Source organism: Chaetodon trifascialis, chromosome 14, assembly GCF_039877785.1.
Source record: "Chaetodon trifascialis isolate fChaTrf1 chromosome 14, fChaTrf1.hap1, whole genome shotgun sequence".
Lineage (NCBI taxonomy): Eukaryota > Metazoa > Chordata > Actinopteri > Chaetodontiformes > Chaetodontidae > Chaetodon > Chaetodon trifascialis.
In genome coordinates, this window is record NC_092069.1 from 16,605,137 (window position 1) to 16,848,778 (window position 243,642).

Sequence of the window (243,642 nt, forward strand, 5' to 3'; positions counted from 1 at the left end):
CAATTTAGAAGACTCATCAACTGTTCGAAGGCAATGAGTCATTTAATTGTTATGTATCGAGCTCAGTGTTCATACAGGATGATTGATGTCATTTTATGTTAATTCCCTTGTCTGCTGTCTTGTTGAGGGTCATGTCCTCTAATCAATAATACACACATGAACTGAACAAATGAATGTACATCAGCTTGCTCATTCCTGCAGTGCTCATACTGCTGTTTTTGCACAGATGTTACATCAACTTGAAGCTTTCTTCTGTGCAGAAAAGAATGTGATTAATCTTTTTCCTTTAAAAGAAGGCTTTTTTTCATGCGTATCTCAGAACAGGCACAAACTGGAAACCGAGACTTGCTTTGACTTTCTGATGCAACACTTCCTTTAATCTGCGGCCATCCAAAAAGCACCTTCACACTTCAAATACCACCGGACGGTCGTCAGGCTTTTAAGTATCCTTTAAAATGTAAAAGAATAAGAGTTTTCCATTGATTGATGAGGGAGTGTTTGGTAGTAACAGTTTAACCTCAAGCAACCTCAGCCAGGATCTTGTCATCTCCAATATTGCCATAGTGGTATTTCATTAGATAGCTCAATGGTTTTTGGTGTTTAGATCATGTTTAATGCAAAATAGCTGTATGCAACCTCCCAGCATTACCACTGTTAAAACTGTCATAATAATTGATCACTGCAGCAAATCAGTGCCCAGCCTCTGTGGCTGTACAGACAGCAGCCGCCTGACATATAAAAACCCATAAACGCTAACTGATCTGCAGCAGGCGGGAATTAAATGATGATATTTGTGGAATTTGCCATCTGCTCGGATGTGAGCATGTGTGTAGAGATGTTAACTAAATTTCATTAATGGAGATAGTGTCGTCGTTATCTCCATAGCAACTGTAGCCTCTTATTGTCAGGAAAGCACTGAGGTCATGGAGGAAGCAGATGGACAAGACTGATAGTTTGCAAGGGAAAAGGGGGAGAGTCAGAGACGCAGGCGAAAGAAGAAAGAGAGTGAGGGAAAAATTGGAGGAATGACTTCACCTGATGCCGGTTATTCCTGTCTTGTTACCATGGGAACAGGAGGATGATGCTATCTTTTGGGGTGTGTTGCACCTTGCTAAGAGTTTGCATCATCAAGATATAACATATTGATCACCCTGAAGGAAGAACCACGTGATGTCCGGAAACAACCTAGACAGTTATCAAAGTGTACAGTTGCACTGAATCAGATAAGGCTGAAAACTGGTGCCGCGCTGCTCTGCATAGGTAAAAAGGAAGAGTAAACTATTTCACACATAGTTCCTGGTAAATTACTGGGTTAACCTTTCAGGCGCCACTAATGAGTTTCACCACACACACATGCAGCTACATTTAGGAACATTTCCGTGTTGCACCTTTTCACACATGACACGGCAACACGGGCATAGATGGGGGAAGGTCCAGTCCAGCAGATGGCGGTAATGCAACACTTATGGATGCCAACCTCCATAAAAATCAACAGAGGAAGAAGAAAAAGGGGCAGGGCTGGATGCGTGTGGCAGAAGACGTCTCGTTAGTGTTAGAAACATGGCGGGCGAGGAGCTGTTTTTGTTCGCTGCTCTTCTGATGTTATTCCACCAAGTCTGGAAGACAAGTAATGCTTTTTCACAATCTATTAATGAGTCGCAGATTCAAATATGTCAGTCACGGCTTGTGATTGGTCCGCTCCACGTGAGAGTGTATTCGAAATGTTCCTGAATATTTCAGGGATGGACTGCAGATGTGAAAGGGACCTTGCAGTATTAGTCGCAGCACAGTCATGTCCTGTTAGTACTGATATAATGCTTTACTGTCTCCAAGCTAAGAAAATGAGAGACAGTTTCACCATTTCCATCACGTTCAGCTTTGTAGTTAATGAGTCCATCTGTTTGAAATCCTCACTGACTTAAGAGCCTTCCTGCAAAGGCCAACAAAAGTTTCATTTCACGCTTTGATTATTTTGTTGCAAGTCTGCTTTATAATTTTCAGACGGTTTCGCGACTGTGTGCGTTGTGCTTGCATTTCTTTGCATATGAGCCTGTCCACGTGAAGATGCATGGATGTTAAAGTGTTCCTCTGTTCAAATGGTCTCCGTGGCCTTTTGCAGATCTCTCTAGAAAGCCAAGGCAGAGAGCGAAATTGCACAGGCGCTGGCGAGGGCTGATAGCCAGGCACTGAAGTAAACAAATACCACAACTGACAGACAGAATAGGTAAACGGCCCACAACACTTGCTGACTGAATATGTCTGCTATTTATTGGTTTTCCCCAGGCACTGATTAAACACAAGCCTTCGCTGCAAACAACCACTGATGCTACATTTTGCGATTTATGTAACTGATTGTCAGAGGTCAGTTAATTTGCTGGTGAATATATTAAAACTGTTAATGCAATAACATCATTTTACCTCTGTCTATACAGCTGCCACCCCTTTAGCTGTGATTTTAGTTTATTAATATGAAGCCTGTTCATGTGCCTTGGAGGCGTTCTGCTGCCATTGCTGCGTCCATATGTTTGTCTCAGAATATAATAGAGATTAATGGTGTTGCTACAGCGCTCTGTTTGCTCTCTCCTACTCCGAGTTCTCGAGCTTATATCCATTACCAACCTGCATCCTGTCTGTCAACACACATAAACAGTATTAAAAGACACAGCAGAGTGGGTGGAAAGCAGACAGCGAGGGAAGACCTGAGCTTACACAACAATAACAGGGAGTCTGCAATGATACTTACAACTCACATCACTCATCCAACCTGCTCAACCTTTTTCCTGAATGACTCATCTTGAATAATCCAACCCCCTCTCTCACACAGACTATTGAAGAAATGATCGTTCATCCTGACAAATTCCATAATATTGTTTGGCACTTCCTCAGGCAATACCACCATATTTAAAGCTAAAATAACGCATTAGTTCTCCTTGAGGAAAGGAATGTAATGTGCGTCCTGACCTCCTCCCCATCACCTGATCAAGTCCAAGGCCCAGCACCTGTCACTCATCCTGATGAGCTGAACACCTTCAAGCAGCATCCTCTTCACTGAGACTGAGCTAACAGCATCCATAAAAGCCTGCTGAGTGTTGAAGGAGCAGACAATAAATGCAGGCAATCTAGAATAAGTTGCACAATCTGCTATAGTGACGCCTTCAAGATCACCAGTTTTGTTTTTTTGTCTGGGAAGCTGATCAATAACTGCTGAATTGCACATGACATTTTTTCACTTCTGAGGGCCTTGGCTAAAGCTGGTGAGAATGACTGTCAAATACAGGGTTCGTGCAAAATCTTGAAAGTTTGTATGCTAAAAGTTAAAGGTTGGGATTATGCTTGAATTTGAATATACTGAAAAATGCTTGTTTTTCAGCATAACCTGGTGTTTCATCTACACAAATGTAAACCAAAAATCGTTTAGTATTTGAAATGAAGCGATCCCATTGTTGTATTTCTTTGTTGTCTCCCAGCTTTGAAATATGCAAGCATTAAATATTCATAATCAAAACAAAGTTAATATGCACGGCTGGTAAAACAAACAAAGTGACAGTATACAGTGATATTCTGTGAACTTTATTTTTCACAATTGCATTTATAGTAACAATTTAGATATGATGTGAAAGGCTTCAAGAGTCGGCAGATTTTTGGTTTAGATAACTTGAAAGTGCTTGAAAAGTACTTGAATTTTACTCCTAAAATGTTGTATGAACCCTGCAAACAACAAAAAAAAGCAAGAAAACAAAAGATTTAGAAGAAAACAATCTATAAACATTTACTGTTTGACCAAATAGTGCCCAAAATGGGGATAGTAGGGGTTATGTTGCTCAAAATGAGTATAAAATATCTCAGATAAAATACTTGTACACACATCCACACAGCTTCTCTTTAATGTCTCTTCAGTAACATATTTAGACCCTTACTGTTGGTACCTCAATCAGTAATCAGTCAAGTGTTTTATCCGCTCTTTGCACAAATTGACCATCATTTATCAGCAGGGCTTCTCAAGTGTTGCTCATCAATTCTTGTCACTCGTCCGTTAACTCCTCTGAGATTTCCAGCTTTCCTATCGGGATGAACTATTAGAGGAGCTGGGCGGGCTCTGTGGTTTTACTGCGAATCCTTTCTGATGCGTGCATACAGCCTTCATGCAGGCAGTCATACTCAACAGCATATGTCAAGTTTTGGAACAAACAAACAAGATACAGCATGTTGATTGTGGAGCTTATGGGTGCTGGTAGGCAGATTTTTTTTTATTTTTTCTACCTTTGGACAGAGCCAGGCTAGCTGTTTCCCTCTCTTTTCAATCGCTATGCTAAGCTAAGCTAACCATCTCCTAACTGTAACTACATATTTAGCGTAGATGTCTATGGTATCAATCTTTTTGCATAACTCTCAGTAAAAAAGTGAAAAGATGTGTTTGCCAAAATGTCAAACTATTTCCTTAATAGGGAAGTTAATCTACATTCTTAAGATTAAGATAAAGCTAATAGCTAAAGCTAGTTACCATACTGTATGTGCACTACATACATGTTTTCCTTCTGTGAAATATAGTTGCTGTAGTTCACCTCAACTTGACTAAAGTTCATGAAGTACTCCACAAATGTCTGTCACAGTTTAATGCTATCATGCAAACGCACACCACCCTCTTCAAAATGAGCAAATTTGAGCCACTTGAAGCAGAACCATTGCCTTGCAAGGCAGCTGGATTCATAAGATCAGAGTGGCCGAGAATCCATCTAGCTTCAAGTTATGTGCCTGTGGTTGGTGGATTGGACCAATCAGCATCCTCTGAGGATGCACTGGCAGCAATTGCAGTGGTTCATGTGTGACAACAGCGAGAGTGGACGGACTCAAAGTGCTGCTCTCCTCCGGGACAACAGACACCGCACATCGTCCTCCATCCTGCTCCAGTGCTTTCCAGTCCTGCTCCAGAGTATGGTGTCCAAGAAGCAACTGTTGATCTCCATGTGGCTGTCCTCATGGACTCATGGACTCTGAGTGGGGCTTTAGGCCACAACACATCTCCAAAACAGGACGTCACTTGCAGACTGAGAACCTGTTCAGTGCGAGGATTGTTTTGGGTTTTTTTTTTTTTTTTTTTTTTGATTGTGTTTTGTGTATTCTACAAAAATGAAAATTAGTTCAAATTTGTCAGTTACTGAATGTGTTGCTGCATTGACTCTAATAAAAGACTAATTTCATAAGGCATTCACTCGTCCAAGTCTTTTCTGTTCTACCAATTTCAGGGTTTTCATTCTACATTCTCCTGTTCTATAATACATTTTACAGCAAAAAACAGGTTCAAATAAGCTTCAGATCACAGTAGGAACACTAAAATAACAGTATCATGCTCTATTATACAGTACAGTATTGCAGTTAAAGATTACAGTAGGTGAGAAACAGTTTAATGCTGGCAACTGTAGCTGTAGTTTACTGTAATTTAACAGGGACATTTCTTACAGTGTATGGTTTGTTGATCTGATTGATTAGCCTGTGATGGATGGTCATAGACAGATGGTTCATCCAACCACCTGCCAAATATTTTTCTGTATTTTCCAAACGCTTTTCATGGACGTCCTCCCACATGGTTCTGTGAGACAAACCATCTGTCCCATCAGACCAGAACCACAGTACTTTTGGAAAGGCAAAACAACATTTTACCAACCAAGTGAATGCACGCCTCAAACCAATTTTTCCACAGCTGCAGCTAACCAGCAATGACAGATGCAGCGACTAGTTTTATATAATGGGAGGGGGATAGCTTGGTCGCCCCACATCTCATTTGGTTGGAGGAAATGTGTGTCTGTGCCTACAAATGTAAGATGAGTCATCAAAAGTTTTTCTAGTCTTACAGAAAGTGAAAAGTTCGGGATACAGATGAATGTTTTAAAACACAAAATGAAGAAACCAAGAAGCAGAAGAACAATAAATCAAGGAACACAAGTTAAAAACACGAGAGAAAGTGGTTTTTATGTCCCTGCATTTACTGCCAGCTGGGCAGTTTAATACTATATTTCTCTTCTAGTGCTGAGAATAACTGAACTCCTATTTTCTTTCACCAAAATTCACAGTGACATTGTAAAAGGAAGCATTTTAGCTTTCTTTTTTTTTCTTTTTTTTTGGGGGTCAAATTTTCTATGTCAAAAACTTTCCTCTCACACTGGCCCTAATTATCTGTCAATCTTACAACTTTTTGACTTTGATAAAGACAGAAGCGTCCAGTTTGTTATGCTCCAGTCCCTTCTCATCATTGTTAGTTTTTATGTCCTTTTCATGTAAAACATTTGTCAACACTGCTGTTTATCAAACATAATAAAAAAATGTGAGATGCATGTTCTGGTGATACATATACAAAAAACAGTTGCAACATTATTTGTACTCTATGCTTTCAAATCACACATAAATCTACACTGAACAGCAAATGAAAAGAAATGCAACAAGACTGTGACAAAGGGCTTTTTCAAATCTCACTTTCTTAAAAGAGAGATATACAGTAAGTCTTAATTGGCTAATTTAGCTGTATATAAAGTTTTGCCTAGTTTTTAGTGAAAAGGACAGAACAGAACAAAACAAAACGCAACTAATTTTCCATATTGTTACGATGACACATTGAACAGATCGTTTCCTTCCAGTTTCAACATTATGTGGCCAATTTCTCAAGTAGGAACATCAAGATCTTTGCTTCTTAATTCTCAGGGCTACTCACTATTCTATACTGTACGCTAGATTCATGTTATTATCAGAAAAAATGAGAATTAATGTTAGGAACTGCACTTAAATCAGTCACACTGTAATATATATACTGGATTCCATATTCACATTGTGTCTATTATCATGATATATTTCTGAACATGCTCATCATTTATTATTGATTGTCTGCTGCCACTATAATCCTCTCTGACAATGGCTCTGCTGAGCTGCCGTGGAGGAGAAATCAAGCAGAGGGTAAGATATTCCTCTGCTCGTCTAATTGAATCTCACCTTTCAGCAGAAACCTGTGGCTGCCAGCCCAAGGTTACGGCAGTGTTGATATTGCCTCTGTGCTCACTCTCACTCGCTGCAGCCGCTCGCTATGAATTATTCACATGCACAGTCACATCTGAGAAGAGGCCGGGGCACGAGGAGATAAACTCAGCCTGTTAGATCAAGCAGCTGTATATAAAACATTGTGTGGAAAAGCACTTTCACCTGCAGCGTTGTTGCTTTTATTTGGGTTTATTTTGTGTTTTATGAGCCTCCTCTACCAAATCCACAAGATATTTATGAATGAGACGGTGTCCAGTTCAGACGCTTTTACACCAAGTTCGCTCCGGTTCGCTGACATTTAAAGATTGTAGTCATGGGCGTCCTGAAATTTTCCATCAATTTCTCCTCCACACAGACTGGAACCGGATAATGAGAGTGTCAGAGCTCCTCCAGCTGTAACCAACATGATGGACCTAATTTTCTATCATTTTCCCATCTCCCATGATGCAACAGGACAACCATTCTATCAGCAAGAGTTATCATATAAAGGAAGTGTTACAAGCAGCGTGGAATAACACGGTCCCCTAAATTTATTTCTCAACTTCAACTTTGCACCCAAGATACAAGAAAGGAATAAAATGCATAACTGAAAATAGCCATGAGGCTGACATCATATTGGAGTACAAGAGGTGTGTAGAAGGAGCATCCACACACTGCTGCTGGAGAGGGTTTGCTCAAGTTAAGAGACAGCGTGTCCTCCAAGGGAAAAGAAGTGAAACTAGGCCTTGAACATAAATTACAAATGTGAAAACTGCACTAAATTGAAAGAAACAGACAAGCAAGGAGAGAGATGCATAATAGCAGGGGTTCAGTTTGACCTTGCTCTACTTACTCTGTTTTTGTCGCTTTCTCATTTTGGTTTTTCTTTCACTAACGATTTCTTTCACCTCTGCCGAAATGGGAGGAAGTGAAAGAAAGGTGAAAATGGACCGGATGAAAAGATGCAGGCTGAAAAGGAGGTGAGAAGGTACAGGAGGAAGCGGCTGTTGTATAACACCGCATTGCTGGTGGGGAAAAAATGGAGATGAGGAAAAGGAGATGAATGGGAGAGAGGACATGGAAAGGCTGCCGCTGCTTTAAAATTTGCTTAGTGGAGTGTGGTGACAAATCCCCTGGCTAACAAAATCCACAATCAGGGGCAACAGTGCAGTGGTAAAAACTCACTTCCTGTATGGCTGCCCTGTGTGACGGGAAAACAAGATGTGAGCCGAATAAACAATTACACCTCTGCTTGTTAAAAGGCTCCATAACATTTATTCTATTAGCTGTGAGATGAAATTGCCCTGTCATCCCTGAGAGGACTACAAAACAAATCTGTGTATCATTACTGAAACAGTATAATTTTACCCAGGACCATGCACGCTTTGTTTGTTTGTTTTTTTTCTTTTGCAAAAATAACTTAAAATAATATTGAATGTTACATGCTACCATGATAGTGTAGTTCAAGCAGACCCCCCTCAGCTACAGCTGCAAGTAACTCACTTTCTAAGGTACAGTTACCTTTTAAATATCTGCCTTATAACAAGGAAGTATATTTGCCACAACATCCTCAAATGGCCTCTTGAGGCTGGCCCATAGACCCCCATATTAATGAGGGTGGAGGAGGAATTTTTATAAAACTCACTCAACTGAATTTTATTAAGGTTTAAACTTGTGCATAGTTGGGCACAGCCATTTGAGCTAGCCACTAGCTTTCAGCGACCAGGCTTCATTCAGCAAATCAGATCAACAAACCATAGGACGAAGAGAGAAAACAAAGCCTTCAGGGCCGTTCTTTGTTCTTCTCTCAATGAAGAAATACTCTCCAGTTCTGATGCTACAGCAGCATCTACGCTAACCTGTGAGCCGCCATTGTTGACTTCAAACAAACAGTCGCCTCTCTTGCTTTCGTCACACCTAAACCACGATGGCAGTTGCTGCTGGGAGTTCCTTGTAGGATGCTGATTGGTCTGGATCACTGTGGTCCGACCACTAGCACAGCCCGAGGCCTGACGAAGTGGATCATGTTGCGTGATCTCGTGTGATCTTTTGAGTGCAGTTGCTTCACAACGGCAACAAGACTGCAACCAACAATTACTTTTGTTATTGATTAATCTCAAGATCACTTTGTCAAATAGTCTCTCACACACAGACAACACTTGCTCAATAAAATGTGAAAAATAAAGCCCAGAAAAGCAGCAAATCCTCAAGAATGAGAAACTGGAGCCAGACAATTTTTGGCATTTTTGCTTGAAAAATGATTTAAATGTTGAATCATTTCTCTTTGACTAATGAATTAATTTCTCAATAATTGTATTTTTAATTGACAACAATAAATGTCGAGTAATTTAGTGCTAATATAAATTTGGACTTCTTATGATTACATTCTGCCACAGAACTGCTAAATGTACTTCTTTGTACAGATGTAAGAGCACAAAATACAAACTAACATTATCAAAAGGAGTTTTGATGCAGGAGGCAAGTTAAATGTGCCGAAGCAGACACTAAATGTGTGTGACAGCCTCACATCCACGATCAGTCAGTGGAAGTGAGCAATAATGTCCCTATCTCAAGGAGGAAAACTGTACCGTCACCTCACCATAACACCTGTTGGCTGAGCTCGGGCTTTCCTGGAGAGTGTTTTTGCCCTTCAGCTCCATGACAACCTTCTGGAGCACTTCAAAGGTGTGCTGGAGTTCAAGAGCGTGGTTCAGATTCAAAGCATTTATTAAGCTAAACAGCATGCAGCAGGATGGATGCTTAATGTGAGAAGGGCAACATGACTGTGTGTGATATTCACTGATTAAAGTCAACGCGATGGCACTTAAAGAAACAAGCTGAGTTTGTTTGAGCTGAAGCAGTTGTTTTTTCAATTTAAACCAAAGTGAAAAATTATTTTTCATCCTTTACTCTGGGAAACTTGTCACACATGTTCAGCTGTGTTCTTGCCTGTACACGGATGCTTTGCACTAAATAATAGAATCAAGGCTAAACTATCCGAGGCAATTAACTTGAATTCATTAATTGGAAGTTAAGGTTAATTACATGATTATTTCCACCAAACTTCCTGAAAATATGAAAATATCAGGTACTCATGGACCAGTAATAAATGCTTGAAAAATGTCTTCTTTTGCAGAATGACAACACAAAGTCCATTTTGAAGGCATTTTTATTTCATTCCACTTTTTGATTTCAGAAACCAAACGTAAAGTCATTTGTAGAATAGTCCACATGCTGTAGAGTTTGATCACTGATCAATAATTATAATAATTCTCAATCGTTAGAGTTGTAAGCCTTCATGTCTTTTCTACCCTCCTTATTGTTTCAAGCGAATATTGTCTTTCCAAACTGGCATTTTTCCTCTTCAGCTCTCAATCCAAAAAAAGAAAAGGAAAGAAAGAAACGGTCTCAAAGATGACTCATAATGTTGATAGGGACTCATACTGGGTTTTATGTTCAAGTCAGAGTGATTCTGGCAGTGAAGAAGTCATCGTTTCCCAAATGCTAGACGTCTCATTTTGGAAGCCCTTCAATTCTGCAAACCCAAATGTTCTGCTCTTTTTCCCCTTATTATAGCAGACTCTCCAGCACGTCATCATTGTTATAAGGGAACAGATTTGGCTCTCACTCATAGATCCATTAGCTGCACGATGAGCTTGTTGGTTTTTATTTCTGACTCTGTAATCATGTTTTCCTCACAGCGAGCGGTGCATATCTTTGGCAGTGCGTCCCACTGAGTGGCCTTTGAATGTTCCTGGATGGTAATGCAGAAGAATCGCAGACACTGTTGGATTTTTAACACGTTTATCATCAGACTAGGCATGGAAAACACGTAATCGCCTGGTGTGTAACCCGCCTATAAATATGAACATGAGGAATCAAGTGAACAAACATCATTTTAGCAATTATAGTTAATGTTGATATTAAATGATTTCTAAATGTCTTACAGGATTACTTGAGCTAATCCCAGCATAAAAGCAAGAAGTCCATCCTTCTTAATAACCCCATTACTGCCTTCATTTGAAATTCTGCATTCATCTCATAATCATAAACCACACTATGTAATTAATGTGATGTGATTGTCTTTACATGAATCACAGTTGAAGATGAAAGACAGAGAGCTCAAAGCCCAAAGCAGAAAATGGTTATGATCTTTACTGAGCGACTCATTCTCTTTGTCATGTCGACGTGTTGTGACTAGAATGAAAAAAAGGTTTGATTGACATGTGGCCTAATTAGAGTCCTTGTAAAGTTGAAACCATTTCACTCTGTTGCTTGGAAACAGCCAGCTTTATGTGTCAAGAATGCCTTATCAGCTTCAATAACTGTATACAGTCGAAGAGATAATCGTGCAGGTATTAAATGGCACCTGTGTGACAGGAAAGGCTGCCAAAGGTAAAGGTACAATGTGACAGATATGGGCAGAATTTTGGCTTTAAAATGTTTACAAAATGACGCGACATTATGAACAGAGTGGGAAGAATTAGCAATTCTGTCGTTATGTGAAAGACGTCTGCTGTATGTATCGTGTTGCTGCTGAAGTTAGCATGCTAACCACCTAGCCCCAGCACTTCCTGTTGTGTGCCACCACTTCATACCTCAAGATGTGTAAGTCCGATATCATAACTAGACAGAAAAAAGCCTTCTGAATTCAACTGTCTCTCTTTTACTGAACTAAGCTAAATTGCCAAGTTTGATAAGACACATAAAACACATAAATCATAAAACAAAAAACAAAATAAAACTCACCAAAACTGTCTTGACCGTTACAACAATCACCAACTCTGGTTTTGTTGTAATAAACCCTTGATTCACTGAGTTAGATGTGAAAATATTCTGGCTCTACACAATGTTGATTCTTGACCATCCTCTAGCTCCCCAAAGTCGGAGACCTGGTTGGAGCTGCAGTGTCTGGCCAGGTTCACTGGGATGCTGCTGAGCCCAGTTACTTTTGCCGCCGTGTAAACACCAATAATCTCCAGTTCTTCAAGCTCTTAGTTTGGGTAGACTCAGTCAGCTAAAAGCTGCATTCTAAGATAGCTAGAGTAATGAGTATAGTGAGCAGCAGTTAGCGGTTACTTTGTTGAAATGCTACCCCCTATTTGTTTGGAGTGACCTCCAACAGGTGACCAGCTCTTATACATTATACCTTTAACACTTTTGCAGCTCTGCATCACAACCCTCAGCTTTAAATATACAGTGCAGGTCAGTGTGTGACTTAAACTCTTAAATAACAGCTGTGATAATTACAGCCTGTTCATAGTAAAGTAGCAAGTTTGCTTTCCACAAATTGTTTATGAAGCACAATGTTACGTCCAGGTAATTGCTACAGTGTGAAGACGTACCATATAGTGTTTTCTTGCTGGTGAGAGGATTTGCTCATTATAGCTTACCCATACACAAACTCTGTCCCCCTAAGGTGGAAATGCCACCCAACAAACTGACACCCAAATTAGACCACTAACTGTCTGGATTCTTCAGAACAAATTCAGCTGTCACCTCGAGCAGACAAAATATCCCACAGTGAATATGCCTGCTGCTTTTCTCCATCCTGTACAAGACTGCGTGTTCATGCAATTAGTGGCTGATTCTACACTATGATGATGTGAGTGTGGAGGAGAAGAGAACAGAAATATCAGTAAGATATCTAATTAGGTATAAGCCTCAGGAAAACGAGACATCTGATTAGTGTTTCCTCTTCTTGGTCATGGAGAAAAAATCCAGCATGATTCATGAGAGCAGCCTTAGGTCATTTTGTACAGAGCATTGATTTCATAGGGAAATATCAGTGGAAGTCGTACCCTGTAAAACATGTGAATTCACCTCAACTGAGGCTTGTTTGATGTCAGCCTTCAAGTGAAGGTGTATTCGCAATCGTGGCATTCTGCCTGTGCTGCGAGAAATACTCTGAGCTCAAAGATTCAAACACGTTTACTCTCGCTGGTTAGATAACACATTTCAAGTAGATTCCACCACATAAAACAACACAGTGTTAAAAGTAAGTGACTGCAAAAGAAAGGTTGCTTAGAAACACATGTATGAGCGTACATCCACATGCAGCTCCTCACATGCTTTCAGCTCCACTGCTGCTGTTGTATTTGTGCGATTTACTGAGACAGACACAACATCACCACTTTGCCGCTGTAGCTTGGCGCCTCATGAGAGTCATAATCCAGGGGGAGCGATGTGACATAAACGTCTTCATCCTTTATGGACCTGACCTCCGTGTTGTTCCTGTTTCAGTGCTGTGATGTTGTGAAAGTAGGTTACATTATAAGTCTTTTTTATTTCAAACAGGCTTCAGCCTCTAGTGGGGCTCTGTAGGTTTACCCATTATGATCTGTTTATTGGAAATTTGCACATGCATCCTCAGGGAATCAGTCTCTTCAATCCCGTGAGTGGATGACTGCCTGTTTGAGTAGTCTGGCCGTGTGCAACTACGCATTAATACTGAAGATCGAGCTTTGAGCCTTTCATCTGTAATGGCAGAAGACGGTGATGGATGACTGTGTGAGAGGACTGTCCTGTTTTGGTCTCCACAGTTGACAGTCATAGACCAAAAACGCCGCTGCATCCAGTGAGAGTGTAGAAATGGCAACACGTGTAACAAAACACACACTAATCTTCTTGTGTGGTACACTGCAGAGAAGGAAGGTCCAGTCTGGGGGCAGCTCTCCTGAGTCCTGCCCGTCTGTCCCTCTAATAGACTGGTTACTCCTTCTCCCCTCTCAGAGATTTCTTCACCAGGGCAGCATCGTGTGTCTCTACATCAGCTAGGCAGCCAGGACTTCTCAACTGAGCTCTCTTTGTTGTCTTTGCATCCATAAGATTGGAGGGAAAGATTGATGACCGGTAGGAAATCCCACCAACAACAAGTTGGAAACCTCTATCTTGCAGACCAAGTCGAAGAAGATACAGTTGTTTGACATCTTAATCAGATATTTCTCTCAGCAGGCCAGTCAGTGACAGCAGTCAATAAGTTGTTCAGTGTGCCTGCCTGGACCTTAGTATCAGCAGGGGATTTGTACTACTGTCATCAGCCAGTCTTTGTCTGGTGGAACTGGCCTTCCAGATGCCCTCCAGGATAACAATAAGGAGGATTTTCTGCATGTAACTCTGGACAGACTGTTCACACATGAAGGAAAAGCTGTCATATATATGGACAAGACAGCAGGGAAGGAGGGGTCTGTAGAAGCCTTGGATGTCAGCCCCGTGCTCCGGTCCATCATGCAGCCAGATGAACCACCGCTGCCTCCCATCAGCACTTCCCTCGCCATCAAAGCTCTTTGATGGCTGAGCAAGTCAGATGGGCTCATCTTTGGTGTCAGCCACCTTTAAATCCTCTGATGCTGACCTGTTACACATCATAAATCCATGTTGTCAGTTTCACAGCAGGAGGAACAATTATCAGGTGTCCCCCAGCAAGGCTTGTTAGAAGGCAAAGCCTGTGAATGCTGTCGCTTTGCCTTCAGTTAATTAGCTTCACCTTTCATGAAAGGCGTGTTATCAAAGCTGGAGAGACTTCTAGAGGTCAGTGAAGGGCTTATCCATCGTGCAAGGTGACAGGTTGCTACAAATGGAAATTTTGTCATCGACTAGAAAGGTCCCTTGAGTTATCGTTTTTGTTTTGGTTTGTTTTCTATTTTCAAGTAGGTTGTATTGATGCATGTTTTTCACCTATTGATCAGTCAGTCCACCATTTTTATTCAGACTGAAGTATCTCTACAGCTGTTGGATAGGTTGTCATGAAATTTGGTACAAACATTCACGTTCCCTTCAGAATGAATTATCCAGTAATAACTTTGGTGATTCTCTGACTTTTCCTCTAGCGCCACCATCAGATCAAAAGCCGTCCATCATTTTGGTTCTTGACATGTAACACTAATGACGTTCCCATCAGCCTCCGCTGCACTAATTAGCAAATGCTAACATGCTAACACACACAATTAAGGAGCTTATGGGAGATATTTTCCGCACTAAACAGTAGTGTTGTCGTTTTAGGCATGTTAGCATGCTAACTGTAGCATTTGGCCGTACAGCCTCACAGAGTTAGCATGGCTGTAGACTGTTGTTCTAATTGGATTTGAAATGTTTTTGTCCGTCTTGGTTTTATTGCCAGCTCCCATTGGGTTAAATAGGTTCATCCTGATTAGTGTGACAAAAACATGCAAATTTTCAATGTAGAAATGATAGAAAAATTAGTTACAGTATGTACAGTAACTCCTTATAATGAGTCCTTCTTGGAGGACAACAACTTACTCAACATAACAATGTATGATTTATGTCCACCATTACATAAACATATGAATCAATACATTGAAGTTCAAACTATACAAATATTTCTTATCACAATACAGTAAGTGAGGGAAAAGAGTAAAGCTGATATTTCTTAATTTATAAGGACTGACTCAGCAACACCTAAAGATGTTTTATACATTTACAGTGCAGCAGATATTCCAGCAGTGCTTTGCTCGTTTTAATAGGTACAAACATCCTTTAGAGAGAAGCAGCTGCATGGAAAATTGAAGCTGCTCCTCTAAGATAGTGTCATGTTTCTGCCATCTTTTTCAGAATAGCTGTCAAAATATGACATGTCATTACCATAAAATGGCCATCCAGATAATTATACAGATGTCTCCTCCTGCCGTGTTTCGTCCTCTATCACATTGCACCCCCCGGTGTTTAACGTGTGTTGATGAGTGTCTATTTATTCAATGGGTGTGGTGTTCTTAACTGTGAAAGGTAGAGACGTGAATAAATTATATAGTCTTATTAATGTACAGCCATGAATTTGTTTTGCTTCCTCAGGTTTATCAGGAACAGAGAACATTTCAAGTAATATTCATTTGAGAGGATCAAAGAGCCAAGCTCACGATCACAAGTTCACAAGCCATTTATTCCAACTGCAATGCAGTTTCTTGTGTCTGTGACAAAGACTTTGATTTGATCCCACCAATTATCAAGCTTAGTCATTTTAAATTTTCATAATTACACTTTAGAGGCAATATAAAAGCACCTCAGTTCCTTCCTGGTAATTATTCTGCTCTAATTCAGAAGCTCCAGGTTAAAAACCTAAAGTTACCTACAGTGATAAAACCTTTAAAGATAGTAATAAATTGAAAATCTATTTTTCCTCCTTATTCTGTGACACTTGTAATATACACCAACCTAGCAAAACAGTATGTCTCGTTTATGGGATAGTACAGTACATGAAAAGTAGTATGTCATAAGCTGTCATCTCGTGGTTCACCATTAAAAATGATATTAAAAAACATTAGAGTGGGAGATAGAAGTATATGTCAGTTTGAAGTAATGTGCTTGGCTGTAATGCAGTATTGCACTTCAAAGATTTTATGTAAATAGGAGCCATTCAGAACAACTGAACTGATAATGACTTTCTTACATTTCAAACCGCATTGGACACACTTTAACATTCATTCACAGGCTCTAATGACGAAGACTGACTGAGACCTTTCCTCTCAATATTCTCCTCTTTGTTATTCTTGTTCCAGAAATTTTCTCATAATCTGCATAATTACAACTCGTGGACTTTACTTAAGATGTATCCATGTATGCACAGAGAATACAGCACATACCTCTTTAGTCATAAAGAGATAATTGGTCCCTCTGTGGCTCCACACTGGCCGCCACACTCTGTATGCACAGAGAGGCTCTGCTGTAGCCATGGGAACTGAGAGTTGCATTGATATCCCAATTTTATTTGAGCAAACATACATCAATAAAACCATAAAGCTACTAGATCCCTCTGTCTCTGTATCTGTATCACACTATATCCATTTGTTTTCTGCTTCTCTTTTTATATCAAGGCTTGCATATAATAACATGTTCGCTGGGCTTACAGAAGATGCATTATGTAGATTTGAGGATAAACCTGGATATTAATGATTTGCCTTGATCTATGCAGGCTGCACCAACAGCAGAGCTGAAGGTCACTGCTGAGAATAAAATTCTCTGAAACTAAAGAAAGAGGACGAGACTCAGTTACAATCCCGCTCGCTCCAGCACTGAGGTGATTAAAGTTACTGCATTTCATTTTTTTCCCCCCAGATAAACTATGAAGAATACCAATGGGCTTCTCTCTGGTAATAATGAAATGCAAATTATACCAGGTTGCCCTGTGCAATTAAATAACAATCTAGCAGTTGGGGAATATTTTGGTTTGTGATTAAGTTTGACTGAATCTGTTGAATCTGCACAATGTTTGTAAAAGCATCTCAGTTTTTCCTACTTTGTAACACAACTGTTATTTATGACCACACAGCACAACACAGCGCTGCCAGCTCAGGTGTTTATTCATTTGCACATCCTCTGGAGAAACAGCAAGCTACAGTTTGATCCACTGCCATGGTGAGTGATGACAGCATAATTTCAAATCAATTACAAGGGATCCATCTTGAACCTCAGGTGTCTAATTTACTCTTCCAAATGCCACTATTGTCTTTTTACTGTTTAATCTGGTACGTCAGCATGTCAGCATGACATACCAACGAGGCCAGAATAAATTACCTACTATTAGTGGAATATACTGCATATTATTCTGAAACAGTAAGAGAAGTACATGCTTTCACTAAAAGGCCAACAATGTGGTCGCCCTGTCTGCAGTACTCAGCCCCCAAGCCTGTTTGTTCCTACTGAAGACATAAATCTCTAGAAATTTGTCTCAGGTATTGCCTTTAATCAAATCGATAGGCTCAGTCATTTCCTTTGTTGTTTTGAGTAAACAATCATTTTCAGCTGCAGATTAATACACATTTAGTGAACTAACGAGAATTTACATCACCGGGATGGTCAATGTGTGTCAACCGACTCAAATAAAGTCCATATTGATTGTACTGAGGGAACATGTCACGCGGTGTAACAGTGAGGTGTTTCTCATAGTGTTTGGACAAAAATCGGGCTCTAAGGCACAGATGTATAAGTTTTACCAGTGTAATTAAAGAATATTGCCTTATCCTTAAGCAAACAGCTACAACCGGAAATTCTGGGTTGAAACATTACCAGTAGGTCAGAGGGTGACTGTCACACCACGCCAGCCTCAGTGGTGGAAGAAGTATTCTTTCATTTAAAGGCATAATAAACATGAAACATTTCTGCTTCAAAATGACTAAAAAGAACTAGATCTATCATATATATTTCGCTGAGCCATTTTCTTACATTAAATGTCTGCAACAGTGTTCAAACCCAGAGAAATCCACAATTTTATTCAACATGACAGTTTCATTTGGTCACCTGTCAATGTTGTCATATCCCCTTTATCTGCTTTAACTTCCTAGGAAACACACAAATGTACTTAAAATAACAAAGAATACTCATTATGCAGTGTTAGCAGCTGCTTTATATGCTGTTAGTGGGGTAGTTAAATCTATAATTGCATATTTTATGAACTGATCGCCTGTTTGGATTTTTAAGATATTACTCAAGTAAAGCAAGTACCTTAAAACTGAAGTAGTACAATTCTTGATTAGAGTTACTTAGTTCATTTCCACCGTTGTCCACATGTATTATCATCATACTGCAGCTTTAAGGTTGCAGCTTTTATTCTTTTTCATTTGAATCATAGACTTTTGTGAAAATCCATTGTGTAACATTGCAAATCAAATTACGTGTTCTCTGTAGGACACTGTAAGTTACAGGGAACGCTGTTAGATTTATGGCAGGAGTCCTCTGGAGCTTGTGTTATATCTCCCATCGTAAGCTCAAAGAACAGTGGATGACTCGAGCTCAAAACAGATCAATGAAAGTCTGTTCATCCCTTATTGAGGAATTCCAACCTGAAAACACAGCGAGGAGAAGTGCACATCAGCTGCTGCCTTCCTGTAATTTATCCATTTTCTCTCTTTAGTGCAGATAATGATTATAAAACCAAGTCCCTTGGAGGTAATTGTAGTAATTAAATGGTTAATTAGTGATAAACACACTTTCCTCTGGTGTGTATTTCACTCTTTGTAGTTGGTCTCATTTACAAAATGGATCTTGGATTCATGTTTGAATCCACCGTGCTGTCATTTAAACCTGCAAGTTTGAAGCATAAAATGTCTAAATGTTCATCACTGAGCTAATCTTGTGATCTCTGAACATTAGAGAGTCGTGGCAGTGGAGACCTGTTCTGAAATTTAATGCTGAAACTTCTCTATTTAAATTGCTCAGCATCACATTCCCAAGACTGGCTTTCTCTTCACTACCAGAGTCCTTACAGAAGTATTACACATGATGTGCTACTGTAGAATGAGTATTCAGTATGTCATACAAATACACAGCACGTCTTTCAGATGACAGAGTGATGCTGTTGGCTGATGTTGTGAAATGGAAAAAAATCTCTGACATGACTTTTGTTTCTTTCTTTTTTTTTTTTACAAACTAAAACCTTTCCTTGAAATATTTTCTCATGCAGATGTTGGGTGTTTTTTTTATTCATTTTTTATAAACGAGGCTCGGGGTGCACTTGATAGCCTTTGCAGACGAATGAAAACATCCTTAATGTCAGCCCTCCCATATGCATTCACTCTGAGTGCTTTTGCTTTACCGAAACAATCTGTCTTCTTTAGATTCTCATCACAACGTTTATCATTTCCATCTCTGCCATTCTTGTTTATCTTGTGTGAGTATGCCTCGTGTGATTTCCTTATTGATATTCATGAATCCTGCTCAGATACATAAATTAAACATTACCAGCTGCCTAAGACAGCAGTAAACAGCGATGACAACTCTTCCCTTTTCACATTTAAGTGTCCGTCTGCTGCAGGTTGCATTACTTAGTACATCTGATACATCTGCATTTCTCTTGGTCTGACGTTTGATTTCCTCTGCACTTTATCACCAGTAAGATACTCCTCTCAGTGAAGAAAAATCTAAAATTACAGTGGCTCTTTCTGAATGTACTTTGTTCTCTAATGTACATACCACAAACCACTAATTTAAGATACATCATGAAGCATATTAATAAAGACAGAAAGAGTTGTTTCCCATGCATTTTGCAGCACATTTATCCAACCTTTTCACAAATTAACTTAAACATGCAATCATACGCCTCCACACCAGAAGAATAAATGTGGAATTTTACACATTTGAAGCCTGTGCTATGTCACCTTCCACAACTGTGTGCACTGCAGATAAATCATGCACATATTCACACCCCTGCAGATGAACAGCCTGCAATTTTACCTCTTAATGCCACATGCGTTTCATTCATGTAGCCATTGTTTTAAATGGGTAAATTATCTCAGAGCATCACACAGCATATGAAAGATGTAGTGACACTAAGAGTAACACACAAACTAGTGTCGTGTAGCTCAGGAACCTGCCTAGTCATTAATTAAAAATATATAAATACAAGTGATCAATTAATAAAAGGGGAATCCAGTGGCGTTGCTCAGGTCTCTTGGGGCTCCAAGCAAGAAATCCCTGGAGCCCCCACCCCACCCGTGCACGCCTCAAAAATGTGGTTTTTGTACACATAAATGCACAATTTCTGGGACATTTGAGATGAATACTGGAAAAAATAGATCAGTGGTTCTCAAAGTGAGGTCTCAGGGACCAACAGAGTCCCTGAAAGCCCAGGCCTATCAATAATCGTTGTTGTAACTAAGTGGCTGGGGCCCCTCCAGTGGCCAGGGGCTCCAAGCAACTGCCTGGCTTGCCTGTCCACCTGCCCTTGGGGGATTCATACATGTAAAATCTGCACCTAAAAACAAGACCAGTACAACATTACACCCAGAATGAAACCCTATAAGCTGTGTAAAGGAATACAGTTAACATCTCTGAAAAGTTTCATTAGTGTCTGCTGGCACAAATGTAAGTTGTTCTGTGGAGCATCTGATGCATCTATAACCAATCAATCAACACGCTTTTAGACTACTAAAAAATACCAGAATGGTGGTTACCTTCAAATTGAAGGATGGTTTAAGATGAAACCATCCTTCATTGATCCCACAGCATGTAAATTTGCAGTGTTGCTGCAGCAAAGGGGATACCACACTATAGCAAAAAGCAAGGAAAAAGAAAAGATTGAAGTTGTGTCCTGGCTCTTTCTTTCAAAATCTTTTCTGATGAAAAGGATGTATAGTTGTAGAATAGCATTAAAACAAGGCCTTGGCCACAAACTCTGTCAGAAAAGCTTTCAAAGCTTCCAACTGACAAAATAACCTGGATGGTTTTGTTTTAAAAGCAGTAACATGTTCTAACCACTTTAATCTCACATCCGTGCATCCTCAGACAACAGTTTTGCACTCACGGTCAAATAAAGCAGCTGAGATCTGCTTTATTGTGTGTGACCACTGGGGGGCGCTGTTGCATACATAAACACTGGATGTGTAATTTCACTGACAAATGAAAGGAGTACTCTGCATGTGCTCGCATGCATATCAGTGAGCATGCGCCAACACAAGCGTGTACAATAGTTGGACTGTTTCAGTTATTTTCGTCTGACCAGTCACCTCGTATCCAGAGCTTTCAGTGGACAGCGGTGCCATTTGTTTCAATTTGCTGCTACTTAATGTCATTTTTCCCTTTAAATGAAACGGATTCACCACTACAGGGCCCCCGTGACATGGAAATGGAAAATATTGCTTGTCGTGGCTGTCAGACTCCATATCCGTGGTCAGACAGTGCTGCTGACATTTCCTATAGGTGTCTGTTTTATTGCCTTGGCATTTCGAAGGAAAGTTATACAGATCTCTTTGGCACATAGCTGGATGGGGGGAAAAAAAATGGATCAGATCACAATCACTGTTTCCATGACAACATCAATGTTGACACCGGGGGGAAACGGGGGTCTGCTATTTGTTTGAGTGCTCATTAATAAGAGGAAAAAAACAGCATGTGGGTCCTGAATGGAGGTGGCTAATGTGATATTAAAGTTGAATGAGTGTTGCTACACTCACACCTGGCTTTTTTTTTCTTCTGCAGTAATTGTGGGAAATTGCCTCATGCAGAGTTGAGCAGACAGATGTGCAGGTATTAATGCACAGATTTAAGTGTGTTTGCCAAGGGAGAGCTCTCAGTGTGTCCTAACGCAGATTACTGTAGGCCTGTGTGTGCACAGAAAACACTGCAAACACCCATCTCTTGATTTTAGCTGAAAAATAAACTTCCTTGTTTGTATTCAGAGCAAACAGTTCCCGAGGACACAAAACACTTTCTTACCAAACATACGTACATACCGTGCTATTTGTTATGCTCAATAACAGACCTGAACAACCCTGAAGATGTGTTATATGCCAATAGGTGTGTTTTATGGTATGGTAATCACCAAGGCTAAAATGCACAGTCAGTACCAAACACTAAGCAGTGTTTCCCAATCTGTGAATCTAAAGTGTTAGCAAGATGTCAGAGCATGTCTCTGAAGAGTTCATCAGGCTGGCGCTTGAAGGGATGAAATGAGGCATCTGATCTTTTTGTTTCGTTCGCGCAGGCTTTGGGAAATCAGGACGTACTCAGAGGATATGATGAGTCAGCAAAGATCTTATTAGCTCAACCAGTGTGTATTATTCAAAGAGCTGGGGGATGCTTGTGTTGCTGCATCTGATTACATTATTATTATCCTGTTGAATTTGAGTCTTGACAGCGTGAGCTTCTCTTCAGCAATGGATGCTAAATATCAGGATGCAATGGACAAACAGAAATACTCAACCTCGTTGTTTTAAACCATCAAAAAGAACCCATGTTTACTCACCTGCCTCAGATACACTCCATTCCAGTTTCATGTGATGTATAGGATGGCAAAACCCTTAAAACTATTGTGCGTTTCACAATAGAACAAAGCATAAACATCAGTAAGAGTCTGCAGCCATGCTAGCAGTTCTATGAAGCTGTATTAAGGCACAGCAGTGCTTTGAGCTAAATGCTAACATCTAAACAGTGAGAATGTTAGCATGCTGCTATTTAGCAAGTAATTTGCTGTGTTCACACCGTATTTTGGCTTATTAGCATCCTAACATTTGCCAATTAATACTAAGCACAAAGTATAGATGATGATGTGAGTCTGTCATTGGTTCAGTAGGATTTGTCCTCTCCGGAAGATGAATGTCTCTACCAAATTCCATGAAAAATCCATGCAACAGTTGCTAGACCGTCTGGACCGAAGTGGTGGACCAACAACCGAACATTGCCATCATAATTGTGGCTAAAAATAGGCAGAGTTATTTATTTATTTAGTTTTCCTAAATAACATAAAAACGGTGTCGTTTAGAATCACCTGGTCAATAACTTGACATTTTCTCTTAATTTGTGTTGCTGCTGCAGGAGCTATAGTTTCTGTAGGGTGTGAAGATTATTAGGGACAAGGTAGCTCACAGAGGAACTGCTTTGCATATTGGTGATGGACGACTTACCCCTTGGCTTATAAGTAAATTGTAATCAAAGCTGCTACTAGTAGAATTTAAAATTAGATTACTTAGAGACAAGTGGAGCCCCTCGGAGGTACTGTTTAATAGCATCACAGTCACAGTAACAGATTTGGACTTGTATCTACTTAACAATTTACATCCCTCAGTTGTCCAATAAAAAAAAAGTTTATTTCAAGAACTTAGCACCCTCTCGGGTCAAGAGGTGAAGGAGTCTGTGTGTATCAGCCCAACTGGTGCCTGGACAGACGGGCAGGAAGTGGACAGATAAGATCTGGAGCTCACAATTATTGTAAGAGCTTTTCATAAGCTGCAGCAACTAACGTTTCAACAGAGAAGTATGTCTTCATCACAGACATAAGAAAAGAAGTATGAACTGAACAGACAAATTTCCTCAATCTATGGCCTTCCTGCCTTTTTCAGACACATTAGCACTTTGGCAGTGGGACATCAATATCATCTTAAGCAGTGTTCCAGTCTTGTGTAACCACAGAGGAGCTAATTGCATTGTTGGAGCAAAGGTGAAACCTTACCTCTATTAATAGACTCTTAATGGACAGGGCAGCTTTAAAATCTAGCCTATTAAGCACACGCTAATGGCTGAAAACAGGGGTAATGGCTACATTTTCACTTGTCTGATTTTCATTCTTCGAAACTAGTGAAAAGAATTTAATTTAGTTACTTACTTACATTGAGTCGTGGCTGCGCTGCAATAAGTTTCAGAGGACACACAAAGAATAAAGTACTCATCTGAGACTCTGATGACTAACCGAACGGTTATGTGCTGCACCTTATTAAAAACTCTTACTACAACCGTGTGCTCCAGATCTCATTTTTCAAGATTCCACCCTCCAAGGTTTACTTTGGTCTTCCCAGAGCTTGGTTTCTCCATCATCAGTCAGCGTGCCTCCTCCTTCAAACTCTCCTTTTACATTTTATTAAAGAGGGCACAGCTGTTGGGAGTGGTGTTTTTTCAATGGTTCCGCCATCTGCCGTGTAGAGTAGCTTCACACTGTTCACTCACAGTCAGGCAGTCCTCTTCCTGTTTTGGTTGAGTACCCTCTTTGTGTAGTGATCAGTCCTGCACAGTTTGGGGGAGATTGTACCAAGAGACACATGAAACGAAGACATGGAAAGCAGAACAAAGAGTAAACCAGCGTTCATGCTGATGTTTTTCTTCTCATACAGCCATGATACTAAGTTTTAAAAATGTATTTGATAAAATGATATGATGAGGTAAACATTCAAAATATGTCCTCACACCTTCAGTAGCAGGGCCCAAGGACTATCAGTCCATCCTGTGTCCATCCTGTCGATCTGGTCTCGACCACTAATTGCCTTATTGCCATGAAATTTGATACAATGACTTAAGTGCATTAATTTCTTTCTCCTTTTGATGCTTTTATCTGTACATTCACTGGCCACTTTAATCGATACACCTGTACAATCTAATGAAATCCAATACAACAGTTCTGTATTGAACTTTACTTTTATTATGCTTTCAATGTCCAGGTTTTTTTTACCTGATCATACAGGTGTTGATAGACAGACGGACAGATAGATAGATAAATAAGTTAATAAATTTTTGTTATTCAAACGACTAAATGCAAGTTAAAAAAAATCCTTCTGGAACACTTTCACTAGTTTTGAAGAATGAAAATCAAATGAGAGAAAATGTAACAATGCAATAGTTGCAATTAGTTGCTCTGTGGTTACGCAAGACTGGAGCACTACTTAGGGTGCTATTGATGTCCCACTGCCAAAGCCTGCATGTGGTCACACTGTGCACAGAGTCAGAAAAGCCACAGATTGAGTGGATCTGTCTGTTCTGTTTTGTTCCGTTCTGTTTTGTTCCGTTCTGTTCCCAATTCTTCCCTTATTGTATTTATAGTGCTTTGAAGTACTAGCAACCTGTATTATCCTTGAAGAACTGATGCCTTTGACAGGAGTTGCATATTTAAAGGCCAGGTGTCTGGACAAGGTAACATTTGCTGGGGAGGCTCCTTTTCATCCGAGCAAGAGGTGCCAGATGATGCTCTGCACCACCCCACTCCCAAAGAGATGTTCTGTCTGTCAGATGAAATAGATTGTAGAGTGACAAATTAATGATATCACATGCATCTTGGGGGACAAGTTAAAGTTAATGAACATAATCTTGCAAGTTCATCTCTGCACCACAGCATTACAAACACAACAACAAACCACTAAAAATACCACGTGTGATCGATCGATCTGTGGCCACTTTGCTGCCCACAAAGCAGATTTCACGTGGTAACTGTGGTCAATATCACTGACCTGGATTTCCAGCTGCTTTCCAACACCATCCTTGTCGATACACAAATTCATTACTGATGATGCTCACAAAGCATTGGTGATGCAGCTGTTGATCTATTATGCTATTTTAAAAAGGAAAAAAACAGAATTGACATTGTCGGCATATGAATGGTAATGAAAGTAGGTTGGTTAACATCCAAATGACTATCAGACTCAACCTCTTTGGGACGTCATTGTGTACTGAGCTGGAGCAGGGAAAGTGTGTCACACTGCAACAGCTTGGGTGCACTGTTGGTGGCCTGGACAACTAGGGCAGACAATTGAAATTGGGCAAAGCCAGAGGACAGAAAACCATTGGAAATCTGTTCTACTGAGCCTGACATGGTTCACTTGTGTGTGTCCATTTCAGATGATGGTCTCAGGCTCGAGTCTGTACAGAAAGGATCACCAAAGACTGTGCGAGCAAGGAGAAAGAAGGCAATGGACATGGCTACTCTGCGGCGCCAACCAAGATCTAGAACAGCCTCAACTCGACAGGATCGTGGCTCCTGCTCTTCCACTGCGTCTTGCCCTGTGTTCTCTGGACCGTACAGTGACCATGAAGAAGACCCACCACTACGCCGACAATCCTCTCCTTTACTCAAAGGCTCCCTTTCCAGTCTTCACAACTCCACCAGTCCAAGTCCCAAGGGTTCACTTTCTAGCCTCCAGGAGTCTGTTCCATGCCTCCAAGGATCATTGCCAAGTCTCAGAGGATCTTTGCCCAGCTTCCGGGGCTCTTTATCTAACCTAAGGGGATCAATCTCTCGGTTGAAGAGGCGATCACTGGGCAGCTTGGACAACTCAAGCCCCAGCCCCAGTGAAAGGAGTACCAGCCCCAGTCTACAGGGCGGCAATGGCAGCTCCAGTGATGATGACGGCAGTTGGGACACTAATAGCTGGAGCTCAGGGGCCACCTGCCTGCTACGGACTCCTGTTAAGCAAGATAGCAATGTGGCATCAGAGGAAACAGGTGCCAAGTCCTGCACCACTGACCAGGCGTCTGCTACTGCCATGGCTGAGCCAGAAATCATTTACCAAAATCTTATCTTCTCACGTCCTGCTGCTAAAACTGAGAGTAAAGGAGGTTGTGCTCCTGAGAAGACATCCACAGCATTGAGGAAAGATAGGAAAGATGCGGGAACCCAAAGGGTGTCCTCGTCTATCCTGAGCAAGAATGCTGCTACAGTCTCATCCCATCAGCGTGACGGGAAGACAGAAGACAGGCGCAAGTTCTCACAGTTTCTGAATGAGGTGACCTTCAGGGTGCTGAAAAATAAAGCTGGTCTTCCTCAACAACAGTCCACCCTTCGACATCACCACCCGTCTCCTCCACCACCACCACCACCGCCATCAACCCCATCTCACTCATCACTAACAACCACACTACATTCAACACCACCAAACCCTCCACCGCCTCCACCGCCGTCTACATCAGCAACAAACTTGTGGTTCAGCCCAACCAGCTCAAACCTGCAGACCATCAAGGAGTATGATTCAAAGGACATTACCAGCTCCATCCACCAGTGGAGCAAGACATTACCCAGCTGTAAGATCTTGGAGCCTGGGGACGTGTTGAGGAAAGTAAAAGGGGAAAGTCACTCATACCCAGAGCAAGACCTGGAGCTATGTACAAAGATCCAGGCGCAGCCCTCCACTGGGAGACTTTATCTAGAGACAGACATTGACAGAGTAAGGCGACTTGATGAACTGGTCGCTAATGGCACCCTGGGGAAAGAGATGAACGAGAAAGGGCTGGACAGATGTATGGAGAGAGGGAATGACAGGGAAAACAGGATTTCATGGGAGAGAAATGGAGGCTTTGGGGTGGAGAAAGGGAAGGAGAGAGAGAAGAAAAAAGAGAGCCCATGGGAAAGAGACAGAGGAATAGAGAAAAGGAAGAAAAATGATAAAGGCAGAGAAATTCCTTGCTGGGAAAATGACAGAATGACGGAAAGAGGGAGGATGAAGGAGAAGAAAATGTTACTTACCAGTTATGAGCCCCCTCCTTCTCAATCAACTTCCAGTGGACGGAATAACCCCTGTCCTGTCTTCAGCTGGCCGGAGGGATTTCCCAAAATGTCCTACAGGTCTACCTCACTACCTAGATCTGTTAATATCACTGTGAGTACTGCTACATTTAAAGAGTTCATTCACCTTTATGACAAAATCCATATTTCCAAAATCCATATTTCCATAAGTTTGACAGAAATATTTCCTTACAAAAACAGTGTCCTGGTTGAACACATCCCTATCTCCAGACAAAACTTCTGCAAAACCCCTCATTACTTTCAGTCACAATTTGTTTCTTTCTTCTGACATCGGCATTTGGAAACTGTGGTATATGGTTGAGGTTAGGGAAGAACTGTTGTTATGACAAGTGAACTACAGGATGTCCGTGAAGATTCTCAGTCATGCAGGCCATGGTTATCAAAAGAGAGTTGAATCTAAGGCAACTGGACTTGATTGTAGAAACTTGAAAACATTTCACCTCTTATCGAGGGGTCCTCTTCAGACCTAACTGGCTGGTGGTGAGTCCCAGGTATTTAACCTTGGTGGGGTCTTTATCACAGTCATTTAAACCACTCATTAAGGTTGTCACATGAGACCAGCTGTGAGACGTTGTTAAATCTCTTATGTGAAGGGATGAAAGGACAGCATTGTAGGTGGGGATAAGTGGTGTCATAGACCTCCTTCTCTGTCGAGGAATGGTTTCTCTAGTTTTGCATAATTGGCCTCCTTCACTCCTCTTTCAAACCAGTATGAAAGAGGAGTGAAGGGGGCTAATTTTAGCCAATGGCTAATGTTAGGCAAAAAGAACATTTGATTAAGGCTGGGAAAGATCATGGTTACAGGCTTCTTTACACTTTTACTGTCTGCCTCTCTACACAAAAGGCATGCTACTACCTGCATTAGCACAAACAAACACTGGAATTGGCTATAAATCATGAGGTGCAGAATTGTCCAATATGAATGTAATTCTCAGGGACACTGGGTTGCACAACACTGCATCAACAATTTTTATAGGAACTATTTCTTTGGTAGAAAGTAGTTCCCGTGAGTATTTGGAAGTGTTGGTGTTGGACTGGCCTTGCTGTTTTTTCTTCCTAATGTTTTTCTCTCAACACCTCTGTTGGCAATGGAAAGGTGTAAACTACCATCTGCTACCACCTCTGCTGATATACATTACGCTGCCAGACCTGATAAAAGGAGAAAATAAAATCTGAAACATGTGTCTTCGGCCCTGTGAACATATAACACGTTTGCGTGAATCAGGTACTTCTCATCATTTCTAGAGGTCTGGTCTAGTGAGACGTAGTGAGCATACTATCAGTTTAATCACTATAAACACAAATGCTTTCAAAGCCACCAATAGCTGATGTGCTGATAAGCTTTTACAATGTATTTTTGATGTGATTGTGAGTGAGTGATTACTAGAATGAACTACGTATAAGTTAGTTCTGTTCTAATCAAGGTTAACAGTTTGTCTGAATCAAGATTTGGTCATTTTAACTACATTTAAATTACACCCTGACTTTAAACCTCCAACACAAGATCCAGATAAGGACTGCACATAGAGATTCATGGATTTTATCATATCATACGCAGTTCTTACATTATCCACAGGTATTTTATTTTGTGTTCTTGTGAAGATAATTGCTGTGATCGTTTCAAGAGATTATATCAGAGAGGAACATACACTGTGGGGCTGTATGTCCTGTTCCCTCATCATGCAGTAAGAGTAGACACAGATTGCTGGAAATGAGGAGCCAAATGAAAAAGATTACTCAAGCCTCTGATGATTTCCCTCAATCTTTATTCAAGGCTTTGATATAGTGCATTGCATCACATCCCTCCTTGTTAGCTGAATATTATGGTGTTATTAGATGGGAATCATGTATGTTTGGTGTTTTGCTTAATCACCCACTTGCCATACATAACAAAATCTGCAAACATGATTATTCATTAGCGTGATGTGAATGGGGAAGCTGAAGCATTTTGTACATGCACAGGAATGCAGAAAAATATAGCTCCACACATACACCTTCTTTCTGACTTGAAATCAAAGCATGACCTGCAATTTGAATGAATCTTTTCTTACCCAATGTTTATTTTCATAGCGAGGATGTTCTCAAAGGAGTGCTACGGTAAAGGTCTATATTACTTCTCATTTAAATGCATTAGCATCTTTCTGCCCCCTGAACATCCAACTGAGAGATAGCAAAGAGAAAGTATTGGTCCCTTTGGCATTCGATTTTAAAAATACATTCACCCTTATTTACTGCTTGGGTTTCAAACAAATTTCACTATCCTGCCTGGCTGCCTGTGTGAAGGTAGCTAATACATTAATAATTTAAAGACTTTCCTCCATCTTTTTTTGTGGTTTTGAGCCTCGGGCTTAGAAATGTCAGTCAGTACTGCAGCCTCTCACACCATGCTGGACTATTGTACAAATACTCTGCTGCTAAATGAGTGGACCTTGACCAATGTCCAGCAGTGAGGAAGCAGGGAGATGCTTGTGATGCAGCTTCCTGAAGAGAGTTCATTCACTGGGTGGCAGCTCCCTAGCAACTGTTCAGCCGATGAGTGGGTGTATGCAATGAAAGGGGTACCAAGAGAGAAAACTGCTGTGCAGGAGCTTTTCACACAGTTAGCGATTTGAGAGCGGGTCATTGGACGGACCAAGAGGATAATTTTTTTTTTTTTTTTTTCAAGGAAAGAAGGGCGGACAGAAAGAAAAGTGAATGGTGTTCTGACTTTTTAATGTATGCTGTATATATGTCAAGTTGAACTACATACAGTTTGTCAAAGTTAGCGACTAGCTGGTGAACACAGTGGAGCATTTAGCAGCTATAGAACCAGAAATTTCCCTCAGAAGTTGGTGGAGACCAAACACAGAGCTAAAAGGAATGTGAATATTGGACACGACTCCAAATGAATGTTAATGTTGTTGTATCAGCTGGATGTATGTATCAAGCAATTGTTTGCTTTATCAACATAAAAGCTCATAATATGACACCTGTAGAAGAAGAGCAAACTGTGTATCTGTACGTAGTGCAACCAAAACAGGACAGAGCTATAGAGGATTCATTGCATCATGTTGTTTAAATAAAAAACACCTAAGAAGACAAGTGTCAACAATGTTGTCAATAGAAATAATAAAATGCACATATGCTCCAGCTTTTGTGTTCTGCATTAGGTCCAGTACATGTAGGCATTATTTCCTGTGAATCCCCTGTATGGGGCATGCAATTTTTATCTGTGCAGAAAAGGAAAACCCAGCATAGAGAGGCAATCACAGAATTAAATGGCTATGGCTAAAAAATGGTGGCCATAAGCAGTATCAAAAATGGGATTTAATATCAGGGAAGTTTTCAGGAATATAACTATTCATGGGCAACATGAGAGTGAATACATGAGAATACATTTTATTGCAGTCATTACCAATGTAAACTAATCATAACCAGCATCTGATGGTGGCGGGGTCAGCCTTTTCTACATTTACATCACAGATTGTACTCAGCAATAAAATCATTTTTCACTGAATGAATTTACATCCGTAGTAGCTGTAGATTGTCATTCAGTGATGCCTTCCAGGAATGCCGATCCACTCCTCCTCCTCTTTCTCTCTAGGCTTGCCCTCCCCGCACAGAGGGATGCTGGGATGGAGGGATGGACAGAGGGGATTACTGAGCGTTGTCTCATTCAGTAGCTGTATGAGTCATCCTGCTGTATCACTCGCAGTGTTTGTAACACCCACACAACACGACCAAGCACAGCACACACATGCTCGCACACACAAACTGCACGTTGTATGTTGAAGCTGTGTATCTGTGACATTCATTACACCTCACTGAATCCTCAACTTTCAATCCTGAGACCAGCCTGAAGTACATGCAACTTGGCACACACAAACACACTAACTACCCTCCTGCAGCACAAACAACACACTGAAACAATGTCAGCAGCAACTTCCTGAGCTCTATAAAATTCATGAGCATGAATTGGACAGGGTTTTATCAGAGTAGTAATGTCGACTTTTGTTTTTTCTTTTGGACCTTGGCTGCTCATATATGCTCTGCCATGTCAATTCTGGTCCAGGGGATGCACTGAGTGATTGGTTCTGCACCAAAGAATTAAGGCCAAGTGAAACTGTAAATGGTCAATGCTCTTGTGAAATCCATGTCATGTATAATTCATGGGCCACAAACAAATGTGTGCAAACAAACGTGTGCAAACAAGGACTTGTTCACATCTTCATCACATATTAAGACGTGACTGAGCATAACAGAATGGAGTGGGGTGTCACCTCCATCTTATGCGCTGTTTAAATATCTCTGTTAAAGGAATAGTTTTGGGGAAATACATCTTTCTTTTCTTTCAAGTAGGATTAGAGGATTGATACCACTTGTCTGTCTGAAGCTAACAATGGAAGCCAGTTAGCTTAGCTTGGTGTAAAGACTGGAAAAGTCCTAGAAAATTAAATATTGCATTAACTGTTGAGGTTTAGAGGTTCTCCTGGACATCTTTTTGTTATCTTTGGACAGAACTAAGCTGCTGTTGCCTGTTTCCAGTGTTTATGCTATGCTAAGCTAACAGGCTGCTGTTGGGAGCTTCATATGTAACATAAAGTCATAAGAGTGGTGTCAATCATCTCATCTAACTCTTGGCAAGAAGTTTATTTCCCAAAATGTTGAACCACTCTTCTAAATTGACTTTCATACATACATTTATTCAGCTTTGTTTACTCTCTTACTTTTCCTCCTAGACTTTTCCATTTTCTATCATTCATCTTTGTTTCTCTTCTTTCCCTTCAGCAGCTACCGTATGCCTCTCACCCTTGGGCACTTTCTCTCCATTTCTGCAGCATACAGCATTTTTCTTTTGAACCGTTAATCTGTCATTTCTTGCTCTGTCTCTCTCTCTCGCCCTTCTTTCATTTAATGCTCTCAGTATGTGATATAGTGTGTGCCCAGAGTGAGAAATAATGGATATATTTGTTTGTCGAGACAGACACTCTGAGAGCTCATTAAACACCAGATAAGAGGTACTCCAAAGCATGCAGTGGCAGCGGCGGCAGATAAATCTGCTTGATAAATAAATCTAATCATTTCACCCTCTCTCCTTCTCTTCCTACCAGGAATCTGATGGAGAGATGCAGCATGACACGAGGTTAGCCACTTTCACTTTTACGTCTTCGCCTCCCGGCAACGACACACCACCACCACCACACCTCTCTCTCCTTCTCTCCATCACTCCCATAACCCCTCCTCTTCCCATACACCTCCTCCTGCTCCATTCAATTCTCCGCTCCCTCTCTCACTTTCTCTCTCTCTCCTCTTCCCTCTCTCTCTGCCTACCAGCCTGTCTCCAGTCAGAATTAGAGGAGGCTTTTTTCTAAATGCATGCCGCTCTGAGGGGATGCACAGGCACATGAATATTGTGATCTTATCTGCTGAAAATGAGGCGAAAAGCATATAAACGGTAAGGCAAGAAAGAGGACAAGTGCATGCTGGGTTTTATTAGCTGCTCTGACATAAGTGTGTGTAGTTGCTTTGCCACACTTACATACTGTATATATGAAATAATGATTGTTGAGAGGGCTCTTCTGTAGCTGTTGTGCCGTCATGTCCATGTGTTGCATAGCCTTTTGTGAAAGGGTTGGGTAGACAGCTGTGCATTCAACAGTACAGCGTGTTTGGAGAATATGAATACATGTTGTGCAACGTGTTCAAGTAAACTGAAGCTTTTTGTCACTGTAAGCTCTGCAGAAAAGGAAGTGAGGCTACTGAAGACTGTTGGGTTTGACAGTTGAAGTAAATCTGCATTTTGTTTTATTTTTTGTTTTGTTTTTGTTTTTTCTGCTCAGTCAATTCAGCTGTCATTTGGATTTTATTGGTGTGAGAATAATGAGGCGCCAAATGTTTTCACAGCCCTCAATTAACTCTCATATTCATTCACTGGGCAAGATGATACCACAGAGAGGCAATTATGGCTGAACAAGCGCATCATGAGAGTGAAAGTTGTTCTCATTAAGCCAAACTCCTCACCTTGTATAGATTAAGGGAAAGAGAAAGAGAGCAAGAAGGATAAATCCATTTTTTACTTGATGACTTGAGACATGTGATTACTTTATATTTCACTGAGTAAATCATCAAGTCTTCTTCCATATATTGCCTTTAGGTGGCTTTATGATCTGTATGTCAGCATATTATGATTACAACATCTAGAAGTTAATTGCTTTCACCTCCAGTATTAACCTCCCGCAAGTGAGGAAACATTGATTTTTGGAGATGATCCCCACTTCCTGTTACATAATTAGAGCAAACAGCACCTCGGATAAGGTGCTGTCCAGAGGGAAAGTTAAGATCTTTGAAGTGAGTTTCAAACTTCCTGTGCGAGGGAAAGATCTTGAATTAATCTGGTGGGAAAAAAAACAGGACAGTGAACAATGAGTCCTCACCATATTTGCATGTGTTGTTTTTTGCTTTACGGCAGCATTTAATTCATGTATCATTACCACAAAGATGGCAGTGAAATTAAATCCAGCACCTCAAGCTCAACTACAGCACTGTACATGGCATAAGAGGCAATCCTAGTTTGCAAATATCACATTTATTCAACTGGTCTTGTCAAAAAAAACAAATCACAACAATTCAATTTGGAACATTTTTAAGCACACTTCACAACACTGACAGGTTTTCTGGTGATACAAACAAAACTCTACAGAAATATTTGGTCATCCCAGCAGCCAAACACGTACATGGATCCAAACATTAGAATAAATGAGGCTGTCCAGACAAATCATCAGCTCCACCAAACCCCAGCAGCACACCATGCACTGCTCCTCCTCAGTTTTCTGAAATGATTCTTGTCATAGATAATAGGTGAAAGCTTATCACCAAAGGCTGTTTCACTCTTAACTTGTAAGCTGAATTAAATCGATGCCAGCTAAATTGAGATCATGATGCACTGACAAAACATTACAGACTCACTTTCTTCACATGCAGAATGCACAATATGAAGCGCACAAAGACGAAGGGCACATAAAGAGAATATTAGCCTCCTACGAGTCTGCTTTGTCAAGATTTTTTGATTGTACCCTTTTAATGTAGATAATTGAAACTTTGTGGTAATTCTCATATTTTCAATCTTGTGCAAATTTTCTGCTTCAAACTCCTCCTGTGTCTGGTAGATTGCTGTAATCGCTATTCTTCTTTCATTTTTGGATCATTACTATCACATTTATGAGGTGCCTGCTGAGCCTGTTCACTTCAGACACAGGAAATGCTTCATTTTCCCCTCCAAAAAGTGTAAAACCAACATCACAGCCAAACTGAAATGGTTAGTGTATTACATTCTTAAAAATGGACTGGATAACAAGGTGTTATGTAAACAAGAAAACTGCCCCAACTCAGTTTGTCAAAGAATTTAATGAGTTTCCATGAGTTCGAGGGTCGAGGAGGTTTCTTTGAGTACGTTCTGTAAGAGCACATCAAATTACAGTCATCGCTGGTGAGGTTAGCTTTAGATAAACCGAGGACAGAAAAGTGATTTAGGTTGTAAAAAGTGCAAACAGCCGCCTCAATAAAAAGCCTGGAGGAAAAAAAAAGAAGCAGTATTGGCTTCACTTGACTTGCTGTGACTTTTAATTAGGTCTCCACAACTGTTTCAGCTTATCTTCATCAGCCGTATCTACCCCATGATCCACTTTGCTTCCTGCATCAGCCCCAGGGGGACATCACGAGCCCACTGGGCTTCAGTGAGACTTTGAGGAATATGCTTAAAGAGGCTTTGTTTGTTCATCTCTCTTGTCTTTCCCTAAGCGAGGCACGTAGCATCCAAAACCAGATGCTGTTGGAAGGCTCCCTTCAGGTTAGCCTGGAGCACTTTGCCACCTCCCCGCTCTCTCATTCTTCTGTCTAATTATTTTCAAGACGGTGAGATCAGAGATTTATGCAGGAGCCATTTGTGAAGGTGGACTACTGTAGCATCTGGAGGTGGTTGGTGAGGGATCTGCCTTGGAACGTACTCAAGGGGTTGGCTTTGTCTTTGAGTGTGCACATGTATCCATATTCTCTGATTTGGACCCTTGTGAATCATACATCTAAGACTTAAGACTCCTTCTCTGTCTTTGGCTTCCCACCTCACCACCCTTGTCGCTCCCTGGTCTATTGGAGATACGCCTGTCTGCCACAAAGCATTTATACAGCTCCGTCAAAGCCAACAGGACAGGGTCAGCTGAGCAACATAAGCCTCTGGAGCGCTCAAGCAGTAGACCTTAAGTGTCTTTTAAACACAAAGTCTATGAACTGTCAGAAGAATCGGATGTGTGGCAAATACAGAGGATAGAGATCTGCAACACGCAGGTTTTAAATTGATCTCACTGTACCCACGCAGGCTATTTTAGCTCCAACGAGTAATTTTTTACCTTGTTCTTGCAGCTCATTAATGCATTAGCGTCAGTCCTGATCTCTCTTGTTCAGGGTCATGGTTCAGAAGCTGCTCATAGCCACAATAATTTGTTGATACAGCTGCTGTTGTGTATCAGGCTGTGAAAAACATGCTGTTTCACCAGACAAGAGGCCTTTCATCACACACGAACAAGGAAACACACATGGCATTCTTACGAGTTACATGTTGAATAAACTGTGCGCTTATTGCATCCATTACACCTCAATAAATACTTCATTGCACCCCGGAGGGCCATGCGTGCTGCTGTATGCTCAGCCTACATGCACACTGCAATCTCACCCACCCCTGGTCGCCTCCTGAAGTGTAATGCATGGTGGATCTCCAGATGTCCAATCTGGGCTGTGATGATAAAGAGAAAAGGCTCGAAGGTGAAAAGTGCAGGATTCTTTCTTCAAAGGTGAAATTTGGTCATCATGGTCATTTGTACCTCTTTGTGCTCTGCAGTGCTGTGTTGAGCTACTGTGTAACGCATGCAGTGGAGGAACAGGATCCTGTAAACTGTCAACTCCACATTCAGTCTCAGAATGTTATGTTCAGCACCTTCACGCGACTGTAATCAATATATTTACATTAGCAATCATATGAGTACATGTATGGGAAAAGGGTTGCTTGTAATAACAAACAGTTAGTGACTAGCTGGTGAACATAGTGGAGCATTTATAAGCTAAAGAGCCAGATGTTTCCCTCATTAGATGGTAGAAACCAAAAACACAGCTAAAATGAGAATAAGAATTGGACTTGTATTTTTCAAGTGGTCAGAAACACGACTTCAAATTAATGTGAGTATCTGCTGAGTGTGTGAATAGGCAACTGTTTGCATGTGAGTATGTATGTAATCTTAAACAGTCTGCAGCCATGCTAGTGGTCCTGTAGTGTTTTGAGCTAAATGCTAACATTCACTATTATCATGTTGGTATGCTAACATGCCCTAATCAGACCAAACACAAAGTACAGCCGAGGCTGGTGGGAGTGTCTGAAGAAGATTGGACAAACTGAACTTGTAAAGGGATCAACAAATTATCATAATTCATCCTGAGGGAGACACGAATGTTTGCACCAAAAGTCACGACAATCCGCTCTATAGTTGTTGAGATATTTCAGTTTGGACCAAAGTGGCGGCCCAGCAGGCTGACATTGCTAGAGCAAAAACTGGAAGAGGTCAGAACGAGAGTTTACTTTGTGCAAAATGAGGTCTAAAATATAAAAATACAAACTTACTGAATACAAGGTGCATCAAACGTAAATATGAAGCAACGTATCATGAGGAGCTGTTGCTTTCTAAATGAAACACTCCTCTGTCTGCATGGTGTGTGAGGCGATTTCTTCTCGTCCTCCGCCAGGCTGGGAGCACAGGTATGTCACGACTGTGTTGTCGTGGCAACCTCAGCAAGGACTGAACTCATTCACTTTCACGGTATTTTAGCAATGTAGAAAGTGAGAAATCTTAACTCAGGCTGTGGTCTTAACACACAAATGTATAAACTGTGTGAATCACCTTTTCAGTGCGCCGCCTCGTGCTTTTCTCTCTCTCTCCATTGTTGCTTGTTTGAAAGGTTTTGAAGGGGTGAGGAGCTCAGTGAACCGCTGGCCCGTGGCACTGTGTGACTCTGGAGTCATAATATTGTCTACTTATGTCAGGAAACACAGATAGAAAGAGAGACAGAGCAGGCATTTTGTCAGTACATACAGGTACGGCAATATGAAACATAAAATATGTAACATTTTTATTAATTTCGCCATTGTTTTTACTACCTGGCATTTATTGTCAAAATTTAAAGAGATCTCACAGTTGTGCCCTCAGCTTGAAAAGGAATTAAATTTAGGAGGGCTGCAGTTGTTTTTCTTGATGAGAAGTGGAACATCTTTGGAATTATATGTGACTTGAACTTCATCTGACCTGAAGAATCTGAAGTCGTGACACTGTCCAAGCTGTTGCCCAGAAGGAATATAGGCTGATATCGGCCTCCCTGAAGCTGTTCAGCAGACATTTTCCCATCCTTAAAGAAACCTACACAATGTCGAGAGGAGTGTTTCAAAGTGTAATGTTTAAACTTTCATGTCACTAACAAAGACAAGAGTAAGGTTCAAGGCGAGTCATTCAGCTGCACCGCACTTCAAATCCTCCTGCATGTGCAGTACGTAGTGGTAATTCTCGTTCTTACTGTCTTCTTCAGACTCGTCAGAAGTGAAATTCTGAAAAAAGCTTTTTGAGTTGAAGGGGAAGTGTGATTTAAGGCTCTCTCTCTCTGGGGCGTACAGTCTTTCCAGAAAACATTTCTGGTAGATTTTATTTTATACTTTGACATTAATTGTAGAGCTTCTTTGACAGAATTTTGGAGCAGCGCAGAAAGAAGATAAAGTTGGTGTTTTAGCCCAAGGCCAATCTCATGCTGACTGCACAATCACTGTGACTGGAGTTCTTCACAGGCCAAAAACTGAGACCGGAGCCCAGATCAGACCTGGCTGAACCCGACCGCTATATTTGAGGCCCAAACACAGCCTGCAATCTAATGAAGCTATATTTTGACTCTCTGGGCATTTTGTATCTACATGCAACACGTGACATGAAGATTCAGAGAGATAACGGGAGAAATTTCATAGTAAATTACAAACACAAACCCGACCCGGCGTCAAAACTTTCTGCACCAAAGTTGCATGAATTTGACAAATCAGACCTGCGTTTAATGATTTGATCAATGCGAAGATGAAACAAACTTCCAGCTTCCACTGCTTCATGCTGGGCATTGTTTGTTTGGCAATGCTGCCTAATTCAATAACACTGTGATATGAAAGAGACTGAAAGCTGCAACGAGCTGCTTTGATTAAGTGTTAATATGACGCTTTAAAAAACTTTAATGAAACCAGCCGTTAAGTTGTTTTTTTCTTAGTATATTAACCTTTAAAACAAACTCGATTTCTCTGTTTAAACATTTAGAAACCAGTTTCCTGCCAGAAAGTTGGAAAGAATAGAAAAATGGTGGATCCCAGCCATCCCATAATGCATGTGTAGCTACTTATGTCAGACCGTCTTAGGAGACGGCCGTGTCTTCCAACCGTCATGCCTCCAGTGATAATGTCACTTGAATAATGCTCTTAGAGTTTTCCCCCCAGAGCCACTGAAGACATTACAGGCTGTGTGTTCGACTTCCTGCGACTAGTAAATTGACTTTGGCATGTAAAATCAGCCGTTCCTCCATGTAAATGCAGACTATGTATTAATTAATAACGTGTAAAGTTGTTCAGCCTCTGTCGTGATGATAGATCCATCTCATGTTGTGCTGTGCCAGATGTTGATGCAGTCAATGCAAAGCTATACTGCAAGATGCAGCACAATAAAGGAGGTTTAAATTGGACTGTGAGGAGCTGTGAGCTGCCAGTACCACACTGTAGTAAGTATGGTTTGGCAGCAGTAAGTTACAGATGGGGCTGCAATTCACTCCCAATTTAAAGTGCAGTATGCCTCCTAAAGATTCTCTATCGTTTAGCTCAGCCTCCTGCCATGTGAAGCTTTTCCACTGAGGCAAAATGGTTTTTATGTCACTTAGCTTGAAGGCACTCTGTGGTGAGATGGCGCTGACTCGCTTAGTGTCAACGAAAGAAATGAATACACTAATCGGAGGTTTGTGTTATTGGCGAATTAACTACTTAGTCTTGAAAGAGCCTGTCTGAAAACATCAGTCAGGTGTCCATATGAAGATTACATTACAATCATTCCTTGTGTTCACACTGGATAATCAGCGTACTTTCATAGGGTACAAAATCTACGGTCTGTGGGAACATGCATTCACAAGCTCAGCTAAGGCTAATATGAGGCCACTTTCTGAATTAGTCAACTGAAGTTGGAGTCTTCCAAAGTTACATCCTTTTTAGTACCAAATTCACTCTTAAAACCTGTCGTCTAAATGAAAATTGTGAACCTGTTCAACAGCTCTCAGGCACACACACACACCCCACAGTGTGATGTGGGAAAGCTGCCCTGTGGGGACTCCTGCTGTGGCCTCCTGATGTGATCTTATCTGATCAGGAATAGTGTGAAATATGCCAACAAATTGTCAAAATTGATTGAACGCGTGCTGTTTCCTGTGAAGCTTGTTACACGAATGAACACACACGCTTTTACTTGCACAAATAAAACTTTATGACTGATGTGCCATTTAAAAGGCCAAGGATACATGAAGGAGCTGAGGGGAGTTTGATGAGTCATGGCGCAGCAGGGGAAACTATTCATTATCAGTTAATTTATCCCCAGGAGCTTTTTGTGTTTGAAAACAGCATTATGGTTACAACGCTTGAGGGAATTCAAACACATTTGCTCTCTGGCCCTGAACTGTGTTCGACATTGCCTGCAAGCACACGGTCAGTTCTGCTACAGCACCGTACATCAGCTTCCTGATTTATACCCTTATCACAGCCACATTTAATCTATGCAAATAGTATCAATGATGTTTTTTGATGTTGCGATTCAGCCTCAAATAACACTGATCCTTCAGGTGTTTATTATAAGAAGCTTTTTAAATTTTCTTAGTTTCAAGGCCAATAAGTTCTTCCCTCTTATACACTTAAGGTTGACTCTCTTTTGATATGTAGATAGAAAGAGATAAACAGTGTGGGGATGGCTCCACAGTTGCAGTTCTTGTCTTCAGGCAGCAAACTGTGTTGACTAGTCATCATCATTGCTCTGGCGACTTAATCCACAGGGCTGTTTTTCTGGCCGCTGGTAGTGGAGCATGCACAAGAGACTGTTGTATTTCTGGAGTCTTGCATCAGAAGAAACACACAACACATGGCTCACAAATAAAGCCTCAACCGCTGTGGTAGCTCATACCAAGGGACTAAAGTTGAAAAAATTGTAAAATAATGTTGCTAATTATCAACATTTCTGCTCATGTTTGGTCTCTTTGGCTTTTCGGTTGTTGGAGACGTATCCTTTTGAGTTATGCAGCAGATGAGACGGATTTGACGGAACAATTCTGGTTTATTACAAGTTGGGTTGTTTTTGTCGTTTGGGTCATCACCAAGTTAACTGCTAAGGTTTGTGAATGCAGCAGCAGCACTAAAAATAAGTCAAACGGTGCAAGAAACAAGCAGACGTTTTTTTGTGTGTTAACAACCTTAACCTTGCAAAAGTTTGACATTTGGCTAAAATGGCAAGTCAATAAGCTCTAAGCTGTCCACACTGATTTTGAACCTCAGCCTTACTTTTAATATTTGGAAATTACTCTAAAGCTTCTTATTGTGTTATAGTTATGTGATTATTTTCTTTACGTTGTTGGACTACCTCAGGGTTGCCTTACAGCTTGTAACACCTGTTTTTTTCTACAGATTAAACAAACGAGATATAACATTAGCTCTACCTGTGCTGAATTTTGTTACCTTTACGGACCCATGCTAACTTCTTCTTTATGCTAAGCTAAGCTAACTGGCCATAGCTTCATTTTTACCATGCACAAATGAGAGGTATCAATCTTCTTGCTGTCAAATAAGTGTCAAATTATTCCTTTAACAAAGTTTTTCGGTGCCTAAAGCTTAACTATAGTGGAGGCGTGTCAGAAAAGTGTCATGATATTTTTAATGGTTTTGCAAGGCACAAAGAAACAGAGGAGGACTTGTTGAAAGTGGTTTAGAAAATGTTGCTAAGCTATTCTCTTGCCCCATCGGAGATCATTGCAGATCTTGCTCAGTACAGTGTCATCTTAACGAATAGAAATGATGGCCTCAGCAACAAAAATAACACCTGCAGAGTTATCCTCTAAGCTGGAACACGGAGGTTTACAGTAGATGAGGTGCTTGTGTCTCTGAGAGCTGCTCACTTAGCAGGCTTCAGGAGGGTGGCACTGTGGCCATTAAAGTTTAATATCCTCATTTGGTCACTGTGAATAGAATATCTGGCAGGCAGTAGCTCTACCTCGCTCACCTCCCATTGCTCATTACTAGTAAATCAACCTGCGGGCACCATAAGGGCTCCCCATTGTAGATCCAAGATGGATGCTGGCTGGTTGTGACCTTTACTAGGTTTTGCATTAACGTCTTTTTTTTCTAATTTAAGCTGGAGTCCCTCGCTATTGGAGCCATTCTCATGGAAGAGAGGAAGCACGCAGGCAGAATGGGAGGTAGAAACTGTCTGCCTGAAGTAGGTTAGTCTGCAGCATTACAACGAGCGTTTGCTGTACTCCCTGTAGTGCACATTGTCTGATCACAATGACAAGTTGTAACACATGGGGAAAGTTTTTCAGGTAAACAGGATTTACTCGAGTTTCCATCCTCACTATATACTCCTCTTAATACTTATGAGGGAACGCTGTAGAGAGGAAGGTGTGATTTAATTTACATATCTTTTGCTGTTTTGAGTTTCTCTGGCAGTGTCGAAACAGTAGTAAGCCTATCACGAGGCTCTCTGAGGACTTAGATTTGTTCCTTCGTGTGGATAGTGTTTACCTTGCAAAACAACACCTGAGGCACCAAAATCTGCTGTTTATCCCCGTGAGGGAGGTGTTATGATACAGTGAGGGCACAGTACTTCATATACACCGCAGGGAGGTGTGTGTTTATGCTTGTGTGGATGGATTCTATACAATCACGCTTCCTTACCAATTCAGCAACTATTTCTGTCTTCTTTTTCCTCCTTCTCTCCCTCTGTGAATCACAGATAAGAAAATGGCTATATAGAAACAGTGTTTCCAGAAACGGCCATTGTTTCCTGAACCAGTGTTGAAGGGAGATTAAAAATAATAAGTAGTGGTGCCATTAGAAATGGCGGCAGGCGACAAAACATTCATTCCAGTTTGTTGTTGAACTGTTACCCTGCCACTCTGCAGGGACTGATAAATTATGCTGCTGGCAACCCCTGTCTCTATTTATGCATTTATGCTTACTTGGCTTTTAAGGACAAGCCATAGTGGGTTTTAAAAGGCAAATATATGGACTTATTGAAATGTTTGCGGAACAGTTATATATTTATGGTGGTGCTGTTCACTAAGCCCAGCCCCCTTTGGTTAGTGCTCTTATGCCTGTCAAGCTTCTCAGCACATAATGCAGTTCACAAAGACAGCGATGGCAGATTTACTACTCAATTTTTTTTTCACATTTTTTGCAACATGTCTTCAATTTTACACAAAGTAGACAAAGCAGGCCTCTCATTTCCAGTGACTGAAAAGATGACTGATGTCTCTATCGAGAGTAGCTAGCTAATGTCAGCTAAAGCTAACACTAAAAGTCTGAGTTAGCTGTCCAGAACATTTTGATGCCACCTGACTTTTTTACTTTCATCACAATAAAAAGCCTGTAAGATGGTCTTAAATATTCACAGGTACATACATGATTTGAAAGACTGAGGCTAAAGCTAATCCAAGCTGAACAGTTAGCAATCTCACTAGCTGATGATCCAGGAGATGTGGACATTAAGAGATAGCAATGTTCTTGTATTTCAGAGCTAATTTGTCCTTATATCATAAAAATCGTGTTGCTACCACACATGACAAGTTTGGCTGTTGTTGCTGAATTAAAAACCTCCCAAATCCAGTAAAATAAAATATAGTGTGACAGAGTGGCTAACATTAGCCTAAACTCTAATAGCGTCCGCGATCGGCTTCCGCACAGTGCTATACAGCAGATGTGCTAGTTGTGAATGGGCTTTTAGCTTCACCCATAGCTCCACAAAATAAAGTTAGCTAATGAAATGCTCCTTGGCCTTGGAAGTAACATTTGATTAGGTTACTGTAACAAGCTAGTTAGCTACAAATGGTAACATTTGCAGCTACATTGGAGCAGAAACAACATTTAATCCATTCTTTACACTTTTGCAATTTTGGGTTTTGAAAAGGCTTAAAGAGACACCACCCTCCCATCTTTTTAAATTGCTCTTACTACAGCCCAATGCTGTCTGCTTGACCATACAGAGGAATCCAAACCCAGACAGACCATGCTCAGGATGGGGCTGTAACAAATGACCAATTGTTTTTCTCTTAATAAATCTTGCATTTTCATGAGCAATTATTAGACATTTTCTGATTTGTAGCATCACATTAATAGTTAATGGGCACTGATTCTCAACAAGTCATCAAAGGCAGCCACACAAAGGAAGACATACAACTGGAAAGGTTTATTCTGCATTTTATGTTTGGTAGTGGCAGGTTATTAAACTCTTGCGGTGCAGGAGACCGAAGTTCAAGCCCCAGCACTGCAGAGCAATGACGAAGGATGGAAATGGAAACACACACGCATTCATCATAACACTGATTTATTGAGGAATAACCTCTGTGGTCAGCTGGTCAATAACTCACTATTCCATAGGGTCCTGCAGTTTGTGGTGGCTACATTCAGTTGTCCTCACCAAGAGAGCAATGTAAATGATGAAAAAGGTGGCTCAAGTGATGGAACTATTAATCTTTCTACATTTGAGAAATTATTTTGGTTTAAAAAAATGATAGGAAATAGATTAAATGATCTTTGTGCACTGGCCTTTCAATCGGAGGTGCAATAATTCAGTGTATTGCATACTATTTAAGTTTGTTTACTGAACTTATCTAATTGATCCCCCAGGTCTGCGTCGTCATACCAAACTGGCTCATTTTCTGAATGCACACAAAATCTCTGTTTTTCTCTGGAGTCAACAGAACTAAATGTGGTGCTAAATCTGTGGGACTTCAAAGCTGTTTTTCTCTGCTTTCTTGCCAGGGTCATCACAGATAGCCAACTCCTATCTGCCTCCCCAGGCAAGACTTAGAGCTTTGACTGTTGGTTTGTGGTTAGAGTTCAAACTTGGCTTCAACATTCAGCCGACCAGCAGCAGCAGCAGCAGCAGCAGTGGCAACAACTATACACACATGAGAGCCGAGGCAGAGAGAAAAATATGAAAAAGATATATATTGGCAAAACTGCCCTCAAAACACAGAGAAATGGTTGCAAACATCAGAAAAGAAGGTAAGATGAATCAGTCTGGAGGGGGTTTTAAACTCTAAACATCAGCCTCATTATTGGGGAATCCATTTCATTCATTTTGACTAATGGAAATGGATTCTCATTGTGAGGTCATGACCATTAAAAAGCCATTAAAACATAATATTCGTCGCTTCATTCATCTTCACATCTCTTGTCATATATCAGCTGACATCTACATCCAAGTTAATGCTGCACTGCATTTTACCAACATCTGAATGGCAACAAAAAAAACATAATAACCTCAAAAAAAAAAAAAAAAATCCAATGTCTGTGAGCTCAGACTTAATTTAACTGGCATTACATAATGATAAGAGCCCAGAGCAATTTTCACATAGCTCTCTGGCTCCTTGCCATGTGATTGTACAACATCACTTGCAGCTGTTAGACAGCGGAGAGGTTGTAAAACAACAAGTTTCGTTGTAGCGCCAGACAGGCGGAGTGGGCTAAACGTGCAAATCTCAGCATTTTGGACACACATATACTTCAGTGGCTATCTGTCCAGACATCTGTCTGTCTGCCTGTCTGTCCAAGGAACAGGTCAACATTTTGGGATAATACGCTTTTGCTGCAACAGTTCTTTGCGGACTTGGCATGGGAACTGGAGGGTGACCGGTTCAAGTCCATCTTGGACTTGGCTCTGCTGAGGTTCCCTTGAGCAAGACACCACCCCCCTAACTGCTTGGGGTGCTGGCTATGTGGCAGCCCCGTCACACTGACATCTTTCCACTAATACATGTCTATAGGCCATGTGTGTATTTGTGTGTGTGTATTTCAGGCCTACTGTATGTGAGTAATGAAAATACTGACAGCAGTGTAAAAAATACATTTCCCCCAGTACAGAAAAAAAAATAAAAATTATACAGATTAAAAGTGTTAGCCAGGCTAGCCGTTCATCTGCTTCTAGTCTTTATGCTAAGCTAGGCTAACAACATTCTGATCTAGCTCCATACATAAAGGAATAGTTTTTGCTCCCTTGTCTAGATTTAGACAATAAGATTGAAATCACTGACATGCGTGCAGTAAATACAGAGCTATAAAGTCAGGAGGCAATAAGCTTAGCTTAACATCAACCCTGGAGGCAGGGGAAAGGTGCTTGCCCTGCTCTTATTAATGTTTAAAAAGGCATCCACCAACACATCTAAAGCGCTCTAATTAACATGCATGTTTGTCTGATCTGACACCAAAGTAAAAGCAGTTACAAGCGATGTCTCTTCCCCATGTCTGTTGTTTGCAAAGAATTTCAGCTTGTAGCTTCAAGCAAAACCAGCAAACATGCTGTTACACAAGCAAGATACAATGTACTATTCAATGAGCATTCCAGGTGTTTGTAGGCTATTTTTTTCAACTATAGGTATTTCCCACTGCTTCTCGTCCCTTTCTTTCGCTAAGCTAAGCTAACTGTTTCCAGTCTCTCATTTTTCAAGTTGTTGACCTGTTCCTCTAAGAATTTGGAGCCTGTTGTGACTCATTTATTGCTTGATGAAGGCTTAATTAGTGGAGATCCTCAACCAGTGCCCAGACATTAAAGGTAGTCCGTTGCCCCACCCACGTATTGACACAACACAGTCTATAAGTCTTTCTGGGGCTGTCACAGTGGACACCATTTTCTTCTTTTTTATTGCCAGCTTCCTAATTGAGGCTCTGGGCTGAGGTGAACTTGGAGGTGCACTCACTGCGCCTGCTGGTTGGCAGCACTGAGCCATTGAAGCTCTCTGTGAGCCAAGTATCCATCAGTCTGGCAAAATGCTAAATCCCCCAGAGCGCACACTGCCCCTGCTCCCCATCTCTACCCTTTCATAACCACATCCATTCCCTCAGTCAGTCCCGTTGGTGTGTTTTCATCCCATCCTCAAACCTGCATCAAACACACAGCCGAAATATCCTTCCCCGTCTGGTATGTTGTTGCTGTCGATGGTGGTGGTGTTGAAACGGTGCTTTTCTGGCCTCTCACTCCCTCCCATGCTCTCTCAGCCTCTTTCATCGTCTTTTAAAGCTTACGCACACAAAAAGCCGTGGTTCATTCTATATTTCCACCTCTTCTTCTATGAATCACCCATGGTCTTTGTCTGGAGGCAAAAATCCTTTCCTTATTCTTTCTGAGCTTCGATAGAGAGGATGTGAAATGGAATTCACCATTACACCGGTGGGAGCTCCTTTCCCAGCTCTGCTCCCTCTCTGTGAATGGGAAATGATTAGTATTCCTCCTCCATCCATCTCCTCCTCCCCATCGGCCTGCTTGGGACCTCACTCACTCCAAACTGAATTACACTCCAGCTACACTTCATCCCTTTCCTTCCCTCTCACACAAACACATATACACTTCACTTTTTACTCTTATTGCCTTTTCTCTCTGTTTTCTCTTCCTCTCTCTGCTTTGTTCTGTGAGTCTGACAAACTTTGACAGCAATGAAAGTACATCCGTGTTGTGACTCTGTCTTCTCGAATCCTGTTCTCTCAACTCTCTGCTTCATGATCAGCTCTTTCCACGACCACAAGGATGATCTTCGTAAGCGCCTGTCGTACACCACACACAAACTAGAGATGGTGGAGACGGAGTTTGATTCCACTCGGCAGTACCTGGAGACAGAGCTGCGCCGGGCCCAGGAGGAACTGGAGAAATTTACAGAGAAACTACGCAGGTGTGTGTGTGCACATGTGCCTGACTCTGTGCATGCAGGAACCCTCAATTTCCTACCAGGAACAAACCCACTAAAGATGTGCTGTGACGTCAAGGAAGTTAGTTTTCACAGGCTATAACAAGTACTTGAAACAAACCTCAAGCGATGTGTGTTTGTAGGAGCCACGCTTGGAGGCGAGGTAAAATGAGGGGCAGCAATAATCAGTGAAACAGGGATAACAGCGCAGGCTTTGGGGCGGTGTTTCCTCAAAGGCATTCAAAGTGTTGCACATGTTTTTATATGCAAAAAGTGACTGGGGGTGGTTGTATTAAGAACAAAAATAAGCCTTTTTTGCAGCTCAGTATCCCAAGTAATTAAGTTCGTATTATACGATTCAGTGCAGGAAGTAGTGTGCCCTCTAGCACATCTCACTGTCATGCAGGGGACCAGAGTTCATGCTCTGTCAGAGGCCTGAAATGAGTTTTAGTTGCATAACATTAACCTTACCTCTACCATACTTCATTTGTCATAGTCACTTACCTTCCCTAACTATTTTGTAGTTGCCATGTACACATATTTTAAGAAGAGAATTTGAGAAAACGTCAATTAAACTTTCAGTTTTTCAGAACCGGCATTGACGTTCTTGTGAGTCAACAGGATGTATGTACATGTGTGTATATAGAGATCTTATGATTATTGTTACATGTACTTGATGAAGGTTGTTTAAACCAAAACCCCAGTGAGCAAGTTAGTGTGTGGGAATGTCTGCTGCCGTCCGACACACCTGTCACACAAGCACACACCTGAGATATGCATGCAGGCCTTTGCTTGTTTACTTAGCATCCTTAATCACAATGAGCCCTGTTGTTATTGAAGAAAAATGCATCAGCCTCCCCTGAGCCTGTATTTTTCACTGCATAAGACAAGATAGGATAAGACTTCATTGGTCCCACGATGGGGAAATTTACTTGTTACAACAGCAAGAATAAAAAGGAGAGGTGGAGAAAAGAACAAATAGACAATAAAAAAGATGCAAAATAAAATCAGCTATAGAGGCTGCGTACATTATACACATATATTGTACACAATCTATCCATGTGAAGAATGGCTCAATGCGTGTGATGAAGTGAAACGTCCCACTTATGCCGTGGCCTCTTGCCAGCAGTGTATTCATTCATATTTTTGTTCTTTCAATAAAAAAACATTGGTCTTAGTCTGTTACTTCAATATGTAAACGAGGCCGTAGCCCAGTAACAGATAGATGAATGGCCTCCCAGCTATGAGTTTTAATTTAGCGGCGTGATGATAACCTCAGAGCAATGAGATGATCTGCAAATAGAGCAAAGCTTCTGGTTGGACAGAACAGAGTGTTCTCTGAGGCCGTGGTATATAAATAAATGTGATTAATATGCTGTTTAAATAAACTTAAAACCCCTCCTTCAAACTTGACTCTGGCCAGAAACTTTGAAACTTGAAAAGCAGACAGTATGGCCGCCCGGTGGGTGAAGCATGTGTGTGTGCCCGGGCAACACTCTCGCCTCGAGTCTCTCAGGCTCCATCTTTTTTTGTTAGGATTGGCAGAGCCCAATCCCAACCCCCTCCTCCTAATTTTAACCATCTGAATGATTGGTAGAGCTTGTCGAAGACAGAAAGTGCCGCCTGACAGACTCAGGTCTTAAATGAGTAACGGCAATATCCAGCTCATAATGACCAGTTTTGTTTGCTCTTCATCAATCAGTAAACCACTCTCTTCCAGTGCCCGCTCAGACCTCTTTCAGGTGCTTTATGATTTGTCTCTGCTTTTTGTCTCCACTGCCCACACTCTCCATATCTGTCTGGTTAATGGAGCCATAAATGCTGGCTTATCAACACTCTCTTAGGCCCGAGAGCTAATGTGAAAATGTGATACTGAACTGAGAGGTGACAAGATAAAACGCCAGGAAGAAGTGAACAAATAGACAGTTGAGGTCCTGTTCCATGATGCTCACGAATGCACTTAAAGGTCTACGAAAGAGCAGTAATGGCGAGAGGGAACGAGGAGAAAGTTAAGAAGAAACACAGAAGGAGGAGAGGGAATTTAAATTGAAAAACCCTAAAAAGCTCAACATGTGATTCTTCAGCTGCAGAGCCAGTGCTGCAGGTCTGCTTATCCATGTTTGCCAATTTCCTATCATAAAATATTTAAACGTTTTTTTTAACATCCCAAACTATTCTTTTTTCTGAGAATCTCCCGCTGTGGCGCTTAAGCATATCATCAACCCTTTTACTGTGTTTTGGCTGAGCAGATTTTTATTCCGAGTGATCTTTAAATCTGACTCAGAACTTAAAATATCCTGCAAATCCCCTCCAAGATTCTCCGTCAGCGCCCCGATCGAGTTATTTATTTATTTATTTCTCCGTCTAAATTTATGTGGAGATTACTGGAGCTTGTTCAGCTGCATGGACGGTGAAATACTGTTTTGTCGTTACATGTTGTGATTTGCGTTTTTAACAGGCCATGATTCTGTCCTGTCCTTTCAGGATTCAGAGTAGCTATGCAGCTCTTCAGAGGATCAACCAGGATTTGGAGGACAAGATGCACAGGACGGTAAGAGACTCCTGCTGAGGGCTTTGTGGTTTTAACCCCACGTTGCTGAATCTCAGTTTCAAACAAAAACCTATAACAGAAACTCAAATACCATAAACAATTTTATTACGTTTCATGTGTTTCTTTTAAAATCCATCCATCTTTACCTGATATACATACTCTCTCTCACGTGCATTTCTACACTTTCGCACCACAAATCGTCCATTACAACCACACACTTGTTGAAGTGAGAGTCAGGGTGCAGAGTTAAAGGATAATATTTGTTTTATTAACTAAAACCATTCGCTGCCATTCACTCTTCGTTGCCTAATTCATTTTAGTTTATTCTGTTATCCAAGGATTCAGTTCGATTCACCACAGTGCTGAAATAATTTTCTAAATTAAATTAGCATGTAACAGAAAAGTGTCTCCACATGTCTTACCAAGTATTAAAGCAAAGTGCACAGTAGATACACATCTGTAAATGATAACAGTATTTTTTTTAAGTGTCTTTCTCCATAGCGCCAACACACTATAAAAAGTTACTGCTTTACTCAAACACTTTTTGAGCCTCACGTGCCTACTTCCATTTTATTCTGCTTTGTACTCTGGTACATTTTAGAGGGAAATACTGTATATATCAGACAGTTGTGGTTTGGATTTTGTTCTATCTATCATTTAGCTGGTAAAAATAGCCGCACGTCAAGCAGCTACAACATGAAATGCTGCTTACACATTATTGCATCAGTAAATATACTCTATTTTTAGAATATATAATAATATAACGCTCTGAATGGGGCCATTCCTCATAATCAGTGCCTTTAGTTTTGATACTTTGTGTGTATTTTTCTTACAATATTTACATACTTTCACAATTTTTGAGTTCAGGACTACTTTTACTTGTACTTCTTGCACTGCAGCTTGCTTGTACAGACCTCACCGCTGTGCGATGACATTTCAGCCTCACTCTCTGAGCTTTCACGTTTCCTGACCGCTGTGGTTGTTTGTGTTGATATTATCAGGAAGTGCAGAATCCTAATGTGTCTGTGGACACCACACAGTCCTCAGACTCTCATAAAAGATGTATGAAGGATTATGGCCATTTGTGAACTCAGCCACATATTTGCACACACACGCATGCGCGCACACACACACAGAGCTAAACAGCTTGTGACCCAAAGCTCGACCTGGAATCGTTTATTTGAGAACATGAAGTCCTGTAGTTACTAGGAAACCAGTTCTTAGTTTACTTTTGTGTGAAACTGTTTTTTCTCTGTTAGAGGACACCAGTTGTAGAACAAAGACAGCCAAGAAAAAGTTGTTGTCTTGGCAGGAACAATTTCCTCAGCTCTGCACTTTGTACTGCGAACAACTTCTGATCTTTTCAGTTAAATCCAAGAGAGAGAATAGAAGTGTTAAACTATAGTCTAAGAACCACAGCAGGTCATATGTGAAAAGTTGCTTGAAAAGGAAATTATACTGATATCCTCAGGAATCTGTATAGGTTGACGATTCTCTACGTTTGTGATGTGTCCGTCAGTTTTGGTATTTCAACCTTGATTCTGAGAAATCATTTTGGTGGATGGTTCTAAAAACCACAAAACCCAGAGTCTCAGCTGCTGTTGCAGAGAGAAGTCAGTCAGAGGTGTGACTCAGAGCTGGAGCAAATTTCAGAAAACATGGCAACAAAACACTGCATGATGGTCGCTGAAATCACCAAAAATAGACCCAAAACCTGACAGATAACACATTTAAACTGATGATTGTATTATGTGGTTTTCTTCAGCCCACCACCACTAACCTGACATGCCATGATGTTTGTAACACAGAAGCATCTGGAAGTCGTCCTTGGAAACTGATTGGAAGAAATCTGGCACTGTCAGAAAAATACTTGGGTGGTGATTGAATGAACATCTGTCTGTCACTGCCTTCACCCAGTTAGATCAATGAACCATATGTTGTTGTAAAAGTTGCCGATTGAGAGAAGAGCTTACTTTCTTACTCTTACTCTCCAGTTGTGATATAACTCTCTATGCTCACCTCTGATTGGTCAGAACCTTTGTGATTTGGCTCCAAGCAAATAACGTGAACCTGGCTCGCGTGATCTCGCAAACACCGTCGGTATGTTTAAAATAAGGAGATTTGAAGGTTAGTGATTGGACGTTTCTTCTCAAAATGCTTGCTTTCTTCGCTGTTTTATTTTTTTTTTTATGCGCATCAGCTCGTACCTCTGACTTTTTATCAAAGAATTAGATGTTCTGCAAAAGCACGCCTCCCATTTTGAAACTGTAGATACACACTATAGACAGACAAAAGCATCTGCCAAATGGGTGTAATGTAATTGCTATCTGCACCCACAGACTCAAACATATATCAGTGATTGTATTGAGAGTTTGGATCCATGCTGAGAAGCCTTGACCTCTTTTGAAAGGCAATAACAGCTGGAAAAGTGCCAGACTGGAGTTTGCAGTCGCTCTGCACGAGAGACAAAATACTGATAAATACACAAGCTTTAGATCCTCAAATACAGTGATCATGATAAATGACATCATGTTAAACTATGCCAATGAAACCAGGTAGTGTAAGAGTGATGATGATATTTACTCTCCGTGCTCTCTCTGTCTCTTGTCTAAGAAATGAGAAATCTACTATAATCGATTTGAACACACCTGTTTAGCAGCAGAACCGCTCTCATCTCTCGCGAAGCAATTACATGATCAAAGGCAGGGAGCACAATCAATGTCCAAAGTAATTGGTCTTACCTGCCATGCAACCCTGTTAGAAAACTATTATAGCAAACTGCTGTTCTGGTCACCTCAGCAGCAGCTGTCCAATCACATCAAGTTGAGAGGTTCCTTGAGACTTTCCCCCCTCGCAGCCTCTGCTTCAGGATTTATCAGCCAGAAGATGAGCAAGCGCTATGTTGAGGTCCACGCTGAAGAGTTACAGTATTTTGATTAAATTGGATCATAATCTCATCAGAAATTTGATCCATAGGGCTTTTTTGACCCACACGCACTAACAGAAGACAGTAAGTCAATATTGACCTACGGCAAGCGAAATAATGAGCAATAATCAACTGGTTTTCATGGTGTATTCTGCCTTCGGTTTAACTGGGTTACCGCTATAAGCAGTAGGCGATTTTAGGGAGGGATGTCTTCCCCTTTGTTAGCAAAATGACTGAAATGCATCCCTCTTGTTAACCCGCCACCCCCCCTCTCCATCCCTTTGTAGCAGACAGAGTGCAGAGCAGAGAGCTTGTTTAGTTGAATATGTTTATGTTTATTTATCTGACTGAGGTTTGTACAAGTTACAATCTGACACTCTGAAATATCACCAGCCTATCTGAGCTGTGTATTGATAAATCTGTGGTGCTGAAGTTGCAGACAGATTTATAGGTTGCAGATTTATTTGGAATATTGTCTAAACCAGGGATCCTCAACGACATTTGCCCAAGGGCCAGAATTGTTCTAAGCACACAAAAATCCATTTATTTAGACCTAATTAGCCTATTATTGTTTCATATTTTCACTTTCTTACAAAGTTTATTTTTTTGTGTCCATATCAGTGTGAACAGACTCCTGCAAAACCTGGAAAATTCATAATTATAACTAGATACTTCACTAGAAAAAGCCCGCACCAAGGAGGCAGTCAGTACTCAATACAAAACCCACAACAACAAACAAAAAAAACCAACAAAAAACGATCCCAGGAAGCAAACAAAAATCACAGTTTGAGGCTCAATACAACAGTTAGCCAATGAAAGGAGGCTAATCTCAGGATGGACTGAGCCTCTTCCACTGGTCAGTAACCTTAAATGTGTGCATTTTCTGAATTCATTAATAGTCTGCTGGCCGGATAGAAAGCGTTGGCTGGCTAGATGTGACCCACAGGCTGCCAGTTGACGATCACTGCTCTAAACTGTATACTATAGATACTCATTCCACACTATATTGTCGCCTGTATACTCTATAGAGTGCTGTCACCTTCATGATCAAAGTGACAAGTAACAATGTGTCACAGAAGAGCGAGAGGATCATACAGACACACTGCCTGTCGTGTTCCTATAATAATGTGAAATGTCACAGTTATGGTCCTGCAACAATAACCATTCGGGAGGTGTACACGGGTCTGTGTTGATTGGTGGTGTGGGTACGGCTGCTGCTCTATTGAGTCATTCTCCCCCGGTAAAAATTAACAAATCACTGACTGACTATAAGACTTTGTGTGAGCTGACCCTTTAAAGTAACCACAAGCTACTGCTGTGAATAGCTATATTTTGATTTGCAGTAGATAATGGAGATTTGCTGGATGTTTTTCTTGGTGAACTCATGCATGGCGGTGCAGCAGTGAGGCGTGAGAACTGCGATAAATCACTCGCCATCTGTCTTGCAGTATTTGCAGCCTATTATTTGTCATGTTCCAATGTAATCCTTCTTGCTTTGTCATACCATGAATAGACTGAGAGCCTAAGATGTCTTCACATCATGGATCAAACCTCTCTCACAGTACACACACACATCAGCATATTCTAGTCATGTGAAAATGATTTTGAAAACTGTTGGCTTTTCAAAGGGATTGTCTGTCGAGCGGAGTGCCTTGGTGTGGCAAATCGGTCTTCATGGCAGGAGACAGTATGGGATTTTTTTTTTAGAGGCAGGCCTCATTGGGATTGCCATTTCTTTTGATGTCATGTCATGCAATGGCATTTCAAGGGGGAAATGTGCTCCTTTGTAGAAGACAGTTGAGGCAGGCAGGCAGTGACAAAGGCAGCTCCAATCAAATCAGACACGTAATTAAAAGTTCTGAGAGGCCCAAAATGACAAGGTCAAGTGGAAAACAACTGAAGAATAAAATCATAAAAAGCAAAATAGGAGATTAGCACCTGCAAGAACTGATGCACGTTGTGATCATGTTGGAGTAATCACACTCAATGTGCATCAAGAGGATGATCTGTAGAGAAACAGTCCTGCAGATGAAGCTGATTGTACAGATGAAATACTACATGATCTGTCTTTACCTTAACTCGATGTTGGCGATGAACTAGTCATAGCTCGGTGCATGGGTAGTGAGATTACTTTCCTTTGGTAGTGAGAACTCCAAAACTCCAACATAATCTGTAATTATTTATTTATTTATTTATAGTTATTTAACCAAACATAACCAAACATGAATTAAGCTCCAAAATCTCCATCTTGCTGACCTAAAAGGCTGTTTGCGTGTGAACCAGCGGCCCACATGTAGAGGAAAATGTCTGTTCAGCACAATATGAGCTGTCCTTGGTGCTGACGGTCATTGTTTCTCCTCATCCTTAGAAGAGTCTTTGGCAGGATCACCTAACAGCCGCTCTGAAACTGGCAGAAAGTCAAGGGCTTTTCTCAAAGACTGCCCTCCAAACAAAGGTTAATGTCCACTTCATCTGGAAGTGTCCCCACTAAACACTGTCCTGCCATGAATTGCTTATTCAATCACAAATTAAATAAACCGTAACATTAACATTTATTGATCATCTTGGAGATCCCCTGGTTGTAAAGCAGGAAACAGGAGCGACTAAAACATTAAAAAACATTAAAGTGAAAATATAAACAGCAGTCAGTTTACGCCAATGTCTTAATCCTGATGTCCCTACAAGTAATAATGTGTTGACTGAGGGACTGTAGTGCTTGAATATTTCTACTACACTACATTATTTGATACCTTTATTTACTCGTTATTCAGCAGATTTTGATTAATATACAAAATATAATCGACAAATTAATTATGATGTATTATTATAGGTTAAAGATAAATAACACTTAAGACTTATGATACAAGCTACCCATCAGTATATAGAGTCATTACCCCCACCTTTACCAGCTGCAACATTAAAGTGATGTTTACATATTAATGCAACAGTCATTATAATAATATATATTATTCTGAAATGGGCCGTTCTGCATAATGAGACAGCGTGAAGGATGTTGGTCGCTGAGATGAACCTACAGAGAATTATTACCTGAATCTGTAGCTCCCCTAGGCTGTACAGAGCATAATGGAGCATTTAGATGCTAAAGAGACAGATATTTCCCTCAGGAGTTGGTAGAGACCAAAAACAGAGCAAAATGAGAGTGAATATTGGACTTATATTACCTGCTGGCCCGAAAGAATGCTAATGTTGCACCATAACTGCTGGGTGTCTATAGGTTGCTGTTTGCTATAAGGGTTAGGGTCCACCATATCAACTGAAAGTGGGATACTTTGTCAGTACTGTGTTTGCGACTTCTTTTTGCTGGCCCCAAGCGGTCAAATAAGCAGTTATTGCAGTTCTAAGTATACTCTGTGTTCCACATTATTATGTAAGGCGTGACTAATTGCCATGCTGCTCTGGATGGTCCAGATGGATGGAGCTCTGGATGGCTGACAAATGGCCAGTTTCAACAAGACTGCGCCATACCATTTCCTGCCATGGTATGAAAGGAAGAGTTGTGCCTTCCAGAGCTAAATTACTTTCATGCAGGACAGCACAGCATCCCATGCTTCAAAAAACACCATTGACTCCATGCTATGGGCATGAAGGGGGGGGGGGGAGCCTGGTGTGGACACCAACATCCTCTGACCTCAACCTTATTGAGCACAGATGGAACATCTGTGACGGCCGGCTGCACTGTTCCTCAAAACAGCAGCTCTGGGAGGCATTACTGCATCCTCAAATACAATACAGGCAGAAAGTGTACGCAGACTTACAAGTTCAATGGATAAGAGTTATTAATGCATCATAATTTGGAACACGGAGTATTGTGATGCTAATACTTTATGTACGTACTTGTCACATAGTGTTAGTACATTGTGGCATCGCTTCTCTTATTTACAGTCAGTAAAAGATCTGAGCGGTTCTTCCATTTCTGCTTTTAGCCTTCTGAAGTCTCCTCTGCTCACTTTGTGCTCTCGTCATCTCTCCAGTTCAGTTTAGTGTTAATGTGAACCTGCAGCCTCTTCAGCGTCTCCTGCTCCTCACCCTGTATGCTGTGCTGACATATCATTTCCACAGCCAGTGCTCTTATTGCACCTTATTGATGTACAGTTATAAATCCATCCAGCAAACTGTTCCGCTGTATGTCCTCACTGTTCCTCCGTGTGACTGAGGAGTCAAGTGACGGCATCTCAGATCTGCTGAAATTAGGAGTTGTACACAGCTATGTTGTCATTTATCACCTGTTTATACCGCTGCCTCCACTTACAGGTGCCCAATTCAATTCAATTCAATTCAATTTTATTTGTATAGTGCCAAATCACAACAGAAGTTGTCTCAGGACACTTTCCATATAGAGCTGGTACAGACCAAGCTCTTTTATCTACAAAGAAACCAACAAGAGGAGTTTCAGTCGTTGACAGATACATTAATAAATACCTATATTTATTAAATGTTTATATACTACTAATAAATGGTGACACAACTTATCATATCAAAAAACAGCAATATATATAAAAGCACAATAAGTTAAGCATGAGCATATTTTTAAAAAAATCTAAAAACTTGTTTGTAAAATGCTAATTTTAAAACATCACTGTGGATTTAATAACCTTTAAAAGGTATTTGTCATAATTTTACATTTTATAGACTATATTAACAGAAAGTTTGACCGACAGAATAATCAATAATGAAAAAAAAAGATTGTTAGCTGCCACTCAGAGCTTCTCCCCAAATGGCTGCATGGTTCACTTCTGGTCTTGGTATGCAGCACATTTCTATCCAGATGTATTAATCCATCGCCTGTCACAACCAATCAGAATTATTTATGGGTTTATTCATGAAGCACAGAGGTTCAGTCTAATCTCTGGGGTCTCTGATCGGTTCTTTCTTGGCCAAGCCTCTAAAAAAAACATTAAGATGATCAATATTATTTGATTCGGGATCGATGCGTTTTAGCTGCTTAGTTTATCACGCATGGCAGCATCAGACTGGTAATTGTTTGTGCTGCTGACATCCAGATCTGAAACAGGCAAACATGCAGGATATGAATAGAATAGAGGAGAATGATGAGAGAATAAACAGAATGTGAATGTTTTAAGTCATCAATATGTTTGGTTCAACAGCATTGAAGCATTTATTGTTGTTTCGATGTCACAGATTCAAGTAAGAATGGCCAAATATCAAACAAAGGCGTCTTCATCATGCTTAGCAGTGCGGAAGGTGTCAGATGAATGAAAGCCCTGGTAGTGAGTGACGTGTGTGTGTGTGTGTGTGTGTGTGTGTGTGTGTGTGTGTGTGTGTGTGTGTGTGTGTGTGTGTGCGTGTGTGTGTGTGTGAGCGTGCTGCTCTCCAGCGAGCAGCAGCGAGGCCTGCAGTGCACTAATTAGTGCCATTAACACGACAGACATTAATCATAACTCTTCAATGAAAAGTGAATACACATGGGACCGTAGCGCCACAGAGAAGCCCAGCAGATGTGATGTGTGTAATTATTTACTCCTGATTCTTTCTGGAGCAGAAAAATGAAGTGAAACTTAATGTTTGAGCCAAAGAATTGGTGCTAATTTTTTATCTTGTTATTCTGTTTTTTAAATTAGTCTCAGGCCTGTGTCAAGTTTTAATTGACTTTAGTCTTTTCTTAGTCAAAGAAAACTTACTTAAATTACTATTTTACATTTAGTCAGTACCACTGTTGATAGTTTAGTCTTTAGTCATCACCTAGTCTCATCTCACTATAAATAAGTCCAGTAGTTTATGCAAACACTTTTATTAAGGTATGTTTTTGTCTGCAATTATTTTTTATTCAAATTCATTTTGATGGTAATGTGAAGGATAGATAAACAGATTTTCATGTCACTGAGTACATGCCAAATACATCAGTGAGTAAGTTAGCTGCTCAGGTGTCGGCTGTATACTCGGCTGTTGTTTATGATTTCAAGACGTATGGTTGTATGTGAAGTTTGCATGTTCTTCCCGTGCATGTGTGGGTTCTCTCCGGGCACTCCGGCTTCCTCCCACAGACCAAAAACATGCTCATTAGGTTGATTGGTGACTCTAAATTGTCCCTAGGTGTGAGTGTGAGTGTGAGTGTGAATGGTTGTGTGTATGTTGCCCTGCGATCGGCTGGCGACCGGTCCAGGGTGTACCCCGCCTCCCGCCCGTTGACAGCCGAGATAGGCTCCGGCCCCCCCGGAAACCCGAAAGGGATAAGCGGCATAGAAAACGGATGGATGGATGGGTGGATGGTTTTTAGACAGTTAGCTTTGCTGCTTCAATTAAACTTGCAATCTAGCTGAAACATCAGTGTTTCCCGTACAGTTTGCCCCACTGCAGCTTCACGTCGGCATCCGTCACATATAGCCGACACTTGTGACACTGAACAGCACACGCACATACGTGCACACACTCAACCAGTATAGACAGTGAGTTACAGTGTTGAATAACGGCCGGAAAAGTGTTTTTGCAGAACATTATGATGTCACAGTGGCGCTGATCTTTGACCGTTTGGATGGAAAACATCACTTTATCATTTTAAGCTAAGAGACATTTGTGTGAGTGCATTACGAATGGACAGACAGCAACAAACAACTTACTCAGTGCTTCAGTGCATCTGATTTGTAAAACCAGCAGAATGGTCCGGGCTGTATGGCTCTACGTCATCGTGTTCGTTTCATCACTCTGAGTCTACCAGAGCTTTTCTCCACTGTTTCCAATGAAGTGACCGACTTTTTCCTTGTTTCTGAAAACTCATAAGATTTAGAATCTGCTTTGTTCAAGAGGATGGTCGGTGTCTCCATGTAAAAATCCTCTTTAATGAGGATAGAAAATCTCATTTGCCCCCCACCCCCCACCCACAAAAATAAGACTGTATTTAACTGGAGTTTTCTGCTCTCCTCCGTGAACTGCAGTCTTCAGTAATTGCATCTCATGGGATTTAGGCTTCATTTGTTGTCCAGTGAGGAGGCAGAAGCTCCAGCTGAATACATAAAACAAATTGGGGGCGTCTTGGAAAAAACTGGCATTTTTCATTTTTTATACACTGTGTACTCAATTCAACAAATTCTCCTGATCAATAATTGAAACAGGCTCTGCAAATTGTGGTTTGTTGTTGCTATTATTGTTTTATTCCATTCCATATCTGCGTTATACAGGAGATGACACTGATAGAGGAGGATTTAGACGTGTGCTCAAATGTCTTATATAATATACATTGTTGAGTAATTAGATGAAACTTGCTTACATTTATGGTCAAAAGACAAAAAGAGGCAAGCAGTGCGTCTCTGAACTGCTTTGTGGTGAGATACAATATCCCTCCTCCTCTACTGGGTCAAGATATGATAAAAAATTTGCATATTAATTTTGCTTGATTCTGTTCTCTTGTATGCGAGTGATAAGAACGTCTTGGTGACAGCCTGTGTATCCAACACAGTGTGACTAGAACAGATAGCAAAAATCAGTGTGCACAGCTGTGATTCCTCCGCTGGCCATAACGCTGTAATTAAAACTACACTTCCTCCCTCTCTCCAAAGTACAGCAGAAGATCATGTTCATCACATCAAGCCTATTAAGATTTCTCTGTTCATTTCTAATCTATAGGTAGACTCTGTGTCCAATTGTGCATGTGGAGCATCAGTATGTCAGAAGATCTGGATGTATGAAAGCTGTCAGTCAGCAGTTATAGTGAGAGAACAAGATGCAATCCGACCTCAAAGAGGCAGATTATTTTTGCAAATGTACAACAGTCTTCACACCGAAGGTCACTGTAGCTGGCGGTGCACCATCCATCTCTCTCTCGCAAGGTTCATTGAGATCAGAGAAGGTGGCAACATCTCCAGAAAGAAGACCAGCAGGCCATTAAAAGGTTTTTTTTAAAGCTACATTAATCAATATTCCTATATTAACAATGGATCAAATAACTGTGTGTAATGTGAACGGTGTTGCTTGCCAGAGAGTTGTAACACAACAACACAAACTCATTGTTTTGGTTTTCTGGCCTGAAATTTAACTCTGATGAACAACCTGCTCAACACCAAATGGTTCACAGACAAAGTGAGTGACAAGCTGGTGAACACACAGGAGCTTTTAGCACTTAAAGAGACACATACTTCCCGTGGGAGTTGGTAGAGACCAAAACCAGAGCTGAAAGTGAGTAAATATGGGACTTACATTCACCAGGTGGGAATAAATGATAATGTTGCTGTATGTATGCTGGACATGTATGTCAATAGGCAACTATTGGCTAACATGTTAGCTAATCCAATGTATGAAGTTGATGTCAGTTTGTCTTTAAACTTGTCGCATTGCTCCCAAGTGGCCAAAAAAAAAAAAAAAAATCACTTAATTCAGGTTCAATCAAGATTTTAGGACTTTCACTTGTATTACCGTTACAACACCAAAGATAGTGAATGTATCTTTAAATTTGGTCAAATGTAATCAACTTAATGTCTGAGGGTTTCTATTTATAATATTGATGCTCAATGTCGCCTATGTGACACATAATACCTTGACGTAAGTAGTTTTTTTTTCCCATTTAAGCTAAAGAAGGTTGGATGACAAGTGGTTTTCAGGTTTTGAAGGATTTGCGTCACCCTTCTATTAGAAGGCAAGAGTCCAGTGATGTAGGAGCAGTAATGTATTAAATGACAGCGCTATTAGGTATATTAAGATCTGAATGAGAAATTGTCTTTGATCCAATAAAACATCACTTTAACAAAGACAGAACAGGGTGCAATTACATATCCGAGCTTAAAAATGCCTTAATGTGCTCATCCGCACGGTCAGCATCACAAAATATGAATAGAGTAATGAGAAAGAGAAAGAGTGCCAGAGAGCTGCATGTCTTGACAGCAGATTAATGAGACCCTAACAGAATTGGATTTGAATATCAATGCTGGCCTATTGCTTAAACTGACACTAATTGCCACCTATTAGATTGGCTGTGCACCCTGTATTTCAAAACAATCACCGCCATTGAGAGATTAGAAGAGAGAAGGGTGGGAGGCCAAGTGAGTGCTCAGAGCTGTATCATTTGTCAGCTGGTGCTGTGTGGTGGCTTTCACAATGGTGTGTGTGTGCGTGTGTGTGTGTGTGTGACAAAGAGAGAGAACGAGAGAGAGAGAGAAAGAGAGAGAGAGAGAAAGAGAGAGTACCATCAGCAATCATCAGAACCCACCACTGGCCCCTAGAGGCTACAATGCTAACTGCAGCTCACAATGTGGAGATGATGTTGGACAGACCCATTAAATTAATGACTGAAATAAACTCATCTTGTTCAGGAGCTTTCAATTGCACCACAAGGTCTTCATCAGCAGATTGAGTTTGCTGAAGTTTCTATGATTCTGGACACCTGTAGGACTATCATCTCTGTCTTTATCGTGACAAAATGTTCATACAAAGACATTGTTGTTGTACCTTGTGAGGCTGAATTTGCAACATCACACAAGATCATATGACATGAGGATCCATCTTGCCAGGCTGCAAGTTTATTGCTTATGGCTGCACGACAGATGTTTGGACCATTAAGGGTTTATCCCCTTGGGAGCATGAACGTGCTTGGCTGATCCCAGGACAGTATGTTTTATTGGTTCTAAAATATATTGCTTGTGAAGTCGGCTTTCAATGTGGTGCTGGAGGAAACCTATGTTCAAAACAGAAATGGGTTGTCCTCTGAGGAGTACAACTGTGCACAGACCAGTCCATCACATTAGAGGTCTGGGCCACCAAAAATCATTGGGAATAATCCGCTGGGCATCATGAATGTCTGTGCCAAAGTGCAGGGCGATGTGACCAATCCTTGTTGAGATAAAGTGGGCAGACAGACAGACCGGCCAACCAGCAGACATCGCCATTATTATGCGCCGCTGTTAGTGGGGTGAAAATGTCACTCCAGCAGAGTCATTCTGCATTTCTCTGACAGTAATCACTGAAAATAGAACGAGTGTTTCATTTGTCTTTCTCCTTCTCTCCCCCTCTTTATTTCTCTCTCCCCTTCTATTTCTCTTTCTCTTACTCCCAGAGTAATTGATATGATATGAGCGCTGGCAAGTGTAATCTTCTTTTAATTAAGACCTGCTGCTGGCTCTGGTTTCAGACTGATAGTGACTTGCGGCTCTCTTCCTCTCATTTTTCTTCCCCTCCTCTATCATTTTATTTTTCTTCTCTTGCTCCTCTAACTTTGGCTCCCTCATCTCTCTTGTTATCTCAACACTCAACTCTTTCCCTTAACCCTTTACTTCCTTCGCTTCTTATCACCTACTCGGTCTAACTCTGACATCCTCTGTGTTCTTCTCTTTCCCATTTTCCCCTGTCACTTCTTTCTCTTACCCTGCAGTCCCACCACCATGAAGAGGAGAAGAGAGCCCTCAGCCGAGAAATCATCGTCCTCAACAACCACCTCATGGAGGCGAAGATCACCATCAATAAACTCAGAGAGGACAATGTGAGTGCCTCTGCCTGCATCTGATAATATGAGCTCAGACAGTATCTGAACTTTTTTGTGTGATGAGACTCCAGTTGAGGACATGACCAGATAATTTTTCGCCTGCAGGCCCACAAATTAGGCAGTAGCCTGGGGCATTCAGGGCCACAGAGGTCTGGGGCCTTGGGGTGGTTGCTTTCCTTGCCCGGCCAGTAATTCGGCCTTGTTAGCACCAGAACAACAGCTGGCTTGGGAGACCGAAATGACAACTCTTCAAAGAGCAGTTTTTCCCTCTGGAAACACTTTCTCCTGTCACACTGGCAGCTTTCTCTATGAACCCACTACTGCAAACAGCCTCATATCCACTGTATTTCTGCAACATCCTGGATATTTGTGCTTCAAGGAGCCACAGCAGATAGAGGAATTAACTCTAAGCCACTGGGTGTTTTATAGTGATTATGCTGAAATCAATGGGCATCCTCAGGGCTGCCAGAATTTGGAGCCTGGGCTGCATGGATCTGAGCTCAGGGGCATATGGCAATCGGGTCCCTCACTTTCTTTGAAGTGATTTTACTTGTATTTCTACTGGGGGCTCCAGGTTAGGTTAGATTTTCTCTCTTTGGTCTATGGCAGTTTTAAGCACTTCTGAGCTACAGAGTATTTAGACAATCCCCTCAGATCTGGCCAGGCTGATTGGAGTCAAGGTTCATTTGGAGTGGGAGGAGAATTTGTCCCATTGAGCCAGCGGTGAGGCAGGGATTCCCCCCAGAGAGCAAGCTTCGAGTCGACTGCTTATAACACAGGATAAAGTAAATAACCTTTTAAATGTTTCATGCCTGAGACCTGACAGGAAAAATAAATGCATCATATCAAATAAAATGTGTTGTTCTTGAGCCATAAAACCATTCAACCTACAATAGCTTGTTACAATGCACGGACTACAGACCCAGGGGCCCGACGGCCAGGGAGCTCCTGGGCCAAAGTCAATGAAATGACTGCAAAGTGATGCAAAATGAATACAAAAAGGCAGAAAAAAAGAATACAATGAGATACAAAACGACCACAAACAGAAGCATAATGACTGCAAAGACAAGCAAAGCAATCACAGAGAGATGCAAAACGACTGAAAACACACAATAACCACATAAACGACCACACAAAACGTCCTAAAAGACACACAAAATGACCACAAAGAGATGCAAAACAACGGTTGTAGTCATTTTATGTCTCTTTCAATCTGGGTCTCATCATCTGTCTGTGCTTATTACTAGTTATTAGATTGCAAGAATACCAGGATTGTACAAAGCCACGAGAAACTATATTCACATCGTCAGAAGTAAGAGAGGAAAGCCCCTTTTTTCCCCACGTTTGAAATGCATATGATATGTTAAGACCTCATCATGTTACCTCACAAAAACTGGCTCACCACCCCATGGAAGCTAACTTTCCCCGGAGAAACACACCACACAGCTCATGTTAACGAAGACATCACCAATGTCTCAAAGGTCTATTTGAACCGTCCATAAAACTACAGGGAGCCCAAATGTCCCCTGGCAACAAACTGAAAAGAAATACAGTGATTTAAACAGCAGTCACTGTTAACTGGCGGGGGAGCTGAAACTGTCAAAAAGGAGGCTTTGATGCAGTGGGAAGTATTGTCAGGGCTGTGGTGTGATCGAGGCTACAGTGCAGCCAGAAATGACCTTTATGAGTGGAGGGATTTCAGAGGGGGAGGAAAAGAAAGTGAGCTAAACCAGCTAAACACCCACACAAACGCAGGCATTGAGAAACACAGCCAACAATTAAACCGAGCGTCTGCTGAGCCAGTAGACCACCCTCACTACGCCCTGAAATTTCATTGAAAATCTAAAAACCATCCATTATAGAAAGAAAGAACAGAGAGAGAGAGGGAGATAAATAATGCTGCACCAGCTCCCCGAGCCTGGAAGGTGCAGATAAGTGAATGCACTGTTTCAGACAACTCTAATAAAATTAGCATAGACTATATTGGGCAGACACAAGGTAGAGTGCAAATGAAAAATACATGTCGACCCAGTGAAATAATACAGCCAAGGTGAAAAACATGTGCTAATGAATGAAACTCCACCGACTTCAATGGATGAATTTGGTTGACAGGTTACTAAATCAATCAAGTGCCGAATCTAGTTGGTTATTTATCCCAATTTTCCAATGCAATATGGCCCATTATGTACATTACATATTCTATGCTATATATTTCTCATTATTGCATAATGTTACCCCAGCTATTCCAGGCGTCTTGTTTTCTTTCCCCAGGACCCCTCATTAATTTATATGTACTGTACCTCATAAATACTGTAGTAAATTGATACTTTATTGTTTGGTTTTTTGTTGCTACAGTACCACAGTAAGATTCCATTATTGTATAATTATTCCCTTCAGAAGTCCCCCATAATTACATAATAATTACCCCACAATTAAAAAGCTGTAATTTAAAGTGTTACAGATTTTTCCCAGAGGGTGTTTGAAAATAATCCCCCCCGGTCAAACGCTTGCTTGAACCATCAAGCTGCCAAAAAGAACAACATTTGAGAAGTATGAATGAAGCGATTGAGGATAATCTTTCTGCTTCTTTCAGGACCTGTACAGGAAAGACTGCAACCTGGCAGCACAGCTGCTGCAGTGCTCCAAGTCTCACTACAGAGCACACAAGATGTCTGAGGTGAGCTCCCCAACACGGCTGCTACCACTGCACCGACGGTTCAGTTAAAATATGTGCTGCAGCAAAAAGCTTTGCAGACCTGCGCTGTAAAATTAAGTTAAAACCATTTAAGAAAAAAAAAATACTTCATTTCCAAAGATGTCACATTTGGGTACATTAAATATCAGATAAGACTAATTATTACTGTTTGACTTCCTGAACAACAGCAAAAAGCTGAAAATTGTCAGAGTAGAGCAGCTTGATCAGGACTGTAGCCAGCATGAAGGACGCTGAGGTCACATCCTCGGTATTTTTCTGGGAATTCAGTTTTGGCAACCCGGGGAGGAGTTAATGATCCAAAATTAAAAACTTTTACAGGCTGACTGCAGCATGTTTAGACTGTTTGACTACTTCTAGGCCCTTTTTTTTTATTAAAGAAAACATCAAACTCTTCAACACAACAGTGATGAATGAAATAAATGTATAGCCTGTAGTGAAGTAAAGAAGACTAAAAGTAGAATTGCCTGATTTAAATCAGGAGATATGTGATCAAAGAATACAACATAAATAAGCTACTAGCCAACAGTTTGAAAGCCAGTTTCAACACCTGATTTTTTGATAATCAGAACTACAGACAAATTTCATTTGGCTCTCAGCATGTTTTAAGGTTCGATCCCCTCAGGAAGGGTTCAGCACCTCTCCACCAGGATTTCATTCTTGGCTGTTTGGAGAAAGCTTTTAAGCATCATTTAAATAGACTTTACTGTTAACTGAATACATAAAAGATCCAAATAATACTGATTTTAGGGTTGAGAGGTGTACTGGGGTGAACTTGGACCTCAGTATTACTTAAATCCTGACTGTAGCACTGAGCCTGATGGTTAGAACGACATCATGCAAAATATAATTTGCATACTAATTCACTATTCTTAATGCATTATTTCTGTCACGGAGAGAGGTTCTCCATGTTCTGTCAGTGCACCATTAAAAGCCTTGGTGAGTGGTTTGCACAATAGTGCTCATGGTCTCTTGAGTCAGACTGATGAAGGTCTGATGTCTGAAGTGCCATCTGTCTGCATCCTGGCTCTGAAGAATGAATGAATGAATGAATGAATGAATGAATGAATGAATGAATGAATGAATGAATGAATGAATGAATGAATGAATGAAAGCCTGGCCTGAGATGACACCTGATGCCCAAAAGAATGAAAGTTATACTCCTCCACAGGGCTGATAATTGACGAAAAAACTGTCTACGAATACATTTAACTGTTAAATATTCATTAGTTTCATTTGTGATAATTTAAGGAAAATAATGAATTCACAGGTGACAAATGGGATGAAGAGTACATGCTGAAAACACAGTGTGATACTAGAAGAAGTGAATACTGTGATGTCTGTTAAGCTGCTGATCATATGAGACCAAAGATGTATCAGCAAAAACCCTGAAATAAATAATACTACACTATAATACAATGGCTAACTAGCTCTACCCTGGAATACTCAAACAATGCTGCTACTTCATTTCTTTGTCTTCTATACGTCATCAACTGCTGTTTTCTCTTTACATGCAGCTTTCGCCTCACTTTTCGCTCAGTCTTTAAGCATTGCAGCCGTCTTGTGCATATTTAAAACTCTTCTACAGGCTTTTGGCTTTGAAACAAATTACATGGAAACATTGTAAAGCCTGCCAGAGCCAGACTTTTCGACCAGCTCATGGGGTTTTAGCCTTAGCATAAACTTATGCTAGCTATCTGATAAAAGTTGCTAGTGACAGTTCTTTTTAATCGACAAAACCCACAGGCTAAGGCTCTGAATGAGACCTGCTTTTGTTTACGTCTGTGTGAGACCTGTTTGATTACTGCACATTTTGTGAGTGGTGAATGTAAGCTAACGGGAAAGCTAACAGGCAGCAGTAACTAAGGGTGGAGAGACTCAGCAGAGGGTCAGTTGAGGAGGGCTGTATTTAATTGCTAAATTTCTAATTTTTCAAGTTACATAGCCTCACCCTTAAATAATAAAAAACATTGAAATGTCAAATCTTTTCTAAATGTAAAATCTTTTCTAAAAGTGGAGTATTTTGAGGAAATAGCTTTCACGGAGTGGCTGTGAATAGACTACAATGACTAATAAGTGCCAGTTCCATCATACACCATTAAACCACTTATCTCAATAAATGGAGCAAGACCTGTAGACATGTGCGCTGTCACATGGATTAAAACTGGCCAACTGTGAGACTGTTAATTAAGATTTGCCTCAGATAGCAGCTAACGCTGAGCTAGCTTACTTGGAGCACACACTGTATATTATCTTGTGCTCCCCCACCACAGCCTCACCTACTTTCCATCTCTTTTCCCTCTGGGAGAGGCAGTGGCTGCTAAAAATAGCCTGACTTAAAAGATGCAGGTTATTTTATGCAGAGGCGAGCTGCTATTTCTTAACAAAGCCAAGTCAGTATTTTATCTTTTTTCTTTTTTTTTTTTTCTATTCCCAGCTGGAGACCCGGAGCACTGGTTTAATTTGAATCTAAGCTGTTCCCTGTGGAACTGATGTGTGTTTGATGGTAGACAGAATAAAGAGACACTGAGCTAAAAGACTGGGGGATAGGGGGGAATGAGGGCTTTTTGGTGGAGAAGGCAGTGGAGCAAGAGGAGACAGATGAAAGGATAAAGAAAGGGAGGAAAAAAGAGAGAGCTCAGTGTGACAGGAACAGCTCCGACTGACCCTGACCAGCTTTAATAGGCACAAAGAAACAGTCTGTAATGGACAGGAAGAGTTTTCTCAAACAGGAGCCAATCAGACAGATTGCGTCTGTCTGCTGGTGTTCATGAAAGTGAGACAGCAAGAGAGGAAGAAGGATGGAGAAAGAGACGAGAGAGAGGACAGAAAGACAAAATTATTCATGGATGCCCCCCAAAAATGTTATTTTATTAATGTTCCTATTAATTCATTTTTATGGAATGACAAAGTTTAGATAAGTAAATGACAGAAATATTTGTAGAAAAAGAAAAACACGGTGGGGTTGGGAGAAAAGGAAAGCAGAGAAATAAATAAATAAAGCTTGTGTTCAGCAATTTTCTGACAAGTTCATTAGAGGGGCCAAGTGGTGCAATCCCCCTGAGACACTCGAGCTGGTCTGGACTGTGTGAGCTTTGCGAGAATGAATTACTTTCTAAAGCGGAACTATAGATTAAAATCCTGGAGGGACAGCTCTAAAAATACATTCAGTGCAAACAGAAAGCTTTGAATATGTGAGAAGAGATTCAAGCTGATTGTATAAATAATTCAGAAAAGGCTGTTGAGGAATTCTTTATATTCTCGAGATCTTTTCAGGCTAAATGTCACAATCGTAACAAAAAAGCATCTGTTTTCTCATCTTCATCGAGCTTATTTTGTCTCTCTGCATGTCTGTCTTCCTTGCCATAGCTGCCGCTGGATTTCCAGGAACGCATCAGTTCCCACATGGAGAAACATAATCGGGGTAGCGGAGCCACGATGGCGATGTGCCACTCCAATTACTCTGACGCTGTGCCCACAGCCATAATTGCCAAAGTCCTGGAAAAGCCCGAACCAGGAAGCAGTTGCCCTGTAACACGCTCACCCAGCCCGCAGCCACAGGATGGAGACTTTCTTACAGGAACAGGAAGCACTGATAACCTGAACCGCCGTATTTCCTATAAGTCATCAGATCTGTACTGCAGCGACACGGCTCTCTACTGCCCTGAACGATGGCAAGACACAGAGCGCAGGCAGAGCGTTGACCTCCACGGCACCAGCCTGCTCCAGCTGCACGCCCAGAACTCCACTGACAGCAACCCAGACGAAGAGGCCTACCACTCTGGAAGCTTCTCCCACCACGAGCCTCCGTCGTCCTTCCACCACCACGATGAGTTCGGCACCGGTAGCCTTCCTGCCTCCAGTTCCTACTCCAGCTTCAGCCTCGCATCAGATGAGAAGGGAGGAATTAGTGGCGGTTGTGGGCGCACTGCCAGCAGCACCTTATCCTCTTCCCACCAGGGTCTCTATATGGACTGGCGAGACAGTGGCAGTGGGGACTATGGGCGCAAAAGCATCTCCTCTTATGACAAAGACAGCCCAAGCTTCCCCAAGTCCCTCAGCATCCAGCACATGGTGACCCCCAGGAGCCCGCAGAAAGCCACCTCACCAGCGTACACAAGGACGGCTTCATGCTTCAGTGAGCCATACCATTCCAGCAACCCCCGCCTGGCCTCTTCTCACAGCATGGGGTCAACAACTGGACTGGGCCAAGCTCGAGGAGCGGCTGTGGACAGCCGAGGCGACGTCCAGGTCCCTGAGGATGACCTGAGCAGCCGCTGGAGACAGCTCAGCGTGGAAGACATCAACACTTTCTCTTCTTCCTACCGCGACATCACAGGGCGGGTCTCTCCATATAGTTTCTCTGAGCGCCACTTTGCCATTGGCCCCTCCAGTAAGGCCAAGGGGTCTCTCTACAGCAGCTTCCAAGAAGATGACGTCTTCCACAGCCGCGTGCTGGACCAGTGTTTTGCAGTAGGTCCCCCTTCGCCCAGCCGCAGTCCAAAACCGATGGAGCATCGTAAGCAGGAGAAAACTTCTGTGCTGTATCGAGCCAAGGATGACAGTCAGGACTCCGAGTGCAGTCTGTTCCTCTCAGGGAGCTCTAAAGACAAGGAGAGCAGCGGGGGAGCAACGGCGGCAAGCAGCGCCAAGAAGGACTACATAAATCTGAGTGCAGACAGCTCGGCCGAGTCCTTACACCAAAGCTCCCTCGAAGCCTCAAGTCTTCAACACTACCCCAGCCCCAGGCCAAGCGTCCGGCCTCGCCCGAGCTCCAGCTCCGCTCTCAGCATCGGCCCCGCCCTCCCAAAGAAGACCTCTCCAAGATACCAAAAATTTGGCAGCACAGGACTGACGAGGAAGGACAGTTTGACCAAGGCACAGCTATACGGTACACTGCTGAACTGAGCGGAGACAGAGCGCTTTTCATTTTATGCATGATGATGATTCCTAACTTGCCGTACTGTACGTCTCAAACGTTCCCTGCAGCAGACACATACTTGGTGTGATGGGGTATTAAGATGTTGTTGTTCTATGTATCTCTTAGCCAAGGCACGTTTCATGCAGTCTGCAACACTTTTTCTATTGTATGTCATGCAACGGTGTAGCTACCTGAGACCAGCTATTCAGTACGTTTTTGTTTCAACGATGATATTTAGAGCCACCGGGATAAAACCACACTGTCTAAGAAATACAACACAGACCCGGCTCCATCAACGTACTGTGCTATTTGCTCTTTTTTTTGGTGTTAAGTACTGTTAGTAAAACCAGCAAAAGACCATTAATTTCTGCTCTAATATATACAGCATAGATAATGGACTGAAACGTCTGCAATAGGGTGACTTAATTACACAATGTTTGGGTGAGGGAAGTTTATCCATTATGTATGGTGGATCCAGCTGACTGCAAGCTGTTAAAAAGATTTATTCATTCTCTATTTTCTCTTAAACAAAATGCATGCTGTATAATGCATATAAATAAGAAGGAAAATTTCCACATTTCCAGCTAAATTGTTTCTCACAGGGCCAGTATCTGTAAACACCACTTACTACGCGACAGATATTTTAAAAAATAATGTGTTTTATTCAAATGCAATGTGATATTTATAGCAAGAAACTAAATTTAGATGGAGAAAGTTCCTCCCTGATGCTAGATTTCACATTAATTCATCAGAAACTTTAAGACCTCTGATTTTGTTTGGTGGAATAACAGCTCTAAAAAATATATGTGAGATTAGAAAAGGATTACAAGAAATCGCCAGGTGAATTTATTCAACAGAATAGCAAGATTTTTAGCATCACTCAGCTGGACTTTTTCTTATTTTTGTATCAAAATGAGAGGATGAATCTGAGGCTGTACTGCACAGTAGTTACCCTCATACCAGGACACTTGTGAACTTGCCTTAATCCTGTTCAGAGGACAGATTGGTCTCCTTTACAGCATCTAACAACTGTGTACATACTGTATATCTGCTGTATTGTTACTGTATGTATACACTACTGTTACTGTTCTTCCTGTAAGACATAACACACGCAGCCAGTTTCTTGGAAAAGGATTAAGTCTGATCTTACGCTACTTTGCAGTGGACATTTCTGCTGAAATGTGTTTTATTTAAAGACAATGAGGCTTAATCCCTTTTTAAAAATCTGGCACACAGACAAATTTCTACCCTGATACAAACTCTCTGGTGTTGGCACTAGTTGCACAAACCAAAACAAAAAGTGCTGGATCTTCTAGTTTTCAGGGGAGATTAATTGGAAAATTTCTCCAGGCAAGCTGGCAGTTCTGCAATGTATGCACAAAAAGGTTCATAGCACTGAGAAGGTAGTGGGAAAAAAAACGACTGATTAAAGACAAAAATGTACAGTCAGTGTGTTGTTTTTAAACCAGCATGCTCAATTAGGCTATTTTAGAGAAAACACTGTGAAAATAGACACCGCGTGTATATATATATATACGTACATAGAAAGTGGCAAAGACATGCTGTCCTGTTGGCGAATAAAACACATTAAAATAAGACCCTGCCTTATGTTAAATAAATATTTGCAGAGAGGTTGTCCTGCTGCCCCACAATCATGCCACCATCTGCTACTGCTACTCGTATAGATGGGGGCGAAATGCTCCAACATCTGTGTGCCCTTTGGCATGATACATCTCCAAGGATTTCTTCCTGCGTGCGTGGCTCTAAAGATCTGAGAGGAATGGCGACGGGGATAAGCTACATAATGGGAACTCAGCTCTGCCCTCGAGTTAGTCATGAATAGATTTTTCTGGAAGGCCACGCTTCTACCTCTCCCATTCCTGCAGATCTGGGAACTGGCTTACGGCTGTTTTTAAAGATTTCAAAACCGCATCTCTTCTTTTTGACCTTGTCGCGTTCATGAAGGTGAAACCGCACCATAAAAGCTCTCCAATCACTTTCTCACTTGGTACAACGCATGAGTGTCGACAGGGTTGAAGAGGTCTGGAATTGAATTTAACCAATGTACAGAGGGACTCAGAGGTATTTTTGTTGTGGAGATGATGTAAAGAAAGCGATATAGATACTACACACAATTCTAACACTTTGACTATTTTCTATCCAGTTTCAGTTGATGTTCTATTTATCGAATGTTTTGACCCTGAATGAGGAGGCTGAAGTGGTTCTGTCCTGTCCTACCTCCAGCCCTGTTTCAGGAACAACAGGCCAGCTGTCTAAATGTCAACATGTTTGTCTGTCTGATGCATGGTTATATATTTTTGTTGTATGTTTATTTACTTAATAAAGATGGGTGTTGGGAAATACGTCAGAAGTGTTTTACATTACTTATTTCAAGAACCGAGAAATGTCACGTCTTCCTCAGCTGATTGCAGCCACTCCTCTGTTTTCGTTATGCGTCCTTCTGCTTTCATTTTAGGGGCTCTTTTTAAAATTTGGTGACAGCCAGAGGATTCCTCTGAAACTGCCAGACTCAGCTGTGCAGGTGGAGACATCAGACCCTGGAAATATCCTAAGATTTTTGGCAAAGATTCTTCAGACACCCATCACCATAATGGTTAACAAGATTCATGTGGTATGGTCAAAGTGAAAGGATACTCACCGCAGACCTTAAGAGTCAACACCATCCTCCATATGTTGTTCCCGAGAAGACACTGCAGTGTTCACCTTGGTTTTCTGCCGTTGCTGGTCTTGACTTGTCATTCTTTGGCATTGTCCACTCTTTAGAGGCGAAATAGCTTCATCATCTTTAATTTGTTTTGACAGATTTGGTGTCTGACTTCATAAAAAACACAGATGGACAACAGCAACACAGCAGCAGCTTTCACCATTTAGCACATGCAAATGATCTTTTGGCTTCACAAATCACTTAGTGGTCCTTTAAGCCAATAACACTGTCAATTTAACTATTATTAACTGCAGTACAAACAACCGTCGGGGCTTAAAAGAGTATTGAGCCATTAGAATTTCCCTCAGCGGCAAACAGTAAAGTGTATTTTAAGCGCTGTTCAACTCGACACTGAATAAAGATCACAAGCATCTGTGTGCACTTCACCGCTCTGTTGTTGACTGGCAGGATTTTGGAAGAACCTGGCAGTGTTTTGACAGATGTCTGCATATTTTTTTAGTTCTCTGGTTGTCTCTCTGTGATGCTCTAAGCTGTCAGTGTGAAAGGAAATGTCATATCAGAGCCAGTGAGAACAAAAAGGCATAGAGGAAAGTGATGTGTATGCAGAATGTGGAATGAAAAACACCACTGATTAGAAAATGCCCAGAGAGATTTTTTTTGTTTTCACAAAAACTTCAAGAGTGTGATGGTGTTTAGAGTGGAAAGCTGACTATGAAGGCATTAACGCTGCGTGTGTGTGTGCAGGCAGACTGCTTTCCCTCCGCCTACCACTTTAGATTAAATATTTCACTCTTTCTTTGATGTTACACGTTTAACTTTCCCTGATTTCAAGACGGTAATAAAATGTAAGATGGGCCACATACGAATAACATGCTTACAGTAAGACTGGCATAATAGTGCCTGTTGTTCTCTCCCATTGTAAATCCATATCAATGGGAATGAAGATGATGTGGGTGGCATTTAAAACAATGTGCCAGCACTGCAAGATACACAGGGCGGAAAAAACAACCTGTTTTTCAAAGGCGTCAGCAGATAGTAGATCAGTTGAATTCCAGCATTTCCTTGCCAAGTGTTTATCGTCTAATGCCAAGAGATTAAGAGAGATAAAGTCTTCAAGATGGATGTGCGCACCACTTTCCAGTTCAATATAGTCCTCTCTTGGCCAACCTGCTACGTGTCATAACTTCTAGGTCTATATTTGCTTGTTCGTTCACAGTCCTCAGTGCCAGACCTTGATCTCACCGGCCCAGTCGCAGGTGGCAGCAGTTGCAGGCAGGATGGGATGCTGAGACACACACAGGCAGGGCTGGCTGTGGGCGTGCAGGCTGTGCAGCGAGCGAGCGTTGTGGTAATCGTAGAAGTGAGCTGAGCCGGTGGAGCTTCCCGAGGCCAGGATAGATCCATCTGGGGAAAACTCACACTGCACGGCGTACCCTTCCACCTAGGATGAGGATAACGTGTTACAGTCGAGAACCACGTTAACATGAGCGCAATTTAATGCCAGCCATCTGATTACAGGTTTAGGCGACCTAACTGTTAGAAAAGCATGCATGTGATGAGGCGATTCGATCTGTGAGCGCAACAGCTGGGCCGTCGAGCGAGGCACTTAACCCCCGACGGCTCCAGGTGAGTGTGAGTGTGAGTGTGTGACTGTGGATCAGGGTGTGTTTATGATCAGTGATTATACTTTAATTTTGCTGTGGCTAATATGATAATATTTAATTCTATTTCAGAAAAATATGTTTTTTCACAAGGAGCCACTAAAGTGTTCCTCAATTGAATTTCCAGGAGATATACTACACCACAAATACATATATACTGTATTTATCATTGAGGTAAAAAAGTGACAGTTAAATCTTCAGCAGTCTGTATAGAAAGATTCTCCTTTAGTGTGTTTAAAGATGCGACAGTATGGAAATACAAGAGGCTCCACCTGCCTGTTGCTTGCGGAGCTTAAAGGCCTGCTTTGGATTGTTTACAGATTATAATAACACAATCCTCACACACCATGTGTGGTGTGCACTGAATATGTAAAAGGGGGAAATCCATGCTAAAACTGTCACTTGTCTAACTCAGAATGCCAAGGCCTCATATCAGCCTAAGGTGAAGTTAAGAACACATTCTGGCACAGAACGAGGACTGTGGTTTTGTTCCTTCTCTCTCTCTCTGACATTAGAAACTCAGTTGGAGCCGATCAGTTCAGGAAAAGGCAGGAAAACGCCGTGGTAGCACTGCATGAATAGAGACTTTCTTGTAGTTGGTTAAGGTGGAGCTCATTTTTGTATAGTACTGCCACTGATGATTACTTTCACGGATGGATTCACCTGAAGATTATTTTCTCCATTAATCAACTGATTGGTTTGCAATTACCCAGGCTTCAAAGTGACGCCTTCACAATTACCTTGTTTCATCCAACCAATACGACAAACCCCCAAATTATTGACAATAAAATTAAATAATTAAAGTAACTGAAAGGAAAAGCAGCAAATCCTCACATCTGTGAAGGTGCACTTTTATGGCTGGGTGAAAAATATTTCTTCCGTTTATCAGCAATTGGCAGATTGACCATAGAGTTCATTTTAGAGCCTGGACATATGAGTGAGACATATGAGAGATAAGTTAGACTTGAAAAAGATCTGAAGCTATCCTTTGTTTGTGAGTTATTTTTGATCACAATAGCCAGTCGTCATCAAAAGATGACTGCTGCTTTCAGGCTGCAATAAAGTATTTATAATGACAGTAAAGGCTGTGTGAAACAGAGTGCTTGATAACATGAACTCTGTCAGAAGTGTTTGCATCACAGTTGTATATATAATAAAGAAAACATGAAAAAGGCTCAGAGATGAAATGTCTTTGTGTTTTCTGGAACGTTCTGTTCTCTTTTGTGCATTTGAAATGTTGTGTTTTGCACCTCAAGGTCACCAGCAGTGGAACAAACCAGGACCTGGAACATGAGACACACATTTTGTTTGCTGTCCGTTTTTGGATTTTTCTTGAATCAACAGAGCACACGCCACAGAATCAGTTCCACATGAATTCAGGAATATTTGACAGCTACATTCTGCTCTGTTTGTCCCTCAGTGGAAATACTGTGTTGTGCTTATTGTGTTTGTTTAACGGGCAGGGGGCTGTAGAGGAAATGCTGCGGGCTACGGATCCACTGTATCAACTGTGTGTTGCATAGGTTACAGCGTTTCAGCTTCATTCTACTGCATTTGCACAGTTTTAACCACATATGGGATGTTGCTTAAGGTTGTTTGTATGAGTGCACATTCTGTATTGATCAGGCCTGCGTGAAACCCCCACCCTCGAGGCAACAGTTGTTACTGACCTTGTGTCCTTCATATCGCCGCCTCTTGTTCATCCTATAGGGCTGCTGGGAGGAGAACACTGCCATGTAGTTCCCATTGGTCTGGGCAACAAAGGACTCCTCCAGTGGGTGGAGAGCCAAACTGGGGCACGTGTACCGCTCCTGGTGGCCAAATGAGTGGAGAGAAAAATCCGGAGGGTAAATTAATTCATTATTTGACCTTTTCTTGCTGTTTCTAACCATGGAGTCAGCTGCATGTCAAATAGACTATTATTTTGAAAAACCTTAAGTTCAGATGTGCAGTGGGTGGAAAAAGTTACAGAAACATTTCATGATGTACACAATCAATCTGCTACAGTCTTACTGGATTGGATTATACTGTAGTGTACATGGTTCCAGGTATTTTGTCCATCTTTTCCTACATATTAAGAGTAGTGTGAAGAACTCCTAAGACTTCATCTTGCAGAAATACTGAGCCGGGGACGAGAATTTATTCAATACAAAAAAGCACAAAGGTTATTAAAGTCACACTTTTAAAACAGGTGCCACTCACAGAGCACACGCTTCCTCCAGCACCATGTACAGTAACTGTCAAAATGTGCCAGTTCCACATGCCTCATTACCAACTTGTTTCACATCAGGAGGTTCACACATTTTCAAGAATGTAATTTCAAATGGGCAATGTGACTCGCTTGTTAAAATTCAAAGAGCTTTTCAGCCTTTCAGCTTGTAATTTTAACATCATGTGCCGATCAGAGTTGTGTTTATTCGGGGGCTTTTTTTCCCTCATTCGCACATAGATTTCCTTACGTGGTAGATCTGGTTGGAAACCTTGGCGGTGGTCTGGTAGTCCCAGGCGATGAGGGTGCGGTCCGCAGAGTCTCTGCTCACGCAGTCAGAGCTTGTTATGAAGTCCACACCACCTCTCAGAAACAGGATGTCTAAGGTCTGCTGGACCCCTGCTTTGTATGCATTCACCACCTGCAAACACACACACACACACACACACACACACACACACAAAGGGGAGAAATGCTCTTCATGCGATCGATGTGGGAGGTGTTACTGTTCTGTACTGCACTGTCAGTCAACTGATGGCACAGCAGCAACTAAAGACTGGGAAAGTTGTGGAATGCTCCAAAAACACCTGTTTGGAACATTCCACAGGTAAACAGGTTCATTTTTGACAGGTGATTGTATCATGATTGGGTATGAAAGGGGCATCCTGGAAAGGCTCAGTCATTCATAAGTGAGGATAGAGCGAGGTTCACCACTTTGTGAACACATGATTGTATGAAGGATATTACTGCATGGACTCAGGGACAAAAAACCTTTATCTCCTCTTGAATAGTGGCCTGGTTAGACCTCAGCACTGCCGCTCACATCTCAGATTGTGCAGATCAGGTTGGATCAGAAAAGGACATCAGTGACAACAGGCCGATAAAACCCAAAAAGCAAACCAATAACGTAAACTGTTATCTTATACTGACCTCACAAACCCTTTCAAATCTTCACACCGGTGTAGGATAAAGTCCAGTAAATGAGAGAGGGTACCTTTCTAATGGTGAGATTCAGTCAGTCGTGATGTAGACTACAGCGAATGCATTCCTCATTCTTTCTTTTCCAGCTCACTGAGATCACATTGTCACAGTTTGATCAGATTAGGTTTCATTTGAGCGAACAGCTACACTCTACATGGGACAACTTAACCTTTAACCCCTCACTGCAACTTCAACAGCTCTCCTCCTGCTCTGTAACTTGTACCAAACTTTTAACTCTTATCAGTGAGATTTGATATAACATGCGTGCAGTTCAACCTCATGAGTCTGTTTGGAAAGACTTTGGGCTAATGGGTTAATGTTGTGCCTGTGGGTCTCTGCCCTTTTATCTAGTGGAGTGATTTCACCCCGGAGCTAGAAAGACACACAGCCCATGGCTAAGACTGACAGGCAGCCAGTAGCTACAGCTTTAACAACCTATTTGCTGAGAGCTGGTCTACGCTCACTCCTCAACTAACATTGACACCTACTGGCAGACGCAATCCCAGCTGTATTAAATCGAAAACCCTGCTGGGGAATGAGTCAGTTCGCCGTGGGGGAAAATTCCATGTGAGCGCTCATATTCTGAGGAAGTGAATAGGATTATCATATAAAACAGTCCATTAAGCTTAACAGCAATATTAGGTCGTAGCTTCACGGGAAAGATTTATGAGTCCTGAATGAAATTAAAATTCCCTTTGAACAATTAGTGAGATAATCTGCGTCGTTACTTCCATGCATGCAGCAATATTATCCTTTTAGTAAAATACAGCTTGGGTCATTGTGCACGGCAACTTGCTTGTACATGTGTGGGTGTGTGGAAGGGAGCTGTGGGTGAGGAGCATGCGTTCAAAGCATACTTCCCTTAGGATTTATAAAAGGTCAAGCAACAGCTGATGAACCAAAGTCAATAAAAATTATAAATCTGCAAGAAGGAGGTTAATAAGTTTGACCTTGCAGCTGCGAGAGTCCCAGGCATTGACCACTGAACTGTAGCCTCCGCAGAGGAATACGTCTGGGCTGCTGGGATGCAGAGCCACACACATCACCTTGAAATGGTTGTCCAATCTCACCATCTGCTGCCCTTCAGAGACAATAAGAAATGAAAGACAAGGAGAGAAAGAAAAGGACGAGGTCAGCACTTTTTCTGAAATGATCAATCTGTACATCTTTTGTCAGCAGTGAACTCTTGGATTAAGATCATCATACTAAACTGGGATCAAGTGCAAGTAAGTTTTAGTCCAAAAGAAAAATATTTGGCAAATAATAACAAAACATTATATATATATATGTCTTTAACATGAAGACAGTGTGTATGTGACAGTAAGTGAATGCACTGTTTGCAGCTGAGTGTGTTGCCTGCTCAGCTCTGAGGAATTTGTTTCCAGCTCAACTCTGACCCCTGGCTGGTTTCTGTCCTCCCTGGGTCCCAGTGTTTCCCCGAATCACCAAGGCTGGTGAAGCAATCACCTCACTGCTGTTTAATCTCTGCCCAGAGAGCATCAGTCCCTCTGCTGCACACATCTGTCTGAGCACACTAATACACTCTGCCTGAAGGAGTTTGTAAGTGCTGTTAGGCTTCTTTGATGTACTGTACGTCAAAGCAGTGATTTAGCAAGTGCATTCTGCGTGTGTGTTCCTCCATATATCAAAAAAGGATAAAAAGGTTCAGGCTATTAAACTAATGAATTAAGACAAACTGTTGCTTTGTTAGATATTTTCTTTCTCAGCTGTCAGGACTTAACTAAACACAACATAAATTCCAACTGCATTTCATCTGAGAAGCAAAATCTGCTGATGCTCGTCTTTGGTTTATTAATAGAGTGCACCGCGTGAGAAGCCCATTAGATTCCTGCACAATAAAGACTGTATGTAATTAAACCGTGCCGCCGCCTTTGCTTATAAACAGTGATTTGAAAACAAGCTTGCTGATAAAAGAAAGAGTAAATCTTGCTGTAAGTTGCTGCCAAATATAGCATTCATATCTCGGTGCACCTTCTGAAATTCACAAAGGGACGAAGTTAAAGAGGATGAGAAGCTTGCTGTGATCATCTCAGGTCAGAGGCAGGGTGTGAGCTTGTTTACAGGCCACATCCAACAGTGCTTGATCGCATGCGTTTCTGTCACCATAAAAAAAAAAAAGCTTCACATAATCTCACACAGAACCACAGACAGTTCCTCCAGTGAAATGAAACTTCTATTTTTATCACTGCCTGCCCCAGAACAGTCCAACAACTGAATGGTCTGTCTCTAACTCAATTTAACGATGGTGGGTGGCGGGACTGACCAGAAATCTGTAACGCTGCAAAGCCTTTGCATGCAGGCTGCGGTGTAACTGCAAGAGCGTGTCTGGGATGTATCCAGACAGCAGCACATCGTACGCATCAGCCTCTGAAAAGCTACTTGATTTAAACATCACTCAAGACAAAAAGATAATCCTGACGAAGGGACAAGAGAAACCAGAATATAAAACACTGTTTGGGCTCGAGGCGGCTTTATCTAAATCAATTAAAAAATGTCATACTTGAAAACAAAACAAAAACACTGAGGGGCTTATATATAATTAAGCCTGACAGGGTGAGACCAAAAATTAGTTTCTTGGGAAAACGATGAAGAAGGATACACGAGGAAGCAAGCCAGACTATGAGCCAGCCGCTCTGTCAAAGGCTATGCAAAGTAGAACACCTCAGGGTTCGACGTCTCCTCATTAATTCATCGAACAAACAACAAAGACCCCGTCCAAAACAGTCTCAGGCAGTTTGCCCACAACAAAAACGCACTTCATTACACACTTGTTCCAGGATTTTCCTGCTGAGTCTTTTCAGAAAGTGGGAATGAGTCGCAGCTAATAAACTGCAGCAAAAATGGACCCTCTTTCACTTAATGGTGGACTAGCACGCTCCAAAATTTCAATTGCATTGATCCAAAGTTTTAACAGCCAATTTCGCCGAGCTCACGCTTCCTGCTTAATTGGCTTACCCGTAGCGATACGGAGAAGATCTGTCATCGAGATTTAAAACTCATGTTTGGCAAGGCGATGAGAAATCAACATTCTCCTCATAATAAATAGGGCCTCGTCATGTTTTAATTAAGCAAGATTAATTAGCCTGCTCGAGAGGGGAGATAAGGGAAGGCTGCAGCGATCTGTCCCTCCCTCATGATAGTTTACTCTGTAGTCCTGAAAGAACTGTGGTCGTGCTGCGGAGCTGACACGCAATGGATGACTACAGCACCGAGGACATTAGGGATGAGTGGGATGGCGGGGGTGAGTCCCTTAGAGCAGAGGGATGCTGGGATGAAATGGATATTCTGCCTCATTACTGGATCCAACAAAGCAGGGTGCTGTCACTGCAGCATGAGCAAAGGTTAGAAACACATTACTTGGTTTTGACAAGATGTATCCAAAAAATATTTTAGAAATAGGCTTATATGTGTAACTAGTTGGATGTTTTAAAGATATTTTGTATTTAGAAAGCGTTCAGAAATCTGAAATGAAACTCACTGGTGAGCTATATCTTCATTAAGTACAGTATTTCATGTGCTTTGACAGTGTACAGTGAGCTTCAAGACAGTGTGAAAGATTTACAATATGATAGAAAACAAGTGGCAGAAACAACTTAAATGTAGCTTGACAGAAATATATGACCACCTGTTATCACTTGACCAAAAGCCCAAACTTAGGTCACATATAACAACTAAACTAACTATATGACAAGTTAACATCTCCATCCGCTGAGGGAGGCCCTGACATGTGGCTGAAAGCTTTGGAAACACAAAGGAAGTGGACCTTGTGTTCAATTTATTTTTCAGTCAGGCTGCTGTTTGCAAGGTCAGGAATGAACTTTCAAAGCTCAACTGAAACGCAGAGGAAGCACGGTGAGGCAGAAATCACATTTTGCCACAGCATGCACGGACAAACACTGAAATCTCCAACACAAGGGGAAATCTAGCAGCATTTCAGAGGTGTTCATGCACTACACAGCAAATTTACCTCGATAGCTTGAATCTGTTTCAACAAGCTTGAACAGCGTAAAAGGAGAGTACAAAGTCAGCCCACTTGGATTTTTGTTATCAGCCATGTTTCCCATCGAGAATTGTTGGTGACACAAGTGCTGCAAACCGCACTTAAAACTGCAGCCATTATACTCAGGCATGAAGCACAATGCCTGGAGGGGACAGGGAGATGGGACCCTCGAAAAGTAAAAATAATTCAAGCATTAAGCAGCCACAAAACACAAAATGATGACTGTCCATAACAAAGCTATATACGTCTAGCAAGACAGGATTACTTTTCCAGGATTATTACAGGTCATGTGTTGACCCTGTTCCTACAGCATTTTCAAAGCAGGTGTTTGACAGCATGTCAAATGATGTCCTGATGATTACATATGCATCTCTGCAAACAGGCATCTGCCCAAAAGAAACCCAGGCCGATATCCAGCCTTCCATTCATCAGTAAGATACTGGAAAAGAACGAATTTCAGTCTGGCTTTAGAACAAACCACAGCTCTGACTGAAATAATCAGTGACCTCAGACTAATACCTGATGAAAATAAGGTCTCAGGTCTTGCTCTCTTTGATCAAAGTGCAGCCTTTGATACGATTGACCCTGATACCTTAATCAATCGTCTCGAATACTTGGTCGGTCCTTCTGACTGTGTGTTAAACTGATTTTAAACTTACATCAAAGGGAGAAAGTTTTTCGTCAGTCTTCATGCGTCTGTTTTATGGTTGCAGGGAGCTGCCTCGGTCCATTACTGCTCTCACTATACAAGCTGCCACTTGGTTACATCATCAGAGAACACAATCTATGTTTCCATAGTTACACAGATGATAGACAACTGTACATCTGTGCTGAACCAAATGATGCTGCAGCTATATACTCCATTACAAACTCCAGGCAATAAATAAATGGACGAGAAATAATTTCTTGAAGTTAAATTAGGAGAAAACTGAAATCCTACTAGTCGGCCCTAAAACAAAAAGAGATATGATGTTTAATAATCTGGGGAAATTAACTCCCTGGATTAAATCTGAGGTTACAAGTCTAAGATTCAAGTCCCCATATCAACAGGGTGACAAAAAAACAGCTAAAGTGCGACCAATTCTAAACCAAAAAGATGCTGAAAAACTGATTCATGCCTTTATTTCGAGCAGACTCAAGTATTGTAAAACATTATTTACTGGCCTCTGGAAAAAAAAACACTGAGAGACTTCAGGTCATTCAAAACTCTGCAGCTCGGCCATTAACCAGAACCAAGAGGAGAGAGCACATTAGTCCAGTTTTAGCTGCTCTGCACTGGCTTCCTGTGACATTCAGGATTGATTTTAAGGTCCTCCTCCTCGTATACAAAGCCCTTAACGGACTAGCACCAAGCTACATCGCTAACTCCCTCATTTATTATTTGTCTTCAAGAACACTGCGATCATCTGCTGCTGGTCTACTGGAGGTTTTCCAACAACAGGCAAAAGATAACTGGGCAGCCTTTGTCCATTACGCCCCAAAGCTCTGGAACACACCACCTACAGATATCAAGGAAGTAGCTCACTGAAGGTTTTCAAAAGAAAGCTAAAAACTTATCTCTCCACTTTAGCTTTTAACTATCTATGACTTCCTGGTACAGGTCTGAAACTTTTGTTGCTTACCCACTGCTGCATTTCTTTTAAAACATTGTATTTTACTTGATTTTATGCATTCTATGTAATCTATTTACCTATATTTTATTATTCTATGCTGACATTTGATGCTTTATCCTTATTTTTATCTAGATTTTAATATTTTATTGTGTGGTTTTATGCATGCGTCTTTATTTCAATTTTCATTCTTTTTATCCTTATCAAGTTTTATCTGCTTTTATGTCCGTTCTGTCTTTTCTATGTGAAGCACTCATTTGGTGCATGTAATTTCTTTCTTGCAAAGCACTTTTGAGCTGCAAAAGTTTATTACTATTATGATTATGATTGTTATTATTAAATGCTCAGACATCCCACTCCATGTCGGGTGCTTTTGAATAATATCATCACATTAACATATATAGTGTACATAATAAATCTACCAATGTCTTTTACTGCACTAAACTAAATTATAAACCTAACAGGGTAAAACAGGGTAAAACCTGTGTTAGCCTAGCAGGATGCCACTGTAAAATGAAACTTTCAAAGTAGGTCAAACTGCAGATATGCTTGCCAGTGGCATTTGCAGTACAGTAAATGATTCTGTGTGTGTGTGCTGCTGTATGCATTGTCTCCCGGCATGCAGGGCTTCAGGCTCCTGTGTTCAGAACAGGCACATTGCATTCATTGTACACAATTCACTGCTGCTAATATTATTTGAAACAATAGGAAATGGATATGAATGGGTAGAAATCAAAACTCTTGGATCATTGTCATGAATACAGAAGTGGGTATATAAAATGACAGGTGCAGGTTTTGGAGACAAAAAATCCCAAAAGACTGATGTTTTCCTGTTCAACATGTAACATTATACAGAAAATGACTTAAACCCACTGTTAAAAACATTGCCAGCTGTTTTTGCTGTGTATATCTTTGTTTGGTTCCTGTCAGTTAAAATTGAAATTAAAATTTTTATACAAATAATGTTCCTGAAGTAACTGCAGCAATACCTTGTCTCACTTCATAACATCGAGCTAAAAGACATGGATCATGGCTGTGCTCAGGTACATACTGATGTGTTATGTTTGAAAAGAAACAATTTTCTGTGGGATGACCCCTCGTCTCAGACCCCCAGCGTGACTCATTAGTTTGCCCTTGAACTACTGCCATGGACTCTAAACTGGCTGTAGGTGTGACTGTGAGCATGGTTATCTGTCTCTATGTGCCAGCACAGTGATTGACTGGTGACCTGTGTGTACCCCGCCTCTCATGCAATGTCAGCTGGGCTCACCTACAGCACCCCTGCAACCCTCTAAAGGATAAGAAGGTACGGATGGATGCACGGACTACTGGCACATGGCACATTAAAAAAAAATAAGGCATTACAATAGTAATAATAATTCTAAAGATAATAAATTCTAATAAACCTTTCATATAAGAAAAGAAATCGCATTAACAAAAACAAAGATAGAACATTTTTGTCAAATAAGACGGATAATAAAACTCACTTGATAATAACAACAATACAAATAAGATAAAAATAATGATGAAAATAGAAGCATTAAAGGTCTCCCAACTCTCTTATCCCATTAATACAACGGAAGACGCATAATGTCTGATGCTTATCTACTAAACTATTGTTGAGGTCTTTATAATTCATCAGACATGATTCTGCAAAGCCAAAGTGGGATGGAGGAGCGATGCACAGGCCCACTCCAGTACTGGCTGCGTCTCTGTGTATTACTGGTTTTTGGAAAGCAAAGACGATCTCCTTTCTGCCAGTGCCTGAAGGGATCTGGACAGAGAGCCCAAGTTCTGCGTACACATGCATGAACCGACACATCAACCTGTGGCTGCCTGGGGGTACATGGGCATATTTTCCTCCGCCAATCAGCTTTTCCAAGGACAGCCGTGAAAGCGCCGGACAACAGCTGCCACCTCACACTAATGCCCTCCAGATGAAACTCATTTATTCCACTCCCCAACTCCTGCTCTCTCCGTTTTCTCTTTCTCTGAATTTATTCTGCCTCTTTTGATTTCTCTCTCTTGCATTCTTCCTCTCCTCTCCTGTTCTCCTTCTGCATTATGCCTCTTAACCTGCTCTCCCTCCCTATATCCTCCTCTCCCTCTACTATTGCTATTCAGCTGTGACAGCCCGTCTGTAGCCCACTGGGAGTGGATATAAGATTGTACAAATTAAATTGGACACAGGAACAACTGCAAAGATGGCTCAGGAAAAATGGGCCCACACACTACCCTGAATGCATCGGCTCCTCTATAATTCCATTTCTCTGTAAACACAACAATCAGAGCAGCATTTGGTTAGCTTATGCTGTGGTGAAATACGGGGTCAGGTGTCCTATGACACTCGCTGATCGTTAAAAGGGGCCTGCTCACATCTCCAAAGAGAGCTCAGTTGAACAGAATAGGCCCAGCTGCCTTCCTTGTTAGAGTTGAGAGGCTCTGCATTACTGTGAAGAGTGTTAAGATCACATTCATCCTGATTGCAGTCTGACGTGGCAAACGCTCCCTCAGTACCCCATCACTCTTGGTAGATTTAGTGTTGTTCAGAAAGTTTTTCAAGAATCACTGTCATAATTATGATGCCAAGACCTTGGTGTAGCCACGTTGTGAGTTGTGACAGATATATAAACAGCTTGTTAACAGTTGTTAAGGACCCCCTTAGCTTGTTAAAATGTCCTTATGGTTTTTTCATGCAAAATATCATGAGCAAAATAAGCAGCCAACACCATGAATGGACCAAACATGGATTCATATGCCACATACCTGGAGAACCAATCTCCTCAACTTGCAGGGTGAGAACACAGTGAAATCATGGGTATCAGAGGAGAAGCTGGGTGTAGCTTTGTATTTGTATTTTGCAAGCAAAGATTCATTACTTTAAAAAAATGGCAGATCTGTTCCGTTTTCTGTTGCAAAGTTGCAAAAGAAGAAATGGTGAGCTTTCATGCGTTACCACATGATCCCAAAATCCGAGAGCCAAACTGTAGCCTGCAGTAGCCTTTGCCAAGAAAACTTAAACTGAACTTGTTTGACCACAAAACTTATACTGAAGCCCAACACTGTTCCATCCATTTATCCTGCGGACACAGTGAGCACAAGCCCACATGTTGGTAAGTCTATTTTTTCTTATGTTTTATGCACTGTGTCCAAACAAACCTGCAGTGTGCTAGATAATGTTAGCCAAAGTTAGCCTGCCAAGCCTGGAGTCCGTTTCTGGTTCGAACGTGCATACGATTGAATTACTTCTATGTTACCACTTGCCGCTGTGTGGCACACAGTCGCTAGCAAAACACAAAACTAGCAGAGGTTTGTGTGTTTGGTGAGCAGAGTCGAAGCTGCAGAGGAGCGGGTGGAGGTAGAGGTGGGGACTATTTAAAACTGCACACAAAAAGAAGACAAAGGTGTAGAGTTACAGCGAAGCCACATTAATGCATGACATTTTTTCCGTCGAATAACTTCTAAATATGCTATTTTGATGAATGGAGATGAATTTTTTTTAGGGATTTAATCAATGCTAGAAGAATTTTAACTATGAGGTAAATTATACATGCAGCTTGGCCTCTACGTCCTTTTCATTGCTTGAATACTCTATGATTGGTTTTAAAGTGTCAGTGCAGAGGTCTTAGCTATAACACATTCCCACCTCCCATATTAATATGCAACTAAATTAAATTTTCTTCATCTCCTGCCACCATATGAATGCATTCTTACTGCTCTGTAGTGCCGGCACACATCTGCAGACCCTCATCCTCATAATAATAGTGGTAGTTAAATAAACAAGAATACAGAAATATCATTTAAAATAGAATGAGAGCAGGATGCAGGATTGATGTGTGAGGGCTCTTGTCTGACATTACTTCGAAGCTGTTACTTTGAACCCACTAGGACATCCTACAGCACTGAGCAAGCCACTGGTGGCTCCTAAAGCATAGGACCAAAATAAATAGTTGTTTGTTTATGGTTGTGGTTTGTGACGTTCCAGTGTAAGGTCATGGTGCCTTCTCCTGTGGTGATGTATCCATTATTGATCCCCTTCCTGGAGCTGCCTGTGTGTTTAATGGGCTGGCCAAGCTATTATCCGTAGGCTTTATTGGCAGTATTGACAGACATGCTGAGAGGGGAAGTGCAAACGGCAGCAAGTCATCACAGCGATGTGTTGACCCAAGAGATGTAGTTGCCACAGGGGCTTCAAAACAATGTCTATTGTCTGTTGGCTGATTCTGTTGAGCCTCTTTGACGTCTTTTCCTACGTATATGAACACTGCAACGTATTCCATGAAATGTTGGTGAATGGGCATGAGGGACAAATGCAAGGAATTTGACTCTTCAATCTGTTCGATTCAAGCAGGAATCTGAGTCTTTGAATTCTTATCAACATTTTGAATTTCAGCCGTGCAGAAATTCATGAATTGTTCCAGATGAAGGAAATGAGTGAACTGCAGAACAAGCAGTCTCCCTGTTGTACATCGCCTGCGCGAGTTGACTCTCATCTTTTCTGCCGTGCTTGTTAAACGTACGTTCAGCCGCAAAGCAAAGCATTTCCGAAGCAAACCAAATTATTGATGTCTTGTAAATGTCACTTTGAAAACGCTTTGTATGATCACTGAAGGGCCAGCAAACACAATGAGCCAGCGGGTTGTATTCTTTATAAGCATGTGCTGTATATGCACGCCTGTGTGTGAGATACAAAGACAGAGAAAGAAAGAGAGCAAGAGACAGCCCATTTTCAGGACCCTCTCCGTTGAAGCGGATGTGGAGCCTCCATAGACCTTCATTTAGAGGGTCAACCTCCTCCCTAAATGACACTATAGTGTCATTGCATGTTTCCAGGTGTTCATAGCAGAAATAAGGCAATGGAAAATGTAACTGCAAGGGATTATGTTATAATTTAAGAGAGTCTGGACCCCAGGAGATTTTTTGGGATACAACAGGCTTCAAGGAAATACCACTTATATCATTCACATTTTGGGAAAAGAAGGCAGTATAGAAGAAGGCTGCACATGGAGGAGTCTCTGGAATGGGATGGTTGACCAGTTATGATGTATTTGCTCTAGAAAAGTAGATTTTAAAGGTTGCCTCTGTAATGGGTTACTACTACAGACAGACAAAAGCAGCTTTCCAATTTCTACACAAAAAGTTTTAGTTTATAACAGGTTTTGCTGCCTGAGGGAATCTAAAGTCACTCCACACATAAATTATTATACTGACTTCAAATTTGAGCTCACTAAATTTATGAGAAGTAAAATTGTTTTGTTTTTCCACAACACCGGTAATATACCTAAAAATGTTGGCTGAAAAGCAGCTCAAACTGAATTCTAATGAAGTAAATGTGACGCGGTCTGACTGCAATTCATCCGCCTCTTGAGACTGTTCTGGTTTAAAGTACCTTTGTGTGGTTTGTTACGTGGCACTGTGTTCATCACACCTACACAAAGAAGTGTTGCTGCTCACCTGTCTCTACGTCTGTGACCACAGCCGAGTTGTCAAAGGAGCCAGTGAGAAGGTGCCGCCCGCAGGGGGTCCAACAGGCGTCACGCACGGCTCCCGAATGGCAGGTGTAAACCCTCAGGCATCGCCCGCTCTCTGCTCCATCCCACACCTGCCAGACATGGACACATCGCATCACGCCAAAGTCACAAATACACCCAGACTGCAGCAGCAAAGTCACTTTCACTGACTGTGCACAAGCTATTGCACTAAGACACTACAGAACAACTTGAACTGATTAATGAGTTTAAACAGTAAAATCCAAAAGACATGGTTATATCAGTAACTTGTGCTCAGTCTTTGTTAGCTGTTTTGACTCATCACATTACTGATACAAACAAATGAAGGAAAAAAGGTACCGCAGGTGTTCTAGCAAGGTAAAAGTTGACGCTGACCTCTGCATCCTTTACACCTCAAACAAGCAGTAGATGAAATGAACATGACAGAGAGGAGACATCACACAGTCCTGACACACAAGAGGAAAGGACCTGCATGCTGTGCACAAGGTTTCAAGGCAGTTCTGTGACAAACAGACAGTCTGGGCCTGGTGTGACGGCCACTGCTCGCCCAACAGAAAAGAGGAAACAAAGTGAAGTTCTTCTGCCTTTGCAGGTGATGAATGCAGCGTGTCCTCCGGCCCTGAAAATCTTTCCTGTGTGAATGAGAGTTGGTGAATGCAGTCGGTCTCTTCTTTTCAAAGCTGAGAAAGATATAATCTAAGCCTTCCTCATCTAAATCCAATTGTTATGAAACAAAATGGAATTAGCCACTAAAGTGCCACTGGATAGATTGCTATAATACGTATACAAATCGGGCTTATTGATGGAATGAAAAACAAAAACAACCTTTATAATTAATGAATCAAACTAATAACCTTTGAGTGGGCCTATAAATCAATCCCCCAGGGGGTCTAATGGCTTTCATGTTTTTGTCGTGTCAGAGGGTTTTGCTGATTATAGACAGAGCAGAAGAGACAAGCACCCTGTTAATTGTGACTGCCATGGCTATGCGAACTAAAAGCCTGCTGGTTTCAAATGTGATCTCATACTGCCAATGCAGTGCAGAAAGCAACCTGGAAAAGCAGACAGTGAATTATGAATGAGGTGTTAATGTGCCACATTGTTCTACTGCTGATTTTGGCTTTAGCTGATCAATACTGTCACATGCTTTTCATCAGATGTCCTGCTAATGAAGGGTACAATTTTCTCTCAGACATGTCAAAAGAGAAAAGCTTCTGAAATCCAGTGGGTGGTCTGGTCCGCTGCCCACTGAGCTGAGGTATACTACGCTAATGATGAAGTATTTTTTGCTTCCCCGGCATTGACAGGGCCGCAGAGGAACTTTGAAGATCTGTGGGGCGCTGCAGATCCCTCTCTGCCACTCTCTGTGTTTCATTATTAAAGATGACTCCTCCATACAGGATAAGAAACACACTGAGAAGTTCTTTACCACGACTACCACAGGAGACAGACGGCGGGAAGAGCGATGGACGAGGGCAGAGCGACATCAATTCACAAGGCAGCAGTTTAACAAACAGAATGTCAGAGATGCCTCCAGGCTGAGAAAAAAGTAACAGAGAGTCACACTTTTAATTGCCAAAAAGCTAAATACTGAAGCGAAGCATCTATGCACAATGTTTCCATTCATTGCGCAACAGGGTATGCCACTTCTCTGTATGTTTTTAGGCTTAGGGAAACACTGCCATCTCAAGGCAACATGAAAATCTGTAACTGATGATATCATCTATAGTCACAAAGTATTCAACACAGACCTCTACAAAACAAAGTCTAACAAAGTGTCGTGTTGCTTAAGCCCCGTCTACCAAGTATGCCAGTGTTAATGATATTCAAAATAACAGCACCATTCAATGCACACACAACTGCAGTAATCCCATACAATGTGAGACCTGGGCATGGGTGAAAATGAGCGCTTGTTTATTTGCATCCCCTTTAATTTCACCGGCCACTTAACAGACACGTAGAGCGGATCCTTGCAGATGACTCATTGGGGTAATCTGCTTTCTAAATGACTCTCGGTAATTAAAACTAAATTGGTATTCGTGTTATCAACTTAAAACCGCTGCCTTACACCTGCCATAGCCATGGTGACAACAGCTGCAAACAGGCTGGAATAATAATAGTCTGGGCCTCTGAGGAGCTGACAGACAGGATGGAGGAGGCGAGGGTGGAAGCCTGAAGGGTGTTGGTGAAGAAACACAAGCACGAAGAGGAAAATGTGAAGACTTCATAGAATGTGTCCCCTCTCTGTCTTCACATAATAAAAGAATAGCTGCTGTCAAAGAGCAAGCGTGCTGAAAGACACAATCAATGCAGCTGTACAGTATGTCAATAAGTAAGCAATAACGCGTGACAAGCAGGCATAATACAAGAAAATAAACAGTGCTACGTAAGCAGAGTGGCATTTCCGCACATGTGCCTGTTACTGTCCACACCAGGACACCCTGACAGCAGTGGAAGAAGTAGTCAGATCTTCTACTTAAGTGGTAATACCACTATCAAAACACATAAGACCAATACAAATTACAAATAAAGACATTGCATTAAAAATCTTACTTGAGTAAAAGTACAAACAGTACACGCATCAAAATATACTTAAAATACTAAAAGCAAAAGTACTCATTTTGCATTTAGTTGCACCCTGAAGTGTATTATTGTTTACCAAACTGGAAAGTTAGACTGTGGGTAAGAGATGCCACACAGGTGCTCCAGGTGGAGATTGAGCCGTGGATGTTGCAGTTAAGTGGAATGCACCTTAAACACTCGGCAAACAGGTCGCCCCTGTGCAACTATTCAGATAAGTGATAATCATTCAAGCACAAAAAAAGGTCCAGATTCACAGTTGTTAGCATTTGCTCCTTATGTCTTTAGGTGATAGCAAACTCATAATGTGTGTATTTGGAGAGACAATAGACATAAAAGGATTTGTTATTGACAATTAATTCAAGCAAAGTATGAGTACCTCAAATGTATTGCCAGTAGTTAGTACACAGTGTGAAACTTAGGCATTGTTGCTAAGGTTACCTGAAGATTATTATACCACAGTTTGCCGTGTCACATTATGCAATCTTAATGAACACCTGGCAGCCCAACAGAATTTTCTGTGACCATGACATTAAAAAACATCCAGTTATTACATGGCCAGAAATTTCTATTGTTGTAATAAATAACTGCCTGCTTATGACCGTGAAGAGAAGCAAATCCTCTTCTCTGCCGCTCTTTGAACAGTGAAAGGAAAAGCAGAGATAAAAAAAACAATAATATGCACTTTTCTAAGAACCCGATGACTTCAAAAATTCATTATTTTGTTGAAATTAGCAACAACTTTTACAGTTTTAAAACATATTTTTAGGTCATGCTCTGAAGTTAATGAATCCCTGTCTGTTTTAATTTCACTTTAGGACTGAGTAATGATGAGGATTATATCAGAATAAAATCTTCGTATCACCTCGTAATCCTGCAAATCTGGTCTAAATCGCGTCTGATTCCAGCTGAAGCATTGATAGTAGCTGGGCTAACTTAAATCAGCTACAGATCTGAACATTTTGAGAGAGAAAGAAAAAAAAAAAAAAACGTTGAAAATCCTCCTCTCAAATTGGGCAAAATGGCTCACCAGACGTGCATAGAGAAGTATTTCATATGCTCGTCTATCAATTGGTTTCACAGAGAAGAGAAATCCTTGCATACAAAGAGCCAAGTCTTCTCCTCCCCTTCTTTCCCCATCTCCACCATCTGCTCCAAACCGCCCTTTCCAGGTGCCAAAGGACGTGGCTGCCGTACTGCTGCACTTGTATGATTATGCTCATGAACTCATGCATATTTAAATTATTAATTATTTCAAGTCCTCTTAGGATATTGGCATGGTACATGGTTTCATACCGGGATAGAAATATTTAGACCCTGGCATGCACCTGCATGACTTGACCTTTACAATAGGGAAATGAGGGATTGTTTTCCTGGTGTGAAATACAGAAAAGGAGGGGGCAGGGGAGTCAGGATGAGACAGAGATACTGAGAAAGCGAGAGAGATAGGAAGTCCCACGAGTCCTGACATACATTCAACTGACAGTGACAGATATGATTCTAAATAAAGTGGTTTGTGGTACATTTATAAATGGAGGCAGCAGGGCAGATATTGTCTCGCTGCCTGTAACGCTGTGCCAATTACACTGAATGTCAGGTGAGTGATTATCCCCTTAGACCTCCCTGATGTGCTTGGCATCGCCCTGAAAGTATACTGAAGAATGGATGTTAAAATGTTATGGGTAAAAAACTGTTCTAGAGCACAATATGGAGCAGTAGGCCTGAAAAAAGAGGACAAATTTTATGACATGGAATAAACACCAGAATGATTACTACAAACCTGAATTGCATAAGTCAGTCTGAATAAAATAAGAAGTGCAAAGTCTATATTATTGGAAGCAATGCACCTCATTAGCAGTGAATCCCTTCATTACTGATTTAATAGCTTTCCTGGTTAAGTGTCAATGTGCATCATTTCTGGAGGACAGAGACAGATTTTTCTGTATCTGGCATACCTTAAAACTCTTGTCCATGGAGGCGGACAGCAGCAGGTGACTGAGATGAGGCACAGGGCACCATTGCACTGTGTTGACTGGGCCCTGGTGGCCTCCCAGGCTCATCAGAAGTCTCCTCGGTATCCCTGCTGCTTCAGGCTTGTGAGCAAGGTACGGCTTTATTCTCGCCGACACTTCTGACAGAATTTGGCTTTCCCTGGTCTGATTCCCTGGAACTTGCTCTGCTGGGAAGTGTGGGTCCACCGTTTCTACTGAAGTGGCAAGTCTCTGTCTCTTGGGGATGTACGGTCTGACACCAGATGGGACAGTGCAATGTCTTTTTGCTGGTTTCAACCCATCGGTGAAGCTTTGCGGCATGTGGGGAAGAGTATGCAGTGGTGAGATCTTCCCCCGAGTCGCACATAGACTCAGAGAAGCTGCAGTATCTCTAAGATGTCTTTCACTGTAATATTTTCTTTCCCGGTCAAAACAACTCTGTGGCTGTGAATTTGAGTGTAGTAATAGACTGCTTTTTTCTGAGACACTTCCATGATATTCCAGCACTGATCTGGCAGGGTCAGGTGTGAAGCTGTGAGGGCTCAGTGTCACCTCAGAGGAATTACACCCGCTGACTTCTTGGTTTTGTTCACAAGATCCAGTTCGAACGGACGCTGGCGTTCCCTCTTCTGTTTGATCAAGGGAATCATCCTCTGACTCTGAATCCTCGTAGGCCACTAATGAAGACATCTCCACATGATTACAATCTGTTGGAAAATAAATGGACAACAGGTGAGATGAATCTATTAGAGGCCTATGGGTGACACCCAGTGGTTGCTTGGATTTTTGCACCTCGAAGTGTCACACTTAACCTGTCACTTTGTTACAACAGCAGCGTTGACATTAAAATAACTTGATTAACTTGGTTTAACCACGTCTACAAATGTTTTGTTGGGAATTTACTGCCATTAGTGGGGTGAAATGTGTGGCAGCCACATCATGTATCATGAGAGAAATGAAAAAAATCCACTATAGGCTCATTTTATTTTAAAAGGGGAAAGACAGAAGGACAATTGTCGAGTTGCGCCATTTTAGCATTAACATAGCTAACGTTAAATGTTAGTTAGCTACGTCGGTAAGCTGTCCCTGTATCAGTCAACACATAGCCAAAACAGAAGGAGAGTAATAGCTAGCTAAGTCAACTTACTGCCCCCGGAGAGAGTTAAGTCACTGTTATAATTACCTATATAATGTTTGTTACCGTTTGTTTACTTAAAAACGTAATTAACAGACAGGAGGCTGTGACTGTCTCACAAAGGCAACGCTAATTCCCGAAGTTTGCGTCAAACGTTAGGCTATGTCCTAACTGCCACCAGTTAGCAAACATAGCAAACGAGCTAATGCAGCCTACAAAGAAAGACTACTGTTAACCCGTGAGTCTGCCTTCAACTACTGTACCTGTATCAATGGTTAAAACTGCCACACGTGAAAATCCCGCAAAATCGTTGGAGTTAATGCAAAGTTTCAGAATAAAGGTCATGTTTAGCTTTGTCCTCCCATGACACAATCCACGCCACCATACGTAAAAGCTTTTATTTTGAAATAAGACGGAAAAAGCGGCGTCCCACCCACACAGGATATATTCCTTCAAATAACAAACAGGCGTTATCATTTTTAATGTGTCTACATTGAGTTTAACTTGTGGTCTACTTATAAAATGAAGCTGACAAAATATAGGGAACCTTCTGCTTGTTAAATGAATTTAAGAGTTTGCAATGTGGCACTTTTGCGCAGAGTAATCCACAGCGGAACGTTTGAACAACCCTGTTTGCCTGGGAAGCATTTGATCCGAACGCACCCTCACGCAGGCTGACGCAAGATAAATGAGTGAGCTGGGCAGTCTGCCGTGTGTGAAGAATACTGTAAGGTATGCTGGGTTGCCACTGTGTTTATCATGAAACCCATCAGTTATTCAGTTATTTAATGTCATTCCAATATTTTTATCATTTATGAAAATCATCATCATCGAATCATTTTACGGCAGCGTGATATAAATCTAGGGGCAGTAGCAGACGATTAGCTAGCTCAATAGCTCTACTAAGTTAGCTGTATGTTCACATATGGTAGTCCTCTCAGCTGCTGTGTAGAGATCCAGCAATGTTAGAGCAGATCAGAACCTAATACAAGATTCCACTCAGAACGTGACTTTTTATTTATGTTACATATTTGGTCAGTGGTTGCGTTTAACTTATTTATTACTGTTACATAGCCAGTGTGAAGACGATAACAGACTGTCAGGGAGCCTGGGAAGGAGCCAAGAGTGCAATGGAGCTCTACGAGAAACTGACAGCACAAGGAGACCACGTCAGGGCCTTGAAAACAGCTAAAGCTGAGAAAGTAAGTGCTTGTAAGCTGCCATGTATAAACGGTGGTTTAACTTGGTGGGTTAGTTATCAAAGAGTTGGTTAATCTAAGTTAAATATATACACACCATGGTAGCTATCCCTTTAATATCTCTGTGTTAGACCTTTTGCAAACAGTGTTGCAAATCAGTGAGCTGGACTTTTTTATTGTTTTCTGGCCAAATTAGTTTTTCGCATCAGTGATGTGCATTAATTTGTTGAGTATTTGATTGGATTGGACAAAGACAGACAGTACTGTGTAGAAAAGCCCATACACTGTGATACACATATAGCCCACAGAAATCTTACAGCATCAAAAAGTGCCATTGTTAAAAAATTCAGTGGAAACCCTTTTTTTTTTACTCATAAACAATGTCAGCAGTTTTCATAGGGGACTATCTTTCTGGTAGAAAGTAGTTCCATGACAAACTTTCCATGCTGAGGTCTGTACATTATCTACAAGTAACCTGGGAAATGTCTCTGGAAAGACACATGGCTGCCAGAATTTTAAAATATGTTTTTATATGTTGTATGTTGTATGTCAGAACATAAGATGGTATGAGGGCAAATCACTACCTACAACCAAAACAGTCTGCATTACAACATAATTTGGCTGAACTGACCCTTTAAACTATAATGAGAAACAGTTTTTACAGTACGACATGATTCTGTTGGGATTCGGCTGCTTTTATCTGACTGTTCGGGTTCCCCAGGCTGAGATTGAAGCTGCTGTCCAGTTGCTGCTAAAGTTGAAAGTGGACTACAAACACGTGACAGGTCAGGATTACAAACCGGGCTGTCCGCCTTCAGAAAACTGTGTTGCCGCTGACAACGGGCCAGCAGCAGATGACAGTGATGATGAAGACATTGTTGACCCCTGGAACGTTTCCACCAAAAACGCTAAGGGAGTGGATTATGACAAACTCATAGGTAAGATTCAGACGTGTGTGGCTTTCACTGAGAGAGCTAAGGTTTTTGATTCTGTTAAAATATGAATGTCATGATATATTTCTAACTGTGTGTGTGTGGGGGGGGTAATTTAAAGTCATTTAAACTCTACAACAGCAGAATAATTCACACTGTGTCATGTCTTTCTGAAGTGAGGTTTGGCAGCAATAAAATTGACAAGGAACTGGTGGACAGAATAGAAAGACTTGGGGGACAGAAACCTCACCACTATCTACGAAGAGGAATCTTCTTTTCACACAGGTTAGCATTTTAGGAACTTAAAATGTTTCATCAGTGTGGCATCTTCATGTTTTCCAGATCCTAATTCCTTACTTCTGTTGTATTGGTGTTTGACAAATTATTGTATGGCACATCATCTGTTGCCAATCAGTAATTCTGAATCTGAAGAGAGGTTAGTCAGCATAAAAATATCCATCATCATCTGGAAAAGTATGGAATTCTGAAATGGAAAATGTGAAGGAATCCTGTATTAAGAAAAACAGATGGTGGTGAGAAGGTGAGAGTTCACGTGGGAATGATAATTAATCACTTTGCCCTTATGGCTGTTTCTGGCAGAGATGTGCATCAGGTACTGGATGCGTATGAGAAGAAAAAGTCCTTCTACCTTTACACCGGCAGAGGTCCGTCCACGCAGGCCATGCACGTCGGTCACCTCGTCCCCTTCATCTTCACCAAGTGAGTTATTTCCCTCTGTAATGTACTAACAGCAGAGAGCTGTCTAATTAAAGCAAGGTTTAAATGCTGACTCAGCGAGGCACTGTCTCACCTGTTCATCTGACTGTACGTCGAGATCTGAGTAAAAACTTACTCCTTTGGCGCAGATGGTTGCAGGATGTATTTGACGTCCCCTTGGTGATCCAGATGACTGATGATGAGAAGTACCTGTGGAAAGATCTAACACTGGATGACTGCCATCACTTCGCTGTGGAAAATGCCAAGGACATCATTGCCTGTGGCTTTGATGTCAACAAGACCTTTGTCTTCTCTGACCTGGACTATATGGGGTAAAATATTACTAAAAACAATCTTTATATTCTGGCAGACCTTAACTGCTGAAGGCTGCACAGACGCTACGCCATATTTATTCGAGACAGAATCCCTGATTTGTTCACATAACCTGAATCAGTAAAATCTGACCTGAATTTTTTTTTTTTTTTTAAATGTGTTAATTTAAATGTATTTTCTGCAGTGCATCCCCTGAATTCTACAGAAATGTGGTAAAGGCCCAGAAACACGTGACATTCAACCAGGTCAAAGGCATCTTTGGCTTTACAGACAGTGACTGCATCGGTAAGACAGCTGGAAAACCTTTAATGGTTTAAAAAAAAACAAAAAGCCAATCCACTCTTTGATCATCAGTCATTGAATCAATGCACAAAAAGCAGTTTCCAATCTTTTTTCCTCATATTTCATTTCAACGTGCTGATGTTTTCATTTGACATTTTTTGATGTTTCAGTGTAATCCTGTTTGCGGTTTCATTGCATTATTTCCTGATTCTGAAGTGTAATCATGTGAATACTCTGTTGGTTCTTTATGATGTCTGTTTTTTTCATTCATTCAGGGAAGATCAGCTTCCCAGCCATCCAGGCAGCGCCGGCCTTCAGCAACTCTTTCCCACAGATCTTCGGAACCAGAAAGGACGTACACTGTCTCGTCCCCTGCGCCATAGACCAGGTCGGGACATCATCACAGCAGCTAGATTTCCATCCAAATATATCGCAAATTGTAACCGAATTTTGAGAAAACCAGCAAAAGAAAATGCAAATTAATGCACGTTTCCATGCACTAGCGTTAAGCGATTATTAGGAGTTTTCATTGAGATAAGCAGTAGGTGGCGCCAATTCGGTTGGGTGCGATTATGACACTGCGGAAGAAGGCAACAAGATGACATAATTAATCAAAGCACAAATGTTAAAACACAATGTAGAAAACATGGTGGACATTTGTTATTTCTGTCCGTTTGATGAACGTTACTAATAGATAACAATGATACATGCTAGCATCATCTTTTACAACCAGGGGTTCATATCTATCCCCTCGCTCCTCCAGGACCCATACTTCAGAATGACCCGTGATGTAGCTCCAAGGATTGGCTATCACAAACCAGCCCTGCTGCACTCCACCTTCTTCCCAGCCCTGCAGGGGGCACAGACCAAGATGAGCGCCAGCAACCCCAACTCCTCCATCTTCCTCACTGACACACCCAAGCAGATCAAAAACAAGGTGCCGCTATTACTAGTTATTACGATCAGTAGTTACCAGTCAGATCTATATTTCCTGTGAACGCTGACTGACCTGTGGAACCATTGCTCACAGATCAACAAACACGCATTTTCGGGAGGAAAAGACACAGTGGAAGAGCACAGGAAGCATGGCGGAAACCCAGAAATAGACGTCTCCTTCATGTACTTGACCTTCTTCCTGGAGGATGATGAACAGCTGGAGAAGATCAGACAGGTGAGGGCGTGCAGATCAGAGAAAACGAGTGATAACATCCAAACTTGATTTCTTTTGCTAATCTCACTCTCTGCCATTCTCCCTTTTTATCCTGTTCTCTGTTCATCATCCTGTTCTGCTCCCTCATCCTCCTCTTCACCTTCCTTTCTGCGCACCCCTCCCGTCCACTCCCTCTCGTTCAACCTCGTCTCTGCAGGACTACTCAAGTGGAGCTCTCCTCACGGGAGAACTGAAGAAGATTTTGATTGAGACCCTGCAGCCAATAATTGCTCAGCATCAAGAGCGACGCAAGCAAATCACAGATGATGTCGTGAAGCAGTTCATGACACCCCGGCCGTTAAATTTTAAATTCTAGCCAGCCTGAGATATCAACGTTCATCATGTCGCTAAGATCACTACGAGAGGAAATAATTAATCCATCTTTTTCCATTGAAGATAAGTGTGATATGCAAATGGCAGACGGACATTTTCTCCTACAGTTTGCATCAGGACTGGAGAGAAATGTAAATGTAAATGACTGGAGCGATGACGCGCTTCTCTGTAAATCTCAGCATGACATTGCCCGAGCCTTCATGCTAATTGTCATGCTATTTATGTGCTTCACGTTACACCAAATGTACACATCTGATCTTCATTAGGTGTTTGTGTTTGCAGTGCCGCTGTCCATTGCATGAGCACTACTCCTTGCCCTGAAATCATCTCAGGATGAATGACGATTAAAGCGGAGTACAAACGTATATTGTTGCAAAAATCTACTTAGAGACCGACAACACGGTTACACATCCACTTTGGGAACTGTTGGCCAAGAAGTCTTTTTTTCCACTTGGAAAAAAAGCCTTTTGAACAATGTCACTGCTAACTATTTTTGCATCAACATCATTGTTGTATATGGTGTTAATAGATAGGCATAATATGATAATGGGAGCTATATTATGAGATGCTCCAAGCTTTCATTGTCTTGCTCAAGGGAATGAAAGCAAATGTGCTGTTATCAGCAAAAGGGACTTGACTCAAGGTACAGTAACACTTTCTCTTCATCTTCATTCTGTTCCACTGCTCAGACTAATCATTAAACTCAACCTGAATGACAAAAAACATATAGTTTGAAAACACGTATGTGAAAGTTGAATAAGTTCTGTATTAATTATATATATATTGTTTAAGTGTTGCACTGTAGATGCATATAACATTCTTTAATATGTCTGTGGTCACACAGCGAACCTATCCATTATTCCCATAATGTCCCATCCTACATAACAAGATTGACATTTTGTGATATAATGAGTGCTCTGCAGGCTTTTCTCACCTCGCTAATGTAGCTAATGATGGCTGAATTCCAGGCTCCTGGTGGTGTGCGTGCTGGTTCACTGTCAAATCATGGGATTTTTCATTGGGATCTGTCATTAATGTCATTAGTCACACCTTTGGGTGAACATAGATGACATTACATATTCCATTATGTTCCTTTAAAGGATCCAGATGTAATCTTAATACAGCCATAATGCAGTCAGAGCACAGGACAGTGTTAACGTACTGTAGACTATATGTCAGTCACATGGTGGTGTGACATTGTGCAGAGAAACCTATATGTTTAATAATAAACAAACTTTCTACAGTTAAGTGTAAAAAAATAATACTGCATAAAAAATTAATGTTTATGAATGTGGGATGTTTTCATCTGCTGCCTGATTCAGGAACGGTTCTCAAGAAAGGGAGAGGAGGATCATACCAACTATGTTGCAGTATGAACATGAGAACTGTGAAAATGGGTAGTCAGTTGCAATCTGCAACCTCGCCACTAGATGGCACCAAATTCAACAAGTGGTCCTTTAACTTCATCTACAGGTAGGTTGTGTTTGGATTTACCTGCTTAGGTCTGTCTGGCAGCCCCCAGCTTTTCAGAGATGATTTAAGTAGTAAAGAAGGTGGCACAGAAGGATCCATCTCCTGGAGCCTGGGCTCCCTTGTAGAGGCTCAGACCTCCTACTTCATGGATGATGCTACTTTGGATTCTGCTGTGAATTCCAAATAGGCAACACTGACGCACCTTCACCTGTGGACACCTAAAACCTGAGAAAAAGACATGAAGGTGTTCGGAGTATTTGACAATGAAAGACATGGTTTCCTTCTGCAATTTTAAACACCACTGGACACGTTTTTGCCTCTTTGCTATAGTTGTTTGGTGTGTTGGAAATCAACATCCAGTCATTCAAAAATGGACGTGCAAAAGCCTCTTCAAGGCTGTAATGACGCACAACTAGCTCCAACTATGCTACAAAAGTGAAAAATCAGGTGTTACTGACAGTTTGTGAGACACTGGGCCCCCTTTAACCTCCAATTCCTCCAGCTTTTCTATACTAGAAAACTACCTGACCCCACATTTCCTCTGTGGTAACTTACCTCAACACAATCAATTTAGGAATATAGAGCAAAAGAGAAATAATGAAGGTCTTAAAGCTTCATTTAGACATGACAGGGCCCACGCTCTTCAGGCTCTTATTACTGTATGTAATTCAGAGTGTTAAAGTGTTGAATATTCCTCAACAAATTTCAGATTGAATTAGCTCTAAACAGTTGACTGCTGAGCTGGTAATCTAGTATTGATTGGATTACTTAATATTTTGTGTCCCCAAAGAGAGAGAGAGAGAGAGAGAGTATATTTTGCAACCATTGCAATACTACAAACTATTAGATATATACAGTATATGCACATTGCACATATTGTTTATATTTCACAGTGCAGTTTTGTGCATTGCCTGGACAATGCTTTGCACATTCCTGCACAAACTGCATGAGAAAACATATGATTAGTGCAACATTTTCTCATTTGCATTTATGTTTCTTGACTTGCGGTACTTGCTTTCATTTCTATTTTATTTTCTCTTCCTTTGCTCATTTGTATGCACCAAAATGTCAAGACAAATTCCATGTAGGAGAACAGAAACCAGAAAATATTTGCATTTAAGAAGCAGAGATCACAGGATTTTGACTTTTTTTCTTAAAAAAAAAAGAAAAGAAGAAGACTAAAACTGATTAATCGATTATCAAAACATTTGGTGATAAATTTAATAGCTAATAGATTAATTGTTGCAGCTCCGCTTCAGGTGTCTGTTGCAGCGCACATGTCAGGTTGTGTCCTGAACTCAGCACGACACTACACATGGCTTCCTAAGTGCGCCAGTGGGACTGTCATACATCCACCACGATGGCACTACTGTTGGTGCTGAAAGTGGAGGACCAGCAACGACAGTTTCATGACTCTCCTCTGCTGCGGTCCCCGAAGGCAGCCAATCGGCGCGGGGGGCGGACAGCACCCGCTAGGGGAGTTGTCCACCTCCAAGTGATCCGATTGGGCTGCCTTAAAAAAGGCCAAACACGCTTCTTCTTGTCTACTTTGAACCTCTGCCTCCTCCTACGGCACAGAAATAGAAAAGGTTAGGTAGAAAGAGCACTTCAAGCAGTGAGTGTGAGCACACATCAGCAAAAAAAAAAAAAAAAAAAAAAGGAAAGAAAGAAAAAAAAAGTGTCAAAAGTTTGAACCAGCTTCCGACTCCGTGTGCTCACCTTCAGGCGGAGGAAGTCGTTGTCCTCCGTTTGCTCAGCATCAGCAGCGTCTCAGAAAAGGATAACGTTACTGTAGAAGGAGCTAACCTGCTTGGCTGAACACCAAGCCGGGGTTTGTCAATAAGAAAGTGTGGGCAAATTCTATTTATAAGAAAGCGATTAATTACGAATTACGTTTGTCAGCCACCGAGTTATCTTGACAAATTTCCAACCGTTAGATTTTTCTTTTGAGGGAATGGCATTGGACTTCGCCGCGGGCTGCTTAGGAGGTAAGTAGTAAGCTAGCGCTGATGTTAGCTAGCCACGTTAGCTCATCAGTGTTAACAAAGTGAAGCCAGCGCGCTGCTGGAAGCTAACCAGTAGCATTAGCATTAGCCAGTTTTGTCTTCCAGCGTCAAGCAACGCGTGGACAGCTCCAGATGTAAAGTTAGTGGTCTGTCCCCAGCTGCCACGTATGAGACACATTGTGAACACACGGTAATGACAGACTGTAAATCCAAGCTTTGGCAGGTTTTTACTTCCTCCAAACTCTTGTGGAAATACCGGATGTAATGTAAAGTTTGTGAAGTTTCATTCCATACCTGTAAGTCACTCACTGGGAGTGGTCTTCAGGTTATGTGCTGTCATTACTGAATCAGCTAATTTCGTGTGAATTAAACTTACTGACGTCTAACTTACACCAGAATCAATCAATGAATTATTTGTTTTGGTGTCAAAACAGTCTGACAAGTATCAGGATATGGCAACATGTTTTTCGTGTTAATTATCAGCATTGTTAAATAAACCTCATCATTCCTCTTCAGGGAGTGACCTCCAGAGGACAAGTTCAACGAGACTTCAGGTCTTCCTGATTGAATGGCGGCCACTCTCTAAACCTTTGGGAATCTAGTCAGCTGTTTTGTCTTTGCCCAAGGACAGGTCTTCAACTTAAGGCCATCAGGGACCCCAGATAGCGTCTCTGCAGAGCACAGATGTGATAAAAGTTTTGTCTATGGGAGCCTGGCGTAGGAGTTTTGTTGGATTTACTGTAACTCGGGAGATTTTCTCCATTCAGCAGGACGAGGACTTATTGCATCAGATTGGTGGTTGCAGTAATGTATTTCTAGGCACCAACTGCAGAAATATCACCTGATTTCTCCCCATCATAGCCACAGATGCTGTATATTCCCCTAAAACATCCAACACTGCAATGGACTGTGTGTTGTTCATTCACTTGATTTATACATGCCAAATCCTGGTTAAACTGAAACAATGACTGGATGTTTTGGTGTACTGACTAACTCATGAGCTCCAGACAAGGTAATAATAAACTTTTAAAACATAAATGCAATACTGCTACAACTCTGAAGAATTTAACTGCAAAGCTTTTATAGTCACTTTATCAACATGACTGTATCAGTATTGACAAATAAATGATTTTGATGATCGTAGCAGAGGTGTGTGTCAGGTCATGGAGAAGGTAGCAAACGTGTGGCGAGGGTGGACAAGAGTGCAAAACTGAAATTAAAGTGAAATTGTTTCTTCAATACTAACATACTGTTCTTTGACAAAGGAGTGTGTGTACATTTGAAGATGAGATACCTCTTGGCTAAGAGGTCCTCGTATGACGTCCTCAAAAGTTGCTGTTGTGTAATGGATTTTTAGCTCAAGTCAAGGACAGGGGAGTGCTGAGCTTTCGTCCCTGACTTCAGTGCAGTGACCAGCTGATTGCTTTGCTCGGTCTCGGGGGGACCGGCTGTTTGCTGTTGCGAGATGAGTCACCTGATCAAAAGCAATGCGTCGCTGTTGGTCGATCGATGATTAGACCACGTCGTGTGCCTGACAATTTTTTTTGTGTGTGTGTGCATTGCTGTTGTGCTTTTATCAGGCCTAGAAGACAGTGAGGGATAAGTAATTAGTTAGCATCCTCTAATGTGACTTTAAATCCCATCTCTTGTTGTTCAGGTGCTGCTGGTGTGCTGGTGGGACATCCATTTGACACTGTGAAGGTGGGTGTCTTCACTCGTTACTCATGTAACTCATGTGAGGCAACAACATGATCTGGTGCTTTGCTGTTACAATGTCGTAAATCAGCTGTTGGCAGCCTGAATTTGATAACCTTAAGTTACACAGTAGCATTAAAGAAATAAGTAACTTCAGCAAACGAGTTAGCAGTATTGTTCCAGCTCACACTTAGTTGTACGCTGAGCTTCATTTCCGTGTGTGCAGTAGGTGTACTAATTTCATTTCAGATTTGAAGTAAATCACCATTTGCTGGATAACTCTGTTGCTTCCTAATTCAATACAGTGTTTGTTTTCAACCTATCACAAAAAAAACCATTTGATTCATTTCTCTGAATTAACCAGAATATTCAAAGTTTTCATGTAACTTAAAAGACTGCATTCAGTTCGCTCTCATAAGTCACTCACTTGATTTCTTTGAAAAGGCAAATGTTGCACACAATTGTTTGAAATGGCAGCCTGCACTTATATGCATACAGAGATGGTGAATGGTTTGCTTGTAGCTCTTTTGTGCCTTGCTTTTAACGTGATTTCTCACCGAGCTGGTGTCCGGGGGGAGCTGTCTTTAACAGCAGCAGTGTCACTGTGTTGTAGATCAGAGAGAGAAATAAACAACCTCTCCATGGAAATGTGACCTAGTAAGTATGGTCAAGGTCTGTTTTACCCTCTCACCCAATGTCTTGTCTTGAGCTATAGAAATATAAAGCACAGAAGACCTTTTGTTTTTTGTACAACTTCATTCTCGGTAGATATTTTTCTCCCTCATGTTGCACCCTCCTAAGCATCCATTTCAAAGCACTGTTGCCTGCTTGTTTCCCTTTAAGCCTGCATTACAATATGTGGTTTGTAGCTGTTGTGGCCTTATTACTCTGTCGTGCGACTTTAACATGAAGGCTGTCATCCACAGGTGAGGCTTCAAGTTCAGAATGTGGACAAACCTCTGTACCGTGGGACATATCACTGCTTCCAGTCAATCATACGCCAGGAGTCGGTAAGCTTCTGCTTGTTCTGTGAATGCCTCTTAATGTTTTACTGCCCTTTACAGCAACATTTTCTGATGCTGCATTTAAAAATGTCACAGCTGTCGAGTAATGCGTGCAGCTTTCCCTCACGTGCTGCTCGCTGTGCCAACGTGGAGGGCGGTGACTGCGCCGCTTACAGTGTCCTGTTACAGTCCCATCTCTGAACACAGGCATCAACCTTAGATCAGCCAGCATGCTCCTAACATGGGGCGTTCGAGGGGTGAAAGGGGGAGGTGGCGCGTCTGTTAGCCAGGGTCACCAAGGACGTTACTCCTGTATGTGCTAAATAAAGCTCTGGACATCGTGCAATTTGAGCTACGCTGAGTATGCTTGGTGACTCTTTCACGGCTGTGGTGAAGAATTTGGTTGTTCATGTTTTTGTTGCAGTCTAGTTTTAAAACCTTTCAAGCTTCAGTTTTTCACTTTGTTTCTCTGAGTTGTTCCTCTTTGTTACTGGTGAAAACAAGCAAACTACTGTTAATAACCGTTAGAGTCAAGACAAAGACTTTTTTTTTACTTATATCATAATTTTAGGCGTATTTTGCAGCTGAAAAAAATGCATAGCAACATTTCCAAATGTATCGTCCTCTGCTCCCTGTATCGTGTCAAAACAAATTGGGGATTGACTGCATTGTTGCGCCATTGTGTGCAATGATTACTCATTTGTGAACATATAATTAAACAGAACAGAATGCAGTCATTCACAAACAAATTACTGCGTGTCCCAACAGTTTTACAAAGTGTTCCTGAGCTCATGAAGTATACAGTCATGTGTTCACAAAGAAGTGAACCTCGCTCCATCCTTGCTTGTGAACAACTGAGCCTTTCCAGGATGCCCCTTTCATGCCCAATCATGATACTATCACCCGTTACAAATGAACCTGTTTACCTGTGGAATGTTCCAAACAGGTGTTTCCCAGTCTTTGCTTGCTCCTGTCTCAGCTAGTTTGAAAGTTGAGGTAAAACATTAAACATACTGTTTTTGTGCGGTAAGGATTAATGAATTTTCACATTCACATTTATTTCCATTTTAAACAGCATCCCAGCTTTTTTTTTTGCAATCAGGCTCGTACATGAATTCACAGAACAAAAATAACACCTGTTTAGATTGACCTGAAGACTTTTTTTTTTTTTTTTTTTTGCAATGCATTGCAACGCTGTGTGTGTGTATGTGTTTCCCCCAGTGGCTCCGGTCAGTTCTTCTGTCAGTGGCCGTGACCAAGGCCTGGGCTTAGAGCTTCATCCTCAGGCACTGCCGAGCAGTTTGTTAAATGCAGAGAACAATTTTCACTACATTGCACTGAGTATGATTGCGTGTGAGAATTTTAGGGAATAAATTTGACCGGCCACAGCATTAACACTATGAGCTTGAATTTAGGGAGAAGTTAAATTGTAGAATTTTTAACTTCTAGTACTTCACAACTAGTTTTGTGTGCACAAATGATCAAAAGCTTTACCTGCTGTAGAGATGGCGACGTTCCCTCAGTAATCTGTCTTTGTGTCTGTAGGTGCTCGGTCTGTACAAAGGCATCGGCTCTCCCATGATGGGCCTGACCTTCATCAATGCCATCGTTTTCGGTGTCCAGGGCAACGCCATGCGCAAGCTTGGCTGCGACACGCCTCTCAACCAGTTCCTGGCTGGAGCGTCTGCTGGAGCCATCCAGTGCGTTATTTGCTGCCCGATGGAGCTGGCCAAGACACGCATGCAGCTGCAAGGCACTGGAGAGAAGAAGTCCAAGAACAAGGTGTACAAGAACTCCCTGGACTGTCTGGTGAGAATCTACAATAAGGAGGGTATCCGAGGTATCAACCGCGGCATGGTGACCACCCTGCTGCGCGAGACGCCTGGTTTTGGTGTGTACTTTCTCGCTTATGACGTGTTGACTCGCTCCTTGGGCTGTGAGCCAGAAGACCCTTACATGATCCCCAAGCTGTTGTTTGCAGGTGGAATGTCTGGCATCATGTCCTGGATCTCCACCTATCCCATCGACGTGATCAAGTCGCGCCTTCAGGCGGACGGGGTCGGGGGCGTCAACCAGTACAGTGGCATTATGGACTGTGTCAGACAGAGCTTAAAGAAGGAGGGGTGGAGGGTGTTCTCACGTGGACTCACATCCACTTTGCTCCGCGCGTTTCCAGTGAATGCTACTACATTTGCCACCGTGACTCTATTTTTGTTGTACATGCGTGAGGGAGAAGAGTGTGTCATTCAGGACTCTGAGCCACAGTCCGTCCAGCTGCAGCCTCTGCAGCCGCAGACGCAGCCAAATAGCATGTAAGCCACAGTGAGCACTACTACAGTCATCAGCACGTCTATCGAGTGTAGGTGGAATTTGCAGCTTCGTGCCGGTCTATGATCCATTAACTGGTGTCAGTAATGAGAAACGTGAACTGATCCTAGGTAAGCAAGTGACCACATGTAGTATTTAAATAATATATATTTTAAAAGATAACAGCTGCACTTGTAAATATGGCTTGTGTAAAAGTCCTTGGTTTTGTAGACGTTTCTTTTAGTTTTAATTAATTTAGGAAACTTGATGGTTACAAGACTTACTGTAATGTGCTGTACAGTTACAGTAATAGTCCGAATATTTAGCCCTTCAGGTCATAATGGAGTATGTCTGGAATCATGTTCACAACAGTTAGACGTGCCTTAAGTATTCAGTGACACTTACACATTACCAAAAAAAAAAAAAAAAAAAAATCTATTTTAGATTTAAACATTTTAAGCGGTTATTCAATCCATTATATTCTCAGCATGCCTTCCAGGCCGAGTCATCCCCGGACTGTTTACCTCCATATACTGTGAACACAACATTTCAGCATCTCATCGTAGTGGTTAGAAATACAAAGAAAGGCATGTACGTTTAAATATACATGTGCACGTTCCATGTACATTTATGTGTTGTTGTATTCTTTCTCTGAGGTCATGACTGTATGTGTAGTTAAACTAAACCTGTGGATGACGCCTGAAGTTTGAATCAAGCGTGCGGTTGCAATGCTCTTCTTTTTATTTCAGTTCTTTGTCTACTTTAATAATCTGCTGTGGATTCTGAAGTTCATATGTTATCAGATATTCCAGGCTCGGACGTTGGCCTGTCGCAGTATGAGACTAATCATGTGTAATAATTTCTTTTAAATGTTTGTATCAAAACCAAATCTGATGCTGTTTTTAATTCTTTTGTTCTGGACATCGTATCGTGTCCACATAAAGCACCTTATGCTATGATATTAAGCGATATGTGCGAATTTTTCACTTTACAAAAGATTTTATATATTGTATTCCCCACTAATGCAAGATTCTGTTACAGCGTCAAGCATAAGAGACGGCCTGTTGAACGGCAAGAGACCTAAAGACAACAGATTTCAGTCACACTTGAATTTAGGGTTGAAATGTTCAGCACCAAAGATAGAACCGACCTACTAATGGTTCTGTTGTCTGAAAGTGTCCGAATCTGACCCGAAAAGCTTTTTTTTTTTTTTTAATCTTTGACAAACACAGTTTCTCTGACCTCTGTACCGTCCTCCGTTAACGGAGTTAAAATTTAGAAGTTTTAAAATGGAAAGTAGAATACTGTAGTCAAGCACACACAAAAATGCTCATGTAACACCTACAGGTACCTAAGTAGTAAAGTAAAATGTTACTTTACTTGCACGTCCTTCATCTACATCTGCAGCTCCGAACAGATGCTGCTGTTACTTTTATCAACGAGTGGCAGATGTTAGACTGGGACTGCAGGGGCCAAAGTGCAGGTCTGAATCCGGTCTGGGGTTGTCCAAAGACATAATGATGTCCACACTGAATTTGGTTGGTTGTGTTTTCATGTCATCTTTCATAGATCCGACTCCTCTCAGAGCTTTAGATTTGATTACAATCCTGTATTTCTCTGTTTCAGGACGTCAGTTCTGTTTTGTGTAATGTCCATTTATTTAGGTCTGTCCGGCTGTACTTGTGGATGATCGTCTTTGTAAAAGGGCTGACTTGATGTCTAATATTGCCTTTGCGTTCTGTACTTGTTTGTGTATATCTTGCACCAAAGCAGCATGCTCACTGTGTAGTTCCTTGAGAGAATGGTAAAATAAAAGCCCATTTTTTCCTCATGATTTCTGAAAGCGACTGTTCTTGGTACAACTAGTATCACAAGCTAAATATTCATGACTTGTCAGAAGCCCAAATAGGCCACCCGGGAGAATGAATTAAGGAATAGACTGTAAAGAAATCCAAATATGTCCTGATATACTGTACATGCTCTGTTAAAGACAGACTGACCTCTAGTGTTCATAGACAGTATCACAGGCTTCACTACATTTAAGGTTCAACGCAGACAAAAATATTTTGTGACACAATAATGTACAAAAATAGCATTGTTTATTCAAGAAATCTGACCCTTATTTACTTCTTTCAGATTAGGGCTGTAAACATATGTGTCCATTATTGTGACAAAAACAATAAGTTATTCAAGTGTCAGTCCAACATTGATTGAGTCCTTATGATCACAGCATCTGGCTGGATGAGTCTTACAGGAAACACATCTCACCTAAATCATAAAAAAAAAAAACACAGTAAAACATTATGTGTTTTATTTTGATAAACCTGTGGTGTTTCCTAACACCTGAGTTGTGTGCGAGACGGCTGAACAGATATCCTGAGCCTCTCCTCTGGAGGGATCAGACAGAGCACTTTGCGTCACATTGCAATGGCCCCCGGTGAAACAGAGAACAAGGAAGTAGAGCAAAGATAAATCAGTATGAGAGAGAGCAGGAGTGGAGAAATAAAGAGGAGAGGAATCCAAAGCTTGGATGGTAGAAATAGATCTCAGATTGCTAGCTGGTCTTTGCTGGTTTCGATGTGCTCATGAGGAAGGAGTCGGAGGAGTAGCGTAGGAAGCGGTAGACCTCCTCAGCTCGTGTTCGACTCATACAGCCTCCCTTTTGTATGGCTTCAATGGAGCTGCCGGAGGAACAAAGGGAGCGAGAGGAGATGGTCTCCTGTGTTATACTGCTTTTGTTTTACCATGATGCACACACACACACACACACACACACACGCATGCTTCCTTTACCTGTTTATGAGTTGTGCGATTGAGCTGAAGTTGTGGCTCATGCTGAGGGCATGGACGTAGTTGACTGATGGCAGGCTCAGGTACAGCTGCAGGGCCTGCTGCCTCTGCTGCCCTTTGACCTCCAGCGGTACGCCGATGCCCTGACCCTTACGCTGCTCCAGCCGTGCCAGGTCTGCCAGCAGGCCGGCGCTCTCTTCCGCGCCATCGCTCCACAGCAAGCGCACCCCGGTCCTCACCAGTGCGGTCACAGTGCTGTCATAGTAGCGCGTTCTCTGAAAAGGACGTGCCACCTCACCTGTGACAGGGACGGAAACATACGTCATCTCACAAAGTAAATCAAATCGTTGTGTCATCTATCCAAAGATCCTGGAACCTTCAGCCAATCATGAAGAAGATGGTACTGTATGTGCAGGTGTTTCCACTATCGATGCATATTTTTATTAGCAGTTTCTAAATATTTTCTATATTTTCATATGAAGTCATCACATGAAAAGGCTGACTGGCCTGGCTTCATTCGGTCCTTCTCTACAATGAGGCAAACGCGCTCAAACAGTCTCTGCAGGCTGTTTACTCTCTCAGCCAATCGCTTCCGGTTCTGCGCCGCAGCCACATCTGATTGGCTGTGCCTCTCCACCGCCGTGCGGTTGCTGACGATGAAGTAGCTGCCGTCCAGTGAGCAGACGTGGACGGTGGCTGCGTGGCGCTGCCGCAGGCTGGTTATCAGCTCCACTCCGCTGCTGATGCAGCGACTGTCCGCCAGAATGCGAACCGGTCCGGAGGGAGCAGGGGGCTCGCTGGCTGATGGATCCTGCACGGTGGACTTTGGAGGCACAGAGGAGGAGGCGGGGAGTGCCTGCATATAGGAAAACAGAAGTTTTACAGACTTGTTGTAAGTTTTGGTGATCATGTATCTTATTCCACGCGCCCTGCAGGACCCAGCGGGCAGGTGTCATCTTGTCTGCTCGTACCTGGGGTTGTTTCTTGGAGGATAACAGCAACTCTGACTCTACAAAGTCAAGTTCATCAGAGAGCAAATGCTGACTCTCTAACCTCTGACGAAGCCTGCAGGAGAAAGAGAACAACGCTTCAGTGGCTGATGAGTGTTTGTGTTTGTGTGCTGCCACAGGAACATTTCCTCACCCGTCCTCAGTCACCGAGCACCTCTGCGCCTTGCTCAGCAGTGACACTTTGGATGCTATGGTTAAAGATGAGGAGGAGGAGGGTTTCTGCTGCTGCTGAGGCCTGCTGGGCTCCAGCTGTACCACCTTTGGCCACAAGGGGTCAGTGACAGAACCTTCTCTTATGACACTTCTCTCCTTGCCAACTTTCTCTGTCTCCTCCTCACTGGAGTCATCCACGCGGATGAGACGGGTGCGCTTGGTTTTCACCCCAGCTTTCAGCTCTGGTGGAGCTTCAGCTGTGGTCTTCGCGCCGGCTCTGGCTTTGTGCAGGAAAACACGCCGCCTGGTGGCATACTGCCTCCTCCCGTCCACATACGAGTCCTCAGGCATAAGCTCAATGTCTTCAGCCTCTTCCTCGCTGCTGTCCTCCTCCTCCACCTCACTGCGCACCACGAAGCTGTCCTCTGCATATGTTTCATCCATCTCAGGCACCTGAGGGCCAAAGATTAGGAGCAGGCAGTGGAGTCAATAACAATAAAAAGTGAACTACATTCAAGATTTTTATTTGCATTGAGTAAATAAAGGCTGAGAACAGAAAATGTAGTATACCTGAGAAAATATGTCCATGTTGTGCTGATTTCTGTAGGACATTTTGAACTTGCCGTGGACTGCAGGGCTCCTCACCGACTTCAGGTAAACACCGTGCATGTCCGAGTCTGACACAGAGACAGGAAGTGTCAAAGTTACAGCGCAATTCCTTCAGCTCAAACACTTCAGTGAGTTACAATTAGAAATATTCCACTGAAGGTCTGATAACATCACATTTGTTGAAATAAGCATGGTGTTGTACCATTCAGTCCCTGCGAGACGTGTGTGTTATCGACCACGAAGCCTTCAAGGGAATGATTCTGTTCCTCTCCGTCCTCTTCATCAGATGACACCTCTGCTTCCCCGCCTTCCTCTGACAGCTCTGCTTCTTCGTCCAGGAACTGACGCCCTTTTCGACATGCGGCGTGCTGAGACGGGGACGTTGGAAAATGTCAAGGCCGACAGATATTTATAGATGTGACATTTTTGGGCAAAAGTTAAAGCCGCCTGAAATACGATTGTGTTTTGAAAGAGACAAACAGCAGCAGCTACGTTTTCAGGGCTTTTAAAGTGTGTTTAGTTGTGCACTAGCAGCACTGTAGTTAGGACGAAAGTAAAAACACATTCTGATGTTTCCTGCAGCTGTGTTCATCTACACTGGTGAGAAATAAATGACACGATTCCCATTCAGATCACAGCGCCCCTGCAGAGCGGCCTGTTGCCACACGGACCTTGGTTTTGATCTGTCGGACTCGTTGCCTCTCGGCTGCTGTGCCTCTGTGCGTGAACACGGACTCATTCTGGAAATCATCATCAGAAACAGCTTCGCCCTCCAGGTCGTCAGACTGGAGACCGACGAGCACAAGAAATGAGTCAGAAACTGCACACTGTTGATGGTTTGTGATGCTGCATATTATCAGACAGTGAGGAATTATCATAAGTAGTTAACGGAGTGAAAGTGCTTAAATCCGCCATGTTGAACAAGTTGAACCATAACAGCTAATGAAGAGAATCTTACTATGTTAAGAGCCGCTACACGTTTCCTGTTCACAACCACAGGGGAGTCCACGTCACTGCAGATCTTTGACTGGAAGAGACAAAACGTTCAACATGCACATGCATTCTGTGTATATGTGTGCGGAAACAGTGCATGTCTGTCAATGTGTTTTTCAGGTATAGCGTCAAAATCCGTGTCGCTAACACATTTCAGGTACTAAAAACGCTCCTTCGCTGCTTGCAGGGTGGTTGCCATGACAACTGCAGGTTCCTCGGCAATGATGGACAGAGGCAGCCTGAGGCGTCTGAGTCAGAGACCTGAGGCTCGCTGCACCGCAACATAAAGGTTAACTCTGAGTGGCCATCTTTTTACATGCATCTCATTAACCTTATGTAGAGATAAAGAACAAATGCAACTCAACTGGAGCTGCAGCAATAAGGCAGCTATGTTTTTAGATTTTATTTATTTATTTATTTTAGCCAAAATGGCTTTGATTGTACTATAGTCAAAGTATAATATATAACCATGCAATAAAAGGTTCATTTATCAAGTTTAATCTGCATATAAATATGTTAAAAAAGGCTTTCATTCACTGGTTCTCGGATCTTAAATGTAAATATTTTCTGGTTTTCTCAGTCCTCAACTGAATATCTATGTTTCATATCTTATATAAAGCGTCACCATGGGCTCTGGTGATGAGCAATTTTCTGATATTTTACAGACCGAACGAATAATTGAGCAAACAATCAGCAGATGAATGAAATTATTTAAACAACAACTTGTTGCAGGCCATGCTCACCGCTTCCGGGGACGACAATGGGTTGACCTTGTTCTGATGTCTTCTTTTATGAGCCACAATTTCATCCTCACTGTCACTGATGCACTCCACTAAAAAAACAAGGTGAGACGCACAGATGAAAAAGAAAAAATGCAGGAGTCTGGAACGAAGTAAGAAAGTTTAGGAAGCATATTTCTTGAAGGGTAAACAAACCTGGACGAGGAGGGGAGTCAGCCACACAAACAGATCCCTGACGTGAGCGGTTCTCCACGCCTGGCGCTGTCTCCGCCTCGCCCTCCAGTCGTCTCCGCTTTAAGCTGCGGGCCGGGTCGCGAGGCCCGGCGTGAGCAGGCGAGAGCGTCCACCTAGCTGCTGCTGGTGGGATTGGAGATGGGAGAGCGCCACCTAGAGACATTAAAGGCGAAGCCAGAAGAGAGGACGTTCCTCTCTTCCTGTGCTCTGACGTAGATAACTTTCTGGGTCTATGGAAGCTGCTATGGGGAGTGGAAGAGTCAGAGGCGGCCTGCTTTTTAGGCTGCGGTGAGGTCGGCGTGCGTGGGGCGGGGACATCCTCCACTTCCTCTTCCTCAGAGTCCTCCAGTGAATAGCCGAGGTCAAAGTTGACAGAGAAGAAGTCTTGGGAGCCGTCAAACGAATTCTGTTGCACTGCGGAAGATTTATCCGTCACTGAAGTGTCTCTTACAGGTTCACCCGCCGCTGTGTGTGCGTTATGTTGTGTCTCTGTAGTGTTTTGGGCATTTGTGTCCTGAAGTGTTTTGTGCATTGCGTGCGCTAAATCGTCTGTGTGTGCTGTGTTTGATCTACGTGAGCTTACAGCTGTGTGTGCGGTGCTGCATGAGGTTGCTGGGGTCTTTTCTGTGCTGTTAGCAATGTCTGCGACACCGGGGGATGTCCTGGGAGTGACGCCAGGAGTGGAGATGTCTGGGATGGTCATCTGTAGGAAGGCTTCATCATCCCCGAACAGATCCAAGCTGTCGTCCATCTGAGGGTCCACGTACTCTGTTGCACCGCCATCCATCAAATCTGGCATTTCCTCATTCCTCACGTCATCCCAACAGCTCTGCTTTTCCTCAGCCACACCCTCATTCTCACTGTTTATTTCCTCGTCAACCCACTCCTTCCTGGAAATGTCATCACCCGTCTCCTTGCTGTTATCTCCTGTATCATCATCACCTTCACTCACTCCATCTTCCCCAAAAACCTCATCCCAAGTTGGGCTGTCTGCTGCGTCGCTGGCCCTGCAGACACTCTGCTGCTGCTGCTCCTGACGAGGCCAATCATCATAGATTTTACAGTCCTCTTTACCCACTGGATGCTCATCTGAGTCTGTCTTTGGGGAGACATTGTCGGCGTCACTCAGTACCATCACTTCGTCATCATCGTCGTCTGCGTTGAGGGTAAAGCTGACCCGGAACAGCTGATGAGGAGAGGGAGGAGGGGATGGAGCAGCCATGTCGGCCTCTAAATCGTCAGTAAGTGACGGCGGAGATCGGGACAGTAGCTCCGCAACGTTGGCCAGGATGACCTTCAGAGTCTCATCTTTTCCTGGGCGGAGTTTAGCAGAGGAGGGTCGAGGCACTGAACCCCATTTAGGAAGGTAGAACATGGCCTGAAGTTCAACATCTTCATCTTCATCAATTTTTCCATTCAACTGTGAAATTCTGTCTAAGTTTAGAGGCTCGTCTGACTCTATAATGGCACAGCCATCATCTATGCCAGCTTCAGGACAGTCATTGATTGAGGGACAAGGACAAACTGCCTCAGGTCCTGGGTGATCTGTGATGTCATCATAAGGTGCCTCAGCATCAAATAGAACATGAAGTGGTTGTTTTACCTCTGCTTCCTCATCCACGCTCTCCAGATCAGACAACGTGGAGCGAGATGGTTTGGGTTTGTTGGTGGTGGCTTTAGTGCAGGTCTTTGTGCTCTTCTGTTGCCTCTGCACCTTCTTCACGTGGCCATCCGCTTTGTGGAGGTAAGGAAGAAGCTCCTGTTCGTAACGACACTCACCCTGAACACAAACACATAAGAGTTGTGTAAGAAAAGATCCCTCCGCAGGAGAACCAAGGTCAGGGAGCTGTAATCAGTGCCTGCCAACATGTGACACTTAGGTCAGCAAATTCACTGATCATGATCATACAGTTATCTAATCAGGAAGTGGCAGATGAGGAGTCACATTGCAGCCAGATAGAGGACACACAAAGGTCTGAGGTAACGCTTCCTTGTTATGTGTTCTTCTAAACGATAGAGGAAGACAGAATAATAATCTTAAAAGGACAAATATCACTACAAATGTGTCCAAAATGAGAACCTATTCCCATCTCCTTCCTCTCCACACACACACACGCACACACACACACGCACACACACACACACACACACACACACACACACACACACACACACACACACACACACACACACACACACACACACACACACACACACACACACACCATAATCATCCAGCACCTGTCATCCGTGCAAACTATACGACGTGGAAGTGATTCATCCAGAGTGGTATCCCGCCTGGGTCTACAGGGTGCCATCGAACCTGAGACCAGCAGGACTAAGATGCTCAGTGAACAGAAAAGAAAGGAGCCTAATGTAGAGTGATAGCAGGAAAAGGAAGGAGTGTGTGTGCACAGCAAAATGCTGGTTTAGCGAAGAAAGAGGCCAATAAAACTAGATGAGATGAGACCTTATGTCATTGCATTAAATAAAGCTTCACATTTAATAGAGTGGGAATGATTTGAATGGGAGCAAATGGCCTGAAGCATTCTTAAAAATGGGAAACCGTGCATAAAAGGCCTTCTTACACTGGGGAAATTGGCCATAGCGCAATGGAAAAGTGCCTATTTCCGCTGTTATAAAACCATGCATTCATGCAGGCGACTAAGCTTCACGCACGTCGTTTGGACAGGCCACACAGGCCTTTTGATAATAAGACTCTGCTGTGTCCTCACACTAACATGTCACCAAATACACAAGCGCTGTTTGGTGTCAAGTGTCCACTGGACCACATACTCAACTGTTGTTTTCATTAGACTTTCCTCAAAAATATCAGTATCTTTAAAATCAAACCATTTCTATCTGACCAGGTACAAGGTAGTCATGCTCTCATTGCATCCTGTCTTGATTACTTAATGCTCTGTACTCAGCAGCCAGTAGAAAAAGCACTGAACTGTCACCACAAGCCGACATTTGAAATCTTTTCTCTGTGCTAATGGTGGCCCTAATACTAAAACAAGATGAGGAGACTACAGCCATCCTGGCAGCTCTGTGAGACCGTACTTAGAATGAGGGTTGCTTTGAGCTAAAGGCTAACATGAGCGTGCTAACATGCTGATGTTTACCAGGTGTAATGTTTAAAGTTCAATGTTTGGTGTTCACTATATTAGTTTAGCACGTTAGCATGCTAACAATTGGTAATTAGCACAAATTACAGCTGAGGCTGATGGGAGTGGCTTTGGATTCTTCCTCTGGGGACCATGAATGTAAAAACTTTAATGACAATGCAGTGAGTAGTTGTTGACATTCGTCATATATGACATCTTTCAGTGAGGATGTCTGTTAAAACAATGCATTTACTCATTCTGTTTTTATTTTCTTTTGATGAAGCGAGCAGCTGAACTGGCCTCACCGGGTGGTTTTATAACACTGTGCAATTGAAGGAAAAGAGCTCCTGTTCGCATTGTTTGGCATCAATGTAATGAACTGAAACATTTGGATTCCTGATCAGCAGGTTTCTTTAATTTGGCGCCAGTATGAAGGCCAATGTGTCATCAGCGCCTTTCATTGGCCACACGTCTATCACACCTTATCAGCACGTTGTGGCTGACCTGATAAGTTTGTTCGCCAACATACTCGTGTAAAAGCAGAATGAAATGTTCAGCATGTGCCAGGTGGATACACATCAAGCTACGTGAGCACAGAGAGAATGCAGATCCCGATAATTACGTGATTGACTTATGGTATGATAAATGGAAACGACCCACGGCTGGAGATCTCTTTTGCTGACCTTGACGTTGTCTGTTGTGTGTACGTGTCACCAACATTTTGGCCAACGTGATGCCAGCTGGGTTTTGCCTGCATACCATCATAAGACCTGGGCGTAGCACCTCAGAGTTTTTTTACAACGCCTAAGCCAAACAAACCAAAAAAAAAAAAAAAGCCATGCTGAGACACGTTTGACTGTCGAGTCTGCTGCGTCTGTGTCTCACTGTGGGCGGGGGTCAGGCAGCTACACACACACATGTTGTGGGGACATTACATAGACTTACATTCATTTCCTGAAGCCTTACCCTAACCCTAACCCTAATCACTATTTGCCTGTTCCTAACCCTGTACCTAACCTAACCTTACCTAACCCGTAACCCTATCCTCAGTCTGCACCCTAAAATCTAATGATTTACATTAAGGGGACCTGCATTTTGTCCCCATAAGGCAGGTGAGTCCCCACAATGTGACTGTGTAAAAAGATTTTTGTCCCCACAACGTGATAAATACCAGGTCTCACACACACACACACGCACGCACGCACGCACGCACGCACGCACGCACGCACGCACGCACACACACACACACACACACACACACAGGTGAAGATTACATGCTACTCGAGGATGTTTTTCCCTACGATGCATAATTCAAGCCAGAAAGTCTGGAAGAATGAGTGCGCATCTGGTTTTATTTTGGGCTTAACTAAATTAGACGGGGGAGCTCATTAATGTGAACGTGCCGCTATGTCACCTTTAAAAACTCCTCTAAAACATAACTATTATGGATATATACATATATATTTCACAATTCTAATGTCTGAATACTCTTAAGAATTAAGAGGTCATTGCTCTTTGAAAGGGTGAACTTGCATTATTATGATATTATCATTATATAAGTGGCATAAAATGATCTTAAAATGACAATAAATATTGTTTTATCGCAATTATTACAATGCATTGTCTGACAAAAGTCACTATCATGACATGTCTACTTGCAGTAGCCTTTATACAGGCTGTGGAACATACATCTATCTATCTATCTATCTATCTATCTATCTATCTATCTATCTATCTATCTATCTATCTATCTATCTATCTATCTATCTATCTATCTATCTATCTATCTATATATACACAGGCATATATTTCCACTTTGTATTAACAACTAAAGACATATGTAAAGTAATCACTTTCAAACAGGTCTTATGCTTCTTTGACGTCTCGAGATGCACAGGTGATGACAGGTTTATCATCTGACTCCACTGCCATGTTCACTGTGAAAAATGTGAAACACCTGAACAATTATTTCTTCACACCTTGCACGACCTCCCTCAACGCTTTCATAAGACAACACCTGGAGGTACACACGGAGCGGCTCGCAGGCATCACGCTGCGCAGCGAGAGCTGTAATCAACACTTTAACACTCGGTGAGAGCGTTACACTGAACACAGGCGAGGCTGTGCAGAGAAAATGTCAGGTGAGTACAATACAAGCACAGTTAACAGTGTTGAAAACAAATCAACAAGAGCTGTGCTAATGCCGTTGGTGGCCTTCTTTTTACAATAAAACAAAACCATTTCACAGCTATTGTAATTAGAAAATTAACACATGTTACTGGAAATTGTTGTTTAGCTACTTGTCAAGTTAAATGTATTGATAAAGCACATTTCATACAATGTAAACTCAATGTGCTTGTAACTGATTCTGCTCATACTGTGGCTGATGACTGAGTAAATAAGGGAGACAAGAGATGGCTAATGAATGAATAGGTGCCAAATAAAAGATGTCCTTAAATTTAAGTCAGGATATTTTATATTTTGTTCATACTTTATATTTCATGAGGAGAAAAAAAAACACCTTGTTAAAAGGAATAATATACAAAAATAAACTAGAAATGTCCTTTTAAATGCCATTTTATTAGACAAATTTTCCATTTCTTTAATAATCATTTCAAGTTTCAATCCATATTTTCTGACCATGTGAATTACTAACTCAATCACACACAAAAAATTTGAATTCTACATGAAATTCAGGATATTGTTTGTGTAATATAACTCGTGTCAATCAGTTTTAGAGAGATGGCAGATTTTATATAACATTACATCTATATTACTGTACTACAGTTAGTATTCGAGGTATTCAAGGGTTTAGTCGCAGTGGACACTGAAGGAAAACATCATCTTCCCCCCTTTAATATCTCGTTTCTTGTGTTTCACGTCCCTGTCTTGACACACTTGAACTGTATTCAGGCGGGATTAACTGTAAAACCCTGGCACACAATTAATTAATGATCAGATTAAGGCTCTAGATGCAGAGATGTCGCAGACTGAAATAAACTTGATGACGAGGTCAGGCGGGGAGAGTCCTGCAGAGGCTGGGGGGGTCAGAGGGTTTGAGCTGTCTCAGACTGCAGGATGAAGGGAAGCAGCAAAGTGGAAACTATTATCTCATTGCATTACAATGATCATATAAACTTGATGCTCATGAACACACACGCAGAACGCAGCAGGCATCATGTTAGTCAGTCTGCCTGACTTTGTTTCCAAACACGCTGCGGCTCAAATTGACGGTGATCGACCGACCGGCCGGCCGGCCGACACCAGCTGCCCTGATTGAAATGATGCTCTACTGCAAACACGGCAAACTTTATTGATTAGAGGCATTTTGGCAACAGTTGGTATGAAGATGCTGCACCACAGAAACAGCTAATGACTGGCTGCAAACAGCATGAATGTGTCTTTATTTCAATTTATTTGGCCCTGATATGCAGTGGTGGACTGTAACTAAGTATATATTGTCCAGGAGTATACGTCTGTACTTTATACTCCACTACATTAATTTAACAGCTGTTTCTTTACAGATTTGACATACAAGAACCTTTAAAAGTTGATGCATTATACTGTAGAGATTAAACGATTAGTCAATCATGCAAAAATGCAAACATTTCACGGTTTCAGCGTCTCAACGGTGACAATCTGACAGAACAAGACATGTGAAGATGTCAGTTTGAGCTGTTTAATTGTGACTACAATACAGAAAAAATGGATTGATCAAGAAAATAACCTGCACACTAATCCATGATGAACATGATATGATTAGCTGCAGCCCAATATTAAACAGGTAAAGCCTCACCTCCAACTGCAAGAGAAAGAGGCTGCTTGAACATCAGTGCATGAGTAATAATCACCAAATAATAATAATTCCATTTTACTTTCATATTGTCACATAAGTAACATGTTCAATGCAGGGCTTTTACTTGAAGAGGATTATTTTCACAGTGAGGTACTGGTACATTTACTTAACTAAAGAATATGAAAGTTTCTTCCACCACTGCTGACGTGACAATGCGACAATCAGTAAATCTGAATAAGAAGATAAAAAAAGATAAAAGGATGATGTGAGGGCAGAGGAGGAACGTAAGGCTTTTAAGAAGCTACTTCTGACGTCAGTGATACCGGACATTCAACAGTGTCGAGCCTGAACATGTTCGAACATCGACGATAAGCAAGGATGAAACGTGAGCTGTGCGTTGTCTTTTTCAAACAAGCAATTAAAGCAAAACGGTATATATATATATATATATATATATATATATATATATATGAATGCAGTCCTGTGCTTAAAGCCATGGCATATTATGCTGTAAATGTGAAGCCTGTAATTTAGTCATTTAATGCTCTTTAAACAGTCTTTCATCTTTCTTTTTTTTTCTTTTTCATCTGCTGTTGATCTCCCGCTCTCCCGTCCGCAGCCCAGTATGGTATACATGTGGGTCATCACGGCCTGACCTACTTCCAGCTTCCTGGCTTTATGTAACAGTTCAGAGAAGTGTTACATAATCACAGAGGACGAGGAGGACGGCCTGCCTGCCTGCCTGCCTGCCTGCCTGCCTGCCTGCCTGCCTGCCTGCCTGCCTGCCTGCCTGCCTGCCTGCCCGCCCGCCCGCCCGCCCGTCTGTCCCCTCGTCACACAAAGAAAGAGGCAGCACAATGGAAGACACAGAACGGTTTTGAAAATTGACAGAAAATTTCCTCAAATAAGATGAATGGCCTCTGGAGTGGAAGCGGACGGGGGTCGTGTGCGAGCAAGATTTCTATAAGAAAAATAAAGTTTGGACTTTCACTCAAGTGCTTTTCCTCTTTGTTGTCCCTCTGGTGGCCTCTAAGCCGCGGCTCAGGTTGTCCCTGAGTGTAGGACAACTGCAACTTTTGTGTTAATGGAAACACGCCTGTTTGCACAAAGCGAGGATACAGATGCTGTGTGTGGGCTGTGACACATGAAATTCGTCACGACTACGTGGAGCGCTGATGTTTATCAAACCACGTCTAAAAAGGAATATAACTGTTAAGGATTTGTCCAATTAAATGAAAACAACCGGAGACTACAGGGGCAGACAAATACGCTTTGTGGACTTAAAAACATGTTCGGAGTGAAGAACGTTATTTTTGGATCTGGAGGGGGGAAAAAATGAACAAAAAACAGACAGTTTATTTAATCAAAAAGTTTTTTCTGTATTATGTATTGTAAGTATTCTTTTCCTGGAATACTTTCTTAGCTAATTAGCTCTTTCAAGGAGGTCTTGTTTTCTGTCCCATTTGTTTATTTGTGTCTCAGACATTGAAAACACATTTTAATCTAATCTGGCAGACAGTTAAGCAATTGCCTCTTTTTCCCTTTTTGGCAGATCCAAGTTTAGACTGTGGAATTTTTAAAGCTATTTATAAAGCTATCTGCGTATTTCCAGTGCTACAGCACGGATGGAAAAAACCTGACCGACCCCATGATTATTTATGCAAACCTTGATGCAGATCCAGATGAAAAATGTGTAAACATTCACAATGATTCAAACATATTTAGAGGATGTCCAGCTTTAGTGGAAGTAGTGCGATGTGACTCAGTGCACTGTGTTTACATGCGATGTTAAGATGATTGTACTTAACTGTGTTTCAGTTTTCTGCTGCTTCACTACATTTCAGATGTACTCCACGGTATTAATTTGACAGCTGCACTCACTCGATACCTTTCAGATTAAGATTTGTCATTAAAAATATGTGATTTGTTTGTAAAATAATACATGTAGAGGGAAATCTGTTGTTAGTCCCCCTTACTTTTATTGTTTCAGGCCGATTGTACTTCACTGTGTCCCTAACCTTTCAGGCCCCAGGTGGTTTGTTACGTAGAATCATGTGAGTCGTTCATGGGCAGGCGCTTTCAACAAAATCCTTGGCAGGTGATTGGATGAACGAGCTGTTTATCACCATCTAACTACAACCAGTCAGATCAACGAACCACATGATGTAAATCAAAGTCTTGCTGAAGCCACATAAGAGCCAGAAAACATCTTTTGCAAAGAGAAACGCCTTCAGCGCTGTTCTTTGCTCTTCTTTCAGAGAAGAAATACCCTCCACTCTCTAAAACTGATGCTGCAGCAGCACCTACGCTACCCTTTCGTCATCGTTTTCTAACAGTCCCGTCCGTAGCTGCCAGTAGATCCTCAAAGGACGCCAACTGGTCCGAGTCACTGTGGTTCGGCCAGAGGCGCGTTAACTTGAAGCCTGGCAAGATGGATTCTCGTGTCACTTGACCTCGTGTGCTCTCATGTGACCTTGTGTGACCCTCTGTGATCTCATGTGATTTCATGTGAGCTTGTGTGACTTCATGTGATCTCGTATGATCTCCTGAATCCAGCTGCCTCACGAGGGAACTGCGTCCATCACACTTCTGAAACCAAAACCTACGCAGTCATGCATTGTTACACGTTAAAATAGTATGTGCATCAGTAACAGTGACATATTACCCATAATACCACAACACTGAGAGAGGTCATTCTGCTGTGTTGTGCTTTTGATACTTGAAGTACATTTTGAAGACAATAGTTTCATTTCTTTTGACTTTCACTTGTAATTTGAGTATTTCTACACTGTAGAATTGCTACTTTTAATTCACTGAAAGATCTGAACACTTCCTCCAGTACTGCTTAGTGGAGGTGCAGTACCCCACATAATTAACTTAAGTAACCATTATCATGGAATAATTTATTGCATATCAAATAAACAAGCAGCTTCACCTGCTCGAAACAAAACTGAATGCCCTGAAGGCAACTTCCTGGATAAGCTGCATGATTCATGATGGAGCAATTAGCAATTAGACCTACTTACTGAACAGCATGTAGAAATAAACTGTGGAGTGAAAACAACAAACGCAGTATCCCACTGCCATAAAACAGGAAGGGTCGCTGCACCGCTTGAGGCTCCCGTTTATCTACTTTTAAAGAGAAAATGCATTTGCATCTAATCAAATGTGTGAACTGTCATTCTCTTTTGTTCTCTGGGAGTTTCAAGACCTGAATTCATGCCTGGGGTCGAGGAGACATTAGCTGCCATCTCACCCACTAAGCCAGTTTTGCTTTTACAGGTGGGATAATTCTCTCCTTCCTGAGAATGGTCAAGACTCAAGCTGTGGAAAAACAGACCCCACTTGTTAGTTCAGCCAATAGTCTGTTTTACCGTAATCTCTGACCCAATTTCAAGGATTTGGACAAATTCAGGGGTGTTGTCGATGGCACAATCTTGTCAAACAGCAGATGGTGAGAGCAGGAGGCCGGGAACACTCCTAGGCCAGATATTGGAAGTGATAAGGTGTGCAATTGGAGGGGGATTGTCAAAATGTAAACAAGGTCAGGGAGAGAATAATGTAAGAGTCTTGTGCCTGAATTACGTGGGAGATACTGCTTATTAAACCACACCACAGCAGCACAACACAGTTTTTGAGACTGTAAAACATTAGATAACTGCCTGTTGGTTCAACCTGAGAACAACTGTTGTGTGACCAGTTCTGGTTGATCTGATGACCATGCTGATATAAATAATCCTTTCAAGCCACCAAAAAAGACAAGATTGCTATTAATTTGCAGCCAAGACTGTGGAGCAAGCTGCTATTAGGTCAACAAAACAGTGATGCACAGGCCAAGGAGTTACAGGCTTTCAGGCTTTAAACATGCAGGCTTGTTCTGTTAGCAGCTTCATGACTGAGGGACAAAAACTGGCTCGATTAGTTTTATGGTTAAGTCTAATTTGAGAGTAAGCAGACGTGAGGGAGCATCCGGCCAAAGATAAATGAATAAAAAAAAAAATTTAAAATTAAATAAAACCACGACTGCTCGATTGCGCCTGTTATCATGTCAGGAATTTGCCTTCCAGGTCAAAACGATGAATGTAGTACCTCAACGCAAATCATAATCATGTGTTCACAAGCAACTCAGCTGACGGGTTCCAGCCTGGTGAGTTTACAGAAATTTGGTCTGCTCTTGCATAAACACAGAATACTGTCTTTCTTTGATGAAACAAAGCGACATTTATGTAAGATGTTCAGTCACTTCCGCTCACTTCATAGAGCAGGACTGCATCGGTTTATATCTTGATCTCACAGAATGAATATTCTGCTCTCACCTCATGCTCCTCTCTCATGCCGTCTATGAGCTCCATCACCTTAGTGAAGTGGTGGCAGCGGAGGGAATGATCAACAACGTGGGTAGGAAGCGCTCTGTGCTGCCAGTGTCTCCACTCCCACAAAGACAGCTCTCTGGATGGTGGTCCGCTTTTGGAAACTTCCTCCTTTGGGACATGAGATGAAAAGGTGTAAAAAAGTAACAAAAACACACAGTAAATTATGGATCTGTCATCACGTACCTGGGATTAAATGTTGCTACCCTCGCTAGTCACCACCACAAACACCAGCCGGATCAACTTATCATTATCTTATCAATGTACACATTTAAATTACCACATGACGTGCTTAGTCTTTTTCTACAAGATGGTATGGTCTCAATTAAATTTTGCTATATCCAATGTGCCTAAATGGCAACATGAAAACATCTCTAAGACAGGAGTCAGAGCCAATTATAACTTCTTAATCTATAGACAAAAAGTTTGTTTTATTTCATTATCTGTTAATGTATTATTTCCTTATTAAATGAGCCCACAACCGCTTTATCTTCATGTCTTCCACTGTTTGGTAGTTTTCAGACCTGCACAAGGGAAAGAAAGAAGAAAGAAGGAAACCTGAGGTGGTAGATCGTTGGGCAGGGACATGAAGCGTGACTGTTTCAGGGTTGGATGAGCTTCGTCTTCCCGCAGCCTAAAGGTGGATGCCCACAGGGAGTATTCAGCACTGCTCAGAAACCCGTCCGACGTTGCGCCGCCCTGTCGAACTACCACATCAACATCGAGTCAAAAACCTGTTTCTGGATTTGAATAACCAAAATCTACCCCTGCCTCGTCACTCACTCAGGTTTTGAGGGTGGATGAGTGAGGCGCGTCCGTCAGAGTGGGACCGTCGACCCCTGACAGACCGTCTGCTGCCCTCCTGATGGTCAAACTGGCCACAGGTGATGTGCATCTTATGCAGGGTGGGGTTCACCCCCTCTGGCAGCATGCGGGGACTGCTGGGGTACATGTGGAACCCACTTTTGTTGCCGATAATGGACTTGTACACGCTGCGCTTGTTGCTCTGGCTCTGGTTGTAGGTCTGAGGAACACAGAGGTTAAAAGTTTGGTATTGTGGTTCTGTGGATTAATCAGCTCTGAGTTCAAACTTTCAATCTGAGGGTCCAAGCCTCAACACTCACCCTCTCCTCGCGTCCCTCAGCCAGGATGACAACAATGCGCCCCTGCCGCTTACGTCCAGTGCGACCCATTCGCTGCACCAGGCGGATGGGATTCTTCTGTGCGTCGAAACAGACGATGAGGTCCACCTCTCCGATATCCAGCCCCTCCTCCCCGACACATGTGGACACCAGCGTGTTGAAGCCTCCCTGACGGAACCTGTGCACCACCTACAACACAAACGAACAGCAGAAACACACCTATAAACAGAGAAAGTACTCTAATATTTCCACCTTATGTTGTCATCTTGAATGCGTGTTTCTTGTATGTAAACGTGTGTCTGCGCTAGCTACTTATAATGATGTCACTGTGGCCATGTTCCAAGCAAAATGAACCTTTTACAACATATCAAGGATCAGGTCTATTTATAGTAAATTAAGTGCACACAGGACACAATGTACATTTACATCTATGTCATTCCTGCATTATTTATCACGAGGAAATGGAACAGACGGTCTGTAGAGAAACTTCAGTGTGAGGTAATGAGCAGTGGAATCAGTGCAACAGCGGTCGCATTCATTTTTTTGTTTGTTTGCTCAACAAGATACACATCTGCTGTACACAGCACAAATTAGACCATTGAATTTGAAAATGGAACCCGTCGACAACAAGGAGAAAGAGGCCAACGAGTTTAAATTAAATGCACAGATGAATGATGAACTGGGGATAAAATTATAGTCATTTTGCTTTATATAAAAAGATCGTGACAGTTCTTGCTGGAAGAAATAATATTTTAATTTCTTCTCTGCCACCACTCACAGTCCTTTTATCGCCCAGCACAATACTGAGCACGCTCACAAATCTTCAGGAAGCACTACTCAGGAAATGTTATATTAATATTGAATGCGTTAGCTTTTTCTCAAAGACTTTGTTCTGAGCTTCTCTCAGTCTCTAAAGTTCACTGGGAAATACAGTGTTATAGCTGATAAAGGCAAATATATACTCTGATGCAGGCTTTCAATTAGCCGTTTTACCATCATATCACCTTTTTATATTTCATAATTTACTTAAACCTTACTGTAAATCTGCCCTCCATTAGAAAAGGCATATAGTCTTTACCTCCAGCTGCTCCTTTTGGGTGAAGCCTTTGACTCCCTTCCCTGCTGAAGCCTGGCCCATAAAGGTCATGACCCTTATGAGCGGAGCATGGCGGTTCAACATGGCTGCGATCTCCTGCACGCTCTCACGGAACGATGAAAAGATCATCACACGCGTGCCTACTTCCTGAGGACCTGAACCTGGACCTTAATGAGAAAGAGGAGACACATGAGCTGATTTCTTAGCACGCTAAGGGAAAGCATACCCTCATCAAAAACACCTGAAACATTGTTCGGATGCTGTGGCACCATTAATTCAGCAGGATTTCTAGATTAAACATCAGCCAGGAGTCACAGCAGTGCACTGCAATAATAAGTAAATCACCATTATTGTCTGCTGAACACTCAGCCTTCAGTCTGAAATGCTGCAGCACCACCTCCTCCAGTTTCTCCAGTTTGGGGTGACTGTAAACGAACGGCTCATCTGGACCTAGAAGTATTAGTCACAGAGGATATTAGTGTAGTAGATGCTGCGTATTCTTTGTTAAATCTTAAAGTACCCTGGAAATTGAGGCATTTTGTTTCTTTGGGACCTTTCACACCGTACTCATTTGGTCTAGGCTTTCCAGGTTTACAGGTGTGAAACCTCCCTTAGACAGTCCGGACCAAACAGCCAAACCTAGGTCTGCTGAAGAGCGCTGCTCTTGGTTCAGATCAAACTGAAACATGGTTTGGTTTCAAGAGCGAAAACACTTTTTGGATGGTTTAGATATATGGAACAATCAGTAAGTCACGGCAGGTGTGAAGGAACCCTTAAGTCAGTGTTTCTCAATTCCGGTCCTCGGGCCCCCCTGCCCTGCATGTTTTAGATGTTTCCCTCCTCCACCACACCTGATTTAAGTAATCAGCTCGTCATCAAGCTCCGCAGTGGCCTGATAACGAGCCACTCATTTGAATCAGGTGTGCTGGAGCAGGAAACATCTAAAACAGGCGTGTCAAACTCATTCCACAAAGGGCCGTGTGGCTGCAGGTTTTTCCTCCAACCAATCAAGAGCACGCAGTCTGACCAATCATCTGTCTGAAGACTGAGATGAGCTAATGAAATGAGTCAAGTCTGGTGTGCTGCTGCTTGGTTGGAAAGAAAACCTTCAGCCACTCGGCCCTTTGCGGAATGAGTTTGAGACCTGTGATCTAAAACATGCAGGGCAGTGCGGCCCGAGGACCGGAATAGAGAAACACCGCCTTAAGTGGTCAAAGGTGGTGTCTGGATAACTCCCATCAAAATGCCTCATCCAAATACATAAAAAAAGACTGATTGATGTGTTATGAATGAGTGCTCAGGTACCAGCAGATGGCTTCACAAACATTGCTTCCATCTCATGGTAAAGGTCCATGAAGGTGGGAGTCCTCTGCAGCTCATTTCTGGCCCGGGACATCTCTGAGCCAAACAAAGCATTGACAGTGTTCATATCAAACAGGTGTTTCACAAATTACACACAGACATTTCGCGTGATTGAGCGTCCATCCACCACTGATGGAGGAAATGTTCTCTAATGCAGCAAAGCCTTGTCTGTGTGTATAAAAGGCGATGAAATAGTCTGAAAGCCTGGAGGTAAGGTGACCGACCTCTGGATCCGTCCATGATTCCCTGGACGTAAAAGAAGAGTGACCGGAGCCCCATCTGCATCAGCAGCTCATAGCCATGGTACAGGCTGATGCAAAGGGCGAAGTCGCCCTCCAGCATTCCCTGCTGTGGACCCTGAGGCGATGAGGAGAGCAGGTGAGACCACTGCCAGACCGCTGGTAAGAATTTGACTTTCAAAAAGGACTTTTTATATTTTCCTTCATCAACACTTGATAAATACATTAAAAAAATGTTAAAACATCCTTTATTCCTTTCACTTGATTGCATACTATGGCACACAGTATTTCCCACAATAGCACCCAAAGATTCATAGAGCAGAGTCCGTGCCTTGATGCTTGGCGGTGGGTTCTTGCGGAACTGATCCCTGGCGAGGATCAGCTGGTACTTGCTGAGAGTCCGCAGGTCTTTGTGTGCCATCACCCGGTTCTGAACAAGACGAGACATGAATTTCTGCAGCACCTGGCAGGAAGAGCGAAAAAACAGATACACAGGTCATCGATAATAGGCCGTTTCCTGTGTTTGGGGGTAATGCATCAGGCTGACAAGCCGGAAAGTGCATCCACACACGCACGCGCGCGCGCACACACAGGCCCTCTGTGAGCACTTGAACAAACACAGTCATTACCTCTATTGGTAAACAGACTGAATAGAAAAGAATAGAAGAGGCACATAATAACACAGAAATCTGCTGGATTATTCCTTCCTCCTGTCCTCATTTCCTCATAATGGGAGGAGAGACGCGAGCAGTTCACACAATTTTTACAATATCTATTCATCTTCACCGCTGCAGATAATGGGAGGCCGGGTCATTACAATTTCAACTTTAGATGAGTGGAAGTGCTGCTCTAGAAACCGAACGGGAGAGCAGGATGCTCTGAAAGAAGAAGCAGGCTGCCCACTGGAATCAATTGGTAAATAAATATGAGCTTTTGTAACATGACAAGCAATTTAGTTATCTGATTTGCAAGTGGTGCTGCTGTTACAAAATGGAAATGAAGCTTAATTATAATATGATGTGCTAAGTAGGCTGAATGACGTCAGTCTAAGTGACTCTTTTTCACATATAATAATATAGGCTATAACATCTATACATGTTTTAAAATACTGTATACATTGTAGCATATAACCCTATTAAACATTTTCCCAATATACCTTGACATGTATTTTTTTTCTTACTAAATGTAATCGTAATGTGACAGAAAGAAGACGGAAACATGGCTGCATTGACATATAATTTATATTCAGTATTTTAAAAACACTGACAGTCACGCTGGAACAACAGGTAATCATAAAGCAGTAACAGAACAGAAAAGTGAACCTACTTTCTCTCTTATGTTAAAAAAAAGTCCACGTCCACCTACCTAAACCTATTTCTCTGAGCTGAAATGCGAGTGAGCCTCACACAGCTTAGGAAGACAAAAACAAAGGGTTAAATAACAACCCTTAATTCCCCCGACCTTTGAGAAATCATCCACAGCTATATCACCTTGCCCTAAATGGTCGATCATGAAAGCGTAAGGAGGTCAGCCCATCTGGTTTGGACTGCCCTTCATCACATATGATACGGGTTAAACTCAAAAACAGAGACTTATCAGTGAGGCGTGAACTGAAGCCTGTTCAAAAAACTATCACCAACCCTTATCTTACTGAAAGGATGTAACGACTCCTCGTGTCTTTGGTGATCCTTTGACTTTCCATCTGGCACTAACTTTCTACTGGTCCAACGACAGTGCAGTTCATGACAGGATCACAGTGAACATGGCCAGCATCTCACCATGGCTACGTTAACATTCATGCATCTGTCCTCATTATCTTAGCCTTTTTTCCAGGATCAAGGGAGGCTGGAATCTATCCCAGACAGCACTGGGTGAGAAGTGGGGTACACCCTGGACAAGCCACCAGTTTCTCATCAGACAACCATTCAGACTCATAAATGCCCAGACGTTAAGAAGCTACGGAAACTGTACGGATGCTAACACGCTAGCTTGCTTAATGTTTCATGCTGGATATCAGCGTGTTTATAGTTGGTAATATGTACACCAACATGCTAATGCTAGCATGTTAGTATGTTGACAAAGTGCATTTTAGGCTGATTAAAGTCTCTGACCAGGTCAAAGGTTTTTATCCATCCAAGTATTTTGTTTTCTGTATTCTCTCTCTCTCTCTCTCTCTCTCTCTCTGTTAATTGACAGGTGGAGCTCAACGAGGCAATGTGTATGCGGCGGTCTGGACCAGATTATGAGATTACACTGAACCAGATTAGTGAGGTTGCTGTTTTTGTCTGCTTGGAGTGTGGAGTGAAATGACAGAGTGCACAGAAAGAAAAACTGAGCTCTAGTTCTGGTTTCCAGCACTCTGATATGCACCTGTTCAAAACTTTTACTCAATTAAAGGAATATAAAACATCAAAAAACAGTAAATGCGCCCATCACAACATCCAAGAGAACAAAGTAAAGTCATGTAATGTCTTGCTTTGTCAGTCCAAACCCCCTAAAAATTCAATTTACTATAATGTAAGACCAACAAACATCAGAGTTTGTTTGGTATTTGTGCCTGAAAAAATTATTTAAATGATTAATCAATTATCAAAATAGTTCTTTCCATCGGCTGAAACATCTCGATTGCCCCCTTATGACTGGCTGTACTAAAACCCCGCAAGGTAGTAATTTTTTTGTAATTTTAGGTAGCTCCTATCACACTGATATATGCTCAAGTGGGGGTGTGATGTCATGACTGACAGCTAACCATAATCCTTGATTTAGTCAGGTAGGTGCATGAGCTCAATTGCCTAATCACTACTCCAAATGATGTCACCAGCACAGGATGGCAGCACCTGTATCTGGGATGTTTTGCCTTGATTTTTGCACAGTGAGAGGATGAAGAAGATGCCTCGTCCATCGTTATTAACAGTCATTGGTTCATTTATTCAGTGGAATACATTAGAACAGAAAAGCATTTAGTGTCCCGCAGTTTCTACACCATTTGGTGCAAAATAGAAGTGAATCTGGCAGATTCAGCAGATTCATGAAAAATCTGTCACAGCAACCAATAAACAGACAGAACAGAACATGTGAACAAATCATTTATGAAGGAAGTAGAGAGTCTGACAAAGACAACAGTGGGAAAGTGGAATGATTTCCATCCTTAATTAACACACGTAACACATACTGCCTACAAAAAAGGGTGAAAAAAAAAAATCATCAAATTTTGTAATTTTATCCACCTAATATCTGCCATTGCTGTGTATATATCATTAGAACAAGTCAGATGTTGTGAAAACTGCATGATTAATTTGAAGCAGAAAAGCTTTGTTTGCTTTGATGCCCCGAACAGGGAGACAATCACTGTTCTTCCCCTGAAAATAAAGCAAAAGACTTTCAGGCAATCAGGCCTCTTTTTGGCCATGGTTCATTTGTTTAGTACCAGTGCATCACAGCTAATATGATAAAGATACCCTGACTTTTAAAATAGCATAAGATGAGGTGGACTGGGGTAAGGGTCTCTTAAAAACAGCAAAACAAAACATGAAGTAAATGTAAGATGTGGATTATTCTCAAAGCCAGCAAGATTATTAAAAAGAAGAGAGGAGAGGACGTGTGCCAAATGACAACATCGTTGATGGCAGCCTCACTGAGCATGCTCAGGAAGGGCCAGCGGTTGATTGGTCGAGGGGCATGGAGCTAAGTGACGTGGGGAATCAGTGAAAAAGCCAGTCTGTAGGCAGCTATTAATAACAGAACCTACACTAAACTGAAGTCTCACTGCAGCATGTCAACAATGGAGGGACTTATTGATACATGTGTGTCTCTGTGCAGTAAAGCTTCGTCTTGTCACCACTGATACTCACGAAGGAGGACAAGCATAAGGACAGAAAACAAGTTGCTCTGCTCAATGAAGTGTGGAATTTCCAATATAGTTAACCATGTGATAAATGATGAAACCCCCTATTGTTGATGCAAGGGTGCTTATTTAATTTTCGAGGTCTGCCATTAATCAAAATACAATCAGTGCCTGGCTGTGAGGATTTATAAAGAGAGGACAGAAGGACAAAGACAATCCAGCTGTGGTGTAGGTGGCTGAATGTGGTGCTGAGGTCTACAGCCAGAAAGGAGGCCTGTTAGGTACCATACCTCCCTTTATTGTAGGGTGTCAGTGTGTGTGTGTGTGTGTGTGTGTGTGTGTGTGTGTGTGTGTGTGTGTGTGTGTGTGTGTGTGTGTGTGCGTGCGTGTGTGTGTGTGTGATTTCACATGTGTTTCATATGTTTGGTGTGTACATGGAGACTCCCCCACACAGACTATAGAGGATTATATAATGCCCTCTCTGTACGTGCACGCTGAAGGGTGCAACATGGTGGTTGGCTGTGGCAGCGTCACAGATCAGGAGAAATCCTGCTTAGTCTGTCCCCTAGCGCACAAGTTCAACTTAATTTATTATCCTCGCAGGGGAAATGTTTGTCGACCATCCGCCGTAATAAAAGACAAATTGTGAAACTAGCAAGGCAGGGAAAAAATGCACCGAAGCAAAGAGCACAAGTTATAATTATTTAAAACTTTTTTTTAGGTCATCTGGTGTTTGTGTCCATGTTGCTTGGTTTTTTTTTTGGGGGGGGGGGGGGGGGGGTTTGCAGTACATTGCTCCTATTACACCTAACGGCTGTCACACAGACACACGCGTACATGCACACACACACTGCTCTCCACCACCAGGCATCCTGTTGTGTAGACATTCATCAATTAATTAAAGGGTCAGGATGCAAATAATGACAAGTGTATGTGCAACAAGGTGTCACTGTTATAAGCAGGGTGTTATACAAACAGTAAATGTACGACAGCTGTCACAGTGACTGAAGCCAAAAAGAGTATACCTCATACCACAATGCTGAAAGTAGACAAAGACAAGTCAAAAGTTATTTATCGGTATTAGTTGTGCGGAGAATAGATGTTTATATGTATTGACATAATGAAGAAAAAGTAAAAAAAAAAAAAATTAGATATATTTTCATGTATATCTACTTATTTTGAGGATAAAATCATTAGAAAAATTAGGATATAATGAACAGAAGGCACTTGGAAATTACTGCCAACTAGATGCTGACAAGCCCTATGCCGGTTTTTTTGCTACCATCCTGACCCCTCCTGGGAGCACTGATGGATGAAACGCCTGTACCCGGGTGGGAGTCTCGGGTATTTACGGACCCGGGGAGCAGGAAGAGGAGGGGGGCTGCGCGAACCCGCAGCGTCACGTGGTCCGCCCTCGTCTCCTGTAAACATCGCATTCACCGCCGGCTACAAAGAGGGAAGCGCCGCGCTGTTTGCACAGTCGACGGGGAGGACTTCTTTCTTGGTTTTTAGCGAATAGAAAGTACACAAGGCTAAGTAAAATGGCTCGTGTAAGTCAGATATAATATTGCGAAGGCGAAAATGGCTGAATATGTCGAGGAAAGCTTCGTAGTGTCTGGTTTGCTTGCCAGAAAGTAACGGTTGTTCTAATCTGGACAAGCAACTCACCGAGGTCCGAGGAGAGAAGATTGAAGCTACATTTAGCGGCGATTCATACCTGATTTTAGCTTTCTTATTTTTAGTCAACCTTTGAGGGTTTTTTGTCCTCGGTAGGCGCAAGTGTGCTAACTCTTACGAACAGAAATGGACCGAGGTGGCTGTCAAATGAGTGGCGGCGGCGGTGGCGACCGCAGCGGGCCCGAGCAGTCCGGGATGATCACGCTGGAGGACCTGGAGTCTTTCGCGGAAGACCAGCTGTCAGATTCGGGCAACGGCAGCCTCGAAGAAGAGGCAGAAACCATGGAGGAAGACGAAGACCGACTGCTGCATTATTGGCAGGACGTAGCGAGGGGACACCAAGTGGAAGTTTCTCAAGGTAAAAAGAAAAAATACTACGAGAAAAAAACACCGAAACACACAACGATGGCGAATTAACGTTAGCTAACGATTAGCTTTAATGTTTTTTGTCCCCTCCGGTTTATCAAAGCCTTCTTTTGGACATAAACTTTCACGTGAGAATTTTCAACAAGTTTAAAGCAACTAAAGTTTGGTATGTCTGACTTAAGTTCAGGTACTTCAACTTCCTCACGGCACACCACCACGTACATTGACCTAGTTTCCACAGAGGCACATAGGTAAAGTAGCTCCAACAGGCTCCCTGCCCCTCAGGAAAACATGCGTTTCAACTGTAAAACTGCAACGTTACTAAACAATTTAATGGACTTATTCCAAGGCCAACGTTTGGAGCACGCAGACAAATGTGGTAAACTAGCAGGGACACTGGCTATATTTTAAAAGAGGGACCTGTTATGTAATAATACGGTACATACAATGTGGTCATGGGCTCTCTAGTTTCTGGGTCCGAGAAAGACAAGAAAAAGTTTAGTATCAGCATTATTTTAGTGGCTAGAGGTCTGCAAAACCAGATAGCACATGGCAGACTGAAATATTCTCAGACTTTCTTGGCCTCGTTTCATGAAATAAGGGTTTGTTGTCAGTTGCATGAAAAGTGGAAAATCGTCTTGGTGGAAACACTCGGAAAAGCCTTCTGTCACGTGATGCTGTTTCACAGAAAGCAAGAGATCACAAGTACAGTTTGGTTTGGGGAATAAGCACCAGGTTTTTGCACACATAGTCTTCCCTCTGATCCATTCCTCAAAAATCAGTGCTAATTGTGTTATCAGCCATTTAGCAGCAAATACCTGTTTCCTTGTGTAAGTTGAAATATTCTAAAATCAGTACCATATCAGGCATAAAACTGTGGTGTTACTTTTGTTGTGTTCTAATACTAAAGTAGTAGTATGGATAATAGTATAGTAATACTAGAATTTGTAGTGTCAGGCTAGTGTCAAGCTCAATAGAAATAAATGATAAAATAGAATAGATAAATAGGCATTTATCTGGTATTTTGAGAGGTAAACAAAGTGCCTGGGATTATCAAATGAATTGAAAACACAAATCAACAGATTTATATTTTCCTGATACCACTGTGCCTGTCTTTTTTGTCAGAGATATTACCTCTCATGACGTAGATGGTTTAAGTGTTGGTAGTTCTCCCATATATATTGGAAAATTAAATTATTTAATTTCGCACTGGCTTTAGAGATTATTGAATGATCTGATTATTTCAACATCAAGTTGAAAGAAGAAAATAAAAGCACATCATCACAGTAAACGCACTGTTCACAGCGGCATCCAATGAACCATGCTTTGTTTTGCTGGGATATCTGGGTAATCTAAGAAATAAAACAGACTATAATAAACCATAATAAGCGGCCTCTCCGTATGTTCATTAGTTCGCGTGAGCATGTGCGTGATCTTGTTGCAAGCTGCCTGGAATGTGGTCAGGACACTCAAGGTTGAACTGCTTTGCACCGAATAAACTAGGAAGATGGCCTCTGACACACCAATCCAGTGTTTGTGCCTGACTTGAGCATGTAGCTGAGGTGTCGCTCTGGCAGTCTTGACGTGCAATGAGAAAAATGCACAGGTCCATGAAAAGTGTCAACATGTTTGGCCTAAATAGGTCATTACGGCCCAATTTGCCGTTGGCGGTGTTTGTGTTGATTTTGAAGCGGCAACACAGCGTTTGAAATAATTAATTTGACAGTTCTGATTGTTTTATTATTGTACATTGGGGTTTTTTTTGGGGGGGGGGGGGTTGTTTTTTTTTCCTGAAAATTGATTTCAGTCACTGACATTTCTGTGGGTTTATCTCCAAAGTCTATCATCTTTCCAGCGTTTTCTGGAAAATTTTTGGCAAATACACTTCAGAGGTATCCGAATACATTTTTTGTGTTTTTGTGCCTTTAATCAATGATTGGTTTTGTCAACTTGTAGGTTCAGGGGTCTGATTTTACCATAGAAATCCAGACATTGTGCTTAGCTAGAGACAACCACAACAGCAGTTGTTTTGAAGTCTGGAACCTTCCAAGTCACTGCTAATCACAGAGCTTGGATGCAGAGACCAGAACAATGGACCCATTGAGATTAGCTAAACCTCAACATTGCTTCACTGCAATAAAATGCTATTTTCAAAACACACATCAGATTTGCATATTTATGTCTTACGGGACACAAACATTAAACAACATGGATATCAAAGCCTTTTGTATTAGTTCAACTTGAGTATGGTAATACCACCATATTTAGCCATGCATTTCCTTGTTGGCTTGTGTCTCCTTAGAATGAAGGACTATCTACATGTGACCTCATCACCAGTTTGACATGCTTGTAAGTCAGGAGCAGTTCAATTTTTTTCTCTCCCTAAAATTGTTGAGGGAAGTAATTGTTAGATGTTTGAAAGGCTAAAAAGTAGTATTTCACAAGAGAAAAAGTAAGCAGAATTTTTTTTGTAGAAGAAGAATTTTTTTATTTTCTGTATCATCCCTTCAGGGGTCTTGATGGCACTCTGGGAACCCCCTGGTTAGACTATTTGTCATCTAACTGGGTTCCCACAGAGAATCCAGTAACACAGACTGGCACTTCCTCCTCTGCCCTCAGACTACAGCACTAATTGAGGACTTAGTACAAAACCACTTGCTGGGGCTTTCTGACTCAGGGGGGATTAGCTACCTTGCCAGTGCTGGTACTGAGGTTGCAGCCACTAAATCCTGGACTACAACACTGTAGCTCAGGACGTACACAAAGGCCACAGTAAACTCCTTTTCTCTAATTAGGACAGAGTCGGATGGGCAGGGCTGAGGTGGGAGCACTACTTTGCTAGCAGTTGGAGCTATTTGATTGGATAATATTACATTTACAACTTAAATTCCACTGTAGCTACCAAGTAACTGTTTGTCTAGTCTTGTACTGGGTTGCATTGGTCGCTATGCGTAAGTTCAAATGTAGCCTTGTTTGAACACAATCTCCACCTTTGGATGAAGCTGAAGTACTACCAACATCTTAAGGGTTGCACCAGCTGAAATGGTTCCAACGTAGGCAAAAATTACCACTTAAATCTTACATCTAGCCCTTAGTAGATGTAAAGGCCTCCATCAAATAGCAGTTAAAATGTTTTGCCTCGGCGAACCTTTTTGTTGCAAGAAGCAATTTACATATAGCTGGTGCAATGGGCCATAGCACTAAAAAAATGCCACCTAAATTGTTTAAATGGCAACAAGGGTCATTGCAGCCTCCAACAAACTGGGTGGCTATGAACACAAATCTAGGGCACTTAAGACCCATCTGTTCTATTTTATAAATTTGACTCTTGCAGTGCAACCTGTTGGTGCTGTAGAAAAAGATCTTTACAGATTGTGTGATTTTCATGTCTGTCATGCCTAATTTTCATGAAATCAGATAAGCAGACCATCAATGAGGTTACATGAAAGGCTTCTATCTCGTAAACAAGATGGAATGTGTTTATAATTTGACACCAGTAAACACCAAATGAGCAGTCCATGAACAGAATTAGCCTTGTTGTAGTCACCCTTCATACATATTGACAATAATAAGTGCCATAGCACACCCAAGAAACTACAAGCAAATTAAACAGCAGCACTTGTCAAATAACACAAACCCGACTTAATTACACGCTAATTATTCTACCTCGCTAATCTGTTGTGACAATGCTGACCTTTTCCATTTTGTAAGTGTGCTTGAATCAGATTAATGACAAGAATGAGCATGTTTCTGTGATCTGTTTCCATTGTAGTACATTGCCACTATAGGCATGTGTTAGTAATACAGGCCAGTCAACACATCAGACTTTCTCACTAGTGGTTGTCATTGGTTATTATGACATATACAAATACACACACACACCCCACATTGTCCTGGGTTTAACTTGGTGAAGTCAATCAACTGACATCAAACATGAAACCAAAGCAGGCCTCAGTAACTTGAAACATATTAGTTTCTGTCTGGAGCTAGTCATATTTAAAGTTAGTACACATTAGGGATGCCAGGGTGAGGAAAACCACCCAACAATTAATACACAGATAACACCGGACATTTTAAAAGAAAATATATTCGTCAAGCTGAGCTCTTCTGAAAGTGCACAGCTGGGAATGTTTTGAAGGTGCAGTGTTTATTCAACTGAGGTATTTTGGTTGCTATGATATGGAATATCTCCAAAATATGTTGTTATTGTGGTCGTCCTGTGATGTCATTTGGTACAGTCATGGATACTCACAGACAGAGATTAGTACATGTAGGATGTGACGGTTGGACTTTGTGGTATTTATCCCACCCCTCCTCCACTGTGATTGGACAGCTGGATAAAAAGTGACAGGGACAAACGCAGCGTTGTACCCTAAGCTGAACATTTGTGCATTACATTGCATTATGGACCTTGACACATAAGAAAACGCCATATATAACCAGAATGCCCACACACAACTTGCTATAGGGAGCCAAACTCTATCCCTCCCTTGAGTCTATGAGTGTACTTGTTCATGATGCTGCCACCAAATCTGAACCTCATGGAAAGTGCAGTTGTTGACAGTGCTTTATGAGCAGAACAACTCAAAATAATGTGTCAGTTCAATGGAAACAAAACACTGACAGCCTGAAAGTGGGACTTGACTAAAACCCTATATTGATGAGAGAGCATGGGTACAAAAACAAGTTCACCTGTCGACCATGCAGTCAGCGCTGACTGTTCTGCGTCAACACCGAGTTGCTCTTGAGGTGCTGCCATAGAAACTGATCATTTGCTTGGGCATGTGTGCAGTACGTGCCTGTATGTGTGGTGTGTTTTCTTCCCCTTCTTGTCTCTCATAGTGAAGACACATACATAAACTGGGAGGTAATTTTTTACCATCAAATAAACATGGTCATTATCCATGCTGAGCGTCTCCTCTTAATCAGTGACTTGCAGTGTAACCTTAATTTCATGAGATCCTGCTACATGAGTCCACTCACTCTCACATTGTTCACTGTCACAGGATTGATCACATAAATACCACAGATGCCTCTGACCCAGTTGTCCTCCATCGTATTGATTGACAAAATGTGATTGAATGGGTTCACCATGAGTGCCTCATATTTGACAGTTCAGCAATGGAACATAATGACATTATTTAATCTGACAATATGGGCATCATCATAAAAGAGTCAGTAATAGGTCAAATATGCTCCAGTATTTCAAAAGCATCGGCTGCAGTCCGTCTCTGTTAATGCTAGTCTATACCTGGCCTTGGGCAGCTTTAGTTAGCGTTCTCTCCATCAGCTCCAATAAACGTTACTCTCTGCGACATCCTGGCACAGCACTCTGTCCATCTGGCAACCTTTTCTCACACAAACTACAAACGCTGCCTGCCAGCAGATTACTGGAAGTTAGGACGTTTTATACAGACAGGAGACTGCAAGTGTTGATATGATGTGAGTGGAAAAGAGTTGTATGGCTTCTGCTTTCACATATTTTAATCACCTTAACATGCAGGCCCAAAACACATGCATCTTGTGAATGGCTGAAAGCAGTGTACAGCCAAAGTTGGCATTTAAAAAGCATAAAAAACAAGCAAGTGTATTTGTTTTCCTAATGTAAAGAACACTTTATTTCTGGACCACAGTTTAAACTGACCACATATTGTTTGTTTGTCTGTTAACAGATATGTCAGAGCCCATTCAACAGCTAACCAGCAACAACCAAGGACGCAGTCACAGAGAACCTGTCCCTTTCACCCTCCTCGCACGTAAAGATAAGGTATCTATCTGACTTTTACTACTTTGTACACATGTGTAATATCCAACTATATGCTTGTGTAACCTGTCTGCCTATACATTTTCATGTTCTGTTTAAAAAAGGAAAAGCTATTAAATCGGTAAGCAGTGACCTCGTTTAATGTAGAAAAGTGTGTCTTCACCAGAGACTAGACCTGGAAATTAAGACTTTGTATGACAACCCTATCTTTGAAGAGGAGCAGTCAAAAGCCTAAGTCTATCCTCTTGTTCTGGAAAAAGGCTTTTAAGTCCTGGATAACAGCACAGACTAATACTCTCAACGTGAAGAGAAGTTGACTTAATGACAAACTGGAGGACTTTGAAAGGATTTGGAGACAGATGATTTTCTCTGTATAGAAAGGGCGACAGTAAAGGTGCACAAGCAGTAGTCTTTATCACCCCTAGGTGGCATTGCTCAGGGGTGGAAAGGCTGGGGGGTGTATTTTACTGCACATTAGTTAAGCTGCCTGGTCTGTGTGCTTCTGGTGTTGTATTTGGCTGTTTGTTTTATTTTGTATGTTTGTTTGCTTTTGTCATGTTTTTTCTTTTGTCATTATACATCTGAAATGAGGCATGATATTCACTCCATGGACGTCTATATTACTGCTGTACATAAGCTGCACAATAAAAATATTTGAAAGAAAAAAACCTTACTCTGCACTAGTGTACCATAAGAACAGTCAAATGCTGGATGCCCAAACTGGAGAAGCTGATGATAATGATTTGATTAAACATTTTGTTGAAGGAGCAGACTCTTCTGAGCAGGTATGGGTCGGCTATTTATTTCCAACAAGATGATCGTGTCACCCAATACAATAAGCCGCCTAAACTCCTTAGGGGGCCGTATAAATAAAGAGGGCTAATTGGTTTAACTTGAGTTAATTAGTTCATTAAAACTTGGCTGGAGACTCCGGTTAAACAAAGGACAATCATGACACCCTATTCTTAGAGCAGGTTTCAGTGCCTCCTTAAAGGACAGCAGACTTCAAACTGCAGGTCGTACACCTGAGCTGCACTGTGCATAGACAATGTCTGAATGAATATAATTATCAAATCATAGTAAGTATATCAAGTAGAGCTGCAACAATGAATTGATTAGTTATTGACTATTAAATTAATCACCAACAATTTTGATAATTAACCAGTTTGATTTAATTTTTCAAGAAAAAAAGGTCAAAATTATCTGATTCCAGCTTCTTGAATGTGGATATTTTCTGGTTTCTTTACTCCCTTATGGCAGTAAACTGAATATCTTCGAGTAGTGGACATCACAAAACATTTGGATGACATCATCTTGGGCTTTGGGAAACATTTTTCACCATTTTTTGACATTTTATAGACCACACGACCGATCGATTAATCTGGAAAATAATGGACAGATATTAAAGCACTGCTGTAACCTGTGGTCATTCTACAGTAGGTGAAAAAAGACAACAGAATATTTACTGACAGTCTGTAAAATGTATTGATGTAGCTGATTGAACGGGATTAAAAATCACATAGATGCCACAGTAATAACGGCATCACATCACCTCCCCTTGTAAAATTGATTCTGTCCAAATAGAGCATTGTAAATGTGTCTGTGGGGGAGAAAACTCTCACACACTCCAAGCTTCATAAGACACGTCACTCCTTTAGTACACTACAACACTGTATGCCTTGAATGACTTTAAGTGCAAGTAGCAGCAGTTGTGTGGGATGTATTTTTTACACATTTTGTGGACAGCTTAGCTTTCCAGTTATTAGTCAGAACACTTGCTGGCATCTTCAATGCCATTCCCAAATGTTTCAGAAAACCACAGCAAATGTTACAGAAAATAGTTTCACAAGAAGACTTGAATTGAAACTTGAAGATGTTGAATTTACGCTGAAGTTGAAACTCATTCTTCTCTTTTTTTTTCATTGTGTGTGTTTTTTTTAGTGTGGGGAGCTGCTGTATGAGAAACGCCAGTATGAAAAGGGCCACTGGGCTTGTATAACAATGCATGAGGAGACTTATGAACAGAGCATCTGCTATGGTTTTATGAGGATAATGAAATACATCTGCCAGCAGAACTCCTTCGGTAAGTCTGAAAGAAAGGGGCTGGTGTTAATTTTGTTGACAAAAACTATGAATAAATATGTAAGTCACTTTTTCCAGCACCACATCATTAAACACTGACTTAGACTGTATCAACATGCAGCATTATTTACAAAAAGACAAAACATTGTTTAGAAAATTAAAATTTTACCAAAATCTTTCTCTATTGTCATAGACAAAAAAAGGAGACCATTTACCAAACACAACCAGGATCGGGCATTTTAAATTCCAAAGCATGTGTTTTTTTAATTTTCATTTGTCGATGGTTATTTCCAAACCAGCCTCACAGGTAATAATGACTGCTGTTATTTGCTTGTTGTCTCCAGGTGACTACCTGGGTATGACTCTCCCCATCGTCACAGTGGTGCGCACAGATGAAAACCATTCTGTGGTCTCCAGCGACGTCACTGTGGCATATTTCCTTCCCGCTGAGCATCAGGCTCAGCCCCCACAACCTACTGACAGCGAGATCCTCATAGAGATCTGGCCCACCACTACTGTATACACAAGGTCAGTAGAGAATGAAATGAAAATAAACGCATCTGCTATTCCTAAATAAACTCCCTCTTCTTGTTAGCACTGGCAGCTAACAAAGATTGTTTTAATCAGTGGATCAATAGTGCTCGAGTTATTGTTTTTCTCGCTTGGAAATTTGATGCCTCGTACTCATGCGCCATTCCCTGCTTCTTCCAGGGCCTTTACCGGTCCCACCAACGAAGTGACCATCATTAATCAGATCAATGCCCTGGCAGAGCTTCTAGACTCTCCCGGTGTGTGTGTCAACAACTCCTTCATCGTGGCCGGCTACACCAACCCTGCTCACAGCAACCGCCAGAATGAGATCTGGTTCCTAGAGCGACCCTGAGGGACCAGAGGATTAAGCAGCATCCTATCTACGACCTTTGAGCCTCGTAAAGACTCCCTTAACACTGCCACAGCCCAGCTACAGCCTCAGATGCAACATTTTCTTAATTCACCGCCTCTACCTGAAACGACCACCAGCTCAGCACCCTCCAGATCAGCCGGGGGCTGAAAAAAAGATAAATCAGCCCTTACTTAACCCTCAGTGAATTTCCATTCACGTTCATTTAGATAGATCCTCATTTCACCCATAAGAACTGAACCAAACCGCTGCCATACTCTCAAGGACACAACCCAGATGCTAAGGTGCAGCATAGCATTCATCTCCTGCTCTCACACTGAGATGGCTGAAAAACATTACCTGAGCACAGTGCCCTCTTGTTAAAAGTTGAAATAGTTTTAACTCTAAGCGCTCGGTGAACGTGGTGACCATTGAGTGCTGCCGCAAACATGCAACAGCCTGTCTTAAGACAATGGAAACAGGCTCCCAGTAGACATGCAGCCTTATCTATACGCTCTGTTTCTCTTTGTTGCACAGCTATAGTGTCTTGTCATGTGGGGTAAAGGTCAATGCACAACAAAAAAAATTGCTTCTCTGTCAGTCTCTAGCTTGCTGAGGTGATTGCACGGTTGATCCGCTCTTTCTTTATCTCTAGACTGCAGGTTACAAGTCTATGCGATGCCAGTCATGCTGCATAAACAGTTATTTTAACAATAAGTGCAATATTCACCAGATAACAAACCATCAAGTCAGTTGTTACAGTAACCATAAATAAGCTCAACCCAGTGGGTGACACTAAATTTAGAAATCACTTATGAACACAACATGTTCGTAGGTGTTTGCATGAATGTACAGGTACAGGGAGGAGATGAAAACAAATGTCACACTTACACAAACCAAACGCTGAAAAACAGATTTTACTGCTGAATGACAATCATATTGTACTTCTAGATTATATACATCCTTTTCTCTTGAAGCAACTCAGTGCATTCCTCATGTTTCAAGTCTTTTCACACACACACACAGGAATAATTACCTCTGGACCTCTTTCTCATGCTCTTTCTACTTGCTACTCTGTGTCAATGTTAGTGAGTATGCATTCGCTCATTCTTGTACCACTGCTGCTGAGTAGAGACAATGCAACCAAGAAAAGACATAGAGCACAGACAATACCTCTACTGTGATTATATGTTTTTTAAGTAGAAGAAAGCGACGTTCTGTTTTAGTTAAAACAGTTTTTTTTAATCTTGTCACCAATCTAAGGAGAGTCTGTTAAGTCATAGTGAAAGAAGTATGTGTCTTTATCTCATATGCAACATATACAAAGTGATATGCATCAAACCAGCTTCACCTAGAGTTCACAGTAATTGTTGATGCTTTGGAAATGTGCTTTTACCACTCGGGTGCCAGTGGAAAAAAAAAATGGAAGTGAACTAGCCAAATCGTCACTGTGTGAGGATTTTTAACAGGAAGGGGGCATCCTTTCAAATGCTTAGGCATGCAGTTATTGAGGCATATTAAATATGTAGAAAATTAAAAGTGAAATTTTGAGCTCTAATTGTGAAAGTTGGTTTCATCTCATCTTATCCACAAAAAAGGTAAAACACAGAAATGAACAGTTAGGAAACTTAGCATTGGGTTAGGAGGTTGCCCAGTCTTAAAGTTAAGCAGTTTGGTTGACATCAAGACACCAAATCCAAAGAATTTATTTCTCATGAAATGATAGTAGAGTTGAAAGGATACTCTATGACAACTGTAGTGTATAAAGCACTTGCAAAGCCATGACACACGTGGGTTGGTTTTCCCTTTAAGAGCTTGGTTATATGGGAACATTAAGTGTGATTTAACTTTTTCCTTTCTCTTTGCTGTTTTTTTTTTTTTTTTTTTTTTTTATTAGTGTTTTGCAAACGTGTGCTGTACTGTGTAAATTCAAGTGCAACAACAACAGCTACTGTGGTTTTCTTTGTTCAATTAAAATGTGCTCGTCTCCTGTCTTTTGAAATGTACAGTGACGCTGAGTCTTACTGGGTTCATACACACAATGCACAAACTCTACTGGGAGCGTTAGTGCAGAAGTTTCCAGAAATTATTTTGATGTGTGAAAAACACATATAATTAAAGATTTATATTCTTATTAATGCAACAACTGAGCAGTTTTGCAGTTAAGGCCGGGTTTCAGACTCGTTCTCTGTGTTAGTACCAGCAAACGAGTACTGTATACTTACAGTACACATAAAATCCCTATAGGCTATTCCTTCCTTTTTATGGGATCACATGGAGCAAACAAAAGGGGTCACATTCTACTTTGTTCTGAAACATACAGCAGAGCCCATATCATGAAAAGAACTGGTGCTCAGTTACTGGAGCATAGTAACATGATGAGTTCTCACAAGGTCACACACACGCGATAGTATATCAGAGTGCAACCTAAATGCAGAACTTGGTTTAATTTTTCTGATAACACAACTTGAACATGACGTCTGTTTTTCTCTTTGTACAAATTCTTCTCCTCTTAGTCATAAAATTTAAATTCAAATAAATAACAGGAATTTAATTTTTGTGGAATGCCACAAGAACTTAAGCCAAATTACACCATCGCTTTCCATTATAACACAGCACAGGCTGAATGCTCTGTGATTGGATACAATGGCCTGGATGATTGCACACATTGTCGGCAGAACCGCCACCCGTGCTCAATCAAAAATCACAAAGTTGAAACACAAGAAAACAGGAGGCGATTTTAGTGGTTACATGGACTGATATTAGAGGAAAAGCACACATCTGAGCTAAAAAAAAACCTGTCTGCATGATTGGTTCATTTTTCTGATTTGCTCAGCAGTCATTAAATTCCGCCTGAATGACTTCAGCGATGCTCATGCAGTTTTATCTCTGTTTTGTGTACTGTCTGCTCAAATTAAGAGAGGGCAGAGGGAAATGGAGGTTAACAAACCGGTTACAGATGGCATCCGGTGAGGCGGTAATATGAGGAGAAGGTGAAAAATTAAAGTAAAAGCAATTAAAGAACAAGTGTGAACAGCTCCATTATTACAAACAATCCAAAAATAATCAGAAAGTAGGAAAGAAAATAGACAAAGAAGAGCTAACAGAGCTCATACACAACAGGTCTAAACTTTCAAATGCAGGTGTCACATTCCAGCTGTCCAGCCAGTTGAGACAGATGAGGTGTAGCTGCACACTCACAGTACAGTACACACAGATAGTGAGCCTGTACGGTCAGTTAATAATCCAAAACCATTTAGTCCACTGGCACTGAAACCCAGACCGCCGAGTGCGACAGGATGTTGCTTTCAAGACAAATCAAACCCATTTCATATGAACTGACCCAGTAAGAAGCACACCGCGACAGGAGAGAGGTGATGCTGAGGAGACGATTACAGCTGAGGAGTAACAACGGAAACAACCAAACTGTGACCAGATGGTGGCAGCAAAGCACCAAAAAACACACAAACCAAACCAGAATATCTTTTGTTTAAGTTTGCTCGACTCCTGTTGTGTTTGTGTATTTACTGCTGATGTGAATCTAAAGGTGAAAACATCACGGACAATAAAGATCAACTGTGTGTGACCATCACATCTGACTGTTCTGCCAGATGATCATTCGTAGGAAAACAAATAAAAGCTGTGCAGACATGGACGAGTGTAGCTCAACAGGCTGTAAAACTGCCTGTGCCTACCTGCAGGTAGCGCGCCTGGTAAACAGACAGGACCTCTCCCAGAGGAACCACCACTTTGTCCACGCTGCGCTGGTGGGAATGGGCCTGGATGTCCGGGCTGTCGTCTGAACGCAGCTCAATGTGGGAGATGAGCAAATTAGAGATGACTGACTGCACCGACTGCGGGTATGGAGTAAGAGAGGGAAGGTGGAATCAGATTAGAGAGTCGTTAAATGAGAGAAAGATCATTTACAACAGAGGTTCCCAACCTTGAACCCAACTAAGTGACATATACTATGGATACTTCATATGATATTGAATGCATAACAATAACTGTACAGAACAACTGATAAACTGTAAAATTAACCCAAATAGTGAGCACAGGCACTGAAGCAAGTTTGTGGAAAACAATTTGGATGAAATTTGAGCAGATTATTTCCTGTGAATATTACATTAAAGTTTTCCTGAATTTTTTAGGGACTTTTTAAACAGTATTCTGTCTGTATTACATATTCTTTTTTAATTTCAACAATCATACATACTTAATAGGCTTCTTTTTTTAACAAATTCAGTGTTCTCTCCTCCCTGATGCTTGGTCACTGTTCTACCAGCACTTTGGGTTTTTTTAACTGCATACTTTTCTAACACAGGATGAGGCTGTTTTCTGTGAATATTTGTGTTCAGGTCTTCACTGTGCCTGATCTAAACCTTAAAAACGACAATTTCATTTAGGTTTATTCACAGAAATGAATGAAGTGCTGAGTTTTCCCACGCTTGTTAAACTCAAGCAGGCTTTGCGACCTCACTGTGAGGCTTTGGCGGCCTCTAGTGGGGGGGGGCAGGACCCCTCGACTGGGAACAGATACTGTATATTGCTCTTACCTTTGAATCTCCCCCTGGAGTCGCACTAAGGGCCAGGATGCGGAATTGCAGAGTCTGGCTGCCGAGCTGTCTGATCACCTGAGAAACAGGGAGAGGAGCAACTTAGTGAAGAAATATTTTGGTTGGATTATCACTTCAATGTCACTTTACTGAAGGTTAACAACCAGAATTGGACTCGACAAGTACAATATAACCTGAAAACATAGTCAGCAGTGACATACAGCTGGGCTGAATGTCAAGCTGTGATCATTAAAGACAGGTTTGCGTACCTGACAGTAGGCATGGTTTCCCAGTGCCTTGTGGGCCTCGTCAATCACCACACACTTGACCTGCTGCGCCGGGCAGGTCTCTCTGGACAGATCGTTCACCATGACCTGAGGAGTGAGGAAGAAGACGCGCTTGGTCCTCCACACCTCCTGTCTCTGCTTTGCCGCTGTGCTGCCTGCGGAGAAGGAGATGGATTCTTGTTAATAAAGGCTAAACGAGAAGAGAGTCATGGAGTTGGTGTCATGATTTGTCACCTGTCAGCTCAGCCATGTGCGCCTGCGGGATCCCCATCACGTTGTAACAGGCCTCGATCTGTTGGGCCACCAGAGGTTTGGTGGGAGCCATGAATACGATCTTCCCTGATGGATACCAGCGGTAGAAGTTGTACATCACCACAGAGGCTATAAAGGTCTTTCCCAGACCAGTAGGGAGACACACCAGTGTGTTCTGATACAGGGCCGCCTCTGATATCTTCAGCTGGTACTCCCTGATGGGGTAGTTGGTGGGGTAAATCCAGACCTTAGCTGAGGAGCTGTCAAAGCCAGGGAAGTCTGGGTATGTCTGCCCACCTGACGGGATGAGAGAGAGGCCAGTGCTCTCTGTTCCTGCAGGGTTGTCATATTGAAAAGAGTTTGCATTACCAAGTTGCAGGCTCTCTTCAGCTTCATAAACAGCGACCACCATCAGATCATCATCTTCGTCTTCTTCATATGCAGGTTTAGGTTCCTCTGTCCTCACTGGGTTCTCTGATGTATATGAGTACCCCTCACCTTGTTCAGTCCACAGAGGATTTCGAGGAGGGTTTGTTTTAGCTACCTGTGTAGTGCTGCTTGAAGCTGTCTTACGCCGTCCAGCGGCTTTCTTTGCCTCCTTTTTTGGTTGAGCAACTTTGTTTTGAGAGACGGTTCCGCCCCAAGTCTGGAACAAAGTCCTCTGATTTGAACCACTACTCATTTTCATCAGCTGTGGCGAAAAACTTTGTGGAAAAAGTGCCTGGTGACGAGCAGCAACATTGCATACTGAACGCAAACAGAGTCACTTCCGCCCACGTGCTAACAAAATATAACACCACATACATAACGACGGTTTTACTCCAGTGTTCATTCATTCATTTGAACACATTTTCAATCGTAAAGAATTCAGTGTTTTGTACTGACGCCAGTATATCGAGCGAAGGGCTAAACTGACACACGTATGAGATAATTGTTACAATGAGGCCTTTAATTTGAAAGTGTGACACCGGAAAGAAATCAAAAGTTCGAGTTCATCTCCCGCTCTCCGAGACGTAACACTGTCACGTTACCATAGCAATGGACAGAAGCAAATGGGAGAAGATACTTACCTGTTTTCAGGTAATGGCGTTATCTTGTAAAGTCCTAAAGCACAAGGTTTTGTCTTTATACCTCCAATAGTTTGCAGTCAATGTTGTTTACTACTTCGGGCTGTTTAGCTGTTTTTGCTATGTCTGGAAGACGTATGCTAACAGCAGCTAGCGTTATTGTTGTTAGCATTGACGTAGCAACAGTCACTTACAAGGCTATAGGAAACAAGTTAGTGTTACTATGGCGTTAATTACTGTAACTGTCCTCTCTTCTGTAGGCATCTGCACGTGGATACTTGGTGAGAAACGAAGTCCGTCGTGGGCGAGAGGACTTTGAGGACGTCGTGAGAGAGATTGATGGAGGCTTGATCCATTTAGAGTGGAGAGAGGCGGTTATCGCGATTCCCCACTTCACAGACACTGTAAGCAACTGTCATTTTAATTAATTTTTAAAAGTGTGATTAACAGTTAAGAAACTGTGATGTGATTTATTTAGCTTTTTGGTACTTTTCTCGTGCTCTTCCGCTTGCACCACCAGGATGGACCGTTTCTACAATCCAACAGCTCTCACAGCAATCCTTCACATCCAGGGCTCGATCTGCATGCCAGTCCCCAGAGTCCATCAGCAGCAACAGCACCCTCATCAGAGGAGAGAGAAGATCTTCATGTCCTGCCAGAGAAAATAGAGGCAGAGAGAGATAATTCACAAGCCAAAGGAGAGGCCTCTCTTTCTGAAGACTATGTAACCAGAAGCAATGTTAGACAGGACACAGAGGGGCAGAGAGAAAGTACTGTGTGGGCTAAAGATGGAGAGGTGACGGAGAGCACAGGAGACTGCACCACCGTCTGGAGCAGTTTGGAACTGGACAGGCCAGGTTCCAGGCAGTACTGCTTGGCCCAGGAGGTGCCCTGTACCCCAGAGGCCCTGCGTCTCCATCGCAACACGCTGACCATGGAGCTGCTCTGGCTCCAACAGGCCATTGACAGCAGGAAAAAGGTACAACAGAGATGCAGTGTTTCCCTACATTTATTTAGCAGTGGCAGTCTCCTGCTGTCAGAAAATTGTCTCTGCTGCAAGACTAAATTTATTTAGTTACCTCAAAATTAAGTCAATACAGTAGTTTCAAGAAGTGTCAGTTCTCATCGAAACATATCTACATTGTAAGTATCCATACCTGAATAATAACCATAATATACTGTCTATGCAGTAACAGTACAATATCACGTCTGGAAGGCTGTAAATCAGCCAGCATACACTTAGAAACACAGAGACGGAAGCCACGTGCGTGATGCTGTTTCTTAACATGTTCAGCTGCCTGCACCCTTTGCCCTCAGACTGTGCACCAATTGAATCCCTTTATTTATCTTTAACAAAACGAATGTCCTTGTGAATCCTGCATCACTGCATACATGAGTCACCCTGCAGCTTTAGAGGCTGTAAAGGCACCAAGATGTTGAGTAATGTGCACAAAGAACATTCATACTGAAACATGTACGTTAATGTAATCTTTTCTATATGTGTATAATCCAAAACTTGTGTAGATTTGTTGTCATGAACAGGGAGTTAGCTCACCCAACCATTCAGGTTACAAGATATAACTTTTAATTATTGTTTTCTTCATTCTTCTCCTCTACAGTACTTGTCACTGAAGGACAGGCTGAGCTTACCCTGACGGCAGAAGTAATCTGAACTGGACTTGATAATGTGAGACTGAAGGCTTGACTGCGGTCAACTGAACAGACTCAAATGGCATCTGTTTAAGCTGTTTTATACATACTCAAATACAAAGTAAATTAACTGCTTTCAGTGGTATTCATCCAGTGATTTGCAAAAGCTATACATTGTGAATGTTATTTTCTAATGTGAAAAAATGAATAAATTATATTTTTCTAAAAAGTCTTATTTCTCCTGCTGTTGTTACCACTGCTGTTGCTGATATTGCCTTCACAGCATAAATTGTGAGAGATTGAGGTAGTTGCTTTTGTGTAGGAGGAAGGTTCATTCAGTGGAATTCTAAGCAAGTTTGTGTTTTGACTCAGAAATTCAAATTTCCCCATGAGATCACAATGAATGAATTCTCACTCAACACATCAGAGATTTTACCTACAAATGCTTACTTGATTCTCTCCTATTAAGCTTGTGTTGTTAACTAACTTAAAAACTAACAAATTCCCTGACTTTCTCCGTTGCTTATCATAGCCCTTGAACTGATTTCTATGGAAAGGACTCTGGATGTTTTTTTCTGGGGAAATCCATTACATTATATGTGCTCCTGAGTGCCTCGTCTCTCTTATGCTCCCCTACACACCAACAGTGTGCCACACTGGCTAGCATGAGAAATACACTAATATTGTAGCTAAAGCTGGCTGATGTTAGCTAACATTAGCCTTGAGTGGATGATGTCAGCCAAATCATCCAGACTCCCAGTGCTGGTTTGGCTGGTAAATTGGCTACTACTATCACTATTACTTCATTAGCTAATGCTGCAAAGCAACCAACAGCAGATCTATGTAGTGTAGCTAAGTTACAGCTAGCTGGCTATCCTTAGTTTGCTAGCTAGCTAATGTTATCACTAGCAACAACTATCTGAGTGGAAATGTTAGCTAGCTGGTGAAATAACTTCACCAGCTAACATAATTCATGTTACTCATTTTTCTTATTGGGGACAAACTATTGATTTTAGCGAACAATAAGGTAATGATACAAAGCAAAGGTTTATAACTAATGAGCAATGCAAGGCAGCACACTAGCTAACTGTTAGCCAGCTAGCTACTCTTTAACTTTGTGTCATGGATTTGTCCATGGTTGCTTAATGTTAGCTGATAAAGTAAGCTTGTTAGTAACATGGAGCCACTGGTCCAAACAGGATATAAGAATTACAGATGGTATTATTCTAAATATGATAGTAATGTATTTTCCAGCTCTCAGTGTTCATTTCAATAGTCAGTTTCGTGTATGTCACTGTTTTGGCCAAGACCAAAGAGGATGGTCACTCATGGCTAAGGAGCACTAGCAACAGGATGCTGACTGCAGTTTACTGAACAGCCACTGGTGTCATTAACAACAAGGACTTTCAGAAAGTTCCACATAGTACCATTAATATTGTGTTTTTGTTTATACTAATTGTTCTATTTTAAATGCTATATTTTAAAAACACAATTTTTAAGAATGTTTTAGTAGTGGTTCTGTCACTAATTGGCTCTTGCACTTGCTTGGTAATGCTAATATGCATTGTGTGTGTGTGTGTGTGTGTGTGTGTGTGTGTGTGTGTGTGTGTGTGTGTGTGTGTGTGTGTGTGTGTGTGTGTGTGTGTGTTTTGACAAAATACAAGTGAGTGCAGATGTTATCTTATTGATTCAGCTTACAACGCAGTGATCCACCCATTCTCTCGTCCTCTGTCTGTCTCTTTTGTTGTGGTTGCTGCTGATGGTTTGGCCCACAAAGCCAGTCATTGCTGTCATGCTGCCATAGCAACCAGGAAATACTCAACACCGTCAGTGGAGTAGTGTGTGTGTGTGTGTGTGTGTGTGTGTGTGTGTGTGTGTGTTTTCAGGGGACAGAGAGAGCAGGACGTGGTGAGTGGGAGTCCAGATAGACAGACTACAACAACAGAAGGGACTAATTTTCACCTTTGCCTTCAATTCCACGATTTCCTTGCTTCATCCTCCACCAAGCTTGTGAGTGACTGAGCAGTTTCTGTGCGGATCAAGGACCTCGTCCTGTGTGTTTTTATGAACGTGTGATTGTTGAGCAAGTGTGATCCAAAGACTGAGAATATGTTTGCTGTATGGTCAGAAAATGCAACTTAAGGTTTAGCATGAATGGAGATCATCAGTCTTTGTAAATGTGTGTCTGCAGACTGTGACAGTCTGGGCTGGAGATGGCTGCGAGCGCTGCAGCCACCAACCTCCTGCCCCCTGTGAAGAGTGTGGTGGTGTATAAGAATGGAGACCCCTTCTACAGTGGACGGAGATTTGTGGTCAACCAGCGACAGGTGGCTACCATGGAGGCCTTTTTGACTGAAGTGACCCAGACTATTGGTGCTCCACTTGCCATCAGGACCCTGTACACCCCCAGGCAGGGCCACAGGGTCACAGACCTCGAGGACCTGCAGACAGGAGCCCAGTATGTTGCTGCAGGCTTTGAAAGGTTCAAGAAGCTGGAGTGAGTACAAAAACCATATGTATGGATGGATATTATGGATCATTTTAATGCATGGTTGCTCTAATAGGACTCTTCCTACCTTTAAAGTGACAGAAAATGATTTTAGAATTAATCTGAACATACTTTTTGGTGTTTGGAAAAGCTGTTGGAAGGTTTTTCTTTGTCCTGTTTTGTTGTTTTCATGTACAGTTACCTGAACACAGGAATGAAAAAGCATCCTGCCCCCCGTGAAGAAACCCAGGTAGGCTTTTATTTTGTCATGTGGACAGCTTGCTTATGAGGCCAGCAGCACTCTCCATCACTCATTAATCCCAGTTATACCAAGAGGAATGCACCACCAGGCTGCTTTGTAGTTGAAGTTGATTCAGTTGAACTCCTGCCACATCAAACAGGAAAATGACTGGGAGTCTCCATTACCGAGCTCATATTTGCCTATAATTATTACGACACATTCTTATGTTAGCATTAGCTTGATTGGATGCACTTTGTGTGTGTGTGTGTGTGTGCATGGGTCACCCTTTGCACTTACCCTCCATTGATGTCAGTGGTTGTCATGTAAATTACGGGAAACAATGGGCTAATGATTGTGCTGTCTGTACAGGAGTCGCTGAGGTTTTGCAAGTGCCCTTTTAAGGGTCTCATGTGACATAAGCTCCAGTAATTACAGCTGGATATTGTCAGAGTGCAGAAATTCTGAGAGGTTCTGATCGTTTTCGCTGAGAAAACTCTCTGAATGAATATGGACCCAACTTTGTTCTCTTTGGCTGCTTGAATTGGAACCTTCTCTGTTCATTGAAAGGCAGGCAGGGTAAGGTAATAATGATGGTGCTAATATGCAGGCAGAAGCTCTCTTAACGTTGCACACAAAATTGATTTCACACACAAGTACGCACACAGAACCACTCATGCTGACAAGTGCTCGCTTTGTATCCTGACCAGCTGGCAGGGTCGACCGCTCGGTCTTAAGCCATCAGTGTTACTTTTCTGAAAAACATAAAAAGGAGCGGAGAGTAATTGTGTGTGCCTTGGGTGTCTGCCATTTGGAAAGCTGAGTCTTTGGTGTTAAAGTCTCACATGCCTGTGTTGTGGTTGCTGTGGAGCAGTGCAGGAAGTGTGTCCGTACGTGAGTTGTGTTAGATCCTGCTGGTGAAACAAAGAGTTACGCTACCACACAGTGTTATTAGGGCTATGTGCATGTCTGGGCAGGCCTAATACCCATATTCACCACCCCAAGCCTCCTGTAAATGCATTACATGTCTGCCACTTGGAAGTAAAAACAATAAAAGAAGATTATCAATGTCTGGTTTGTCCCAAATTGATTGATTTAGTCCACATTTGTTCCAGCTCTCATTGATATGGGACGACATAGGGAACAGCTTTGAGAGGAGTCCACAGATCAGACACGGTGTGCGAATCTGCCACCGGAGAAGTCTTGGAGTGACGTTAGTTTCCATGGCTGCAGCACTTGAGTTGGCATGAGCAGAATAGTTAGTCAGTCATTACACTTTTGGACTAACTCATTTTGCTTGATGGACGTGCAGCGTTATTGATGTACAGGACACGGATGACGTAAAACCGATGAGAGAGTGTTCAATATTGCTGAGAAAATGACGACATTATGATGTTCTGCAGTGCCGTGAATCTGATTTTCTGAATGTCTTCTGCAGGCCAAAGTATCCCAGAGGCCAAATGTCTCGGCCAAATGGAGAAAGTTCATACCTGTACCCTGCATTTTACAGTGAGTTGAACAAACTGCCTGTAAACACACACAAATATCTTTCATACATTTAGATACATTTTTGAAAAATGCATCTGTCCAGTGAAACAAAAAGACTGTAACATCTTGATTTGTCTAATGCAGACTGCTGAAGTCTCATAGCTTTGGCTGAACTTTAAAATGCATTTTTCCACTGATCAAGAACTGTGGCTATGCCAAGTCGTACTTGTTGTTATACAATGGTGTTGTATCAATGAACCATGTGATGTGGTCAATCAAACTTCAGTCAGTAGAAAAGAGAAAACATCTTTTCTATCGTATGTGAGATTAGCTGTGGACAGATAAACACTGACGCCTTGCAGAGTTTAAAAGCATTTTAAAAATGTGAACCTATCCTCTTTGTTCAGTGTTTTCCGTAATGGGGATCTCCTGTGTCCACCATTCCGATTCATCATTCCTCGGAGCATGCGGCAGGACCTGGAGCAGATCCTGAGCCTGGTCACAGAGAAGGTCAGCTTACGAACCGGAGCTGTGCGCAGGTCAGTCACACCGACAGACAGTCACATACACAATACGAACAGGGAAATTCATTAAATACAGCATGATATAACCCCAGTGCTTCATCAGGTTGTGCTCTCTGGAAGGAGTGACCATGTCCTCAGCTGTGGAGCTGGAGACTGGCCACTACTACGTTGCTGTGGGAACCGAGAGGTTCAAGAAACTTCCATATGTGGAGCTGTTGCTTTCAAAAGCCACAGAGAGGTATTGTTATGCAAGGTCGTCTGTGAGCGGGTGTAAAGATGCATCTGTGCTGTGGCTGCTCTGCTCTCTGAAGTAACAATAATGAGTGTCAGACATCAGAGAAGATGGACAAAATGTTTCTGTGCACTTTTATCACTTAGTTTTCTTTTATTCTGTAGACATTACCCAGGAAAGAGAAAGCTGATGAGGAGAAATGAGGTACCTTCAGTTAATAATGTAATGTACTTCTGTCATGTCTGAGCATTGCTCGCCCTGTAGCCTACAGTCCATTTGCAACATGTCAGGTCTGAGCGAGTCTTGTATGTGTCCTGTGTTGCTCTTAGACCAGGAAAGCAGGAAGTGGCCCAGAAGACCAGTACAGTGACTCAGCTCTCCTCGACTCCCCTGACGTAAATAAAAAGACACAATGGCTTCTATTCACACTACAACAGCTGTATTGGGACTCATACTCTGTTTGATGTACACCAGTGAGACAAACTGTGCAGAATGTGTTTTTGTGTCCATATGTAACACACTGTAAATTATATTTGTTCAGTAGTATCCTGTGAATTTCAGTCGGACGGTCGGAGGGTTAAGTCGACAGGAGATGAAGCTGCTGCTCCAGCAGCCACACACCCGAGGAGCAGGAGAGAGGGAGCCGAGGAGACCTCCGCTTTCTTCGCCAGGCCGGTCAAGATCCGCAACAACAGACGACAGCCAAGACCGCCGCTCAGCAATGGATCTGGTTAGGGCCCCAAACTTCATATATATTTAATTTCAAACCTAAGTGTAGTTAATTTTGTGTCAGGCATCATAGCAGCAGCAGCTTTTTGACTCCTGTTTTATCACAGTCCAGCCCAGCGTGTTTAAAAGAGCAGCACGGAAGAGGAGAGAGGAGGTGCGAGGGGCCGAGGAGGTGCACGAGGATGAAAACACAGCTACAGAGCTTCCTGTTGACCAGGTTAGCTTTGCAGTCCTCTCAGTGGCCTTATTACTACGCTATGAATGAATGCTGAAATATCACTGCAGGATTAATGTGTACAGCAGAGGTACTGTCAATCTGAATCTCTCATTTTCTTTGTAAAGAGAGTGGCAGAAATAGTGGAGGATGAGGAACTGAACAACCAAAATGATCCAATGCACAACACACAGCAGGTGGGCATGAGTCAATATGGTTTTAATGTTTCATGTGAATCTGCTTCTTATCTTACATTCATTTACTTTCATGTTCAGTGTGAGGCTTTTTTTTACCACCACAGACAGACACTGAGGGCATTTTGTTTTAATGCATTATAGTATGTATGCATTATGGTGTCCTTGTTGTGAGTTTTTGTCTAAAAAATGGAGAAGGAAAACCGTTGAGCAGCTCATCTCTTAAAAACAGATCCAAATCAGTCCTGATTGTCATACCATACGTTTCCGTGTCTAACACACATAAACATCCAGCGGATTTTCCACATTTGTGTATTTCTGCCACAAACACACATACGATACTGAATTGTGCATGTTTTTCTCAAGAGACACACACAGGCTGTAAGGAGCGAGCAGCACAATGAGACAGAAAACCTACACAAGCATAATGGAAAGCAGGTACTGTACATGTGAGTGGATGGTCACATTTATATAATCATAACGTGTGTTTACTTTTTGTGTGTTAGTGGGTTCAGAGTCTTATATTTTCATCCTGTAAAAGGCCTCTCCATCTGAGCGAAGTGGTGCGAAAGAGATGGGAAATTCTGAAAAGACCGAGGAGCCTGCTGCTGAAATACTGGTATAGTACACATATCTGCACCCACCCACGCACAACTGCTTAGAACATTTTGTAACAGCTTACACTCAGTATTACAGAAAATGTAGTCAGCAATCAATGCGTCTGTTTTCAAAAGGAGCCCGAGCTGAATCAGACCTCTTCAAAGTCACGGCCTTCGTCATCCACCTCTCAGGGAAAGAAGAGGGAAGAAAAGGCAAGTTTACCCACTTCACACTCTTACAGGCATCACCGTGACCCAATGAAAATGTGTGCTTGATTGCCTTTTCTTTTACACTGTTTTATTAATTAGCTTTAACCGGAGAGTCCACAGGACGCCCTGTCTGTTCAGGAGGATTTTGCATCATCGGAACAGTTTCACTACAGTCCAGTGATTGCTCCTTATGGCGAAATGAATGTTTGATTAAACTGGCAGTGCTTAAGCTGTGGCAATGAGCCAAGTGACAACATTCATTTAAAAGTCAAACATATGAACAGCCTCAAACAAACACTACAGGAGATGGACACACGATCGATTTTTGAGCACTAGAAGCTTCCCTGGTGTTCAACTCTGATGCAGACATTGTGTAATGATGTTAAATGATGCAATTTATACCAAATGCGATATGTACATAAGAAACAATATTTTGGGACATTATACGCCGGAATGTATTTTGATTTGCAGAAATCAGTGATGGAGATCATAACGTGAAGACTCGTGTTTTGCCAACAATTTATTAATAGAATATCAGACACATCAAAAGCTGAATAGATGCAAAAGTAACAGTCATCTGTACAGTGTTGTCTGTCAATTAAATACTGTGACAATAAAAATATATACATACTACGGTGTACATTAGTGTTATTTCTGAAATAACAAGGTCCCACACTGTTAACAACTCAGTCTGTGTGACTCTTCCTTCACAAAGAACTTAGCAGAAAGTAGCATTGGTTTGTCTACCTCGGTAATACATCTTGTATACATGGCAGCAGCGGAAGAAGGAGGAGGAGAAAACAAGTATAAAAAACAGCTTTATGCTTGAGCTAAAAAGCAGTTAGTCCTCTCCTGTGTCCCCATCCCCAAACACACACCACAGCGGACAGAAGGCAGCCGCAGTAAAATGCCCCCGTTAAACCAGGAGGTTAGATCTAATTGGTCCATTTCAAACCCCGGCCTGATTTGCATGTGGTCTCTATTGCGTTTATGCAGATGCCAGTCACATGGCGGGGCCGCAGAGAGCTTACAAGTAAAAGTTAACAACCACCAACTTCTATGCTAGCACCATAAATCTAGTCCAGCCTTGAGGTGAACCCCGCATGAACCCAGTTCCCCTTCAACTTGGTGTAAGAGTTTCTGAACAGGTCTTTTGAAGCTCTGGCATGAGTTCATTTAGGCACAGTTCTCCCACCAGAATTGGCGCTGTAAGGAGTTACTGTCTGAATCTGAATTGTGCCTCCAGTCCCGCTCCGGCTCTGCTTTGGCCTTCTTTCATTCCCTGCTGAGGAATCACTTGAAGGTGTAGGAGAATCTGCTTTAATCCTGATCTCTGTTAGCGCGCGGCCTGCGTCATATTCTGCTTCCCAGTGTCTTTGTCATCAATGGAGCTTATAACACACAGAGTGATGCCAGCCATGGTGAGGAACATTCCCGCGACAGCCTCTGCAGAGAGAGAGGCGTGTGGGGGAGGATACGAAAGACAAAAAAAGCACATCTTAAAAAAGAGAGAACACAACCAGTGCAGTATTTTTCAAGGAGAGGAGAAAAGCACAGGCGGGAATTTACAGTTCAATAATAAACTGGCGTAATTGGTATGCCAGGAAAGTAATGTCTTGCTTATGCAACAGTACTGAATTGGTCCCTGAAATCTCTGAATGCGTTCCAGTGGCTGAACGTTTGTAGGAGGCATGCGAGGATATGAAAATTTCATGTCACGATTATACTGCCCAAAATAATTGCGATTTGTGAAATTATCCCTGTAATCATACAAAACATGAAAACATACAGGAATCACTTTACCTTACATTTTGTTAAGAAACCAATATTTAGGACATACACCATTTTTTAGGTGAACATCTTTTTTAATGAGAACAGACAAGCTGAATGGTGGTCACAGTGATGGGAGGACAAATTGGAGGTGTTGGTCATCGGGGCAGACACCTTCCTCCGGCAGGTTCTGCAGGTGAGCACCTCATCTACCTCCACAGTATTTCCACACATATTATTTCACTGTTTTTGTGGGGAATACGATGGGCAAGCCGAGCCTATTTTGGAACACGTGGAAAGATGTGGGCTCCCCCTTGTGGCACTTCAAAATAAACCGGGAAATCTATATAGGACAACTGCTTCAGGTCACTCACATGAGGATATTGACAATTATCCTGATTCATGATTATTCCATAATAGAAACTCAGCTTGTAATGTTTTTTAATTACGATCCGCGATAAAATCCCACATCTGGCTTGTAGCATCTCAGCATCCCTGATCTGTCCTTGTGGGTATCAATATTTTGTGCTGTGTGGGTGTCCTAGGCTATAAGCAGCATTGCAATCAGTCACTTACGTTTGCCTCCGAATTCCTCGCCCAGTAACTTGCCGGTGAGCAGAGTGCAAATGAGGGTGAGAGAGTTGGCAACAGGAACAGCAAGCGATAACTCTGGAAGAGAGATGGAAAGAAAACTGGATTTAATTTCATGCTACCACATTAGATGATGCAAACCTCTGTACAAAACGGATATTTACCTAAAGAGTATGTTGTGTTCTTAATGAAGACTAGTGATTCGTTCATATAAAATCCAGGTCACGCATACTAGTGAATGCATAAAAATGCATACTAAAAGAAAACAGTAGACAAACTCTTACATTTTTCTTTCATTAAAGTACATTGAATGATATCTGTTGCACTGGAATATTTGACCTCTCTTGACATTAATCTTCTTAATAGTGTTTTACTTTTGCTTGACTTTTGAGATTTTGAAATGCCATCGTGGGTGTTAATCATAAAATGAATGACGGCTGAATTCCATTTAGCTGCTTCAGTTTCTGAGTCCTGGCTCATTGGGACACCCGAATACAGCAGAGCCATCATTCATGTTATTAGTAAAACCTCTGCATTTCTACTATGACAAGCCATCTGTGCTTTTCTTTTATAGCCTCCTGTAACAGCTGAACCTACTCTCCCCTTCTAGAAGCCTCCATCAGACAGTGATGATGCTGATTTTGAAGCGTACGCCTCACCTGTGGTGGACAGTGTGTAGTAGTAGACCAAGGAGCCGCTCTGGTTCAGGAGAAATGGGACCAGGTACTGGCCAGCAACACAAGGAAGAAGGTGCCATTAAAACAAGGAAAATAATAATGTCAAGCACACACCCTGGTAAACAAAAACGGATCTGTGGATTTACCTTGAGGTTCAGGAAAAGAAACTTGACCTCAGCCAGGAGCTGTGAGACTCTGCTGGTCCTGGTCACGTTTTCTATCCCCTCTGTGCCCCTCTTCAGGAGAGGGTTGGTGCAGCCCCACAGTACCGACACCAGCAGGAGACCCAGCAGCTCCACTGCAACACAGGACAGTCACCAACAATCACCCTCTCACGTCAGATATTACTCTGGGACATTTTACTAGTATTGTTTCATGACTTGTCTGTTTAATAATGAACAAGCTACCCGGTATAAACAGGGCAGATAGTAGAATAGTGCAGCTAGCCACGGAGCAGTGGTTATTGTATTTAGCTAGCATACTTCCTTAGCATTAGCTCTAAGCTGTTGGCTTTGTTTGTGGTAGTTATGCGTTATTTATACTAACGAGGGACAGATACTCGGAAATATGTATTCGATATCAAAATACAAAAGCAATCTTGAAAATATTGGCGAATATAATGATTTGAGAGAATAAATTAGCTCGTTAGCCACTCACCTACGGTCACCATCGTGATGTAAACAGTCACGGTGAAGTCGTATTCAAGAATGTTCTTCGGCTCAGTTTTTAGTCAACATAATTTAAATGAACAGATTGATAAAGAGTTTCAGACCTATGTATTCGACACATTCATCAAGGGATTTAAAATAAAATAAACTTAAATCCAAGAATGGAACAATTGTACGGCGACAGCCTAATTTGTAACCTGGAACATTTTGCAACATTTCTTGTCATCTTGAATACAGCTTTGGGATTGCTTCAATATTGTTGTACCAAAAGGTACCAGTTGGGGGCGGCATAATTTATGCAACAATAAGTCAACAGCGTCATATTTAGGATTATGCAACATTCAGCTCACTTTCTTTGTTTTCTGCATTTTTTTCCCTCTCTGCAAGTCTTTGAGGAGGTTCCATATGCTTTTAACATTTGTTCCAATTTCAAATCACTGTGTCCTCTATATGAAAATGACAGGATAGCCTCAGTTAAAAATATTACATTTTATTTTCCATCTCATGTCATTTAAAGAACAACAAACAATACAAATACAGGGAGCAATGAAAATAAAGTGCAAAATCCTTTGGTATCAAACTAAAAAGGATTCACATCAGCGTGTTAGGCTAACACCCAGATGTCTCACAAGTATCTCTGTGGACTCTTCATTATACAGGGTTAAAAAAAAAATACACTGACATTGTACATATTTTTTTCAACAAATGCTAATTACATAATCTGTGATCATAAGACAAAGACAGCATAATCCAAAGTCGACCAGGTCAAGTTAAATCTTCACAATTAACATATTTCCCTCAAACACAGCTTCTTTTATACTGTCTTTGTCTTCTCTGAAGTTTATACTAATTCTACATTTACTCTTGAACCTCTGTGATCCTCATTAATACAGAAATGTACACACTTAAGAGCAATGTTGTCCAGCCATTACAGTCTTCAGTACATATTTTCTTCATTGTATTAGTAGTGATAGGAAAAGTACAAACAGTGAGAAACATATGGCATCTATACTCTGAACACTGACTGCAGCCAAGAAGCAATTCTTCACCAGCAAGTCTCAGTTTTCTGTCATGCAGCATCCTTCATACAATCCATTGTGTCTGTTTTATGGTAGAATTTTGTTCATGATGTATATTTTTGCACACCAAAAGGACATCTTATTATCCATGTAGTTGCCAGCATTGGCTCGGCTAGTGTAGATAAGGGCAGTGACAACACCGCTGTCACGGATTGAGTTTCCACGGGATTCAGTCAGCACACAGTCTGCAGTCACAGATGAAGACAACACATCAGTCAATGCCCGTTGTGAGACTAGACCACACAGTCTTGTTGCTATGTGTTTTCTAACGATGGAGTGTCGTGTATGGTGACTGCAGTGGATCCACTGGTGGTGCTGAACTGCTCTATGTGGTTTTCCTCCACGCTGTTCAGCTCCACCCTTGGCAGGCGGACGCCGTTGTCCGCAGCTGGGTTTGAATTGGGGACGCTGCCTGACACAGAGGTAACTCCCATGGTGCTCAGCGGCATGCTGCTCTGAACTGTCGATTGTGACATCTTCTGACGAGGTTTGGAGCCACCGCTGGCTCCCAGGACTCTGGATACATGCGTCCGCCTGGCAACAAGTAAACCATGACGTTAAACAGAACAGTCACTCACATACTGCGTTAGAAGCTATTATTTAGCAAAATGGCATGTGACGATCAGTTGCTGTTTCTCCATAAGGTGTGTTCAACAATTACATAGAAATATGGCAAATAATCACTCAAGTTGCTAGTATGACTTCAAAAAGGTGGGGAAAAAGAAAAAGTAGACAAATATGAAAGAAAATTCTGAGTATTTTTATGTCAAAACTGTGAATAAATAATAAAATATACTCTACCACAAAATCTCACCCTTTTAACCTAATATAATATTCAATATGTCTGTTGGTTCTGAGCAATTTGTGACCCCTCAGATTTATGGTACAACCCCTGTGGGGGTCCCGACCCTCAGGTTGGCGGTGGCGAAAGTAGCTTCACTCAAAACCTATAATCAATATAGTAATTTATACTTCTACTTCAGAGGGAAATATGTAAACATTGTGTCATACCGGTTTGTTTGACCTCTAAAATGATTCACATATCAATCTAAAAAGGGAATGTCCAACACGCCCTCATACAGAGCCGACACATGATCTGACATGTTGCTGTGAGTAGGCATCTCTCTAAAGACCCACAAGCTATAAAGATTGTGAACTGTATCTTAATATGCATGATTGTTTTTATTAACATAATTTCACAGTTGGAGCCTGATCAAAAGGTTAAAAGCAGCAGCAGGTTCCCGTCCCTCCTTGAAGTGCATAAAAATAGTATGATTGTTTGTTTCATGGCTTGTGACATCCACTTTTGAAATTGTCCTGACAAACCGGAGTTCAAACAGGAATGTGGCCCCACCTGTTGTACGTCTTCAGGATGATCAACAATATGGCAAGGATGATTATAATACCTATGACGATGACAGCGATCATCGCCCCGGAACCTGAGACACACAGAGAAAGAGGAGGGATGAGCTGTTAACATGTTGAAAGGTCGGTTTCAGTCATGTGTGCATGTGCATGTTGCATTTTACACATCTTACACATCCCCTCTGCTCTATACCATGCAACTTATTCTGTGTATCCTGCAGAAGTAGTGTGTAGTAGCTTAGCAACAGCAACTCTCCAAACAGAGCCTGGCAAATATTTCTATTAAACACATGCGTGCCACTCCCCTCAAACCAGCTTAGATTAGACTGCATGACGCAATAGGTTGTTATTTATGAGGCTCGGGTTTATTGTCTAATATATTTTCCAGTCTCTGCCATAGGGGACACTCTAAGATCTGATGGTGTCCCCAGAAAGACCTCACTCACAAGGGTGGGTTTTATTGTTGAAGAGGACAGGGAGGACAAAAACAAACATGAACGCAATGCAGATGTACATGTACATACTTTGGATGAGTATTTGTTCTTTGGACTTTGTTGTGTTTGAAGGTATTGTAGTGCTGGTCACAGGTGAGACGGTTGAGGCTTGCATCTTCAGCAATAACCTGCACAGACAAAAAACCAAAATATGCTTTAGTCAGGCGAATACACTCTGAAACCATGATTCAATGAGACCTGCATTCGTGTGAGGGAAATATCTTAAAGCACAAAAGAGTTTCTGTGACAGTCATACTACAGGTTAAGCAACCAGGCAAGAAAGGGATGAAGAAATAATCTGGGATTTGAAGACTAAAACAACTCTTATTAACAGTGGATTGGTGAGAGGGAGTGGCACCACAGACTGTATAAATGGACGTAGCCTTCATGACATCACCCAGAGGCGTCTGAAGAGCCATTGTGAAGCTCAGTGCCACTGGCTCCGGCTGTTGCCATCTTGGCAGTGCCAGTACCAATCTCCAAAAAGGTGGAGGGTGGGTTTAGCTGAGTCAGGCAGAATGAAGCCTGGCTGCTGAAACCTAGCAGTTAGCTGTCAATCAAAGCAGCCATATCCATAATTATGTATAATTTTAAACCTTAATATAATTTAAATGAGCGAGTTATATAAAAATTCAACGGTGAAAATAACGACAAAGTACGAGGCTGTAAACATGCTTATTACTGCTTTAAAGTTGGACATTTTAATGTGGGGGTCTATGGGGTGTATTAATCCTCTTTTGGAGGCAGCCTCACGTGGCCATTCGAGGACCTGCAGTTCTTGGCATCATTTTTCAGAAGCGGACGTTGCTGCTTGAAGTGGCACCAATGAATTAATGATTTATAGAGACCACAGGAATGAGGATGCTCACCTCATTAAGTACAAAGCTTTAATTAGTGATCACTTTACTATCACAGGACAGCCATTCTGGCAAGGTTACAGCTATCATTAGGAGTTTTTTTCACAAGTCTAAGCAGAGCATGTGCTAACGCCTACATCACTCATTGCCATACGACACCAACCTCTCCGCATACGACTGACCTAAAACTGATTGGAAAGATGGGTCTGAATAACTTTCTCTTTGCTTTCAGATCACACAGCATGTTATTCATCATTGCCATGTTGGCGAAAGCTTTACAAAAACATTTGTTGTTTTAGATTCGAGGCAGAAAAAACCAGTAAACAATGTTCAGACATCTAAGTATGTTACAATGCTGCAGCGCTGCACCACAGCCCTTATTTTGGGGCTTTGAACATGAATTCACTACTCGGTTCTTGTACACACCCTATAAAATCATCATCTTATGTTTGAAGGCTTGTCAGAATTAGCTCCATGAATGATTGGCCATGTTTCAAGTGTCCAATAGGATTTAAATAATAATTATTTAGGTTTTTGAAGGGGAGAAATGATTTTCTGGTGTAGGTTAAAAAGTATGTCTGGTGATATTTCTCACTGTCAACAAATCCTATGAAAAGACCCAAACTGTGTGTGTGCGGCCGAAATCAATATGACATTCCTCAGTGCCACAGATCTCCAACATAATCCAAAAACAACTGGAAACACATCAGTGAGCCACATGTTAACCACACACCATTCTGCCATTGTAAATGTTCAGATCATCAAATGTGTATAAATCTGCTATTGAAAATAGTCCCCAGTAAAAGCATTATTTACTCCTGTTTAAGTCATATTTGCTAAAATATATTATCTAAAGGTTTACATCTTCAGTATGAACAGATGAATCAGACTAACATACTGTAGGTTTTGGTGTTTTAATGTGTAACTCCGATGACTCGTCAAAAACATATTTCCTGTGCTTCAGCCTCCTAAGAGAAAAACCCCAGGTGCTATTAAATGCACTGTGACAATGATCCCTGTAATAGAACTTCATCATGACGAACACTTACGAATATAACAATGCATTGATGTGATTTGTGTTCTCTCAGTTGTAGCTCGTTTCATCGTGCAGCATCAACAATGCCTGTTCTCAGGTGTTCTGCTGCTTCAGGCAGACTATCAGGGCAGCTGCATTATGTTTTTATCTTGATCTGGTCTGTGTTGGCATTGTCATGTATCATGCGGAGATCCTCTGTCATTTAGGAGGATCCCTGATACCGTTCAGGAAACAATTCGCACACAGCTGTAGGTCAGGGCTGTCCCTGTAACTGATACTTCCCCCGAGCCGGGATGATACGCCTTGGCACGCTCTGAGATAGAGGCGCATGCAAACTTCACATGAAATAATTCATCTGCAGTCACTTTGTTTTTAAGTTCAACAAAAAACGAATAAACTGGGATTACATGTAGGTTTACTGCACTATTTTCTGCTGATCCTTTGTTTTAGAAAGGTCACTTAAGTTTCCACCAGAGCTGTACAAACGTCATCATGGGAGTTCCTCATCCTCTTGTCACATAGCGCAACGTGAAGTGTAGATAATGAGGCAAGTATGACTCAGAGATCTGGTCATTAATTCAAAAAGCTTCATTCTCGTGAGCAGGTTTAATAATCCCACCTGATTTGAATGTTGGATTCTACCCAAAAACATCTCTCTTTAAGTTTTTGCAGGTAGTTCTTTAAATATGTGCCCGCTATCTTTTTGTGCCTATTCACTTTTTTCCCATTGAACAGCTTCAGTGACTAACCTTAAAGTCATGCTGTCAGGAAACTGGCACCATTACAATCATGAAACTTTTCAATGGCAGCACACAGACAGAGAAAGAGGCACAAAGACACAAGTTGGAGTGATGTTGCAGCAGGTCTGCAGAGGGTGAAACAGCAGCACAATCAGAACAGGTGCTTCAAGCGAACAACATTTGCATCAGCTATAAAAAGCTGGAAACCCTGGCACAAGGAACAGGCACATTTACACACACACATCACCCATCCCTCTCTTCTCTAGGTTAGACTGACTGCTCCACTGATTACATTCAAATTCCCAAGCCAGCATGCAAAACCTTTACCTCTATAGCGTCGCTGCATGTGAAGATACCGCTGAACATCATTAGGATTAGAATGAAGAGAATTAATGAGAGATTTGTTGAGAGACGCAAGACTGCTGTCACTCTCTAAACCACTAACCACTGACCAAAGGCACACGTTATTAATTAAAAAAAGAAGTGACGGAGATACAGCAGAGCTACTCACAAGGCTGGAAAAAAGATTACATGCTGCTACATCGGGTATGTCAGGTGTACTGGTGCTGCTACAAAGAGCCTGTTATTATAAATGAAAAGGTGGGAGTTCAGTGACTTTCTGAAAAACACCTGGCTGAAAGATACGGTGGCGCACTCTCTTCTCTCCTTCACACACATTTACAGCAGCCTCAGTATCTTCTGCTATGTCACTGTTAAAGAAATAGTTCAACATTTATAAAGCTACAGCCAGCAGTCATTTAGCTTAGCTTAGCATCAAGACCGGAAACAGTTAGCCTGGCTCTGTCCAAAGGGAACAAAACCCGCCTACGAGCACCTCTAAAGTTCACTGATTCACGCATTATATCCTGTTTGTTTGATCCAAACAAAAACCAAAGCATAACAATGCAATTTTGTTGTTTTTATTGAATATTTGTTATTGTTTTTGTTATGTATTTCTATAAGTTGCTCATTTGTGTTAGTAGGCTAGCCAGTCCATGCAAGCTGTTTCCCCTTGTTTCCAGTCTTTATGCTAAGCTAAGCTAACTGACTGCTTGCTCTCTCAGCAAGTGCCTCCCAAGTTAGTCAGTTAGTATGATATCTGGATACTGTGTTTCAGCTGGTAATGTAAAGACAAAGACAGTGGCTTGTGGACATAGCCTAAACCATTAATGGAGCATGGAAGTTGGAAGTTCATATTTCACCTCCAAGTTGTGCATGTCCTGAAGGCATTGTGAAAAGACCATTTACAGCCCATACATGTGACACATACTCTGTGGAATGTAAATTACATTGACTTACAGAGACAAAGAGCACAACCCTTGCCTGCTTAGGGTCAAGATTAGTCGAAAATATTCCACAAACTAGGATTTTAACTCCTTCTTGCTGAGATGAAAAAACAAATCAGAATTTTAATTAAAGGCTGACAATTCTTGATTGATTGACGGATTCTTGAAGCTAGTGCTCGATACTTGTGTGTACTGTATGTCTTTTCCAGCTTCCTGCTCAACAGCAAATATTACACAACCAACTCTCCCAGTGTTGACACACAGCACAGAGATTAGAAATGACATATCTCATTGTTGTTTGCAGAGGTGACAGCCACTGAGAGGTGCCTAACTAATCATATGTTGTATAATGATGGCAACATCACTGCATTGGCAACATGGTAGAGAGTACAGTTTGCAGCTGATGTTGGCAAGGTTATATAACTCAAGTCAATTTAAATTATACGGCCCAAAAATCTAAAATCACAGATTTGCCTTACAGGGCTTTTAGCTGAATTTGCAGTCACAGTCAGCTGTTTACAGTAAATGTACAATAAATACTCATATATAATGACTGAGGATTGACAGGCTAAATGTAGTATTTAAACATAAGATCCAAACACAGTGACGGATGTAGAAATGAAAACGAAAACAACAAAAAACCTGACGAGACATCAGTTGTCAGGGGCCCTGTTTTACTTGTGCAAATTGTGTAAAGTTGTGTTACAGTTGTTGTTGTTGTTTTTTTAAATAATTATAGCAGCTGATTTATATTAAAAATGCCAAACCTTTGGTGATGTATTAAAACATGACAGAGCAGAGCTATCCTATCCCCTAAAGCCAGCTTTTTTTTTTTTTTTTTTTTTTTTTTTTTGATTGGGTCAATGAAGTTAATTTGATCTTAACTTTGAGCCGCTCATCTTCTGTTTGCTCTGCAGCTCAAGAACAGACAAGGGCGTGATTGTGGGACGCAAAATCAACACAGCAGAAAAAACATGATCTGTCTACATCAAACTGCTGCCATTGCAGTAATTATAACTAAGAAAAAATGTTGAACTAAATATTAAATTCATTTGCTGACTAAACCTCTTAATGGCACGTACAGACATATATTAGCATTGCCAACTGCAGCCCTGGCATATGCTCGTGTTTTGTCCTCATGGGTGGGTGTGTCAGTTCCCACGCAACGGGTGTGTCGGCAATATTGGGTAATCCATCAGATCAGAACAGGATAACTTTTGGCTAAGGAAACACCTACGGTTAACACACCTCAAAGTCCAATATGCAACTAACCCTTGTACTCGTCACCACCCTACAGCCAGTTCATGGCTTCATGGCTTCAACCAGACTTCCTGGAACACAAAGAGCTCATGTTTGGCACTGCCTAAGTAGTACATACTACTTCTACACCTAAACGGCACGCATAGCCAGAAGCGTTACGCATGAACATGACCTATTTAATACATGCTTAAAAGATTTTCCTTTTAAGCATTCGTTTTAATACATGAAGTCACAACCAGCACCCAGTTAGCGTAACTTAGCATAATAACTGAAAACCTGGTTAAACAGCATGCCTAGATCCATACAATGGTAACAAAATCGGTCGACCAGCAGTTTGTTTAATCCGTACAAAAATTGAAGAGTGAAGGTTATGTATCAGACTATTTATTGGATGGGTGCAGTAATTTCCTGGTGCTTCAGCTGGATGCAACTGCTCAGTGACCAGAAATTGTCCAGCAAATAAGTCCCACCCCTGTAAAATGACAACCTGTTGTTTTTACACTTCATGCGATATGTTAACACTTTATATGTTTTTTAACGTTTAATCAAAAGATATAATGTGTTAATTAGAGCACATTTGAGGTACTGGTAACCGTATTCTGTTTGCTAGATGTTTTCCCCTCCTTCCAGTCTTAAACTAAGCTAAGCTATGCTAGAGGCCACTGGCTATAGCATCATATTTTCCGTACAGAGTATCAAACTTTTCATATCTCCCCACCAGGAAGTGAATAAGCATGTTTGCTAAAATGTCGAGCTATTCCTTTAACCACACACCATAGGATCACATCAGCTGCTACATAGCGAGGGCACCAATCAATCAATGTAATCAGCTTAGTTAGCCACAAATTGCTATTTTTTTGCTAACCAAAATTAGCATCCCAACTAATATCACAGTTAATATGGATTGCAGATGCACCTTGCTAATGAAGTAAGTTAGCTAGTGCTTGTGTTAGCTGACAACTTCAGTCAGTCAGATCCACCTCTCGTTCCTCCTCTTCTCCACCCTCTTGTCCAAATATGGTCAAAAACCAAGATGGTGACAGCCAAATTACCAAACTTGTGGCTTCAGAACGGTAGTCCACAAACCAATGGGTGACATCAGGGTGGCTACATCCACTTCTTTTTATACAGGCTATGATTTGGACCCAGGATCTTTTCCCTGCGATGTAACTGGCAGGTTTCCAATATAACTAAAGTCCAAGAGATTATTAACGTGTGGACTTGAACAATACTTTTGATGTATTTAGGCAAAGGAATTTGTAACCACAACTAATCAGGTCACTTTGTTCAGCCATCAGCATCTACTTCCTCATCAGTCTTCTCCTTTCTGTGATAGCACTTTGTTTGTTGTTCCACAAATTGCAGCTATTCACTAACACTGCAGATTCAATATCCTTTCCCCCGACACAGAACAGGAACAATTTAGCTTCCTCGTTTATTATATGAGGAAAAGCCAGACGAAGCGGTTGACTGGCTCGACTGTCTGCACATGTTCGTGCACATGTTGAGTATACATAGGCTCCTGCACACACGTTCGTAAACACATTCAAAGCGTGACCTTCATCAAATGATGGCCGGAGTCAATATTTGAGCAGTCAATTTGAAGGGGGTTAATAAGACGCAGGTGGAGCTATTAGTTCAGCCATGGAAGAACAGCGGAGAGGTCATCTGTATCACATCAGATGTAAATTTTCCATGCTAGTTCTTTTCCAAGTGTCACTACTAAAGAGGGACTTCATTATGACTTTTATCAACTTCCATCAGTCACTAGAGGATTTGCAACTGCGCAGACAGGTCTTTGGCTCAGCGCTCAGATGATGAAACTGATCTTAAAAAGCAGCTAATTAAAAAAGATGTGTGCAGTAAAGAGGTAATATATCATGGTTGTATTGTAGCTCATAGTGTGAGAGTGAGCTCTGACAGTAGAAATGTGAAGTCAGTGGGCTTTATCAATAAACTGGACGTATAGTGGTGACAGTACAGGCTGCATTGTCCAGAATAACCAAAAAGTGTACATTTCAGAGGACAACTGTCATCTGTGTACCAAACTGGGTTAGAAAAAGTCTGATTTTTAGGATTTTCATTACAGAGCACACAGTTGCAGTCGGTTTGCACAACAGCTTCTTAGCTTACAATGTACTGTGTGGTTACAAAAAGCATGACAAATGAATATTTATAGACAGGCAAACAAACATTTATTTACTGTGATCAGAAGCTGAGTTTTACTTTAAATCAGTTAAGGGCATCTGTGTGAGTCAACCAATGGCAACTATTACCATTGTGTCATTAGGACATAAGACTGACCTGAAAGGGTTTTGTGATCAGGGATTTTGAATGCACACAAGGCATTTGTAGGTCAACTACTAAATCTCCTTCAATATAGACATCACCAAGAGAGAAAGCTGCTGAAACTGTCAGGGTTTTAATTTTCCAGTGGGGATTTTCTGATTTCCCATGAGTATTATAATCCAATAATAGGACTAATACTTTAAATGGCACATTAAATGACTAACATTGTGTTAGTCAGAATAAAGTCATCTGGTAGAGCTGGGTTCATTTTTGTCACCTCTCTCATTGTACCACATTTAAAATCTTCATTTTCCAATTAGCGATTGATAATAAAGATTTCTTCGAAAGAATCCCGACAGAACTTTCAAGTAACAGGTGCAGACTTTGCTTGCTGGTATGCTCAGTGTGCTGTCTAAGGCTGGAAAATAAAGCATTGTTTCAAACAATGCTTGTTGTTTCAAACAATGCTTATCGGAGTTGAACACGATAAGAAAAGAAAGCACATAGCACTGTGCTTATTGTCTACAGTGCCAGCCAAGAAGATAACTTCCTTTTCCATGTGAAATTCATCAGCTCGGGTGGTGGTGATCAAGTTACAGCCTCATTATAACCACAGTCAAATATTCAGAATTGAAGTGGGTGGATATTATATTGTGGAACATGGGTGGAGGAAATAGCCTGTAGATTGTATTTTGCACCTGAAAAACTTGCATATTCACAACCAAGCATAAATAAAACAAGCACATATCTACAAAAATCAGTGTAGTTAATGAGGTAAAACATTATGAATATTGTGTTTTAGTAAATGATCACGTTCTGTTTTATTTATGTTTTACACAGTGTCCCAACGTCTTTAGAATCAAGGTTTGGCTCTTTTGGGGGTTAAATTTGCATTTTTGTCTTTTAACTTTTGTTTCTCTATGTCAAAATAAATGAACAAATAATTTTTACACCTGCTGTATATCTTGGCCACTAACCCAGTGACAATTGAAAGTGATCCAAACTCTAAATTTAGCCTATTTTTAAGTCAAGCTGGTTAGGTGCAGGTGGTATGCAAACAGAGTCATTAACCTTTACAGGAACGGCTGTAGCCTGATTTAATAAGCAAAGAGAACGGGTACCCGTTCTATCACTAGAACTACACAGACCACTGCCCTGGTCAAATAACTGTAAGTTATTGTTCATGAAAAACAAAGAAACAAATCCAAAATGCCGCTTACGCTATATGAAACCTAACACTGGTGAGCTCTGAATCAGTGCCGCAGCTCTGCACAAACAGCAGTCATATTTTCCTACAACGCAGTGGCAGCTGATGAGATGATAAGTAGAGCTGTTTCATCAAACAGTCACTTATCAATGAGATACACAGCAGGCAGATAGTGCTGGGGGCTGAAAGCGACTCTTCCTAACTCAGACATAGTAAATCTTTGTCGTTCTCTGGTTCAAACAGCATCGGTAGATTTGTAAGTCTGAGGACTCTTTGGAATGTGAGCTATTCCTTTTCACCTGCTGTCCCGCCATGATGTCTGGGAGAACCCCTGTTCTCTCTCACACACATGTACACACACACACACACACACACACACACACACACACACACACACACACACACACACACACACACACACACAGACAAAAGATTGACGTAACTACCTTGAAATTTCTCTAAACCACAAAGGAAAATCTGACAAGAGGACAGAATTAAAAAGCAGCTATCGGTCTTGTGGTCTTACCTAACGGTCTCTTCTTTGATTTCAGCCCAAGCCTTCTCCAGATGGGAGCCTGAGCAGCTCGGAGCCCCCTCCCTCAGCTGACTGAGGGGGGCATAGTCCGCTGGTGGACTGACAGTCACAGCAGGTCTGGGAATGTGAGCTGCTCCCAGAGAGGAATACAAGTCCCAGGTGCTGCTGAAGTGACAGTCCCACAGGTACAAACGGGACGGGACTCGCACAAAGAAAAGACAAAAGAGTTTAAGAACAAGCAGAGATGCCTCTGTGTGTGTGGCCTCTGTGGGAAGCTGAGTGTTTGTGTGAAGAGGAGGATGTCCCACGTTTGCTGCTCCTGAGCTCTTCGCTGAAAGTAATAATCTCAGGCAGCTGGTTTTTCAGGTCCTTCCACCTGGCCCTGAGGCGTGCCACGGCCGATGATCAAATATGGAGGCTCGTCTCCAGACCTGTCTGCTCTGCTCGGCTCTCACCATGACTACTGCCTCTCAAAATCAGACCGGCTGCATCGCACAGGACGGGAACCGCAGAGGGTGGCGGTCTGTGCACTTTGTCAAAGGGGATGAAAATAACTAAAAAATAACATTTCATATGTTAAAATCCAGTGTACATCCCATACATGATGGTGTGTGCACCTGTGCATGCATGAGTGCCCTTTTTTTGTCTCTTCATGCCACGGTCAATAGAAACAAATATCATTACCTGTTATTTATGGAGCATAATAAGACTGCTTGTGTGCACATCTTTTGTGTGAGTGTGTAGACAATGTATGTGGTTTCAAAGCAAAGTTCACAAAGCCATTCATCTTTGCACGCACATGCTTTATGTATGTAGTTGAAAATTAACTGTGCATTGCAATACTTGTCCAAAGGCTGCTGGGTGTGTTTATAGAAAAGATACAGTATGCAGCAGCCTTTCTTTTCTTTCTTTTCTTTTAGAATAGGACAATGAACTCCATTCAAACATTTGAATGACTTGTTGACTAAATAGGAAAAATGTTTCACTAGAAATAGTTTGCCCATCATCTCATCTGTCCCACTATCTCACTGCGGCACACAAGCCCCTGTAACACACCCGTCGTGGTAGCCGCTTCCCAAACAGTGCCAACATGTCTTCAGGATCTTGCCTCACGTTACCCCCGGGGGATAGGTGGTGCCCACGACTATAAAGCAAGTCAGTGTTGTGCCTTTTGTGAGAAAGTGTAACTAAACTTCATCTGGGCAGACTCACATTGTGCCTGCAGACGTGCACAGTGCTGGTGTCCCCATGTCCCCGTGTTCAGCTGTGGTGGCAGACCATTACGTAAGACGGAACATTGTAGCTCAGTTTTCATAGAGAAGAAGGCGTCTTTCAAGTCAGCATCTCGGCATTGTGTCAGTACAGAACAAACAGTGCAAAAGAGGTGAAAAGACAGAAATATTATATTCCATTTGCGCCAACAGATCTGCCTAAATCTTACACAGTGGTCCTTTAAGGGATCACCAGAGTTGTTATAATTCATCCTTTGGGGACCATGAATGTCAATCCATTTAACTATTGTTCAGATATTTCAGTCTGGACCAAAGCTGTGGACCAAGCATGCCATCCCTGCTGTAGCATGGTTAAAAGCTCACTATATTCATAAGCCGAGCTTATTTAAGACTGTCATAATGCCTTAAAACCCACAAACATTAAATTGCCATTGCTATCCTTTGATAATTCGCTAAAAGTGTTGACACTCACCATACTTATCGCTTCATTGCATTATGGGACCTTGATATAAAAGCAGAGGTAAATGTTTGAATCCAGGCTGAATAAACCCATTACACAGTATCTGCTGATTCCACCATGTGTACTTTAAAGGAGCAGCATCACCCAAAACTCATTGTGTATTTTCCTGTGAACTAATGACTAATGCATCACTTAAGATTCCTGCTTGAGCAACTGAGATGTTTGTGCTGCGTAGTTAAGAGTACCTTCAAAGGAATCTGTAGCCACTGGCCCCATTAACACCCACCAGGGTCACGTTAACCTGATCTGTCCCTCTTAGGCGCACATGCATCTTCACATTCAACAGTAAGGGTCATTGTGAAGAGGAATTCCTCACTCCTGGCACTGTGAAGAGAGGGCTTTTTGTGTCATGGACAGGTAGACACAGGGCTGCACAAAGTATGCCTCATCTCACAGCTGTCCTCTCTGAATGTAAGATTCAGACAGCTGTCCACTGTTTTCACCTTTAGACCATTGAGTACGTCAGAAGTGACACAGATAACCTTTAAGACCTCTAATCCTCTGCATACCTGCTTCTTAATGTTAAACATGTAGTTTTTCTGCGTGTTAGGAAGCATATTTCTTTTTCTTTTTCCTGTTAGCAAACCTGTACTTGCAACACATCTCTTTTGTTAAGTCGGGGTCAACAGCGCGACACTGTTTTGGCTTTGTTGTTTTTCCTCCTCTCACGCAATAATGAAGCGCAGTTTGTCAGAAGAAAATGGATGATAGAAATCTATTGTTACAGGATTCAGGAGCAGTCATCTGTCATTTTTTCACAGCCAAAACGAGGAAACTGCATCCGTGAAATTCAATGAGCAGCTGAACTGTAAGTCATGGCTGTGCTGCCACATAGTCACCCTTCCTGTTGTAAATTTCATGTCCAGTGTTGCTCACCGAAAGAATCATTAACTCAACCTTTAGCATCTTTCCTATTGAAACAAGGCTGCAACCAGACAGTATTAACTGTTGCTAGGTCCTTGGGGGAAATATGAGGTGCAAAGTGCAAGTGGCAGTACCAGTGCCCCAATCTGGCATTGTACAGCAGGATTTCAATACCTGTCACTGAGGCGATAAAGGCTTTTCTGTGTATTTATAGCCTTATGTGGAATACAAGTCAATACCAAAACCAAGGGGGGATTCAGGCATTTTGAGTCACTGTCACAAAGTGTGAAAACTTACATATCATACTAACATGCTGGTGCATGGGGGGTATAATGTTTTCCATGTTCAGCATCTTAGTTTAACATGTTAGCATGCTAACATTAGCTAATTAGTGCTTACCAACTAAACACATATCACTAGCATGACTAAAAACCAAGAACGTTGATTAGCAAAACTTGCAGTTTTGATGATATTTCCATCTGCTCATCTGGATAAAAAATACTCTGTCTTCTTTAAAAGATTTTTATGAAATTACCTCTCATAAAATATGAAACTGGACTTGTGCTAATATGAACATAATGTGTAATAAATGAGCCACATTTACAGCCTATTTCTCATACGTGTATTTGCATTCCAACAGTAAAAAAAACCCCCAAAACCTAGAATAAACAACACTAAACGTGGCTTTTAAGAATAAGTCTTTATGTATTTCTCTATGTGAAACAAATGGCTATTATACTACACAAATAGAAGCGGATACTGTAAGAGACAGAGACCATCTCTGAGAAATAAGTACAGAACATGAAAATACACATACTGGTATTATAGAACTGTAAATTATTGCTTGTTTTGCTACTTTGTTTTCTGGATTCCTACAATACAAGACACAATATTCATATTTCAACAGAAACAGTACAACAGTGACAAACGGTATTATTGACCTTTTTAGCAGACGTTCCCCAGAAAGAAAAGAAACATTCAAACAGAGTCCATGTTGAACACAACACAATGACAGTTGGTTTTTGATTGAGCATCTTCAGGACTTACTGTTTCACATTTTTGTACTTTTTTTTTTTTTTTTTCTTTTTTCATTACAACATTGCCAAGAGAAGCCGTAACAAACCGCACACTGGGACTGGCCTCAGCAACAAAAATGAAAACCAAAAAAAACCAAAACAAAACAAAAAAAACACTTGGCATATGTACATGAATATACATTTTCATTTCAACTGTGACCAAAATGCACCCGCTTTTAAACACCATGACCGAAGAGAGTAAAAAAATCTTCACGAGTGTCGTCCTCCTGCTGCTCGCTGCTTCCTCTTTCATCATAATCCACCTCAGTAGTTCCACCAATCTGCTGTGACAGCTTTACTGTAGCGCCAGTAAAACTGCACTCTGCCAACATGGTGCATTTCAAAGAGCTGTTTAACTTTCTCAGAAGATAAGATGAATGTTTCTTGTGGACAAACACGAAAACAAAGACATTGATTTTGTTTCGCAGTGTCATCCTGCCTCATTTAAAACCTATAATTGCACTGCGCTGCCTACATCTTTACGGTAGCACACTCGCGTAGATCCAAAAAGGCCTGAAATTCATCCGAGGTTCACACTAGCAAAAAAGGAAGTGGAGTGTTTCACTCACTGCAATATGCTGGTGAAAAGGCTAACCAGGTGTTCAGCTTGAGATAAAAGAAAACAAAAAAAAACACTAGAAAGAAACAGAGAAGAAATGCAATGTGCTTCCTACTGTCTCAAGAGAGACTTTTTTATGTGAAGGAAACAAACAAAACACAGACAATAAAGTGCTCACATGCAGACGGACTTGTCTTTTGCGTACTAATATTGTTACATAGCAAAAAAGTCTTTTTAGATTTCATGCTGCCTAATGACAAAGAAGGTTTAGGCTCACCGCTGACACCCAAAAGCCCTGTTAGGAACATTTGTTCATGTTGCTTCGAAAGCACTGACATTTTATTAAATAAGACGGTGAAACACTGATATGAACGGGAATGTGGGGACAATTAATGCAAAAAAGGGAGTGGGGGGAGGGGGGGGTTAAAGTAAGTGAGTTAATGATTTTTAGTGATTTGTTCAAGTTTCCACTGAACTATATACTGCAAGAAGGTGTGTGTGCTCATATGAAGTAAGACAAAAATAATGCATTGAAAGTACTGCAGTGGTGTTGGGAAAATGTTCTTTTTTCTCTCACTTGAACAACATACATCAGTGTCTCTGAGTAAGAAAAATCGTTTTGTCATGACAACATGAGGTGAGCAAATGCTTTGGTTGATATCTCATGAGGCTACCTAATTTTCCCTTTTCTCAGCAAAATGCTTTCAGGTAAACTACAAAATCTAAAAGGACTATTTCCACAAATCTACCGCTCTGCTATTTACAGCGAGAAGCAGCGCAGTATTCAGATGCGCAGCAGGAGACGGTCGAGAGCCCCGCAATTGCTTGGAGATATCAAGAAGATACTCAGTGCAAAACAAGCAGTAGCAGGTTTCAGAAGAAAACCCGACACATAGAAAGTGGGTTTGATCAAACGACATAACCGAGACATTAAAGATGTGAATTACAACAAACGGAGTCAGAAAAGTAAAACCAACATCCCGGACCCCTTGAAGAAAATGAGGGGGATGAACTGTCTCTGATCCGTCAAAACCCGACAAAAGCGACAAATGGAAATTTCCCAACGAGTTGAAGACTGAACTGTCAATCTCACAAGAAAACCATTTTTCCCCCCTGAAGACGTCACTTTAAACTCTGTACGGGGATATGCACTGGCGTCAAAAGCGTCACACTATTTCCCTGTCATCACAAACAACAACAAATTAAAAAAAAAAAAAAAAACACCTCAGCTCCTCATCTACAGAAGTAACTAAGCATGCAAAAAGTGTTGGGGTATCAAATACATAGTAAGAATACACATCTAGTAGTTTAGCAAAAAACAACACCTCTCCAAATAAAAAAGACAAAGAGCGAAAACGAGCAGGAAAGGAAAGAGTCAAACAACCACCACAACTTTGTTAGTCACATATGGCGCTTCGTGCTGTGTGTGATGTTAAATAGGTTCCTTTTTCTTGATATATCTCGTTAGTATTTGTGTTTCTGTACGTATTTTTTTGTAATTCGGTATATACATGCAGACAAGAGCGGGAACATCACACACTCAATCTTGATGCAAGCTGAAGCGGCAAACCAGCAGATATGAAAATGAATGAAAAAGAAAAAAAATTATATATGTACATATGGATATATGTATATATATAACCTGAAAACACAATTTCTTGTAAAAAAAAAGAAGAAAAAATGTCTTTGTTCAGAGGTAATGCACATACCTCAACTGAAGGTTATTGTACACATGACCGTGAGACGAAGGGAGAGGTACAAGCTAACAAGCTAACTATCAAGCTACTGAGCAGGACTAGCAATGAGAGCTGAGTGTGTGCGTGTGTGTGTGTGATAAGTGACAGGTGCCTGCGTTGGGACAGGTATTACGACCCCTCTTGCTGAAAACGAGGGGGGTTGGTGGGGTGGAGGCAAAGCATGCCCGCCGCTCCCCACACTGTCCGCAGAATGTGATGAGTGTGTGTGTGATTCTCATCAATCCCCTTCAAGCCGCCTCATTCCATCGCCACGCTCCCCACAAACACCGTCTTTGAGCAATGTTTGTTGGTGTGTTTTTGCTTGTAGTTGAACTGAAATGAGGGGCATCAACGCTCTCTGTGAGTGCAGAGACGAGAGAGAGAGGGCAGGTGTGTTGCGGGTTTAAGGGGCGGTCGGGGGCCGCACCGGTGCCGGGGGGAGGCCTCTCTAGTTGAAGACTTTGGGGGGTCCGTCGGGACGTCTGGTCTGGACGATCTGCTGCTTTGGCCGCGCCGCCTCGTCCTCTTCCGTCTCGCTCTCGCACACGTGGACGACCACGCTGGGGGTGGACTCTGTCCCCGCGTGGAGCTCGTACTTTTCACCTGCAGCAGAGGAAGAGGAGGGATGGAAAGAGGAAGAGGAAGGGTGACCAAAAAGATTTAAGAGGTAGTGGTGCATGTACGAAAGTACTGTGATCCTAATAAGGGCCAGAGCTTCGCATTTTACATACTGGAGCACCAAAAGTGTATTAATATGCAGCTGAAAATAGTCCCCAACAAATAAACAATTTACTCCTGTTTTTATACTGTTTGCTCAAACCTACAGCACCCGGCTGTTTGAGGAAATTAATAAGCCTTCTAAAAAATGAAACTGCTTTGTAAAGATTACGTGTTCAGTGGGAACTGGGACTGGGATCAGTCAGACAGTGTTTGGACAGAGATTACTACATGGTTGGTTTGTTCTTTTAATGGAATTTTGCTGATAACGTGAAAAATAGAGAACAACAATGACCATGTCCTTTATGCTTTAGTGAAACCATTTGACGCTACTTATCCACACTTCAGAGGGAAATATCTTACTTTTTCCTGCACTTCATTTATTTGACGGCTACAGTCAGTGCAGTGCAGATTACGATTGTCCAACCTTTGATCAGCCTCTAAAATATGATCAGTAATATATTAAACTACCAAACAGTGTGTGAAGGTAGACCATTTAAATTCAGGGTTTAATATATAATAGTCTTGAGATGTGCTTTCACTTTTGATTATTGCTGATAATGCTTTGAATATTATTATTTTAACTTTGAATGAATGACTTTTGCTTGCAAATGAGTACACTGAGACAAGTTTGAGCCACCCTGGTTGAAATAATACACCGATGATGTAATTAATTATTCACTGTTTAATGTATTGTACACTGTGTGTCTCTCCATCGCATTGAGAATCAGGTCAGCGTTCAGGTGGAAGGACGTGGCTTCAAGAGAAAACATAAAGGCTTTCCTCGTGCCAAACTCGGCGGACGCACACTGAAAACATACACTTGCTAGATTGTATCACAGTTGCCATGGCGATGAGATCAGACAGCCGGCAGACTGGAGGAAATTGGTCGAGTCGCTTTTCACCGTGGTGCCAAACAGAAAGACGGACAGTGAATGGAGTCCTGCTGTTACCGCAGAGAGTTGACAGAGGGAGTCAGCGCGCTGTGCTGCAGCGCTGCACTAATCTGATTTTAGACGCCGGGACGTGAGGCGAACAACAAAGCCATACTGATGCCTCATGTTGCCATGGTAGTGTCTGAAATGTGCAGAAAGTGATCCTCTAGGCTGGACAGTGTGTTTGTGTGTGAGCATGTTTGTAAGTTTAATGGTGTTTTTTGCTGATGATAAAAAACAAAAAGATGTTCAAGTGAATACTCAGTCCCAAGGTTTTCCACTTCATCAGCATGAGCAGACCCACATACACAAACAGGGAAAGACACTGTGGACACGGCGCACCTTTGTAATGTGTGTTAGGTGACATTTTGTAAAGGTTGCTGCAATCTGAAATCTTGTCGACAAGGCAGACAGCAGCGACGTTATCTCTGAGCAGGAAAGCAGCCGGGGAGCGAGGCTGCTGGGAAAGATCTTAAAAACCTTCCAGATGTAAGCGTGCTGAGCTGAGCGGCCTGCACATTTCATACGATACTACAATTGTAACGGGATGGGAACAGCAAAAAACATCGCTTAGCACGCTTGCTCATACTTTCAAATTTAACATTACCAGAGACGGCTTAAAATGATAACTGACATGATATATGTTTGTTGAGTTTGTCGAGTAATGTTGGCTGGAATTGCTTCAGTGTAAGCTAATGCTTCTTCCTACTCCTTTTTGAACAATTTTTCTCAATTAAATGTTTTCATTTGTTCATTTGTTTTTTTGTTTTTGCTATTTTTTTTTTGTACTACTCTCACATGTTTGAAATAAAGCCTTCATTCATTCATTCATTCATTCATTCATTCATTCATTCATTCATTCATTCATTAAACTTGCCCGAATTTAATAAAGAGCGGGACTGTAACCTGCAAAACTAATGCAGTTAGTTAATGGTGTGCTGCTTGGCCATGGAAATAATGTTTGTTTGCTATATTGTTGGTAGTGAGCAAGTTAGCTAGACATGCTAACAACTGTGGCTGGCGTTAGAGCAGATTAACATTTTTCAATTCATTCTTTACACTTTAGCTCTTGTGTTTTTTTGGCTTTGGAAAGGCTAAAAAGAAAATACCACCTTCCAAACTCTTTAAATTCAGAGTATCGTTTTTACCACAGCCTCAAACACACCACTTCAACACGTGGAGAAATCCAAAGCTCGACACTGTTTCTGGTTACAGTTCCTGAGCTATGCCCAGACAATCGCTAGGAGATGTGAAGAGCACGGTCAGTTTATATTTTGCATATTCATACACATCACACAATATTGGCACTGATGCATATTTCCTGAGAGTAATTGATGTAATCAGAGCAAGAGGGGGTTAAGCACCCTTGACGCTGACGGATGGTGAGCTGCGGATTTAATTCATAGGCTTCGAGCTGATTTATTTATTCATTTTTCCCTGTTGCTGCCTGACCAAGACCACGTGCAGAGTAACAACGGCGCAGGAAATCCTGCACTGACAACTATTTCACACAGAATGATCCATTTTAAAATGCCACTCAATTCATAATGACATTGTATGGGCATGTAATTGCAATCTTACATTAAAATGCATCTGCGATGGGGCAAATTAGACCTGCTACTACTTCCCAGACATTACTGCGGAGCGTCGCAGGAGAAGTCGAGAATAAATCAGCGATGATTCAACAATGTTCACCTCAATTCCTTTGTGAAATTGCTTCCTCGACTCATAACCTTCTATAACACCCTGCTGAGGAGTGTGAAATAATTTCCTGTTTCTATCTTGGTGACTGTTCAGAGATGACTGAGTCAAATTAGGTTTTTTCATACCTTCATTATACACTGTTTCCTCCATGCTGACTCTGTGTATTCGATATATACGTGTAAGCACACTGCACAAACTTCAGTACTGACCAGGTCCTAGCTTGGCCACAGCACAAAGCAGGTCGTAGTTGATGACGGGCGTAGCGTCTTCGCTCTGGCTCCAGCCCACGGGTGGCGAGGCGGGCGGCGAGATCAGAAACTGTTTGACGGGCTGGGGAGGGGCCAGGTACGACTTGTCGATGTCCTCGTCTCCGTTCTGGACCTATCAGAGAGGAGATGACAACTGATAAAGGTTGCTGTGCTCTAATGAGAAGATCAAAGGGATGTGAAGTGAGTGAAGCTCTTAAATTCCTCTGAAAGAATACTTCATGTGTGTAATTCGAATCTCTACATGGTTCACTGGTTCAACACACTGGATAGCGGACCTTTGTCATGCAAAGCTCGACAAAGCTGGGTCAAACCGTACTTTTTCCTGATAGTTACGTGCACGAAGAGCAAATTAGCTGCAGTCACAGCTTGAGTTTTTTATTCTCAAATTGCAGGCTCCTGAAGAGATTTTGGCATTTTGATAGCTGCCAATTGCCATAATTACAATACCTACATGTGGCATCTGTCTGAGCGGTAAAATCCTTAATCCTCTTACATCAAAGTACTGAGAGGTGCAGCAGGGGTCACGGCTGGTGATGTATTTGTGATAAAATGGGCAACAATTATAAGTTGATTCACGGTTTCCCAGGAAGCAGGAATTTGATGATTTGCAGGCCAAATAAGATCGAGGCATCTGGGCTAAATTGTGTGTGATGATGAGACTTTCAGTGGGTTGTTTGACTTGCTTCACATTGAAATATAGTTGAAACATTGTTTATCTGCCAACAGTTTGTGCTTTTCAACTAAATTTATTCACCTTTTCTTCTGCAGATTATTGAACTCCCACCTACTCCAATCTTAGTGAATATGTGCAATATATATCACATTTTCATCATAGCACTGAAGATATATGCAGCTCTTATTTTGTGTTTGGACTAGAAACACACTTCACTTTATTTTGCTTCCCTGTCTCCCCCAAAGGCATCAGACTGACACACAAACACTACGACGGGAGGAGAAATCAAGAATTTATTTGTTCTGGTGCTCAATCATGTGACTGATGAGGTCTGACAGGAGGTGGGTTGAGGAAGCAGTCAGGTGTGGCCTCCAGAAGAGAAGCAAAAAAAGAAAAACAAAAAAACAATGAATAAGAAAGACAGGAAGTGAACGGACTCGAGGAGGAGAGCCTCCTTTTCTCTTTTTTTGTCCCTGTTGTGTGGGTGGATTTCTGTGTGTGCTTGTCGCATGAATGATGCACTACAGCGTAACTTTCCCTGTCCATAGGCCCTGCTCTTCCTTAGATGGTCCATGTCCCAGGCCCCCTGCCTGCCCTTTCCCAGACCCCTTCACTGACACTCACTTGGGCAAAGTAGAGTTTGAGCTTCTTGCCGTTGAACTCCGACTCGTGCAGCTCGATGCGAGCTCGGGCAGCGGCCTCTGGGGTGCTGAAGTTGATCCGGACTCTCCGGAAGCTTTTGAACATCTGGAAAGTCGTCTGTTCATCGTAGATCCTAAACAACGCCTCGAACCTCTCCTGCGGAGGGTAAAAACAGGAGAAAAATACAAAATGTTGTAAGAGATGGATTTGAAGATAAGTCTGAGTGAGCAGGTTGTTGTTTCATGTCTTGTCAACGGTTGCATTCATTATCCACTGATCTGTGTTTTCATTTCTTAATTAATTCTACATCCCCTAAAAGAAAACAGTGACAAATGTCTGCTACCATGTCCCAGAGGCCGTGGTGACGGACAGTCCAAAACCCACAGACACTCAAGTTACACAACTACAAAACAAAGAGAAGTAACAAACCCTTATCGAACATCTGAGAAGCTGAAAACCCTTTGATTGTTTGAATTGTTGATTTACCATAGATGAACTGCCTGCTTCAGAGCTAGCAACACAGAGGAGCTGCTGCTCTCTGGTGAAATGTCCCTTGGAGCAGCTTATCATCTATTTTACATGCTTTAGGGTCCAGTCACACGTGAGCGAATGCAGAATGATCATCATATTTCACACATTTATGACCGTACCCTCACTTTGTACAGAAGCCTTCCATCTCTATGGAACAATGCCATCTCTGCACTACCTTCAGATTTTGGGTGAAAGGGTGAGACATTTCAAGGTAAGCTAAAATTTCGGGGTACCAGCTAATCACTGACATGTCTGTCTGAGCATCAGACGTGACACTAACTGCTTTCCATCCATTTCATTTGCTCTTGAGTTAATGGGGAAATTAGATTTCCAACTTCCCGTCATTTTGCTGCAATCTTGTCTGATGCTGTCTGCCTCACAGTCCTCTTTTCTCACTCTCCCTGTCTCTACTTCTTTCTCTCCTTTCTCTTATCACCCCCTCTTTATGCACCACACTGTCTTTAACTATACCCATATGACATATTCCCACATCTCCTGTGTTTTTTTTCACCCTGTCCTCTCCATGGACATCAAATTGTCCTCCTCAGCTGTGAGCTCAATCAAACAGCTCAGTTGGAGGGCGAAAGGAAAAAGCCCGCCGGGAAAGCTGCTTTCTGAGTAATCGGTAGCGTCGTTCTTTATCTCCTGGCCGACCGTCTCCCGGCACAGGCAGAAACATGACCCTGAAAGCAAGTCTTCTTTCCAAGAATCAAGACGGACAGCATGTCCACCCTGCAACACAATTACAGCTGTACTTATCACCCAGCAAATTCCGTCACTTTGCACTAAAAGTTTGTGCAAAGACATTAATCACAACATGCCAGGCAAATGATCATACTGCGGCCTTTTCCTGTGTCCTTTAATTCATTCATGTACCCGCTGTCCACTGGTGTGTGTGCCTCGTCAAACCAGTCCATAATTATGGTATTTCTCTTTCAGCCAGTGGGAAACTTAAGACTGAAATACTCCCACAACACTCCCCTTGTTCGGCTGACACAGCACCTCTCACCAGATGGAAAGGGTGTGCGTTACCTGAAGGAGCAAAGGCGGCTGTGAAATCTGTCTCTGCATGTGAGGGACAGCTTAGTGATGGCAGACACCAGGTCTCAGTGCTCAGATCTGTCTGTGTGTCCTGCATCCTAATGAATCAATAAAAAACTCTGAAACATGAACATCTGGTCTTATCTTATTCTATTTAAAAACATTAACACTGACTAGGATTTAATGCTGTACATCACAGTTTGTGTCCATCACAAGAACTGATGTAAAAGTCAGGTTGGACACAGGAATCTGTGCATCACTTTAGCTGATGATTAAATAATCTGTCCCTTTTTCTTCTTAAATCAATTCATTGTTTGGTCTATAAAACATCAGAAAACAGTGAAAAAGTGTCCAAATCATCTTTGACTCGCTGTGAGACGAGACAAAGCAGAATATCCTCACATTAACTGATTAATCGAGTAATCCTTTAACACTAACTTACAATGTTACTACTATATGTATACTATATGTATTTTGCAGTCCTTGATGGATTTCTACTTCAATACAACTACAATAAGTACTCAGTACTCTTAGCAGTTGTTAGTATGACAATATGCTGTAAAACACAGGGTGTATTCTGCATCTCTGCGGAGAAATCACATCATCACCCTGTCTGACACATGCAGAGTTGTTAATGACTGAACAAGCTGTGAACCACAGTTATGCTGCAGTGTGGCGTACACTGTGGTAAAACAATTTGCATTTAAAAAATAAGCAGATTAATGCTTTTACTCATAATCCCCCCTCTCTCCCTTCTTGTTTTATTTCCAGTTTTTCTCCCCATGTAAGTGCATCTGGTCTTCCCTTGCTAAACGCCTCGGGCAAGCTGGCTAAACTTCAGAGCTGACTTCACCTCCAGGCTCCCTGATACCATTTTTAGTCAGGTTTCTAGTTCACCATACAAGGTGCATTCTAATGAAGCAGGGGAAAAGAGGTCAAGTCAGGAATGTGTGAATATCTTGACTCCTTTTATGCATTTTGGGGAGAATTACAGACGAACTTTGGAATAAAAACGCCACAATCCAAAAAAGCCAGAGGAGAGGGAAGAGTGTGACTCACCACGGTACAGGGACAGCCAAGTGTTAAGTGTGCTCATTTAAAATTGATTCTCTCACCCCCACAGACGACAGAGTCCACTGCAAAACAGCAGTTAACCAAATAGCATCCTTCCCTTAATTTTGTATAAAGAAGCCAAGCCAAACGTTGTATTAGTGAGGTTAAAGGGTCGGGTCGTCCTTTGCAAGCCAGATTTGAGTTGTTATCATTCTCTTGTGAGTCCCCCAAACTTCATGGAATTGAAACAATCACCCCTTTAATGAAAGTCTTTCTTTTGTGTCTCTTTTTGTCAGGTTTCCTGGTGTTTTGTGCCCCTGTTGATGCCAGAGAAACCAGGACAAACCCTGCAGCAGAACAGTTCAGAAACGGCTTTCAAGTGGGCACGGCAAACTTTTCAGTGACCCACTAAGACAGCGTTCTCTAAAATGGACAGTCTTGCTGTTTGAATCTGCATTCATTGATTTCTTGGGGGCAGCAAAACATGCTGAGCTGATATGATTTACATATCTGGTAGATACGGAGCAATATTAGCATTCATTTGAGGTTGTATTTTTGCACGGCCAATATTCACTTTTAGCTCTGTTTTGTTCTCCACCAAATCCTGATAAAATCTGTGGTGGTCTCGATCTGGTGCAGTGTTGTTTTCTTGCTCTGTTTTCTCCCTTCTCCTCCCACTCTCCTCAGCTGCAGTGCTGGAGCGTGGAGGGAGGCGGGGTCGATCTCCTGGCCACTTGAGGAGACACACCTGAGCGGCATCAGCTCATCAGCCGCTGACTACTTCAGCCAGCTCTTCCACCTGCTCAGTGCCAGAAGATTTCTTGGTCTGCTCGCGTGTATCTTGCCATGCTGTTCTGCCTTGCCTTTCTCCGCGCTCCCAGCTCCTGTGGTTCTCGAGTTTTTTTATTCATTAGTTATTGTGTCGCTTTTTCCCTGCAAAGGTGATTTTTTTGTTTGTAAGAATATTCCCGGTATTGGTGATTTTTTTTGTGTTTAGGAAAGCGACCCTTTTGGTCTTGCCATTTTGCTTTTTCATAGTTAGCCTTTTCAGCCTGCATTGTCCTTTTTCCCACTTTGTGGAGATTTTCGTTGGATCAGTCTCTGCATTCTGGGTCCCGGCCTTGTTTCTTGACATGAGATTTCGTAACCAAAATCTTTCTGTTTAGCTGCTAAATTTTCCACTATGTTCACTGGCTAGTTGCTAACTTTGTCTATCTGCAGGGAAAGTAGCGTACAACTGGTTTATCAGAGCTTTTCCACTGAGAACAGCTGCTTTTTGTGTCTGGGAAGGACGCTGATGTGAATGGTGAGATTGAACCCAAAAAGTGCTGTTGCAGGCTGTAAAAGCAAAACAATTAGCTAAAAATGCTATAACAAGGGAAAAAAGGTCTCAGGTGTCTGCATGGGAAAATAAAAATCTGAAGATACAATCTTGGCCAAAACTCTGTTTGTGCATGTTAAAATAAAAAAAATCTAAACTCATAACAGCATTACAACCAAACTCCTACATAACTTCGGAGCATTTAACAATAAGCAGCTATTGCTGACTCTTCTAATTAATTGTAATGGGCTTAAGATTGACAACAAGGCATTTGTTTGGCCCATATCTGCTGAGCCCACTTACACCCTTATTCAAAACTTGAATTTTCCATGAGCCTTAGCCAGCCACTATGACTCACATGTCATCAAACTCCATGTGTGATAACTGATAAGGTGCTCTTTCTCTCTCACACACACACACACACACACACACACACACACACACACACACACACACGCACGCGTGAACACACAGTAGTGGGTACTTCCTTAACCTAAATTGATGTTTTGGCATGAGAGATGTGGGAATGCTCCGGGATCATGTTCCATAATAGCATGTGCTGTTTGTTTTTAACCCCGCACACAGATGCTGATACACCCACGGCTGATTGGTGTGTAACAAGTGAGCGTGCTCGATCACTTATTTATGTGGTCTCTATGAGCGGACATCCTCAGGGAATGAGAGGAGGAAGAGGGGGGGAAATGAGGAAGAGGAGAGGGGTGTTCGGTTACACGGGGCCGAGAAGTGGCCTGCTCATCTGCCATCGCAATGTTCCCTGTGGTGACCCGCTGCACTCCCTTTGTTCTCTCTGTGCATGTGAGAGAGAGACTCAGCAAGTGAGTTAGCATGTATGCGATTTCCACAATGTGTTCAGGACTCTGTGTTTCCACAATTAGTTATTTCTGTCCACACATGTACTGTACTCACACAGAGGGCATGTCCACAGTCCACGGAGGGAAGTAATGTGGGAGGTCGCACCATCACAATCTAAGCACAACTGAAGGACGACTGTTCGTTTGTCAGCACTGGTTTTAACTGCACGCACATGCACAAACACACACACAGCTTGATCCAGCACCTGCTACAACTGTATTTGCAGCGAGTGAGAGCTGTAGGACAACAGGTGAGAGGAGAAGAGAACAGCATGTTCCTGTTTTTCATTCTCAACAAGGCAGACGACAACATCTATTGAAGACGCTGGACGAAAATATGATTTATCTCACACGCAGTAGCTAGGTAACAGAAAACAAGAGAAAGCTGGATCTGTTTGGAGAACAGATGAGGGGGGAAAAAACACGATTCACAGACCAACATCATCCTCGTGATTCCTCCTCACATTAAAGCCTCTGTTATACTCGCAGGCTTTGTTCATCTAATAAGAGAAATCTGATGTGTTCGGGGGTGGAGGCCGTCCAGAGGCAGAGGTGTGAAGTCACAGCTCTCAAATAGCTGACAACTCGGCTTGATTGAAAAGGCAACTGCTGTCGTTATTGCTGACCGCATGCTTCTCCATGTCACCTTTACATAACAGCCAGGGTGAACCTCACCAGGTTAAATTCCCTTCCTTTCCTGTCCTACATTGTCTCTTCATCTTGGCCCTGCTGTTGCACAACTGAGCTAAGTCGGGGCACCAAATTTGCACATGACATGTTTTCCTCTCATGTTACTTTTGACGTTTTTTTTATTAATGAAGATAACTGCCATACTTTGGAGCCATACATGAGCATGTGAGCTTGCAGAGCCCTGAAACATAGATGAATGTGTGAGCTGCAACCATTTGTGAACCATGACGCTGCTACGATTAGCAATCAGCCTATAAGCAGTGCTCCCTAATCGCTCTGTCAAAGGGGCCCCTAGAGGAAAGTAAATTAAAAATGACAAAAGGAAATATTTTCTTGTTGCATCAGCAGGGAAATATACTCAGCTCTGAGTTTTTGGATTCTGCTAATTTTCACCCAAAAACACATTTTTTTGTTTTTTATTAAATGAGAAATTTCTTTTACCAGAATATTATTCCCCATACACCCAAAAAGCTGCTGCAAGAGCACAACGAACATCATGGTTTACAGTAAACAACGTCCTCCTGATAGCTCAAAAAATGCTGTTGGAGGAGGAAAACACAAAAAAACAGTTGAACTGCATAGAAATATATGAATGCAAAGAAATAGAAAGCTACGCAGCACAATAAAAATCCAATGTGGAGGGATGTAAAGCTCGCTGGTGATGTGCAGCCACTGCGGTGGTGGCTGAAGGGCCATCCTTCAGCAGACTGCCTCTTGGGTAATGAGGCAGTTATGTTCCTGACGGTAATGGAAAGGCTGTCATCGCGGTGGCAACAGGACATGTCTGTGGGCATGACTCACATTCAGCGGCACAAGGAGGCAGCAAGCACAGAGTCGGCTTGTGGTCCTGACACACAATCATCTGAACAAAAGATCAGTCGGCTTATGGATGAGGCGCAGGGTTATTGGGCGATGTCGACAGGGTTTCATCTGGGGCAAAGTCAGGCGGCAGAACAATAAACAGCAGTGACTGAAAGAACAGAGCAGAGGCAAACAGGATGCAGGCGGGGAGATAAAGCAGAGGAATGAGAAAGCATTCACAGTATATCTACTTCACACATCTTTCAGGTTAAGTAGCAGAATTAGGTGAAACCCTGCGACAGATGACTTAAGTGTTTTCCCATCTTATGTAAAGGAGGGATTGCGTTTCTTCAACGTGCAGGGATCAGTAACAATTAGCAGAGCTTCAGGTCCATCCTGTTCTGTTAGCACGGGAAACATAATGGCGGATAAACATGAATCCAATTTCAGTTGCACCGAATTGTCCACACAAATACGAGGTCCTGGATGTAATTCTCAATGAAAGCTCCAATAAGTGCTGTCGACTTTCAGGATTGTAGTCACCTCATTGTGCTTTTTTTGGGAATTAACTGAGGCTCACGTATTCAAGTCAACGTGCGCCTGAAAATATACTATACACACACACAAAAAAGGCAAAAAAATCACATCTACGTCACCTCTCCACCTCTATTCTGAAAGCTTTTGGATTGTTGGAATGGAATTGAACAACACAGATTGTTACATAATAGCACTTTAAGAAGTCAAAAAAAGCTTTCATCAATAGCTAATTGATTGACTGACTGACATAAAATTAACTAATTGTTTAAGAATCTTTTAAAGTTAAAAAAGCCCTAATTTCACAGGTTAGGGCTTCTCAAATGTAAACATTTACTTGTTTTCTTTTTCGTTTATGACATTGATTTTGGGGATTAACTGAGAAAATAGTCTGTGTATTAAACTGTAATGAAAACCGCCATTGGCTGCAGTCCTAATTCCATACCTAAAAACATGCTTTGTCCGTGTTGCAATCTGCAGCCACAGCATTTAAATTCACTGACTGAGTCACAATGATCTGTTTTGAGCTGGTTTCTCATTTAAGCTAGTACAGTATTTAAATCACATTGGCACTCCAAAAATCCATGACTGTAATCCACAAGATAGTTTAGTTCTATGTTGAATTACACCATTTGGCATTTTGGATCAAACTGAAAAGATTAATCGGGCCTAATTGGGACGTAAAGAAGGGTTATTCTGTGTTTTTTTTTTTTTTCCTTTGGCGAATCACTCATCTCTCTGTGCGACACGTGCACGGCTTTAGCACTATCTAATCCAGACCCTCGTGCTTGAATGGGATTTGGGTGAAAACCAACAAACTAGGCCACGGAGCCTCGGGGTGAGTCAGTGACAGTGTTACACTAAAAATAGATCATGTTGGAATAATTAAGCAAATTCATTTCTTTAAGTGTGCAGACCATCATTTCTAATTACCGCCCCCCTCCTTTAGGGCCGAACTGGAACCAGTATAATGAGGTTGAACCAGGGCAGATTGTTGTGATAACAGACGGAGCTGGATGATAAATCTCATACCTGCACACATGCCTGTTCCGGCACATTTTTGCTTATCCCATTCCATATTTTTTCCATGACCCTTCCATAAAACAGAGCCAACTTTCCACTGCAATCATGTCTGTGTGCAGTTACAGCTATCGCTTATGACAAGAAAATGTATTATATTTTAAACACAGCAGACCTTTCGGCTGCCAAACATTACTAACAACGCTGTTGAAAGTAAAACAAATACTCAAAATATGAAGATGTTTCCATTACTTGCTGCACGAATGCCTGTTTTACAATGCAGAACCACACACACACACATCTTAATCAGCCTGTTCATGATTCAGCTGTTAGTTTCAGTTAGATGTTCTTTTCCGAGTAGCAACCACTGCTAGCATAGCTCTATTAGCAGTTTAACTGTTACAGCAACCATTTTGTCCTGTCCCCACACAAATACTCACTAGTAAGTAAAAGTAATTATCTACTCCCCAATAGCTTTTCTGGAGCACCATCTGCTGACACTATTTTTATTATAGCTGGCTTATCAGTTTTCAATTTAGTTTCTCTGCGATCAGTTTACCGCTAACTAAGCTAGCCGTTATGCTAGCCGTCTGAGACTTAAGCACTGCTAATACAACCTTGTGTATTCAGACAGGAAGTGAAGCAATTTTTTAGCACAAATTGATGCGATTTGACATCTGCGTAAGCTCAAAATGTTTCAACTTGAGTGAAATATTTGTGACTTTAAGAATCTGCTTCATAAACTCACAGATATGAGAAGAAAAAGGAGAGAGGCTGGAGGGAAATAACAGAAAGATCCAGTGTTTCTGGCACACTGATACATGCAGTCCTTTGGTAGCTAGCTTAAAGCTACCATTTACATAATAAATGTAAATGTAAACGGGCTAATGGCTGGATTCGTTACCATTTGCTTCACTTTCTGTCTGAACACACCTTCAGGCTAGTGTTGCTCACATCAAAATTCTGTTTGGCTAACTGTTTTGTATTTTACTCTTTGTACTTTTAGTCTTGTGTTTACTGGATAAATTACTGTGCTGTACTTCCAGTGGAGGCTTAATGTTGATCTTTAACTGATGATTTTTTCTTCCCAGCAGGGACAACATAAGTAATTTGACAGTTTATCTGCACATTCGTGACTCCAGTTCTCTTGTTACTATGCTAAGAAGTCATGTTTACCATACCTTCGGTCTTATAATTGTTTATGATATCTCATCTTTTTCTCATTTATAATCACTATCAGTGAATTTGTCCTACACCGCTGCTTCCAGAATAAACTTTGAAGGGTCAGTCTCATCTTGGAACTGTGTTTAGATGGCTGCATAGCTGTGGGCCTGCACACATAGTGAGCACAGCAGAAACAAATGAACGTTGTCTTGAAAGTCGACGCCAGAAATAGCCAAGTTATTTTTAATTTTACAACGAAAATATCTGCTTATGTATTTAAAATGCCTGTCATTTTATTGCTTCAGAAGACCTCCGGAGTTATTAAAAGAGTCTGGAGCAACAAGAGTACTTGATCTGTGTTGAGTAATACAAATATGCTTTTGGCATGTATATATAGTCTGCTCAGTGATGTTACACCACTGCTGGCTCTACACTTAACTTGGAAGTTTGTGGCAAGTGGTTCAGCACTAGGAGCGACTGTAAGCTACAGTTAGCTTGCTGTCTACTTAGCATGCGTTACCAAAAAAACAAAACAAAGAACAAAAACCTTAATACCAGTGGATAAACGCTGAGGTTATGTGTGTGGTGACCCGACACACACATGCAAACATGGCTTCTGTCAAAGCAGCCATTAATATTAGCATAGCAGCAAATCCTCAGTATTACAAAACACCAAAACAACTCATGATTAATAGCTTTGTGCACATTGTGAGGGCTGCATAAGCACTGGGGAGAAATGTGATTGGGGCAAGTGTTATTACAGTGGGATCGATAGCTCCAGCAGGGAGCGGTATCGACAGGGGCCGGCGCTGTGGCGCTACACTGTCGCTCCCTCCGGGACAGTGTGTCCACAGCAGGGAGATTGAAATCAGTTTACAGCATGAGGGGACACATTAATCCTATTACCACCAATCTGGTCGTTATGGTTTGTATTGAGACAGGATCTTTTCCTAGTCAGCAGCACTTAGGCCTCAGTGGAACACACACACATGCATGCATAAATACACACACACACACACACACACACACACACACACACACACACACACACACACACACACACACACACACACTCTCCTTACATCACACACTCTTAACATGCAAGTATGACCACAAAGTCGCCCACACAGATTCACACACTTTACAAGCGATGGTAATCCAGAGAGTTACACAACATTACATAAGGTAGCTAAGAGATGCTACCGCTCTTTACTTTGACCACACCGGCATATGGACAGATGGGGGCTTTCTTTATCTGTCAGCCTGCAATCAGTACGTCACCTTGGTGGTGATGCAGCACCCAGCTCTAATGATGATAGAGCATTATTGGAGCAAAAGTGCAAGCACGGCCGCACAGCTTGCATAATGTAAATGATGTCATGGGACAGTGTCAGACATCATGTACAGTGATGGAAAGTACTCAAGTATTGTACTCTGTTATTTTATAATTCTGCTCCTTTTTATATTTCAGACATACTTTTTTGGGCCATTTTTAGCTTGTTTTTACTGGACAGAGTGAGACTGAAGAGGCAGACAGGAAAGGAGGAGAGACAGAAGAGGGTACGACATACAACAAAGTGACAGGGACGTTGCAGTTATGCAGCATGCGCAGTAACCATTCAGCTACCAAGACGCTCCAAAATATTACTCTTTACTGCACAGGGGTTTATTTCAAAGCTTAAGATACTCACTACTTTGCAGAACCACACGATTAAAAGTAGTTCAATTTACTCCCACCTTTACCAACAGCACCATGTCCATTCATGCATCAATTACAATCCCATAATATTTTACATGTTCTTCTGAAACAGGACATCCTGCATAATGGTACTTTTGCTACTCTGTATGTTTTGATGAAAGTATTTTATTCAAGTAAAATTTTGAAGCTGAAGCTGAAAACGCTCATGTATTGAGAAGCTGAAACCAGCCAATGAGAATTGACTACTCAATTATCAAAACTGTAGTTGATTAATTTTCTGTGGACTGACTAACTGCCTTGATTTCAGTCAGAATATATGCACTTAAAAATGTGAACGTTGCTTCACACGGCATTCATAAAGTTCACCTTTAGCTTGCAGTGTGGTGTAGACAATGGTCTGAAGCCCTACTGTATTCTCTTAAGGTCACTGGTGTGGCATTGCTATTTTGGGCACTGAAGCTGCTTTGTCTTTGTAGAGCTGTTTGTGATGGAAATTCTCTTGGAAATTCTGAAAGGAAAACAATGTTCGACCAGCAATTTCAATAACAAAGGCCAATCATTGTGTGACGCTGTTTCTCCACCTACTTCCTTGGCGAGTAAATTGTGTGCCTCTACATTCCATTGCGAGACCTTTTTCTTTGCTTCTAATCTTATCACTTCACAGTCGTGCCGTCTTGGCCACATTGTAACCAGACACCCCACCCAGGAGACTGTCCTTTGTTCTACGTCACCCTAACGGACACAGCGCTAACCTTTAGCTGACACCTGAGCCCCAGCACTTCTCTAAGGTTTCAGGCCGATGTGAGCTGCCCATCTCCACCTGCCTAGTGCCCAGACTGGGGGAGCAGGCACACCTGAGCCCACTGCTCTGGCCCAGGATCGCTCAACCTTGCCAAGACGGAGATCTGGTTTCCAACTAGCACAGAACATGATACTGTCGCCGTCTACATTCATCCTGTCTGTCCTGCCTCTGCTCCTCTGCCTCTTGCCTTCACCTCCACAACTGGTCAGAGTGCATCACAACAGTGTTTTTAGATGCTGGACCTGGATCATATCAAAATTCAGACCTGATTCATGTTTGATGAGTGTGGAGTGAGAGGTCTGTCAGTATCCTTTCTATAAATAATAAAACATCCCAGAGAAAATAGATGACTAACTGAACGGACAACTGTGTTGCCAGAATACTGAAGACAAATCTTCATTTCATGTAATGCAAAGTTTTCTTATCTTACTTTAGGGCCAATGATTGATTACAGAGGATAGTCAACTGAGACAGGTAATAAATCTGCCAAGGACTTGGCTGGGATGATACTTAAAACTTAATTGTAATATAAAAAATATGAGTAAGACCTGTCCTGGAGCTGAAACATTAGATAATTAATTGATCAGTCCATTGAAAGAAAATGAACCTGCAAACATTTTGGCATTTTTCAAGCAAAAATGCCAAACATACCCTTGTTGCACCTTCTCAATTTTTTGCTTTTATTTCTCTTATGTGATAATACACTGAATATCTTTGGGTTGTAAACAGTCAGACAAACAAAAAAACAAAAGCAATTTGAAAATGTCACCATGGGCTAGGACATTGTGATGGCCATTTTATTAGTCAAGTGATTAATCGAGAAAATAACCTGCAAAATTATTAAAAACGATATCCACTCATCTAACCTTTACCCTTTACACAGCCAGTAATTCAGTGCATCCTGAAAAGACTGAGTGTGAACACTCCACATTCGATATGAGTGCACATCGCATAAAACGATGCATTGTTTTGAACCTTGCTTTGCTGCTTAGCTGCTCAAAATAGCCGTCACAAATTAAAGGGACTGGCAACATGTTATATAAGGTTTATCAAAAAAGACAGAGGGGAAGAATGAAAACATGGCAGGCGTCAGCATAATCGCTCCAGTTTTGTTGCACTACAAAAAGCAGATTAGTCATCAAATCTCTCCTTCCTCATAACAAGCACAATTTCTGTGACGACGAAGCCTGAGAACAGACACATGACACACGTGACAGACAGAGGGACACACAGTCAGAGGGACAAGAGGACAGCAGCGGAAAGTGACCCAGGTGGACGGAAACTTCTCCAGGCGTCCTCGCCGAGGAGTTGTGTGTGTGTGTTTGCTGACAGAGGTGTTTGTTGGTGTGTGAGTCTGCTGACTCACTGTTGTGGTTGGAGTGTGTGACTGTGTCAGTGTTACTACAGTGTGCTGTGTGTGGGAGAGCAAACTTAAATTGAACGCAGCCGTCCTTTGTTGCAGTCTCTGTTGTGTTTTAACAAGATTCTCTGTAATGAAGTGTGACTGGGTCATAAAGTCCTGCTTTCTCCCAGCGCTTCCTAATGAAAACACCTTTAATTCAGTGACACACTGAAGCCAGAGAGGCACTTATCAGAGGACAGAGTAGGTTGACAGGCTGGCAAATAATGCACATATATATATATAAAACAGTGACTAAACAGGCAACTGTCAAACTGGTGAGTATATAAATAAATAAGTCAGATTAAATGACGCCGCTGAATCAGGCATACAAGGTAAGTGTAAAGGCTTGCGTCACGCTCTGTGTCCTGTAATACATTCACTGCCTGCCAACATGCTATGACCTTCACCATGTGTCCTGTGCTATCATCTGCTGATGCCGGTAGATTTTCCAGGTAATTACGGTGTTGTGACGAACGTACACATACGACAGCGTCTGCCCACAGCGCTGGCCTGGCTAAACCTTTCAACAACAATAGCCCTTCTGTTTTCTCCAGCATGGGTATAAAGCACCTTCCTATGAAAGCCTACTGTACCACCACCTCTGCCATTATTGCAACAACAACCTGCCCTGTCCACAGCCTCTGTGTTTGGCTCATTAATGATGTAACCAGCGGGGATCGAGCCAAGGCGTGGGCAAGCCATTTCAACTGTGTCAAAACAATGGCTCCCAAACACCACAGCCAGTCACACAGCATCTCCTCTAATTAAAAACCCACCATTCACTGATTTCCTTCATGTCGCCAATTCGAGCACCAGTGCCTAATCTTTCTATAAATAGCAGCAATCCACATATTAGTTCACCCAAAGTGCTTTGCAACAAAACAGGAGTCTTGTGATTACTGTGTCTCATCTTCAGATTCGGAGGCATTAATAAAAACAGGGGCCTTAGACGGGCTCAGACCTTGTTGAATGATAATAAGAACAGGAGCGGGGGCTGACACGGAGGTGAGCTCAATCGGCGGCCGCTCCCCACGTGCCCTGCTTTAATCTGCCCTCTCCCCCAGCGCTCTCCATCGCTCTCTGTGTGCCAGAAACCAGGATTAGTGGTGTTCTTTGTGTCATTCGAAAGTCAGCCCTCTGTCTGCTCTTTTAATTGTGCTCAGACCCCCTTTGCTTTGGGTGAGTCTGGGAGAGGTGGCCTGATAAGAGCTGCCTGACAGGGAGCTTCAGTGACGACTGGCCTGTCCAGCAGCCGCGTGAAGCCTGTCTGAGCTAACCGGGTTTCATTAACCAAAGAAAATCAGACAGAAATAAATGACAAGTGTGAGCCGAGTCTCAACCTGCCAGCGCAAGTCCTGTGTCGATCAGGAGTATCATCGGTTTATACAGCAGAAACCCTGCACAGTCAGCATCCCTGAGGTTGTACAATATACCCTTACAGCTGTTTTTCTTTCCATCACAGTCCCTGGGAAATCTTAAAGATGACGACAGCTATCTGATAATTACAGGACTACTGAACGGCGTCACACTGGTGTCTTTCACCGTAGCTGATCTGCAGTGGGTAGAAAGTGTAATGAGAGTTGGGAACAAGCACAGCTGCTGCCTGGCTCGCACACCACAGGGTGGATCACTGGCTGACACGCATTGTTTATGTTCACGTGCTCAGGTTATTTTTTGGTAACATCAAATTACGATCACATGCCGTTCTTACTGTACGTGCAATTCATGCCATCGCAGACACGAGGACGTTTCATATAGACACACATAATCCCCTGGGAAGCTAGTGCAAGGCTTGTGGTACACAAGGAGTTGCAAATTAAAAAAAGTGATGAAATATGGCTGACCAAGGTGCTGTGGGGGATGAGGGTGGGGTGACTGGGTGCTGAAAAACTGCTGCTTTTGGTTGCAAGAAATAGCTGAATTCAGCCTCCAACGCACCCAAGCGCATCAGCGCTGGGGAGCGAGTGGCACAGAGGAAGAAATACATGATTGTGTGTCGATGCCAGAAAATGGCCCTCAAACTAACCACTGGCTGCCCGTGATGATCAGGGTTTCAGGTGATTCAACTGTCAGACTCTAGAGCTGCACTTGGTTTTATTCCTCCCCATTCTGCGTCTCTTTCCGTGTCTTTGGTGATGAGTCAAATCAGACAAGCAGACAAGCAGCCAGCAGGTGAGGGAATATATTCTGACATGGAATTTCCAAAGGGTTTAGTGGGCGAGCCAAGCTTTGGCAGACCATCTGTGTGGCCTTTTAAGCCCCAAAACTGGCACGTTGCACTGCCAAAGGTGGGGTCCCAGGGCTCACTTTGAACACATTCAAGTGCAACTGCTTTCCTTGCCCTGTGACTGACAGGCTGCATATCGAATACCTGCGCCTTGCCTTCGGGCCAGTCAATAAAATATGACTGTAGAGAGTCTTTAGGTTAGTCAATAATGAATTTATAGTGGCCTAAATGTACCTTAAGTCAATTTTTAGTCAATACTATAATAGAGGGGGAAACTCACACAAACCCTGCATCTTTATGGTTGGATTATTCATATTACAGCATATCAGCATTTATGTGACATTCTAAGAATAATATTCTCGGACTGTTACGGATCCATTTTCGTTGTTCCATCTAACCCCGTACACCTGCAATGCTGCTGGGATGAGGAGAGAGCAGAGATAAAGAGAGGGAGAAGAGGGTCTGTCTGCCACTGCGTCTAAAACTGCCTCACTTCTTCCTCTGCATGTGCCTTGCATGGACAATTCATCACACCCTCTCGGTCAACTTGCGCATCATCTCCCCAAACCTCACGCTCTAGAACTTACACGATACCAACGATTGGCGCATTTGGTGTCTTTGTCTGTGTGTGTGTGTGTGTGTGTGTGTGTGTGTGTGTGTGTGTGTGTGTGTCCCATTCTTGCCGCGTCTACCCATTTCTGCAATTCATCCAGCGTCAATCACTGTGCCGTGCGCGCGGCGCGGGGCGTGCGTCTTGGCGAGCTGCGGCTCCCATTGATAAAAATCCTCGTCTGACAGAGAGGGAGAGGGAGAGCTGCAATCAATGTCACCAAGACATGCATGCACTTGCACAGGGCAGCATGCAGTCGGTCCCCAGCAAACTGCTGCACAACCGCATCACAAGGGCACAAGCGTAGCGTTTCGCTGCAACGTGCGTTTTGGGTGTGAAAACCGTACCTGCATCTTGTCTGATGTAAACACCTCGGTGTCTACTTCGCAGGCGATGATGGTCACCATCTCCAGTTTCATATTTATCGATGGCATTCCCCTTCGTGGTTGGGAAAAAAAGAGGAAATTGAGTAAAAGTCTTTCTCTTCCTCTCTAGCAGGTCGCAGAGAAAAGAGTCGATCGGGCCCACAAAGTTGAGGTTGCGTCCGGCGGACTGTGCTGGTGGGTTGGATCAGCTGAGAGAGTTGCTGCTGGACTCTTCGCTGCACTGACGGGAGTGATGCTGCAGCAGCCGCGAAAACTCTCCCCTCTCTCTCTCTCTGTCTCCCTCCCTCCCTCTCCTGCCCTCCCCCTGGCTCCACATTGACGTCATTACCATCCTCACGTTCGTCGTGTTTTACGCCACTCCAGCTTGACGAACCGTGCACTGCAGAATTCACGGTCCGGTTTATTCCGCTTTTTCCCTCTATTTCTCTATGAATTATGTTCACCGAGATGATTGAGAAAAAAAAAATGTGTCACAGCCGTTTTGAAAAATTCAGCTTTATCCGCCAAACTGTACGCGGTGGATCAAGCAGAGTCTCCCTGACTCACCCCCTGCATTCCGACAGAGCCGGTTGTTTACATTTGATGCCTTTGAATGATGCTTTTACATACACGCAGTACATTGAACGCAACACTGCAGGGGGTGGACATAATACCAGGAACATCTCATAGGTCAAATCTAGTGTAAGAGCCCTACAGTAACTGTGCTGATCATGTTTAATTTTTTTAAGGCTGTCAGAGGAAAATTTGAGGGCATAGTTTGCAGCTATACATGGACAAAATAATGCAAACATCTAACAATGATGCAACCTAATGCAACATGTATTATTTAAAAAAATTGCCATCAAGTTAATTCAACATCCATTCGACACAATCACATCAGAAACTGAAATATGGAAGGTCGTATTTATTGGACTGCATTAAACCAGTGTTTCAATTATAGATAAGTTTTTCAATCAATTCATTTTCCAGACTATGAAATGACAAGGTGACAAGGAAAAATACATTTTGTGTCATTCTAACAGTCCAGAGCAGGATGGGCCGATTCAGTTTGCGATGTTATGAAACACAGAAGAAAGCAAATCTTCAAGTTTGAGAAGCTGAGAGTGTAAATGATAAACAACTTAAACAATCATTAATTATTGACGATTCATTTTCTGTCGACTGACTGATCAATACAGTGATTAACTGTATCAGTTCTAGACCAGTTATTATTACTGGGATAGGAAACAAGCATTTTTTATTCATCTTCACTGTGATGTTTGATTTTTGAGGACTCAAAAACGTAGTCAATGAACACTAATAAGGGAAAACGTCTCTTTGATTCAACTGCTCACAACTTAAAGACACGCAAAGGAGGTTGCAACGGAAAGTTTTACCATAAAATATTGGTTTATATAAATCATCATCTCAAATCACTGGCCCACCGACAGACATCCACAGCACTGTTCCTTCCTGTCAAGGCGTACAGTAATTGCATAACCATGCCTGTCAGCCGCATGCTCTGGAGGAAGCGCTGCCTTCAGCTGACATGGCTTCATGGGCTTCAGAAGAACAAACAACATGCTTACATGACGGTCACGCTGATGCGTTCGGCGTCAAAGCCGTTGTCTGCCTACACGCTGTTAGCAGACGCACAGAGTTAACAGACATCAGAGTCTTGGGGGCAGATGCCTCGTTGATCCCGGACAGCCTCAGATATGAAAACTTTAAAAGAACGTCTTAGTGAGCGGTTGTTTACTTTTAGTGCTGACTTGTTGATTGGAGATTAACTGTACTGTGGCTCTTTATAACTCACTATAAAGCAGCTGATGAAGCCGACTGTTCCACTGCTCCTTCCCTCTTAATTATGATGGTACAGTGTGAGTTTCCACTTCAGCTGAAGACCAACCATTCCCACAGACATTAGGGCATTGCATAATATCCTAACAAACCATCTTTCCATCACTCAGATCATGCCTCTCTCTCGGCCCCTCCCTCTGTTTCATAATAATAATTGCCCGGCCGGCAGAGACAGCTAAGTCCCCTATAAGCCATTAATATTAAGGCTCTAGGCGCTGAAGGCTATTTATGTCTGATTGTGTCAGGCATTGTCCACGCTGTGCAGACAGGGAACATGAGTGAGATATGTGAGGATGACTGTGACATTCCTCCACCAGACAGCATCAGTCAGTCATCCAGTCTGGAACAATCCGCCTCTAAATGCCAAAAACGCCACACATCAGACACTGTAACACGTTTGCCCGAGCGGCGGCGGCGGCTGCTTCATCTGCTGGGAGTGAAACTGTTTTATTCTTTCGAGTTGCGGCATTAAAAGCAGGCAGCCTGGAAGATGCTACTTGACAGGTCTAGATACTTTTTCAAAATCACCCCCACAGCTCATTAATCACAAGCTCAGAAGCGATAAAACAGAGCGCCTGTGTCGCCTTTTCTTTTAAAACCTCTCTGTTTTCTGGAATCTAATGTAGTCTCAGCTCGCCAAATGTTGTGATCATTTATTTATGCCTTGTTGGAAAATTCTCTTTTCACTTGCCCCTATTTACACAGCCTTGGGTCAACAGAAGACAGTTCTCTGTCTTGCTGATGGAAACTTCAGCTGTACTGATGCATACTCCTAAAAGCCATCCAGCCTGTACTCAACCTCGCCTTTAGTCTGGACTAGTTTAATCCAGTCTAACAAGGTCTAGTCTTTCCTATTCAACTCGAGTGTTACTACTGCATTATATAGGAGCCGTTCCCAACCAGGAGTATACTTGTATCCCAGGTGGACTTCAGTGGCCATGGGATATGTGGAATAGATAGATAGATAGATAGATAGATAGATAGATAGATAGATAGATAGATAGATAGATAGATAGATAGATAGATAGATAGATAGATAGATAGATAGATAGATAGATAGATAGATAGATAGTTTTGGAGGAAAACAAACACTCAAATTGATGATGATGTTTAGTAATTTTACTATTACAATAACAAGCTACAAGAGGCCGACTGTATCATTCACACCTCCTCCTCAACTTTAACACCTGAACACCACAAGCTGTGATTAAAAGTGCATGAAAACCAGTTAGCAAATTAGCAGAGAAGTCAAAATAGCTGTAAAGGTAATGGATGAAAGGAAGAAATGATGAGGAATAATAATAAATGATTAAAATATTCAGCTTCTGCCACTTCTAATGATGTGTAAGCAATGGACAAAATGCTTGCCTAATCTTAGTGGATAGACTGAAATAGGAAGACTAATTGGTAAATGTTAACACAGCCGTCTAAACGTAATGAGTAAATGGCTGAAAAGGCTAAACGTGATGGATAAGCTCAAACTTATGGATACATGTTTTAAACAGTCTGCTAATGGATAAATGGTTGTTTGATGTTAATGCATATAAATGCTAAATGCTATTAGCTCGCTAAAAGTAATGGATAAACGATCAAAACATCCAGCTTCATAAACATTGACAATTATATTGTTTGAAAAAAAAAAAAAAATTCACCTTCACATAAGTGATAGCGTCAAACAACATCCACTTTGGAGTCTAATGAGCCTGACGGGTGGTGTTGATGTAGGGGTCCTTGGGTTCATCTGTGGCTGTGGGGGTGTGTTTGGGTACTGCTGCTGTATAGTACCTGCCATTGACATCCAGCGCATTGGGGGTACACATAAATGTTTTCGGCTATCAAAGCACCGTGTCGATGCCTCTTCTGATCCCTTTTGCCGCTGCTGATAAGTCGGAGGGATCGCTGTGGATGATGAAGCACTTTTCTTCCTCTCTGGCCTCATTCTGCAGCACTCCTCCTCCTCCTTCTCCTCCTCATTCGCAATTCTGCTTCTCCTCATTCACAATTCCCTCTGTTAGATCTCAGCCAGCACGCCCCGAACGAGACTCCATGCAGGAAAATGTAACACGTTCTTTATCCATTTTAAATAAGAATTTGTTGACTGCTCATTTCTTACAAACCACAGATGATTATGACCTTTCAAATGCTGCCGCCTTGTAGGACTTGTTAATAACAGTATTAGTAGGTGTTTTACTTTCATACCAACAATTATTTTAAACAGGATGATGTCGCTTTTTCAAATGGTTGATATCTTTTTTCTGGAATACATGTACACACTTACAAAGTGTATTGCAGTATGCTATACATGTTCAAATAAAACCTCCAAAGCTTACTTCAGATCCTTTCATCTACCTCTTGCCAAGAAAGGGAATCAATGCATTTCCCGAAATGTCAAAGAATAATTCATATGTTTCAGCTATAGATGGTGTAGTGATGTAGTGAAAGCCACAGTCAAGTTGCCTATTTTTGTGTTTTTTAAGATGTTTAGATGTAGGAAATATGAATCTTTTCTCTGATTTTTGTTTTCACTTAATCTATTTTTTCATTTGCATGTAGAAATACATTAATATACTGCACATGCAGCATAAATTCACCGGTGAGGCACAGTTGATTGAACAGGAAAAATCTATGTGCTGCAGACTCTCTATTGTGCATGATGCACTTTATAAAAGATGAGAAGAGGAGGAGGCAGAGCGGCAGCAGAGATGCTCAGAGGGTGAGACGCTGTGTCTCAGACTCACTGACGAGCAGAATTTGTATTCTGAAGTGGAGCTCTGCAGAGGAGCAGGAGGGAGGAAATCAGGGCAGTGGATCATCGCGGTGGGCTCATATACGCATGCTCATGATACACACGTATGTTAACGCTCGCCTGCACACGCAGAACCAGACAATGCCGCACATAAACGCAATGACAAATAAACACTGCATGCAAATACTTCATTTGTTCATCAGTGAACACACATGCATGCACGCATGCACACGCACACATTAATTAACATTTATTCGCTACAAGAAATCACCCAAAATAGAAATGCATGAAAATATGATAAGTATGACAACAGCTCTCAGACACACAAGTGATAGGAGCTTTGTCTGTGTGTGTGTGTGTGTGTGTGTGTGTGTGTGTGTGTGTGTGTGTGTGTGTGTGTGTGTGCGTGTGTGTATGTGTGTGTGTTAGACTGCAGAAGAATAGAAGGAATGAAAACAAACTCTGGAGTTCAGCCACTGCAGGCATGCAGATAGGCTGCGGCTGCACTATCCTCATGATCTTCTCTCAGATGCATGCACACACACACACACACACACACACACACACACACACACACACACACACACACACACACACACACACACACACACACACACACACACACACACCGTCACTCCACAGGACAGTCCTCACCCTAAAACTGAACAACTTACATTATGGGGGCTGGCAATGTGGAAGATGAGTCCCCACAAGGTGACTTATGGTGATTTATGTCCTCACAACATGAGTAATACACATCCACACACACACTCCATCCCTGCACTGCCAACCTCTTGTTACACCAGGCTACCTCACTTGGCCCAGCCAAACCAAACCCCGGTGCCAGCGCCAATGCAGCTGCTGTAATCTAGGCCAAGCTATTTATAAAGCAAGCAGCCAAGTACAGGCGCAGGGAGCCAGGGGGAGACAGAGGGATGGGAGGATAAAAGAGTGTCTACAGGGCAGAGAGACAGATCTACAGAGTGTAGGTGAGAAAGAGCGGGGAAGAACAGAGAAGCACAGTGAAGGGATGGCGTAGAGGGAATAAAAGTAGTGAGAGGGTGAGTGAAAACAGACGAGACGCAGAGAGAGACAGAGAGCGAAGGGTCCTGTCAGGTGCAAAGGACAGCATGAATACCTAATGGATGAACAGACACCAGCCATCATCTGTAAATGACACAACACGAGCAGCCTCAATCGACACTCCTTCAAAGCCCGAGATTTGTTTTATCTGGTGGTTTGGATTCTGCAGACAAGCTGGCAGGATGAAATGTGAGGGAGGGATTGTAGCGGCTGCAGCGTTTAGTGATTTGGATGTGAAAAATGTTGACAGACAAGTTTTACATGACTTCTGGCAATCAAACGTTAATTAATAGTGATCGACAACTCCCAGAGGGCAACTCCAACTGTAACTCTTTTTACCTAATTAACAAAATTGAGCCTGTTATCATGGGAAATGTGGATGTGCAACTGTACCAGAATGTATATTCATATATTCAATATTCATATTTCCATTGCAGCTACCCACATCAAAATTGAGATCAGACAGGTATCAACTCAATAAAACATTCCAATCCATAAAAAAAGGTATGTGCAATGTGTGAAATGTGGTGGTGAAGTGAAATGGAACAGGAAAAGGAGTACTGAGCAAGCACTAAACCAGCTGATCCCACTGATTAGATCTCCTACCTTTGCCAATTAGAATCAGCTGGTGCATGTGGGAAGGTGAGCACTTCCACTCTTTGAAACAAAAGAGCCAAGCAGGAGCAGGAAAGAGCTCCAGAAAGACCTGCAAGCAGAGCAGGATAAGTCGCACAAGCCGCACCACTGCCACAGTCTGCATTCAGACTGCATTACTGGAGACAAGGCACGTTGAAGCTTGTTTGACGTTTGCTACACAATATTTGGAGAAGGCTGCAGATGACTGGGAGAATGTAACGTGGTCAGAGGAGACAAAATCAAACATTGGGGCAACAATGTCGCTGTGGTTGGCGTCTTAAAGCATTGCAACAAAGGTTTCTCCACTGTTCAATACTTTTTCCTGTGTCATTCATCACTTTTTCTATGAATTGGAGTGTTACACTTTCAAGTTAATACCAACATCTGGTCTCATTTTCACGGAAAAAGCTGCATTGGAAATACGTTTAATGAAAAACATGCTGGTGTGTTAAACACTTATTTCCCCCTCTGTACACACACCAGACTGTGAATATGAATGAATGATTTCTTAGAGAGACACTTATGGTATTGCTAGTTTTCAAACTTTAACTCCTGGTTTGCATACTGACGTTCTGATGACTCCAGCAAGTAGTCGTGTGAAGTCAAGCATGGTGAACTTTTGTTCTCTGTGAGGAGCCTGGAGCTGCTCTGTATGGATATGGCCCAACTCCAAGTTAAAACAAACTTCATTTCAAACAAAACAATGAGTGTTTCTTGAAAGAACTACCTGGTGGTGGGAAACACTTTGCAAATAATCAGATGAATATGTCAATTAGAATAAATAAATAGATAAATAACATTGTGTACAGAGTGCTTTCACAAACACTGTCCTAACACTGGGGTTGACAGCATTGTATGTTTTTGGTTCATAGCCCACATCTGGTGGGCCACCAGCAGCTGTTCAGTGTTTTAACCCAGTCCAGCAGCTTAGGAGCTGGAGAGATGAGCTGCTGTATAGCTGTGTGAGCAGGACAGAGACAGAGGGAGAGGAGGGGGATGGACGAGGAAGCGCAGGGCGACACGTGCCGATGGTTCCACTGATTGCTTTGCTTTGAAATCAGGTCAAATCTTTGGATGGGTTGTGCAAACTCTCCGACCCGCATGCAGGCAGGGCCGCTGCTTGAATACCAGACACAACAAAAGAGGAAAGGAAAAAAACATGCAGGGAAGGACCCGAGGCGGTCTCAGAGCATCGAAGACAACACAGTGCTCTGAGAAGTGGATGCCCTTTTCTGACGAAGGCAAACAAAGAGGGAGAAAGAAATCTATCTATCCCCTTCACCAGAGGATAGGAAGAGCTCTCTCTTCTTTCACTTCAAACAGATCTAATTTAAAGCCATGGGATGGTAACTCAGATGAGAACGACTGGTGAAATGGTGCGCTGAGATTGCAAACTTTAAAGGATGAGGCTGGCCCAAAAACAAACTATATGAGAAGCCAAAAAGAGTTCCAGATCTGTTTCAGACAAACCACCTGCCACCAGTGCAACAGACGCTCAAACTGTACAAATAACAGGCCCCCAAATGCCATAAACTTGGATATAGACTGTCAGTAATCAACATGATGGAGACAGTGAGAGGTAGAGAGAGCAAGACGTCGGCAGAGGCAAGATTTAAACGACAGAGAAGAAAAGCACTCATGGGAGAGAGGAACAATATGAAAGATCTAAACAAGAATAAACAAGAACCAAAGTAAAGCAAACTGAATCGAGCAGAGTCACACACACAATTGTATTTCCTTTTTCCAGCAAAGTAACAGTGAAAAACAACTGCTGAGAGAAAAATCAACATCGGACTGTCAATAGTCCTTTTCTGTAAATGACAACAGGCGGAAATTGATTGGGATGCGGTTTCCTCATCTCTCTCCTCGTAAACAACTCCAAGAAGCAGCCTTGCAGGGGAGCAGGCTTTGCAGACTCATAACATTAAGACCTCAACAAAGTTTTGTATGTAAAAAGAAAGGGAAGGGCTGGAGCTAGTACTGTACATTGAAGCACAATGTCTCTATTCACATGGAACTCCATTCAGACTAATGCAACCAGTGTCAGAAACCGATGGGGAAAGGGCAAAAATGTCCCCAAAAAATCTCAGAATGCCCCTAAAAACTGTGATTAAGGGACAAAATTTGCCACCAAGATTTTGGAAAAACTATATTTACCAGTTTAGGCCAACAAAGTGATCCTCCATCCATTTGGTTTTTATTCAGTTCATTTTATTTCCAGCCCTGTCTCCAACACACACTCACATAAACAGCGCTGTTCTTCACGCAGTGCTGCTGTTGTGATACTGTTATTGTGATGGCAGAGGCCAGACAATCCTGCACCTGCAGTGAACTTGTCTGCCACAACAGACTCATACCTCATTAAAAAAGCTCCAACTGTTACCAAAGGAATCAACCCAAATCCTGCGCCATCACCTACGCCACCCAGCAGATAAGACGGCAAAGAAAGCTGCCACTTCCCCAACTACAACCCGTAAACTAGGCTGCGAATAAAACAACTCTCCTCTTCTGTAAAGCATCTGGGGCTCACCCACCCAAACATAGCCGGACAGCTAAAAGATAATCGCAACTTTGCTACAGCACGTCATCATTATTAATGGCCATTGTCAAAGCGTTCAGTGCAGAGAGATACAGTAGGGCTGGCAGCAGCAACACTGTGTGAACACCACATGCATACAAGCCACAGTGGTTCAAGGAAACAGCCATCGCACACAGGTAAAGGTCGGCAGTGTGTCCCAGGCCTCAGCAAACAATGTCAGCGAGCCGGCAATAAAGGTCAGCAAGCTGACGTTAATGTTACAGACTACACGCGGGTCTTATTGGATGGAATGATCAGTGGGATTATCAGTGCCGCTGACTGAACTCGATGCACCACATGAAGACTTTAAGTTTAAAATCTAGAGCAGATTTTTGCAATGATGCAGATCTGCATAGGCACGTCCATATCTTCATTTCAACCTCAAAACATTAGCAGGGCTGAAGGCTGAAGTTTAAAGATACATCTTTAAAGAACAAATAGAATATGGACGGACAGACAAGCAGATCCAAAAATGGTCGCAGTTTGATTGACTAAACTTCCTGTTTCCTGTTTATTTCAGCTCCTTAATTTCACACTTCCAATAAAAGCAGCCATGTGCAGAACGTCTTTCTATTTCACGGACTGTATGATTGCAGCTACGTCTCAATTCACTGGAGTCCATTTGTACCTGGCATCCGTCAAATAAGATCATATTCTGTTGTTGTATTGTTGACTGCTATTCTTGAACGCGCCCACAGAGCATTTCTTTTTTTAGAATTGAACTGGGAAATAATCTTGACTTAAATAGAATCGCAGGAGCACGACTAAGAACAAATAACACAGTGGCTTACATAGCATCCTAAATCTTTCATAATCAGCCCCTGTGCAGTGGGCGAGGGCGGGGCCGTCTCTTTTATCAAAGCAACCGTACACAAAACCAATCAGAATTACATATCAAAGAGGAAAATGTATTTCCCCGAAGCTCTGCAGCTGAAGGAGTGGTAGTGTCACAGGATGAGGACATAAGGTTTGAAAGTACAATACAACATCATCGACTTAAGTAACTGCACTTGATTAGCTGTGCTGGTGTCAGACTGCTGCTAAATGAACTGATGAATGAACTAATTAATTGTTTAAAAAGAAATTGCAGTTTACGACACAAATGACGTGAACGTGGCACAGCACACAGGTGTTCTGGCTGATTAGATCTCTGCTCAGGCTGAAGGTGGCTGAATTATGAATTACATGAGGGCACCAGTCCCCACATACTAATGAGAATGAGCCTCGTGGTATTGTTTTTTGGACCCTGAGCCTGAGGCAGCTAAATGAAGCTTGACCATCACTAGTTTTATTATTTTGTAAATGAACATCATGCATTTAGGGTAAAATAGACGATACAGCAGGGTATGCTTTAGGCCATGGCTATCTTGTGATTGATAAGTGACTCAGTCAGATCCAGTACAGAGGCCTAGCAATGAGCATCCTTCCCTGTTCCACCCTCTCGTCCAAATATGGTCATGTCTGGCTCCAAAAAACCAAGATGGTTAAGTCCATAATTCCAAACTCAAGGCTTTAAAATGGACGGTAACGCCACACTGGGTCCTTCCACTATTTATTATGCAGTCTATGGCCACCACAAGCCATGTCAAATTTGAGTCTTTTGGTTTATTAGTCTGCATTGTTTACAGAGTTGTTGGTACACATGGTATTTAGTTAATGTGAGGCACAGTGCTGTCAATTCAAGATGGCAAAAGTGGCATTTTGCCAGGCTGTTTTGCATACCCAACTGAAATGAAGTGGAAGCCAGGTCTGACTGGCACGAGTGTTGCCGGCTGGGCCTGGAGCACACCCAATTATTGAGGTGTAATTCCTTCTGTCCTATTAAGCAAAACATGAAAATGAGGAAGATGTCAATCAAGCACAATATACACAAACTGTCCTCAGAGGCGACCTAATTGCCAAAATAATTTAAGTCACCTGTGTGGGTTCACCGTGGGTGTGCAGGGCTTTTAATATTTATCTTAAATACTACATCCCCTTATCTCGTTTAACAGTACTTGTACACAGGCACAGAGACCTTTAATTAATAGATGGGTTGGACCTTTGCAGAAAATGATCAACAGTATTTAAACACAGTAACTGCCATTGCAGATAATTCAGATCTTTCATTACACAATCATGTCAGCTTGCCTAGTTATGTCTACAGCTCAAGTGAAGGCTCATTCTGCTTGAAAACCTCGTAGCTTCAGCCTGACATACTCATCAAAATGCAAGGGGTATTGTGGTTTAACGAGAAAAACGGAAAACCGCCATTGCAGAAGAAAACACTGTCATCTTGTCAAATGTGAAAAAATACTTGCACCCTGAGTGTCACAACAGCTCAATTCAACCAAACTGTGCTTTCCATTGTTGTCTGCTTCTCTTAAATTGCTTTTTGCTTTTTTTCTGTTTGATAAATAAAGGCAAAACAAGCACAGCAGGTTGGTGAGACAACCCCGGTCAGTGTACCAGAATAATATCCAGGCCGCAGCAGGAGCAGAGGCCAGCGGCACTCACTCACTCTGCACTGCATCATGTCTGACCTTCAGCCTGCCAAGCACCCGCACCCTCACGTTCACCCCCGGGAGCATCACCCAAAAATAGCCTGTCTCACACATGCAAACATATCACCACCGCGCGCATGCATGCTCACTGTATGCACATGCATCGTAGTGCACATAATACGCACACGCTGACACTCACTTTACAGCTCACTTTTCGCATCCTCTATCACGCTATGTTTAGTCCCTGATGTGTTTCGTTGCTCCACTCTGCTCTGGGGTTGTCTTACTTTATCGCCCGGTATATATGAGTCACACTATCAAACACATTAGACTGAAGTGGGACAACTGTGTCAACCAAAGCAGTTCAACTTTGCACATACTTACAGCACTGCTGTATATCACTGCTACCCTGCTGAGGCACTGCTAGAAGGAACTGTTTAGAAAATGTTTGCAGGGCTTCTGCAGTACAGATTGCAGAACAGTTATCCAGCAACTACTGCAGTAGTTTTGGTTTAATGTGCTTATATGCTGTACGTCTCTGAGCTTCTGCCTCCGCCCGAGTACAATGGAGGTGAAGGCAATTTCAATTGTGTTGCTCCACGCTGTTTTTCTTAGAACTATTTTCCACAAAAGAACTAGAAACAGTCCACATTAAATCTGGATTACCTACAGTAATGAGGACAGTGTTTCCTGAAAAAAAAACCCAAAACAAAAAAACATTAGGGGTTGGGTACGAATAGTAATCGAAACTCAATGTTTTTGTGGTCTTGACCAAAATGTGCCCCCAGTACAGAGTGCTGAAAACAAGTCAATCACCTTTTTCTGCCTTCAAATGCCCTCAATTAGCTAGCTAGCATGCTATTTCCTGTTGGCATGACAGCTATCAAAAATATCACAAACTTATTAATGTCATTTTATAGATAGGTCTAATTACGGAAGCATGTAGCGATATCGATACATGACAGCTACAGTAGCTTGTAAAATAGCAACATGGGATGTTTAATTTGATGAATTTACTGTTAATCAGACCACAAATGAGACAAGAATTAGCTAGCTCGTGTATTTCCTAACTGTATGTTCCGGTGGGGGTCTGATGTTGAGTAATGGGAAACGTTAATTCCGAAGAACTATGAATTGACAGTTTGTACTATGTGTAGCTTGAAAACTGATGGGGGCACTGAATTTGATGGATTTACTATATGATTAAAACACAAATTAATTAGGAATTAGCTAGCTAGCCTCAGACAGGTAGTATAATGGCTAGCTTTTGTTAGTGCAGGAGAAACGAAGTTAACAAATTCTAAATAAATCATCACAAAACCACAAGGCAAGAACAGTAAAGAAAACCTGTCAATACGTGCTCGGCCACAGATCTGACAACATGGTGGATGTAAAAATGTCACTTTGCTGAACAGCAACAGCTACTAGCAACAGAGTGTTCAAATGAAACCAATGGCTGGTGGCAGAATACACCGAAACCTGGCATCAGATGTTCAATATGAGATTCGGGCCCTTTTTTTAATGACTTTAATTATTTAAATTAATATGTTGCCAGTTTTTGACACTTTAGACAAAGCTCTCGTGCATCTGCTTGTGTTTAATTCCTAAAATATCTACCTCGAAATGAGGCATGAAACTCAAACACCCAGCCACATTGTTGAATTTTCAGCGTCACTTTCAATTCCATTAGCATCACAATTGAATTTCATTCACCTCCATCCCATTTCATTGGGTTAGAGGCACATGTTATCACTTTACTTAGGTTCATATGGTAAAGCTGTTGTGGTGAACGTGTGAACCAACGGTTGCCTTATTACACATCCAGGAGCAACATTAGCACTCATTTGGAGACAAGTTTATGGCCACACTACAAATGAAAATCCAATATTCACTTCCTTTCAGTGCTGTTTTCTCTTTAGCTGCTAAATGCTCCACTGTGTTTCATCAGCTTGCAACTAAGTTGTCTATTAGAGAGATGCTTTAGTACGCAGTGGGTTAGTATGAGCTTTGAAGCTGAAAACACCTGCATGCTGCAGCTGGAAACGAGGTTGATGACAGCGGTGAGAATGAAGCAAAACAAGAAAGTTGCGTGTTGTGAAATCAAAACAGTGAATTTAAAGAATGAAATGCTGTGCAGAGCAGAGAGGAAGTGCAAAGTCAACTCATAATTCTGTATGTCTGTCACGACGAGCAACTGCCTTCACATTACGCTTAATCATTTAACACATTGTTAATGTAAAAATATTGACTTAGTGCAGCTTTAAGCTGACATAATTCATTTAGTATCACCCTGTAATAACACAGAGCAGCAACTTAAAGACATTTTGTTGGTTTTCTATAGCTGTAAGACAAAAACATTTTGCTCGGTGTTGTGTTAAGCTTGCAGCTGGTGCTTGCTTGATTGCACTGGTTATGGATTGAGGAGAGCTCAGACTGACAGCAGCAGGAGCAGCGATGAAAGCTTTGCTCGGCGCTGATTAGGCCTGATATACAGTCGGCACAATGAGGGACGACTCATAATGGCTTCTCTGACCTTACTCTTGACAACCACTTCACCTCCTTACTTTGCCCACTCACACCTCTGTGTCCAACTCCCTCACTCCTCGTACACTTGTTTTGTGTGGAGGCTGCAGATAATAAATCATGTCGAAATTAAAAGCCACACTGGCTGCAGCTGTGCTCGCTCTGTAGTCGTACGCTGATTGTAGTTGATCATGCCTCAGGGCACAATGAGAGCCAGTCTAAGGATGCTAATCAGAGGTACAGTTCAGATGACTCAGCATTTTTAAGAAATATTAGAAGATAGGAGCAAGTTTTTCAGGTTAATAAATGCACAGTTCATTAGCGAAACGGTCTTCATGATGTTCAGAGTGCATCCAAACGTTTGACCTTTTTGTGTACCACCAGCTTTAACTTAAATGTTGCCTTTGTCTGCAATGATGACACACATAATAAGTGCACTAATTTCAGCAGGGAGGTGGGCCGACCTGACCAGACCTCGGCTGAGCTTCCCAAAGAAACAGGAAGCACTTTTAAGGCGTCTCTCCATTTCAACTAAAAGCTGGTCAGGGGAACAAAATACTGCAGATAAAAGAGAAAAGTGTGTCACTAGGTTTTACTTTCTGAAGTTCACTAATGCAGAAGAAAGGAAAAGGCTTTTACAGGTTGCTAAGAGCTTCTTATAAATATGAGGGCACATGCCTCTCTCTCCCCTCTCTCTCCTCCCTCCCTCTCTAAAAGAGCACAGTGTGATTACAGAAACAGCCCCTCCTCCTGCATGCAGGCCTTTGAGAACAGAAACAGAAGGTAATGTCGGTGCTGGGAGGGAGCCAAGAGCCCAAAGACACAAAAATGTAGGTTGCCATGTCCCTGTTCTTCACTGAGAGGATGAAGACACTGAGTTTAGAGATGTCAAGTTTTTAGCAGTTAGGAAAATGCTGAAAATTAGCAATTTTAGAATAAGTTAGAGACCGTGAGAGTGTGTGTGTGCGTGTGTTGCTACAAGCCAAAAACAACCTCATAAAGTCCCTGTTTGTGCTCTGAAAATATCATTAGCAACCTGTTTTTTTATTTCATACCTCATCCCTTCCTGTCCTCATTTTTGAAAGTTTAAATAAATGTCAAAAGTTCTATTTTTAGCGAAGCCCATTTAATTGAGCCATATGGAGAACAATCTATTGACGTGCTCTGACTGAAGGGTGCGTGGGTGGCATTTCCACTTAAAAGCCGGAGCGTGAATCGTAATGAAGTGAGGAAGCAAAAAAAAAAAAAAAGGGAGGGAAGGGGCCCGACTCCACCGCTAGCAGCAATGGGTGTACAAACAGCAACCTCACAAAGCAGGAGTGATTCATTTAAAGGGATTTTGTGTATGCGCCATATTTAGCCTCTCTGCTTTGCATTTACATACACAGAGAGGATAAATAAGGAAAGCTTCGGAGGGAGACTGAAATGGAATATTAAAGGAACAGAGGAGGGAGGAAAAAGTTAACGAGCCAGTGATCAGAAAGAGGAGAGAAACATGTTATGAAGAGGAGAGCTTTTAGAGAGATACAGTAGAGAGGGAAGGATGGATAGACTTGACGGAGACTGATGCCAACTGGAAGGATGGAGGGATGGTAGGAGAGCGTAATTGGATTAGAGGGGCAGAAAATTAAAAGCATTTTCTTTGCATCTTCCTCCAGAAAACAGAATCCAGTGATCCCAAGTATTCCTGCTCCGAGGTGCTGCGACACAGAGACTTTACTCATCCCGGAGAGGCCGGAGAGGACAGAAGATATGCTACAGTATGTGAGTGCATGTGTGTGCGCGAGGCCACATCTATAAAGCCCACATGGACGTGAGCAACACACTGAATAATGATGGAATGAGTGTGGTGATGACAGGCTCAAGTATGTATGGCTCACGAGTCTGTGTGAGTCATATTGTAATCTGCTGCCCTGCATTGATGTTCCCTGGCAAATAAATAACAGCATCAGGATGTGTGTGTGTGTGTGTGTGTGTGTGTGTGTGTGTGTGTGTGTGTGTGTGTGTGTGTGTGAGTGAGTGTGAGCAATCGCCAGTGCGGTTCAAGACCGTGACAAGACTTTGACAGACAGGAGCAAAAGCTGTGGAAGACATCATGCACTTGTTGCTGGGCCTTGAATCGTGGATACAGGATGACTCAAACGTACACAGACTGACGCACCAACCCACAAACACACACACACACACACACACACACACACACGCACACGCACACACAAAGCACCAAAATTTAAAGTGAAAGTAAGTTTGCGCCGTCTCACCCTATGTACGTCCTCCTCGAACACGGCTTCATGGACGCTGCATGCAAACAGCGCCGTGGGGAGGTCGCTCAGATCCATCATCTCCTCCGCCACGCCGTCCTGATCAGTCTCCCCAAACACCATGTCCTCCTCTTCCTCCTCCTCCTCCTCCTCCTCCTCCTCTTCGGGATCGCTGCTGTAGGCCTCCGAGCCATTGCTCCATGCCTTGGAGCTCTCTCGCAGCATGCTGAAGCCTTTTAGGAGGCAGCGGACAGGCAGGTGGTGGACCACAGAAGCTGGGAACTGGGGAGAGGGGAGGTTAAGAGACTGGGAGCTGGGAGATAAGGTGAATATACTGGCTGGACGTTTGAGAGAAAAGCGCAGGGAGAATGAAAGGATACCGAGACAATGGTGCGTGAGGATTACAGGGTCGGACTGAAGTGTTAGTGATGATACCACACAGGCGGTGGGATAGATAAAAGAGAGAAACGGAGAGGGTGACAGAGTGATTGTTAAAGATCACGAGGAGAGAGAAAGATGAACAGGAGCAAACTAAAAAAGAAATAAAGAGAAAACAGAGAGGAAGAAGGTGGATTTTCATGGTTAGATCTACTTGTAGGTCTGTATTCCTGACATTCTGTTATTTTGATGGTTCAGTTGTATCTGAGTATTAGCTGGTGACTGAAAATCTATCGCCTGCTCACAGTCCAAAGTTTCAAAAATACTATACAACATACATTTAGTCATAAAATATCACCTTTAGGGCCACAAGTCATGAACTTGTCTTTTCAGTTTGGATTAATCTGCTGCTTATTTTATGACTGTTTCGATAAAATGTCCATCATAGCTTCCCAGAGTCAAGGTGATGTCTTTTAATTGCTTGTTTTCTCCAACCAACAGTCCAGAATCCAAAGATATCCAGTTCATTGTCACAGACGACTTACAAAATCTGTTAGTATTCACATTTAAACAGCTTTAATAGTCGCCCTAATCATTTTTCAAGCTGGAAAACGAAGGAACACGTGGGAAACAATGAAAACTATGATTATAGAGAGAGGAAAGGTTTGCTATGATGAAGCCCAGACTGATGCTGATGAAACAATGTACAAGTACAGAGCACCATCTAGTGGAGCATTTACAAGAATGACGCTTATCATCCATATATTAATAACAATTCTATCTGAAAATCAACCTAATGTCAGATATTTATATTTATTATTATAATAATGGATATGGATATCGACTATAGACCCAAAACTGTATCCTAATGTCATTTAACCTCTGTAGAATCACGTGCAAACCGAGCTCGCGAAGGCCATGACATCATATGTCCACAGTATAAATGGCCGAAGAGGGTTGTGACATCAATATTTGCATCGCGTGCGCTCCAAGGAAACCCCTGGATATTACGTAAACGGCTCGTGCAAAAGCAGCACGGACGTTTATCTTGAAAGTAACATGTTATCTCGTGAAAGCACTTTGTTTTCCGAGGTCAAACACAGTTTTAAAGCTAAAATGAAGCGTGAATTCATACGGAAGTTAGCAGAGTCACGGCTGCACGCGCACGGATGGAGTTACTGTTTTAATTTTCCTGTCTAATCGCTGAAAATGAGAAAATTGTTGTCTGTTTTACTCACCTCACAACTGTCAGTGAAAGAGGCCGAAACGACCCATCGCGAGTGGATTCAAAGCAATGTTTTCAGGTGACTTTACGTCATGAAACAGACTGCTCTCATATGTTTGCGGCGCGCTGACAGATGCTTCGGTGTTTGTTATTACTGGATTATTGGACACTATGATGCAGCCTACTCCGGCGTCAGGGCCCGCAGGTGAGACCAATGAAATGCCGGCAGAGGCTCGAAGTGACCAATGAGGCTACAGCAAGGGGAGGATGCTCCGCTTCAAGATAGGTGGCGACCGAGCAGCGAAGTGGCTCATAGCGGTCTGTGCTTTCATTTGACAAGGACGTCCTGGAGAGCAGCATCGCAGTGTGTGGACCGGACTGTCTCACCTGCTGTGTTAGGACAGTCAGGTGGTCGCATTTCCACAGACATTTATCGGTTTTAGATGCTGTTCTCTGGATCCACCTGTTGCTCACACAACATGAGCTACTTCGATTTTGATCAGCTCAAAGTTGAGTTTTAAACCTTTTTTTTTTTTTTGGTTTTAGAAGTAAGACATTTTCAAGCAGCACAGTTTAAAAGAGACAGTAGGGTATTTCACGCACCAAATTACACACTGGATTATTGGATTATAACCCCACAAGCACGGCGAAATGAATTAAAGTGTTATTACACACTACCTGCAGATATCAGGGAAGCCAGCTCCCTGAATATTTTCAAAAGAAAGCTAAAATGCATGATCTTTTTTTCATTTTTAATTTTCATCCTTATTCTATCTCGTTCTACATTTTTTTTTTTTTTTTAAATCTCTTTAGGTCCATTTGGTCTGTTCTGTTAAGTACTCATTTGGTGCATGTTATTTCTTTATTGTGAAGCACTTTGAGCTGCAATTTCCGTATATAGATAAAATGTAGAATTATTATAATTCTGTATAAAGGCTCTCTGCTTTAACACTGTAGAGATGCACTGCCATGTACTATGAAGAGGTGCAGCAGATACAATTTATGCAGCCATTCATTCATTGTGGAGTATTTAATCATACACACTTAATATGCTGCATTGTCCTTCAGCTTGTGAATCTTGGAGGGTCACATTTGAAAAACATCGTACTACAAAAACGAACACTGCGCTTCAGCAACATTGACTGCATACTTTCAGTTTTATTTCTTGGTTGGTTTGTCATCAGACACTTCAAGGCATCAGGTTAAAGGGGCAACCACAATGAATTGTATTTAAATTATTTTAGCAAAAACATTAGCCTCTCTGCAGTACACTAACCTTTCATACTTGGAGTACACATTTAACGAGTTGTACAGTTTATCAGTAATTTCAAGATCCAAGCGTGATTAGTTGCCTCTTTCTTACTGAACTGCTACAGTAATGCTTCACTGACCTGCCTGGGTTATGTGCCACCTTACAGTAATTTATCCAGTGTACCGCTACTTTATAAAGGCACACATATAAATTAATAAACACATCACAATAACTTAGAATAATTGCACCCATTGTTTGGTCAAGAAAAGGAGTAATACAGTGAAAATCCAAGAAAACGGAGGAAACCTGCTCATATGAGACCGATATGTAAAGTTAAAATGTTCATTGGCAAGTCTTATGAACACGTTTGTAGGTACATTTATACAACATTGTTAATAACAACCTGGATTTGAAGAGTAACTCAGTGGAAGAACAGATCCATTGTTCCCATCAATGAGAACAAAATTGCTTCAACAGTCATGGAAGTGAGTCCTTTCATCTCAAAGCTAACAAAGAGTACAGGCAGTAAGCTTCAAGGCACGACATCGTCTCTGCTGTCAGACTTCTGAGGCCGTGTTTGGAAATCCACGACGACGCGAACAGCTGCAGGTTTCTTACGATCATTTTTGGAATGAAAACAGCTTACATCTTCTAAAAAACAGGAGTCATTCTCAAGATCACGTTTTGGTTTAGAGATTTAGAAAGGAAAGCACGTGGAGAGGAGTGAGAGTGAGACATCTAAAACACCCAGTGGACGCCCCTACTGGGCTGGAGGTTGGTCTTGTGTATATGTGGAAAAAAACAAAACAGAATATATTCCCATCTTGGCCTTTCAAGTGAAAAGTGTTTGGAAAAGGAAAAAAAAACAATAGGAATACTCAGTTTTAATCTTTCTTGAGGTCAGACGGGCCATAAGATGCTTCAGCGGGACTCGCGGTGACTGGCGGTTGCTCCAGGTTGGCTGGTACGGGAGCAGGAACCACTCCATCATTGTTGACCAGAGCTCCATAGGAAAAGGAACCATTGAAGTCTACCAGGCCTTTGTCATGAATAGTTGGGACACCTGGTGATAGAAAGGACAGGGAAGCTAAGGTTTAAGGCAGAAACTGCAAGTTGAAGCGATAATTCAAAATGCATGTGTAACGGGCCATATATTTAGAGTTGCAACTGAAGATGTGGTTGCACTGACACATTGAACATGTGGCATTGTATGCAAATTTCAGGCAGGTTTAACAGGTACTGGTTTTAACAACAGCAAACGGCCTTCTTCAAAACTTTATGCATTTATGTGAAGTTTATACAAACCATTTGTCATATTCATGCTGACATACGGCTCAAAAGTCTTGGTCTTTTTCTTGTTTTTGGTGATGAGAAAGACCCCCAGGAAACAGAACGCAGATCTGTACAAAACACAAAATAATGAAGAGCAGCCTTTTCTCAAAATAACGTCTCAAAGTTCAGCAAACGCAGGTGTTACTGATCACAACATATCCCAGTAAGCCATGAGAGCATGACAGTGAGCCAGCATGCCCAATACCAGGATCCTGAAACTGAAGCAGCTACGTGTAATTCAGCTGTCATTAACTGATTATTTACACCCGCTTTTCCTACTGTGACACGTCAAAATGTCTACTGTGAGAAAGCTCTCTGATGACCGATCACTCACCCCAACAAAAACATGCAGATGTGAAGAACGTCCTCATGGTTAAACTCTAAGTAAAACACAGCTCCTGAAAACCAGAAAAGAAGAAAACGTTGATGACTTCTGTGTTGTGACTCTAAAGGTGACTAGCAGGAGCAAAGCAGAGGTTTTCAACTCTGTTTCTATTGAGCCAGGCAGCAATTTGCATTCACCAGTCAATCCAGGTCCGACTGAAAACTACCTGCAGCAAAGAATCCAGTAACTCACCAGCTACTACGGCAAAGGCAGTGGAAAGGATGTAGTTGACGCTGGCAATCAGAGAGGGGTCATACAGCTTAGAAGCTTGGGAGAGAAATCTAAGAAGACAATAACACACACACACAAAAACTTCACTTTGCTCATCTGTAAAGTAAAAAATTGGAAAAGCAATCCAATGTTTATATCTTTGACATGACTAACAGTCAACCATGCAAACCATGCTTGATGCTCCTGTCACTCACCTGGCCTGGAAGACCACTGAAGCCACCATGCACACAAACATGACGCTGAAGATGGGGTAGTTAAGCTGCATGGAGCCCTCGATGGTGAGCACCAACATGCCTGACACCGCCTTCACTGTAATGACTGTGATAGAGCCTGTGCGCCAAAGTCAGACGCAGTTAAACACAGAACAAACAGCTTAAGTGCCTTTTGAACATTAAAAACGTGACAAAATAAAAGTGTGGTAATAGCTTGACTTTACAGGCGGCATTTAATTGACTGGCTTTAATGCCTGAGACTCACCCAGTAGAGCGACCAGCAGCAGAATAACAACGAGGTAGTTAGCGCGGCGCTGTTTGTAGAAGTATAAAAGCAGGCAGAACGTGATGATCTCCAGGAGCTGTCAGTAAGGGTAGGTAGCAACAATAAACAACAAATGAATACCAAATAAACAGGAAGCACTGCAGTCGTTGCCAGATTCAATAATAGCAAAATTAATCTCATCGCCAAAGACAAACATTTACGCTGATTAACAGCACAGGTCAGAGAAGGCTGGGAAATGTGCTGTGTTTAAAGCAGGTTTGTGGAACTCAGTTTGTACCTAAAAGGGGAAGACCAAATAATTACAAACCAGATAAGAGAGATGTGAGATACAATACAGAAGCTCTGCAGTAAACACCAATTTAATAAAGCTCATTATGGTTGATTATGGTTGAGACTGACAGAGGATTTCATGGTTGTATCCCACCAAGTGTCTCTCAATCAGTGCTGACAATGTTTTATTTGCAACCACTGTCCCTCTACTGATGCAGCTGTCCTGTGTTTGTGTGTTTAATGTATTTATTCAAGCTTTTAGAGACATTTATCCCTTGCCACATGAAATAATGATGCAACGTTTGCTACTGATGCACCAGAAACTCAGGGAGTGTCTGTCTGGCCTCTTCTTGCCCCTGTAAGATGTCTTTAAATGTTGTAAATACAGTGTGGTGATTCCCAGACCGAGACTAAAGATGACACACACTGATAATTGGTATTCCACCTAACATGACTCACTTGTGCAAGCTCCTTTGTAATAGTTGTAATTGTTGTGTGGTCTGTGCAAAAAGAAACATATGCCAACACAGAAACGCTGCACAGCACTTACAAACGGTGACTGAATGATGGCATATTTTCTTGTCAACACTATAAACTACAACCACAAACACTGAGTTCAACACTACCACTCTCAGTAAAAGTCACCAAACCTGTTGTATAACTTTTAAAGGTGTTGGACTTGCACAACATAAATGATGAGGGCAATGGGTGTGTAGTTTGTGTTAATTTGCCTCTATTTCATATGCTGCTTAGCAACGTCACACATTAACATTTGGCTGCCACACCTCAGTCAATTGTTTAATATCGGTTTAGTGAACGTGGGCGGGAAATTAAGAGCAGTAGGATTTAACAAACTGAGCATTGAGCTTTGTTCTTCCAAACTTCTTGAGTAAATGAAAACATCTCACCAGATACAAGAGAACAGGCCATCCAACAATGTGCATGACGATGTTCTCCGCTTTGAGTTTTTCATGAGAGTTTGGTCCAAATGCCACAAAGAGATATGTTCCTCCCATGGTTAGGATACAGCCCAGGAAGGACAGCCCATAGCGCTCTGAAATGACATAAAGATATTTAATATGTCATGATATTCAACTCAATTCAATTCAATTCAATTCAATTCAATTCAATTCAATTCAATTCAATTCAATTCAATTCAATATTCCTTTATTCGTCCCGCGAGGGGAAATTCCAATTCACAACAGCACCAATAAAGTGGATGGAAGAGTAAAGTAAATAATACAAACACTATGAGATATCACAGTGGAACTAAACATCACAGTATTTTTTATGACACAAAGAACACAATTTCACTTTTATACAGTCTAACTTTTCAACTAAATAGGGCCTGTGCATAGACAAACTTGTTTGACTGTTATCTCCGTCACTACACTGCAGCGGCTGAGGAGGCAGGATGCACAGCAGATTTCCAAAATGCCTTCAAGCTGATTAAAAATTTGCATACAATGGCACACGTTCAATGCTATTTGCATGTGAGTGTCACATCTTCAGTTGCACATGTCTGCTGAACTTACTTGCAAAGTCCTTCAGCTTAGTCTTCTCGCGCAGAAAAATAAGGCTTAAAATTGAGCTTGCTGAAAACAAAACAAAAAAAAAATCCAAATTGTGAATACAAATTTTCCTTTACATTTATTTGTGCATTGAATTAGTTATTAATTTGTATTTATAAACTGGTATAAACTAGGGGTGGGTATTGCCAAGGGCAAATTTACAAATTTTGTGATATATTGCGATATTCTACATAGTTCACTGAAAAATGTAAAAGGCATTATGCATCTTAAAATCTGAGTTGCAGGTACATCAGATGATAGTGGGACAAACTGAGTCAAAACAATGTAATTTAAATTATCCATGCCATTTTATTGTAACTATACAAGTGCAAGTTACAACATATTTGCATGAACAACATGAGCTGAGCTAATATGTCGGGGTGGTGTCGTGCTAAATGAGTTCGCAAGTTTGTTCTAATGGGAGCGAAACAGTGTTTGCAAAGAGCGTACTCTTTGTCCGGCTCACTGTGTTTCACCTTGTGTTTCTCCTTTCCTTTGGAATCCAAAGTACCTCCAAACATCTGCCTTAAAGTTCGAGGGCACCCACCCCTAGTATAAACCGAGTATAATCAATGATTATACAGAACATTTATCTATTCACAGCTACTACTAAAATATTAGGGAACAAATACTCACTGAGTACAGACACAGCATTAAGAGGTGCCACAAGAGCGAGGGGGGCAAAGGCATAAGAAACAAAATTGGCTGCCTCTCCAAGGCAGGTAAATACAAAACCACACCACCAGGTTTTAGTGCGGTAGAAGGCACGAGGGTCCTTGGTTCCAGCTAACGTCACATGGCTGTATTTCTGCAAGTGAGAGGCGTGCGGGTGAAACATGGTGACTTGCGTAAACACACAGTGTGCTGCGGTATACTTAGCTTAGACAAAGCAAACACATAAAGCAGGCTTACACCAAACAAAGAAATGAAATGTATTTCAGAAGGGCTATTGTGAATTACAAGTACAAACAGGGCGGGCAAAAGTGCCAAAAACAATGACAGTGATGTACAATGACGAGGTGATAACTGTATATTCTTTCATCCATACAGGTTTCTACTGAAAGCCGATAACAATGACGTAATGACAACCTTGATGCTGCATTGACACAAAACGCTGACATGAGACAATATGAAGGAAAACTATTCCACATAAGAGACAGACCAACTTAACTTTATGTTTAAACTAAGGTCTTAATATCAGGGTGCTTGGACATTTAAATGAGGTGTTTGTGGAGGAGGGAACTGAATACTGTACCTGGATATTTAAGGAGATGCTGACCAGCACATTTCCAAAAATAGCGAGTAAGGTCCCAATGAGGTTATCCTAAAGAAGGAAGACAGCAACACTGAATCCACTTATTTTGAATAAAATCTTTCAAACCTAGATGTAGTTTATACTTGGTTATGTCTCTGTTGTAACGCAATGATGAGTCCTCGGTGAAACACTCAGACATTTGGGATTTTTTTTGTTTACTTTCGCTCTGATGGCATTTCACTGCTGTGGTGTCTTCAAAGTTTTGTTAGGAATTTTCTGACGTGAAAAGACACAGATTACAGCACCATAAAACATCCTTATGCGCGTTTTCACACCTGCTACGAGAACAAAGAGTAAAATTTAACATTCGATTAAAAAGTGAATTGAAGTGTCTCACCGTGTAAGAGCCTCCGTCGGGTCTGCTGGTATCCATCTTGTTAGCCCTCAGAGGCAATTTATTATTTTTCAGCAGTAGCCAGACCTTCAGATACAAGATATTTCATCTTGTCGCTGAAACATTATGCGTTTATCACTCATTTTTGTGTGTTAATCTGACACTACGCTGAAGACATCACCATCTTTGAGATGAGGTGCATCTCACTTCCGGGTTGCTTCCGCCTGTGTCAGGCTACGCCCTGACGTAGAACAGTACGCTTGAATCACGTGACCTTGGACAGTGACCAGTTGCTATTTACACAATTTATAATTAAGATAAACAACAGGTACTTTGTGTTCTATGTATTTATAGGTAATATGGCCAAAGTCGCTCATTAATTTCGTTAATAATAAATGTTTCCTCCATTTTCAATGTGTTTCTGCCTATTGTTGCAGTTTAGCCGGCATTCTGCAATACCGCTTGACGACAATAGGCTGTGCTATTGAGCTAGAATTGATCCAAGAGAATTCACAAAGCAGGAGAAAGATGTTGATCAGTTTAATTAGTACTCAAGTGCGGTTAAATTCTCAAGTCTTATTCAGAGCACAAGTGTCATTAGCCAGATACCCAGAACATATCCAAGCCTGATAATTTTTTAAATCTCTCATATCCATCACAAGCAGACTGAATGAGATGAATTAGGTGAAAACTAGGGTATTTCTTCACATATATTCATCTCTTAAATTTTTTTTTATCTGAATGTAGGCTGCCCTTCCTTACATGACTGATAATAACAATCTCACCCTGGCATCATATTGTAATCATGACTAACACTGATGGTATGTTTTCTCTTCTCTTTGTGTCATTGCAGCGGTGAAGGAGGGACACAGTACAACACGTCAGCAGCAGTGTTTCTATAACAGGAGCAGTGGAACAAAGCAGAGGCAGGTCAATGAAGGGTGTTAGCTGTTGTTTTAAAAAACAGAAGAGTTTTTTTTTTTTTTTCCATATGTCCAAACCATGTGAGCAAGTGATGAGTCATAGTGGCAAAAAATCTGGCAAAGTGCAGTAGCCATGGTGACACTAGTCAGCAGTGGTTTAACAAAGTTTTTCACCCCTTTTTCAAGGAAATATTCAACTTAAACTAATGTTGGCAGCTAAAATCATATTGTTTATTACTCCAGTGTCAGATGTCAACTTGACTTTGGCAAAATTACAAAATTAGCAAACCTTGAGATGAAGTTTGCTCTTCACATTTGATTTGCTTACCAGCAGAGGGAGTGAAACATCACAGCCGGGAGAACCCAATCAGATTGTCCCATTGTGCTCAAATCGAAGCCAAGACACTCAAAGTCTCCGCTGTTGTTTGATGTTTGACTGGCATTTGATTTTGCTCTTCGCCTGCAATGATCTGACACTTAGAGCGCTTGAATGCATGCCTCATATGAATGTAATTATGTATTTTTTGGCAAACAGTGCCTTTGTTTTCTGGCATGGTGCAAGAGCTTGTCTCAAACAGCTATCGAAGGTCAGACTGCTTGTTCATCAAAGGATTCATCTGACTGGTAACAGGCATAGAGACCATGAAGCCCTTGTTGTCAGGGCAACCACTGACAACAGTTGCTCCCTGTCATCAAAAGAGTCGCATGTTCTGCAAGCGGACTGCAGTCAGGTCATGCATGCATAATATATGATACACAGATCAATGCATTTAAGAGGCTGGTTTAATTCAATAGCAGCGTGCTTTACATAAGAAATTAAAGGCATTCAGACAAGATATAAAAGAAATGCTGAAAAGACACACCTAGAATTTAAAACAGAAGATAAAGTGGAATAAAACAGATTAAAGAGGAGATTAAAATTACAGTGCAGAAACGAAGAAGTGAGTGTTGTAGCAGTTTTCTGGAGTTTTATGGGGGTTTGCTGTATATATGTGGTGCAAAACTGCTGAATGCTGCTTCTCCAGGTTTAGTTTGACCCTGGGAACAGTTAGCAGACCTGTTCCAGGTGATCTGAGAGGTCTGGTTCTTTATAACGAAGCAGCAGATCAGTTCAGTGTTCTGGTCCTTTAGAAACCAGCAGTAGAAGGCAGAGAGCTCTTCAGCACAGCAGCATGTTATTAAAACATCACCTTCTTCCAAACTACAAAGCCCTTCTTGCCTGTTACGCTCTTGTGTGCTTCACAACCTGCTGGAATGAGACGTGGCGTTATGGCCCAGATATTCATCACACAGACACTGATTACAGCTTGAAGATGAGTAGAGACAGCCAACAGGTGATTCTTCCTCAGGGTGTAAACAGGTGTGTGTGTGTGTGTGTGTGTGTGTGTGTGTGTGTGTGTGTGTGTGTGTGTGTGTGTGTGTGTGTGTGTGTGTGTGTATGCAGGTGGATCTTTTTCCACTGCATTACCTCATGTGAAGCACAAATCACGTTATTCAAGTTGAAAACACCTTTCAATTAACATTATTATCCAAATGTCTGGAATATAATGAGAGTAAGAAAAAAATATAGCATCAGCACCTTAAACAAGACTATAAAAGTATAGTTTTAGTGTTTTTAATGAAGGATTTTTTGCTTGTGTTTTCATGTTCAATTCAGTTTTGTTGAATTTAGTTGATTCAGTTTGATTAGTTGTAATTTAGTCTTTTTTACGCTGTTCAGTTGAATTGTACAGTTATTACAGACATTGACAAATGCAGCAATGTGATGAATAAATCTAAAAAGGTCTTTTGAAAACTAAATAAATGAACGGTAAAAGAAACTGGAACTTGAGGAAAAGCAAATGAAATTTAAAGAAATGGTCTCAGTGCAGCATCTTGAAAACAATGCATAAAACTGTTAAAGAACTGATGCAACTTTTTTCCACAGCAGAACTGCAGAGAGGCTAAATGTGCACACACAACACATTAAACAGCATCAGCACAAACTGATAATGTGACTTTTGTATGATTTTTGTTGTTTGCTATCTATAAAAAAATTGCTTCTGAGGGATTTAATGCAATGCAATGATTTATTGATTTACAAGAAGCATCAGAAGCTCATTTGAAAACCTCTGTCATGTTTTTTTAAATACAAACATCATTATAGAAACATCAAGAAATTACACTTAATGTGTTTTTATGTAGTTAAATATGCAAATGCTCCACAGCGCGGAGCATCTATTTTGAGTCATTATCATACCCTCAGACTGTTAACTAAAACACAATTATGGCTATCTGTCATGCCTCATGATACTCACAGTGGAATGGTAATAGATGTTTTATTATTAGAAGTTTCAGGGGGCTTTTCATTGTCTTCAGATCCTGCTGGGTCAGAAATTTGGGCAAGTAAAGGTGTGTTCCCTCCTCAGGACATCCGGTCATCCTGCATAGTGGACAGACCTGTTCACTGCCACCTGTGTGTGTGTGTGTGTGTGTGTGTGTGTGTGTGTGTGTGTGTGTGTGTGTGTGTGTGTGTGTGTGTGTGTGTGTAAATCCCTGAGGATGAATGAATGGATTAGCAGGCTGATGTGTGGATAAATCAGTGTGGAAGAAGCTGATCTGACAATAAGATCTGACAAAATTTAGCACCAGAAGGATGCTTATTATTATTTTTATTAATATTATTTTCTTGGTTATTTTCTAATCTATTATTATTTCCTTGATCAAACATGTCCAATACCAAATCCTTTATAATTTACATTTATATACACATACTGTATAAATATATGTATACAAAATGCAGCAAATCTTCATATTTGAAAAGTTGGAGTCAGTAAATTTTAAACACTTTTGCCGGAAAAACTACTTTAAAGATTAATTTGCTTTGAGAATAGTAGCTGATTATTATTTTTTGTTTATTGTCTAAATGATTGATTAATTGTTTCAGCTCGGCGTAGAGCTATTCTTTTATTGTCAGTAAATCTACCTTTTTCGTTTAATCCATCACTTTGTGTCAAAAACTCCCATCCCAGAGCCCACGATGACATCTTCATATTTTGTTGAGTTTTTGTTGAATAAATTATGCAGACAATTAACCAATTATCAAACTGTAGCTGCTGACATTTCTGCTGATTGCCTGGTCATTTAATGGACTGATCATTTCAGCTTTAAGCATCCAGCACAGCCTGTCATTCCTCTGCCTGTTACAGGATAGAGGTCCAAGAGAAAAGTGACTCCCAGGCTTTTTCCTTCATTTTTTTTTTTTTTGCCCCAGGTTAGAAAGAAGTTTCCATTGACATCTTTTTTGCTGCTTTCATATCCTCCCATTTACAAGAGTTTTGTGTATCCAGTCACTTCCTTTCCATTCTCCATTCTCAACGCTCCCAAAGATAACAGATTTTGAAATTACTTTCTGCTTACTATCAACAAAACATCTTTGGGTTTTCTTCTACCAGTTGCTTGTGATGCGTGGGCACCGTCCGCCGTCTCTGGAGGAATGTGCGAACGTTAGCATGGCAGTGTGTATTTAATGACTGCCTGGCCTGTTTCAAAAAACCAAACAGACCAGCATCCATTTGTAATGACTGAAGAATGTGCGTACGTTAGATAGGAACAGGGAATGAAGGGGATGTATTCATTACGATATGGCACCATGCAACAGGAAGTCATTCTGGCCGTGAGGTGATACTCCATCTTGTGAAGGAATGTTAACACGTTATAAAGCGGTGGTGGAAGAGCAGGCTTTTCCTAAATCCTCTGCAAGTCCAGGCTTGTCGGGAACATTTCTAGCAATGGAGTGACAATGACAACATTAGAAATAAATGCTGGGGTGACTATATGAGCACATCTGAGCACGGCTTGTAACTGAGGGTGTAAGGCTGACTGTCAGTCAGAGGGCTGGTTTCGATGACGCTGTGTGAGCTTTTAACCATCGGGATGAAGAGATCTATGACAAAAGGCATACTCATCGATCAGTTTTCAATCGTTAATAACATCATTCATTTTCATGCAGTCTTATTCGTGCTAGCCGTCGTGGATATCTGGAGTCTCTTTGGGAGGAAAGCAGATTGAGTTATTTTTCAAATTTCACCGGAGGACACGTTTAAATTGCTCATGTTAGTGAAACAGTAATTTCCTTGATGAGGAGAATCTCAAACATTTTTAATATCCAGTTTAGAGCCAGAGAGCACTTTAATTTGTTCCATCCATTTAAAAGGTTCTCATAATAATCCTGTTTCATTCCAGCCTCTCGGCCTTTTACATGAGAACTGTCAATTCGCAGCTCTGCTAAAATTCACAGTGATCATCCCCTTGAGAAAACTGAATTACCCTAAATTCAAATGTACAGACTCAGTCATGAAGGAAGCCTTCGCCAAAGCATCTGACTCACCTGAGATAACAATGAAGAACCAAACTGTGTCCGTCTTCCCTCCCATTGTTCCTGTGCATGCCCAGCTCATTCAGAGCTCTGTTGTTCTGTGTGCCATACCTGGCTATTATGTGTGAAAGGGGAATTACTGTGAGTTAATCTCTGTAATTACAGATTTCTTATGCATGAACACGGATGAGAGGCTCTCAAAGGCTGGAAATGACATTTCAGCCTCGACTCTATGAAATACTTGGAGTATGTATGGAGGCCCACTACAGAGTTGATTCAGCATAGGCTTTTTTATACTGTATGCCATTCCTGAGGCAACCCTCTACATTTATCCAGGCATGAACCAGTAATTTGGGAATACTGTAGGAATGGCTGAACCCAGGGGTCAGTGTCCTTTCCCCAGACCACTTAGACATGCAGACGACCCACCGCAGCCGAAAATAGATCACATGTGGTTCTTTAAATTGTGGTCATGGGTCTTTGTAAAGCCATTAAAATCATATTGCTGACAAATATTATATAACCCCGATTCTAAAAACCATAAAATAAACTTGAATAAAGACAGAATGCCATCATTTGCAAACAAATGGCTGCATGTGTTCTCCATCAGTCTTATGAAGTGAGTCCATGTAGTAACATCCTTTATCCAAACAGGTGTTTTTGAAGCAGGACAAAGCTAGATAAATAAAATGATCTGAATTCTAAATTGTTTTGAGTAATTTCACTTCATTAGTCACAAATGATTAAAATATTTCTGTCAAAGTAAGAATTAAGAACTCATTTCTGTCACGACACCTTATTATGACTCAGGGCTTCAGTACCTGACTTTAACAATCTGGTGACAGTTTCAAGCCCGTAATGCTTCATGATGCAATGACACACGATTGAGTAACATTTAAACTGGAAATATAACCCAGATACCGTGTTTGTATTCAGCATCAAATATTCCATGACACAAAATAACAGTACTGTTACTCATTTGGTTTCAGGAGTTATTTTTAAAAAAAGTTAATGAGTGTGTATTTTCATGCATTTGATCCAAACACTGGATACCAAACTTTGACTCAGAAACACACTGCGATGTTGTGAGAACCCACATTCAACACTTCTCGTGCTTTGTGGCCTTTTTCTTCTCTCACCTGCAGTTGTGAGAAGAGTAAGATAACACTTTGTCTAAACTATTGACCCCGACGTACTGTATACGTTACATTTTTTCGGAGTGTCACAGTGAGTTACTGCGTGTGTGTGTGTGTGTGTGTGTGTGTGTGTGTGTGAATGTGTGTGTGTTTAAGTTGCGGTGATGAGCTCCTTTACTTCCTCTTTGCTCCTCAGCTGTACACTTTTTTTGGGATTATTATGAGAGATTTAATTTATTTCTGTTGTGCCCACTGATTGTACATGATTTATGTTTTTTTCTGGCACCTTCAGCATTATTGCACAGGTGACAGTAGAGAAGCAATATTAAAATGCTGATGTTATATAAATGCATAACGATAATGTAACACTCAGCAGTGGGTCATTCTGCATACTTTAACTTTTGCATTTGTAACAGTGTATTTTTACTCAGTCATTGCTGCTTTTACTAAAGGATCTAAGTACGTCTTCCTCCACAGTGAAACACATGTTTTTACAACTATCTTTATGCATTTACTAATGAGAGCTGCACAAAATGCATGAGAAGTGCTTAGACCTGCAGTGAGGATGTGCAGACTTTATTTGACTTTGTGTGTGTGTGAGAGTGTGTAGCATTGCTCATGAAGACTGACCTCACAGATGCTGCTTGCATGCTTCCTGACACTGCAGCGTGACCTTAGACACGAGCAACCGTGCACAACTTCAGCCCACATCTCTTTCCAGACTGTTTTTGGAGTGAGGCCTTGTCTGTTTGTGTGTGTGTGTGTGTGTGTGTGTGTGTGTGTGTGTGTGTGTGTGTGTGTGTGCGTGTGTCTGTCAAAGAGAGAGAGAGAGGGAGAGACAGCCCTCGTCTGTCTGAAACTTGAGGAGAGAGAGGAGAGCAGAGCGAACAAAAGCCTGTGTTTAATTTTCTTTTTTTTTTTCCCTCTGTTGTCTTTGGTAGTTCCTTCATATTTTCAGGGCCCTGCAATCACGGCATCTTGTTAGCTTTGGATTCAGGTTAGACTTGTTGTAGTAGACGACAACTCCCTCCCTCCCTCCTTCTCCTCACATCTTCTCCACTCTTCCATTCGCACTTCTGTCTTGATTTGTGTTTTCTTTTAAATGGGTGACAAGCCGCATTTGTCTTGAAGGCATGACTGTCTCTCCCTGCCTCCTCTATTCATTCTGTCCTTCCCTTTCTCCTTCATACCTTCCTCTCCTCCCCCCCTTTTGCATTAGCAGGTGAATTCTCTTTTCAGGAGAGACTAAACTCACACAATAGCAGGTGCATGTCTGCCGGACATGACTCAAAAAGGCTGCTTAGATGGTCTGAAACAAGCCAACTATTCACCCTGGTCTGATTAATACAGTATTTAATCCAAGTTGTTTATCCTTGCATACAATGCTCCCATTTACGTGTTGTTGAAGACTGAATTTTATGTTTACTCTCCAATTTTCTTAAATCTGTTGTCCTGCAGGGTGGGATGTGCACATAGCTAATGCATCTGAATTAAATATTCTTCTCCTTCAGAAAATGTTTGTGTGCCAATTTCATTTTTAAATATTGTCTTAAATGTTCAAATCCAAACATTTCAGTTCACTTGGACAATAAAAACAAATCTCAAATTCAGAAATTATTTCACTTTTATTAAGTCATTTTGTTGTTGGAATAGTTCCAGTCATTTTTGCAACCTGAGTAAAACATAAATGTTCAATCAATACAACATGCTGCTTTACATCAGATCAAATATCTTTAGTTGAGTTGTTCTCCTCTGAGGCCCAAAGAGACAGAAGAGCACCCAAATCAGACATCAGAGGCAGTGAAAGAGGCAGCAGACTCAGACCTTTGTATTTCATCACAATTCATATGAATTTCAAAATTTTATTCTAAATTATATCACTTAGCGGCCCCAAGGGCTTGTTTTGAGCCAGTGCTAGTGTTATTTTTTATATTACAGATGTGGTTTTCTTTCCAAAACTAAATTATGATATGGTTACAAACAATTATAATATACGTTGGCTCTTTCTAAACTCACATGTACATAAATAATAAGCGTAACCTTTGCAGTTTTGAATGTCATATGCACATTGTTTTGGACAACTAAGAGTAAATTTATTTACTGTTTTAAGGTTAGGAGCTTGAGCTTCTGACACTGAATCAAAATAACCTTATTTCGGGCATTTTATTATTATTTTTGAGTAAATAAAGCAACAGAAGATAATGCTAATTTAGCCAGTACTCATCCGTAATGGCTAAATCTAAGCAAGCGTAAATCCTATACTGACCCAAACTGCAGGGATTGCATTGCACAAACTAACTCTTAACTCCTCTCTTAAATCTTCAGCAGCCATAGCTATTTGAGTCTGGGCTTCTTACAAAAATCAAGACAAAATAAAATTTTGTGGAACAAATAAAGAGTAAAGAAAAAAGATTTCTGACTCAACAGCTGTGAACTTTTGACCTAAATAGAAAATTACTGTAATAAATCCCCACGGGATTAAATAACAGACAAGCAGGTAGTTTATTACAGTGAAAAACTGATGAATGTATCTCTGTGTAACAGATTTGGTGGATCAAGCCTAGAGGTCACGGGGATTGCGCACCAGTACGTCAGCCTTCCTTGTTCCTCGGTGTGCGATGGGGCGCGCCCTGCTGCGGCCCTTGAGCAGGACACGCTGTGATTGTTCCAGAGGATTGAGGAGAAAAGGAGTGCGTGGTTCCTCTAAACCTCGGACGAGCCGAGACATGTAGACTGAAACTGGGTGCGAGACGAAGAAAGGAAAAGGGAGGGAGAGAGAGAGAGAAATAGATTATGGGGAAGTATCACGAGTGAACATGGAAAATTTTCTCTTCCCTCTAATCAGAGCTCGCTGGGTGAAAGTCAATGCGAACAGTTTTTCTCAATATTTATATTGGTATTTTGAGATGAAAATATATAAGAGAAGAAAACCAATGTAGATGAGAAGTTGATATTTACACCCATTTATTCAGTTTGGAGTGTAAGTTACAGCATTGACAGACTGCACGAGCTGCAGAAAGACAATAAAAAATCATTAAATGTGACATAGAAAGAAGAAGATGCAGAGCCAAAGAAGGGAGTGATGCCAGGAGAGAAACAATGAACAAGTGTAAGACAGAGTCATTAAAAAATGTAATGTGTATACAAGGAGGGCATGCCTGCAAAAAAAAAAATCTGTCTGAGGGTTTCATCGCTGAGCCCAAGGTGAGGTGGTCTGAACATGTTCCCTGCTTTATTTGGGATGATGAAGCAACAGGCCCTGGAAAGCTCTCCTCCTCCACTATCCCACGGGAATATCAGCACTCATCCATAGAAAAAGAAGGACGGAGAGGGATGATGGGTGGATGAGGAGAAGAAGGAGGAGGTGGAGGAGGAGGGGAGAAAAGAGGCGACAGGAGGGTGGAAGAGAGATATTTATCGTCAGGGAAAGGCGAGGATGTGTAGAGAAACGTTTCCTGCTTCATTTCAGTGGTAATTGATCGAACCTGCACTCATGCCTGATTGAGTGTCATTTCCCAGACACACATCCTCACTGCTGCCCTCATCCTCTTCAGTTTCCACCCGACTTTGACCCGCAAGTGAACATCCATGCCTGTATGCACACTGATACTGCATGCTGACATGGGACAGATTGCATAAACACACACAACTACAGGCGCACACCCTGTAAAATCACGCAGCAACATTTGACTCATACAAACAACTGAAACATCAGGGAACATTTTGTCTTTTAATTGCAACAGCGAACCATTCCACGCAGATAAAGAGCAGACTGTTGCATTGTTGTCTCTTTGTGGAGAATATGAGCCGTACTGTATCTCCTCTGAACCCACACCGCCTGCGTGTAGAATTACCACCTGCAGGATATTTTCACCAAAATATCAGGCTCGGCTTTTCTCCAGGGCGTCGAGAGCCTGAGGCTACGGGGACAGAGGGAGCTCACCTGGCAGATGTTCATTATGCATTAAAATTATTAATGATGCCATGTTTGATGCTTCGTTGTGTCTTGTTGGCCAAATACCCATTTCACACCTAATGTCACCTGAGCTGGCAGGTATACGGCTGAAGACTACTTGAGCAGGGTTTTTTGAGAGACTTTTGAGTGACAGTGAGATGGACGTGTTTTATGGAATGCTTGTCTGTATAAACGGGTTGTTTTAAATGCTTTAGCCCATTAACTATACCAACATTGTGACTACACTCCAAGGCATAGATCTTAAGTAAACTCATTAGAAGCTTTCCATTGACTTTGCATGAAAATTTGAGTGAATTTGGCCCATGTTCTGTCTGGTGGTACAGTACAGCAAAGCTTGCTTTATATCTGTAATGTGCAAATTATGGCATTGTTTGGAGAATGGTCAGCTGTATGTATAGGAGTATCCAGACATATGCTTAGTTTTCCAAAGAGTCATATGAGAATGCAGATACCCGTAAATCTGAAGCTATATCCAGCAGCCAGTTAGCTTAGCATAAAGTTTGGAAACAGAAACAGGTAGCCTGCTTATGTTCAAAGGCAATCAGTCCCTCCATAGTTTTAGGTCTTATCATCAGAAAGAAAGTGAATAAGCGTGCAGTTGCCCTGTTAGCGCTTAGCTGCTTAGCTTAACTTAGCTTAACTTAGCGTGTTGAAATAGAGAAACAGCCAGCATGGTTCAGTCCAAAAGTGACATAATCCAGCATGTAGCTCACCAGCACCTCTAAAGCTCACTAATTAACATGTGGTATGTTGTAAAAATCAGAAGTTATAGTTTATGTGTATGACAGTTTCTTAGCTAGTACCATCTTGAGTCTGTCCTGGTTCTACTGGTCCACACCACACAAGAAATTGCCCAGCACAAAATCCACTGTAGAATTGGAGCTTGTTGTTTCTACACTTTGTTGTCACATGAATTAAACAAGCTAATCGGTGGCATTTAGAGGTGCTGGTAGGAGGATTTTGTTACCTTTAAACACAGCCAGGCTAGCTGTTCCAGTTTTATGCTAAGCTAAGCTAATTAGCTGCTGGCTTCAGCTTCATATTAAACATAAATGAGAGTGGTATCAATTTTCTCATGTACTCTTGCTAAGAAAACGCTTAAGCATATTTACTAAAACCTCTGACTAATCTTTTAATGGGCTAAAACTTGCAAAACCATCGGTTAGGCCCTTTAATTAAAAGAGCACTGAGCTGCTCTAAAGTTTGCACACAATTACGAGAACACTTAAATTCACATTAGATTTTATGGTTGTATGTGCCTTCTGTGAAGCAGTCTGGCAATGTTCCATCAACCCAGGTCAGAGTGCCGTCCAGCACATTTCTCTGGAGGTGCTGCAGATAAGAGTGTCCTCGAGGAAGGCGACGATGGAGCGAAGCTGCACCCACCTCTGGCCTGAGGCGTCCAGAATGAAACCTGATATGGAGATGAGCCCAATACCTGCTCTCTGTTTGGGTGGGACCACAATCAGTGGCCTAAACACCATAAAGCAGCTGTGTGTGTGCGTGTGTGTGGTCATCTAACAGCCTCCTGTTGTAACATGAGCATTTAGTTTCACTTTTGAATCTTGATGTTGTAACTTAACCGCATCCTAAACATCCTTATCTAATTCTCTTCTCAGTGGTTTTGGTCCATATGGGTGCAGTGTGGTTTTTGGCTCCAGGCTCCGATGATGCTTGTTGGATCTCACCTGTCAACGTGTTGCAGCCTTCATTACAAATGTAAACACACTCACAAACATCTAAGATTTCAGTTCACCCATGATCCATTTTCAAATATCAAATGTTGCCAGTTTCAACTCCTTAATATTCTATCAGAAGATAACGTTTCTTTAAATCTAGACACTCTTTGAGTTTCTTGGCAGCTGTTTCTCTCTGACTGACATTACCTCATTAATTTGTCTGGTCTTTGATATGGCAGGTGATGCACAGATTGTGTGACAGACAAGATTATCACCTGTCTGTATCTACCACTTTTGTCTGTGTGTGTGTCTGTCACTGTGCAAGTGTGTATGCTTGGAGACGTCATGTTTATATTACAGAGAAAGAAAGCAGGAAAGTTTGCACATGCACGTAATTGTAAATCTATGTCTGTCTGTATGTGTGTGTAGCCTTCAGCATTCATGTGTCATTCCACACGTGTTGTTAGCTTACCGGCTCTTTCAATTGTGTTCATACTGGTCCCCCCCAAAAAAACAAAAGCAGAGTCTGAGAACGAAATGAAAGAGGAGTCACTCTTAACAAACACGGCAGAGACTACAAATACCAACAGACTTTCCACTGTCTTAAACAAATGGATCCTCTCAGTCTGCTTGGAAAGGGGCCTGCATGCTAACCTTACTGTAGAAAAACACCTAAAAGATTCCACCTGAGTCACCCTGCTGAACTTTTAACTGTTCGGTGAGAAGCTGAGATGTTTGCTCCTGCACAATCAAAAGCTCAGGCATCGTATTGTTTTTCCTGGACAAAATTTCATCATGTGTCTTAGCAAGCATAAATCTTCTTTGCTTAAAGAGATGTACACACTATCAACACATTTGCTCATGTGGGACACGAGCTAAGCTAGTCTTAGGCGAATAAACAACTTTGGTCTGGCCTGGTGATTAAAACTTTGTTTAACCTTTTTTTGAGCTGTAAAAATCTTCGGGTAGTTAATACCTGGATTATCAGTTGCAGGTAAAAACACCATCATGCCATCAATAACACACTGCTTTGTTTCTATGTCAGACTTAGTAATTATTTGCAGTCATTTTCCCTTCCTGTATTTCTTTTATGGATGCACCAGGCATCATTTGTGTTTTATGACATTGTGCTCATTTGATGAAATTGCCTGTAAATTCCCCTTGTACAGCACCTACTTCCTCAACACACTCGCCCCCAAGCAGCGCTCAGAGAAAGCATTCTCATTGAGCAACGCAATATTCTCTTCTGCGGCATCTCCTTGCCTCAGGTGCGTGGTGTCCGATAGCTAACATGTAAATGTCAGTGCTTAAACCTTGAGGTGACTTCTAGAGCTCCTAACTCTGCTTCACCTTCCTGTCGCCTCCCCATTTTGTCTCCTGTTCCATCCGTGTCAACATTACCATCAACATGCTGCTTTTTCATATTCTTACTGACACCTTCTCACTCTCAATTCTTCCCCCATCCTTATGCTCAACCCCCCCTCCTGTCCTCCCCCAAGCCCTGATCCCTCACTCAGGTCAATGTGGAGTTTCTGGGAGTGGCTGCTGCTGGGTGCTTGTGGGGGGGGGGATTAAAAGGAGTGGGGCTGAGGAGGTGGGGGGCTCTTTCCAGACTCTTGGTGCCTCTCCTAGTCCAGGCCAAACAAAGTGACAGCAGGATTCTGCTGAAGAGGTCTCACCATTCACCTCGGTATCAGAGCTCAGAGGAGGTCAGAGCACCTGGCAGAGGTCAACGAATCATGCAAACACACACATTAATACACTAGCTGCACACAGTGGCCTAGAAACATCAAGCACACATGCACACACACACACTCTGAAGAAGTTTTTTCCACACAGCAAAGGACTCACAAGCATCATTTGGTTTAGCATACCAAAGTCTGTCATGCTCAAAGCATGTCTGCATGGACTGAATCTAAATGACAGCAAATAGCATCACAGCAATGAGAGCTAAATGATAAGAGCAGCTGACAGAGCAGAAGAAAGAACAAGGTGTGGCTGAAAAATGAAACCTAACTTCCACTTGAATAAGAAAATATGGCTTTAAGAAATAGCATGACTTGATAAGAGAGAGTAAATGTATGTAGTTGATACTTATACCTGCAGCACACAAGATCTGATGATGCTGAGAGATACTTTGTACTCCTAAGTCGTGATTCTTACCTTTATCTAACAAACAGGAACACAATCATTTTCTGATTTGCTCCACCTGTGTGTGGACTCCATCTCCAAGCATCTCAGTGCTGATAATGCTGCAGCAACGCTTGGACAACATGGATCCTCAGCACAGTCCATATAGCAATAGACCATGCATGCATTTACACGCTACTCTTAATTAAAGTCAAGATCTTGCAGAGCATAGCGGGAAAGGGCGGGAAACAAAAGCAGTTGAGGAAAAAGTGGAAAAGTCAACGTGTCAGGGCTTTATGGTAACAGGTGCACCAGTTGCTGGTTTCCCAGTATGAGGAGCAGATAGAGAGTAACACGCCCCAGGCTGCTTATATCTCTGTCAACCCTCAGCATACATTCCTCCATGACAAACCTGGCTGTAGAGCAGATGGAGAGATAGAGAACAAGATGGAGAGATAGAGGTTGATGAGAACGATCAGGCGCAGAACAAAAGAATTAGCTTCTCTTTTCATTAGTTTCTTCACCTGGTATGACTCATTCGCTGCAGTTTAAGAGCGTAAATTTGCATGATCATTATGTTTAGGGGATAAAATGTTCTCAAGCAGTAAGAGCAGGATAGGATTTAGTGGTTAAACAGTCTTAAGGGAAAGGAGGAGCAGGAAAAGAAGGTGAAAGGAGGAGCAAGTGGGAGACAGGAAAAAGAGAAGAGAGAGTAGGAGGAGAAAGGTGGTGAGAGAGCCCCTCCTCAGCAGCAGTGGTGCGTAGAGCCAGTGCTGATGCCTGTTTGTATGCCACCATGCATGGCTGCATCCTCACACACACACACACACACACACACACACACACACACACACACACACACTAAACAATCACACACAACAGACCGAAGCAGCAGGACACTTGGGTCTTGGTTTCTTACTCCGAGGGGGAGTTTCAAGGCATGAAAGGCAGCCGTTTGAACATCTTGTGACATCCATCCATCTTCCGTTTCCCCATCGTTCCCACCCCGCCGGGTCTCTATGAGGCCGCTGACACTTTTACACAATGTGACAGTTCAAAACAGAAGACACTTTGAAGATAGGTTGATAGAACTTTACTCAGGCCAGTATTGAGCAAAGGTTCATTTTCTTAAGGTGGTTCTACCTGGGCGTTATGAAAGCCAACAGAAACTGGCTTCCCCTCTTGTGAGCTCAGCTTTCTGCCGCGATAGGTAGATGTCTGGGATTATTTAAAACATGAAAATATCATATTAGCATATTTTAGTAATTGATGTCTTGGAGGTTTCCTGCAAAGAACTATGTGATTTAGTAGTAACCATAGAGAAAATAGCACCATCTGGTCAGTTTAACCCAAATAAACATTAATTTATTATTCATTGGTCTTTTTTTTGTCCTTGTTGAGCTGTATGGCCT

The 243,642-nt window shown here is 41.8% G+C and overlaps 13 protein-coding genes across 19 annotated transcripts; 6 read left to right on the top strand and 7 right to left on the bottom strand.

The window, feature by feature from the left end:
• Positions 1-26,826: 26,826 nt before the first annotated feature.
• LOC139342153 (brain-enriched guanylate kinase-associated protein-like) lies at positions 26,827-73,659 on the top strand. 3 transcript variants are annotated; one of them, XM_070979105.1, is made up of 7 exons: positions 26,827-27,800; positions 32,818-32,849; positions 47,567-47,728; positions 50,228-50,294; positions 63,554-63,661; positions 66,258-66,341; positions 69,747-73,659. In XM_070979105.1, the coding sequence occupies exons 1-7, from the start codon at positions 27,417-27,419 to the stop codon at positions 71,283-71,285; spliced, it is 2,376 nt and encodes a 791-aa protein (XP_070835206.1). In that variant the 5' UTR covers positions 26,827-27,416; the 3' UTR covers positions 71,286-73,659. The 3 variants fall into 3 exon arrangements, with proteins under 3 accessions (XP_070835206.1, XP_070835207.1, XP_070835208.1); XM_070979106.1 differs by lacking the exons at positions 26,827-27,800; positions 32,818-32,849 and adding exons at positions 33,054-33,161; positions 44,826-45,071; XM_070979107.1 differs by lacking the exons at positions 26,827-27,800; positions 32,818-32,849 and adding an exon at positions 33,104-33,161.
• Positions 73,660-74,090: 431 nt separating this feature from the next.
• Positions 74,091-95,988, bottom strand: wdr25 (WD repeat domain 25). Of its 2 annotated transcripts, none has more exons than XM_070978850.1 (7): positions 95,946-95,988; positions 94,512-95,254; positions 89,921-90,068; positions 79,786-79,916; positions 78,105-78,275; positions 77,316-77,456; positions 74,091-75,425 (listed from the first exon to the last, which is right to left on the bottom strand). In XM_070978850.1, exons 2-7 carry the CDS (start codon positions 95,235-95,237, stop codon positions 75,204-75,206), a joined length of 1,539 nt encoding a protein of 512 aa, XP_070834951.1. In that variant the 5' UTR covers positions 95,238-95,254; positions 95,946-95,988; the 3' UTR covers positions 74,091-75,203. The 2 variants fall into 2 exon arrangements, with proteins under 2 accessions (XP_070834951.1, XP_070834952.1); XM_070978851.1 differs by having other exon boundaries at positions 95,731-95,955.
• Positions 95,989-96,313: 325 nt separating this feature from the next.
• wars1 (tryptophanyl-tRNA synthetase 1) lies at positions 96,314-101,426 on the top strand. 2 transcript variants are annotated; one of them, XM_070979731.1, is made up of 11 exons: positions 96,314-96,414; positions 96,757-96,884; positions 97,603-97,819; positions 97,990-98,098; positions 98,414-98,533; positions 98,680-98,862; positions 99,048-99,148; positions 99,421-99,533; positions 99,909-100,082; positions 100,176-100,316; positions 100,513-101,426. In XM_070979731.1, exons 2-11 carry the CDS (start codon positions 96,813-96,815, stop codon positions 100,669-100,671), a joined length of 1,389 nt encoding a protein of 462 aa, XP_070835832.1. In that variant the 5' UTR covers positions 96,314-96,414; positions 96,757-96,812; the 3' UTR covers positions 100,672-101,426. The 2 variants fall into 2 exon arrangements, with proteins under 2 accessions (XP_070835832.1, XP_070835831.1); XM_070979730.1 differs by having other exon boundaries at positions 96,346-96,414; positions 96,761-96,884.
• A 2,311-nt stretch (positions 101,427-103,737) lies between these two features.
• slc25a29l (solute carrier family 25 member 29-like) lies at positions 103,738-111,000 on the top strand. The gene is made up of 4 exons (XM_070980099.1): positions 103,738-104,149; positions 105,825-105,868; positions 106,789-106,872; positions 108,412-111,000. Exons 1-4 carry the CDS (start codon positions 104,116-104,118, stop codon positions 109,180-109,182), a joined length of 933 nt encoding a protein of 310 aa, XP_070836200.1. The 5' UTR covers positions 103,738-104,115; the 3' UTR covers positions 109,183-111,000.
• Positions 111,001-111,727: 727 nt separating this feature from the next.
• On the bottom strand, positions 111,728-132,516 carry LOC139341849 (Fanconi anemia group M protein-like). The gene is made up of 21 exons (XM_070978570.1): positions 132,466-132,516; positions 131,110-131,277; positions 130,800-130,932; positions 130,519-130,611; positions 129,559-129,663; positions 129,196-129,380; positions 128,100-128,306; positions 127,759-127,999; positions 127,534-127,682; positions 126,922-127,086; positions 115,664-117,482; positions 115,472-115,560; positions 114,694-114,762; positions 114,407-114,520; positions 113,938-114,103; positions 113,697-113,803; positions 113,107-113,579; positions 112,935-113,028; positions 112,471-112,819; positions 111,967-112,261; positions 111,728-111,854 (listed from the first exon to the last, which is right to left on the bottom strand). The coding sequence occupies exons 1-21, from the start codon at positions 132,514-132,516 to the stop codon at positions 111,728-111,730; spliced, it is 5,199 nt and encodes a 1,732-aa protein (XP_070834671.1).
• A 3,559-nt stretch (positions 132,517-136,075) lies between these two features.
• Positions 136,076-147,421, top strand: soul3 (heme-binding protein soul3). The gene is made up of 5 exons (XM_070978904.1): positions 136,076-136,693; positions 142,374-142,468; positions 144,407-144,548; positions 144,892-145,075; positions 145,259-147,421. The coding sequence occupies exons 1-5, from the start codon at positions 136,462-136,464 to the stop codon at positions 145,428-145,430; spliced, it is 825 nt and encodes a 274-aa protein (XP_070835005.1). The 5' UTR covers positions 136,076-136,461; the 3' UTR covers positions 145,431-147,421.
• On the bottom strand, positions 147,276-151,293 carry LOC139342051 (Fanconi anemia group M protein-like). The gene is made up of 4 exons (XM_070978903.1): positions 150,505-151,293; positions 150,253-150,425; positions 149,984-150,061; positions 147,276-149,281 (listed from the first exon to the last, which is right to left on the bottom strand). The coding sequence occupies exons 1-4, from the start codon at positions 151,208-151,210 to the stop codon at positions 149,093-149,095; spliced, it is 1,146 nt and encodes a 381-aa protein (XP_070835004.1). The 5' UTR covers positions 151,211-151,293; the 3' UTR covers positions 147,276-149,092.
• A 233-nt stretch (positions 151,294-151,526) lies between these two features.
• On the top strand, positions 151,527-153,463 carry iqcc (IQ motif containing C). Its single transcript, XM_070978906.1, has 4 exons — positions 151,527-151,602; positions 151,850-151,993; positions 152,110-152,568; positions 153,209-153,463. The coding sequence occupies exons 1-4, from the start codon at positions 151,561-151,563 to the stop codon at positions 153,242-153,244; spliced, it is 681 nt and encodes a 226-aa protein (XP_070835007.1). The 5' UTR covers positions 151,527-151,560; the 3' UTR covers positions 153,245-153,463.
• A 1,563-nt stretch (positions 153,464-155,026) lies between these two features.
• On the top strand, positions 155,027-160,787 carry dcdc2b (doublecortin domain containing 2B). 2 transcript variants are annotated; one of them, XM_070979970.1, is made up of 15 exons: positions 155,027-155,249; positions 155,431-155,736; positions 155,926-155,977; positions 157,404-157,474; positions 157,861-157,992; positions 158,081-158,215; positions 158,374-158,413; positions 158,539-158,604; positions 158,771-158,939; positions 159,046-159,155; positions 159,281-159,349; positions 159,713-159,784; positions 159,888-159,965; positions 160,081-160,158; positions 160,255-160,787. In XM_070979970.1, exons 2-15 carry the CDS (start codon positions 155,453-155,455, stop codon positions 160,258-160,260), a joined length of 1,362 nt encoding a protein of 453 aa, XP_070836071.1. In that variant the 5' UTR covers positions 155,027-155,249; positions 155,431-155,452; the 3' UTR covers positions 160,261-160,787. The 2 variants fall into 2 exon arrangements, with proteins under 2 accessions (XP_070836071.1, XP_070836070.1); XM_070979969.1 differs by having other exon boundaries at positions 155,127-155,249; positions 160,081-160,284.
• On the bottom strand, positions 160,658-164,108 carry tmem234 (transmembrane protein 234). The gene is made up of 5 exons (XM_070979971.1): positions 163,851-164,108; positions 163,340-163,491; positions 163,176-163,242; positions 162,502-162,594; positions 160,658-161,601 (listed from the first exon to the last, which is right to left on the bottom strand). Exons 1-5 carry the CDS (start codon positions 163,861-163,863, stop codon positions 161,492-161,494), a joined length of 435 nt encoding a protein of 144 aa, XP_070836072.1. The 5' UTR covers positions 163,864-164,108; the 3' UTR covers positions 160,658-161,491.
• A 279-nt stretch (positions 164,109-164,387) lies between these two features.
• Positions 164,388-176,140, bottom strand: ncmap (non-compact myelin associated protein). Its single transcript, XM_070979779.1, has 4 exons — positions 176,001-176,140; positions 166,830-166,927; positions 166,295-166,379; positions 164,388-165,474 (listed from the first exon to the last, which is right to left on the bottom strand). The coding sequence occupies exons 2-4, from the start codon at positions 166,912-166,914 to the stop codon at positions 165,195-165,197; spliced, it is 450 nt and encodes a 149-aa protein (XP_070835880.1). The 5' UTR covers positions 166,915-166,927; positions 176,001-176,140; the 3' UTR covers positions 164,388-165,194.
• A 3,093-nt stretch (positions 176,141-179,233) lies between these two features.
• On the bottom strand, positions 179,234-221,054 carry rcan3 (regulator of calcineurin 3). 2 transcript variants are annotated; one of them, XM_070978852.1, is made up of 5 exons: positions 220,855-221,054; positions 219,239-219,520; positions 186,919-187,092; positions 185,562-185,733; positions 179,234-182,599 (listed from the first exon to the last, which is right to left on the bottom strand). In XM_070978852.1, exons 2-5 carry the CDS (start codon positions 219,461-219,463, stop codon positions 182,445-182,447), a joined length of 726 nt encoding a protein of 241 aa, XP_070834953.1. In that variant the 5' UTR covers positions 219,464-219,520; positions 220,855-221,054; the 3' UTR covers positions 179,234-182,444. The 2 variants fall into 2 exon arrangements, with proteins under 2 accessions (XP_070834953.1, XP_070834954.1); XM_070978853.1 differs by lacking the exons at positions 219,239-219,520; positions 220,855-221,054 and adding an exon at positions 203,051-203,337.
• Positions 221,055-222,226: 1,172 nt separating this feature from the next.
• On the bottom strand, positions 222,227-228,260 carry nipal3 (NIPA like domain containing 3). The gene is made up of 11 exons (XM_070979965.1): positions 228,033-228,260; positions 227,636-227,704; positions 227,017-227,188; positions 226,345-226,404; positions 225,718-225,863; positions 224,519-224,615; positions 224,236-224,371; positions 224,003-224,091; positions 223,760-223,823; positions 223,399-223,493; positions 222,227-223,156 (listed from the first exon to the last, which is right to left on the bottom strand). The coding sequence occupies exons 1-11, from the start codon at positions 228,066-228,068 to the stop codon at positions 222,978-222,980; spliced, it is 1,143 nt and encodes a 380-aa protein (XP_070836066.1). The 5' UTR covers positions 228,069-228,260; the 3' UTR covers positions 222,227-222,977.
• Positions 228,261-243,642: the final 15,382 nt, after the last annotated feature.

Coding starts and splice junctions, on each gene's coding strand:
- LOC139342153 (XM_070979105.1), top strand. CDS start 27,417: ATGAACGAGAAAGGGCTGGACAGATGTATGGAGAGAGGGAATGACAGG. Junction 50,295..63,553: donor AGGACAAGATGCACAGGACG/GTAAGAGACTCC, acceptor CTTACCCTGCAG/TCCCACCACCATGAAGAGGA. Junction 66,342..69,746: donor GAGCACACAAGATGTCTGAG/GTGAGCTCCCCA, acceptor TCCTTGCCATAG/CTGCCGCTGGATTTCCAGGA.
- wdr25 (XM_070978850.1), bottom strand. CDS start 95,237: ATGTCTTCATTAGTGGCCTACGAGGATTCAGAGTCAGAGGATGATTCC. Junction 90,069..94,511: donor CCATGGACAAGAGTTTTAAG/GTATGCCAGATA, acceptor CATGTCTGGCAG/GTGTGGGATGGAGCAGAGAG. Junction 77,457..78,104: donor TTTCCAACCAGATCTACCAC/GTAAGGAAATCT, acceptor TTTGGCCACCAG/GAGCGGTACACGTGCCCCAG.
- wars1 (XM_070979730.1), top strand. CDS start 96,371: ATGAGTGAGCTGGGCAGTCTGCCGTGTGTGAAGAATACTGTAAG. Junction 99,149..99,420: donor TACAGACAGTGACTGCATCG/GTAAGACAGCTG, acceptor TCATTCATTCAG/GGAAGATCAGCTTCCCAGCC. Junction 100,317..100,512: donor AGCTGGAGAAGATCAGACAG/GTGAGGGCGTGC, acceptor TCGTCTCTGCAG/GACTACTCAAGTGGAGCTCT.
- slc25a29l (XM_070980099.1), top strand. CDS start 104,116: ATGGCATTGGACTTCGCCGCGGGCTGCTTAGGAG. Junction 104,150..105,824: donor CGCCGCGGGCTGCTTAGGAG/GTAAGTAGTAAG, acceptor CTTGTTGTTCAG/GTGCTGCTGGTGTGCTGGTG. Junction 106,873..108,411: donor CAATCATACGCCAGGAGTCG/GTAAGCTTCTGC, acceptor TTGTGTCTGTAG/GTGCTCGGTCTGTACAAAGG.
- LOC139341849 (XM_070978570.1), bottom strand. CDS start 132,516: ATGGAAAGTCAAAGGATCACCAAAGACACGAGGAGTCGTTACATCCTT. Junction 128,307..129,195: donor CCCAAAAGGAGCAGCTGGAG/GTAAAGACTATA, acceptor TTTGTGTTGTAG/GTGGTGCACAGGTTCCGTCA. Junction 113,804..113,937: donor CGTCTCGCAGGGACTGAATG/GTACAACACCAT, acceptor TCTCTGTGTCAG/ACTCGGACATGCACGGTGTT.
- soul3 (XM_070978904.1), top strand. CDS start 136,462: ATGGACCGAGGTGGCTGTCAAATGAGTGGCGGCGGCGGTGGCGACCGC. Junction 136,694..142,373: donor CCAAGTGGAAGTTTCTCAAG/GTAAAAAGAAAA, acceptor GTCTGTTAACAG/ATATGTCAGAGCCCATTCAA. Junction 145,076..145,258: donor ACCACTACTGTATACACAAG/GTCAGTAGAGAA, acceptor TGCTTCTTCCAG/GGCCTTTACCGGTCCCACCA.
- LOC139342051 (XM_070978903.1), bottom strand. CDS start 151,210: ATGAAAATGAGTAGTGGTTCAAATCAGAGGACTTTGTTCCAGACTTGG. Junction 150,062..150,252: donor GAAACCATGCCTACTGTCAG/GTACGCAAACCT, acceptor CCTGTTTCTCAG/GTGATCAGACAGCTCGGCAG. Junction 149,282..149,983: donor CTCCAGGGGGAGATTCAAAG/GTAAGAGCAATA, acceptor CCATACCCGCAG/TCGGTGCAGTCAGTCATCTC.
- iqcc (XM_070978906.1), top strand. CDS start 151,561: ATGGACAGAAGCAAATGGGAGAAGATACTTACCTGTTTTCAG. Junction 151,994..152,109: donor TTCCCCACTTCACAGACACT/GTAAGCAACTGT, acceptor TTGCACCACCAG/GATGGACCGTTTCTACAATC. Junction 152,569..153,208: donor CCATTGACAGCAGGAAAAAG/GTACAACAGAGA, acceptor TCTCCTCTACAG/TACTTGTCACTGAAGGACAG.
- dcdc2b (XM_070979969.1), top strand. CDS start 155,453: ATGGCTGCGAGCGCTGCAGCCACCAACCTCCTGCCCCCTGTGAAGAGT. Junction 157,993..158,080: donor CGAACCGGAGCTGTGCGCAG/GTCAGTCACACC, acceptor GTGCTTCATCAG/GTTGTGCTCTCTGGAAGGAG. Junction 158,940..159,045: donor GCCGCTCAGCAATGGATCTG/GTTAGGGCCCCA, acceptor GTTTTATCACAG/TCCAGCCCAGCGTGTTTAAA.
- tmem234 (XM_070979971.1), bottom strand. Junction 163,243..163,339: donor TTCTTTTCCTGAACCTCAAG/GTAAATCCACAG, acceptor GTTGCTGGCCAG/TACCTGGTCCCATTTCTCCT. Junction 162,595..163,175: donor CTACACACTGTCCACCACAG/GTGAGGCGTACG, acceptor TCTCTCTTCCAG/AGTTATCGCTTGCTGTTCCT.
- ncmap (XM_070979779.1), bottom strand. CDS start 166,914: ATGCAAGCCTCAACCGTCTCACCTGTGACCAGCACTACAATACCTTCA. Junction 166,380..166,829: donor AGAACAAATACTCATCCAAA/GTATGTACATGT, acceptor TGTGTGTCTCAG/GTTCCGGGGCGATGATCGCT. Junction 165,475..166,294: donor ATCCTGAAGACGTACAACAG/GTGGGGCCACAT, acceptor ACTTGTTGCCAG/GCGGACGCATGTATCCAGAG.
- rcan3 (XM_070978852.1), bottom strand. CDS start 219,463: ATGCTGCGAGAGAGCTCCAAGGCATGGAGCAATGGCTCGGAGGCCTAC. Junction 187,093..219,238: donor TCGAGGAGGACGTACATAGG/GTGAGACGGCGC, acceptor TACCCTCCGCAG/GAGAGGTTCGAGGCGTTGTT. Junction 182,600..185,561: donor TGTGGCCAAGCTAGGACCTG/GTCAGTACTGAA, acceptor CCTCTGCTGCAG/GTGAAAAGTACGAGCTCCAC.
- nipal3 (XM_070979965.1), bottom strand. CDS start 228,068: ATGGATACCAGCAGACCCGACGGAGGCTCTTACACG. Junction 227,705..228,032: donor CCGACGGAGGCTCTTACACG/GTGAGACACTTC, acceptor TTCCTTCTTTAG/GATAACCTCATTGGGACCTT. Junction 224,616..225,717: donor GGCCTGTTCTCTTGTATCTG/GTGAGATGTTTT, acceptor CCTTACTGACAG/CTCCTGGAGATCATCACGTT.